Source organism: Balaenoptera physalus, assembly GCF_965194825.1.
Source record: "Balaenoptera physalus genome assembly, chromosome: 6".
NCBI lineage: Eukaryota > Metazoa > Chordata > Mammalia > Artiodactyla > Balaenopteridae > Balaenoptera > Balaenoptera physalus.
Genome location: NC_138885.1, coordinates 105,932,643 through 106,193,353, shown reverse-complemented (window position 1 = coordinate 106,193,353; position 260,711 = coordinate 105,932,643). Strand labels below are relative to the sequence as shown.

At 42.1% G+C, this 260,711-nt stretch overlaps 3 protein-coding genes and 1 long non-coding RNA gene across 11 annotated transcripts; 2 read left to right on the top strand and 2 right to left on the bottom strand.

The window, feature by feature from the left end:
• Positions 1–21,871: 21,871 nt before the first annotated feature.
• Positions 21,872–119,507, bottom strand: XRCC5 (X-ray repair cross complementing 5). 3 transcript variants are annotated; one of them, XM_082467472.1, is made up of 21 exons: positions 119,340–119,507; positions 114,369–114,482; positions 111,341–111,524; positions 110,391–110,439; positions 109,817–109,939; positions 106,796–106,987; positions 103,881–103,995; positions 102,379–102,517; positions 98,698–98,810; positions 95,339–95,401; positions 91,179–91,316; positions 90,224–90,314; positions 86,620–86,753; positions 72,587–72,783; positions 64,919–65,012; positions 63,370–63,439; positions 41,039–41,148; positions 39,300–39,396; positions 37,392–37,459; positions 26,939–27,013; positions 21,872–22,111 (listed from the first exon to the last, which is right to left on the bottom strand). In XM_082467472.1, the coding sequence occupies exons 1-21, from the start codon at positions 119,358–119,360 to the stop codon at positions 22,097–22,099; spliced, it is 2,202 nt and encodes a 733-aa protein (XP_082323598.1). In that variant the 5' UTR covers positions 119,361–119,507; the 3' UTR covers positions 21,872–22,096. The 3 variants fall into 3 exon arrangements, 2 of the variants coding, with proteins under 2 accessions (XP_082323598.1, XP_082323599.1); XR_014265322.1 differs by lacking the exons at positions 21,872–22,111; positions 26,939–27,013; positions 41,039–41,148 and having other exon boundaries at positions 119,340–119,500; XM_082467473.1 differs by lacking the exons at positions 21,872–22,111; positions 26,939–27,013; positions 37,392–37,459; positions 39,300–39,396; positions 41,039–41,148 and adding an exon at positions 40,170–41,006 and having other exon boundaries at positions 119,340–119,500.
• Positions 119,508–119,600: 93 nt separating this feature from the next.
• TMEM169 (transmembrane protein 169) lies at positions 119,601–138,560 on the bottom strand. 5 transcript variants are annotated; one of them, XM_082467498.1, is made up of 4 exons: positions 138,433–138,554; positions 131,649–131,808; positions 127,626–128,021; positions 119,601–125,256 (listed from the first exon to the last, which is right to left on the bottom strand). In XM_082467498.1, the coding sequence occupies exons 3-4, from the start codon at positions 127,894–127,896 to the stop codon at positions 124,634–124,636; spliced, it is 894 nt and encodes a 297-aa protein (XP_082323624.1). In that variant the 5' UTR covers positions 127,897–128,021; positions 131,649–131,808; positions 138,433–138,554; the 3' UTR covers positions 119,601–124,633. The 5 variants fall into 5 exon arrangements, with proteins under 5 accessions (XP_082323624.1, XP_082323625.1, XP_082323626.1 ...); XM_082467499.1 differs by having other exon boundaries at positions 131,649–135,445; positions 138,437–138,548; XM_082467500.1 differs by lacking the exon at positions 131,649–131,808 and adding an exon at positions 131,836–135,445 and having other exon boundaries at positions 138,437–138,548.
• Positions 138,561–138,625: 65 nt separating this feature from the next.
• MREG (melanoregulin) lies at positions 138,626–253,668 on the top strand. 2 transcript variants are annotated; one of them, XM_082467495.1, is made up of 7 exons: positions 138,626–138,852; positions 152,075–152,171; positions 154,430–154,542; positions 211,857–212,016; positions 249,630–249,720; positions 250,925–251,088; positions 251,652–253,668. In XM_082467495.1, exons 1-7 carry the CDS (start codon positions 138,716–138,718, stop codon positions 251,784–251,786), a joined length of 897 nt encoding a protein of 298 aa, XP_082323621.1. In that variant the 5' UTR covers positions 138,626–138,715; the 3' UTR covers positions 251,787–253,668. The 2 variants fall into 2 exon arrangements, with proteins under 2 accessions (XP_082323621.1, XP_082323622.1); XM_082467496.1 differs by lacking the exons at positions 138,626–138,852; positions 152,075–152,171; positions 154,430–154,542 and adding an exon at positions 189,193–189,682.
• LOC309663512 lies at positions 229,079–244,794 on the top strand. The gene is made up of 2 exons (XR_014265332.1): positions 229,079–235,651; positions 235,962–244,794. It is a non-coding gene; the product is annotated as an uncharacterized lncRNA (long non-coding RNA).
• Positions 253,669–260,711: the final 7,043 nt, after the last annotated feature.

Sequence of the window (260,711 nt, the reverse complement as noted above, 5' to 3'; positions counted from 1 at the left end):
GGTGGCAGATGTTGCCTTCTTAAAGAGCTTGGGAAATGAGGATCAGAGTGGTGTCACTGTAATAATGAAGCAAATTGGAAAAAAAACCCTAAATGTCTGTCAACATGGGAGTGATGACATGTGAGATACAGAAACCATGGGATACCACTGGCATCAGAGAGAATGTCATAGACCTGGAAGGACCGACAGGGACGGATCTCAAAGTCATGTTGTTAACTAAAACACATCATCTGTAGGGCAATATGCACAATGATCGCATATGGGTAGAAGAACCAAAAAAGAACCCCACCCACATTTCAATTTTAAAACGCCATACTCCAAAAGAATATGGATGGATACCACCAAACTAATCAGAGCTCTTTCTCTCTGGGAGAGGGTGAAGTTGGGGAATGTGAAGAGGGAATTTCTCTCTGTTTATGTTGTTGGCATTTTAATAAGAAGAATAAACTGATGCTATATTTGTGTAGTTTAAAAAATATGGTACATATATAGAGTGGAACATTTAAGTGACTTTTGAAAACAATGATTAAAATCTTTTTAGAAAATAGGTACCTTGTAGTTGGAAGAAGCCCTACCTCATCTTTCCTGAGAACTTTGCTTTGGAGGAGGGGCTGCCCTGCAGGGGTGTGGAGTAGAGGATTCCTGGGGCTTCCAAGGTTCTGTGTTTCTATGATAAGGACAGTTTGAGAGCCAAGAAATTTGCAATTGAGAGTTTACTTGCTGTTCTAGGGAGGGCAATGGCAGGGAGGAGGATCTCAAGTTGGATTCCAGGAGTGGCCTCCCCCAAGTTCACTTTGGCCATGGGCCTTCAGACCAGAGGTTTTCTAGGGAAAACTCATGATCTCCCAGAGATCATGAGTTTTTGCTGCCAGCACACACTCGAGAGAAGCCTGGCTGAGAGGCACCGAGGGCCTCCTGCTGGTCCAGCTCTGCATGTGCCGGAAGAGGCTGCAGGCAAAGCTGGCCAGCACAGAGCCAGCATCACCCAGGTTGCAGGCAGCTGGTTCTTTCCCTTTCTCTCTCTACTCCTCTTTTCCCACCTTCCAAGTCCTCCCTGGGAGAGGGTTTTCAATCAGCAGCCAGGTGATGCCTTCCAACAGCAGACGATGGTGGACGGGATGTATGATGCCAGCGCGCCCCTCCCCCATGCCCACTCGGGCTCCAGCCATCAGGAGCCACTGGGCTCTGATAATAGGAGCCAGTCTGTCCTCTGCCCAGGGATGTGTCAGCTGGGATAGTCACTGCAGGCTCCTGCTTGTCCAGCCAAATGCCTGAAGCCTCCCGAGCGCCAGTCCTGGCCTTGGAGCCTGCCAGATGTGACTGGGTAAAGTCAGTCAAGGAGATTGACAGTGTGGAGAATCTGAAAACAAACAAGGTGAGGGCTGCTTTCTGGGCTCTGAGGCCGATGGAGACCCTGGGGAATCAGGCAGAGTAAACAAACAAACATCAAATAAACAAAGCTTTCTTCAGTGGCAATGACACCAACAAAAGAGAAAATAAAACAAGCGAGGTACTTTCTTTTTGGTGTGTATTTGAATATTTTCATAATAAAATTAACAAAATAGCCCTCATCACATCACCCTTCTGTGCCCTTGTTTATGCAGTCTCTCTGGCCTGGAAGTTTCCTCCTGTCACGCTCCGCGCATAAATCTTACAGATCCTACGGGGCCCAGTCCAAATGCTACTTTCTCTCAGAGCTTTCCCTGATGCCTCCTCCTCCACCACTAGTGGGAAGCGATCATGCCTTCTTCTGGATTCTTATGTCCTTTTCTTGCACCACGTTGACAGCAGCTATTCCATTCTCACCTTTAAAATAGTTATACGCATGCTAATTCCACCAACCAGCCTGAGAGTGCTTTAAAGGCGGGGATTCTGATTTGTTAACCTTTCTATCCTCAGTACCTAACGCGTGATCTAGGATGATGGGAATTAATAAATGAATAACTAGATCAATCATTCATTCATTTCATAAACATTATGGTGCATCTGAATATAACAGGCACTGTACTAGGCAGTGATGTTAACAAAACAAATAAGACAGTGAACCCATTGTCTTCATGGAGTTTACAGTCTGGGAGGCACAGGTAGCCGTACAGACAGATAATTACAGTGAGGAGTCATTGGTGCCATCATGAAAAGTACATCCAAGGCAGAGGGAAGGATATGAAGGAGAGAGTGTTCAATTCCACCTGAGGGAAGTTAGGAAAGTCTTCACGAAAGAGGTGATGCTAACTTGGTACCTCAGTTCAGGTCCATGCAAAGGGAAGACTAGACGTGCAGGAGATTTGTTGGTGGAGGGAGCGGAGGAGGCGGAAGAGCCCTCGGACCACAGTGTGGCCTGACACCTGTGGGAAAGGAGGAAAGGGAAGGAAGAGGCTCAGACTGCAGGGCAGTTCCAAGAAGTGTTTTGCCAGACCAGTGGGGAGTCCTTGAGCCGAAGCTGCCATTGCAGGAATCTCAGATCTTGTTGGATGGGGCTGCCTTAGTGACCCACTGTGCCCAGTTGCTGGCTGGGAGCAGCCCGCAAGAATCATGGCCTCAGCAGGAACGTGGTGGTGCTTCCAGCAGGACAGCAGCTGGGGGCATCATCAGTTATGCTCCCTGCAGCAGGAGATATGAGGGCACATTTTCTTGGTCTTTATGCTTAAGTAAGTATCAGCAGGCATGTAGGTGAGGGAATGTGGGAGAAGACAAAAGGGAAGATGTTCCAGGATGAGGAACGTGCATAAGCAAAGACACCAAAGCATGAAACAACGGGGCTCATTGGTGGCCTGTAATAGTTGGGCATGAATGGAGTGTAGGCTGGGGTGTGGGGAGGCATGATGCAGCAAGAGATGAGGCGGGCTGGTTGCAGTGGCCCCATCCTGGGGGGTATTACATGTGAGCAGTGGGGAGCTGTGGAAGATTGGGGACGTATTAGAGCAGATTTGGGCTTGGAAAGAGGCTCTGGTGGTCACATAGAGGAGGGCTCAGAGGGAGGCGGGCCAGACAGGAGGCCCTAGCAAGCACTGGGGAGCAACACACTGAGGGTGGACTAAAGCAGCAGAGGTAGAAAAGGAGGGGAAGAGAGAGATGAATGAATGGAAGGATGGAAGAGCGCAGAAACGAGTGAGTGAATGCAGGTGGTCAGATGCAAACCAGCTGTGCTCTCTCAAGGACAGCTCATTGTATCCAAAGCCCCGAATTCTGCTCTCTGTGCAGATAGAAATAAAGCAGCTATTGTAACTCCTTCCTGCTGAAGAATTTCCATTAGGTGGAAATATGCCCTGATTCATTATCAAGGGACAAGTCTCTCTCCAAGGTCCTGCTCTGCAGAAACACACTATCGCTTGCCCCCCGGCCCAGACTCGTCTCAGGCAGGCATGAATGCGACTGTGTGCCCAGCTGGAGCCCGGATCCCAGGGAGGCCAGGCTGTCCTTTTTCACTCCATTCATTTTCAGGGCCAGATGGTGTTTGCCTCATTGACTTTCACTGCTGATGGCATCCTGTTTGCTGGTTTTTCACAGGTTGCTTCCTTTCCTTTACTTCAATTCATTCTCCCACTTGCCCCACTTTTGCATCCTGTGTCATGTTCATCACGATGGCAGGGAGACACCTGGAGCTCTCAGCAGGTGGACGTTTCCAGGGAGCCGGCCAAACCCAGTTCCTACAGCCCAGCACCCACCCCCACCCGACTCCGGCTCTGCGAAAACATCGCGGTGGGAGCCCTGAGAACAGTAAACTCAGTTTTGTTGAAAAACACACCTTGTTAAGCAAGAAGGCAAGACCATCAATGACAGCCATGACCAAAAGGATGATTCCTGGTCGAATCTACTTCCTTGTTTCCAAGCCTTCTGTTACCACCTTGCATAAGGACTAAGTCTAAAAAGCAACTTCAAGGTGGTCCCCATCCAGGTGCTCTGCAGGGAAACCAGCAAGGACAGTCAGCTTATCCAGCTGATCACGCCACGCCTCCTGGCCTCAGGGTCTACCCCCAAATCAAAAGGCTCCATCCTTCCTTTCTAGTCAGACAACATCCTCTTTCACCTTTAAAATTCAGTTTCGCTTTCTGCTAGAAGCAATGTTTCCAGCAATCTCTGTTCCTCACGTCTGCAGCCTTGTCCAGTTGTGGCTAATTGTTGACTTGCTTTGGTCTGAGATCCCTTGAACATTAGGTGTTTCTGTTCTATCTTCTTCACCTTCTCAGATCCTCAAGAGTGAGAATGAAGCCCTGTTCCTCCCTTGGGGCCTCCAAGCGTCTGGGCAATGGCTTGTTGTCAGCGCGCAGTTGAGCAACGTCAGTGTGTGTGACTTGCAAGGCCCGGCTTCCAGCTCTGCTCTAGCCGTGCGGTGAGCCTTCAGGCCAGCACTCCCTGTCCACTCGGTGGAAAGACCGGCTTCCACTCACCTGTAAGCCTTATCAGGGCCTGGGGACAATGCATGTAACCTGTAAAGTACTCTGAGGTCCTAGGAAGAAATAGGACAGAGAGACCTGCAGCCATTATCAGAAAGTGATCGACACTGGAAAAAAACACCCAGTTTTACATTTGTCTTACATTTTCATCACTCTCGTATACCCTGGTCCTTCTTATTTGGCTCTACCACTTGCCTTCGGCCCTCCTCCCTGCAACGATTGATGACATTATGTAACTACCTCACGTTTGGATTTAATTGACTCTAAGTGTATTGTCCACAATCTTTTACTGACAAACACATGGTTCCCTGGGCCCCGACTCTGCACTTTGGCGGTGGTGGGAGTGGTGTGTGTGTGTGTGTGTGTGTGTAACTGAGAAACAACTCAGCAAGTGCCAACTGGCAGCCTTTCTGGATCAATAATATTAACGATTTCAGAGACTTCCAAAGAGCTATTGCCAACTCTTTTGGCTTTTTTCAATACTATTATCACTATTACAAGGACACCCTAAGGCCCTTTCACTTAAAGACACGGCACAGTGCCCCAAATGAGAGTAATGTTGAGTACTGTCTTCAAGGGCTGCAACCTCAGTGTTTCCTAGAGGGGTGGGTGCTTGGAGCTAAGCTTGACCTTAATTTTGCGGTTAAGGTTTCAGTGGGAGGGATGGCAAGGTCTCCTGAGAGCTCATTTTTCGCTAGTTATCCACGTGACCACTTACTCTGCGTTACCCTGAGAATTTCCACCTGCCTAAACAGGTCTTAAAAGAAGATATGTTTATAAAAATCTAGGGTTTCACCAGCAAAACAGGGTAGTGTTTAAGCACCTATGCCCAGGCACAGACATTTTGGTTCTACTCTTTGCTCTGTCATTTACTTGGTGTTTGTCCTTCACAAGGCCCTCCTCTCCTGAGGTCTTCATCCCCCATTACGTGGGGTGCAGAGGCTGGAGGGTTGTCTAATGATGATTGATAGCTGAGAGTCTGTGGTGGGCATTCAGTGTAGGGGGAGGGGATCTAGAGAGAGGGCATATGGCTCAGGCGAGAAGACAAAGGTCTGAGAAATCTATGGAAATCATTCATTCATGTATCCATCCATTCATTCATTCACATTCATTCATTCAACATACATTTCTTGAGGGCCTGCTCTGGGTCAGGCATTATTCTAGGTTCCAGACCAATGCTGTCCAACAGAAATTTAACGTAAGCCGTACATGGGATTTTAAACTTTCTAGTAGCCACATTAAAACAAGGAAATAAGTGAAATTAATTTTTTCTGATACGTTTTAGTCAGCCCAACATATCCAAGGTATTACCATTACAACATGAGATCAATATATAAAGCACTAATGAGATATTGTATGTTTTTGTTTCTATCCTGAGACTTTGAAGCCCTGTGTGTGTTACTCTTATGGTACATCTCAAGCACTGGCTACGGAGGCTGCGACATCTGGAGACTTGGGCTTGGGAACAGCAGTGACAGCTAACGATTATTGGGTTCTCATTAGGAGAGAGGCACCGTGCTAAGCGTTTCCATACATTAAATAAGTCCGTCCTGTGGCACAGCTGATAGGTATTGTTTTACACTTACTTCACAGAGATGAGGAAATGGAGGCCCAGAAACTATACGTTGATCCAAACCATATGGCCGCTGAGTGGTGAGCCAAGGAACACGGTCTGTCCGACTCCGCGTACTTAGGCGCGTATTTACAATCCCATTTACTGTGTCCCTTTGGGGCAGTTGGCCCGTGGGGATCTGTTAACACCATGCGGTTACTTCTTAGTTCTCAGGGCTGTGGTGAGGGGTGCAATGAAGCTGCTGTGACCTGTATGAACTGCTTGCTCTGCCTCACCCAGGACACCAAGAAAGGTCACATCCTTTAGATTCCTCCGGTTTAGATAAAAGCCACCCATTAAGCTAATCAGTAGGAATTCAGTGTCACCCTTTTGGGATCCTGCCTGTCCCTGGGACTTACAGAGTCCTCAAAGGGGCTCCGCAGCCACCTGCCACTGTCCCACGCGTCACGCAGGGCCATGTAGAGCGCTGGGCCTCTCCCAGCTGGAGCTGTTGGTTCACGAGGAAGTTGACCTGAGGTAACACCACAAGACTCCGCCCTCCACAGTGCATTCCTCAAGCCACAACCCAGGGGCAGCAAGTGAAGCGAAAATCTCAGACTTTGGAGCCCACATTAAAAAATCAGGATATTTCACAGAAAAATATAGAGCTTCTCTCAGAAAACCCCACAAAACCCAAGTATGATGACCCTCAGTCCCTATACCCCCATGGCTAAGTCTGGGTGGGTTCCTTTAGAGGAGGCATGTGCTACCATTGCCAACGGTACTCACCACCCCCTACTGTCCCTGGCACAAAAGAAGATTAAAATTTTCGCTTATCATCACACGTTTGCCATCGTTTTTAACTGTGGAGACAGTGATCTCTCTGTGCTCATGTCTCTACGAGACAGACCGCACACAGACAGGCTGTGTGTTGTCTAAGGGCAGCAGCTTAACTCTTCCTCACCTGGCACCTTGCAACACCTGCCCAGCTCTCAGGGTCCCTCCTTCAGCCCTACGCACAGCCGTTCTCCTCTCTGGAAGCACTGCACTGGGGCAGAGTCAGGCATCCGGCCCTGTAGAACCTGCAAGCTGTAAGCTTCTTTCCAGTTCTGAAAAGCCTTTGAAACACTAAGCATTCATTTTGTTTTCCCAACAATAGGGTTTGAGCATGTGAACATGCTTCTGGGGAGGCTGAATTTCAAACCTCAGCTGTCCATTTCTCTTTTGCTAGGAGTTGGGGAAACATCAAACATGGCTCACTGGGTTGTCTTTCTCAGGAGAGCATGTGGTAAAGTGACTAACAGCCCAGATTTGGGAGCCAGACTACCTAAATCTAAATCTGGCTTTCACCACTCACTACTTACGTGAACTTGGACATGTGACTTGGTCTCCCTAGGCCTCACCTTCCCAAATGGGAACATGTACTGAAGTATGTAGGGTGCTTGTCTCGGCACCTGGCACAGCTAGTGCCATGGAAGTGATTGCTGTCATTCTGACAAAACACGAACCAAGTAAGTTCTCAGCAGGTCGCCCACTGTACCATTAAATCTGACTGGCGCATAGTAGGCCGAGGAAAACCGTTACTGTTTCCTCTCGTAGTACCATGGCCACAGAGTGCCAACTCTGGGAGAGACTTACTTCTTTTAGAGTTTCTGATTTCACAGCAGGGACTAAGTGCACTTCATCTTTCTTCTACACCAGGAAATAATCATGATGATATGCCCCAAGGAAACAGGCCCAACAGAACAGCCCTGTTTACTCTGTTCATCATTCAACAAAGAGGGGGATGTGTACCACGGGGCACAGCAGACACCCCGACCCTTTTCACAGGTGGGGAGGCCCAGGCCTGTTCCCAAGTGTGGACACACATGAAGATGGGCGGCCTGGCTCCAGCCTAATCCCTCCCTCGGAGTTCAGGCTACGGCAGGAGGTGTGGGTACTGGGCAAAGTGTTGTCCCTCCCCCCCACTCCATACAAACTACAGAGAGAGAAAGGAGGGATTCTGTAGAAGAAAACACAAATGCCAACCCAAAGGGCAGGACAAGCACAGCAGGGGGCCAGGGTCAGCTGGACACAGGGCAGGCCGCTGTGAGTGACCCAGGCGAGCAGGTGGTAGAAGGAATTTCAGGTGGCCTGGAGACACTGAGAGAATAGGGGTAGGACTCAGGAGACTTGGGTTCCAGGCCCCGCTGTGCCACCAACTAGGCGAGTGACCTTAGTCGAGTCCCCTCTGCTGGTCCTCAGCCTCCTCAGCCAAGGAGGGGACGGACCAGGTATTCTTACTGTCCCTTCTGGCTGTGACACTGCCTGAGCACTTTCTGGCCACACTTGTTATGTGTCTGTCTGTCCCAGTCCTGCCGGCGGTATACTGTGACCCCCCCCAAAGCAAGAACCATGTCTATGATAAGATCCAGGCTCCTATGTCAGGTGTTGCTTAGAACCTCAGACCTCACTGGGCTCAATAAACCTCTTTTTAAAAAATAGTGGTAGCTTCCACGCTGGGCACCCCACATTTATGTATTCGTTTATCCATTTTTCCATTAATTCAACAACATTTATTAAACACTGGTCATGGTGTGGGTACCGGGGAGAATGAACGAGCCAGCCCAGGACGTAAAATCCAGCAACTCGCCCATAGGGCATGAGCCTGGACCTCTGAGCGCTGGTGTGTCAAAGCATCTTGATGTGCTCCTGCTTAAGGATACCTGCCATGGTGTCACCCTCATTTCACGAGTCAGGTGCAGGGGGTACCAGAGGGCCAGGCCAGCCTCTGGCATCATCTGAAGTGCCATGTTGTCAAGGTCCCTTCCATGTTACACCTTCCTCCTCTTGTTAAGGGCCAGCGAATGGTCTGAAACCAAAGCATTTCCAGAGATTTTCCCCAAACTGAATGTATCCTGGGCTTTGGTGTCAGGAGCCTCTATTCTTTTCCCAGAAGCCTGGACGGCCTCCCACTGATGGAGGCTGATAATAAATGAGTTCATTACCCTGGCTGCTGGGGCCCATGACAGCCCATCTGCTGGCATGATTAATTAAAACTTTGACTGGCAATGGAGGTGCCATCTCGGGGCCGGAAAGCAATTAATTGGAGCCTCTTCCAGCCCATCATTTCTGATGGATCCTAGAGAGAACGACGCCAGAGACAGAGAGCAGGGTCTTCGTGGGCTGGTCCCTTTGCCTTCCTCTCCTCTGTGTTCCCTGCAGAGTCTCCTTCCCTGTGAAGCCCACTCTAATTAAGCAGAGGAAGAATGATGAACGAGATCCTCAAATACCCCAAGTGGGGTTATCCCCTAAGTCCGATTTCCTTACAGAAGGGTTCTTCTACTCCTCCCAGGAGCAGGGAGTGTTGGGGTTTGAGAGAGTTTCCCCCTCTCTTTTCTTGACCCCTGTTCTCAGGCACAGTGAACTCCTCCCACTTCCGTCTCCACGTGGAGATGGTTTCATCGCTCTCTCTCTCTCTTTGTCCTGCCAGCTGTGTATGAAGCAAGGCTGCTAGGAAAGGCCTCAGGCCCAAGCAGAGCTCTTCCTCCTCTGGACAGCTTGTCATGTGAGACTCGCATACTCTCAGGAAAGAAGAATGAAGAAGGATGAAGATATAGATGTCCTGGAATCAGGTATGACCTTGAATTAACCCATGTGTATACTCGGTTGCTTCTAGTAGGTGTTTGTGATTCTGGTACTGATGTCGAGGTGGCTGGGAGATGAGTTGGGGTGGGTGTCAGGCTGAGTACCTAACAAGTACGGCTAAGAGAGAGGACGGGCAGGAAATTGGGGTCACCTTGTGGGACACTGACTCAGTTGGCTTAAGAGTTCAATTTCTGCTTTCCCCACACATTCACCGTGGGACTGTAAGGAAAAGTCCCCACCTCTCTGTATCTGTTTCTTTTATATGTCCATTTGGAGAATCTTTCTTGACTCATTGTATGGAAATGTGATGACAATCAGGAAAATTTCCTGTGATAAAAGATTTGAACTTCAACAGGGGAGCTTCTATCACCTTGTCTCAAAGCCCCAGTGCCTGCGCCCTGAGCATGTGGACATGCTGTCTTGGATGTCTGTTTACTGACGTGTCTAGAACAGTGCCTGGCACACGGTAAGTACTCCATAAATGCTCGTGGAAAATATGAGTGAAAATAGACTAAGAAGTGTCCTTCAAGCCTTCATGTAGTCCAGTGTTTTTGAATTTTTTAAAGTCATGGAACCCTCTGATGAAACAGTATCTTACCGGGACTCCCAATAAGGAAAACAGAGAAGGAGCCGCTCTGGTTCAAGTGTGTATGAACAGAGCCGGGAAGCCCTCACCTGCCCACACTCTGAATTTACAAATAAGGAAACTGGAGTAAACAGAGACTACAGACGTGTGGAGCCGGCCCCAGCCCGGGGGCCCCCCTCCCAGCCCAGTGCGCTCCCCGCCACTCCGAGGCTACCAGACTACCTGGGGGTGGGCCTGAGCTACCCCGCCAGGCCACCCCCCAAGTCTTCTCGACCGGACCAGCCCTACCTTTGTCTGTCATACATGTTAAGCTTCTGTACAGGCTTTCATTTGAGGAAAGGGTTCTAATGTTTAAAAAACAAATGAGCAAATAAAAACCATTGCTGGGGGAATGGAAGAAGGGAGTATTAACTGAGGCAGAGGCTGGTTCTGGGGGAGATTCAGCTTCCTTTTGTCGTATGAACCTAAAGAAGTCAGAATAGAAGAGGCAGCGACAAGACGTGAACATTCTTCCCTGTGCTTCTTTGGGGGATTATTGTTTCATTCTGTGCAGTAGGGAGGATTCTCTTGCTCACTGACTAGGATTTGATTTGGTAGGAGAAAGGGAGAAAAGAGAAAGGGGAGAGTGAGGAGGGAAAGAGACAAAGAAGAATCCCTACTTTGTCCCTGGTAGACCTGAGATGCATGCAGACCAAATGCCTCCAAGCCACACGGGAAGGAGTGACCAGACAGCCTTTCTGCCAGTGTCCCTAGCCCATGTCTAGAGTGAAATACTGCCAAGAGGAAGAGGGAGACGCCAGGAGATGGTGCCCAAACTTGGCCACATGTGGAATCAGTGAGGGATCTTTAAACACTAGCGATGCCTGGTGCCTGCATTGTGATTCAATCGGCAGGGTCTGGGGCCCGGGTGGCAGGAGTTTTTAAAGCTCCTCTGGTGATTCTCAGGTAGAGCAAAGTTCGGAAGCACTGCACCAGGAGCAGGGGTGGGTAGCCCTGCCTGAAGCCTCTCAATGAGCAGCATCTGTGATTCTTACCTCACTTCTCACAAAGTGTGGGTCCCCGGGGACAGGAGCCTGGAGCCGGACAGGACAGAGGTGCAGGGGCGCGAAGAGAGGCTGGCATACCTGCAGCCTATACTTATTCTTCTCCACAGGGCTTCCTGCTGCATGGGGCACAGGCAAAGTGACACAGACAAGAGCTTTGCAAGAGGCTGCGGAAAACGGGAGGTGCCCAGTTGGAAGCACTTTTCTGAAAAGGGAGGAAAGGTCAGAGAGGGACAAGGCTGAGGCAGGAGGGAGAAGGACAGGTGTGTCACGGTGGGGCATGAGCAGCTGGTGGCTTGCTCTGAGAGGACGAGAGGGAAGAGGCTGGGGGACGAGATAACTCAGCCTGACAAGTGGGCCGAAGTGGGCCGAAGTGGGCAGACAGACACATGCCCTTGACAGTGGGCTCCGATTTTCCAGGAATCTCAGGACCCCGGCGGGAGGGGAGACAGGTTCCCACCACTAAACGGCTGTCAGTGGGGTCGGGCTCTGGGCCGTCCCTCCTCTCCACTCCCTCGGGGGACGCCCTGGTTTCCATCCTCATTCTCTTTCAGAGGCTGTTTCCACCAACCTCCCAGTGGCTGTCCCTGCATCCTCTCCGTCCTCTCTGCCAGCATAACCTTGAAGTGCCCATCTGATTGTATTTTTCCTTTGAAAACTACGGTTCTTCTCACGATAACTGCCCTGACCTGTCTTTGCAGTCTGACTGGTCGCCACTTTCCATAGTGCGCCTCACCCTCCAGCCAAGCCAAGCTACTTACGCTTTTCTCGGCCTGGTCTGAACTCTGCTGTGTCCTCTATTTGAGCATCCTGCCCCTCTCCCATCAGATTCCTGTTCTGTTCATGGTCCGTCTTAAATGCCACCAACTCCAGAAAGTGTCCCCAGTTACCAAGACTGAAATCAGTCTCTCCTTCAGTGTCTGAAGCCCTTTTTTGGTCCCTTTTATAGCCTTTCTCACCTTGTGGATTCTGGCTATCTGTGAACTTCTGGAGGACCAGCAATGTGTTCTCCCATTCTAATCTTCTGGAGTGCCCAGCAGTGTTTTGCGTACAGCTGGCGCTCAGTGTATGCTTATTAAATTGAATTTTGTAAACAGGGAACCCAGGGCACATGTCAGGGAATGGGTGGGCAGTGGGACCTGCTTGTGGGGTAGCTGGAAAGAGGCACCCTTTCCCACCAGCCTTGCAGTTGGATAAGAGCCCCGTGTCCCACATACGTCCATAAGAGCAAGCGTGTGGTAGGGCCACATGCCTGGGCCAAATAAGACACTGACCACGTGGTCTCTGTCCTCATAACAAAGAAGAATTCATGAATAAAAGGTTACAAAGACACATACTTATCAATAACAACAGCTAACACCTAGGGAACACTTTGCAGTTTGTTTCACATTTATATTATCAATAAATACAGACACACAGACTCTCTCTTCACAGTTCACTCTGACCCTTTACCCTCACACAAGATGGACAAATGTTCATCACCTCATCGAGCGAAGACACCACACACACACACACACACACACACACTCATTTTTACATTTATAGAAAGAAGGGGACTAAAATTACTGCATCCCTTCTATATTTCTGGTGCTGTTCTAGGTACCTGAAGATATAAAATCACACTCCCCAGAGGCCTGCTCACGTGTGTGTGTGTGTGTGTGTGTGTGTGTGTGTGTGTGTGTGTGTCCAACTCAACCCACCTCCTCTCCGTACCACGCCTCTCCTCTTCTAACTCTACACGTTTATTCTCTGCAGACATAATAATCTCAGTGGCCGCTATTGGTTGAATTGTGTCCCCATGAAAGCTATGTTGACGTCTTCACCCCCAGAATGTGACCTCCTTTGGAAATGGGGTTGTTGCTGATGTAATTACTTCAGATGAGGTCCTGCTGGGTAAGGTGGGCTCCTAACCCATTACGACTGGTTCCTTATGAGACGCTGCCCTCGGAAGTGAGTATGGTGGCCCAGCAAGGGAACATGTGCATGTCTGGGTGCACACTGGGTAAAGGATTATGCCCTGCGTGTGTAACAAACATGTGAGTATACGTGTGTAGGTACGTGCTAGAGGGTTTGAATCTGTGTGCACACGTATATTATGCATGTAAAGTCAAGGGATGATTTTTGCCTCTCTACCATCACACACACACACACACACACACACACACACACACGAACCTGCTGAGTTCTCTCAGGTATCGTGCACTCCCCTGCGTCCCTTTGCCGGTGGGTGCACGGCAGTTTATGAGTGGTGATTAAACCTCTATTAGGTTTCATCTCTACTGATCATCATAGCCCATAAAAGGCATCTAATCCTGGCGCTGTTGGAGGATCAGGGCTCAGGGAGTTGGAAAAAGGGGAGGGAAAGCTTTTTTTTTTTTTAACATCTTTATTGGAGTATAATTGCTTTACAATGTTGTGTTAGTTTCTGCTGTATAACAAAGTGAGTCAGCTATGATTATACACATATCCTCATACCCCCTCCCTCTTGTGTCTCCCTCCCACCCTCCCCATCCCACCGCTCTAGGTGGTCACAAAGCACAGAGCTGATCTCCCTGTGCGATGCAGCTGCTTCCCACTAGCTATCTATTTTACATTTGGTAGTGTATATATGTCAATGCTACTCTCTCATTTCGTCCCAGCTTACCCTTCCCCCTCCCCATGTCCTCAAGTCCATTCTCTATACATCTGCGTCTTTATTCCTGTCCTGCCCTTAGGTCCATTAGAACCATTTTTTTTAGATTCCATATATATGTGTTAGCATACGGTATTTGTTTTTCACTTTCTGACTTACTTCACTCTGTATGGCAGATTCTAGGTCCATCCATCTCACTACAAATAACTCAATTTTGTTTCTCTTTATGGCTGAGTAATATTCCATTGTATATATGTGCCACATCTTCTTTATCCATTCATCTGTCGATGGACATTTAGGTTGCTTCCATTCATCTGTCGATGGGCATTTAGGTTGCTTCCATGACCTGGCTATTGTAAATAGTGCTGCAATGAACATTGGGTTGTATGTATCTTTTTGAATTACGGTTTTCTCAGGCTATATGTCCAGTAGTGGGATTGCTGGATCATATGGTAGTTCTATTTTCAGTTTTTTAAGGAACGTCCATACTGTTCTCCATAGTGGCTGTATCAATTTACATTCCCACCAACAGTGCAAGGGGGTTCCCTTTTCTCCACACCCTCTCCAGCATTTACTGTTTGTAGATTTTTTGGAGGGAAGGCTTTAAACAAAGGAGGCAGGTGAAGTGATGCCTTGCGATGTGACCTGCCGGCTGAGGATGTACGTGCACACACGTCCCCGCCCAGCCAGGACTCACAATGCCCTCGAGTCCTTTTCTCTTAGAGAGCTTCCCATTCTTCATCTTCTGCTCCGCCATCCCTCAGAGGCAGGTGTCCGTTCTGCAGGAGGAAACAGAGGGCCTGTTGGAGTGACGCAATCCGGGACACAGAGCAAGGTAAGGGCGGAGATGGAGTTGTCCCTCGGAGCGTTGTTCCTGTCAGCTAATCCACGGAGGGTTACGGGTGTCCGTTCGAAGCAGGCAGAGCAGGGCATTCTAAAGCCAGACAGATGCTGGTGGGGTGGAGGAAGAAATACCGAAGTGGAGGGGCCGATAGTAATGGGAAGTATTACTGTGCACTTACTACGTGCCAAGCATTTTATCTGGGTCGTCCTCATTCATCCTGACAACCCTGGAAGCTAGGCATGGTGGACGTTGTCTGACAGCTGCATCAACAGGCTGAGACTGGTTAAGTGGGCCATGGTCACACAGCCAGGCAATGATTGAGGCAGGATTGGAAATGTAGGCCGTCTGATCCTAGGTTGGGCTCTTATTCATGATATTTGGTGGAAATTAAAAAGTAGCCTTCTGCAGAGAGAGGAGGAATGAAAAAGGAGCTGTGGAATCTCCAAGCGGCACAGACTCTGCAGACGACTGAAGTCCTGGATTCACGTCTGCACTCCTTCCTCCCTGGCCCTCGATCTCCCGCAGCTGCCAAGCTTGGGCCAGTGGTCATGGTGCGAGAGGGGCTGCACCTCCTCAGAGCACCGCCCGAGGCTCCGGTGTAGAGAGTAAACAGGCGCGGGAGGGACACGGCATGCCCCCACAGTAGGCCCTGGGCAGACAGCAGGAACCGTCCCGGCTCTACCCGGAGACTTCTGCAGAGTCTCGGGCTGTGACACAAGATGCAGGATGGTGAGCAGGAGGCCCGGGGGACTGGAGTTTACCAACACTTACTGGTTTACTCTGTTGGAAGTGTTACTTCAATTAACTGATTTGAAATCTCAGACAAACCCACCAATTACCATATGCAGAGCAAAAGGGAAGTTTAGACGGGGAGGCAACTTCTCTGAGTTTACAGCCAGTACGTGAAGGAACCGGTGACAGGCGGCCAGTTGGCGAACCCAACATCCATTTTCTGCCCCCTTCTCCCTGACCTGTCTCCAGTTAGGATGCCTGAAACAGTACAGGTGCTCTTACCTCCCAGGTGCCCTTGCAGCGAGAATTGGACATGTGACACAGTTTCGCCCAAAGAAGTCGGCTGCCTTAGCACCACCCCCGTCTTTCCTTATAAAGAGGCAGCCACAGCTGGTGCTGCCCTGTCTACCTTTTTTGCTGCTTTGAATGGGAACAAGATGAGGAAAAGGCAAAAGAAATGGTCTTCCCCACGACATTACTGGGCCACGGAATCACCGGCAGCTGCCTATGCTGCACTTCTTGCACGTGGAGAGAATACAGGCTTGTTTTGTTTCAGCCAGTGTTAGCTGGTGTTCCCGTTGTTCACAGCCTAAAGTTCTCCTGACTATTCTGGCTGCAAAATTCACATCCCTGCCGTGACACCAGTGAGGGGAGCAAGAGGTAGGCACTTTATTTCATCACTCCCACATATTTTGTAGCATTTTAACATTAAAAAGATTAGGATGCAAACTAAAATGGCCACTGGCTTTTCTCCATTTCTTAACATAATTAATGGCATTTAGATGTGAAGAAATACTACACTTGAAAAGGTCCCATGAAACGGACTGCTGGGCCCATCTGGTTCCTTGGGTTCTCCAGAGTTCACATCACCCTTCCCACTGCCTCTCGTTTGCTCGTATCACATGGAGGGAAGGATGGGGGGCTGAGTCTTTATCTCCAGGGACAAGTCCATAGATCCGTTTAAATAATCACAAGCCTTAGCAAGCCTCCTGCTGCTTAGAGAACAAGGTTCCTTTGAAATGAATACTTCAGTTGTTTATGCCAAAATATATTTATGCTGCCATTGAGTAAAACTTTTTCTCAAATTGTCTTTGGAGCCTATAATTCATCCTTTTGGATATCTGCAGTGGTCTGCAAATTTTGAGTACACTTGATGTTTGGAAACAGCAAAAAGTCACCTCTGGTCAAACCTTGTGAATAATGATCAAAACAATGCAGTTGGTTTGCTTTAAATGAATGACTGAAACAAGCATGCTCCTTCCCAAGATTACTTTGAAGAATACCAAGAACTCCAGCCCCCTTTTCCTTTTTTGAGCCCCATATCTCTACCATTGCCTTTGAAGACCAGCAAGTGTGGCATTTGGAATGGCCTGCCTTCTCCCACTGCCCACGCCCTGCAGCCCTCAGGCAGAGGCAGGTAGAGCTTGCATCTAAGTGCCTCAGTTCCATCCACTTGTGAATCACTCAAGCCACAGATACGTTAGTTTTGGATGATGTTTCCCTTTTAGTTAAAAAAAAAGTTAGGAGGGGACTGGTATTTCCGTATTACTTTGCATAGGGCTCGTGCCTCAGCTTCATGTCTGGTCCAAGATAGGCTCTAATCTTCTCAGAGGTGAGTACATTCTATTCTGTTCACCTCATCTGGCAAACATTGGGATGCAGGCCACAGGAACTCGGTGTTGACAAACAGGGTTCTTGGGTGCTGCTGAAGCTGCAGAAATGACACGTCAAACTTAGGATAGCTTCTGCTGGATTCTGCCAACCCCTATCATACATTCCCAGGTGGGACTAGGGTATTATACCACCTGGCATCAGAAATGCCTTATAACTTTCTTTAACCCCCATCCTCTGCCAACTTCTGTCAATGCAAACTAGTAAGAAACGGACATATTTTTCAACCTTTTATTCTTGTTAGGGCAGAGACAGAAAAAAGCCACGCACACATTACTTAAGATTGGATTTGCCAGAGGTTCACCATGCCCTTCCTTCTGCCTCTCTGGGCAGGACTGTTTCTAATCCAAGTGGGTGGACCACCACAATAGGGAGAGGAATCTCTTTCCTGTTTTCAAAATCGCTGGAGACCCCTCAGCAGGGCACAGTCTTAACACTATGGACAGACATAGCATCCTGTGAAATACACAACAAAGCCATGTGGCCACGTGGCATGCATCTGCATCTTCGATGGTGTGTTGGATCTGGTCTCAATTTCCCTCATTTGATCAAATTCAAGCCCAACAGCTTGGAATGCAATTTTTAGATTAGGAGCAATGACAAAGGTATCACAGACACTGCCTTTTGTGCTGTCCTGGTCAAGCTGTTATCTGCTTGCTGTTACTTTCAAGAATAGAGTTCATTTTCGTTCTTAACTTCTGGAAGGGGAATTGTTACACAGATGTTTGGTTTTGGCCATGAAATCACAGCTTGGAGGCATGGGGGCCTATATTGTGACCTAAGGAGTAGAGTTCACTGTTCCTCACGTTTGACTGATTTCAGGTTTCAGCAGTAAGGTACACATGTAATCTAGAGATGACTGGACTCTCCGTGGGCAGCCTATTTCACCCTTGCCCTCCTCGATGCAGGTCACAGTTCATCACAGTTATATGCATCCTCTAAAATAACCAACTCTAAACACACTAGTGAGAAATAGAGATTTCACTGAATATTTAGTGGGGATGTGAAGACTCACACCCCACACAGGAAAAAACTAAGAATAACATGCCCCACAGATGCCTGTGCTTCCCTACTCCCAAATTTCCCCTCCCTGCCAGCTGCCGGACCACTCTTTTCTCCTCACCCTCCTCGATCTCTAAAACTCTGCCCTCATTTACAACACAACGTGTATCCATAGGGAGGCTGGTAATTACCCAGAACACCCTACCACCACTTTGGTCGTTCCTCAAGCTTCCCCGTGATGATGTCCTTTTCCTCCTACACCCCTCTCCCCATCCTGCCGTCACGCGATGTGCTCACTAATCCTAACAATCACTCCGTGAGGGGCTTAGAGAAATTCAGAGACTCACCCAAGCTAAGACATGATAGTCGAGGACTCCTCCCAGGTCTGTCAGAACCCCCGCCAGGGTCCTCACCCACCCCACATGCCGCAGTGCAAAGGCCACGGGCCTGGGGCATGTAAACGTGAGGTTGGGAAAGGGGCATGTGTCTGGGGCTGTTTCCTCTACACCCCGGGCAGCACCTGCTCCCCTTATTCAAGCAGCTCCTACAAAGCCAGCTGTGAACCCCCTTTGAGTGAGAAGGTCCTGCCTTCTCCCAGGCCATCCTGCCTGCTGCAGGGAGGAAGACTTACCAATGTGATTGGTGACTCGACCTTATTTATTAGGGGTCATTAAAACCCCTGATAGATTATAAGTACATTAAACTTCATATGCATTTCTTCTCTCCTCCAGGCTGCCAGTCTGGCCCTACTTTTCCTGAGAAGGCCCAACGCGATGCTCTTGCTCTGCCCCAGGCTTGGCAGCCGGTTGGTGGCAAGATCTGGATGCAGGAGGCAGGCTACAAACCTATGCCATGAGCTACAGCCCAGCTGCCCCTGATCTCCATCTCGCTGTTTGCTCCCTGTGTATGTAGCTCCAGCAGGGCACTAACAGGAGAGGGGTGGTTCGCAGGACAGGGTATGTCCATTCCTTGGACCCTGGTTTTGATACTAATTTAATATGATCAAAACCCAGGGGGACCATATAATCATAATCCATATTAGGAGGACACTTCTGAGAGTGAAAGCGGACACTGTTGATTATGCCAGGACAGCAACTCCTAAGTAAACGGGGATGCGTGGTCACCTCATTGAAACTATTAAAAACCTACCCCGGGTCCTAACACCCTACCTTGATCACACAGAGACAGGAACGCTCAAGGTTCTGCAAGAAATAAGATGGAAATAAAGACAGAAGGCACACCTATTAAAAAGTTCTGCCCATGCCTTCTACTTTGAGTTTTCATAATACCATCATGTTTTATTCATGCAAAGCGTTTTATAGTTTACAAAGTACTTTCACGAGCATGCTCTTCCTTAATAAGCCTGGAAGGCAGGTAATATGTGCAGCATCTTGAAAAGGCCACAGAGTGAGCTGCAGAGGGAGAACACGAATCCAGGATCCGGGCGAGCCTAGCGTCCTTTCCTCACCCACACCGCGTGCCCTCACGGCCTCTACTCTGACTGAGCTACCAGCTTGTGTTCTGAACCTAGAATACCTGGGAGAAGAATACACTGAGGCCAGTGGGAGATAGTGGACTGCGTTATAGTGTTGTCTGAATCAAAATGAGCTGCAAACCCAGTTATTAGCACTGTGCATATTCAACATCGAAGTATATATGTGTTCATTTACTTTCAAAAACCAAGCTGGACTAGGTGAAACACTGCCTATCCCCAACATGGCTTTCCAAGGAATTTTTCAAGATTCTAAATTTTATACATATATAAATTGGCAAAGGACCAAACTCCAACATCTGAGACAGTGGCTTTTAATGGGGGGCAGCACATTTGGGTGGTGACTGAGGGGTGGGGGGGAGTCCCCTCCTTTATCTCTACCGCCTCTACAAGTCAGTGAATGTTAGTGACACAGAGGTCCAAAGGCGCCAGGCCTGATAGCAACTTCCAATTCCCACACAAGCCTACCATCTGTGGGACGAGTGGCCTTCCGGGGACTAGCCTGCGGCTGACTGACGATGACATCTTGCATGCTGCTCTCTGGGGCCACGGCAGGCGCAACACCTAGAAGTTCTACGGATCTGCACATCTCACTTCAAGGAAATGGGACCTTGGTGTGTTCATCTAAAACACGATGCCCCTACTCAAAACAGTAGGTTCTGAACAAGTCCACACAGCACGGATACTCTGCCTACATGAAACAGATTCAGAAATTACATGGCTAATTTAGTCCTTTCTCTCCCTAGCCTGTTAAACTTGCTTCTTCTTTTGGGTATTAAGATAATTTAGGTAAAAGTGGGGTTAGGGGAAGCACAAATAATCCCACGGTGTTATAACAGAAATCAAAAAGTATCACAAAGGACTAACCTGATGCAAACTTTTCCTGGTTTGACAGAAGGACTGATGTGTCCAAGAAAGAATTCCCCAAACTGTCGAAGACAGGGGATGCTTATGAGGCCACATGCATTGAACTGATTCACGCTGCCAGGAGGATCCGACGTGAATAACGAAGAAATTAGAGAACAAAGTTTGCCCTCTTGATTCTGACAAATGTCTCCATTTTGTCCAAGTCACAAAGCTCCCCTGGGCCTCAACTATCCAACTGGACAGTAAGATATGATATCCTTCACTGGGGTTGCTTTAAATGGGCAAACTGTATGTCAAGATTGATTGAAGTATACATAGTATAATGGGACGTCCTAAAGGCCCAGAGTAAACAACTCCCCTCTCTCTTCATGCAGTTCCATTTTCAATCAAAGCACAGAGGGTTTTTAATTCTCAGCACAATACTGAAGAATTCTTTCACAATTAGTAATGAGCAGCAGTCCACAGGAGGAATGAATCATTGATGCCTTTAATATTAATGTTTGCAAAATAAAGTGAATCAATGACTATTTATGGGGCTGCTGAGGATATGGAAGACTGGGTACCATGAAGTTTGTGACACCAAGGAAGGAGAAGTTAGAATTTGGGGCAGAAATGAGGATAGGAAAAAAAATAAGGGTTTCTTAATTTTCTTATTATAGGAAAGGAAACATCATCCAGAGAGATAGGAAAGGAGACTTGGGTAGAGCTGGGAAAGATGGGGAAATTAAGGAAGAAGTGTTTTTAACACAACCAAACTTTCTGAGACCTGCAAGTAGAGTGTAATGAAATGATAGAATCCTAACAACTGGTGATGAATCTCTCAGTTATTGTGTTTTTGTTTGCTTGTTTTTGTTTTAGGGTTCACTGATATGTCAGAGGCTGGGCCAAAATAGCATCTTTTCTTCATGAGCACATCATTGTAACTCTGCTTAAAATGGGTACACAGGGAAATGGTGCTCCCCCTCCCACCCTGTTGTACAGCCAAAGTAATGTGATGACTAAAATGCTTAAAAAAAAAAAAAAAAAAGCTGGCCATGATTTTCCAAAGCCAGCTTTCTATTGGTAAGAAACGAATGCCACCATTTGATCAGAATAAGCTGTGATGCTGTTAGAGGATCAGACAGTGGACTAGACCTCATGGGGAGTACTGAGAAACTCACCAGTGACCATGCCATCATTCTAGATGAGATAATTTCATGGGGAGTATTAAGAAACTCACCAGTGACCATGCCATCATTCTAGATGAGATAATTTCATGAGGAGTATTGAGAAACTCACCAGTGACCATGCCATCATTCTAGATGAGATAATTTCATGAGGCCTGCAATCCTCAACAGTATACCAGGTCGGGATGAAATTCATTTTCCAGTAACTTCAAAGCACGTGCGTAATACACTGACATCAATAAGACCACAAAATAATACACCGATCAGAAAATAATGACTCTTTATTAACTTGTATGGGGTCTAAATTATCCCTTACATATGTTTGTATTCATTCCACAGGGAATTAGGTTTTTCACTTCTGTATAATCTGCAGGGACCATCTCCAGAGCTTCCGGTTCTACTTGAATGACCTCCTCCAGGTTGTTCTGTATAGAACTCTCAGCACCACAGTGATAGCAACTCTTGTAGATTCCCCACACATCCATGAGCTATATCAAGTCCAGCTGTAAACAGGAACAACAAATTTAGAAAGGAAGCAGGCCAACTCCAGAACACTGCTTCTCTGGGGAGAGAACCATAGTGACAATGGTTCTCTTCATTGGTGGCATGCACGGACTTGCACACTTACTCACTGCTAACTATTTTAGGAGTTAAATTCTAAGTATCTCTTCATTTCAATCCTAAGAACTTCTCCACAAAACGGCTGAAAGTTTTTACTGGACTGCTGTCATGTGAGGCTTAAAGGCAGGAAGTTTCCACACATGAAAGATGGATACAAAAACCAATACCCTACACAGCCTCCCAGGCATCCAGACACAGTGTGATAAGATCCAGAAATCCCCAAATACCTATCAGCCTATTTTGTTTACATAAAGTTAACTGAGAACATTTAAGAATTAGGCTTTTTAAAAACTGTTTTTATTTGTCAACCCACACAAATTGCATATTGTATTGCTTATTTTGGTTGAGAGCAATTTCAGTAAATTATGACATTTTGCTGCTAAAGGAATAGCCTTCCCCAGCTCTTTTTTAGTCCTTCAATGAGAGGATTAAACTGAATGAACAATAAACTTAAAAAAACCATAGAGCACAGGAACATCCATTATGAAATTACTTATCTGATTACAAGTATAATGGCAATAAATAATAGTGTAGAGAGCTGCTGGTGTGTTAGAAATTAAAACACAAATATGTGAGCTGGAAAACAAAATGGTGGAAATAACTGTCGAGGAGCAGAATAAAGAAAAAAGGATGAAAAAGAATTGAAGACAATCTCAGAGACCTCTGGGACAACAGTAAACGCACCAACATTCGAATTATAGGGGCCCCAGAAGAAGAAAACAAAAAGAAAGGGTTTGAGAAAATATTTGAAGAGATTATAGTTGAAAACTTCCCTAAGGGGAAAGGAAACAGTCACCCAAGTTCAGGAAGAACAGAGAGTCCCATATAGGAAAAACCCTAGGAAAAACACACCAAGACACATATTAATCAAACTAACAAAAATTAAATTCAAAGAAAAAATATTAACAGCAGCAAGGGAAAAACAAAAAATAACATACAAAGGAATTCCCATAAGGTTACCAGCTGATTTTTCAGCAGAAACTCTGCAGGCCAGAAGGGAGTGGTAGGATACACTTAAAGTGATGAAAGAGAAAAACCTACAACCCAGATTACTCTACCCAGAAAGGATCTCCTTCAGATTCGATGGAGAAATCAAAAGCTTTTCAGACAAGCAAAAGCTAAGAGAATTCAGCACCACCAAACCAGCTTTACAACAAATGCTAAAGAAACTTATCTAGGCAGGAAACACAAGAGACGAAAAAGACCCACAAAAACAAACCCAAAACAATTAAGAAAATGGTAATAGGAACATACATATTGATAATAACCTTGAATGTAAATGGATTAAATGCCCCAACCAAAAGACACAGACTAGCTGAATGGATACAAAAAAAAGACCCACATACATGCTGTCTACAGGAGACCCACTTCAGACCTAGGGACACATACAGACTGAAGGTGAAGGGATGGAAAAAGATATTCCATATAAATGTAAATCAAAAGAAAGCTGGAGTAGCAATACTCATATCCGATAAAATAGACTTTAAAATAAAGACTGTTACAAGAGATAAGGAAGGACACTACATAATGATCAAAGGATCAATCCAAGAAGAAGATATAACAATTATAAATGTTTATGCACCCAACATAGGAGCACCACAGTACATAAGGCAAATGCTAACAACCATGAAAGGAGAAATCGACAGTAACACAATCATAGTAGGGGGCTTTAACACGCCACTTACATCAATGGACAGATTATCCAAACAGAAAATAAATAAGGAAACACAAGCTTTAAATGATACAACAGACCAGATAGATTTAATTGATATTTATAGGACATTCCACCCAAAAGTGGCAGAATACACTTTCTTCTCGAGTGCACATGGAACATTCTCCAGGATAGATCACATCTTGGTTCACAAATCAAGCCACGGAAAATTTAAGAAAAATGAAATCCTATCAAGCTTCTTTTCTGAACACAACGCTATGAGACTGGAAATCAATTACAGGAAAAAAACTGTGAAAAACACAAATACATGGAGGCTAAACAGTGCACTACTAAATAACCAAGAGATCACTGAAGAAATCAAAGAAGAAATCAAAAAATACCTAGAAACAAATGACAATGAAAACATGACGACCCAAAACCTATGGGCGCAGCAAAAGCAGTTCTAAGAGGGAAGTTTATAGCAATTCAATCTCACCTCAAGAAACAAGAAAAATCTCAAATAAACAATCTAACCCTACACTTAAAACAACTAGAGAAAGAAGAGCAAAGAAAACCCAAAGTCAGTAGAAGGAAAGAAATCATAAAAATCAGAGCAGAAATAAATGAAATAGAAATGAAGAAAACAATAGCTAAGATCAGTAAAACTAAAAGCTGGTTCTTTGAGAAGATAAACAAAATTGATAAACCCTTAGGCAGATTCATCAAGAAAAAAAGGGAGAGGACATAAATCAATAAAATTAGAAACAAAAAAGGAGAAATCAAAACTGACACTGCAGAAATACAAAGGATTGTAAGAGCCTACTACAAACAGCTATATGCCAATAAAATGGACAACCACGAAGAAATGGACAAATCCTTAGAAAGGTACAATTTTCCAAGACGGAACCAGGATGAATTAAAAAATATAAACAGACCTATCCCAAGTAATGAAATTGAAACCATAATTAAAAATCTTCCAACAAACAAAAGTCCAGGACCAGATGGTTTCACAGGCAAATTCTATCAAATATTTAGAGAAGAGCTAACATCAATCCTTCTCAAACTCTTCCAAAAAATTGCAGAGGGAGAAACACTCTCAAATTCATTCTACAAAGCCACCATCACCCTGATACCAACACCAGACAAAGATATCACAAAAAAAAAGAAAATTATAGACCAATATCACTGATGAAAATAGATGCAAAAATCCTGAAAAAAACACTAGCAAACAGAATTCAACAACATATTAAAAGGATCATACACCATGACCAAGTGGGATTTATCCCAGGGATGCAAGGATTCTTCAATATACGCAAATCAATCAATGTGATACACCATATTAACAAATTAAGGAATAAAAACCATATGATCATCTCAATAGATGCAGAAAAAGCGTTTGACAAAATTCAACACACATTTATGATAAAAACTCTCCAGAAAATAGGCATAGAGGGAAACTACCTCAACGTAATAAAGGCCATATATGACAAACCCACAGCAAGAATCATACTCAATGGTGAAAAACTGAAAGCGTTTCCACTAAGAACAGGTACAAGACAGGGATGTCCACTCTCGCCACTCTTACTCAACATAGTTTTGGAAGTCCTAGCCACGGCAATCAGAGAAGAAAAAGAAAAAAAAGGAATACAAATTGGAAAAGAAGTAAACTGTCACTGTTTGCTGATGACATGATACTACACATAGAAAATCCTAAAGATGCCACCAGAAAACTACTAGAACTAATCAATGAATTTGGTAAGGTTGCAGGATACAAAATTAATGCACAGAAATCTCTGGCATTCCTATACACCAATAACGAAAAATCAGAAAGAGAAATTAAGGAAACAATCCCATTTACCGTCACAACAAAAAGAATAAAATACCTAGGAATAAACCTGCCTAAAACACTTGTACTCAGAAAATTATAAAATACTGATGAAAGAAATCAAAGATGACATAAACAGATGGAGAAATATACCATGTTCTTGGACTGGAAGAATCAATATTGTGAAAATGACTATACTACCCAAAGCACTCTACAGATTCAATGTAATCCCTATCAAACTACTAATGGCATTCTTCACAGCATTAGAACAAAAAATTTTACAATTCGTATGGAAACACAAAAGACCCCGAATAGCCAAAGTAATCTTGAGAAAGAAAAACGAAGTTGGAGGAATCAGGCTCCCCGACTTCAAACTATACCACAAAGTTACAGTAATCAAGACAGTATGGTACTGGCACAAAAACAGAAATATAGATCAATGGTACAGGGTAGAAAGCCCAGAGATAAACCCACGCACATATGATCACCTAATTTACAACAAAGGAGGCAAGAACATACAACGGAGAAAAGACAGCTTCTTCAATAAGTGGTGCTGGGAAAACTGGACAGCTACATGTAAAAAAATGAAATTAGAACACTCCCTAACACCATACACAAAAATAAACTCTAAATGGATTAAAGACCTAAATGTAAGACCAGACACTATAAAACTCTTAAAGGGAAACATAGGAGAAACACTCTTTGACATAAACCACAGCAAGATCCTTTTTGACCCACCTCCTACAGTAACGGAAATAAAAACAAAAATAAACAAATGGGACTTAATTAAACTTAAAAGCTTTTGCACAGCAAAGGAAACCATAAACAAGACAAAAGGACAACTCTCAGAATAGGAGAAAATATTTACAAGTGAAACAACAGACAAAGGATAATCTACGAAGTATACAAACAGCTCAGGGAGCTCAATATCAAAAAAGAAAACACTCCAATTAAAAAATGGGTGGAAGACCTAAATAGACATTTCACCAAGGAAGACATACAGATGGCCAAGAGGTGCATGAAAAGATGTTCAACATCATTAATTATTAAAGAAATGCAAATCAAAACTACAGTGAGGTATCACCTCACGCCCATCAGAATGGCTATTATCAAAAAATCTAGAAACAATAAATGCTGGAAAGGGTGTGGTGAAAAGGGAACCCTCCTGCACTGTTGGTGGGAATGTAAATTGATGAAGCGTTAGAACACCTGCTATATATTAAAAGTACTTACCAAATCATCCACGTCACCACCTTCCTCACATACAGCTGCTGTGTCTTCATCTGGATTTTCTTTGGGGGCCAGAAACTGTGAATAGAAGTCAGGCACAATACCAAAAGGACGTTTTTGCCTCCTTTAATGGAGGAACGCATGCAAATGGCCCAAAAGAAACATCATCTTGACGTACGCTCCTTCATTTGGCTCTGGATGAGAGGACCAATTTTGAGGTTGAATAGTCCACTAACTAGTCACAGAGAAAGTTCTTGACAAGAGGGAGGAAACGACACGGCTCGCCAAGGCAGTGAGCATGTGGAGGGTCCTACATCAGGCACCGAGGACAGCAGATATTCCCACTTCTGCTTCCACAGGGGGTATGTGGGCTCATGAGGGTTCAGAGAAGAACCAAACACCCCAAACCAGTATGTCTCTGCCTCTTTTGAAGAGAGCATTAAGAATCAAGTGTCTGGACTTAAAGATTATAACCATCTATTCCTCAATTCCACTGAGGACAAAAAAGGTAAAAGGAAGGACTTCTTTTAGAGATGTGAAACACAAAAATGGGTGAGCTTGGGAGACTGTTCAATTCTTTGTCTGGCAATCTTTAAGTTTCTGTTAGAAACTGTTTGCAAACAGGAAGGTGGCTGAGAAAACTTCTAGTGTGCACTTCTGCTTAGCGTCAGGGTTCTAGACTTGGCACTTCTAAAAGGCAGATAGGTAGAAAAGCAAGGGCCCTGAATTGAAGTTTGCAAGGATCTAGGAATGCAACTCAGATTTTAAAAGGGTAGTGAGTGCCCTTGAAGACTATCTGAACATTCCTGCCCTCCATCCTGTCCCTCCAAGAGATAGCAGTGGGCACACTTATCCTTTAAGGTGTGTGGTAACTGCATCTAAGAGCTAGTTTCTATGAACCACTTATCCATCCTCACACCAGAGTGGATCTTCTTGTAGCATAAGTACAAAACATGGTGGCAGAGGCAAGGCTGCAGGAGTGAGTGTTTTTAAAAGGGGAGGTGGGAGGTGAGGCACGCCGCTCCTGGCAAACATCCCTCAGGGTCCGTGTGCATGGAACGTGCAGGCGGTGAGCGAGCCTTTCGGCCCACTTGCTCCTGTAGTAGCTCCAACCAAGAGGGAAAGGTGTACTCACACGCACTTTCCTCACTTTCTCGACATGAAAGCATGGCAAGAACTGCTTTCCCTATATAGCCCTGTGATTTCTATGGTACAATGAACATAATGGAGGCCTCGGAAACCTGAGATCTATAAATAGGCCTTGTTAGCACCTTGGACATGGCCATGACAGGTTTTTTCTTTTTTTTCTTTTTTTAATTAATTAATTTATTTTTGGCTGTGTTGGGCCTTCGTTGCTGCGCGCGGGCTTTCTCTAGCTGCGGCGAATGGGGGCTACTCTTCGTTGCGGTGCACGGGCTTCTCATTGCGCTGGCTTCTTTTGTTGTGGAGCACAGGCTCTAGGCGCGTGGGCTTCAGTAGTTGTGGCTCGCGGGCTCTAGAGCGCAGGCTCAGTAGTTGTGGCACACGGGCTTAGTTGCTCCACGCATTGTGGGATCTTCTTGGCCCAGGGCTCGAACCCGTGTCCCCTGCATTGGCAGGTGGATTCTTAACCACTGCGCCGCCAGGGAAGTCCCTGACAGTTTGATTTTGACTCAACATCCCTCCTGGACTTTTCCCTCCTCAGTCAAAACCATCTCATCATTCATTAACTTCACTTTTGACTGAGAGATTAAGGAATTTATCTTCTTCTAAGGACATTTATAAATCTTTCCACAGCCCTCTGTTGACCCTGAACCGGGCTGTGTTCAGTGCTGGGTACCTACGGTTTAGGGGACAGAAAATGCTAGCAGTGCGCCTGGAACAGAACTGTAACGCGGCACCCATATCATTAATTCTATTTATTCTGGTTGATTTTTAATAAAGATGTCTGAGGGCCACATAGAGATACATGAATAAGAAATTCATACTGTATTTGCATATGGTTTACATCTAAAGCTTAAACCCTGCTCTTAGATTCCCAAATTAATCTTATGATTCTAATTATTATCAATATTAAAAAAGAAATTTTTATTTTGCTCCTCTCCTCTCCTACTCACGATCATTAACCTCCACATGGTTTTCCCTGCAGCAAGAATACCAGCGCAAAGGACAAAGACTGATCCAGCCGGTGAGGAGTGAATAAAAGGTAGAGCTGTGTCCTACCATACGCCTCTGGGGGGCTACAGACGACCGGCACCTTCAAACACAAGCTCCATTGTTTCAGTGTTTCTGTAGTCCACTATATCTTTTATCATCCCTTAGAAACCTGACACATGGTAGGTGTTTATGGATGAATCTAGAAAATTCCTAATGTTTTTTGGCACACAGCCTCTAAAAGCTCTAATTCCCATTCCCTCCTCACCTGCAAAAGCCCCTTTAACACTGCAATTACAGGATAAATGAAGATAGGACTGTCTGCACAGTATGACCATGGTATATACAATTAAACACAAATGGCATGTGTCTGAGATGAGGCCAAGCTCCTAGGAAGAAAGGCACGGCAGCAAACAAACTTCCATTTCCATCAAGTGCTAAACATCTGCAACTGATTTCCTGACAGATCTGCTTCACATTTCTGCTCAAGCAAATTAAAGCTAAAAGCTGGGCTGCCATCCATTATCCTCCCCAAAGCCCCAGGCGAGGCTGATCCCTTACACATATCACTCCTTACCATCAGAGTTTTTAACTACAAGTAATTTCCAGGCTGTACAGTGACAGGGAGGCTAGAGATAAGGACTGGCCTGTTTTCTCAATAAAAGCAACAGGTTCTCTGAACGCAGCTGAAAGGGGCACAAGTCAACTCTTGACTTTTCTTATGTTCTTTCTCTCTGCAATATGCTGAAAAACCAGAGAATAAACAGAAAGAACAGTTGTGTGACACAGTCCTCCATCCTCAAACCACCATCATTTACTTGGGGTTACCAAGAAAGAACCTCCTTACTTGGAGATCTTTATGAAACGGATAAACTACTACTTCTCAGGTACACCGAAATACAATCCTGGCCACAAGCAGAGAAACTGCATCAATAACCTCTATGTAGAAGCTTCCAGTCCTATTCCTCCATAAGACTAAAAACTAAAAATCAGCTTGTCCTCAGACCCTTACCAATCCCCAAATTGAAAACACATGGCCTCCACCGGGCTTATTCCAACACCATCAGGTGATTCCAAAGAATCACCCATAATCCAGATACACAAAAGCATCAGGAAGAATGAAAATCTGTTGGCATGTATTTTGTCTAAAATGACACACACTTAGGTTTCATTAATGTTATTTTCATGCTATAAAGGCAATTCAGTGCAGCAGAGAAATCCTGCAAACTAGTGTGGAGGAAAGAACCATAACCTAAGCACTGCCCATTCCTCAGTAACCCTGGGCAAGCCACCTGGCCTCTCTATAACTAGTCTTCCTCAAAAATAAGATGGGAATACTACTACTGACCCTATCTATTTCATGGGGTTGTATTGCTTCTCAGGTAAAATAAAGTATACAAAAATGCTCTGTGGTACTGTAGATTTTATGTTCCAATTCCTAGGAATACACCCAATACATGTCTACCAAATTAGGTAGGTATAAGGTATTAGGTATAAGAATACCCACAGCATTTTTATTCACAATTCCCGAAGTTTGGAAACAATCAAATGTCCATCATTAGGAGAATGGATGAATAAATTGTGGTACAGCCATAAAAGTGAATACTACCTAGCTATAATAAAGAATGAACAATTTTAACATCATGGATGAATCATAAAAGGCATGATCCCAATTATGTGAAGGTTAAGACAGGCAAAATGACTCTCAAGTGACAGATGTCATCAGGGAGCCTTCTGAGGTGTTGGAAATGCTCTTTATTTTGATCTGGGTGGTGGGTACTCAGATATATGAGCATGTAAGAATTTATCAGTGTACACATTTAAGATTTGTGCATTTACTGTATGTTCCACCTCAAAAAAAATTTTTAATTGTATCTTAAAAGTATCAAGCTCTAAACAAATATAAGGTAACACTGTGATATTTTAATTATCACTTTTCTCATCCTAACATACAGAACAATTACACTAGAGATTTAAGGCAGAAAAGGAAAGTGGAAAAGAGCAAAGAAAAAGGTCATGGGGTCCAACAGCGGCCAGCAGTTAGAGAAAATTGTTCTCAAGAAATGATTCTTAAATTTTATCTTATAATCCTTCACAAGGTTTTGGAGATCTCTTTTGAAAGAGGGAGCATGAGCTTCTTTTCTTTATGTACATGCGGCTGGTGGCATTCTAAGGCGGAGGCTTGGAGACGACTATAGTACGAGTCCAGGGTCTGGGCTCTAGGCAGTTCAGCTAGCCATGAACTTGTTGTGAGACACTGAGAAAGTCAACTTCACATCTCTAGACTGCATCTAGAAAATGACCAGATCACTAAGCTTTGAGCATCTGTGACGCTATGATGGAAAAAAATCAATAAATGTCAAAACAAAAAAGAAGGCTAGATTAGGCAGCTATAAGGAAAACAAGTGCTAAAATGATGCTTTCTCCCCCATAGATTTTGTATCAAATGATTGTTTAGACATAGCTCAGCATCCTGGAATCCCGTGAGAAACAATATTCCGAAGCCATGGGAAGAAATCCTCTTTCCCCTCTGTGCTCTTAATATGGAGTAAAAAGAATGGAGGACTGGGGGTCAGTCCAATAACTGGATTCCTGGCCAGTGACTTACTATGAGATCTCAGACACATCATTTTACGTCTCAGCCCTAAGTTTCTTCATATATAAAATAAGGAGTTTGGACTAGATCAGTATTTTTCAGGTTCTGTTCCTTGAGGTCCTGAGGGTTCTTCCAAGTCCCGTGGGCATGGGTAACCCCAATTTGCCACTCCCGCTGCCCATCAAGTGAGAAGCATCACCTTTCTCTGTTTTATCTATTAGGCTTTCTTGTTAAGCTTTCAGTTTTAAGAAATAAAAACTCAGCTAGGAGATCATTAGGATTCCTTCCAGCTGAATAAAGTTCTACACAGCTTAAGCCAGCATCCTCCGCCTTAGTGAAGGCTCTGACTGGTTTAAATTCTTTTGGCCCAGGGCGTCTCAGCAGCAGCACCCTTTGCTGTGGGGCCCTGCACCCACTAGGAGGCAGTAGCACGCCGCCTGCTGCAACCACCCAGAATCTCTGGACAGTGGCAATGTCTCCTGGGGAACAAAATCACTCTTGGCTGAGAACCACTGTTCTAACCCTAACACAGGTTAGTAGGAAAAAGTTAAAAGAAACTTTTTTTTTAATAAAGAAGATAAACTTCAAATGAAGAATCAGCTTATCTCGACCTTTCACAAGTCCAGGTCTCTCACTGACTGTGGTTCCCAGATGCTCCTGGAACGTGCCAGGATAAACAGGCACCCCTCCTACCCACCACAGAGCCATGCCCTGTGAATGAGCTGACGGAGGAAGGGTGCACAACGAGGCCCATCCATGTTGTCGCAAATGGCAGGATTTCCATCTTTTTATGGCTAAGGAGTATTCCATTGACTATGTATACCACATCTTTATCCATTCATCATCATCGATGGGCACTTAGGTTTTTTCCATATCTTGGTTATTGTAAATAATGCTGCGGTGAACAAAGAAGTGTATATATCTTTTTGAATGATGGACCTTGAGAGTATTATGCGAAGGGAAATAAGTCAGAGAGAGAAAGACAAATAGTGTATGATTTCATTCATGTGGAATATAAAACAAAAACAAAACAAAATAAATGAACAAACTGAACTAAACAAAAACAAACACACAGATACAGAGAATAGAGTGGTGGTTACCAGAAGGGAAGGCATGAGGGGAGGGCGAAATGGGCAGAGGGGGTCAACTGTATGGGGATGAATGAAAACTAAACTTTTGGTGGTAAGCATGCTGCAGTGTATACAGAAGTCGAAATATAATGTTGTGCACAGAAATTTACATCATGTTACAGACCAGTGTTAACTCAATAAATATAAATAAACAAAATAAAGCTGGAGCAAAAAAATATATAAAAGACCTTATCAAACATGGCATGTCTAACAATAAAATGGCATGTCTAACAATAGAAACAGAAAAAGTTAAATGAAAGAATTCACAGGTTATAATGACAATAAACATGAATGAAAAAGGGGGTAATATTTATTTCTAGGCTTCGAAATGAAATAGAGGTATCAGTTATTGAAAAGAAAAGTGACTGTCTAAGCTTATGTCATGAAAGAACTTTCTATTTCTGCAGCAACTCTGACATACCTATATTTCTCAAAGAATCATAAAATCCACATATTTCTAGAATACACTGGAGGGAAACAGCTCTCCTTAAGAGGTACAAGTGTAAAGTTATGATTTAATTTTCATTTAAAATGGACATCCTGAATAATTATTTCCTTTCAAATCATCAACATTTAATAGCAATAATGTGACAGTTGCTAACTTTAAATAACTTACGGTAAATATCTTGAAAGAATTTTAATGGACTATGAGGATTGTTCTCCAATCTCTGATTATCTCCAATCTCTGATTACAGCCAAGTTTCCTTAAATGATTATTTGGTAAGTGGCCAAACTTAACACTTGCTTTGGGACTTCCCTGGTGGCGCAGTGGTTAAGAATACGCTTGCCAAGGCAGGGGACACGGGTTCGAGCCCTGGTCCAGGAAGATCACACATGTCGAGGACCAGCTAAGCCCGTGCACCACAGCTACTGAGCCTGTGCTCTAGAGCCCACGAGCCACAACTACTGAGCCCACGTGCCACAACTACTGAAGCCCACGTGCCTAGAGCCTGTGCTCCGTAACAAGAGAAGCCACCGCAGTGAGAAGCCCACGTACCGCAATGAAGAGTAGCCCCCACTCGCCTCAACTAGAGAAAGCCCGTGTGCAGCAACGAAGACCCAACGCAGCCAAAAAAACAAAAAACAAAAAATAAATAAATTTAAATAAATAAATAAAAACACTTGCTTTGAAGAAAATGTAAATGAATATTTTAGTGTACGGCCAAAAGTGATTACACTTCCATAACTTACCTAAGAGAAAAAGCTGAAGCATGTCTCTCCTATTAAAACCACAAGGAATCAACTTCCTTGAGCCAGAATCTCACTAATTCTCCCCATTATCATCTGTATGTACACTTTCCCTTCCACATTTCTCTCCAAAAATCAACAGGTGCCATTTAAAAATATTTTTAATATAAAGGGTTAAGTTTTCATTCTGAAAAAAAAAATGAAGGGTTCATGTGATACTGAAGCAGACACAAAAGCATAAGTGCAAGTCAGACACGACAGAGTGTGCGCTGAGGGTGAATCACGACAATGGGCTCCACTCTGCTGTGTTTACCATGTTTTCTTCCTATTCAAACATGGTGATGTTTTCAGAGTTGTCTTAAACTGCAACCAACTGAAATCAGTTCTGTTGATATTAGAATCATGTAAGGACACCAGCCCATATCTAGTCTTAACTGAAACTCCTCTCTGCAGCTTTATTACCAGACATTAAAATTCCTGATGCAGGCTCTGTGCCCTTATATTCCAAAGATGATACTGCATTTGCAACAAAGACTAAACCCCAGACATTTGCAAGCAGCACACTATCCCTTCCTAGATTTCTTTCTTGTCTAATTTTCTGGAGTCACTTAGCTGTGACACCTTTGGTTAAGAGGTACTGCTGGGAGGAAAGACTACCTTTTTTAGGTCAGTGCTTTCCTCTTCCTCCCAAAACTGTAATGTGTACTCAACTCTCACCTGGATGATAGGTTTTGTTTTTTTTTTTAATGCAATGACTAAAATTATTTGCCTTGACTTATTTTACCTGTTTAGCAAAAACTGATTGATAAGCTTTCACACTATGTGATTTTATGTGTCAACTTGGCTACACTATGGTGACCAGCTGCTGTGTCAAACACTAGTCTAGAGGTTTCTGTGAAGGTATTTTGTAAATGCGACTAAAATTTACAATCAGCTGACTTTAAGTAAAGAAGGTTACCCTTGGTAATGCTGGTAGGCCTCATCCAATCAGTTGAAGGAATTCTGCCTCTGGACTGTAATAGAGAAATCCTGCCTGAATTTCCAACTTGCTGGCCTGCTCTACAAATTTCAGATTTGCCAGCCCCAACAATTGTGTGAGCCAATTCCTTAAAATAAATCAGTCCCCACCACACACACACACACACACACACACACACACACACACACACACACACACACACACCACACACACACACGCATTCTATTGGTTCTGTCTCTCTGAAGAGTCCTGAATGATGCATCCTAGTTCAACGGGGAAAGATTATCATGCCATTGTATAAAATAACAAATAGAAATAGAACCAGTTAAGTGGCACTCTGAAGCCCAAGGTACTCAGTCGTGACTGTGGCAGAAGGGGGTACAGACACCATAGAACCCCTTCTGAGACAATAATCAGCATCTTGGAGTATGCTTTTTTTTTCTTAAATCCTTTTTAACGTGATTGTTTTATTGAGCTTATATAGGTTTAAAAATTCAATTATTTCCCCTTGAAGCATGAGGATGGATAGCTTCACTTTAACTAAGCCCTAACATCAGCCCATCTAGCCAAAAGACATTTAACAAGACGAGTGATGTTTTTTACTCTTATATAGCAGTCCATGTGGCCTTCTAATCCCAACCTGGTAGTGGCGAGGAGGCAGAATTCCTTACATCCTTCCTCTGAAAATGGCTGCTCCTACTTGAGCACCTCAAGTATCTGGAAACCTTCATTAACTGATGCTTATTATGAAGTTTAAAATTAGGCAAAAAAGGCCTCTGCGTAATCGTACTTCATAAATATTCATCTACTACGTATGCCTCACTGGACGTAACTCTCGTGGGGACTGTGGTTAACAGTGCAGAGGGCTTGGCCTCTGTTCGCCCAGGCTCTTCCTATCCCAGGATCCAGGGCCGTGGGCAGCTTATCTAAGAAGACAACATGGAGGATGCTTTTTAAATTCTGGGATCTTACTTCCTGAAAGCAGGGGCCATATCTGTTCTTTAACAAAGTACTTTTGCCAGGCAAAGTGCTTAATAAAAACTCTTGTATACTCTAACTTCTCTGCCAAACAATATTATGGTTTTTGCCAAGTGCATTTATTAAGCTGAAAATTCAAGGTATTTAAAACCTGGCCTGAATTTAGCCGTAGATGAACATCTCCAGCCTTGTTTCTGCCATTTCCTTAGATTACTACCCACCAGTCCCAGACCAAGCTCTCCCTTAGCTTAGTAGTTCATTTTTGAGTCTCCAGTTTTTCCTTCTACTACCTTGTAACTGGCTGTTTGAGTTTCTAGAGGGCGGGGTGCTGTCTTATCATCGAGCACAGTGCCTAGGAAACAGCACAGGCTTAGCACATAACTGACAGCTGCCAGGTGTGGTACTAGCAGGGCTGGGTCAACCAGTGACTATAAATGACACTGAATGTTACGAACCATATACTTTTGAGCTACTCAATTTAATTTCATTAAACTTTCATCACAAATCTGAGGTATAATGAAAGACTGCTGAGTTAAATAGCTATATGTTTTTGACTCATAACTGAAATCAGATTCAATGCTCGTACATCAAGCAGGAAGACACCAAGCATATTGACCATTTGTGTCAATGTGAAGTTCATGGGGTCTGCATACATGGGGTGTTCTACTGTAAAGACCTAGATATGCCTTATATGTTAGAATACCACTATTGTTCTACCTTGTTGCACATCACAATCATCTGAGGGGCTTTAAAAACTCAAAATCATGCCCAAAACCCATCTCAGACCAACAGAACCTCAGGGGAGAGAGAGAGGTGCCTGTCATCAGTATTTTTTCTTTTTAAATAGCTCCCCAGGTGACTAATGGGTGGCCTGGGTGGGAATCACTGGGCTGGATAGATTTCCTAGCCTTAACCAGGGTCTAGGCTAAGCGTGGTGTATACTACGGACCAGGAACTCTAGAGGTACTGAGTTCTAGAAACACTAATCTAGTTACCCTTAGAATTTTACTTCTTCAAGAAATAATGGGTATCGGGACTTCCCTGGTGGCGCAGTGGTTAAGAATCCGCCTACCAATGCAGGGGACACAGGTTTGAGCCCTGGTCTGGGAAAATCCCACATGCTGTGGAGCAACTAAGCCCGTGTACCACAACTACTGAGCCTGTGCTCTAGAGCCCACGAGCCACAGCTACTGAAGCCCACACACCTAGAGCCCGTGCTCTGCAACGAAGTGTAGCCCCTGCTCGCTGCAACTAGAGAAAGCCTGCACGTGGCAACGAAGACCCAACACAGCCATAAATAAATAAATAAATAAATAAATAAATAAATAAATAAATGAATGAATGAATGAATGAATGAATGAAATTTAAAAAACAAAAAAGGAAGAATGGGCATCAAGAAAATAATATCCACTGCAATAATTCATCTAAAGACAGGGAGCTACCCCTCAATACCTTTTTGGCTTCCTCAGCAGTAACAGAGCTTCCAGAAGCTTCATCTTTGGTGATCAGAGTAATTCCATCTAGAAAGTAATACACAGAGTAAAATTCAAGTACAAAGAATCAATCCCAATCCCACCTTCCTTTCCACCACACCTCCTCCCATCTTTGCACTGGAGATTTTTAGAACTATAAAGGTGCTCTTCTCTATAAGAAATATAAAGCTTTATTAAAGGCAGTCAACTCACATTGCTCCTCCCATCTTACATTACCTTTCTCCTATTTTTGCTTATATAAAATGAAGGGCACATCGCAAATGCTACCGGCTGTGTGCAGTCTTTCTTGATTGACTCTCCCCTTTAGAATTCTCAGATCAGTTTGTTTATCCCTTTGAAATGGCTCTCATCATATTGTATCCTGTATAACTATTTGTACATATTTTATCCCTCCTAACAGATTATACCTTTCTCTAGGGCAGGGACTATGCTTTATTCATCTTTTTATTCCCCTCAATGTAGTACATAGCAGGAGCTCAGTAAATAAATGAAAATTGAACAACTATACTTTGGTCCAAACCCAAGAGGTACCAAATATGGGAATCTGCAGACATTTTGACTTCTAGTAGTGTTACCGGCTATTGATGGAATGGCAAGAGAGCTAAGGTCAGGAGGAAACATGCTCTTACAATGAATGGCCTTGTCTATCATTTAGCACAGTACATCGAGTTTAGCTCAGTGAGAGCAAATCAAGGATAGAAAATTTGCCCTTTAGTTTTCTCTTCTTCCTAAGATTTTCTTCTGCCTCAAATGGCTGATGCATGAAACGCTTTCAGAAAAGCACATGCATTTAACATCCATTTGCACCTAGAAATGGCACAGGTCATGTGTATTCTCTCAATAGGTTATAGGCTCTTAGAAAATATGTATCTTGTGTGTGTCCTGCAAGTTTCTTCTCAGCAAGCAATATGCTAGAGGTATCCAATAAATACCAAAACCAATCTCTTTCATCTATTGGGTTGGCAGCAGAGACACAAAAGCGATTTGAATAAGCCCCACTCACCACCTATTCTAATAGCTTTTGCTCCCCAGTGTAGAAATTAAAGGGCTGAAAAATTAACTGTCAGAGAAATGGTTGCCTGAGTGATGAAAAGCTGCCTGTTAGAAGCTGGATAGATAGGAATGCAACTCCTTTTATACAGAATTTGCATAGAAAGACAGGTTGAAACTAATTTGGGGGGCTCTACTTCAAGTACAAAGTTTCATACTTTGCAACATCATTGTTTTCATAATATGTACTTTTAATAGGTAATATCTTATATTGTGGTTCTGAAAGAAAATCAAGTCAGGTTAAAGAAAATGGGTAAAGGACATGACGGAAATCAAACATCAAGCCTAAAATTGAAAGGTTTGCCCTCTTTCTACGATGAATTTGCATTGGTCACTGTGAGTAAGTGAGGAACTGAATGGCTTTGGTGCATGAAGATGCTGGTCAGCTGATATGGAAAGCCAAAGAGCACGGCAATGAAAGGCAGAGGAGGGGAAAGTGTGGGGGAGGTCAGTGAAAGTGCTGTGGACCCAGCAGGGCTGACAGGTCTAAGAGTCGGGGAAAGGGGGCAATGTCTGCCCGCACGGCTTCTTCACTCATCAAACAGAAAGGCGTAATCTCTGAAAGCGTCACGCTGCACAACGAGTTTAAGATGGGACTTATATGTTTACTTATTATTTATCACTTTGTATTTATGCTTATTAAGCAAAATTTTTAGTTCACTGAATCCTGAGCGTTTCCCAAATCCACGTGGAAAAATCCACATGGAAAGTTATCAGGTCCTCACATAACACATCACACAATATAATTTATATTTAGAGTTTATACTTAGAAAAAAATAGCATAAGTATTTGGATAAAAAGACAAATGACACCTTACCCTGGATGACAATTTCCCAGAAATGATTTAATTGTTTAACTTCCACTTTCTCTCGAAGGGCTTTCAGGAAACTGTTAAAGTGCTGCTCTTCTGAAAACTGTGGTAGCATGTGGAGGTAGAGGAGGTGGCAGGTCAGAGCTCATACAGAAATGTAATTCATCCCCAGACCAAAGCAGTACATATACAAGAATCCACCATATTTATTAAAAATGTACAAAATGTTCTTCTTTGGTAAATGGGAAACTGGCATTTCAAATTTCACCTTCATTTGCTGGGAGCCAGAAATCTTTCCATCTGTTAAAGGCACAGAAATTTCCATAGCCACACAGTTTCTTTGGTGGCCTGGTACTTTGTTTTTTAAGTTTTAATATAGACAAAGTCAAACAAAGACAGAGTAATTTAGTGGGATGCTTGTGTACCCATCATCCAGCTTCTATAACTGTTAAGTCGGCCAATCTTGTTTCATCTATACCCTCACCTTCTCCCACAACCCTTGGATTGTTTTGAAGCAAATTTCAATCACATGAGCTCATCTATAAATATTTCAGTATGCAATATCTAAAATATAGAGACATTAAAATATTCACAAAAATTAATAACAGGAGCAAATAACCAGTCACATTTTCCCAACTTACTTCCTTTTTCTTTCTTTTTACATTTTTAGTTTAAAAAGGTCATTAAGATTGATATGTCTCTAAAGTCTCTTTGGATCCTCCTCCATCTCCTTCTCTCTCTCTCTCTTTTTTGGAATCCAATGACCTGGTACTCTAAAGGACATGTGGTGGCAACAGTGCACAGAAGTGTTATCAGACATTCCATCCAGCCTGCGGGGCGGGGGGGGGGGGGGGCATGGGGTAGGGGCGCTAAAAAACCATTTTCACTACCTTTTCATCTAAGCAACTCTTTCTCCACCTGACTGAGTCATCCTTAGTCTTATACTGACTCTACTTTGCCAAAATTTTGGTTTTTTATCTGTAGGGCATTTGGATTATCTACTTCTGAATCTTTTAGCCCATTCTAATTTGAACAATTTTCTCATTTTCTTATCATTCTTTGTAACTACCTAAACAATTCAAGAAGTAATTTGTTCATTTACTCAGCAAATATGTCATAAGCACCCACATAAGAACTAATGTACACTACAACCGTGCCTACTTTAAAAATGTACTTTCTAATTTCAACTTGCTCACTCTCGTCTCGAGTTTATGTATAAAAGCCTAGAAATAATTTGGAAGATTTTTAGATGCGTTTTCTAATATTCCTACTAAAACAAACAGAAAACCCCACAAAAGGTGGGACAGGAGTGCTGAGTTATTAATTTTCAGTGTTCTTTTCTTCCTGGCATTCAGATCCCTACTTCTGTCTTCATCAAATCCTTCTCAATAATTACACAACTATATTTTTTCCATCCATTTCCCTAAAATAGCTAGTCAAATAGAATACAATACAATAGAAATTTCATTGGCTCCCTAAATAGAAATCATAAAGCCAGGGCTACAGAGTGTAATAAAAAGCTAACTCCCGGGGATAAAAGATCCCACTCACCCACACATCTTTATTCCTCCTCAGAAATGACACCAATAGCAAAATGAGTTAGTCATTTCTACTTCCTTGGCATACGCTGCTCTTCACAGTAAGGATGATCATTTCCAAAGCCCACGCTTATTCGTGGGGTGCTGTGTGTCGCTCCCCTGTGATGGTGACCAACTGGTTAGGAAGAGGACACAGGAGAGCATTACCTGAATGGCTTCTTCCCGGAAGACTCTGATACAGTCCATGCTCTTCATAAAATACAGTGTTTCGTTAGTATCCAAAAACTGCTCAATGTGATTTATTAACTGGTGACTTGCTAGAACATAAGACAATAAATTTATTTTCCTTGGTTTGAGTGATGCTTGTTAGAGAGAATGCATGCTCTCGTGTGCTTGTAAGTATGTGTTATGGATCAAAAGCCTCGTGGTCCATATGCACAAAAGCCATTTTTCTTGTAAGGGGGTGGATGGGAAGGAAAGAGGAGATGCAAAACGCTGACTTCAAAAGTCTACATTTAGAAAGTCTGCATAATACTTATTGACATCTGACAAGAAATAAAATTTCTAAAATGCTTAGGATTATAGCTAAATGTTCCTTTTGGAATTTCAAACACTAAGCTGTTGCTGCTTTTTATTTTCCCCCCCACAATTCAGGGGTCATTTGGGTATTTCAAAACTGCCTTTCCTGATACAGTCATAGAAAATAGATCTTCTATCCCCTCCCCTAATTCCACTCAGGATAAAATGTCAAACAGTATCACACAATGAAAAATAATGAGCCAGGGACACTCCATCTTCTTCCAATCACAGGTCAAATTAGAAAAGACCAGCTCTCATCTTAATTTCATAAAATCCTTTTAGAATGGAAAATCATTGCTACATATCTTCTGCCCTTAGCTGAATCTGAATAGTCTCTAAGTTACTCAGCACTCTACAAAGCCATGAATACTTAACAATAATGGTCAGCAGGCAACATCATAAATGCTACAGGAAGAGGAAATGCGTTAATAATGTTATAGTTTCCAAGGTGGGTTGCAACTTGAGACCACCTCATAAACAAAAAAACAAACATTCTTCATAAAAAAAAAGCAGAGGAAAATAAAAGCATAAAGTCATCAGGGATCTTAAGTTGCTGAGCAGATCAAAATGGACACTTACGATCTGTGTGGAAGAACAAACCAAGGAGATGTGCACAGTCATGGCCTAAAGGCTCACTCACTTGTCCCCTGAAACTGCTTGCTAGCTGGCTGTTCAGCAATTTGTGCTGAATGGTCAAGACATTGTAAGATTGCAGGTCTGCCATCGTCGTGGCCTCATCCAAGCATTCTCATAGTTATGAATGTGTGTGCGTGCAGTACTAATGAAAACTACTTTCAAGGCTTGCCTATAAAGGCTCAAGGCCACTAACTGAATCACAGTGACCTGAGCATTGTTCAATGCCTTATGAAAGACATGAAATGAGGTGCCATCAACTTATTTCCTAAGGATCCTGCAGCATGTGAAAAGGATTAAAAAACTGGACAAAGTATTTCCTAATATAATAATTTTGCAGCAAGAGAAAATATCCCCAGTAACCATTTCATCTTTTCTACCAACTAGGAGATTATGATCTCTATTACAATAAAGTACTTAACCAACTTGAGGGATTAAAGAAACACTTCCCTGCAATTTCAGAAATCTTTACCAATGTATCCTGCAGCAGTGAATTAATATCCAACTACAATTCAAAGGAGAGAAGGAATGTTTGGATGGGTCTTTTTAAACAAGGTAAATAACAGAACCCTGATTAGTAAGCAGAGCAGAAAACCATCAACAAGAAGCTCAAAGCAACAGAAGCTATCTCCCTTTTTTTAGCCTGGAAAGGCGAAGTAACAGAAATGTTTGATATTTCCTATACCACTCAAGCAGCCTGCCTTCTCAGACAGTCTGATATGAAGTTCACTCAGCGTTTCATATCTGTGCACAAATAAGAGCCTTTACAAGCCAAGGGCAGTAATCCCGGAGATGCCAAGTTTCTCATTTCTTTTGAAATGTGAATAAGGAATCTCAGCAAGCTATAACGTAAATATTTCTCTTTGCTTGATTTAGTGATTATTTTAATTTAGCCTAGTACATATTTACTGTGTAACTGCTACGTATAAAATGCTATGCTACATTCTATAGGAGATACAATTAAGTTGAAGATAAGATCCTTACCCTTGGGAAGTTTACAGTCTAACAGAGGATAAAATACATATACACAAAAATAGTAACAGGAGGTAAATGTGAAGAGGGCTATTTATGGTACAGAAATATATCAACTAGTCTGAATTTAAAAAAATCTTTGGTGATTATAAGAAAGCTTCATGAATTAACACGGCATTTTTGCTGGGCAACGAAAAACAGAATTTGGCTATCAGACAGCAAAAAACAGAGTGAGCAAAAAGTATAAAGAAGAGAGGTGGGGGCTTCCCTGGTGGCACAGTGGTTGAGAATCCGCCTACCAATGCAGGGGACACGGGTTCGAGCTCTGGTCCGGGAAGATCCCACGTGCCACGGAGCAACTAAGCCCGTGCGCCACAACTACTGAAGCCTGTGCACCTAGAGATTAGGCTCCGCAATAAGAGAAGCCACCACAGTGAGAAGCCCGCGCACCACAAAGAAGAGTAGCCCCCGCTCACTGTAACTAGAGAAAGCCCGCACGAAGCAACGAAGACTCAACACAGCCAAAAATAAGTAAGTAAAATAAATAAATTAAAAAAAAAAAAAGAAGAGAGGTGGGAAAGCACAGGGTGTATCTGGAGAAAAGCGCACAGTCCAGCACATGGAGTCCATGCACAGGAGTAGAGAAGAAAAAGGAGGAGGAACAATTAGACAGGAGAGGTGGAAGGAAAGGGAGTTCCAAGGAGGACGAACAATGTGTGCAAGGGGCCTGTGGCAGGATAGAGAAAGTGTAGGAAAAAAAGGGTTCAAGAACAAGCCTTTTAGGAACTGCAGCGTTTAGAGGTTGTACAGAGGAAAGGGAGCTGACAAAGGAGGCCAAGAAGGAATGGTCAAGGAGACAGGAAAAAGGAGGGTAAGGCAACACGGATACTGAGAGAAGAAATTATTTGAAGAGGAGAATTGTCTACTGTGTTATAAAGTATTACATAAATAATATTATGTATAATTATTATATAAATTCTGCAAGGAAAAGAGTATAATGAGCACAAAAGATTAAGGACTGAAACTTAGGGTGTCCTTACACCCAGGAACCCATGAAACAAGAGACTGCTGAATTGCTTTGCAAAAAACACAGCTTCCAGACCCATTTTTATCTTGAAATATGATGGAATACATACACATACACATACACACACACACACAGTTGCCATCTTATAGAAAAAAATATTCAAAAGAAACTAAAATAAAGCAAGTGTAAAGCCAATAATCCATGTGCAATAACAGTATGGAAAAGAAAAGATACAAAGAAAAGAAGTAGGAGTCTCAATACCAAGTTTCCATTTAAGAATGAAGTCCTTATGTATTTGCAGGCCTATCTGGATTTAGTTTTCTTATTTACATGTTAGACTGTTCTGTTCTTTCCTCCAGAAGGTTCAGGAATGCAGGTACTAGATAAACATATCCAAACTTCTAACAAATCCAGTGAATACACAGAACCAGATTTTGCCCTTCTAGGAATACTCAGTTACATGGCCTGTGCGTCTGGCCCATAATTCTGAATTCTGTCCCTCTACCTAGACTACTTTGTGGTTCACTGACTATAATGAATCATTTCACACCAGTGAATAGATGTGATGGATGATGCTTTAATATACTGAATATCAGAATGGGATGTGGATAAGGGACCTCTCATCCACACTTTGGTGGCATTTCCCTGCCATTTTTAATAAAAGTAAAACGCAGAAATGGCTGAAAAAATAATCTGCTTTGACTCCCCCTTTCCCCCTACTCCTCATACAGGAAATGCCGATCATCAGGACGCTTTTCTCTGCTTCTATGTCAATTACAGGGCTAAGGAATGGCCTGTCAGTGTTCATACTCAGTAAATCACAGCCCTAATTATAATTCACCAAAATGCTTTGCAGAATTAGCCAGAGGCTCAGTAATACTCATTAGCAGATAAAATAAAAAATGGCCATTGGAAAGGCCATTCATCTTAGGATACCAGGTCAGGCAAAGGCTGCCATTTATCTCAAGAAGTTTTCAAAAACAAGATGCTTAGGCTGGATTTCAAAAGTTTCTGTTCTGGATTTTGAGGTTTATAATAGGGACATTATATATTAACCCAGCATCTGACAGGAGTACAGATTGTCGATACATAAAATGAGTCAACACAGTAATACTTTAATGTTATATTGAAATGTCATCAAGATTCAGAAGTGTTATGTAAGAGGAAAATGGCAGTGTTTCCTTGTTTAATCTCTTTAGAGAAAACATTCAACACCTTCCAAAGTCCTACAAAATGAGTCATCTCCCTTCTTGCTGCAGTCACAAACATCTGGGGCCATGTGCTTGTTGGCCTCTGACTTTACATTTACTTACTCCCTCTGTTCTCTGCAAAGTTGTTTCCAACAAAGTGAAAGGAAGTCATTTATTGTGGGTTTTTTTCCTCCATTGTACAGAGCCAAAAGAGCCGTAGGTTCATTCAACTGTCACACATTATATATAAAGGACTGGAAAACCATCTCAAATGATTTTGCTGAGCCCAGGCATCATTCAGGATGTTTCCCAGTTTAATTCTTCTCATGATCTCAATCAATGCCTTATGAGAATTTTACTTATTGAAGAGGTGCACATTTTGCAGATGTCAGCAGTTAAATCATTTTTAAATGTCGAACAGTTTACATAGTCAATGGCATCTTTATAAAACAAAATAAGGTGACAATAAAGATCAAGCATTTAAATCAAATAAGTATATGATCAGGTCAGTCATTAAGAGAATTAAAAGGAATAACATCTATCAGCAGCAAATAAAAATCTAAGCAAGTAGTCCAGTCTGCCACCAATTAAATCCACATGTAAATTACAATCACTGTTCTAAAGCAAAAACTTAACAGGAAACACCTGCCTGGTAAGAAAACAAGTCTGTGTTTTAGTACAGGTTACAGAAACAGAAATCTGTCATAAAGAAGCTTCCTTGTGTCTCTTTACTATAGGATATAAATTGGCCATTGTGGTTAGAGGCTTTGTGTATTATTGGCCAGGGTCTAACCAGAAGAACAGAAATCACTAAATATTTAACCAGGAAATTTAATGCAGTCAACTGTTACACAGGTGATAAAGAACTATTAAGCCAACTGAGAATGGGTGCTGTAACCCAGAGATTAGGAACAGCAAGAAGCTCCTAGCACCCCTGACACTGTGGAGGAAAAAAGAACAGAGCAGAAAAGAAATGAGAGGGGGTATAACTAAAGCTCAGGGGCCTGTCCTATGGGAGCCAAAACCATGGAGGACTTGGAGCTGCTGCCCTACTCGGTAAAGGAAAAAGAGAAATATCCTGGCTTCTCCCTCCTTCCTTACTTCCCACCCATCTCTCACACTGCCTGAACCCAGTAGGAAGCTAGTAGCTGTGGGAGCCTGGAAAATGCAACCCGCAGGGGCTGGACCTGCCCCAGTCCTCCCCCTAGACCTGGTACACACAGGGGAAGGGTGAGCTACATACACTTCCCTTTCCTTCAGGTTTATGGTGAAACACAGCCAAAAGGTTCCACACAATTGTGTTGGCCATGTTGATAAACCTGAGTAACTAGAAGTGACTGAACCCTTCCCATGGTATTCATGTCCTTTCAGGAGCAAATGCACTTCTGAAAATGTAAGTACAAAAAAAAGGTATCCTAAATATTTTTCCTCTAAAAGACATTTTACGCTGATTTATTTCTTAACTACCCTTTCTGCTTCCACTTCCAAAAGAGTTTGGACCTAAGATCCCAAGAATTTGTCCTGAATGTCTGTGCTCCTTGGTCGGGTGTTACCCCCGTTTTTAGTTTTGCAGTCTTTAATGAAATCTGCTTACTGGGGAAAAATAAATCACTGGTGGCAACAAAAGAAACTGAGAACTAGGGAAAAAGTATAAGCTTTATGAACCTGAAACTGACATTCAATTGTTGTCTTATTTTTAAGCAGGTGGAGTAGACACAGCTCTGTCCTACACTTTGCCTCTGCCCCACCCTTCCCCCTTTTAGAAACTTTTGTGCTAGATTCTTTGCCCCAGACTTCCTCATCTAGCAGGCAGAAGTTGCCTGCCCGCCTTTTAAGAACAGAAGAAGTCAGTAGATATGACAGAGAATACCACAGCAGTAGTAGTATGCACGATCAGTAGCACAGGATGTTGTACGAAGGTATATAAAGCGCCGACCGCTTCAACAGTACAGATACAGCCCTAGTTGTTTTAATTATTATTATTATTTTTCTTACCAATAACTAAAAAACTCAATTAAAACCTCAACGTTTAAGCTCCATAAGTTTAGTCACAGCCCATTTTTTCCATGCTTAACGATCTTCTCATTAAATGCAGTCATTTCTTACAAACTGCACTAATAATAAGTCCTGCTGGGTGTTTTCCCCCCTTTTTAAATGCTAACTTTTCATTGATGTGTTAAATTAAAACCCCAGGCACAGGAGCAGAGTAAATGCAAAACCTTTATTGTTAAGACTCCAATCCTGCAGACTATGAGATCTCTCTTGTTTTATTTTTGGAGTCCTACTGTGTAGCCACAGGAAGAAAGATTTTGAAGGTCTCCTGGTCTTAGCTCACTCTAGAAAAAAAGGTGATAGTGTAAGCTAATGAGAAACTAAAGAAGTGGCATCTGGTTCAGCCCAATGGCTTCAAGACAAGTTTATGTAGGGAACATTATGACAAGTCTTTTTCATTCTGGATGAATAATATTTCTCATCTTAAATAACTTGGGTGTTAAGACCAGACCTGTTCCCAAGTCAGCTGGAAATTTTTAAGTTTGCTGACCAATGGGTGGGTTTCATGGCATTCTATGGTCTTCTAATTTTTTTACTAAAAACACTCAATTTAACTATCAAAGACCCACTGAACACGTCCCATAAAACCTGAAGGTTATTAGTTCATATTTACAGGGCATATAGCAGTTAACTAAAGAACAAAGAACATCCACTCTTTAGTCTAACTAATTCCTCCATTTCCACAAAGGAGTGCACTTAAAGTAGTGCAAAACTGGGACATGATGCTAACATAAGAAAGAAACTAAAGGAAGTTCTTTTCATCAAATGAGGAAGTGATTTTTTTAGCTCATTTACGTAATGTACATGCTACATGCTTGGCAGTATGCGTTGAGGTTGGGAGTAGGGAGTGGAGAGGGCAGAGAAAGAGCACCTCCATAATTTTCTTTTTTTCTTTTTCCATAATTTTCTAAGGTCCTAAAACAAATTCTAAAACTTGGTGAAGCACACTAAAATATGATAATTTACTAAATACTAAAGTGATACAGAAGAATTCAGAACTTAACTGTCTAGACTTGATCCCATTCTAGATGAGTGGTAGGAGGGAGGCAGAACGCAAGATGACAGTAGTACTGTAGTAATACTGTACTAATAGTGCTGTAGTAATTGTACAGTATCTGTCTAGCTTCATCCCTGAGTGGACGTCATCAAACTAATACAGGAAGTTGGCAGAAGGAACCAAGCAGCCATAGAAACAGTGCAGCCAAGAGAAGATGCTCTGGAACAGACCAATCTGGCAATGGGATCCAATTACAAGTTGGTAACTGAATGGAACTGAAATTCATGTATCAGCTGAAGAGATGCAGTGAGTGATGAGTCAGACTAGACTCCTCAGCAAGGGGAGAAGCAGGCGGCCACCAGCTGAATGTGCTTTTGTGGATGACGGAGGAGGGGAGGCAGCGCACAGTGGTTTACAAGGCCTCAAGAATTTGACTCATTCTTAAATGGAAATATCAAGCACCAGAAATTTTCAAACCATATTCCATGTAGTAAATCTTCTTAAAAATTGGTAAATAATGATATACTGTGTTTATATTGTACCTTTCCTTAAGGACCCCTCACTTTTTTTCTTTCATTTTTTTAATCTTTTTCTGATTTTGTGAAGAAAGTTGTATAATATTCTAGAGCTCAAAATACAGAGATGTTATTTTTCTCTACTTATTCTTCGATGAGGCTAAGATTTATAAATCAATCCAGAGAACCTGAGGATTAGTTCTGTTGTAATTCAAAAATTCAAATCGTTATTATTAAAGACAGTGATGGAAACAAAAAAATTACTACTAGCCGGCAGTACTCAGAAAGCATAAAAAGAAAAATAGAGGTTTTATTTGTCCCACTGATGGCAGACCAGCAGCAGCATCTTTGATAATGAATCATATTACAATAAAACTACTACTGGGCATTAGTAACCCAGCATACACTGGCTCTTAAACCTCAAGAATCTCTTTAGGGGAAATCTGGGGGTGAGAAAAAAGAGGACATTCTTTGTGGAAGAATATCACGAGCAAACATACAGAAGAGCCGGAAAGCCAAGAGTATTAGCAGGAGTACAGTTTGGTTTGAGTACAGGGTGCACAGAGGGGACCTGTAGAAATATGGGTCTAGAACGGTGGGATGGGACAAGGTTGTGCAAAGTCTTGGCTGGGGGACTAATTTCAAAGAAACAGAGAGTGACTAAGAAGGGTTGACCCATAATCAGATCTGTGCTATAAGAAGCTAAATCTGTACCAACATATGGGATGAGCTGAACAAGAAGAACTTTGAGGGTAATTAATATAGGATGCTATAACTGTCCAATGGTAAAATAATGAAAGCCTAAATTAGAGTAGTGTTTTTTAGGATGGAAAGAAAAAGACAGATATGAAACAACTGGATTAGAAAGTGATTAGAAAATTAGAAGAAACTTAGAAATGGTACAAAGTGGTCAGAAATGCTCATCAACAGTAAAGTCAAGAGACAAAATAACAGCAGTAACAAAAATCCCTTATTTCTGGAGAAAGTCCTATTAGCACTCATAGCACTAGGACACCCCATCACTTTGGCTGTTGCCTCACTTGGGATACCTTTCTCTGGGCCCTTTCCTATCCAGCCTTTTATGGCTCAGGTCATGCCAGCCTCTTCCATGAATTCTTCCTCAAACTGGTCAACCCACCTGCTTCTATACCCATACTTTGCATCCTTCCTATTGGCTTGGATGAACTATCTGTGTGTGCATCTATCTAAGTTACCCCTTCCACCTGTGCCCTAGATCCCACACCTTTCCCCCACTTAAGGATCTCACCCATTCTCATGTCTTTATAGACCATCTTATGATGACTTCTCCCAGATTTATATTTATAACCCAGGACTTTTTCCTGAAGTCAAGACCTATATAACCAACTTAGTATGTCTTTCCCGTCTCAGTAAATGCCAATTCCTTCCAGTTGCTCAGGCCCAAAAACTTAACAGTCACCCTTGACTTGTTTCCTTCTCTCACATCCTATTTTCAAACTGCCAGCAAAACCTGCCAAGTCTACTTTCAAAATATATCAAGAGTCTGACCCCTTCTCGCTACCTCCATCACTACCTCTCTCACTTGGATCACTGCAGTAGCCTTCTAACTCATCTGCCTACTTCAACCTTGCCCATTCTCATCACGGCAGCCAGAGTGCCTTTTAAATCAGATCATCCTCTACTTAGAACTCTTTAGTGGTTTCCCATTTCACTCAGAGTAAAAGCAGAAGGTCTAGGAGGCCCTATGTGATACGTGCCCCAGATACCTCTCTGATCTCACCTCCGCTTCTTTCCTCCAGCCACACTGGTTTCCCTGATGCTCCTGGGCAATGCTCCCTCTTGTCTGCAAAGCTTTCCCCAGAGATATTCACCAGGCTCTATCTTCCACTTTCCTCAATTCTCTGTCCAAATGATAACCAAGCAACAAGGCTTCCTTGATCCTCTACATAAAATCACAAGCCCATCACAACCCCAGCATTCACCATCCCACTATCCTGTTTTAAGTTTTCTCTATAGTGCTGTCATGAGTTGAACAGTGTTCCCCCCCAAATTCAAGTTCTTTCCAGAGCCTCAGAATGTGACCTTATTTGGAAATAGGGTCCTTGCAGAAGTAATCAATTTAAGATGAGTTCACAAAGGGGCGGGAGCTAATCCAATATGACTGATGTCCATATAAGAAGAGGTCAATTTGGACACAGTCACACAGAACTCCAACTGAAGATGAGGCAGAGACTGGAGTGATGCATCTACAAGCCAAGGAACACCAAGGATTGCCAGCTGTCACCACAAGCTAGGAGAGGGCCATGGAATGGATTCTCCCTCAAAAGTCCTTAGATAGAACCAACCCTGTTAAGACCTTCATTCTGAGCTTCTAAACTCCAGAACTGAGAGAAAATAAACTTTTGTTGTTTTAAGCTAGCCAGTTTGTTTGGTTACAGCAGCCCTAGAACATACATAGATTTTATTTGTTTATTGTCTGTATCTTGCCACAATGACTAGCACATTATAGGCATTCAACAACCATTTGCTGAATGGATGAATAAATGATCAAGGCCTCAGTGAGTTACTCCTCTAAAAGCTTCATGTCTAAAAGACATGAAGATGTCTTTTTGTGTTCCTTCAATTTAAACCCATACACTGTGTATTCAGTACTGGCTATCACTGGGGGAATGGACAGTCTAGAATTCTGATCACCACCCTTTACCTTAATTTTATAGCGATATAAATGGTTAAAATAAAGCTCTATGGAAAGGGAAAATACATAGACAAAGAGTAATGGGCTATGTAAGATGTATGCAGGTATGTGTGGATAAGATATCATTTCCACATTATCATGACTATATATGCAGGCATCTTTGTTGTTGTCACTTACTAAGTATGAATTAGCCCCATCCCATCTTGTTGTAAGCTCTTTTTTTCCCTCTTAGGTCAAGATGCTTGATCCCATGAGGAATGGGAGGTTCTCCTAAAATGTACTGCCTGTGGCTATAACCTCAATTTACCATACACTAAAACAATTAACCATCTTGACTATGATATAGAACATTAATAGGGATTAACAGGGTTATTCCTATGAAGTGAGAGAAAGCAAGACAAAGAATGTGGGTATAAGGAGGGTTTGGAAGAGAGAGGGACAATGAATGAAGAGAGTTCCCCTTTTTATGTACTACTGAATTACTATTTGATTTTTTTCCAATGAGCATGTATTTATTTTTTAATGAGAAGCCAAAGAAGCAATTAAGTCATCTTGAAACATATAAGAGACTATTACATAAGTTAACAATAAGCAATTGTTTGTATTTTTAGTGAGTTCTAAATGGAACGACATTTTTCATGGGTTGACATTTACTGATGGCAGTTACTCAGGACCCTTCTATTTCATTGATCCTTTTATTTCTTTTTTGTTTTATTCTTTCTCTACCACCTACTTCCTTCTGTTTATTACTCATATACTTAAAGGAGAGTACAAAAAAGGACCTTAGAAATTATTTAATTTCACCCACAGTCCTCAGGATAGTCTACCAATTTGAATCAGATTTGTGGCAGGCAAATTTTATCATTAGTTTGTAGATTCAACCCTCCCTGTAATTCTATACATTTAAAATTCCAATGTATAAGTCCTGCTGGCTTCATTATAGTCCATCTAAGAGTAATTAGAAATAGGACAATTATGAGATAATTGGGATAATCCAAACTTATGTATGAGGCAAATAATGAATCAAACAAAATACACCCATGCTTGAGAAAAAGAGCACCAAAGAAGAAACAAATGAAGGGAGGGAGCAATGAACCTATGAATTTTCCCAATCTTTAAACACTGAACTAAGACTTGCTAACAAGTTCCTGAAATCTCCACAGTTTTTCCTGTACTGAGTAAGCTTGTCATTTACTAATGTAAATGAATTCCTCCCATGAAGCTGAGGATTCTGAAACACAAACATAATCCTGTGATACATACATCTAAGTTTTTTTTTTTTTTTAAACTCCAATACCTGAAGACCTTTATTTAAAATACACTCTATTACTTGAACTGACAATGTTTTCTTTATTGGTACTCTGTAGAAATTCACTTGGGTTTCTAGGTTTTTGTTTAGCTAGGTGAGGCAAAAATTATAAAGGTCTTAATAGCCCACAAGGTCTCAAGGTGAATAACCTTCAATACTCAAAACATCATGGAGAACAACTAGACATAAAATCAACAAAGATATAGATTTGGAAAAACTATCATCCAAACTGGCCAAATTGCCATTTACAGAACCCTCCACCAAGCAACAAGAGAATACATATTCTTTTAAAGGGCTATGAAACATTTGTCAGAACAGACTAAACGCTAAGCTATAAAACAAGTTTCAATAAATTTAAAAGGACTGAAGCCATTCAAAATATGTTCTCCAGTCACAACAGAATTAAATTAAAAATCAACAACAGAAATAAATTTGGGAATTTCCTAGTACTTGGAAATTAAACAACACAGTCTTAAATAATCCAGCACAGTTTTAAATAATCCAAAGGTCACAGTAATCACAAAAGAAATTAGAAAGCATTTTTAATTGAGTGAAAATGAAAACACGTTATCACAATTCATGGTGTGCAGCTAAAGAACTGGCTAGATGAAAATGTATAAATACCTATGTTAGAAAAGAAGTTTCAAATCAGTAATCTAAACTTCCACCATAAGAAACTAGAAAAAAAGCAAAATAAATCCAAAGCAAGCAAAGGAAGGGAATAATCAAGATCAGAGCAGAAATCAATGAAATTTAAAAAATATAAAATGGAGGAAAATCAATAAAACTAAAAGTTAGGATCTTCTATAAAAGAGAAACAAAGCCCATAAACCTTTACTTAGACTGACCAAGAAAAACAGAAGATACAAATTACCAAAATCAGGAATAAAAGCAGGCATATAACTATAAACCACAGGACTTAAAAATATTGTAAGGGAAAAATAACATGAACAATGTTATGCCAACAAATCAGACAACTTAGATGAAATGGAAAAATTCATATAAAGCACAAATTACCACCAATGACTCAAGAAGAAATAGAAAATCTGACTAACTCTATCATAAGTAAAATGACTGAATTAGTTTTAAAAAGCCTTCCACAAAGAAACCAGTTCCAGAAGGCTTCACTGGTGAATTCTATCAAATGTTTAAAGAAGAAATCATACCAATTCTGAAGAGGATGAAAGAATACTTCTCAACTCATTCTATGAGGCCTGTATTCCCCTGATACCAAAGTCAGACAAAGATATCACAAGAAAACTAGAGAAAAGTATCCCTCATGAATATATACACAAAAATCCTACCAAAATATTAGCAAAATGAATTCAGAAACATTCAAAAAGGATTATTCACCATGACTGACTGGAATTTATCCCTGTAATGCAAGGCTGGTTTAACAACTGAAAATCAATGAATATAGTATACCATATAAATAGAAGAATAAAACCCACATAATTATCTCAATAGATGTAGAACGTGCATCTGACAAAACTCAACATTCATTCACAATAAAAACTCTCAATCACGTAGGAATGGAAGAAAACTTCTTCAAGATGATAAAGGGAATTTGAGAAAACTCAGAACTAACATCATACTAATGGTGAAAGTCTGAAAGCCAACACTGTACTGGATGTTCCAGCCAGTAAAAGAAAAAAAAAAAAGAAATTAAAAGCATACAAGTTAGAAAGAAGTAAAACTGCCTTTATTTGCAGACAATATGATCCTGTAAGTAGAAAATCCTAAGGAGTATATAAAAACAACTAGAACTAATAAACAAGTTTAACAAGGCTGCAGGATATAAGGCCAATATACGAAAATCAATATTTCTATATACTAGCAAGACAATCCAAAAATAAATTTTTAAAAATTTCATTCACATTTGCATTAAAAATTAAAAAACACTCGGCAAAAATTTAACAAAAGAAGTGCAGGTCTTGTACACTAAAATCTATAAAACACTATGGAGAGAAAGTAAACAAGATTTAAATAAATGGAAAAAGAATCCATGTTCATGGATTAGGAAATTCAATATTGTTAAGATGGAGGTTCTTCCTTAATTATTTTATATACTCAATGCCAATCCCTACCAAAATCCCTAAAAATCGAAAAGCTGATCCTAAAATTTATATGGAAATGTGAAGGACTTAGATTAGCCAAAACAATTTTAGAAAAGAACAAAATTGGAAGACTTATGATACAGTATTTCAAAACTTACTATAGAGCTAAAGTAAACAAAGCAAAGTATTAGTGAAGGACAGGCATAGATCAATGTAATTAAATTGAAGACTACAGAAATAAACTCTTACACTTATGGTCAAATAATTTTCAACAAGGTGCCAAGGCAATTCGATGGGAAAAGGACAGTCTTTTCAACAAACGGTGCTGGGACAATTAGTTATCCCTCTGAAAAACAATGAACCTACACACTTACCAAATACTCATTTACAAAAATCAACTCAAAATGAATTATAGACCTAAAACTTTCAAAAGAAAACACAGGAGAAAATCTTTGTGACTTGGGCTAGGCAAAGATTTCTTACAGATGACAACAATATTACAGTCCATAGAAGAATAAAAAAATGATAAACAAGATAGAAGATATATGAATAGCTAATAAGCACATGAAAACTGGTCAGCATCATTAGCAGCCTTTAAGAAACTGCAAACTAAAACCACAATGATACACTGACACATTCACACTAAAATAGCTATAACTGAAAAGACTGACAATACAAGGTTATTCAAGGATGTGGAGAAAGTGGAACCCTCATTCACTGCCAGTGGGGATATAAAATGGTATGCCACTTTTGAAAAGAGTTTGGCTATTTCTTAAAAAGTTAAACATAAATTTCCCATATGGTTCAGCAATTCCACTCCCACCCAAGAAAACTGAAAACATACAAAGACTTGTATGCAAATGTCCATAGCAGCATTATTTGTAATAGCTAAAAACTGGAAACAATCCAAATATCCATTAATTGGTGAGTGGATAAACAAACTGTGGCGTATTCATTAAAATGGAATATTATTCAGCTCAAAAAGAAGTCAATTATTGATACATGCTACAACATAGACAAACTTCAAAAACCTTATGCTAAGTAAAAGAAGTCAGATGTGAAACACTGTATATTGAGTGATTCCATTTATGTAAAATTTCCAGAAAAGACAAAGCTATAGAGACAGAAAATGGCTGCTTGAGGTGGTGGTGGGGAAAAAAAGAACTGACTACACACTGCCACGGGGAACTTTCTGGAGTTGAAGGAAAAGTTCTTTAACTGGGTTGTGGTGATGATTGTATAACCTTTTCCATTTATAAAGGATCACTAAATTGCACTTAGAATGAGTACACTTTATAGTAGAAAATTATACTTCAATGAACTATTTAAAAACTGGCAATAAATAAGTGCAATTTAACTGAGAGATTTGTGGAGATTTACCACAGACAGAAAGGAGACACTAGATGTTTCTTTTACAGAATAACTGCTGAAAAGCTCAGACAGTAAATCTTATCCTCAATGCCCCAAGGAAACACTACTAGATTCCAAGGGCAAGAGAATTATAGTTAGATAGTTCTCATATAAGAAATGGCTCCTGACTCCAGTGGCCTACCAATGAAATACAGTGACTATCTTGAGTGCTACAGCTGCATCTCATTACCACTAAAAGACATAAAGAGATAAAATACAGGATTTCATCAGTTTAATCTGACAAAGGAAAAGAAAATGAGCCTGTATTAGTCAGCTCAGGCTGACATAACAAAATATCATGGGCTAGTTGCCTTCAACAACAGAAATTTATTTTGTCACAGTTTGGAAGCCAGTGCCAGCATGGTCAGGTTTGGGTGAGGGCTCTCTTCCTGGCTTGCAGACAGGCACCTTCACATCACAGAGAAAAAAAAGAGAGAGCGAGAAAGAGAAGAGGAGAGCGCAAACTCTGGTGTCTCTTTTTATAAGGGCACTAATCCCATCATGAGGGCTCCACCCTCATGACCTCATCTAAACCTAATGACCTCCCAAAGGCCCCATCTCAAAAACCATCACATGGGCTTCCCTGGTGGTGCAGTGGTTGAGAATCTGCCTGCTAATGCAGGGGACACGGGTTCGAGCCCTGGTCTGGGAGGATCCCACATGCCGCGGAGCAACTGGGCCCGTGAGCCACAACTACTGAGCCTGCGTGTCTGGAGCCTGTGCTCCGCAACAGGAGAGGCCGCAATAGTGAGAGGCCCGTGCACCGCGATGAAGATTGGCCCCGCTTGCCACAACTGGAGAAAGCCCTTGCACAGAAATGAAGACCCAACACAGCCAAAAATAAATAAATAAATTAAAAAAAAAAAAAAAACCATCACATGAGGAGTCAGGGCTTTAATATATGAATTTTGGGGGGAACACAATTCAATCCACAGCAGGGCCTTTAATCATAACTATTAACTAAAGATTTTTCTGCAACTGTCCATAAGGAACTGCAAAAAAAAAAAAAAGTTAATTTATGTCCAAGGACATCTACACTGATAATATTCTCAAGCCCTGCTGAAACTGTGTTCTATATCTGAACCAAACTTCACTCCCTTTTCTGACCAAAGAAACTAGTATGCCATTTTAAAAATTTTACGTAGACATGGAAACAGACAGGACTAAGTGTACCAAATTATACTTGCCACTTCTTTCTGTGTAAGCATACTTTTTGCCCTGTGCTTATAATTTGAAAGGGGAGGGGACCAAAATACTTTTATCGCCTTTAAATGGGACTCCAAGCTGTTTCTAGGTTCCTCTTAACACATTTCAGCCCATTAGTTACTATTTTAACAAAAGCCTAACATCCTTTCCTAAACATCTTAATTGGTTAAGAGCTTCTGCTGTTTGCCACAAGCAGTCACTTTAAGTCACTGATGAAAGCAGGTTGCACATCAGCACAACCTGAAATCAGTTTCCTTTATCAACCAGCTGGGCTTAAGAAACAATCGTGAAGACAATTCTCCAATTCAAGGAGAACCAAGTGCAATGCTCTGCATGACAGTGATCTACCATGCACCATGAATTTGTAGGTAATAAAGAAAAAACCAAATTGCTGTGAGTAAGTACTTCAACAGCTCTTTGCTTCACAAATCACTCTCATTAGCACTTCCTGCAAGGGTGATCTCCAACCGCAAGCTGGATAACACACCCTTTCTCCAAAGCACCCATCATTAATTCCGTGTTTCCAGCAGCTGGCACGGGTCATCAAAGCAAGCCAGGGGGTCACTACGTTAAATGCAGGCTTGAATGAACTCTGTTCTTCTAGCTGTTCTGACACGGGGAAAGCATTCATATGAGTTCCACGTTTTCAGCCAGAGGGAAAAATATTCTATTTTTAACCTAAAAAGGGAAAAAAATACTCAGCAGGTTTAAGGCAAGCAACTTTACCACCTGGCATGAGAAAACAAAACACTGGGAGAATGAAAATGCTGTCGTGTATCACATATAGATGTCCTCTAATGCTCTCAGGAAGAAATCTTGGTGCTCACTGAGAGCTTACCTATAGCAAACAGGATTTGTATGCTCTCTTTTTTTTAACAGATAGCCAGGCTACATTTTACAAGAGCCACATTCTGTAATTAGAGATATTCTGATCTACAGATTGACAGGAATTTGAAAAGATGCTAGAAGCTGAGTAAGAATGGACAGACGCCTTTTAGGGAGAATTGTGAAAACTGAAAACACTTACTTGTAAAGTGGTTGTGTGTATATGATGGTCTTTGATTTCTATGCCATGTCTTTTTTATTTTTTCTTTTTGTCTTCATTTCAATGATTTCATTTTAATTATTTGGTTAATGAGTTTTATTACATTAAAATGTAAACTTCAGAGCAGTGCTGTGCCGTCTAATGAAACGTAGGCAACCAATGAAGATGTTTAAGCCACAAGAGGCCAAGAATTGGCTCTCTGGAATCTGATCCGCGTATTTGCAATAATCTGTGGAAAGTCATCTCAACTATTCTGGGCCTCAATCCATGCCACACGGAAGATGAACAAGACCCTAAGGGTCACTGATACACCATTACCATGTCAAATAATAACATACCCTTTTAGTAGGTATCCTTTACAATTCCAAATAAACTGATTTTTGTTTTCAAATGAGACTACTTGTCATTGATAAATGAGGTATAAAATAAGCCTGGATCATCAAGTTCTGGAGTTTAACAGTTTAAAACTAGACAAGTCAAAAAGAAAGCCAGTGAAGAACAAGTAAGATATTTAATAAAAAATATAAAAGTATAGACTAAACCTCTAGAATACGTAATCATGTATTTTCTCGCTTGTGATTACATGGATCACTGCTATTTTGGGAAAGGACTAAGAAAGTATGTCAAACTGTTAAAAAACAAAACAAAACTTTTATACAGCTAAAGATACTTAAAATTTTAGTTCTGTTTGTATTTAGTATCCTTCTTTCAAGACGTTCAAGGTATTTAACGGAGGTTATTTTTCTTAAATTTACCAGCTCTGTGCAAAATAATAAAGGCCATATTTTTATCTTCTTATGTTTATCTGCAAAGAGCTATGATAGGTTACATAATCCATACCCAAGATTAATACACCATTAAAAAAAGAAAATACATAACACACACACACACACACACACACACAGGAAATTTCTCCTAGATCCCAACTCTTGAGAATCCACAAGTTAGGCTTGATTCATGGCAGAAAATCATATAATGTGCGTAAGTAAACTGCTGTACAAAGGGGATAGTGCTCTACCCACAAACACAGAGTTGAAAAAAATTATCTATTTGACTTTGCTTAATAATATAATTTTATTACTAATTGTGGTAATAACATTCTGCCTAGTTTTGGGAGATCTTGCAGAAGTGAATTTTAAGAAATGTTCTTTAAAATTGAAAGGATGTTGTTTGATGTATGAGAATAAGATAGGTTAGAGAACAAAGGCAGCAGACTTGAGGATGAGATATGATCCAAACAAAGTCAGAGAGAGGAAAGAGATGTGAGAAAAATGAAATATCTCAGTAGCCACGGGATAAAGTGATCATCATCTATCAAATGGATGTGTGCACATTACACTCACTGCACATTAATCTAATGTTAAATAACAGACCCCAAATAGGAGTCCATACCACTTCTACTTAGGATGCCTTTTCTTGACAGGTTGGTTTTTCAACCAATCAGGCTCCTGTGAATTCAGTTTGGTGGAACGGAGCTCTGCCACCCTGTCACCGCTGAGGAGTCTTTGAGAACTCTGTGGACTCAGGTTCTCCCAATAATCCACAACTACACACAACAGACATCACAGATGATGGTGCTGATGTGCTTCTGAATACTCCGTGAGGGAAACAACCCCACTTTCACAATTGAGCGGTGATTATTATATATACAGCTGTGGTCCAGAATTTTCTATTTTAAAACTGTAGTAACAGAAGAGTGGGTGGGTAGTGAGAGAGAAGGAAAGGGACCAGAAAAAGAAGAGCACCTGAGAATCAGAGACATCTTACAGAAGCATCAACAGCCAGAAAGAACACGTTCCTGGGGTTCAGTGTTATCTACTCTATGCCAATAATCGTAGGACAAGAAACATCCTTCACACCAAAAACTAGATAAGAAACTGTGTAGCTGCCTACTGCTGATGTCAAGGGGACAGGGTCACAATACTCTCAGTATGACTCTGCTACTAGTACGGGTGAAAAGGAATTACACCCATACTTTAGTTTGTAACAATAGGTGAAAGGGCCAAGTTCTAACTAAGGGTAAAACTATCTATTATTAATCATGCTTTTGGCAACTGAATTTAAAAAACAGATACACTGGAGAGAAGAGAAGGGCTTCTGCCTCTAGAAGACCAATACCAGGGAGGCAGCTTTAAGTTTGGAGGGGTACTTTGGGCTTGCAAGGTGAGTCCTGGCTCACAAAGAGCTTAGCAAAGAGATATCCAAGCAGAAGAACAAAGGTAGAAAAATAATGAAGAAACAAAATTTCTGGAGCTTGAAGCAAAATAGGGAAGCCAAGTTAGGACCATGAAACAGAACTAGTTGCTAACAAGTGGGCAGTCCCATTTTCTTGCAGCTCTGCAGAAAGTCTGCTTTTGTGAGGTCACTGGAGATCTCTGACTGATAAGTCCCAGATGGAGGTACAGAGGGACATCCACCATCACAGCACTACAACGTGCCAGGACTCAGTCACATTCAACAGAAAAGAACCGTCTACTCATCAAAAATCTTATCTATGGGCACAAGGTTTAAGATGCTTGACCTTATAATGTTTAAACAAAGAAGCGTGTAGGAAAGGAAGGCATTAGGAATCAGGAGAAATAGTACTGCTAGGTAGAAAAATCCAGTATTTGAAGGAGACATGGATTTGAATCCCTGTGTGATTTGGAGGGGAAGTTCATTTCTTCCAGTTTTACAGTTTTTCCACCTGTAAAATGGGAATAATAATAATAGTACCTATTATAATCTATATGCCATCGAGGGGCCACTTGCCCTTGTTATTTTCACAAGACTGCTTTAAATCCCCAATTAGCCTAGGAGAAACACTGTTTTCCTAAGATGTAAGCAAATTCTCAGGAATTTACTCTCTCATGACCTCTTTAGACTCTGGCCTCTGGTGCTCTCAGGAGCTTTCTCTGCTCTGCATGAAGGACTTTCAGACCCAAAACTGCCTCCTCACCAGTTTCCCCAGATGGAGCACTCAAGCCAAGCATTCCAGAGTTTTACTGACACCAAGTATCTGCAGTCATGAGTTGGGAACATACTGCAGAACGCTGTGCCCTTACATAAATTCATTCACTTCCTCTCCCTCTTACCTGTTCTCCTCATCCCCTTCTCTCCTGAACTAGCTCCAGTTCTCCCACTTCTACGGTGCTAGCAGCTTCCGCCTCCTCTGAACCCCAGCACTGGCCAACAACCGAGCCTGGGGACACAGACTCAGTCTCTACTCCAAAGACTTATCAAAGTATTTTCCCAATAAACATAATTTTCTTTTTCAGAAAATTCTGACACCAGCTGTTAAAGCTCTAATATTTTTTCCACTTGCTCACGTGACTCTGCAGGATTGCTATGTGGAATAACTGAGACAAAGGGTAAGTGCCAGCACAATGACCTGAACTAACTAGTAGGCTGCCTTTACAATGGTGATGATGCTAGATTTAGTCCCTGAAGAGATCACACCTACATCAACCAGGGAAGACCAATTACTTCCAAAGGGACGACCTTTGACTTTGGCTGATGTAATCCATAACATATCATCAAAACACAACAACCATGATAGATGACTGAGTCTGTTGACTTGTCACAGCGGTGTTTCTGCCCCCTTCCAAACACACAGTCACAATACGCAGCCTAAGAGACAACACAGGTACAATGCTGTGAAAGCGTCCTTTGATTAACCCAGTATTTGAAGGAGAGAAATTCTGAAGTACTGTTTCCCCCAATCCTTCTGGAAGCTGTCACTTTAATTTTAGATTTCCTCCTTCTATTTAGACGTAGTTTTGTTTTATGTTAAAACTCAAGGTTTTCTTCTATACGTCAGTCTTTAACAGGGCAAAAAGCTCTTCCCCATTCTCAGAACACAAAACGTACACACCCCACCTAAAAGAATGCAGATTACTATGAGGATGGAGCTGGTCTTCCTCAGGAAATTCTCATGGGCTTGGCCTCTGTGTTCCCACCAACAAGATTTGGCCTGGTAGATTATAGGCTCTCAGCTGGTTATAACTGCCTTTGGGCAACAGCACAGGAAGTCCAGGCATCTTGCTAGGATTCTCACACTCTAAGTAGTAAGGCCCCTAGACCTACGCTAGGTACTACAGATGATTAAGAAGCTGTAGTGTTTCTAGGCATTTAGGACTCATTTCCCCCAAAATGCCAAGAAGTTGGAAGAGAAGGTTCTGTGCACACATGAACGTAAACACTCAGAGAAGGCAGCTCCCAGTCCTGACCCCGGGTAGCAATAATGAATGCAATACTGTTATGTACACAAACCTGCAGGATTACAATCGCCAGCTGCCATTCATTAAAGGTGAATGAACAGGAACCTGAAGGCGATCAAGTGAATGAATGTCAGTCTGAGACCCTCTATCCGTCCCTCAGAGCTGTTTTAATATCAGCTCAAGCCTAAATGGAATTTTAGGTTATATCTGAAAAGAAAAATGTGAGGACGGGGTCAATTTCGGAAGGATCAAATCTAAGGGCAGCAGTAAGGTCTTTTCGAGATTACTGTCAAGGGGCTGAAACTCTTAGGAGAGAACAAAAATTATATGTCTCAGAAAATAGGAAGATATGACACAAAGACATTTTATTCCCAAAGAATTTCACTGAAGTGGAACTAAAAGCTCCAAGATTCTGGCCCACAGTTTTCGTCACAGGGAGACCTACAAATTAGCTCGTCTCTGTTTAGCAGACCTGTGCTGAGTTTACCCTCCTGTGCTCATAATGTTACCTCGGTGAGCTTACTAACAAGGGACAATCACAAAGATCCACGAGGAAAGAAAACTGCTGTATAAAGCATTATGACCAAAGGTGACACTTATTAGTCTAGACTTAAATCAGTTAACCTAATTAACCACTTTTCCTTAACTGCAAAGCCTACGGCACATCTCTTACCTTCCTCAAAGCTGGTCTTCTTCTGCCTCACTAGAACACGGAAGTTTTCAGCAGGATTCACACTTCCAACCTAGAACACACCCACAGACAATGAAACTGCAGGTCACTTCTCTTTTTGGCAGCACCCAGGCAAGACAAGACAGCTTAATGTAATAAGTGTGTTCTCATAAAATAGAGGCAAAGACAAAGTGAAGGCCCTTTTCTGTTCATTTTCATTTCTATGGATCTGTTAAAAGCTAGTGGATTCCTGTGGTCAAAGGGCTGTCGTCTGTCCCTATTTTCACTTACCTCTCCTCATGCAAGCTGACTTCTTTCCAGAGGGGTCAGAAGTATGACCCAAGGCACCCAAGGCACCAGGCAGCCCAGTTTGAAGGCTTTATGTGGCAGATTGCCTGTCCATCCTGACACCCAACCAATTAGGAAGGGGAGGATTCTGCAGTGCAGGGTCAGTTCAGAATACCTTTGTTCCACTAAGATGACACGAGAAATAATAGCCTGATGCTTAATTCATTGAACTGTCCTTCCTGGGGGCTGCTGCTGACCCTCTGGCATTGAAGTTTTGGTAGACTATTCAAACATGCCCAAACTAAACATGCCCCCCAGAGTAAAAGCAAATCAGTGCTAGGTGGGAAAGTTTCAAAGATGAAAATCTCTGCCACACCATACGGCACTTTCTGATCATACCTATGTCTTTTACCTTCCGATCCCAACCTTAATAGGGCTTAAGTTCAGCTGGAGGGGGAGAAGACAATGGGATTCTACAATGGCTGGTAAATGTTGGTACAAAATGTACTAAAGTTTCCAGTCCGCTCTGGTACAGCAGTCAGGAAAGCTCCCAGAATAAATAAGGTCATGATATTTTTTTCCTTTACTACAAGACTTTGAAATAAAATCCAAATCATTTTTCAGACATTCAGTTTTACTGAGAGCATTACTTTTTCAGGTGGGGACAAGGTATGCCCTAGGGCTAGCTATCCTTCCTAGTATATTTGGCTAGTAGTAAGGGACGATTTTTACGATCCACTGATTCAAAATAATGCCACTTAAAACAAGGCAATACGTTCAAGTTCCAAAAACCATCCCATTAAATAAAGAAGATCTCAAGTGTCAAAGGATACCTGGTTTGGGGAAATCCTAAACTAGTGAAACCTGTTATGAAGTTGTATATTAGAAAAAAGGGAGTTATACTCTTAAAGCTTACATACTTGGAGATTAAGACTCGTATCATTAAACCCCCACTTATCCTACCATTGTGACTAAACAGAAAGCTGCAAAATGAAGTTACCAGAAAACCTCTACGAAAGTGATGTTTCACGCTCTATATACTATATAGTGCTCTATGTACTATATAGCAATATAAACAATTCTATAGGTAATTCACTGACAATAATTAAAGGAAGAAAGGAAAAAGTGTGGGATGGACACGTACGGCTTATGTGTTGAAAGGACCAAGGAAAGCGCTATGTTAAAGGACTAACAAAACTGATGCAATCTCCCCAAGCCCCAACCTTCCTGAAAGCGGGGAGCACACCAGACAAGGCCCGCTTACACGGGTGACACTGCCCTCAGCCAGGCTGGAGATACTGAAGCGGGCTTCCTCTCCCTCGGGCCTCAGTTTTTTAGCGGTGGGTCCCTCTGCATGGCTAGAAAAGAAATAAATGTGTTTTTTTTTCTTTCTCTCTCTCCCCTTGAAACAGAACAAACAATACAAAACCCAGAATTGCTAATGTGAAAAGTATAAATTTATTTTTCAAGACTCAAAAATAAGCAGCTGCACTTAGTCCTCCTTTACAAACGGCTGCCTCCCTTTCCCACCCTCTGGACTCCTGACAGCTTGACTGGAGCAGCCCTGGCTTTGTTTCCAGCAGTACGGAAATCAGAATCAGCAGTTGCGTCACAAAGCCCTCTCAAAAGATGAAACTGCAAGCACAGGTAATGGACACTTAGCATTTCAGTAAGAAACCCATTTACCCTTCAGTTATTATTTGCTAGTTTCTGCCTGAGAATTGATAGCTATTAGCTTTCCACGTACATAGAAGACCTTTGTGTCTAATAACCTGTCTTCTTCATCGTGCATGTGAGAGCTTTATAAGCTTCTACTTACAGCTGTCAAAACTTACTAGACAATCCTCAATTAAACATGCAAGAGCTTGCTCTTACAGAGTCTTAAACTATAAAAAACCACTTTCAAAAGAAAACTTTTAATCTGTTCCTTTATAAACCTAATTCTGTCTTGGGCAATATGCTAACAGAGTCCAAAAGCATCTGTGTGATAAGGGAAAGATGACTCCGAGGAAGTATATCAAACATCTTGCTTCGGGGCTTCCCTGGTGGCGCAGTTGTTGAGAATCCGCCTGCCAATGCAGGGGACACGGGTTCGAGCCCTGGTCCGGGAGGATCCCACATGCCGCGGAGCAACTGGGCCCGTGAGCCACAATTACTGAGCCTGCGCGTCTGGAGCTTGTGCTCCACAACAAGAGAGGCCGCAATAGTGAGAGGCCAGCGCGCCGCGATGAAGAGTGGCCCCCACTTGCCGCAACTGGAGAAGGCCCTCGCACAGAAACAAAGACCCAACACAGCCAAAAAAATTAAAAAAATAAAATAAAATAAAATAAAACAAAAAAAACAAAAACATCTTGCTTCAAGTAACACGCTGGCTTTAACAGCCTGCCTAAAGTCAAAAGGAGGTCAAGACAATTGCAAAGGAGAAAAAAAATCCAAAGACTCTGCCCATAATCTCCCTTAACCTGCTGAACACAAGAGATTATGAAGATTTTTCTCCCAGACAAATAATCAATCTGGGGCAAAGGCAGCTGTCAAGAAATGGCTGAATGAGAAGGGAAATTAGTAACTAAGAGTACTATTAGTAACTATTTCTGAATGTGATGTTTTTATTCAAAAGCCCAACTTTCAGACAGTGAGGCTTGAAGAGGTTATCCTAAAAATAAAGCAAAGTAAGACCTAAGTTAGCTTATTCAATGATATTTCAACAATGAATCTCCTCTTACAGCTAGATGAAAGAACTAAAGTAATCATTACGGCCTTATAAACAAGAATTAAGTTTTATTACTTGACATCTTTCCCATTCACCACTTGCTTTCTTCCTTTTGAGAAGTAAAGAAGAGATAAGGGGTGAGTCATTCAGAGCCCTTTCCTTCAAGGAGAATAAGAAATAAACACACAGAGCCTTGGTGGCAAAAATGGAGGGAAAATGCACAAACCTGAGGCAGCATGAAATTCTATCAGAATTTGAGTTCTTTAAAAAAAAAAAAAGTCACAGCCACTCAGTTAACCTTTGCCAGTTCTTCCCAAGAGAAAGACAGCATGGTACTGCTGAAGATTTGGAGAAAAAAGACCCAGATTCTAGTCTCAGTTTTGCCACTGGCTAGCCCTGGAATCTTACACCTTCTTGAAGGTATTGACTGTGTATTAATTTTTGTATGTCTAGAGTTTAGAGTCTAGTAAGTTACTGTCCTCTCTGATCTTCAGTTTGTTCCTCAGGAAAGCACTACAACAAAAAGTACCATATCAACTATTCACCTGTTCTCTTCCAAAAATACAAATTAACTTATATAGTGGTATTAAGAAGCATTAAATATACAAAGCACTATGCTAAGTTCCGTGAGAATACAAGGTTGAATCACAAGAAGAATTTCTTAAACCCTCCCAAATAAGATTCTAGGGAAGGAAGAATAAGAAGACATATATACTAATTCGCCAGAACTGGGCAGGTAAAGGCAAGTCCAGAAAATAGCAGAAAGTAGTGAAAATTTAATATGTTTAATAATCTCAAGATTGAATCATTTAACAGGATTTAATTAGGAATTTTACATATATTAAACTCATAATGTCTATCTGAAGTGGGAAAGCGCAATGACTCTCATCCCCAAATTCTCTATGAGGGAGCTGAGCTCTGGAAGGTACACATTATCCATGCAAAGTCACAGCAGACACAGAAGTATTAACAGCTGCTGCATTTGGATGTTGGGACCCTGGATAATTTGTTGTTCTTTCTCCTTTTCTTTCATATACGAGTATAAATCTTGTAATTCATTTATTTAGCCACACATTTACCTAATACTACGTGTGGACCCCTAAATTAGGCTCTAGATTCTAAATATATAAAAGTTAATACATAATCATCACCTTCAAGAAGTTCAGCCAAATAAAAAAGATAACTATATAAACAGGCAATTAACAAAATATTGTGGTAAGCAGCATGTCCCTTTGAGAGGATAGCAAGTAGCTGTGTTGGGCTGGGGCATGAAGTGCAAGCTGGGAAGTAGTGAGAGACGAGGATGGAAAATATTTAAATTGTAGACACAAACTGTGAGGAAAAAAAGTGGTGCTCCAGGTAGCTGGACAGACACTTCTCTTCCTTCTGCTTATCTGGGTTTTCTCATTTGTGTAACAGAATTTGGTCTTAAGCTGAAGGTAATGGAAAGCCATGAAAGCAAAGGTTTTTAATCAGGCATCCAAGGATGACATCAAGGAATTTGTGAACCACCTAAAACTATATGCAAAATTTATTATGTTAGGGCATTTTCCTGGGGCGAGCGTTCACAGTTTTTATCAGATTATCCAAAGGGTCCATCACACACAAACACACACAGATTAAGAATCGCTGCATTAAAGAATTTTAAGCAAGGGAGTGATGTGATCAGATTTGTTTTTAAAAAAATCACTCAGATAGCAGAATGCAGAATGGATGGGAAGGGGCTAAGACTGGAATCAGGGGAATCAGTCAAGGGGTTATCTCAGTAAAGCAGGCTAAAATGAAACCTACGTAAAAGCAATGGCAGTGGGCGATGCTAGTAAGAACTAACCTTTTAAAAACAATGCTTACCATTAGTCACTAAGCCAAGCATATGAGTTAGCTACTGTTACTGTCCCTTTACAATTAAGCAAACCAAGGCTCAAAAGGGCCTGACCTTGTCTAAAGCACACAGTAAGGGGTCCACAGCTAACTCTGGACTTTTAACCACTCTCCTAAACAGCCTCCTAAAAGGCAGGTATTTGTTATCACAACTTGGCACAGAGCAACTTGCCAATTTTAACCACTATCAAAAAGAAATACTTGGGTTTTGATCCAAATCAATGCTATTAGCCACTGTACTAACCTGAAGCAAAAGGAGTGAACTTGAGGTAAATCTAATACAACTTGGTAAGTCAATCAGATGTGGGGAGTGAAGAAAAGGGATGACTCCCTGGAAATTAGGTGTCATTCACTGAAATAGAGAATAATAGCATGAAGAGGGGGTTGAAAGGGGTGTGGAAAGAGAAAGAAGGTGATGAAGTCACTTCTGGACATACTGACCTTGAGTTATCTGTAGACACTTAAGATCCAGTGGATGAGATGGAAGTATATTAGGATAGACAGATTTTTAGTTATTTTTGGAGACCCATATGTGTAATATTGATAATAAAGGTCTTAGGATGTACAGTCTGGCATAATCATTGAGAGGGTAAGCTCTGGCGTCAAACTGCCCACGTTTAAATCCTTACTCCATCGCTTAACCAGCTGTGATCCTGAGCAAGTTTCTTATCTCCTCTAAGCCTCAATGTCCTCAGCTTTAAGATGAAGCGAATAAAAGAACCTACTTCATAAGATGGCCCAAAGGATGCAAACAGATAATACACACCTGTGTCCAATAAATGTCAGCTCTTTCAGAGGAGGAGTCCTACAAAACATCAACATTTAAGGTTGGTGGGGAAAGAAAAGCAGCCCCCAGAGCAGTCTGAGAGGGAGCCTGTCCAAGGTTTAGAGAGAAAAATCTGGAGAATCTGAAGTTAAGGAAGACATATGAGTTTCAAGAGGGAAAGGATAACTGACAGTGTCATGTGCCACAAAGAGGTCAAGAAAGAAAAGGACTGCCACGCTTAAGTAAATCCAGCAGTTAGTGTCTTTTAGAAGACCAGTTTCAGGGCAGTGGTGGGGGCAGAAGCCCAAGCCAGTGAGTGCTAGGAAAAGAAGCAGTATAGGCTCTTCTGCTAATAAGCCTGGCTATGGAAGGAAAGATGATGACAACAGGTAGTAATGAGAGAGAGGAAACTGAGGGGATTACTTCATTTTCGTTTAGAGGAAAGAAATAAAATGTTAATGTGTGGAGGGAAAGGAGTTGGTACAGAGGCAGCAGCTGAAGATACAGAAGGAAGGAAGAAATTATCAGTGGACTGAGGTACCAGATGGGACAGAAATAGCATCCCAGGACATAGGTGAAAGGATTAACTTGGGACAGGATGAGGTACCCTCTTCCACTGAGACAGGAAAAAAGGAAGTAAAGGCAGATGCAATACAGATATGTTTTTAGGTAAGATGGGCCAGAAAACTGAGACATTCCCACCTACTGGCCTCTATTTTCTCTGTGAAATCACCATCATGATCGTCGCCACTGCCGTAGTTGTTGAAAAAGTGCTAGGGACAGGACTAGGATTTTGTAAATCATCTCTTCACAAACACTGTATTCTTACTATGTGTTAGTCACTGTGCCATTCTAGGGTTACAACAGTGAACAGCATACAGTACTCAACTAACCTGCATGACAACTCTATGAGACACGTTATTCCTATTATCCCTATTTACCCATGAGGAAACTGAGGCTTAGGGAGGATAAGCAACTTGCACCTAAGGTCACACTGCAGAGCAAGGGGACCAACTCACACTGTCTTGACCCTGGAGTCTGAAGTCTTAGCCAGTAAAACCAGGTGAGGTTGGCCTCTGACAGGAAGTAGGGACTGGGGTCTTAGGGGACTTGAAAAAAGTAGAAAACTTTACACTATTTGCATATAGAGATAAAAAGAAATCAAGATCACATATTAGTTCCATAGGCAGGATCAGACCTCAGATGTCCCTATTCTCATGTAAGTTCTGTCCAAGAGATGATGCTTTCATTTCAAGGGTGTCAGCAACATTAAGGGAAGCAATGCTTTTCTATGATAAGGGTAATATTCAGTACATTTTTGGAATGCAATGTCAGATGGTGCTTTACCCTCTTGAACTGAAGAAAGCACTTCCACACTAGGGATTGAACAGGTTCAGCATGAAGAGTAGATCTTCTCAAATGTTCAATGTTTTCATTGATAATGACAGTATTACTGCTCTGGGTTTTGACTACTGCCTTCCCTCCAAATAGTTTAAAGTCCTTTAATGTCTGTGATTTTACTGTTATGATGTCTCTTACAATGAACCTGTTTTCAGATGAAGGAACTCTCATAAAGGTAAAATTATTTAACCAGAATTAGATCAAGAATGAAACGGCTGGAATGAAAACTAGAGACTCCCGGCTCAGAGATCTTTCCTTGGCCTCTGACACTTCCTGAACAGACATCTGCCCCTCCCCCCCAATCTCAGCCCCTCATCCGTATACTGGAAGTATGCACCCTGGATACAGGGATGCTGAACATACACAAAAACATAGCTGGTTGCTAGCAATCTTTCTTTCCCTTAGGGAGACCACCTGTAAAGCTGATTGGAGCCTTACCACAAAAATTGAGTGGTTGTAAGAACCCTGCAGAAGGACTAAGTCATTCCTGAATATAGGAGGTGCTCAATAAATATTTGTTAAATGTATCATTTCTGCAGTTCTTAAAAACTAAGATTTCTGAGAAGGAAGAGTAGAGAATTGGGGTGTGCGTAGGTGTGTGTGCTCAAGATTATTCTCCGGCCCCCGGCAGCTAATTTGGCTGATGGGGGCAGAGAACAAGAAGCCCGGCAGGCTCAAGCTTCCTGAAAGAGTGAGAGACGGCAAAGGGCTGAAGGTGTAATCACAGCAGGGATCAAATCACAGAACAGCCTTCTGGGTCTAGCTGGTATGTTTTTTTTTAACCAGCTAATTTACAGTTTAATCAACAGGAGGAGGGGGAAATGGCCCACTTCTTTCCCACAATACCAGAAGGTAATCAAGATCATGAACTGGAGCTTTAATACACAGAGAGAGAACAGCCATATGACTGCAGAGAGACTAAAGCAAGGCTGTCATGGGAAGAAAAGGACTCAGAATTTTACTGAACTGTTCCAAGATACGAATCCAGAGGGATCTCGGTAGATGAGGATAGCAGAGGGGAAGTAGATTTTTAGTGACAGTCTTCCTATGTAGAAGAAGGCATGACAGACTAAAAAGAAACATAAAAGCCTCCAGGATGTATTAGAAATGCACATAAGAAAATCTTTCAATCCCATGATTGTTTTTTTCCCCCCCAATTCTGACAAAGTTTGGGGTATTAACCTCTAAAAAGCCACTGAAAATGCAAACCTGTCTTTTCAACTTGGAAGATAATTCACTAAATTAACAATTTACAGAACCCTGTAAACTGAAGGTTTCTGGAAATTACTCAATACTGGTCCAATGGGGTATTTACAAATACAGGCTTTACTTTGTTAATACAGACACAGCCGTGGGAAGGAAATCAAAGAAAAAGGAAAAAAATTGTGATCTAAAACTGGATCTTGGAATGCAACCTAAAGAAATGAGTATATCATTTTGATTTGGGGGGAAAAGTCACCAATAATAAAACCAAAACCTGGTAAAATCAATGTCATACACCCAAATAATTCTGGATAAGAACAGCTTCTTAAGGTTTGTTTTTGTTCTGCTTTGAATGGAAATTGATATAATTCTAAACAGATTCTGATGTGGGGAAAAAACACTTAACAGCTACCTGAGAGCTTGATCTAAGGATATGAAAACCATTTTACAATCCTTAAACTACACCTCACTAATGGTATAACCAAGCACATCAACACGGTAACAGCACAACTACAGAGGGCCAAGTTTTTCATTCTCCTTCCCATTTTCCCTCCAAAAATCTCACTGATATTCTCCTGACACCTTACCTCCAAATCGAAAAACCTTACGACTTTCATCCCTCTCCTCTCATCCTCAGGACTTTACTTTAAAAATGTTAAAATTCAGTCTTAGATATTCAAAGATTGTTTGTCTTCCTATATACATAATTCATCAAGAATCTGATGCTGATCAAAAAGTCAACAACCCCAAAGGTAGCTCTAATTTCTAGGTGCACAAGGATAAAATATATCTACAGTGGACAGATGTGAGAAACCAGGATTTCCAATGCAAGGCTCAAACAGCAAAAGGTTTCTTCCTCCCACCTTTGTGATTCCACAAACCCAGGTTGCAACCCTTAATGCCACAGCCCCTCTAAGACCACAACCAATCTTTGTGTTCCAACGTCACACACAGCTCCATCGAGTACTCACTTATCTTGGAAAATGTCCTGAGCAGTCACTTGGTCCTTTTTCTTGAGGACTTCAGTCAGAGGGAAAAGGGTCTTTATTTTAGAGACAGGAACCTGACATTTAGCTGTCACCTCAGTGGGGGGATCCAGCATATCCAAAACGTGTCGCTGAATTGGGGGCAGAGGCTCCTGGGGATGTAAAGCTCTGTGCAGCAGACACTGTGGAAAAGGCATAAGGATTTTAAAACGCAGATGCAGACATCACAGCTTCATTACACTCTTCTGATCAGGGATCCTCATTCTTTAATTTGGGAGGGTTATGGGATTCCTACCATCTGTAAAAGACAGCAAAGAGGGTTGACCCAGTACCGCCTTGGTTAGCAGGACGTTGGTAACGTCTAAAAGCAACTGTAAAACAGATCTAAGCCTAGCAGCACCGTCAGCTGAAGCCCTCCTGGAAAGGAGCCTCATCTCATAAAAAGAGGCCACTGCTCTGACTACTTGGAGGATATACGAGGTTCCCTGAGATGCAATTCCGAAAGCCTCTGACAATCTGCGATTATAACTTTTTGGTTATAATCCTTTAACCACCTTTCAGCATGCTGTTTTCTCCCTTGCACAACCTTAGAAGACAACCTAAGGTGGATGAATCAGGTGCTAAAGGGGAGGTGCCCATGCTCAGTGAGTCCCAGGATGAACACTGTGGAAGAGATGAGACTACTGGTCTGTCCCAAACCTCCCCCGAGTGCCGAGCTTGGGCTGTTCTCCACCCATCTACTCACTTCCGTCCATCTCCACTATACCACTCTTGTCCAGGCACCATCACCTCTCATGTGGGCTACCACAATCCCCTCCTAACTGGTCTCCCTGCATCCACTTTCACGGCTCTACTGTAGCTCAAGTCATCTTAAAACAAGTTCCTTTCCATATCCTAAAGTCAGCCATAACACAGCCCCTGAATGCCTCCCTCCTCCTTACTCACCCCAGCCCAGTTAGACTGGGCTCCTCCTGCTTCACTCATATGCCAGCTCACTCCAGACTTTGGGTCCTGTACTTAACGCTCCCTCAGCCTCTTCTGCCTTCCCTTACATCTCAGCAGAGCTGGCCCTTTTAAAAATCATTCTGTTCTTTGCTAAATTATCATCTCTTCTGAGAGGCTTTCCCTGACACCGTATGAAGGAGCCCTTTACCCCCATCCTACCACCCTGTCATTCTCTATCATTAAACTTGTCTTATACTTCTTACAGTATTTATCATTATCTAAAATTATCTCATCAATTTTTTAGTTTATCTGTTTGTTACCTCCACTTCCCCCTGAAAATAGAGATCTTGTTTGTCTCGTCTGCTGCTGAATTCCAAGTACTGAAAAGAACACTCCACACATGATAAGCACCTACAAGGTGCTGGCTGAGTGAATAAAGCGCTCTTTCTCAGAGCTCTACAGAAGAGGTGACAGAGGTGTCAGCAAGCAGCACCCGGGGGGGGGGGGGGGCCAAGATCGAGGCCAGGGCAGGCTCTCCGCTGCTCACACGGGTGGAGATCCGGACCGCAAGCCACTCCCATTCAATCACTGACACTGCTTCCAGACTACCAGGCCTTGGCAGCAGTGTTATCTGCCCAGAAAAGTAAGTATTCTAAAAGGAGTGCAGGAATGTAATCAAACAATGAGATAATCGTTAAGAAAAAAAGAAAAAAAAGGAAACTCTCAATTCATTGATGTTTTACTCCCCTTGTTAGAGGATAATTCCAAAATTAGGTTGGAGAACAAGGCTCCTATTCCCACCTTTGAACAATTTATACGTTAGTAATTGTAAAGAAAAAGACGGAGCTGAATAGCTCCTGCAATTTTAAAATTACTGTTTCATATCACAAGGTCTATGATTTCAACTACTCCATGGATTGTTTTCGTACCCTGTAGAAACGGAAGCTAGACTTCTCGGTTCTAAAAAGATAAAGATACTTGGGCTTAAACAGTAAATGTCATCAAAGAGTCAATGTTCTACAAATTCAGAAAACCCTGAGGTACGTATTAAATAGCAATTTCCTCTAGACATTTCATGTACTGCTCCCAATTTCAAGAGACCAACCCCAAGCCTTCCTTCTCCTAGTAAATTCATTGTTTCAGAGCCTGACTCCTACTTTCCTTTTCCCTAATTACTCTACTTTCCCTGGAGCATCAATGACATTAGTCTTGTTTAATGTAAAGCAAAAGGGGAAACCAAAAAGATCCCAAACCCTGTGAATCTACCCCAACCTTCTCATACATAATTCGCAATTCACAGCGCTCAGCTTCAGGTCAGTTATTAAAATACCAAAAACAGCTTACAAAGCCCTAAAGATGAAAGCAGAAATCCAACACCCAACATAGCAGACTACCTCACAAATACTCTGGAAGATTCTATCTGTGATATCCAAGTGACATTTTTGGGAAAAGAACTCTGAATTCCAGGCAATTCTTTCAAATAGTGTCATCACCCGTAAGTCAGTAATAAGGGGCCCAAAAGAGATGTTCTAAAGCATCACCCTCTCATATTTTCTTAAAGGTCACATTTTAGATAAAGCTAAGTAGGATAAAAATTCAATCAAAAAAATTCCAATTCATTTAAAAAAAAGAGGTTATGAGAAAGTGACACTTTTTAGTAGCTGAGAAGCTGAGATCTCAGTCCTCAATCTACTTAATTTCTCCTTTAAGCAACCGTTTTCCTTGATGTGATTTTTACAATTTGAAAAAGACTAGAGAAAAAACTGCAGGCCACGTGGCTAGCTCGTAAGTTACTAATATGTTGATTTTAGCAACCCAGTATCAATTATTTAAAAGGCAGTATTAACTGTACACTTGACAAAAGACATATTTTTCAGCATTTCTTTCCAAAATTAGAATTAAATTAACCTCTTGCCAACAAGTTGATTACTAACCTCTCCCTCCTTCTGCCCCCTACTCCCAGCTCATTTACTCTTAGTTATAGATATTTTAAAAGAAAAAAAAAAAGTCTTCCTGGGTCCTACATCCTCCTGTAGCTTCCTGGGTCCTCTCTCTCTTCCCTTCATCAGTAAAGGTTTCTCCTACAGGTACTGTAATCTGGCTCCCGCCCCATCACTCTACTCCCACTGGGCCCTCAAAGTCATCAAAGACTTCACTACAAACCCCAAAGGCCCTTTGCCAGGCTCAGCTCTCTTCACCACTGTGCAACGTCTGATTTGTGATTCTTTCCTTTCCAACACTCTTCTAGTGCTTTCTGTCTCTCTGACCTTTTGGGGAGGGTGGAGGTAGGAACACTGTTTCATTTTTGGCAGCTTTTCTGTCTATCCCTAATTGTCTAATCACGTTGGTGTTCAGGACTTCATTCTCCCTCCTTCTCACTCAACAGACTCTCCCAGGTGACCTCATTCACTTCTGTTTCTACCTAAATGAGGAGGACTCTCAAATCTATACATTTAGTCCTGAATGCTCTCCTGGGCTCTGCACCCCTATTTCCAACTTGCCACTGAGTGTCTGTACTGGGACAGCCAACAGATAACTCAAATTTAACACTTGCAAGAATACATGAATTACCTTTTCTGTCTGTTCATTCTATATTCCTTATCATAATTAATGGTGACGTCATCCTTCCAGTCATCCAAGCTAGGATCCTGTTATTTTCAATTCCTATTTCTCATCAACCACCATCCAATCCCTTAAGTCCTATCTACTCTACCTTCTAAATTTTCTCCTCTCCCCTCTCTGTCATTGCTTTAATTCAAGTCTTCCTGGGGGCCACTGCAGGTTTCCTAACTGGTCTCTAGTCCATTTCCCATGCCACCATCAGACCTATTTTCTAAAAATCATGTTACCCGCCTGCTGACAAAATCCTTTAGTGATTACCCACTGCCTATAGGATAAAATCAAAACTACTGGCTCTTCATGACCTGCCTGCTACCTGCTACCTTTTCCACCATTTTCCCATAGAGCCTATTCTCCAGCCAAATGGAACTATTTGTGGATCCCTAAATACATCACACTTCTTTGTGCTTTCTTGCTTTTGCACGTGCTACTTTTGCCTGGCATGCCCACACCACATCACACATTGCCTTTATTCCTAAATGAAATCCTCCTGAAGTCACTCACTTGCAAGAATCTCTCTTTCCTCTTATTCCCACAGTATTTTGTACCCACCACTATCGTGCCTATTGGTTTTATCTCTCTCTTCTTCTCTCACTCCTCTGGAGGGGTCCTTTCAGGTAATGAGCTCACAGTATCACCAGCACGTGATACACTGTTAGTACTCAATAAATATTTGTTTTAGAAAAAGTGAATTCAATTTATACATAACCTAGCAGTGATACTTCTTTATACAGATAAGCCATGTTAACAACTCTCCGAGGGAGATCTTCAAGATGGCAGAGGAGTAAGACCTGGAGATCACCTTCCTCCCCACAAATACATCAAAAATACATGTACATATGGAACAACTCCTACAGAACACCTACTGAACGCGGGCAGAAGACCTCAGACTTCCCGAAAGGCAAGAAACTCCCCACGTACCTGGGAAGGGCAAAAGAAAAGAGAAAAAACAGAGACAAAAGAATAGGTACGGGACCTGCACCTCTGGGAGGGAGCTGTGAAGGAGGAAAAGTTTCCACACACTAGGAAGCCTCTTCACTGGCGGAGACGGGGGGTGGTGGGGGGAAGCTTCGGAGCCACGGAGGAGAGTGCAGCAACAGGGGTGCGGAGGGCAAAGTGGAGAGATTCCTGCACAGAGGATTGGTGCCGACCAGCACTCACCAGCCTGAAAGGCCTGTCTGCTCACCCGCCAGGGCGGACGGGGGCTGGGAGCTGAGGCTCCAGCTTCGGAGGTCAAATACCAGGGAGAGGACTGGGGTTGGCTGAGTGAACACAGCCTGAAGGGGGCTAGAGCGCCACAGCTAGCCAGGAGGGAGTCCAGGAAAAAGTCTGGACCTGCCGGAGAGGCAAGAAACTGTTGTTTCGCGATGCGCGAGGAGAGGGGACTCCTTCCCTGTCTGCCGACAGAAGGCAGAGCACCACCTAAACAAGCTCCAAAGAAGGGCGTGAGCCACGGCTATCAGCTCGCACCCCAGAGATGGGCACGAAACACTAACGCTGCTGCTGCAGCCACCAAGAATCCTGTGTGCAAGCACACGTCACTATCCACACACACCCCCAAGCCCCCAGGAGCCTGGCAGCCCGCCACTGCCAGGGTCCCGTGATCCAGGGACAACTTCCCGGGAGAACACAGGGCACGCCTCAGGCCGCTGCAATGTCACGCTGGCCTCTGCCGCCGCAGGCTCACCCCGCGTTCCAATTATAACTACCGTACCCCTCCTTCCACCTGGCATGAGTGAGCCAGAGGCCCCTAATCAGCCGCTGCTTTAACCCCGTCCTGTCTGGGTGGGAACAGAAGCCTGAGGGCGACCTACACACAGAGGCGGGGCCAAACCCAAAGCTGAACCCCGGGAGCCATGCGAACAAAGAAGAGAAAGGGAAATTTCTCCATGCAGCTTCAGGAGCAGCGGATTAAATCCTCACAATCAACTTGAGGTACCCTGCATCGGTGGAATACCTGAATTGACAACAAATCAACCCAAAATTGAGGCACTGGACTTTGGGAGCAACTGCAGACTAGGAGTTTGCTATCTTCAACTGATTTGTTTCTGATTTTTATGTTTACCTTAGTTTAGTTTTTAGCACTTGTTATCACTGGTGGATTTGTTTACTGGTTTGGTTGCTCTCTTCCTTTTTTAAAATTATTTTTTATTAATTTTTATTTTAATAATTTAAAAAATTTTATTTATTGATTGATTGATTGATTTTTCCTTCTTTTTTTCTCCCTTGTCTTCTGAGCCGAGTGGCTGACAGGGTCTTGGTGCTCCGGTCTGGTGTCAGGCCTGAGCCTCTGAGGAGGGAGAGCCGAGTTCGGGACACTGCACCACCAGAGACCTCCCAGCCCCATGTAATATCAATCAGCCAGAGCTCTCCCAGAGATCTCCGTCTCAATGCTAAGACCCAGCTCCACCCAGCGGCCAGCAAACTCCAGTGCTGGACGCCCCATGCCAAACAACTAGTAAGACAGGAACACAAACTCACCCATTAGCAGAGAGGCTGCCTAAAATCATACCAAGTTCACAGACATCCCAAAACACACCACCAGACGCAGCCCTGCCCAACAGAAACACAAGATCCAGCCCCACCCACCAGAACACAGGCACCAATCCCCTCCACCAGGAAGCCTACACAAGCCACTGAACCAACCTTACCCACTGAGGGCAGACACCAAAAACAATGGGAACTACGAACCTGCAGCCTGTGAAAAGGAGACCCCAAACACAGTAAGTTAAACAAAATGAGAAGACAGAGAAATAAACAGCAGATGAAGGAGCAAGGTAAAAACCCACCAGACCAAACAAATGAAGAGGAAATAGGCAGTCTACCAGAAAAAGAATTCAGAGTAATGATAGTAAACATGATCCAAACTCTTGGAAATAGAATGGAGAAAATACAAGAAACATTTAACATGGACCTAGAAGAACTAAAGAGCAAACAATGATGAACAACACAATAAATGAAATTAAAAATTCTCTAGAAGGAATCAATAGCAGAATAACTGAGGCAGAAGAACGGATAAGTAAGTGACCTGGAAGACAAAACAGTGGAAATTACTGCAGAGCAGAATAAAGAAAAAAAAATGAAAAGAATTGAGGACAGTCCCAGACACCTCTGGGACAACATTAAATGCACCAACATTTGAATTATAGTGGTCCCAGGAGAAGAACAGAAAAAGAAAGGGTCTGAGAAACTATTTGAAGAGATTATAGTTGAAAGCTTCCCTAACATGGGAGAGGAAATAGTCAATCACTTCCAGGAAGAACAGAGTCCCACACAGGATAAATCCAAGGAGAAACACGTCAAGACATACTAATCAAACTATCAAAAATTAAATACAAAGAAAAAATATTAAAAGCAGCAGGGAAAAGCAACAAACAACATACAAGGGAATCCCCATGAGGTTAACAGCTGATCTTCCAGCAGAAACTCTGCAAGCCAGAAGGGAGTGGCAGGACATATTTAAAATGATGAAAGGGAAAAACCTACGACCAAGATTACTCTACCCAGCAAGGATCTCATTCAGATTTGATGGAGAAATTAAAACCTTTACAGACAAGCAAAAGCTAAGAGAAATCAGCACCACCAAAACAGCTTTACAACAAGCGCTAAAGGAACTTCTCTAGGCAGGAAACACAAGAGAAGGAAAAGACCTACAAAAACAAACCCAAAACAATTAAGAAATGGTAATAGGAACATACATATCGATAATTATCTTAAATGTAAATGGATTAAAGGCTCCAACCAAAAGACACAGACTGGCTGAATGGATACAAAAAAAAGATCTGTATATATACTGTCTACAAGAGACCCACTTCAGACCTAGGGACACATACAGACTGAAAGTGAAGGGATGGAAAAAGATATTCCATGCAAATGGAAATCAAAAGAAAGCTGGAGTAGCAATTCTCATATCACACAAAATAGACTTTAAAATAAAGACTGTTACATGAAACAAGGAAGAACACTACATAATGATCAAGGGATCAATCCAAGAAGAAGATATAACAATTGTAAATATTTATGCACCCAACATAGGAGCACCTTAATACATAAGGCAAAGGCTAACAGCCATAAAAGGAGAAATCGACAGTAACACAGTAACAGTGGGGGACTTTAATACCCCACTTTCACCAATGGACAGATCATCCAAAATGAAAATAAATAAGGAAACACAAGCTTTAAATGACACATTAAACAAGAGGGACTTAACTGATGTTTATAGGACATTCCATCCAAAAACAACAGAATATACTTTCTTCTCAAGTGCTCATGGAACATTCTCCAGGATAGATCCTATCTTGGGTCACAAATCAAGCCTTGGTAAATTTAAGAAAATTGAAATCTTATCAAGTATCTTTTCTGACCACATTGCTATGAGACTAGACATAAATTACAGGAAAAAAACTGTAAAAAATACAAACACATGGAGGCTAAACAATACACTACTAAAAACCAAGAGATCACTGAAGAAATCAAAGAGGAAATCAAGAAGTACCTAGAAACAAATGACAATGAAAACATAATGACCCAAAACCTATGGGATGCAGCAAAAGCAGTTCTAAGAGGGAAGTTTATAGCAATACAAGCCTACCTCAAGAAATAAGAAAGATCTCAAACAACCTAATGCTATACCTAAAGTAATTAGAGAAAGAAGAACAAAAAAACCCCAAAGTTAGCAGAAGGAAAGAAATCATAAAGATCAGATCAGAAATAAATGCAAAAGAAATGAAGGAAATGATAGCAAAGATAAATAAAACTAAAAGCTGGTTCTTTGAGAAGATAAACAAAATTGATAAACCATTAGCCAGACTCACCAAGAAAAAAGGGAGAAGACTCTAATCAACAGAATTAGAAATGAAGAAGTAACAACTGACACTGCAGAAATACAAAGGATCATGAGATTACTATAAGCAACTATATGCCAATAAAATGGACAACCTGGAAGAAATGGACAAATTCTTAGAAAAGTACAACCTTCCAAGACTGAACCAGTAAGAAACAGAAAATATAAACAGACCAATCACAAGCACTGAAATTGAAACTGTGATTAAAAATCTTCCAGCAAACAAAAGCCCAGGACCAGATGGCTTCACAGGCGAATTCTATCAAACATTTAGAGAAGAGCTAACACCTATCCTTCTCAAACTCTTCCAAAATATAGCAGAGGGAGGAACACTGCCAAACTCATCCTACGAGGTCACCATCACCCTGATACCAAAACCAGACAAAGATGTCACACAAAAAAAGAAAACTACAGGCCAATATCACTGATGAACACAGATGTAAAAGTTCTCAACAAAATACTAGGAAACAGAATCCAACAGCACATTAAAAGGATCATATACCATGATCAAGTGGGGTTTATCCCAGGAATGCAAGGATCCTTCAATATATGCAAATCAATCAAGGTGATCACCATATTAACAAATTGAAGGGGAAAAACCATATGATCATCTCAATAGATGCAGAAAAGGCTTTTGACAAAATTCAACACCCATTTATGATAAAAACTCTCCAGAAAGTAGGTATAGAGGGAACCTACCTCAACATAATAAAGGCCATATATGAGAAACCCACAACCAACATCATTCTCAGTGGTGAAAAATTGAAACCATTTCCTCTAAGATCAGGAACAAGACAAGGTTGCCCATGCTCACCACTATTATTCAACATAGTTTTGGAAGTTTTAGCCATAGCAATCAGAGAGGAAAAAGAAATAAAAGGAATCCAAATCGGAAAACAAGAAGTAAAACTGTCACTGTTTGCAGATGACATGATAGTATACACAGAGAATCCTAAAGATGCTACCAGAAAACTACTAGAGCTAATCAATGAATTTGGTAAAGTGGAAGGATACCAAATTAATGCACAGAAATCTCTTGCATTCCTATACACTAATAATGAAAAATCAGAAAGAGAAATTAAGGAAACAATCCCATTTACCACTGCAACAAAAAGAATAAAATACCTAGGAATAAACCTACCTAAGGAGACAAAAGACCTGTATGCAGAAAACTATAAGACACTGATGAAAGAAATTAAAGATGATACAAAATTAAAGATGATACAAACATCTTCCCTGCCAGGAGGCAGAACATTAGACCTTCCCACTCTGCGTCATGCTCATGGGATAAAGCTCACACAGGACAAAACCTCAATAAACTGGACTGTACATGCAAAGGCAACTTGTGTTAATAAAAATTGTCTTAGAGTAATTAAGAAAATGCCACTTGTTGTTTTCAAGTACTTAGAACAACACAAACCAGTGTCAACAGAGGGTGTGGACTGTTTTAATGAAAAAGCAAAAAAAAAGTTTAATTAGCACTCTGTATGCAAATAAATTTTGCTAAAGTTTTTAAAGAGAAAAAAAAGACAATACAAACAAGATGGAGAGATATGCCATGTTCTTGGATTGGAAGACTCAATATTGTGAAAATGACTATACTCCCCAAAGCAATCTACAGATTCAGTGCAATCCCTATCAAACTACCAATGGCATTTTTCACAGAATTAGAACAAAAAACTTCATAATTTGTATGGAAACACAAAAGACCCCGAATAGCCAAAGCAATCTTGAGAAAGAAAAACGGAGCTGGAGGAATCAGGCTCCAGGACTTCAGACTATACTACAAAGCTACAGTAATCAAGACAGTATGGTACTGGCACAAAAACAGAAATATAGATCAATGGAACAGGATAAAAAGCCCAGAGATAAACCCACGCACATATGGTCACCTTATATTTGATAAAGGAGGCAAGTATATACAATGGAGAAAAGACAGCCTCTTCAATAAGTGGTGCTGGGAAAACTGGACAGCTACATGTAAAAGAATGAAATTAGAACACTCCCTAACATCATACACAAAAATACACTCAAAATGGATTAAAGACGTAAATGTAAGGCCAGACACTATAAAACTCTTAGAGTAAAACATAGGCAGAACGCTGTATGACATAAATCACAGCAAGGTCCTTTTTGACCCACCTCTTATCGAGAAATGGAATTAAAAACAAAAATAAACAAATGGGACCTAAGGAAACTCAAAAGCTTTTGCACAGCAAAGGAAACCATAAACAAGACGAAAAGACAACCCTCAGAATGGGAGAAAATATTTGCAAACGAATCAACGGACAAAGGATTAATCTCCAAAATATATAAACAGCTCATTCAGCTCAATATTAAAGAAACAAACACCCCAATCCAAAAATGGGCAGAAGATCTAAATAGACATTTCTCCAAAGAAGACATACAGATGGCCACGAAGCACATGAAAAGATGCTCAACATCACTAATTATTAGAGAAATGCAAATCAAAACTCCAATGAGGTATCACCTCACACCAGTTCGAATGGGCATCATCAGAAAATCTACAAACAACAAATGCTGGAGAGGGTGTGGAGAAAAGGGAAACCTCTTGCACTGTTGGTGGGAATGTAAATTGATACAGCCACTATGGAGAACAATATGGAGGTTCCTTAAAAAACTAAAAATAGAATTACCATATGACCCAGCAATCCCACTACTGGGCATATACCCAGGGAAAACCATAATTCAAAAAGACACATGCACCCCAATGTTCACTGCAGCCACTATTTACAATAGCCAGGTCATGGAAGCAACCTAAATGCCCATCAACAGACGAATGGATAAAGAAGTTGTGGTACATATATACAATGGAATATTACTCAGCCATAAAAAGGAACGAAATTGAGTCATTTGTTGAGATGTGGATGGATCTAGAGACTGTCATACAAAGTGAAGTAAGTCAGAAAGAGAAAAACAAATATCGTATATTAACGCATGTATGTGGAACCAAAAAAATGGTACAGATGAGCTGGTTTGCAGGGCAGAAGTTGAGACACAGATGTAGAGAACAGACATATGGACACCAAGGGGGGAAAACTGCGGTGGGGTGGGGATGGTGGTGTGCTGAATTGGGCGATTGGGATTGACATGTATGCACTGATGTGTGTAAAATTGATGACTAATAAGAACCTGCAGTATAAAAAAATAAAAAAATAAATAAATAAATTACCAAAAAAAACAAAAACAAAAAACAAACAACCCGATCCAAACACAGGCAGAAGACCTAAATAGACATTTCCCCAAAGAAGACATACCGATTGCCAACAAACATGTGAAAGGATGCTCAATATCACTAATCATTAGAGAAATGCAAATCTAAACTATAATGAGGTATCATCTCAAACCAGTCAGAATGGCCATCATCAAAAAAATCTACAAACAATAAATACTGGAGAGGGTGTGGAAAAAAGGGAACCCTCCTGCACTGTTGGTGGGAACGTAAATTGATACAGCCACTATGGAGAACAGTACGGAGGTTCCTTAGAAAACTAAAAACAGAACTACCATATGACTCTGCAATCCCACTACTGGGCATATACCCTGAGAAAACCATAATTCAAAGAGTCATGTACCACAATGTTCACTGCAGCTCTATTTACAATAGCCAGGACATGGAAGCAACCTAAGTGTCCACTGACAGATGAACTGATAAAGAAGATGGGGCGCATATATAAAATGGAATATTACTCAGCCATAAAAAGAAACGAAATTGAGTTATGTGTAGTGAGGTGGATGGACCTAGAGTCTGTCACACGGAGTGAAGTTAAGTCAGAAAGAGAAAAACACATACTGTATGCTAACACATATATATGGAATCTAAAGATAAAAAGTGGTTCTGATGAACCTACGGACAGGACAGGAATAAAGATGCAGACGTAGAGAACGGACTTGAGGACACGGGGAGGGGGAAGGGTAAGCTGGGACGAAGTGAGAGAGTAGCACTGACATATATACACTACCAATGTAAAATACATAGCTAGTGGGAAGCAGCTGCGTCACACAGGAAGATCAGCTCGCTCAGTGCTTTGTGACCACCTAGAGGGGTGAGATAGGGAGGGTGAGAGGGAGACACAAGAGGGAGGGGATATGGGGATATATGCATACATATAGGTGATTCACTTGGCTACACAGCAGAAACTAACACAACATTGTAAAGCAATTATACTCCAATAAAGATGTTAAAAAAGAAAAAAGAAAAAAAGAAAAAAAAGAAATACTCTCCCCTACAAAAGAAAACAAAGTTGGTAGGTTGTAAAAATCAAAGTTGCCAGTTCTTAAAGCTTTAAAAGATAATAATGATAAAAAAGATAACAATGCCTGCACTTATGGCTTGCATCTGTTCATTAATCCAACAAATATTTGTTGAAGATAATAGTACCTACTCTTGGTATCTGCCAAGTATTAGAAGTTTCTATTTTTCACCATAGTGGCCTGTTTTTGCAAGCTTTCCACACCAACTAGTCTGCTCCTCCCTTCTCTACAAATGGCAAAGGCCTTCAGGTCTTGAAGTCCACTTGTCAAAAACAGCAAAGAAATGTATACAAGTAATTTATACTTGATTACACTTAGAATACAAAAGTATTCACTGAGTCAGGTCTTGACCTGTTAGTCTTCATAGTACTGATTTTAGAAAAAAAGATTTTTTTTTTAATTACAAACATCAAAAAACCAGGCAGTTTCTTCTGAGTAGAAGATCCCTCAAAATCGCAACAGGCCCTAACATGGACTTGAGTTAGTTAAGAACGCTTTGAGAGATGAGTCAAAAGGGGCAATCAAGGAACTCCCCAACATGCAGCCTCCTTTCCCACCTCCCCACCTCCCCCCACCTGCCACAGAAGTAGGCCCTCCATTCCCCGAGGGGAAAAGTTTGCCTGGCAAAGCTGCTTGTGATTTTTTTCACCTTTGTGGGGTTCAGAGAAGCTTATGTCCTGCTTTCACCAGGTTATTCCAGTATTGGGATAGTCCTTCCACTTCATCCTTGGTCCATCCCTCCCCTTCCTTCACACAAATCAGCTCTCTTGTCAAGTTACCCAGCTTCCCTTAATCCAATGTCCATCTTCTAATTCCTTTGGACCAAGACTCAGAAACTTATATTTTATATTTTTCTTTAATTTCATTTTTCTTTAGCTACTCTTCAATAAGTTCATACTATAACCTCTCTGACCTCTAAAACTTCTTCCCTAATAGTGGTTACATATTACACAGATCATAAAAACCTCCCTCCTATTTGGATATTAAAAAAAAAACAAGGAAAAGTCTCATTCACATAAAACAGAGGAAGAAACCCAGTAAAAAGCATAAAACAAGAATCTGCTTTTTATTTGGCCCTCCTGTTAAAAAAAAAAAAAAAAAATCTAGCCTTCTCCCAGAAAAAAATTTAAAAACATCCTAACTTTAGTTCTTTCTTTCTAAAAGCTCAGAGTATTTTTTATCTTTTTTCAGTAGGTAGAGAAAGGTGTTATTCTTCCATTAAATAGACAGAGCAACTGAGCCTTCAGTTTGATTGGGACCAGCCAATTACCCTAACTTTTCACTTAGCTCTCTTTCATCTAAGAAAAGTATGACTGGTTCACCTTTCCTCTCTCACCTGAAATAATCTCTGAAATTGAGGATTTGGGATTTTGCTGGTTGGAAATAAGTCTTCAATGGTGCCCTCCTCTTCATCTTTCTTTACCAAGCTCATGGAGTCAATCAAAGCATCAACAGCACTCAACTGCGCCTCTAAGACAAGGATAAACAGAGCAGCAAAAGGAAATAATGATTACCTCCATTAGTCTCCAAAACAAATGCTTTCCATTCACAGATATTCACAGCAATACCGGAAGGATATTCAGTCCTGGCCCTGCCAAAAATACTCTCTAGTTATGCAAGTCATTTAACTTGAGCCTCATTTTTCTTATTTGCAAAGAGAGCTATTTAGAGTAGCTGGTCTTTTAGGTACTTCCCAGCTCTAATGAACTTTTGATAGTGGAATATCTTATCAAAAGCAAAAGAGTTTGTTCAAGAAAAATGCACCAGAGCCATACAAAACCCACGTTCCATATGCTAATTCAAAATACTCAGTATTCATTGAGTTGACATTAAAAAAACTGGTAACCGGCAAAGGAGAATAACATTAAAAAGGAAAAGGAAAATGTCTTTGGAAATGAAGCATTAGCTTTATAAGGATTTAACATTACCTGTATCAGAGTATACCAACTTAACAGGAAGATGCCATTGGACCAGAGTGAGTGGATTCCTTTACAATCTCCCCAAGTCAGAATGAATTCTTTCCTCTCACAAACCTCATGGCGCTAATCACACAGACCTGTGTGCATGTCTTCTTTTTTTTTTAATCTTTTTTTTAATTGAAGTATAATTAATCTACAACACTACGTTAGTTCCAGGTGTACAACACAGTGATTCAATATTTCTATACATTACAAAATGACCAACACGATAAGTCTAGTTACCATCTGACACCATACAAAGTTATTACAATATTATAGACTATATTCCCCATGCTGTACATTTTATCCCTGTGACTTATTTATAACTAGAAGTTGGTACCTCTTAATCCCCCTCACCTATTTCACTCATCCCCTTACTCCACTCCACTCTAGCAACCCCCCAGTTTGTTCCCTGTATCTAAGAGTCTGTTTCTGTTTTATTTGTTCATTTGTTTTGTTTTTTAGATTCTACATTTAAGTGAAATCATATGGTATTTGTCTTTCCCTGTCTGGCTTATTTCACCTAGAATAATACCTTCTAGGTCCATCCATGTTTTCGCAAATGGCAAGATTTCATTCTTTTTTATGGCTGAGTAATACTCCATTCTGTGTGTGTGTGTGTGTGTGTGTGTGTGTGTGTGTGTGTCACATCTTCTTTGTCCATTCATTTATCGATGGACACTTAGGTTGCTCCCATAACTTGGCTACTGTAAATAATGTGGCAATGAACATAGGCATGCATATATCTTTTTGAGTTCGTGTTTTTGTTTTCTTTGGGAAAATACCCAGAAGTAGAACTGCTGGATCATATGGTAGTTCTATTTTTTAATTTTTTGGGAAACTTCCATACTGTTTTCCATAGTGGCTGAACCAATTTACATTCCAACAACAGTGCACAAGGGTTCCCTTTTCTCCACATTCTTGCAAACACATGTTATTTGTTGTCTTTTTGATGATAGCTATTCTGACAGGTGTGGTTTTAATTTGCATTTCCCTAATGATTAGTGATGCTGAGTATCTTTTCATGTGTCTGTTGGCCACGCGTATGTATGTCTTCTTTGGAAAAAAGTCCTGCATACATGTCTTACCCCACTCCATTCAAATTCTAAGGACCCTCGAGAGCAGAAACACGACGTCCTCTTCTTTATGTCTCTCTAATACCAGATAGAAAGCAAGTTCTCCCCGATAAAAATCTACCAAGTCAGTGAAAACAACACACCCCAAAGCAATGTGGATGAAAGGCAACTCTCCCAAAAATGCTTCTACCTAAACTGCCACGTGTAACTTTCATTCTGCTGATTCATATGGCACTTCAGCTATTAAAACTGAAGTGCTATTTTGGGATCATTCACAGTCACTAGGCAAAAGGCGGAAAAGAGTAAGCAGTTCCTAAAAGTTCATTATGCTTCTATTCTTCACCTTTTCAAACATCCCTTTTGGACAGCTACTACAAAATGAACGAGCATACAGATATTTATCATGTTATCATTTCTATCCCATTTTTGGAGTTTCCAAGGGAGGTTTCAGGCACCATCTCAAGCTGACTACTGCAGGGTCCACCCGGTAATAGGAAGGAGGTGGTACCTGTGTGGGTGAATATTTGGTGATTTCCATCTGCTACGACAGGCTAGTATCAGGCCAGACCACGCTGGCATTACACACCCCTACATAAATGCTGACTTGGGAAATATGCCAAACAATTTTAATGATCCATTTTTCCAATGGAGCAAATGCAAACAAAAATGTCACAGAACTCACACAATATAAAGCAACAGATCGAAAAATATTTAATGTTTTAGATCCTGAGTGATTTATATCTATAAGGTTATCTCTCAGCAAAGTTCTCTATTTTAAATGTTCTTCTCATTTAAAGTTTGGAATTACCAAGAGGAAGAGACAGAATACTGTAACACGCTGGCACCCTCTACACATTTAAGTCCATGCCTGGCTCCACGTGATGCAGAGAGACTCATTTCTAGAAGGTAAAGATACAAGCCCTAGGGGCCCATTTGATTCTTAGCTTTTGTCCTGCACACTGCTCCCAGTGTACAGAGGGCACCAGTTCTGAGACTCACCTCACAACTCCCTAATCCTACACTGATGCAGATTTAAACTTGTCAACTAAAACATCTACTCTTCATTCTGTGTTCTTTTTGGTATGTTCTCTACATTCAGCCCACTGGTATATCTTATGATAACTGTCTTAAACTGTGAGATTTCTGGAAGACAGGATCTGTGTGTGTGAGAATCACTCTGGGTAGCACCGTGACATTTGCAGCCAGATGCTTAATAAAGACCTCTTCTCATTAGGCTCCCAGTAACTCCTGCAACAGGACTTGGACTGATAATGTAAACTATGAAGAAAGGGCAAAGAGAAAAAAGGGCATCTACAGCACTGTCATTTTTTGGTTAAAGCGACATCATATTTTACATAGGACACTAGTCACAGGTTTGATACCACATGTCAGTTCACCTCAGTAGAGGGCAAACCTTCTGCTCACAATTACAGCATGTACATCCATTTCCAGCAAGCTGCTCCCCAGATACAAGCTCTGAGTCAGAAGGGAGAAACTAGACAATGTTTGGAGCAAACCTATCCCTGCTACTGGAAACAAATCACCTTCATCATTACCGTATATGAGTGTAACTGGAATCCAACTACAGTTGACCCTTGAACGACATGGGTTTGAACTGCTCAGATCCACTTATATGTGGATTATAAGTATATATGTACATTACTACACAATCTGAGATTGGTTGAATCTACAGATACAGAACCATGGATACTGAGGGCCAACTGTAAAGTTATACATGGACTTTCGACTGGGGGGAGTGGTGCCCCTAACCTCTTCGTTGTTCAAGGGTCAACTGTAACACCACCCTGTGAAATCCTAGCCCCAAACCATGACTAAAGACAGGTGATTTCCCCCAAAACAGTCTGTGTTTAGAGCCAATCAGTGAGCAAAATGGAAATAAACTCACCTGTGGGAGTGCATTTCCCATTATTTTTCAAGGATGAAAACATGTACTGCCGCAAGTCTTCCATGAAAGGCAGCTGTACGTACATTAAACACTAATGAGAAAGAGTGGAGGTAAAAACAGAAACAACCGAATTAATGGAAAACATTTAAAGCTGATCTCAAACACTGTGAAAGTGGCACAACAAAAGGATTTCAAAAATCAGACGGCTCGAGTCTGGGACGTGGAGAATAAAGTGTTCCGATTTCTGTGATTAGCTGTACACAACTGCAAACAGTACAGAGAATATTCAACATAAAAGAAATGCTTAAAAGAAAGACCATCAAAGAATAGCTACAAAATGCATGACCAACACAACAAATGAGGGCGTCGAGGTGACAGGCAGGCCGACGTGGAAGTCAAGGAATCTGCCTCCTCGTTCCATTTCTGCTGCAGCGAGTGCTCTGAGAGACAGGAACTGGCGAGGGAGCGAGACCTGCATTTTAAACGGGAGAGCCCTAGAAAAACGGAACTTCACCAGGATCACAAGAAAATCACACCCTCAACCTTTATCCACACTAAAGGCTGTTGTAGAAAGGGAGGTAATCTGTCCTCCCTTTAGGTTCTGAGAAGTCAAGAAGGATGAGAATGGAGAGGAGGTCCCTGGACTGGGCAAACAGAAGGTCACGGTTAATGTTTACTGATTTGATTTCATGAGAAGTTCTTTGCATCCTCTTATAATTTATGTTCTTTCACTGCAACTGAAAGTGTGGTTCACAGACCAGCAGCATCAGCATTACGTGGGAGTTGGTGAGAAATGCAGAATCTCAGGACCCCACCCCAGACCTACAGAATCAGAAACTGCATTTTAACAAGATCCCCCAAGTAATTCTCATGCACATTAACGGTTGAGAAGCACTGTTTAGAATAAAGGAACTGAAGGGAAAAAAATTAATATGAATAAGATTTGCAGGCTTACCTCATAGGCGTCCCTGATATAAGGAAAAGCCACGCCAACTTGAGGATTAGCTCTTCTGTCATAAGCATATCGAACTACGGCCACCATGTCTAATTCATCCAAAGCATGAATCAGGGAGGAAAGGGCAACTGCTGCCGCCTAGTAAGAAAGATGCATGCGTTAACACATGTCAAACACGTGAGGATTTTCACAGCACAATACTTACAAGATTGTTATTCACTTTCTCCCTGTTTTAGATTTTAAGTGCCCCTCTAACCACTTTAAGGCTACACTGTACACATCTGCATTTAATCACATTTACTGTACCCCTTCTGGAACTTTTCTTCATTATATTCTTATTCCTTCAATTTTCCTTCTCCTCTGAATTCACACCCTCACTCTAAACAAAATCTTTCTTTGCCCCTCTCTCCACAAATAAGTATCTATAACTTTCTTTCCCTTCATCTTTACATTTCATGAAATAATAATCTTGCTGTTTCACTGCTTAGAACACAATTATTCTTCAATCTAATCAAGCTACTGACCCACTTCCTTACTGAAATTATCCTCTGAAGTCCCCCATGATCTCCAAATTGCCTAACTCTTAGTCCGCATTCTATTTGCCTGACCTATCAGTAGCATCTGACCATCCCTCTTTCTCTACTCTTTCTCCTTCTTTGGCTTCAGAAACAACACTCTGCCCTGATTATTCTACTTTTGTACACCACTCCTCCCCCAGCTCTTCTCTTCTTCCAACTAATCTTGAAATTCTGCTCTTGGCCTTTCTCTCCTCCTCTCACTCTAAAACTCTACTTTGGCGACTATTTATTTTATCCAGTTCCATGAGTTGATGAATCAAAAGTCTGTATATTCAGCTTTAAAACTCTCCCAAGGGACTTCCCTGGTGGCGCAGTGGTTAAGAATCCACCTGCCAGTGCAGGGGACACGGGTTCAAGCCCTGGTCCGGGAAGATCCCACATGCCGTGGAGCAACTAAGCCCGTGCACCACAACTACTGAGCCTGCGCTCTAGAGCCTGCGAGCCACAACTATGAGCCTGCGTGCCACAACTACTGAAGCCTGCATGCCTAGAGCCCGTGCTCCGCAACAAGAGAAACCACCGCAATGAGAAGCCCGCGCACTGCAACGAAGAGCAGCCCCTGCTCGCTGCAACTAGAGAAAGCCCGTGTGCAGCAACAAAGACCAATGCAGCCAAAAATAAACAAATAAATAAACTTTTAAAAAAGAAAGATTAAAAAAAAAAAAACTCTCCCGAGACCCAGGCTTATATCGCCTACCAGTTGGTAGATAACTCGTACAGTTGTACCTTAGGTATCTCAAACTATCCATGACCAAAACTAAGCTTACTGTCTTCCCCCTTCTCTCCTCCTGTACTCCCTGCTTCCACTAACACCACCTCCAAGTCAACCAAATGAGAAGCCCTGAAGTTGAAATGCCTCCCTACAGTCCCTCACCTTCAAGTGTTCACCACACTCTACCAATTCTACCTCTATGCCTTCTTTCAAATTCTATCTGTTCTGTTCCATCACTGCCTCCCCTGTTCCTAGAGCTGATCACGTCACTCTCTTCCATAAAAACCTCCAAGGGTTCCTCTATCCCTGCCTCGGTAGAGCTGATCATTATTCAAGGGCAAGTCTTGTACTCTCCCACCTCGGTAGCTTTTTGCTTGTACAGTTTCCTCCTCACTAGAATGCTCTCTCCAAATCTCTGGCTCTCAAGCTTCTAACCCATTTTCAAGGCCCAGTAAACTGACAAGCTCTGCATTTCAGATTTGCTTTACTCAGCTCTCTCCCTCTCCATAACTCCCCAAACACTTTGTGCTTTTCTCAATGTTACAGCTAACCCTTATCAAAGGTAGCTATGTGTATCCCCATCTCCTCCACTAAAAACCTATGACATCAATACCTAGTCATCAAAATCCTCTACAGATTTCATGATAGATTGATTACCTTTTCAGTTCAATTCAAGGAATATTTACTTAGTGCCTACTCTTGGCTAAGCACTATCTTAGGCAATGTAAGAAAACAAAGTTGAGTCCCTGATCTCACTGAGCTTCTTTACTAGCAGAAACGAGATGTGTACCAAGTACAGAATGTGTATATTCTAACAAGTCCCATAAGAGAGGCCAGATAAGCACGATGGGAGTCTAAAGAAGAGGTTACTTCCAATTTGTTTGCAAGTTTTTATTTGGGTGTCTTTGATAGGACCAACTGGGATACTTAAAGAAGGAAGGATGGGGTCCGGAATGGCAGCTATAACACCATATTACACCTGTGGGAAACTCAACTAAAGCTCCATTTCCTTCCCTTTCTCTTCTCCCGTTCTCTTCCACATAGTGAAAACCAGCACATAAAAATTTAGATTCTCCATACAAAAAAAATTATATGCTAATGACCAGAGAAAACACTTTTAAAAAGGAATATATTCACAGAATCATAGAATATTTGAGCTGAAAAACAAAAGTATTCATCTAGTTTAACAACCCACACGATGAAGGAATTCCCTTCCTAACATCTGATTGGTAGAGACTCTGCTTAGAAACTTACAGGAATGGGGATCTGACCATCTCACAAGGAACCAATCCATTTGGAGATAGTAATCCTTGTTGATAAAATAATTCTTCATCTTGAACAAAATGACCACTTACTGGTTCCAATTTACCTCTGGTAGGAAGCATAGTTTAGTTTCTATTCCATATGATAATCCTCTAAGTATCTGAACAAGGCTATTGTCTCTCATCCCTCCTACTCCCCTGCCTACCTACACAAGTCTTCTCCACGCAATCTTTTACTCAAAGTCCTCATATGACACAGTTTCTTTACTCCCCTGCTTATCTCATAGCCCCAATTAGTTAATATTATTCTTTGACTATGACATCAAGAACTGACACCAAAGAGTAGCCCTTTGCCATCAGTAGATGAATTTTTTTTTCTTTAGTGACTCAAAGTGACCCTGTGATCTATAAGGTCTGTATGAGGCTGGATTTGAATTATGCAAGTCACAATGCTGCCCTGACCTGAGCTAGCAAGTCTAGAGAATCATATGTGTCAACACAGCTTTGTGATATGATTTTCCTTACTGCATACCCAGCAATCACATGAAGTGATCAGAATTTTCTTTGGGAAAAGGGACAGTAAGTTGGAGTTAAAACCTCAGCAGAAGTTAAAAACGCAGTTAAGGTGTGTTGACAATAGATACTAGAACTGCCTGATTTCCATTAGGATTTGATTCGGGAGAAATCCATGAACTAGGATTCTCAAATTTGAGGATTCACGTACACCTCCTGTGCTTTAATGAATCCATTTAATACTCATTGGAAGCCAAGCATTTTCTTCTCCTAATTTTACTGTTCTAATAGAATAATGGTATATCCATTCACTAAATCAGCAGCCAGCTACCCTTCAGAAGTGAGGAGAAAAAGAGGACTAGATCACTTATACCACCACCCTTCCCCCCACCCCAAACAAGCCATCTACATCCAGTTTACCAGTTCCAAATGCAAGTAACTTCTGGAACATGGAGACCTAAGTAGTCTTAAACAGACACACTGGATGGTAACCTTCCAGTTAACATCAAAATCTCCAAGGAAATAACAAGTTCTTCCTTGAAGACTACATAGAAAATATTTAGAGAGAGGGCAGGTGTGAGTGTAGGATGCACCAGTCACGGGTCGTTAGCCAGGCAGAAACCAGCCTGAAAACAGAATCTCCTGGGGATGTAGGAAAAGAATGAAAAGAAAGAAGTAAGGGGGATAAGACAAATTTCTCAATGATGGAAGTAGTCCCGTGAGTCAGTGAAGCTCATCTTCAGGATGCTTGAGCCAGCACTAAATGTTCTGTTTATGAAAATGAAAATGTTAACCTGACCCCAACCTTCCTGAACCTGTGACCATGAGATCTGCATACTTAAATGTATTTGTTCAGATGTTTTTGTTTTTAATACTCACCTGATCTCCAATTGCAGAACTATGTCCTCAGGCCTTGTGCTCATGCTATGACAAATTCATTTATCATTTCTCCATTTTCAGAGTTAAATGTCAGTGAATTTTCCCACTGCTGTTGCAAGAACTAATGTCATTTTAAACTATAAAAGCCCCAAACAACTCACTTAAAATGACAGTTCAATTCTACGGCACTACCTCAAAGACCTATTGTCAACTCACCTCATCATCTTTTGCTGCAAAGACCTTTAGAACTTGATTTCCCATAAAATACTTCATGTGGACCTACAAGAGGAAGTGAGGAAAAGAACTGGTTTCGATCCAAAATAAGTAACACAAAAAACCATAATGCCACACATTACTAGGAAATTACATTCAAAATGCTCTTACTGAAAAACATTCACAGGTACTAGAAACAACTCACTCTTTGAGGTTCAAATCACTTAAACACAACAAATATATGAGTGCCTAGTTTATGTCAAACATTGTTCTGGGCACTATAACACAATAATGAACAGGATGTAGCCTTGCCTTGAGGAGCGTAGAGAAATATGAAATTAGCTGCAGTGGAGTATTACCAGGCAGTGCTACCGGTCCACAAGAGTACAGTATTATAGCTCAGCGCTACAAGAGCACATACGAAGGGCAGCTATCTCAGTCGTGAGGTGTCAGGGAAGGCTTCTGCAAATGGTGACACCTAAGTCAACACTTAAAGGATGGGTAGGAACTAAGATGAAAGTCTGGGCACAAGTGTCCTCAGCAGAGATAACAGTGTGATTAAGTCTGGAGTGACATAAACACATAGTACATTTGGGGAACTGCTTTTCAAGTAGCGCAGTGCCACAGGGCAAGGGGGAAAGCTGAAAAGTTAGATGAGTGAGATTAGCAAAGATCAGATCATGAAGTCTCTTACGAGCAAAGTTAAGTGGTTTGGACTTCATCCTAAGAGCAATGACAAGGCATTGATGAACTGCCAAGAGACTAGAGTACCATGTGTCCTTTAAATTAGTCACCTAGCACAGTATCAGAGGAGTCAGAGACTAGAAGATGAATACTAAGAGTTCCTAATATTATAACCACCTGCGCCTATCAACCAAGATCAACTTCTCTTTGATCTATGTCATCTTGAGCCTGGAGCGTATTTATAAGAATGTGCCATAAGAGAGGCAATGCTTCTCAAATATTTTTTCTGCCCTCCCACCTCTAAGGCGAGAAATTGTGAGCACTTTCACAGTAACAGCAGCTCAGGAAAACTGAGTCCCAAAGGTGTGGGGGTGAGGCCCATATAAGCCAAATACCTCCATCTTCACTTCCATTCCCCATCTGAAAACCATTATTTGAAAAAATATGGGAATAATCTTATATTTTCAGTTTGCTACATCCATATAGATTTATTTGCCCTCCTATTAGAATCTGTAATAGTTCTTGACTGATTCAAGAACAGTTAATGATACCTTTTCCTAAGGCACCTAAATGACTTCTCAAAGGACAGCCAGACATTTGGGGAAATTCTGGCTAAATTCTTATCCATCCTATAATTTGATACCCAGAACACTGACAACATGGAAGAAGGCAAATTGAAAGGACTCCTGAAAGTTTAAAAGAGAAGAGTAAGTCACAATTCAAAAAAAAAAAATTCCAAACCAAAAAAAACCTATTTTATATTATGAAAAGTTTCACACTAATTCAGTCCAGAAATATTAGTGTCCCTCAGATTAAGGGAATCTGGAAAACTATGTGATCTTATTAATTTAAAGCTAATTACTAGTTTATTAAAAGGTACATACTTATACTTTACCTTAGTTGATATGGAAAAACCTTGTTCTTAGGATGACGTGTATGCATTTGTTAACATAATACACAAAAGCAGGTATGTAAAAACTACACTATTCAAAAACGAACCTGTCTATCTGGTGGGCAGATTATAGCTGATTAATGGCATAGCTTTGGAGTCAGAGAGACCTGGTTCAAAACCCATCTCTACCACCTTCTAGCTGGGGACCTTGGGCCAATTACCTAACAGCGCTGAACCTCCATTTCCTAATGTATAAAATACATATCATGGCACCTACGTGAGAGGACTGTAATAAGAATTAAATGGGAATTTATATAAAATGGTTAGTATACTGATTATAATATTATAATCACTCAATAAATGGTAGCTATTATGACTATCTTTATTGTACCTGTCTGATATTGCACTTAAGATAAAAATAATTTAGAGCTTAAAAACAACAGAAAGTTGGTTTAGAAAACACTTCATGACTTAAAAGTTAATTTTAAGTCAATAAAAATCTTTTTAAATGGAAAACGTACTTTTTCAGCTCACTTTTTCTTGCTTTGCCATCTAACTAAATAGGTCCCCACACCTACCATGGCACAGATAATTTCAGTTTTTTGAGTCCTAAATTACAGTTATAGGAGTTTTGGATAGATCTTTTCTGCCTATCTGGAATTAGGCAGACCCAGTTCCCAATAAGCCAGTTTCTACAAATAGGTCTGAATGGAGGTTCTGTTTCACTGAAAAGACTCATAAGCACTGACATTAAGAACCGTAAATTTTAAGTTTATATACCTCCCAAAGTGAATAATTTTAAAGAAAAGCACATTTAGTGTAATTTGTTAGAGAACTGTTAGAGACACTTAACTTCCAAAAGGTATTTATTCTCACCATTAACTGTATCGACTTTAAGTAAATACTCTCAATTTTTGGTTTTATGAGTCTTAAAACTGTATCTAACAGTTTGAGCATATGATGGAAAACATTCTCCCCACCTCACTGAATTATTCTAACCCTGAATTATACAGGGACTACATGCTGGAGCAACATGAAGAAATTTAAATCTGGTACAATGGGTTATATTTATTTTTATTTTTATTCTCACTTGAGTTCTTCTAGAACCAACAGAAATCTCTTCATCCCTATAGAGCCTGAAAAGATGCACTTTCTACTTATTCATTCTGTTTGGTTGCCTACCTCAAGAACATTTCATCTAAGACTGCTGGGAATCTTTAATGACCCTTTCTTGGATAGTATATGGTATCCACAGCCTTCAATAAGTAACTGCATTTTCCACTGTGTCTCTTTTGTATCTCTGTATTGCCATCTAAAAAACATATGACTAATGAACAAGTTTTGCATCCTAGACCTCTTTGTTGGCCGTTGAGAAGAAGGGTGACTGGCATAAATCAATGATATTCTAAGAGATCTATGGTCATTCAAAACCCAACTAGACCTTGACTCCTGTAAAACACTCCAGTATACGTAACAGTTAGAGAAAGCAATACAATAGCAAAGAACTGGATGCTGTTTCTTTAAGGCCACTATGGGCTATGACCGACACCAAAGCTAAGAAGTGACTTTTCACTGAATCTATTCTGATTTATGCCGACTTCTCTACCTCTTGATTTTTAACCTTCAAAAATCAAGGATAGCAGCACACCAGACTACATTTTAGAAAAACTAAAAGTGAGAAAAACATATTATAAATAACAGGCCCAATCCAAAGCACACCATCTCAAATAATGAGAAAAAAGCTCATCTGTTTTGTTTACAATTAGTAGACAAATACGTGCTTTACCTGAGAAGATCTACAAAATCCCAAAACAGAGAAGCACTTCCCCTGCGATTTATATTTCATTTGTTCCTCATCCACTTTAGAGAAAGGAATGATATCACTCCCATAGCGGAACCCTAGAGAACAAGAGAAGAGCATCTGTTAAGCATATGGGGCCTCATTTTCTACAAGCTGAAATTGGCCCTATACATACATTAACAATACATGCACACTCCGGATCAAGCCTCCATATACTGTTTGCCGGAATTAAATTTCTGCCCCTTGTGATCACTGTAGAAAAAGAAGCGGCAGATCCACAAACATATACAACACAGAGACAATTAAAATCTAATTACATTTTTTTTTTTTTTTAGTATGATGCCTCCAGCTTTATTCTTTTTTTTTTTTTTTTTTTTTAAAGATAAATAGATTGATTGATTGCTATGTTGGGTCTTCGTTTCTGTGCTAGGGCTTTCTCTAGTTGCAGCAAGTGGGGGCCACTCTTCATCGCGGTGCACGGGCCTCTCACTATCGTGGCCTCTCTTGTTGCGGAGCACAGGCTCCAGACGCGCAGGCTCAGTAGTTGTGGCTCACGGGCCTAGTTGCTCCGCAGCATGTGGGATCTTCCCAGACCAGGGCACGAACCCGTGTCCCCTGCATTAGCAGGCAGATTCTCAACCACTGCGCCACCAGGGAAGCCCCTAATTATATTTTTTTAAGTAGCATATTCTGCAATCTAGTTACCTTAGTGATTATCCATCCTAGAAGAAAGAATGTAGCAAATGCAATGTACTAGTTATCCTCCAAAGATAAACCATGGCTGACTAAAGTACAATCATGACTTGTAAACATAATAACAAGAACACATTTATTTAGAAACCTGGAGACCCACAGAGAAATGTGCCCATAGGATTTTCAGAACAAAATGTTCTCAAAAATGGATGCTGGAGATATACAAATGCCTAATGGAAGAAGCCAAAAGTTTTCTATTTAGAAACATTCAATTGACAAGCTGGATATTTTTCTGCATTTAAATTTATTTTATTTCTGGGACTGGATTGTCTACTTTTTTTCTTTTTAATTACTTAGGTTATTACAGATATAGGCTCTTGGCTCCTTAAAAAAACTCCAACCCTGTTCCAGGGCCTCTCTGCTCTATGGAAGGTCATGCCCTTTCACTATATAGTCTTATATGTTTAATGGGGAGAAAGATCATCAAAATCCAAGGATTATGACCTTGCGTAGATGAAAAGGAAAAGAATATGCATCTTTATTCCAAGAAACAAAGAAACTTGTGTGTTTGGGGGCAGATTCTGTGATCCAGTGTTTATTAGTTCCCTCACTCTGCACATGCCATGTATTTAATTAAAAAGAAACATATTTCTATTTTCATATATGCTTTTTTTTTTTTTAAAGAAATTCACATTCTTTTATTTATTTATTTATTTATTTATGACTGTGTTGAGTCTTCGTGTCTGTGCGCGGGCTTTCTCTAGTTGCGGCAAGTGGGGACCACTCTTCATCGCGGTGCACGGGCCTCTCACCATCGCGGCCTCTCTTGTTGCGGAGCACAGGCTCCAGACACGCAGGCTCAGTAATTGTGGCTCACGGGCCCAGTTGCTCCGTGGCATGTGGGATCTTCCCAGACCAGGGCTCAAACCCGTGTCCCCTGCATTGGCAGGCAGATTCTCAACCACTGCGCCACCAGGGAAGCCCTATGTCTTTTAATAAAAGCTGGTGATATAAACAAAAATTTCAACAAGAAATTAAGAGGGAAATGTATGGCACATAATTAAGAGTGGTATCTAAACCCAATGTTTTTTCAGACATCTTACTTGAATCGTTTAAGAGCAACCTGAAAATTCTAATTAAAACTGTCTTATGTTTTCTGGCTCATCTTTTAAAGGGCAAATCAGTAACTGTAACTTTTGCACATGGCAAAGAGTAGAGAACAGACTACAAATACGACCACAGTCCTTTGCTCACATAAACTAGTCCCTCTATCTAAAAAAGAGAACTCTACATATTAGGGGATAGAAAGTGGAAGACAGGCAAAGGACGTATGTGGGTAACTGCAAAAAGGTAAGACAGAAAAGCTGCATATCTATGCTCTTCGAACTGAAACAATGTTTAACTCTTCCCTCTCCCTTGCTCCACCAATGTTTGCTTTCTGTCGAAGACAACCAGAGCTGCTTTCTTTGCTTGCAACCAAAAGAATTGGTACCCTCATCTCTAGTCCCTTCTCCTTCCAATCCATCCTATACTCAGATGTCCTATTAATCTTTCTAAAACAGCCCCCATGACGCTCTGCTCCTCAAAATTATAAACAGCTCCATGTCGCTTTCAAAATTAAGCATAAACTCTTCAGCATATCATTCAAAGTCCTTCCTAATTCAGAATAGCATGTAGAAACACAGACTCCTGCAGCCCTGGGTTCAAATTCTGCTACTTGTTACCTATGAGATTTTGCACATGTTAACGAATGTCTTTCAACCTCAATTCTCTTATCCGTAAAATAGAAACAAGAGCGCCTACTTCACTGGTTGTTGTGAAGATTAAAAGAGAAAATGCAGATTGTCTTTTAGATACTACCCTGAGTATGAATCTGCATATGCCCAATACACCTCACCCAACTACTTGGTATCACTGAGAAGGCCCTCTACTTTCCTGGTCTTACGCCCTTAATCATGCTATTCTTCCTACTATGAGCCAGTCATTATACGAGGATTAAATGACGAGCAAGTAATGGAGCCATGATTCTAACCAAGGTCTGACTCCAAAATTTCTGTTCTTAACCACACTATACTATTGAGTTGAATTAAAGAATTCGTAGAGATTGTGGGTTGTTTATTACATTCTAATCCATCAGAAGAAAGAAAGGGGTCATAACCACCACCACCTTTAATCACTCTCCCACCCGCCAAGACCCCTGCAAAACATATAAATATACAAATACTGCAATGCAGTGCCACAGATGAAAGGAAATTTTTTTTAAGGCTTGCAAACTAAAATTATACTGAGTAGCGCATAGTCTGGTGATAAATTTATATAAAGACTCTGGTTTCTATCTTAACCATCATTTGGTATCTTATCGTTTTAGCTCTTGAACATTCAGACACCCTCAGCTAGCTTCTAAGCCCTCTGGATAGACGCCATCTAAATACACTACACAGAGCCAATGGGTACAAGTACATGAAGTACAACTCTAAAGATCCTAGTGAACATAAAGCAATATAACAAACACAAATAATTTTTCTTATCCCCTAAATTACCTTAAGGGTAATCCTTAAAACTTCCTCTGCTAGCATGCCCTTTACATAAAAGCTAAACTGGCAGGATATAAGACCTGAAATTGGCATTCAGAAAAATGATCGCTATGGAAGTCAAAGGTAAACAAAAAATTTGCTTCAGCCATGTTAATATAAGCATTTTCCTAGCTAGTGAGTTTCAAACTTTAAAACAAAGCCAAGTATTAAGTCCTGTCACTTGAGACATTTAAAACCCAGAGAGACTGAAAGCCCAAGTATACTCCTGCCTCGGAACCATCCTGCCTGAGACCCAACAGATGACCTAAAGGATCCAGTGTCTCATGATCCCCTCATATAGCTGTGTCTCTAGACAAATAATAATACAAAACCTAGCCTGCCTCCTATCATCTTGAAGAAAATCTTCTAGGCAAAAGTGAAACTCTCACTGGCATAATACCTTGAATAGTATCCTCTTTTGGAACTTCAGTTTCATCATCGTCATTCAAGCAATAAACTGTTTCTTTTTGTATATCTTCTTTTTTTTGAGTTCTTGCATCCACAACTGTCCAACACTTTTTAACTTTCTCTTGTAGAATCTGATTTCCAAAAGAAAAATACAGGGAAAACAAGGAAAGTTATGATTCAGATGGACAAAAGATGAAAACCTAATATACTCTCTGCTTTACAGAAAAAAATCCAGAACAATGACTCCAGCTACATTGGTTTGTTGTCTCTTGCCTACTGTGGAAATTTTAGTTTATTTTATAATTCTTTCTACATTTTATTTTCCCCCAAGGGTAATCCACAGATAAATATGAATATTTGTATATATTCAAACACTTTCTATACAAAACCCTCAGATTGTCTAACAAAAGAGGGCCCTACATTTTGTTACCACAGTTTCCCAACACACAAGAAGGGGGAAAGCAGTCTATCAGTACTCAGAAATCAATAAGGAAATATGAAAAAGAAACTAGGAAAAAAAAAGGAAAGAGACTATATTCTCATTCCCAGGGACACTATTCTAGGCCTTGAAGTACCTCCATGGTTTTCATGCATGTAGTGTGTTTTGGAATTAAGTCCTTGAATATTAAAAAAACCACTTGAATATATAAAAAACATGTTTTTGTATATTTTGTACATTTTATATATTTAAATGTTTTTATATATTTATTTTGTGCATTTAAAGAAAAAAGACAAGGAATGTCATGCAGAGGCATGGATACAAGACTCATACTCAAACTGGAATTTCATCAAATAATTACCAAAAGCAACTCATTTTTGAAAATATACTATTATGTACAAATGTACATATGTTACAAAAGGCCATTTCACAGTAACAAGTCAACATCTTTTGATATTTCTTAGATGCTGTTACTACCAGATCATTAACAACTAAATTAGATGTGACTGAGTTTTCAAAACCCTGAACTGAACTCTGGTGTGTATCTGTATTTCTGTTATAATACCACAATGATACAACTTAATGCATTTCATTTTCTTTCTTTAAAAAAAAAAGAGAAAGACCTGAAACTCATGATTAACAATCAACTGTCAATGGAGAGAAAGAGAAAAAGGAGGGAATCAACCCCTATTATAGACCATTCTTTTTTTCTTCCTTTTTTTTTTAAAGTAGTTGCAGCGCGCGGGCTTAGTTGCCCCGTGGCACGTGGGATCCTCGTTCCCTGACCAGCGATCGAACCTGTGTCCCCCACATTGGAAGGCAGATTCTTAACCACTGGACCACCAGGGAAGTCCCTATTATAGAAAATTTTTAAAACTTCCTCTGCTAGCACGCCTTTTACATAAAAGCTAAATAGAGATGAAATGAACAGGGAGAGCAGTTAGAGAAGCAGTCATTATGGTTTTGAATAACTCACACACGAATTGTCAGTTCCTTATATAAGCATATTTGTCTGCCTGCTAACATTTCTTTAAAAATGTGTACCTACCACTTACCGATTTATAAGCCACAATCTTTATAGACAAATTGGAGCCAATGGTCAGCTGACAGGGCCAGGGTATGGAACGCCTCTCAATTTTCTTAAAGACACACAGCTGTCTCAGACTCTCACTTAATAAAGAAAAATGTATTATGAAAGCAGCAATTTTAAAATGTTAACCTGGGCTGGATATTGCATTTAGTTGTCTAGAATGAGAAGTGAGATGCTGTTGATCATAAAGAGAGGAACAGCAGGGGATGGCAAGGAAAACTCATGGCAACCATCAGTTGGGAGAGAGCCAGAATATAAATGAGTTGGCTTAGGAGGAAGGAGTTGATTTCCTTTACTGACAGGTGAAAAGGAACATCTTTACCTTCCCCCTATTCAATCTTTTCTTCAACTTGGCCAGTTGTTCTTAACATTTTTTTTTTCAGGACCAAGGACACTGTGAGGATATGATAAAAGCACATTCATAAATGCGTTTGCACACACCAACTCCCTGAAAACCATGGACCTGAGGATAAAAAGCCCTGCTCTAGGATATCAAAGTGTGGGCCCTATCCTACATCGTCACTGTTCACAACCCTGCAATTCTTTAGCTCATTTCCATTCTCTTAAATAAAAGACATGGTAAGTATATGCACACAGTGGAGAGAGTTAAATAATGACTCTCCACGGGATAAAGGAATTTAGCACTCCACACTCAGTCTTAAAGTAAAGCAGGTAACTCTAGGTTTCTCACTGCGTAGGGAAAGGGAACTGGGAAGTAGCAAACACAATGTAGAGGGCTACTTCATTTGAATACTAGTGAAGATCAGTTCTATTTTCATCTGGTTCCAAATCAAACACAACAGAGAAAATCATAGGAGATAGGTGGAATTTGTGGTATTCACTAAGGATTATCTGACATTATCCAGAGTTATAGACAAAGAGGCCTCAAGAGACCCCAATTTTCAGAAATAATTTACAATGAATAGCAGATATTCTACCTGATACCCTGCTCCAAAGCTTACGGTACACCTTGGCTTTGTATTCATTGAGGAATGAATGGGTCTGAAACCAGGTCTAACCTGTCTCATAGGACATTGCTAGTCTGATTATGAGTCACGTCTAAAACCATCAAGAGGTTTGGATTCTGTTCCAGGGGAAATTCTAAAGACCAGCCTCTTATATGTAACATCTGAGAACAACTGGATGAGTTCTGCAGTAGGTTTGAACCTCCCCAATTAGAAGTCAAGTTATCTCCCTCTAATGTCTTCTAGATGAGGATAAGTCTAGTCCAGGGCTGTCCTGTACAACTTTGTGCAATGAGGGAAGTGTTCTAACTATGCCTGTCCAATAGGCTACTGAGCTCTTTAACTGTGGCTACTATGACTGAGGGACTAAGTTTTTAATTTTATTTAATTTTAATAAATTTAAATAGCCACATGTGGATAATGGCTACTGTATCAGATGGCAAAGTTCTGATCCACACCTTCACGGCAGACCTAAAATCAAAGTAACTTCAGATGGCTAGGACAACACATAGTAATTTCCCTCCTTGCTATGTTACAGGAAAAGAAACTTTTTTAGGTAATTTTATTGGCCTATAATTCTTCTTTACGATACCATGGTGAATATGTTAGCTTTAGACATGTATTCCCACGTTAGAGCAAGCCATATCCAAATTTGAAAGAACAATAATTTAGGAACACATATTTGCATGTATTACAATTAGAACACATATTATGACAAAGAAACATCACTTTACAGGATTCTTCACTGACTCCTTTGACAACCCCTTGGGAAATTACAGTTCAATTTCCAAAATTCCCATTTACCTGCAATTTTTCAATAGTATCTATGTTTAGAAAAGCAGGCTGATTGCTTATCAATTATAGCTCACCAGAAATATTTGAAAATTGTGATTGAGAAGAAAAATTAGAGCAGATACACACTACTGCTACTCAAAAAACTCCTAATTGTTGAACCTTTACTTCAACTGAACCTCTACTTCAATTAAGAACTTTTCTTAAAATGCTTGTATTTTGTGTATTTATTAATAAACTGGAATTAATTCTTTAACATTAAGTAGTAGTATCCCTGAAAATTTGAAACTCCACAGCCATACAGTGTGGTATTCTATTGCCACTTTTACCAAATCAGGCCCTTCAAATACACACCGTTCTAGATGCTATGGACCCCTCTCAGGTTCTTTGCTCAAAATAAGTGTATATCCAATTCCAACCAAGAATAATACAGATAAAAGAGATCATCTCTCCCACAGTCTCTAATTGGATGGCCAAAAAAAGCAGCTTGCTTAATTGTTATATGGTACTTCAGGGATTTCACATTTCTTAAATCATTTTGCCTTTACAAAGCCCACATGGAATAAACAGGTTGTAAATTCTTAATATTTGGGGTTTTTGTTTTGTTTTTTTTGTTTTTGCCTGACCAAACTATTTTGAGACCAAAAGTTTTTAAAAAAAATCTCTCTATTACAGTATACTGCCTCCTAAAACCTAAATCAGAGGATTAGAGGATATTGAGTATTATCTCAGATCTGACACCACTTTTTATAATTAAGAATGTTTTTTAGGTGTATGACAAGGAAGGGCCCAAGAAATGTGCCCCGAGCTTGGCATAAAGAAGAAATCTACTACCTCATCTTTTATAATTTGACTTGTTAAATCGTTGGTTATATTTATATATTTCCAAACTCTACCGACATAGTCCTGGAAATAAATAAGAAATCTTGTGCCAACCATGCAAACTTCACAAAAAGGGATTAGGGGCTGGTGCACCATTTCTGTAATAAAAATTGAAATACTAAAGTATAACTGCTAATTCAAAAGTGGTCCAGAAAAGGAAAAGCATTAGGGAGCCATCTGATTAAAAGAAAAATTAATATGCTTACAACTGAAAGTTGTAAACAATGCTTTCATGTCTTACCTGAAGGAATAAATTTCCTCCAGCCCATCTTCACCTTCTAAAGACATCATCACCTTTTTCACCATCCGAATACCTTCTTTTTGCTGCTCACTGATTCCTTTTAGAGGAAAGGAGGGCCCATGGTGGTCCGAGAGCAAATGGCCATCTCCTCTGTCCCCAGTTCCATCTTCCTTGCCAACTGGGAAAGGCAAACTATCAGGAAAAGATCAGCAGTATTTAAGAAGACAAGCTCTGAAGCCAAATAATAAACGGGGTTCCAATTCTGTGACTGTCACTCACTAGCTATGAGAAAATGGTCAGTCAGCCTCTCTGAGCTTTACATTTCTCAACCGTCAAATGGCACTATCTACCTTGACCAATATTCTAACAGTTTCAAGTGATCAAAGTCTCTTTGGTTTGGCTTTTACGGGGGTAATTTATTGGCTTAACATAACAAAATAATTGAAAGGGCAAGGCTGCACATGGCCTTAGGATGACTAAACCCAGAGTCTCAAACACCACAAGGATTCTGTGACCTTCTCACTCTCTATCTCCGTATTTCATTTTCATTTGCCTTTATGCCGGCCCCACTCTTTCAGACTGGCTTCCTCCACATTGTTTCTGAACACTTTCAAGCTCATAATGCCCAACTCCACTACCAAAGAGGGACTGAGGGTTTAACCCTCTACTCTCCAATTCAAAAAACCAGGAATTAGTGGTAGCCTAGGAACCAGATCTAGATGTCAGCTCTCATTCAAGCCATGAGGTTAAAAAGTAGGAAGGAATGCTTCCTAGAAAAAGGCTGGGTGACATTCTAGGCAGACAAAAATAAACAAACAAATGCCCATTAATGATCTCTCAAGATTATTATAAAGATTAATAAGAGAAAGTATATAAAATACTTAAAACTCAAACAATGTCGTCATCATTATTTCAGATAGAGAATTCCTATACAGAAACCAGTTAATTGCCAGAAATAAGCAAAACCAATTTTGTTCTTGTGTTTCACTCCAGTTGTCTGACTGAAATGAGACTAAAACTAGAGTGGGGTTACCAGTCATGGGAATATTCAATAATCAATATACAAACTGAAAAGTAAACCAACCAAACACGTTTTATGATAATATTCTACATGACACTTTATAAATGTTTTCATATAAACAATCTCATTTCATCCTTATGTGTTAGTTGGATAGAGATTTCTACCTCCATTTTCTGAAAAGAAACGGAAGCTACAGAAATGAAATAATTTGGCCAAAACCAGATAGCTAATAAAGCTAATAAGTGATTGAGCAAAGACTCAGTCATCTGACTGAAAGAGCAAGGTTCTTTCCACTGTAGCATGTCACCCGACTTTGTCCCTGGAAACCCAAACAGTTGAATTCAGCGATCTTTTCAGTTTACTCAAAATTACCTGCTGGTCACCCCATGTGGATTTTTAAGGTGATTCCTTTATCATTTTATTTATTATCATCAAAACAGAGCTTCATGTTTACATTTTTTCTATGTATTCTTAGCATGAGAGATGTGCACGTCCTGCATTACATGAAAAAGAGCTTCCAGCGAGCAGGGTACGGCACATCAGGTTTGCACCAGGCTATTGCTGTTTCCAGAGCATCAACCAGGAAGAAGGGACGATTAAGATGAAAATGAAAGGTCAGGAAGGTCCAGTCCAACTAGAACAATCCGTCATACATGGGATACACCAAACAATACGGGCAGAAACTCTACTTTGCCTGCTAGAAGTTTGCAGCAAAGGAAGAAGGGTATTACCCAAGAAAAAAATACAACCAGTCAAATAACAAGCAAGTGGAAGAAAAGGCTATGTTCTGTCTTCAGCTTGCTTTACAGCATTGCTCATACAAAAAAAAGTAGCCCTTTCCAATGACACTGACAGAAGTGCAGTATGTGTCAAGGATGTAAAGGCATCTGAGATTACGAACAGGGAACAGAAACCGAGCTGGGCTTTTGAAGTGCTGAGAAAACCTCAACTCAATAAGAAAAGAAGAGTCACTTAAAAAGCACTTAATTTCTCTGAAGTACTGTCTTATCAAGTATCAGCTTGATGGGTTATTCTGAACTATTTTTCTACAGTTCTACAGAAAGGAGATGCCCCTCAGCAGTCTTAAGAGGTACGTACATGCAAGAGAGGTTCTTAATTCTCCACGGCAGGCCTTTTAAAGAAGCTGTATGCTTACCACTCAGAGCTGGAGGATTCTTGGTAGGGCTCTCAATCCGAAAAATGAGCGTCCCTAGAAGACTAATAATTCAACATTCTATACTACCACTCTGCTTTTACCAAAAATAGGACAAGAAAAAACAGGTTTCAGATGCTGCAGGAAGGATTAATTGAAAGAACTTTAGGATTAGTGAAAAGAATTTTCTGTTAGGGATATAAGATAAAGTAAGTGCCTGGAGGGGAAATTCAAGTTATTGGGGGAGGAGGAACTCTCTCCCTAACAAATTGTGAAAAATATTATCCTCCTAAGTTTGTATACCTCATCTGTAAATTTGCACGAGCAAATTACATTTTATAAATGTGTGTGTATCCTTTAGATCTGAAAAAGAGTTAAAAATAAGCATATGTGTTTAAAATCGTTCCCAAGTTGACATTCCTCTCTATCCTAAAAACATCTACTGTCTTTAAGACACAGTTCTCTATGCTGTTTAAGAAAAGAGACACCACCAATCTGGTAATTGTTTGGGTAAAGTCTTCTATGCAGGCAGGAGGTGAACTGAATGTCCTTAAAAGATTCCTCTAATTCCTCAATTCTTTGGGTCCAAGAACAGCACAAGCAAACATCTGCTACTGAGCTAAACTCCCAGGTTTCCCTGTGACTTTCATCCCTTTATCATCAAAACTCAGAAGAGTTCCTGGAACACAAGAGAGTAATCAATGAACGTTGGCTGAAGTCAGTGTTCTGACAGATTCTGACGCAGAGCAGAGAGGACTCTTGAGAACCGAGTGCTCTACAAAGGGGTCCTATCACTGCATTATCAGAGCTCAAGATCTGTCTGCAAATATTATTCTTACGGTCTTACAAAAACTGCAGGGAGATGCCAGATTTCTTCAAGTTATGAATTATAATATCCAGCTGATCTCTGCTGAATGGGCTGCTGAGGTCAGTGAACACTTCAATATGCCTCTTCTCAAACTTCTTTCCTCTAGAAGAGAGAGTTAGCATGTTAAGAAATCATTCTCCTGAATTATTTCCTACACATTCAAATGTACTTGGTCACTGAGCAGAAAAAGGGTAAGGAATGAATCCAGCTCCAGCTAACAAAAGTGATTACATTCTAGAAGCCCGTGTGCTGCAGATGCTCAGCTAGGTTCCTACTAAACATATAATCAACCCAGTCGTGACTCATACTTTGAACATCTTAGGCAAAATTTCTGAGCATTATGGAAATATTATGTCTCTGATTTCCTAAATTTAACTTCAGTTAAAGATGTGGTCACTACGATAAAAAAGGATCCCCTTCCAGCCTCCACAGAGGTACGTACAAGCAACTCTCCCAGGTACTACAATTATAGGCTTGCAAGGGTTCATTTTCCAAATGGTCTGATTCCACACAGAAAGGCTCATTTCCAACCCTCTTCAGTTGAGATACTTACACAGTTTCTTGTTGAATCAAATCCATGCACACAATGAGGGCATCCAGAACTCAGCTAGTTAAGGGCAGAAGATAACACCAAACAGTCCCTTTATCCCAAGAACATGCAACTTTTTTCCAGTGAAATCCACAGTGCTGGAAATCGTGGACCCTGGGCTGACGGTGTGATGATTTAAAAGTACTTGCCCAAGTGCCCTTCTTCCAAGTCTATTTCACTAACATATATTCATATATGTTATAAATCAAAGTACACTTCCTGAAACATATAAACAGGAAAAATGAAATAAACCAAAAGGTAATCTGACATATTCCGCTCATTTAATGAAAAATTATGATGCCATTTTACAGTATCTAGGACCCATTTTCTGTGATTACAGTCCATTCTTACACATGAAGTGAGCCATAATGTAGCATTTGTAAGTCACTCCCAGCACAGCAGCACCTCCCAGTGACCAGGGATGGCACCACTGTTTAGAAAAATAAGAGGAACCCCTTAAAACCAGGGCACCTGTGGAAGAAATTGTTAGTCTCACAGTTTGGGTATCAGTCTGATTTTTGGCATACAAATATCCTCCATCCAGGAAGGCCAGGAGAATGCTAATGCTATACTCTTCTAAAAATATCTTCTCTACGTCCAAACATTTCCAACCATTGCCACCACCAAACCCTCTACACATAGTCAACACGTACACCCCCTTCGGATACCTCCCAACCTCTCAATGTCACTAGTGCAGAGAAGGAGCAAGTGACTGCAGGGCGTGGAGTCCAGGCACCCAACCCAACCTAATGAATTTCACATTCAGTCCTAACACACATCACCTCCATGTCCTCAGAGCCAAGAACGTCCATATACTCAGAGCTAGGACTCTTAGAGAACCTCACCAAACTAGATTACAATTCCCCAGATTAAAGGAAATTTCTTAAGAGTCTTCTCTGGCTGAAAAAGGATACAGTCAGCTTGTTGAGAACCTGGTTGGATTTTGCTTTCAATGTCCTCCAGCAAGTCAAAATCCGGCAGCATCAGGTGTCTGTGCACTGTGATGTTCTGATACTGGTCCTCACCAGCAAGGGCGTTCTCAGTGCCATCTGTACCGAAAAGGACTAACGCGATTTCATCCTTGCTCTCAGCAAACACCTAGAGAAGCAGGTTAGAAGGCTGAAATCATACAATATCACCTGGAAACCATTAGATATCTAACCTTCAGGGAGCAAGACAACCATACCTCCCTATGGCAGGGCCCTGGGGCCACCGTCAACAATAGAATATTGGGCTAACTGGTCCGTGGCACTGATGGGCAATGATAATTCCTAGGTTCTAAGCAGACTTTTTCATTGACTACGGTTCCCATCCTTTCAGCACAATTTGTGGTGGAGGAATGGGAGGGCAGTAACTGCTCTTGATGAGTTTCTTTGATTTGCTTCCACCCAAATCAGACTCTCATTCTCAGTGAAGACTAATTATGTATAATTTGAAAAGATTTTAGTCTGTCTTTCTGGAATGACTATACAAAGTTTAAATTTTCCAGAGATTAAAAATAAATTGCTGATTCATATTCTATATCCCAGCAATTTCACTTACAGGTATATATACTGCAGAGAAGTTCCTGCACATGTACACAAGGAGACAAGAGACAAGAAAGTTCCAGTTCACCTCAGCACTGTTTATAACAGGGCAAATCTGAAAACTAACTATCCATCAACTGAAGAATGCAAAAGCACACTGCAAAATATTTATACAATGGAATATTACACTCTAGTAAAAAAAAAAGAATAAATTTGTACAATGTTTACCAAGATGAATAAATCTCAAAAACATAAGATTGAGAAAATTAAGTTGTGGAATTATATGTACTGAATAATACTATTACATACACTTTTGAGAGCTTCATACAATACTAAATATTATTTATAAGTACACTGAGATCCAAGGTATAAAATATGTACAGTAATAACTATGAAAATTCTGAGGAAAGGAGGGAAAGAAGAGGAAAGAAAAGGGCTGGGAGGGGATACACAAGGGGCTTTAAGTTAACATTTTATTTTTTAAGAAAAAAAAAGAAAAAGAAATCAAACAAATATAGTCAAACTTTAGGGCTTTTGTAGTTCTAGACAATGGGAAAACAGCTTTCCATTATATTATTCTCTGTGTTTGCTTCTTTTATGAAGCATTCCATAATGAAATATGAAAACAAGAAATAGTATGCGACACAAAAGGCAGTCCTGTTCCCACCTAGTTATTAACAGAAGCCTTCTGTATCAGTAAAAAGAACACTGCATGGGCAGAGGATGGAATTCTGTCATTCTTCACCTCTGTTTGGTCTGTTAAATTCCCCAGTCTGTTAACAACTCCAGCTGCAATTGCCAGTTGTACATGGAGGGAAGGTCCCAGCTGCTGGGGCTCAAATATTTCCAGCACACCAGTGGGGCAGGGCAGCTAGAATTCTAGCTGCCTCCTGCACAAGAATTCATCTTAAGGCAAGGTAATCTTGCTCGACAACAAAACCTCAGTCAGGAGAGGGGAGGAAATTTGAATGCAGAATGGGAGCGGCACCAGGTTTGGTCTCCCAGCCTTCCAGATTTCACTCCGACTCCCATGCGAGGGGCAGAGCCAAAAATAAAAACTGAAAGCACTGTTTCCCTTTTTTAAAAAAAATCTATACTACATTAGGGCACAGCAGCACTACTTGAATACAACCAACACAAATTACTATAACCAAGAATGGGGTTAGAAGCATTCTCGTCTTCTTTGAGACATTAAGGACTTCAGGTTTTCAGAATTTGTGAAAATCTAGGATGACAGGTGGGAGGTAATAGTGCCCAGGAGAAAAGGCAACACCCAGAAAAAACAGCAGACGTGTCCAGAGGAGTAGTGAATGAAGCAGAACTTCATGGACTTCGCAAAAGTAGCAGTCAGACCAGGTAGAAAGGGCAGAAATTAATAATAATGGTAGTAGTAGTAATAATGATAATAATAAAAACACATATAGCGTTTACAATACGTCAAGTACTAAGTACTTTATCTTAGAGATATTCACGGAGGCACCGTGGTAGAGAGTCTTCAAGACGGCCTCCATCCATTCCTTCTCTCCCTGTATTTGGAGGCTACCCCTTAAAACAACAGGGGACTCTAATTCCCGCCCCCTCCCCACCCCACTGAGTGTGAGATAGCTTAGCGACCTGATTGACTAATAGAAGGCAGTGGAAATGACCTTCTGGGATTTCTAGAGGTAGGTCATAAAAAGCCACATAAGCAGTCTCTTAGAATGTCCACTCTTGGAACACTCTTTTTTAGAACCAACTGCTATACTGTGAGCATCCCGAGCTACATGGAGAGGCCACAGGTAAGGGTTCTGGGGGACAGCCCCAACTGAGCTCACAGCCCCCAGAAGGCATAACTACCAGGCACAGGGGTGAGCCATCTTGGACGTACGTACAGCCCCACCGAGCCTTCAGATGACTCAGCACCAGCCACCACGTGAGTACACCTGCACAGGAGGCCTCACAGAGAACCTCCCAACTCACACGCCCAGTCATCTCACAGAACCATGAGGGATGATTTTTTTTAATATCATTTAAGACACTAAGTTTGGGGAGGGTAGTTTGTAACCAGTAAACGATAACTGGAATAGGCACAAAGTAGTTGAAAGACTTATTCAAGACTGCAAGGTTAGTCAGTATCATGGCAGAGCAAGGATTCAAACCCAGGCCATCGGGCTCTAGAGATTACACATTTAAGCATCACATTGCCTCTTGCTTCTGATAAAAGTTGTAATATCCAGTGGAGGAGCCAAAACGAGAAAAGAAAAACATATCAGGCGCCAGCGGTAGTATATGAGTATATGTAAGAATAACTCCTCAGATTCCCCAGAACACTGAGGGTGGGCAACACAGAGAGGCTGGTATCTTGCATTATTAAGTGGAAGCAACAAGCAGTTAAACCATGAGTTACATACAAGCTCAAGACCAATCTGAATCTTACCTGTCGCTGCACAAACATGGTCATCACCTTCTTTGCTAGTTCAAATGGGGATTCTTCACCAGGAAAGGAGTTACTCATGGCAAAACGCACATCCATACACAGCACCACAGCTGCCTGGAAAAAAAGTCCCAAAGAACGTGTGAGAAAATGTTATTAATGGTCATTAAAAAAAGAAACAAAAGAGATGTCCTTTACTTATTTCACCCATAGATATTCAGGGTATGCATGATAAAGGGAAGGGAGGTGTTCTACTTAGAGAATGTACATAAGGCACATAAATTTTCACTATGGAGAAACTTTAAATAGTCCTGATATTTCCTGAAAGCTAGAAAGTATCTGCCAGGACAGGAGCACGCTCCAAGTAGCTGCTGCTCCTCTGGCCTGAGCCTGAGCATAAATCCATGGGGAGGAGATGTGAAAACAACCTGCAGGCTAGAGCTAAGTCCAGCCCAGCTGAGCCCAAAATATTACACATCAAACCAAATGCAACTGATATGCTGACCCACAGTATGAGTACAGATGCTTTTGTTGTAAGCCACTGACTTGCGGTGTAGTTTGTTATAAAGCATTTTGGTGGCAATAGGTGACTGTCACAATCTATATATGCTAAAATGATACACTCCAATAATTTGAATCAGTTTGTAAACTGGGAATCTAAAATGAAGACTAAGACACCAAATCTATTTTAGTAGGGGACACAGACACATAAATGATACCAGCACAATATTCCATGACTGAGGTATACAGTGGACACTAAGAGAGCACACAGGAGGGGCATCTACCCAAGACTGGTGGAAGGGATAGAGGACGGGTAAGGAGGCAGAAAAGGCCTCCTGGATATGATCCTTGGGTGAACCTTAAAGAATGAGTAGGCAGAATGGGAGAAAATACTTGCAAACGAAGCAACTGATAAAGGATTAACCTCCAAAATATACAAGCAGCTCATGGAGCTCAATATCAAAAAAACAAACAACCCAATCCAAAAATGGGCAGAAGACCTAAACAGACATTTCTCCAAAGAAGACATACAGATTGCCAACAAACACATGAAAAGATGTTCAACATCACTAATCATCAGAGAAATGCAAATCAAAACCACAATGGCCATTACCAAAAAAATCTACAAACAATAAATGCCGGAGAGGGTGTGGAGAAAGTGGAACCTTCCTGCACTGTTGGTGGGAATGTAAATTGATAAAGCCACTTTGGAGAACAGTATGGAGTTTACTTAAAAAAACTAAAAATAGAACTACCACATGACCCAGCAATCCCACCACTGGCCAAATACCCTGAGAAAACCATAATTCAAAAAGATACATGTGGGCTTCCCTGGTGGTGCAGTGGTTAAGAATCCGCCTGCCAATGCAGGGGACACAGGTTCAAGCCCTGGTCCAGGAAGATCCCACAAGCCACGGAGCAACTAAGCCCGTGCGCCACAACTACTGAGCCTGCTCTCTAGAGCCTGTGAGTCACAACTACTGAGCCTGTATGCCACAACTACTGAAGCCCTCGTGCCTAGAGCCCATGCTCTGCAATGAGAAGCCACCACAATGAGAAGGCTGCGCACCGCAACAAAAGAGTAGCCCCCCCTCGCCACAACTAGAGAAAGCCCGCGCGCAGCAACGAAGACCCAACACAGCCAAAAATAAATAACTAAATAAATTTATTTTAAAAAAAAAGGTACATGTACCACAATGTTCATTGCAGCACTATTTACAATAGCCAGGACATGGAAGCAACCTAAGTGTCCATCGACAGATGAATGGATAAAGACGATGTGGCACGTATATAAAATGGAATATTACTCAGCCATAAAAAAGGAACGAAATTGAGTTATTTGTAACAAAGTGGATGGACCTAGAGTCTGTCATACAGAGTGAAGTAAGTCAGAAAGAGAAAAACAAATACCATATGCTAATGCATATATATGGAATCTAAGAAACATACCATATGCTAACGCACATATATGGAATCTAAAAAACGGTACTGATGAACCTAGTGGCAGGGCAGGAATGAAGACGTAGATGTAGAGAACAGACTTGAGGGCATGGGGTGGGGGAAGGGGAAGCTGGGATGAAGTGAGAGAGTAGCACTGACATATATACACTACCAAATATAGAATGGATGGCTAGTGGGAAGCTGCTGCATAGCACAGGGAGATCAGCTCGATGCTTCGTGACCACCTAGAGGGGTGGGATAGGGAGGGCGGGAGGAAGGCTCAAAAAGGAGGGGATATGGGGATATATGTATACATATAGCTGATTCACTTTGTTGTACAGCAGAAACACAACATGTAAAGCAATTATGCTCCAATAAAGATATAAAAAAAAAAAGAATGAGTAGGAGTCGGTCATGTGAACAAGGGGAGTTTTAGGCAGAGGAAACCAAATAAATAAAGACACCTGGTCATTGGCTAGCAATCATGTATGTAGGAGACTAAGGAAATAGGGCAAACATAAACTAAAAGTAAAATGGATACATGTAAAGTTCTGTATTTGGCATCCAAAGTTTAACTGAATTGGGTTGGAGGAGACCTGAACAAATAGCAGCTCACAATTTCAGGGTGGATTATAAAATGACATTATAAAATGTCACCAGTAGGACATGGCTACAGGAGTACATTCCCCAGACCTACCCCATTCCATCCTCCAAAATATTTTCAGTCCTATCAATGGTGTAGTAAATTTAAGGAAGGAAAAGACAGGTTTTATGGGTTAAAAAAAAAAAACTATATTAGATCCCAGGAGACCTGGGATCCAGCCCCATCTTTATTACCAAGTAGCTAAATTCTTGCGCATGTCAAATTCACTGTTAATTTGTGGAGGCAGGAAGCAGTTGTTGGACTAGATGAGATCTAAGGTATTTTCCAGAGTTAACATTCTTTGACATTGACTGGCAGTCTCACCTATGCTTTGTACTGATCAGACCACATTTGACAAACGGTGAGCAGTTCTGATCATCACATCTTATGAGAAACACTAATTACAACTGAACATGAAATGAGCAGATTAGAGAAGGATCTGGAGAATACGTGACCTGAGGAACAGGTGGGAAAAACTGGCTATTTGAACCAGACGAGAAGATTTAGAGGAACCTGTCATACTCAAATAGTTGACAGCTGTGTTATAAAAAGATAGCTCCGCAAGAGAGACAATAGGATCAACAGATGGAAGCTATAGAGAGATTGATCTGACACCATATTAAGGGAGAAAAAATAATATTTAGAAGTAATAAATGAAAGAACTACTGTTTTCTGAAGCAATGATCTCCTGACCCTAAAATTGTTTGAAAAACCTAGATGAGCTCCTATCAGGGATGTTATAGATGATCTCTAATTTGGTTACATCTCAGGCAAGGCAAAACATGGAAAGGAAAGACTTTTTAAGTTTTTTCCCTAGTTTACAAAGAATTAAACATAATGCATTAATATTAAGAGAGTTCTAGATTATAAATAGCATGTTTGGAGAAAGGGTGGTAATAAACTACAAAATTCCTTTGAGAGCAATAAAATTTACATCCCATAGTTTCAATGCTCTGAGCATAAGAACCTTTAAAAAGTTGAGTCCCCAAACACGCTGCTGCACCTATTTAATATATGTTCATAAAAGCTACTTTTACGAACAGAAAACTCTAAACCAGAGGACTAAAGGTCCTTTGCCAGGAATCAGGTATCCAAAAAATGGCATCAAAGGGTTTCACAGTATGGAAGTTCTTATCTGAAAGCAGAAGAATGGTCTATGTAATACCTCACGCTCCCTTCTGGTAGCAGTTAAGAAAACCAGGAGAAAGAAATTGAGCAGCATGGCAACCCTTCATTTAAGCACTGAAGCAATGCAGGCTATTAGAATTCTGCTGCAAGTTCACCTGCCATAAACTGCTGCTTCATTAGCGCTGAAAGTTTTCAGCAGCTGAAAGGAATAAAGGAAAGGAGGTGAGTGGCATATGTTCATAATCATTTTAATCAGCATTTCCCTACGGGGAGTTGAGGAGACTAGGGATCAGCTGCTCCAACTCCTATCTTGTTTATCTGTATACCAAATGCCTAATAAAGGGCCTAGTTTTGAATAGATGGATGGATAGACCGATGGATGGATGAATGAATGCACAAGTCCTTGGAACACACCTCCCTCTAGAGACCCTTCAGAGACAACTACCACTCTCTGCCTATACTGAAAATGCCATTTTAAAAATTCATCACAATGTTATTAACCTGGGTCACTGAGGGTCATAGATTCCTAGCAAGAGAGACATTCTCCCGGACTCTGAAAGCAGAAAGCCTGTGTTCAAATTCAGACTCTACCACTTGTGGACTGGGTGACCTTGGGCTAATCACTTCACTTTCTTTAGGCCTCGGTTTTCTCACCTGTAAACTGGGGATAAAAGTTTTCAACTCATGGGCTTGTTGTGAAGATTAAATGAGACCGGAATAAAGCGTTAGATCAGTGCCTCACCAGAGTAAGCTTTTGCAATAAATGCGAAATATTAGATTATTATAGAGGTAATAAGACGTTTTACATTTCAAGTTATTTTACTCTCAATCCTTCTCTGAAGTTTTACAAGCCTGTGGGATTGGTTAGTATCGTGGCTAACTTCCATTCTCACAGATTTTTAAAACCCAGATTCAGAAGTAATGGAGGAGTCGGGGGTAGGCTGGGATAGAGAGGTACGGAGGGGAGGTTGGAGGGGGATGGAAAGCAGGATGAGGACCGGTGGAGAGGAAGTGAGAGGATGGAAGGGCTGAGTAGGCGGCGGGGGTGGGGAGTGCGCGAGGCTCAAACTCCCGCCTGAAGACTCCAAATCGCCAGCTTTTCTCACAGCGCATCCCTCGACCCCGGCCCTACTGATCCAGCCCACCACCGGGATCTCTCTTCCTCACTCCTTGGCACCGCCGTGCTCCCATGATTCCTGCTTCCGAACCACCTTTTCCGGACCCCCGGCACAGGCAAGGCCCAAGCCTACAGATGTTCCTACCTTATTCCCCGACCACGCCATGTTGAGGTTCCGCAAGCGCCTTGGTCGCCTCTTCCGAGCGGGAAGCTGCGGCGCCGAAGCTCAGTTCCGCCGGACTCGGAGCTGGAGGGTCGCAGGAAGAGCCGCTTTCCGCGGAGGCTGGAAGGGGCGGGGAAACTGTACGTCGACGCTCTGAGCATGCGCAGATTCCCTGCGTTTCTCCCTTTGTTGAGGAGCTGTGTGGTCTTCGGGCTTCCCAAGTCGCTAGAATTAGGAATCGCTCCTCCGAAAGATTCACTCCCCTTTTCTCACACTGAGAATAATGCCTACAGCGTTTTATGTCAGAGATCTGGAGTTAGATTTCCCTGAATATGAGCATGAATCCAGAAAGTCACTTAACTTCCCTAAAATTCTGTTTCTTCTTCTAAGAATAAAGATAAAGACGACAGATGCGATGACCTTAGAACCAACTTCTGAAGGAAAAGTAGTTTTCCAGGCAATCAAAAGTGGAAAGAGCATTCTTCCTTGGAAAGGAGATGGGATGTAAAAAGGCCTGGAGGCATGAAACACCATCTGCTAATGATCTCCCAATACTTAGAAGCGTCGCTAGCTTGGAAAGGAAGAAGTGAGGTTTAATTCCAGAAGACGAATCTAGGGAGATGTTCTAGAAATGGCAGCTATCAATTTCGGTGCCTGACAGTCTCTCCACCCCCTTTCAAAGGAAACGGTCCAGCCTGCAGCCCTTGCCTCTTTGAGGGAGGCAGGTCCATGTTGAACCTTACACAGAAAACGCTATTTTCTGTACCAAATGACCCACAAGCTGAGAGCTGACTGGACGAAGGGTCTGGCAACCTGCAAAGTGTCTGCCAGCCTAGAACATTAAGTCCAATGAGCTTCTGTCCCTCTTGAAAATCAGACCGGGGAAAAGCAGGCCTGCAGCTGGAAAGATGTGGAGAGGCCATGAGGAGGGAGGGGTCTTGAGGGAGCCTAAGTTATAAACACACTGAAGCCAGGAGAGTCAGACACTTTCAGACGGTGCTTTCAGAGCCCAGAGGGTTCATCTAGCTTTTGATTCAAGGAGTTCTTTTAAGGCTGAAATATTATTTTTAAAGTATTTTTCATATGACAGGTAAATAGAATTACTGGAAACTCACCATGGTGAAGGCAATTTCTATGCTTTATGCCCATGATTTTATCTTGTGTTTAGTCTCTATTTCCTTCTCTTTTTTTCTCTTCCTCTTGTACTTTCTCTGTCCCCTCCCCTCTCTCTTTCTCACACTACACACCCTCCAGTACAGATTTGTTTCCTGGGAAAAATTTTTTAAATTCTAGTGCCTGTGCTTGTTTGCATCTCTCCACTGTCCTTATAGAAGTCTTTAGGATCATACACTTCCAGACAGCTAGGCAGCCATGGTGTTGAGAATGCATATGGACTTCAAGCACTGCTTCTCCTGGCAAAGGGCCTCCATTAATCAAGGGTGAGGGACAAACATTCCCAATGTGACAGTGTAAATGGCGACTCCCTTCTTCCTCCACAACGAAAGGATTCTGACTTTGTTGGTTCCATTTCAACCTGTCAGTTCAGGATCGGTTTAGATTTGTGTGATACAGAATTAGGTGGAAAGGGTAAAGAGAAGAGGTGATGGGCTATGGCTAGTAGAGGAGAAGGGGCATTTTGGACAGAAAGAGAAGTGCATGGGAGCCACTGTGGCATATGAGGGAAATGGATGAAATAAGAAAAGGAAAGTGACATCATTATTTTGATGGCCCCCAATAGCCATGCCTCCCAGCATCCACATCCTTATATAGTGCCTTTCCCTTGAATCTGGGCCGGCTTTGGGACCTGCTTAAAATGCGGTAAAATGTGGTGGAAGTGACACTGGGCCAGTTTTGGACCAAAGCTTTCCGAGTACCTGGCAGATTTGGTCTTTGCACTCTAGTGGGAGCCAGATGCCATATATGAAGACTGACTACCATAAGACTACATGCTATGAAAGCCCAACCCAGCCACGTGGGAAGCCACACAGAGGAGCACTATTAGGGTTTATGCGTTTGTGTTCTCTCCAAATTCATATGTTAAAGCCCTAACCCCCAATGTGATGGTATGTGGAAATGGGGCCTCTGGGAGGTAATTAGAGTTAGTAGAGGTCGTGAGAGTGGGGCCTTTATGATGGGATTAGTGCCATTATAAAGAGAGTTTGGGATTAGTGCCATTATGGAGAGAGTTTGTGTGCTTGCACTGACTCCCCCCTCAGCAACCCCACCAGCCATTTGCACAAAGAAGAGGTCATATGAATATGCAGAAGGCAGCCATCTGAAAACCAAGGGGAGAGCTCTCCTCAGGCTCAACTCAACCGTGCTGGCACCCTGATCTCAAACCTGCAGCCTCCAGAAATATAAGAAAATTAATTTCTGTTGTTTAAGCCACCCAGTCTATGGTATTTGTTATGGCAGCCTTAGCAAACTGATAACCAGCACTGAGCACCAATGCCCCAGGGGCCCACCTAGATGACAGCCAGCACCACTTTGGCAGAAATGCAAGTGAGGCCATCTTGGGAGTAGGTGCTGCATCCCCAAGGGAGCTGTCCCAGCATTAGAGAGACATTGAGTAGAGACCAGTCATCTCCATCAAGTTCTGCCCAAGTCGCAGAATTACCAGCAAATAAGTCAAATGACTGTTATTTTAATCCAGTAAGTTTTACGTGTTACGCAACAAGAGATAACTGAAACAATAGGGATATTTTTAACTCTTGCTGTAGTGTAGACTATGCATCCCTTAAGAGTAGTTAATAAAGGCAAGTAAAGAATTTTATTTTGAAATTACAATTTAAGTTGCTGAAATGTGTTTGAGTTTGATATTGCTCTGAGAGTGAACTACATAAGTGATGAATTCATGAACATTATACAAAATAAAAGATGAGATTGCTTTAGGTCTGTTTGGTTAAGTTTTCCTTCCTCAGGTCTAGGCTTTTACATACCTCTCTGAGCCCTTTTGAAATGATTTTATTTTATGAGCCTATTTCTTCCACTAGGTGGCGAGCCCAATTAGGGTGAGGGCTACATCAACTTCACCTAGGTATCCCATGCTCCTCACCCTGACCCCACCCTCCTTCATTCTGCCAGAGACATCTTACCCTTGCCCTAATCATGACTGTTTTTGGCCTTGGCCATTTGTTTCCTTAACCCCTGAAAAAAATGTGACAAATGTGGCTGCAACTTCCTAATGTAGGCTTAGGTAAATCTGTGATCTGTGGAAAAAATCCAGCTAAACAGAATCCTCATAAATTGGTGGTCCATGGGAAGAGTCAAGACATAAGAACCCATATTAAGATCATTATACATATATAAAATAGTCACCACGCTCACCCTTTTATGAAAACTGTAGCGTTCAAAGCAATTTTGGAGAAACTCAAAGACAAAGTGAGTAAACGTTAATCTGATTTTATTTTTATTTTCTTTGTCTTCATTTCAATTGTTTATATCTCTGCAAAAGCACCAGAGAGCACCAACGTTATCTTCAAACGTGTTGGACAGTTTTTTTTTTTTTTCAAGCTAATAATAGTTATTTTTAAAAAGGAGGGGTTTCCTCTGAAGGTGGAGTTCAGCACCATGCATCAGGCAAATGTCCTGGCCTTCTGTGGGACAGCATTGCCTGACCCATCTGGTTTGATTCACAGCAGTTCTTTCAACAGCTTCTTCCTGAGACATGAACCACGAATAGGGCACCAGCTATTCTTATAAGGACCCAAACCTCCAAAATCTGCCTGACCTCTTAGGATTTGATTTTTTTTGAAATTAGAAAGAGACCCTCAGGAATATTTTTTTTAAGTTCAGAATCTATTAATCTGGATCCATCTGGTTTACACCCTCAGTGTCCACGAAGACCCAAGCTTTTCAGCACAGCAAAGACTGTGTTTGCTGTGAGAAGAAAGTTCTGAGTGAGTGAGGCTCTGAGTGAGTTTTGACAAACCACACAAAGCTAGCTGTCTTCTTGTGCTTAGGGCTGCTGACCCTGCTGGGGGAAAGTCTGACAGACTCCCTTTGCAGTCTTTCATCTCTACATTAAACTAAACATCACCACCCAGGCCCACCTTCACTACCAGGAAGAAAGCTATGCTACTGTGATATAATTGTACTCAACTATTCACTCTTCCTTTCTAAAAAACCTGAACCACATGGCATTATAGATATTTAATTGCAACATACATGAGTTGCTAATATCTACGTGTGGTTTATGCATAGTATATGTAGCTAGTATCTATGTATAAATTCTCTGCGTAATATTTAGGCTTAAATAAATAAATACATACATACATAAATAAAACTGTATTCGCAGTTTTGGATCTGAATGTATTTAAATAATTACTGTGAGCCAGAGATTCTTACTTGCCTACCAAAATAGCCACTATTTCCTTGTCTCTTAAATTAGCAGAACCCATACATTTAGAATATAGCTGCCCGGCCAAAAGACTACATTTCCCAGCCTTTCTTGCTTGTGAGGTCATGTGACTATGGTCTGGTCAATGAGATACAAGAAGTGTTGAGGGGGCCTTCTGAGAAGCCGCCTTAGCCTAGGAGGGTGTATGTGCTCTTCGTTACCCTTTCCTCTGTTCTATCCGAAACAGGGATGTGATGACTGGAGATGTAGTCAGCACTGGGTGCTGAGGATAAAGGCAATGAGGGTTGGGGAATAAAAAAAGCCTGGGATTCTGATGAATTCATCAGTTTCCCTGATGGTCTGCCTCCAGACTTCTTCTATACAGGAAAGAAACAGACTTCTATCTTGTTTAAACTACTGATATTTGGATTTTAATTATATTTAATATATAAATCAAAATCTAAGTGGTACACACATATCTTTACATTCTGCTACACTGTTGCAGCCTGCTTCTTAAATATTTCACTCCATCCCTATCTATTATCTTATTGGTGGACTTGGTCTCCCCTGAGCCACCTTATTCTCCCTGTCACATTTAGTCACATCTCCCCTGGGTTCCAGGCACCAGGAACACCTCCAAGCTCCTGAACTGACACACACCTGAGCTCCCTTGTCTAAGATAAATGGTCATCATAGGGCAAGGAATGAAGAAGAGTTTATCCACTGGATGGACTATTTGGGCACAAATTGCTTTTCTGTTTCTTGCCCTCCTGGAAACCAACAAGATGGTAGGACAGATCAGTGTGGGCTAAAATTTTCCAGAAGAACTGTGTATGGGGGAAGGGGGGGGAGGAATAATTTAAAGAAGGAATATTCTGAAATTGGAAGACGATATACAGGCTACTGAGACCAGAGAATGAAGTAAGTTGTTGGGAGTTTAGACGGTAGATGTTTCTACCTCCTGGGTGGCATCCTTGTTGGACAGAGTGCCTGAGATATTGTCAGATTCAAGCAGCTCCACAATGCTGTAGGGAGAACAGTCTTCCAGACCCAGCTTGCTGCACAGCCAGCCACAGAAGCCTTTCTCCATGTCCCGGGCAGCTTGCCACCATGCTCCCCAGGACCATGAGAGCTGGACCACGGCAGCATAGAGGCCCAGGGAAGAGGCCATGGCCATGATGAGCACTGGATAGAAGAGAATGAGGCAGGGGCAACATGAGATCTTGTGCCAGAAGGTCCTCTCCTCGTTGTACACAAGAAAGATATTGTACCAGGTGATGGTGCCATAGTAGAAAGAGACCACGAAGGAGAGGATGAAAACCACAGGCAGGCAGACCAGCGTCCAGAGGACCACGTGGGGCCCACGGTCTGCTCCCAGCTGGCAGGCCTTACTGCCTTCAGGTGCCATTTCCCTTGAAGACACTTTAGGCTTGGTGAGTTCCTGCAGCTCCTTCTCTGTCAACGTGACATGGATGTCCACCATCTGCCCCTTTTTCTTCCCTCGGGTGATGGTCCCAGTTAATGTGACATAGCGGCTGTCCACAGGCATGTTCCACATACCTGCAGGGCATAAAGAGGGGAAAGTCAAGATCAGAAGAGTAGACATTTCAACAGAGCGTCATCCCCTGAGACTGGAGCTGAGTACAAGAATGTCCATTATTATAGCCCCTGACACGGTACACCCTGACATGGTACAAAGTCAGTGATTCCACGATGGACTGAATGGGTCTCCCTCGGGGAGGGATTAGTGCTCCCATGGTAAACTCTCACATCAGGGCCCTGAAGCAGGTTAAACTTGTTTCTTATATTCTCTCTCCACTTTTCTGGGCCTCTATCATGTCTGTGATATCCAGGGGAGTGAGGAACTCTACCACAGATGCCACTTCATAGTGACCTTATTTCTAGTTTACAAGTGCTGTGAAAATACTGTTTCTGAGTATCAGCTACTGTGTGTAAAGGCGGTGCTGTGTGTGTGTTATACTGATGAGCAGCCCACCCCTCTTCTCTCCTCATTCCTAACCCCATGCTTCTCTGAAAGGGTCCTCCTCATATGCTGGTGGACATCCCAGCTTTCATATCCAAATTCTGTACACACACAGGCACCACACATACACACGCACAACATACACACATTCCCCAACAAAAATACACCATCACCACCACCACCACCACCACCACCACCACCAGCATCACCACCACCACCAGCATCACCATCACCACCACCACCAACATCACCACCAGCATCCACAGCATCACCACCACCACCACCACCACCACCACCACCAACAGCATCAACAGCATCACCATCACCACCACCACCACCACCAGCATCAACAGCATCACCATCACCACCACCACCACCACCAGCATCACCACCATCACCACCACCAGCATCACCATCATCACCACCACCACCACCAGCATCAACAGCATCACCATCACCACCACCACCACCACCAGCATCAACAGCATCACCATCACCACCACCACCACCACCAGCATCAACAGCATCACCATTACCACCACACCACCACCAGCATCACCATCAACACCACCACCACCACCATCACCACCATCACCACCACCAGCATCACCATCATCACCACCACCAGCATCACCATCACCACCACCACCACCACCACCACCAGCATCACCACCATCACCACCACCAGCATCACCATCATCACCACCACCACCACCACCACCACCAGCATCACCACCACCAGCATCACTATCGTCACCACTACCAGCATCACCATCATCACCACCACCACCACCACTACTATCACTACCATCACCACCACCCCCACCAAACAGCCACTCTTTGGCCATCCCAGTGGTGAGACTGCAGGTAGTGAAACAGCAAAGTCCACAGTCCTTCGTATGTGAAGTGTAGTCTACAAGTGGAGGATGGGAGGAAGGTATAGGCTTTCAGTTGGCATGTCCCCCAGGCCCTGTGGACTCCTAGCCCCCGGCTGGTAGACGGACAGAATGGGGCTGCCTCAAGAGCAAACGTCTCTTCCTCCAAGAAGCATCCCCAACCATGCAATCTTTCCCACCACCCGCCTCCCTCACTTGCTCATCTTCCCGTCACTGAGGTTTACTGTCTTTGGAACCTGCACCACTAGCTGCAATTGTCTCTTATCTGCTGACTTGTTTGCTGTCTGTCTTCCCCTGACTGGAAGGTAAACTGCATGAGGGCAGGGGCATTGCTCGTCTCGTTCACCGTGGGCATATGTCTTAGGGATGACCATCGACACAGAGATCTACCTCATCCATCTATTGCTGTGTAGTGACACTTAATATGGACACTCCACAGTTTCCTTAACAGCAACAAACATTCTTATACATGCTTCCTTACGCACATGGGCATGGGGTAGATACTGAGAATTTCTTGGATGTAGGCTATGCATATTTTGAATTTTAAATTTAATAGACATTGACAAATTTCCCTGAAGTGGATTCCTCTTCCACATGAGGTATATGAGAATATATCCATTTCCTCACATTGATGTTATCATGTTTAACCCAATTTTTGGCCATCCTACATGTGAAGGATTACTATAACTCATTGTTGTTATAATTCACATTCTCCTGATTATTATGAAAGTCAACTATTAGTTTATTTATCTTACATGTATTAAATAGTTAGCATGGTTGCCTCGTATTACTATTTTTTGTGTATAAATCGGTCTCTTCCATTACACAAGGAGTTCCAAAAGGGCAGAGATCTCTTCCATATCACCTAGAAGAGAACGTAATAAATGCTCAACAAATACTATCGATTTGTTGAATGAAGACTGCAACACTGTGAGAAGAAATGTATCAAAAAGAAGTACATCAGTGAGCAAATGCCTGTCTGTCTTCTGGAGGATCCTCATTTGGTTTCCTTCCTGTGGCTTTAAGTAGGTGGCCCCAGAGAGACTTACCATCATCCGCAGGATAGTCTAGGAAATCATCTCCCTCCTCCTCTTTAGGCTGATCTCCACCTTCTAATTCCCCAGGCTCCTCATCCAGTTTCTCACTCTCTGACCGGTAGATGATAATAGATTCTGGGCGGGACTCTTTCTTCTTCTTTTTCCTGCGACCCAGTGTGGATTCCCCATCAAGGGCCAGGGCAGCTGCCATGGCTTTCCTCAGAGAGCCCTGGTGGGGGCTTGGGAGCTGGCCCTGGCCTTCCACTGGTGCTGGCTCTTCCATCCTAGTCCTCAAATCTAGCTATTCCTTGTAAAGAGTCCAATTTGCTTGAGCAAACTCACGACCCACACATCACAGAGCTTCTTCCAGGATGGGGCTATGCAAAGACGTTCCAACGGTGAGTTGCACTTGAAAGATAGGAAAGCAAAATCATCAACATGGAATGAATAGGGTGAGATGGAGAGGGGTTTAGGAAGTGGTCCTCAACTTGGCAGAAGCCTTTGCCTCCCTTTATTTCTCATAAAACTTTACTTTGGGAGTGCTATGGAAATACTTTTACAAGAATGAATCGTTGTTAATAAAATTTTATTTGTGTTGCCATATTTTGTGTTGCGTATATTATGCAAAACTCATCAATCTAGCTGGGGGATGCCAAGTATAAGGAAGTTGGGTGAGGAAGCCTTACAGACAGATTAAGGACCATTCTTCCTCCCACCATAGATGGAGATTCCTATGGCTGGGACCAGCACTCCAGGCTTCTGGCTATGGGGTTAGCCATTACAACTATACTCAAATGGTTGAATGCAACTTTGAACAAGCCATCCAACGATGGCACAACTTCATTAACCATGCCTTCTCTGATATTCTATAAAGACACTTGTCTCCTGGCTTCTTGTTGGCCCAAGATCCCAGAATGGCTGGGATCTGTACTATCACCTTCTGGGAGACAAGTGGAAAGAATGCACACTTTTCACTCAACACTTTTCTCCTCTTTTGTTCTCCAGGTAAAAAGAGGTGGGAGAGAAGAGAGTCTATACAACATCTTTTAAGGAAGAAACTGATCGGCCTGTGTTCTTGGTACATGGGGCCATTAAGAGGAACGGAATGTTTTGAGTGCTATTGCTAAAGAGGTGCCAATTAGCAAATACCCAGCCAGTCACATTTAAACAGGTGGCTGCGGGACTTCCCTGGTGGTGCAGTGGTTAAGAATCTGCCTGCCAGTGCAGGGGACGTGGGTTTGATTCCTGGTCTGGGAAGATCCCACATGCCACGGAGCAACTAAGCCCGTGTGCCACAACTACTGAAGCCTGTGCGCCTAGAGCCTGTGAGCCATAACTACTGAGCCCGCTGCCACAACTACCTAAGCCTGCGCACCTAGAGCCTGTGCTCCACAACATGAGAAGCCACCGCAATGAGAAGCCCACGTACCGCAGCAAAGAGTAGCCCCCACTCGCCGCGACTAGCGAAAGCCCATGCATAGCAACGAAGATCAAACACAGCCAAAAAAAGAAAACAAAAAAAACCAAAAAAAAACAGGTTGTATGCTTCTTTAAAAAAAAATGTTATTATATTATGGAACGTTTCAAACATGTAAAATGAGAACATTTTTATTAGGGAAAGTGGCAAACCTTTATAAAAGCAAAGAGAATAATTCGAATGAATCCTTATTGTACCTCTCACCCAATTTCAACAATAATCAAAATATTAGTAGCCAATCTTGTTTTATCTCCTCATATTATTTAAAAGCAAATGTCAGACATCATTTCATTTCATCTGTAACTGTTTCAACATGTACCTCTTACATATAAGAACTCTCTTTTTTAAAAAAGATTATCACTATACCATTATCACACCTAATTTTTTTTTTTTTAATTAATTAATTAATTAATTAATTTATTTATTTAGGCTGCGTTGGGTCTTCGTTGCTGCGTGGGGCTTTCTCTAGTTGTGGTGAGCAGAGGCTACTCTTCGTTGTATGTTGCAGAGCACGGCCTCTAGGCGCGCCGGCTTCAGTAGTTGTGGCTCACGGGCTCTAGAGTGCAGGCTCAGTAGTTTTGGTGCTTGGGCTCAGTTGCTCCGCAGCATGTGGGATCTTTCGGACCAGGGCTCGAACCTGTGTCCCCTGCATCGGCAGGCGGACTCTCAACCACTGCGCCACCAGAGAAGTCCCTCGCACCTAATTTTTTAAACGATTCTTTAATATCATCAAATATCTGGTCAGTTCAAATTTCCCTGTTTAACATTTTAAAGTCTATTTTCTTGAATTAGGATTCAAATAAGATGTATGCAATGGAAACAGATCGTACACCTCTGTCTATAGCAGCATCGTCCAATAGAACTTTCTGCCGTTGCACCTGAAATGAGTCTAGTGCAACTGAGGAAATGAATTTTATTTTTATTATTATTAATTTTTTGGACACGCTACTCAGCTTGTGGGATCTCAGTTACCCGACCAGGGATTGAACCTGGGTCCTCGGCAGTGAAAGTGTGGAGTCCTAACCACTGGACCGCCAGGGAATTCCCCAGGAAATGCGTCTTAAATTTTATTGAATTCTAACCAATTTAAATTTAAATAGCCACATGTGGCTACTGGCTACTATATTGGACGGAACAGGTCCATATGTTCCCCAACCAATTTTTTTTCCTTTTCCTTTCTATTTATTTTTTAAAGAAAGGTCATTTACCTTGCAGATGCTCATAGCCTAGATCTTGAGGATTGCAACCCGCATAGTGTGTTCCTCTGAACCATATATTTCCTATAAATTGGTAGCTAAATAAAGAGGCTTACTCATATTTGGGTTAGAACTTTTTTGGTTGGTTGGTTGTTTTGGCAAGATGTTATAAATGGTGTTTTGTATTTCCATCAGAAGGTAGCTAATATCTGCTTGACTCCGTGAAATTAGTAGCCATTGACGACTATCGGCCAGACCCATTCGTTCATTAGGTGTTACAAAAATGGTGACATTCTATTTCTCTCATTTCTTTATTTATTAGCCAGAATACTATCATGGACCTTTTTTTAAAAAAAAATAAATTTATTTATTTATGGTTGTGTTGGGTTTTCGTTGACGCCCACGGGCTTTCTCTAGTTGCGGACAGCAGGGGCTACTCTTCACTGCAGAGCGTGGGCATCTCATCGCAGTGGTTTCTTTTGTTGCGGAGCACAAGCTCTAGGCGCGCAGGCTCAGTAGTTGTGGCGCACAGGCTTAGTTGCTCCGCGGCACGTGGGATCTTTCCAGAACAGGGATCGAACCCGTGTCCCCTGCATTGGCAGGCAGATTCTTAACCACTGCGCCACCAGGGAAGTCCCTCATGTGCTTTTAACAAACCCAGTTTTAAACGTAGTGCAGGAGGCAAGTGGAGCCATTGTTATATAATATTATTGTCAATTATACTGTTAAATACCTTTCTTTAATGACAACAGTGGCAGCTTCTATTGATATGAAAAGTTTCTGAATTATTTACCAAACAAATGTCCTAATTTCCAAATAACTATTTATAATTGAGAATTGTAGTAGAATGTGAGTAGACTCTACTCACAGTTCTGTTGCCCCAGGCGCCCGGAGACTGTTTGCTCTCAGTAACTCCAGGGTGCCAGCTTTTTGTTACTTTTGTTCCCAATTCTCAAATCTTCATTTTGTTTCAGCTCTCTGAGTACTTCCTTTCTTTCAAAGTTACATGCACACTCTTTGGTGTCCCTTTATCCCAAACAATAAAACTTCTCCTCTTATTTGTATTAAATGGTCCCCATGTTTAGTGGACTGGCCCAGTCAGGGCAGGGTGGGGAATGGGAAGGATTATGAAACAGACAAAAACCTAACTAGGCGCTAAATGCCACTCAATTTGAAGCAAATCCCATGTCTTAATATGATGCATGTTCTGTATTACCAGGTACCAAGAATGACTCTATCACATTTCTTTAAATGCCCAAACTCCCCAAAGTCTGAGCAACCTTCTCAGCAGGTAGCTCTCCTCCATTGTCCAAGTATCACCTAAATACTTCTCCTTTGTCCTCTAATTGTTAATTTTCTTACCTGTTTCCCCACTGGCTGGCAGGTGGGTACTGGGTCTTATCACCTTTGTATCTTGGGCACATAGCCCAGTGACTGAAACAAATGAGGTGCTCAGCGACAGAATTGAAAACGCCCACAGGTGGAATTAAGGTTTCACTAAATCTTCACAGCCTGACTTTGCCTGTTTGAACAAAATAAGTACCATTACCTTCACATTCTTATGCATGGAGCTTGTTGGACTATGAAATTCATTTGGTGACGTCTCTGAGAGCACATGATGTTCTAAAAGTGGGAAGATCCAGAGGACAGGAGCTTTCTGTGATGAAGTAGCTTCTAGTGTCCTCACTTGACATTATGAAGCTCATCCATGTTAAACAAAGAAGTGAGAGAACTGGATTTAAGCCTAACTTGCACAACTCCAATCTTACGGAACAAGCACTATTTTGCAATGAGGACATCTGGACTTAATAATAGTAATAACTAAAACTACTGGATATTGACTGTGTGCCAGGTGCTGTTCTAAGTGCTTTTCAATAATCATTATTGTGTAATCCTCACAGCAAACCAAGGAGGGAGGTACTATTATTATCCCCATGCAGAGGAGTAATTTGCTCAAGGTTACATAGTAATGGTGCTGTGACTCACACGCAGGTTTGCTAATTTCAGAGCCCATGTTTTATTTACCTGCCTTGCTGCCTGCCAACATTTACCCCAGATTTTATATTTAAACCTCTAGAGCTGTCTTTGATGAATCCATCTCCTATATTAAGGATATATTCCTATGTCCCTATTACTAATCAGCTTCTAAGTCCAGCCATTCATTCCTATGGAATCTCTTTGGTAACGTGTTCATTTCAATTTCTACTACCACCATATGCTAGAATACAGCCCCTACACTACTTCCCCCACGTACGTTCCTCTGCCTTCCATTTCAGAGTTCTTCCGCTACCGTTTTAAACTGTGATTAATGACACAAGATATTTTTATTTTGTCCAGTAATCGTCACTATCTTGCCATTTCTGACTGAAATATATCTCAAGGGTCTGCCTGGTGTTTGAGGCTCTCCATATTCATGCTCCATCCTAGGGTTCCACAGCAGTTTTTCCCACTCCCCATAACATGACTAGTTGACACATTTACTTATGTCGGTTCCTTCACCTTTTTCACTCTTTTCCACCTCTTTCAAGCCTGGCTCAAGAGACTCACTCACTCATGTTCCCTTCTGTGACCATCCCAGCCTACACATGTCTCTCCCCGACCCCAATCTTGTTGTTGCAGGAGTGAGGTGAGAATGCCATGAGTGTTCGAGTGTCCAATGCCTAGTATGAGTTGATGTTTCATAGATGTTAGTTTCCAATCCCTTTCTTCTGCCTTTTCCTACTCTGTATTCCAGTAGTATTTGTCATCTGTACCATACTCTCTTAGTGCTTAATTATGCAGCATTTCATATCATCTTGAACTGATTATGAATGGCTTCATGATTTTTCATTCATCTCCCCACTGAAGATTATAAAATTTTAGAAGTCAGGAACTGTCTTATACTTCTTTACCTCTAATGGGAAGACCCCAGGGCAGGACATGTAGCAGATACTCAGTACATACTTGTTGACCCGGTAAGGCAAAGGGGGAGGGAAAATGCCTATTTGTAAATATGATGTGAACGAGTGTTAAGAGAGGAAGGCTTAATTATTTTCCTCATTTTTGTACACTTTATTATGCTGTTAGCATTTGAGCTGAGAAGCAGGTTTTGAACATTTCTCCTTTCTTTTACATATCATAAGAGAGAGGGTAGGAAGAAAATTTCTCTAGTTTCCAAGGTTTTAGTCAATAGAATTAAGAGAAGACACAGGACTCTGCTCTTTTTCCTGGAAGGTAGGCTTTGCCCATCCTCCACCTCCACCCCCACTCCAAAATTTATTAATGAGTATGATACTGCAGACTGTTAACCTCAATCCACCATTAGCTCTGACTCCTCAGTCATTCTGGGGGGAAAAATAGGTTTTAAAGTATATACTCAGACTCTGGAACTTAGGCATAAAATAACTGGTTTTAAGCCACCCTTGAAGAAAATTCTCCAGATAATTCTTAAATGCATCCACCACTTTTTCCCATCTTCATTGCTACCACTCTGGTCTAAAAGGCCACCATCTCTTACTAAGGTTCTAAAAATGCTCCTTATCTTCTGGCTTCTACTCTTGCTGTCTTCCAATCAATTCTCCACTTAGCAGTTAGAAAGATCTTTTGAAAACATACATAAAATCAGGCCATTTTCTGCTTAAAATCCTCCAGTCACTTCCCATTGGTATAAAATGAAACCCAAACTTTTCATGTGGCCTAAGGACTTGTGTGATCTGGCCCCTCCCTGTCCTGCCATCCTAGGCTATACCATCTCCCTCATGTATACCTCCAATGCTTCAATCACACTAGCTGCCTATGTACTCCTCTAGAGTTTTATTAAAAGAAAAGCAACAGCTCTTAAGCAGTCAGTAAACACCCAAAAACTCACAACACCACAAAATGAACTTACCTACCCAGGTATAGTGCCTTGGTAGAGCTGAGTCATCAGCAGGAAGTCTGGTCATTACTCCCATCCTGTCACTTGGTCACTAACTCCCACTCCCACCTCCACAGTGGTGGCTCACTGCTGCTTCACGGACCTCTCATCATCACGCATGAATTCCCTGGAGTCTGCTCATGATTCTCTGCTCCTAGGTGGTCACTGAAGCAGACCTGATCCAGGGCCTTCTCCAAACCCACCCAGATACTCAGCAGAACTTGTGGGCTTGGTGGGTGGAGAAGCCAGGGAGTTTTGAAGCCTCTGCTCTTAGATTAATTGCAGGGAAGCAAGTAACATATATGGATGAAGTGTGGCTGGAAAAAGCTAATAAATGGCAACGACACCAAGCCTTAGCAACTGGACACAGGGAATGGTGGGGGCTATGGTAAACATAAGCGCTCACTCAGGTCTCATCTGAAATAGCAAGTTACTGTTCTCCTCTCTTCTTCCCACCAAGCCCACTGTTCAGCCAACTGCTTTCATAAAGAAATTCAGGTCCATTTGGTATGGGTTGCCTGAAATTTCATGAGAAAGTTCCTGATTTTAATTACTGCAATTAGTCCAAATTTAAATAAATTACCATGTGTACAAACAACCAAAACAAATCACAGATAGGCTGCCATTTTGCTGTCTCTGGCTTATAATGCTTCCAAATTAGGGTGCCCTGCTCCACTGGTTTAACTAAGTACAATCAGGAATTGACTTTTTGCACCTTCACTGATATTAACACATCTTCCTCTTCCAAGGAAACTGAACCGGAGCTAAGTGGGTAAAGTATCATCATTTTCAAGTTCATTACGACTACTACAGTGAGCTGTGCCTTGCTCCAGCCCTGCTGTTCTTCCAGTTCTTTTCTGACTTGTGTATCTGGCACTCAGAGGGCTACATATCACCTGTCTGGGGTGGCCAAACTCCCCCATTAGCGTCTTGGTTTGCCACCATTAGAGGTACTAGGCCAACCAGGAAATAAAACGTTTGCCATTTTCCCACTGAAAATTACTATTAGCCGCTCTCAGAGAGACAGTCTCACCAATGTAAAGGTGAAAGGAAATTTGGTTCAGACCAGTATCAAGTGATTGGAACGACGATGGAACAGCAACTGAGAACTCGCAGCTTCCAGCCAGCTGCTGTGATTGGCTGTGAGCACAGTCAGGCTGCAGCCTTTTCCTTTGTGGTCCTGTGAGCAGCATTTCTCTTGTCTCCTGGTCCTGAAAGGCTCCCACACTGAGGCTAGGTCATCATCTGGGGAGCATCTGACTGTCTACAGAGGAAATATTTCCCAGTAGTGAAGGTAGTTGGTTATAAGGAGCTTGAGCAGCTTTAGAGTAAGAGCTGTTAGATCTGATCTTTATTGTCTGATCTTTTGTTTACTTATTGTCCTACCTCTCACGGCACACATACCCCTTCCACCCCCACCTACCAACATGTGTACATCCTAGAACATAAACTCTACCAAGGCAGGGACACCTAACCGTCTTGTCCACTGTACTGTAACCCCCATGTCTAGAATAGTACCTGGCACATGACTCAATAAATAATTGAGTGCTCAATAAATATTGGCTGAATATTGTGGACTGGTTAAGAATCTTACTTATATAAGTTGGCTCAGGACTGCTTTTACATCAAGGCAGGCGGGGCTAGATATGCCTCACTGATATTCCTTCAGCACCGAGATTCTGTCTCAATGTTGAGAATCCCACAGGCCCCTGTCAGTCTGAGCCAGCAGCTGCTTCGTGAAGGGGAGAAAATGAAGTTACTAGGCAGATGGGGTGGGGGAGGGGTGGGAAGATGGGTTAGTAGCAAGAGCAGCTCAGAAGATGAACGGAGGGAGTGCTAATGGGCTATGACAGAGCGGGAATGTGGAAAGATCATAGCCATGGTGATGCCTTTTTCCCCAGGACAAAGGGGGCAGTGATGCAGAGTGCCAGGTAGCATTTGATTTGGCCAAAGGGACAGTCATTGCAGCAGGGCACGGATGCCCTGAGAAGAGAGGGCTCAACCAGGAGTCAGAGCTAAAATCTGGAAACAAAGAGCCTTCAAGAGGCAGAACTACTGCTGTGCCTCCAGGCCTTTTGCGGTTAGCAGACATTCAAACCCTGACTGAGGTCAGAGGCAGGGGCAGAGAGGACATGCCTTTTTCTTTTTAACAAAAGATCTCTTGAAGAGACTCCACATCTCCCTTAATCACAGGCTCTCTTTGGACCGTGAGAAAGAGCTTTCTGACGGCTCATAGTGCAACTTCCTTGAGGCCGAGGAATGGCTCCTTGTCATCCTCAGCAAGCAAAACTGGCTTGAAGCCAGTCCAGTCACCTTTTCACTGGAGGACTGCAGAATCCCTCTCTGAGGCCACTCAGCCACCACACAGAGGCTGCAGTACAGCCAGGCCCATGTTGACCCGCCCTGGCAGAGTTCCGTGAATCCACAAGTCCAGACCAGGTCACACATCACATTTAATTAGATCTTCAATAAAAGTACCTTAGAAAGAAATTTAAAGTGTTCCTTCCTCCCAAGAAAGAAAGCCTGGAATTTTTCGGAATAAGAAACCTCTTAAAACTGAGTTAGTAGAAGTGATTCCTTGATAAACTATCCAGCAAATGAGAAGTGGAAGAGATAGCTTCCCTTCTTTAAGCAGTGTTGATAGGAATCTGTCAGCAACAAAGATAGAGGGGTAGGTGTTTCTCAAAGGAGGTCAGAGGAGGGCAGGGGGATGGAGAAATAGGGAGGAAGTGATGTCTGATTCCACTCTCAACCAGATCCATTTCCAATTCACTCTAACTCGGTGGTGGACCCAACAAAAGAATGATGGCATTTGTTTGTTTTTACATTATTTTAATACCTTGCAGGGGAAAATACAGTACTCTTGTTAGGGGAACCACTGACTGAAACCACCCACCCTGGCCAGGCCCAAGAGTAACCACTTGCATGAGTTATCTTAAACACGAGGTCCTGGTAAGGAACGCGGATCTAACAAGCTGCCACCAACTGGAAGAATTCAGGAAAGGTCAAAAGGAGAGAGGAGACATCAGTCCATATGTCCTACCAACCTCCCAGATTCCTTCTCGCTGGAATCCATCTTGGCTGAGTGATGCGGGAGCCACCAGGAAGGACCCTGAGTCAGAACGATTGGCCAGGGACAAACTGGAAACTAACCCCATCACGGTAAAACCCTGAGACTGTGAGCCACGTGGTGGAGCAGTCCTCCTGGGTTCCCTTACCCTACTGGTCTCTGCCCGGGGAACCCCTTCCCAATAAAATCTCTTGCTTTGTCAGCACATGTGTCTCCTCCAACAATTCCTTTCCGAGTGTTAGACAAGAGCCCACTCTCGGGCTCTGGAAAGGGTCCCCCTTCCTGCAACACTCTGACAACAGACTTAGAAACATGATCCTGCCTGGATTGTTAAGACCACAGCACCTGACACATTCCCTAGATTTGTCAAGTTCTCAGGCAAAGTCTCCCCAGGCTAGTCCAGGTGTAATTCCACTCCGGTGGGTTGACAGCAGGAAGCAAGACGGAGAATTTGAATAATAAATCACTGTTAATGAGCCCCAAAACACGGATGAGAAATTTCCCCCACCCTCAGGAGGCTCGCACCCCTGCATAAGGAATGAACTAGAGGGTAGGATCTCAAACACACACCTACAGATGCATTCTTGCGGGAAGCATACACCCTTCGAGGAAAGGTCCTCTTTTGGACTCATCAATTTATGCAGCCCAGCTGAAATGTATCAAATCTCAAATCTGGTAAAGGTTCCTTTTTCCCTTCATTCCTCGGTGAGGAGAGGGAAATGAGGTGGAGGTGGGCTCGAGTTTTTTCTAAAAATCAGTTATTATCTTGGTTCTCTGGATAACTGCAATTGTATTTCCCCCCTCCCCCTCTCATTCGCATCCCTTCCGGAGGATGAAGCCGGATTTCTCCGCCCTCAGCTAAGGTTGCCCCTTTCCCTCCCAGCCAGCTGCACACAGCAGCTGGAGCCAGAGCATCGCTGGACTTCCAACGCGGGCGGGCGCAACAAGGAGGCAATACGGGAGGCTCCCGAGCTGCAGCCTCTCTTTACCCAGATGCACTGGAGATTTAATTTTAATTAACCGTGAGAGTTATGGCACTGAGGATTGAATTTTTCAAAATAGAGCACAATCCCGCTTTTTGTCTTCTTCCCTTTCCCAATAGCATCGAAATAACACACACACACACACACACACACACACACACACACACACACACACACAAAAGGAACAAAGAGTCTCACCTACACATGCCGGGGAGATAGGCAGGCGGACAGTTTGGACGGTAAGGACGCCGCCTTGGGGGAGCGGTTCTGCGCTGGGAGAAGAGAGAGCCCCTGAGGCGGCCGCGCGGGGTGAGGCGGGGCGATGGACAGGGGCGGGGCGACGCGAGGCAGCGCGAGCGGACGGGATGGGGCGGGGCGGGGCGGGGCCCGGGCGGTCACGTGGACGTGAGCGCTCTCTCCGGCATATTTAAAAGGCGGCGTGGACCCAGTGATTTAATCTGGCCTACGCTTCATCACTCAAATGTCCCGTGGCCGTGAGTTCTTAGGTCAAGGGCAAAAGCTGCCTGGCAGCAGGCTTGATGCAGCACCAAGTGGCCATCGTCACCGGCGGGGGTACGGGCATCGGAAAGGCCATCGCGACCGAGCTCCTGCATCTAGGTGCGTGAGCAGGCCCCTGGGCTACGGTACTCAGAGCGAGGGATCCTTAGAAGCTGGCGTAACCTGGGGTCGGGAGCCAGGGGGCCAGAGGCGGGCTTAGGAGAGCGTGAAGTTGCAAAGCAAAGGATATGTAGCTGTGGGTGAAATTTAAACCGCGAGGGAGAGTGGAGAGAGGAGAGTTCTAAGAAAAGTTGTGGAGAAGCGGCGGATGATGAACCACTATTTGTAAACTAAAGGGAAAATTTAGAGCCAGAGATACTGTGTCCGAGGTGGGGATTAAGGAGACGTGTGGAATCATGCTATGGAACTAATTACGGATGTGAGTTTAAAATTAATTCTTTCTAGGGAATTCCCCGGCGATCTAGTGGTTAGGACTCAGGGCTTTCCTGCTGGTGGGCCTGGGCTGGATCCCTGGGCGGGGAACTAAGATCCCACAAGCGGCGCTGCTGGGCCAAAAAAAAAAAAAAAAAAAAATTCATTCTATTTATTGCCTAATGAATGATTAGGAAACATGGGAAGACTTCATTTAGCTGGAAAAGGTAAAAGGCTCCCATCATATAATCTTCTCGAATCTCTTGTAATATTTACCTTAACTTGGGTGAAGGGAGGACTTTATAAACAATAAACAAGGAAAGAAACCACGAAAGGGAAAATAGATAAATATGAAGATGTATATCCTCATTGAATTAAAAAATATATATGAATAAAGTTTGAATGAACATGAAGAAAAACATTTACAATATACAACAAATTTATTATATAAAGAGATCTCATAAATAAATAAGGAAAAGATCTAACAACTAATAGAAAAATAGGCTTCTGTTATGGGCCAAGCATTTTAAATCAAGAACTAAAAAAAAAACAGTAAGTATATGAAAAAATAGTCAACTTTTTTGGCAATGAAATGCAAAATATAGCAATAAAAAGGTGCCATTGTTTTTTTAACAAAATTTTAAAACATTGGGGAAAATGAACGTGTTGGTGAGGAAGTGAGAAGGCAGGCAAGAATGTAAATTATTACGAGCTTTCTAGGGGTCAGTTTGGGGAAAAAAAATCCAAAAGTGTTAACAGTATTTGTGCTGTATGACCTAGTAATTCCTCTCTCAGGAATTTAGTCTTTGGAAATAATGAGGGACAAGCACGGATTTGTGTACAAGAATGTAGTGTTGAATGGTGAAACATGATAAGGGAAATGACTAAATCAGTAACAATGAAATATGCTGCTATTTAAACATCTTGCTATTGAAGATTTTGTTGTCAAATGCATACCATATAATTGAAAAAAATCAGGATTCTAAACAAAATATAGCATTCCAATTTAATTGTTAATGAAAAATATATATGCAGAAGAAGACTGAAAAGATGTTTATAACATTGTTATCAGCAACTACTTTTTCTGGAAATGATTTGAATGATGAGTGGTTAAATTGTACTCATTTTTCAAATTTTTTTAATGAACATGTAAGTTGTCTTTGCTTACCATTGTGTTTCTAATGCCCGGCACAGAGTATGAACTTAAAAAAAAAGTATGTTGAAAAAAAGGAAGAAATACTTCTTAATAAGAAAAAAAAAGGAAATTAGCATTTCTCAATCTGACCCTGGTGTAGCTTCATCACCATTACTACCCACTTTACTTCCAACACCAAGACTAACCCTGTTCAGGAAAACCCTTTAGAAAAGTAGAATCGGTTATCATTTCTGTGAAGGTCAGATACCAGGCTTCACAGCAGATTGGTCAGATCCTGGTTCAACCTTCCAATGTACTTAAAAAAAGAGTAATGTATTGGAAATGCATTTCCTTCCGTGAAAGAATATACAAATGATTTTTACTCTGACTTGCTCAGCTTTATTTTTTTATGCCAGGATTAATGGCTGTTTCCTGAAAATTGTTATAGAAGCCCAGATTGGGCAAATAAAATAAAATGTTAGCCAATTCAATTTCCAGTGAGAAGCCTTCTATTTTTTGGTGTGAATTACAAGCTGGGTTTTGCGGCATGCTTTTTTAAAATAAATTTATTTATTTTATTTGTTTATTTTTGACTGCTTTGGGTCTTCGTTACTGCGCGCAGGCTTTCTCTAGTGGCGGTGAGCGGGGGCTACTCTTTGCGCGCTGTGGTGCACGGTCTTTTCATTGTGGTGGCTTCTCTTGTGGTGGAGCATGGGCTCTAGGCGTGTGGGCTTCAGTAGTTGTGGTGTGCGGGCTCAGTAGTTGTGGCTCGCGGGCTGTAGAGTGCAGGCTCCGTAGCTGTGACGCACAGGCTTAGTTGCTCTGCATCATGTGGGATCTTCCCGGACCAGGGCTCGAACCCATGTCCCCTGCATTGGCAGGCGGATTCTTAACCACTGCGCCACCAGGCAAGTCCGAGGCATGCTTTTAAAAGTGATTATTGTGTTGTCTTTCACATCCAAATGATTTTGACTGTCCCTTTTCTGAGAGGATGCTGAAAGCCCTAGCTCACAAGGGCAGGATGCAGCGAACAGAATTGGAACCCTCTTCCTCTATTTGACAGATGCTCTTAGACCAGAGGAGTCCTGATTCCATCAAAGAATATTGAACCTAAGACCATTCACATTGAATTCAAGCCAGATCCTTGTCTCTGTCCTCAAGTTAGTCATTCTCTTTCTGTGACAGTGGATGAAATGAAAGTAGGAATTGCAAGTGGAAATTGTGAGGCAAGACAGCACTCTTTCTTGCTCTGGTGACTAGGCTCTTATCAACACCAGGGACCTAGAAGGTGCTTAAATGTAGCACTCTGAGTTGAAGATTGAAAGGAATCAGTATTAGCCCAAGCAGAAAAGCAATATATTTGGCTACAAATGCCACTGATGTGGAAATAACTCATTATTTGCTAGTTACTTCTGTACCTTGTTCTAAATAAGTTTATCAAGCTTTCTGAATTTCTCTAGCAACTCATATAAACAACAAAAAAAGTCCATCCACATCATTTAGCATAATGGTGAGGAGAAGGATATCATCTAATAATTTTCTAGTTTATTATAAAATAAGAGCATTGCAATAAATTCAGGTAGTATGGAAGTATATTAAAAAAATGAGCTTTCCCATTCTGCCCGTCTCCTAAATCCCTTTCCTGGTGATTTTCTATGAGTCACCCACATGCATACATATACACTTGTGTGTATTTTGTTATTTACAAAACTGTGACTGTAGTATTCTTACTGCTCTCTAATTTTTTCTTTCCATGCTAGTGCATATAGTAGTACCTCATTCTTGTCTAAGTTATATAGTATTCTATTGTATGGATGTGTAATAATTTATTTAACCATTCCTTTAATGGAAATTTAAGTTTCTAGTTCTACCCAGCACTGCAGCATTCTGCCTTGTAATTCCTTTGCCCCCTGGTTCAAGTTTATATAGCAGTTAAAATAAATAGCCTTTTAAAGTTGTGTCCCAGTATAGCTCTGCTAATATTAGATAACTTTCCTGAAGGCTTCAGGGTTCAGATAGTAATTAGTGATAATTTAGTAAGCTTCTAATTAGATAATTCCTTTGAATAATCCTATTTATATTTTCATTATATCTCTTATTTGAGGCCTTGAACAAAGTCAGGCATTAATCACCTTAGTATTCTTGAGGATTTTTTTTTTTTTTTTTTAATGAGGCTTAACTTCTTAATGTGGATTTAGGAAGAGTTGTAGATGTCAGATTTCCATGCCTTGTTAGCCTGTGCTCTACTCTGGGAACTAGAGCAGTTAATGCCCATCTTTAAGGCAGAAAGATCAAAGAAAAGAAGGTGATGGGCAGAGACAGTGGCTAATCCAGGGGAACTTGTTTCTCCTTTCCGTTTTGTTAATCAGATTAGCTATTCCTCCTAACTCAGGGAAACCTGGCTGAGGGTTGGACCTGGGCTAGAAACGTGGATTTCAATTCTTTCCCCTCCTGGGAGTAGAAGCTTCCTCCTGGAAACAGAAGATGAAAGGAATAACGGTTCTCCTGACAGTATAATATATGCTTTATTGAAAATTATACATCGATTTTTTAAAAAATAAATTTATTTATTTATTTATTTATTTTTGGCTGTGTTGGGTCTTCGTTGCTGCACGCTTCTCTAGTTGCGGCGAGCGGAGGCTACTCTTTGTTGAGGTGAGTGGGCTTCTCATTGCGGTGGCTTCTCTCGTTGCAGAGCACGGGTTCTAGGCATGTGGGCCTCAGTAGTTGTGGCACGCCGGTTCAGTAGTTGTGGCTCACGGGCTCTAGAGCTCAGGCTCGGTAGTTGTGGTGCACGAGCTTAGTTGCTCCACGGTATGTGGGATCTTCCCGGACCAGGGCTCGAACCTGTGTCCCCTGCATTGGCAGGCGGAGTCTTAATCACTGCGCCATCAGGGAAGTCCTATACATCAATTTTGATAAATTGAATTCTATTTTAAAGTTAGTCTTGCCTTGCAAGGAATTCATGGTGAATCTTTTTAATATTTGCTGTATAAAGCTCTCAGATTGCCTATCAGAATTTCCAAAAGTTGTCTGCATTTGTAACTCACTAAATTATAACCTAATCTTGAAAAATAGTTTTTTAAAGTGCCTTATTTTAATATGCGGAAGCTACCTCATCATGTACAACTAGAATGGTTGTGGTCAAACAGAGAGCCATTTTATTCTTTACCTTTCTAAGTGTCATTTATTCCATACATGAATATTGAATGTGGACTGTTTGTGAGTGTAATATCCCTGTGCTATACAGTAGGACCTTGTTGTTTATCCATTCCATATGTAATGGCTTGCATCTGCTAATCCCAAACTCCCAATCCTTCCCTCCCCCTTGGCAACTACAAATCTGTTCTCTATATCTGTGAGTCTGTTTTTGTTTCATAGATATATTGATTTGTGTTTTATTTTAGATTCCACATATATGTGATGTCATATGGTATTTGTCTTTCTCTTTCTGACTTAGTTCACTTAGTATGATAATCTCTAGATCCATCCATGTTGCTGCAAATGGCATTATTTCATTCTTTTTAATGGCTGAGTATTATTCCATTGTGTGTGTGTGTGTGTGTGTGTGTGTGTGTGTGTGTGTGTGTGTGTCACATCTATCCATTCATCTGTTGATGGACATTCAGGTTGTTTCAGTGTCTTGCTATTGTAATACTGTTGCTATGAACATTGGGGTGCATGTATCTTTTCAAATTATAGTTTTGTCTGGGTATATGGCCAGCAGTGCAGGAGTGGGATTTCTGGATCATATGGCAACTCTATTTTTAGTTTTTTGAGGAATGCAAATCTATCTTATTCATTCATTTTAATTTATAGTAGTTGTCCCTAAACCTGACTGTGCTTTAAGTTTTCCCATAGTAGCTATCTTAGATGAGGTTCACTAGAAGCAGAGCCTGTGAAGGAGATTCTTGAGCTAATGATCTATTGAGTGAGTGGCCTCAGGAGAAAGAGAGGAAAGGAAGAAAAGTAGGGAAGCTAAGCAAGGACAGTTTCATCTGGAGACTACCTTTTGTGCCTTTTGCCCTTTAACTCATTTCATAATGTCTGTTTCATCACTATCCATTATTCTGTGTTGGTAGCTTACAGATTAAAACAATGGAGGGGTGATCCAGGTCCTTGGATAAATCTTGTCATTAAAATTCCAAATTTAGCTTTATGATCTATGGGTATCGGATACTGGTAAATTATTCACTGATATAGGATTTTCAGGTTTATTCATTGTGACTACCTCTCCATTTACTGTGGTTCTCAGAGTTACTATTCACTGTGAGACACTGCAAGCTCTGCTACTCTCCCAAAGCAGGTGATAAAGTCCAAGTAGCAAGTTAGGTTATTAACCAGTTCACTTTTAACATTTTATTTATTTATTTATTGAAGAGCAGTTGATGTACAATTTATATGTTACAGGTGTATAATATAGTGATTCACAATTTTTAAAGGTTATGCTCCATTTATAGTTATCATAAAATATTTGCTATATTCCCCATGTTGTATAATATATTCCTGTAGCTTATTTTATACCTAATAGTTTGTACTTCTTAATCTCCTACCCCTACATTGCCCTTCCCTGCTTCCCTCTCCACATTGGTAACCACTAGTTTGGGCTCTATGTCTGTGAATCTGCTTATTTTTTGTTATATTCACTAATTCATTGTATTTTTTAGATTCCACATTATAAGTGCTATCATACAGTATTTGTCTTTCTCTGTCTGTAACCAGTTCACTTTTAAGGTTTTTCTTTAGGTGAATAATTTGGTCAAAGCCACCTTAGACTTTTATGGTCAGATCAGTTTCTTGGTAAACAATGGAGGAGGCCAGTTCTTCTCTCCTTCTGAACACATCAGTTCAAAGGGGTGGAATGCTGTGATTGAAACCAACCTGACGGGCGCCTTCTACATGTGCAAAGCAGGCAAGTGTGATCAGTCATCCAAGAAGTCCAAGTGTCTTTATGTAAAGATCATAGAGAATCCTGAAAGAGAAATTGTTATGGGCTCAGAAGCTCCATGTCATCAACACTTACTGCCCTGATTTAACTTATGTACAACATAGCAATGCAAATTGCTGTATTTCTGGATAGTAATTCGGCCACATTTATAAAATACAAATATTGTTTGATCAGTTAATTTTATTTCTAGGAAGTTATCATGTAAAAATTATTCAGAATTTGTACAAAGATAGTGCTAAAAAGTGCTTCATAAAATGAAGGAAGACTCCACACTTATTTTGTTTTTAAGAAATGAATCTGTTAAATCTATTACAACGACCTATTAATTAATTCAGTGAAATCTTCAGGGAGAATACCAGAGTCCACATTTTTTATGACTAATAAGTAATTAGCACACATGCATAGTCTTTAGATTAAAGCTTATGTTTCATAGGTGGTAATACTCAACCCTGAAGTTGGGTAACTGAAGAGTTCCCTTACAAACTATCCAAGACATTTTTTATGCTGAAAAATGTGGAACGAGTGTAATTCTGAACCACAGGGTCTTCACCCCACCATGGGTTAGGCTTTATATTCTTAGTATCTCTAAATCAAAGGTCTTGCAGACACTTCCAGCCTCATCTTTATCTAACTGGTAGTATACAGTTCTGTATTAATTGTGATACAGGATGAGCTGCTGAAGTGTAGAGACCCATAAAAAAGAGGAGCTTGAATAAGATAGTTGATTTCTCCCTCACATAAAAACTCAAGGTATATAGTCCAGGGATAGTATGGTAGTTCCATAATCATTAGGGAATAAGGTCCCTATTTCTTGCTTTACTATCTTTGACATGTGGTTTCCATCCCATGGTCCAAAATGGCTGCTCCAGTTCCTGTCATTGTAACTGCATTCCAGAAAGTAGGAATGAGGAAAAATGTAATACTCACTCATTCTTTTTAACAGCACCATCTGAAAGTGGCGCCATTACATTCACTGACATTCATCATTAGCTAGAACTCATTTAAACAATCATACCTACCTATAAGGGATACTGGGAAATAGAATCTTTAGGTGAGTAGCTATGTACCTAAGTAAAAATTCAATTTCTATGTAAGAAGAGGAGAATGAGTATTAGGAGATAGCTTGTAGTCTGTAACCCACCCTTCATAGCTCAGCACTTCAGCACCTTCCAGCACTCAAGTCAGCAGTCTCTTACCAACCTGAGGTTCCTTGCCAACAGCCATTAATTAGAAGTCTGCAGAGTCTAGATTCAGTTATGATTTTTATTAGCCAGAATTGAAGAATACAGGGCCTATAGTTTTTGTTTTGTTTTGTTTTTACTCTAAACAATGGGACTTAGCTTTTGGTTTTGAAAACAAGGAATATGAAATATACATTTTTCTGTACCATAATAATAATAGTGGAAAACTGAAAACCATTTAAATATTCTAGAGTAAAATATTAGATGAGTGAAGTTTTATACATCTACAGGATAGAGTACTATGCAGCCGCTAAAAATATAGTTATAAAAATATACTTCTCAATATGAAAAGATATTCCCAGACATCGAGTGAAAAGCAGGTTATAAAACATTCTATCCAGCATGATCACATTTCTGCAAAAAACAGTATATATTTATATATGGCTGTATATGAATAGACATAATTCTGAAGGAGTTTATGCCAAAATACTGACATATTATCTCTGGGAGGTAAAATTACATATTATTTTCATCTTTTTGCATATCTGCTTTCTCTAATTTTTCTAAAATGAACATGTATTTTTTATGTAATTAAAATGATTTAAGTCATGACTACCCTGAAGTTCCAGGTTTTTCGACTTGTACTCTTTGACGCAATATGCTATTGTTAAAGACTTGTGGGAACATCCACATAAAAGTTACTGGTGAATTTAGACTTTTTTATAGCCTTTAATTATTCATTTTACTAATATAGAAATTTCTTTCTCCCAGTTTATTTTTGGAAACCTCTTGAATGTGTGAAGAAGTTAAAGAAATAATACAGTGAACTCCTATTAGGCATACCTCGTTTTATTATGTTTTGCTTTGTTGCACATCGAGCAAGTCTGCCAGCACTGTTTTTCTAATAGCATTTGCTTACTTTGTGTCTCTGTGTCATATTTAGGTAATTATCACAGTATTTCAAATTTTTCATTATTATTATATTTGTTATGATGATTTGTGGTCAGAGATCTTTGATGTTACTATTACAAAAAGATTACGACTTGCTGAAGTCTCAAATATTTTAAAATTAAGGTTGTACATTATTTTTTTAGACATAATGCTATCACACATTTAATAGACTATAGTATAGTGTAAACATAATTTTTATATGCACTGGGAAACAAAAAAATTTGCGTGATTCACTTTATTGCAATATTGCAATATTGCTTTATTGTGGTGGTCTGGAACTGAACCTGCCGAATCTCCGAGCTGTGTCTGTATACCTTTCATTTAGATTCACCAAGTGCTAACATTTTGCTGCATTTGCATTCTCTCTCTGTGTCTTTCCCCCCTCTCTTCCTCCCTCCCATCTCTGGAGCTCATTTAGGCGGTGCTCTGAATCCCCTCTCCTCGCGCACCCTGAAACAATGGTCTCTTGCCTCTTGGGCAGGTCCAGACTTTTTCCCGGACTCCCTCCCGGCTAGCTGTGGCGCACTAGCCCCCTTCAGGCTGTGTTCACACAGCCAACCCTAGTCTTCTCCCTGGGATCTGACCTCCGAAGCCCGAGCCTCAGCTCCCAGCCCCCGCCCGCCCCGGCGGGTGAGAAGACAAGCCTCTCGGGGTGGTGAGTGCTGCTCGGCGCCGAGCCTCCGTGCGGGAACCTCTCCGCTTTGCCCTCCGCACCCCTGTGGCTGCGCTCTCCTCCGTGGCTCCGAAGCTCCCCCCCTCCGCCCCCCTCAGTCTCCGCCCACGAAGGCGCTTCCTAGTGTGTGGAAACCTTTCCTCCTTCACGGCTCCCTCCCACTGCTGCAGGTCCCGTCCCTATTCTTTTGTCTGTTTTTCTTTTTTCTTTTGCCCTACCCAGGTACGTGGGGAGTTTCTTGCCTTGTGAGAAGTCTGAGGTCTTCTGCCAGCGTTCAGTAGGTGTTCTGTAGGAGTTGTTCCACATGCAGATGTATTTCTGATGTATTTGTGGGGAGGAAGGTGATCTCCATGTCTTACTCCTCTGCCATCTTGAAGGCCCCCCCCTCCCCGAAAGTCCCGCTTCTATGTTTTTTAGCTGATACTCTTCCATAAAAAGACTTTTAGTTACACCACAACCATCACTTCTCCCTATATATGTTATTATTATTATTATTAACTTTTTTAGTATACCACTATGGAATCAAGGATTTCTTTTCAAATTCATTGTTTCAAATGCACACATTGTCTCAAATTTAATAGAAATTTGTGTTTCTATGTTTTGCTATTACAAATAATTCTGTGATGAATAACACTGTAAGTATTTGTTTCATATTTGTGGACGTATATATTTAGGGTGTATCCGGGAAGTTGGACTGCTGGGTGAAGAGTAAATGCATCCTGTTAGGCATTTGCAAGTTTCTTTGCATTGTGCACTCCATCATCAATGAATGAGAATGCCTGTTCCTCACAGCCTCACCAAAAATGTGTCTTGTCAATTTCTGGACAACTCTGATGGGCAAGAAATGGTATCTCAGTGCAGCATCTTTTCATTTGTTGAAAGGCTACCTGGATATCTCTTGTGTGTGTGTGTTTGAATTGTATTGCTGTCTTTGCACGTGTTTCTCTGGGGTTCTGATCATTTTCTGACATTTTCAGTGTCGTCTAAGAATAGTCCAATTTCCATTACAATCTGTGCAGAGGAGCTTAGACTGGCCTGCTGATCTTTTGGGTCATTGTCAATAATTACAAGGGCAAGAGATGGGCCAAAAAGCAACTCATATCTCCCATGGAGAGAGAATTCATAGCCCAAATGCCTACCAATGGGTGAATGAATAAACAAATCGTGGTATATATGTATAATGTGCTACTCAGAAATGAAAAGGAGTGAACTATTGATTCATGCAGCAATGTGGATAAATCTGAAAATAATTATTCTGAGTGAAAGAAGCCAGATAGAAAAGAGCATGTATGTATGATTTCATTTATATGTTTAAGTCCTGGAAGCATTGAAAAAAAAATTGTTAGTGCTAGATTCACTGAGAGTTAGGTATTATTCTGCCTCCTATTCATAAATTACAGGAAGAAAATGAAGCAGTGTGACAGCCTTTAGGGTGGTTTATCGCTCATACTCTCTTCCTTCACACAGTGTAAGACATTTCAAATCATATCTGATACACAAATAAGGCCTTAGTATTTCAGAACATTTTCTCAGTGAAAGAATGGCTGTGAGATGTTATTCAGATGCCAAAATGAAATCTCATGGAACTCCTAGTCCAGATAAATGCCCTTCCTTCTCTTCTGGGCTTTTGCTTCAGAAAAGTGGCTGGAACAGTGCCTCATGCGACATAGTCACCATCCTGCAGCTGAACTGTCCACCATCTGTTCTGTTTTGATGGAGGTCACTTTTTTCTCCTGGAAGGGGAGTTTTTACAAACCTCATGGTCCATTCAGGCATCTCATCCACCTGGACCTCCCAGTAATGCCAGCTGGAATGAAATCCTTCAGAACCCAGGACTACTGGATAAGCCATAAATCTCTCTGGATAAACTCTGCTTTTTCTTCACAAATGTCACCAATTTTTTTTTAATCCTCAGAGACAGAAAGACTAGGATGTGCTGTTTCAAGATCCAGAGTAACTTTCAGTTTCTGTGTAATTTTCTGCAGTGCCAAGTACTGCAGAGGAAGGCCGTCTCCTTCCTTCCTTATGGAACGAACAGAGAGCTGGGCGCTTCAGGCTTTCACACCTGTCATGGGTGGTCTCGACATCCAGCAGCACTTTCCCTTCTGACATCACACTCTTCTCTGCCAACTCCTTTAGTAGATCTTTGAGTGTGGAGATGTAGTCTGAAAATGCTATTGTGTTTGCATTGAGTTTGTATTAAATGTCCTTCTCGGCTAACCTTGAGAACTATGTAGGGGAGGATAAATAATTTTCCCTCTGCCCTTCTGAGCTCTTAGCTGAGACTCCTGCAATAAAAGACAGATGAACAGGAGAAAAACAAATAGAAGTTTATTCTCATGTATATCTCATGTATACATGGGAGGTACCCAGGGAAAAATGAGCAACTGCCTGTCGTGGCTTCGAATTCAGGGCTAAATACTATCTTAATAGGGAAAGGAGAGAGGGGAAATAGCCCTCTTGGGGTGGGGAGTATATGATTTTTAGGAAAGATGAATGGGCCCTTTGAAGAATGGATGGGAGGTATGAGAGTTGGTGACAAAGTTTGTCCGCATGTGGTGTCGACATCTAGTCTCCCGTCATGTGACAACAGTCAGCCTTCCCTGGTTGATGAGACTCCCAGGCAGGGGATTTATGACCCTGCGTTCCTTTTAGCCGATGAGGGGGGTTCAGAGAAAGCCTCTCTCTGCGTTTGCTGTTTTTCAAGTGCCCACAGCTGAAAATAATCAATATACCAGCGCAGCAGCATATTTGGGTGGCATCCCACTCCGTTCAACTGCCTCTCGCTCACATTCAACAAACTGGCCCAGGTGCTCAAATTCAGAGAGTAATTTCTGTCTCTGATTTTCCAACTCTCTCTCTCTCCCCCTCCCTCCATTCCCTCCCCACCCCCACCCCTGCACCCAGTCCTAGTGGGTTTCTTTCTTGCGTGGCTATTTGTTTCTGAACACCTGCCACTTTCTTCTTCAGGGGCTCTAGGTCACTGCTGAGCCTTTTCCTGTGATGAGAGGCAGGACCTCATATGGTGGCCCTGGTGGTCAGGGGATGAGTGCAAGGGGACAGACACCTCTAGGTTCTCCTCACAGAAAATTGCCCGAACTCGACTATGCTTCCTGCATATGCTCATCTGTTCTGCCCCGCCTCTTGCTCCTGGTGGCGTGAAGCTGCGTGTTCACCGTCGTGTCATCCTATCCAGCCGGGCATTACTCCAGAAGGACCCTTCCTAGCATTGGTGGCAAGCAAGGAAACCTGTCCTATAAGTCCACCCGGGACTGTTGGATGCAGAGTGGCACAGGTGGTGGCCACATTTGATGGTGGTGAGGTTGCTCAGGTGATTCTGGCAGATGGAGCCGTTGGTTTCTACCTGGAGTCCTGCCAGGGCTTTTGCAGCCAACATGGGGGCTGAGGGGGACTTTCTCCAGGAAAATGGGGCTATGGAGGTGCTCTCTAGTGAGGAGTGGGTACACCCCCAGATCTCACATACTTGGTTCTGAGGACCTTTTAATTAGAGATTCTAAGCCATAGTATGTCTATACCTTTTTGCACCATACGGATACAGACCTAAGTATTTGAACCTCTTCTCTGGAAACATATTAAAATTAATTTAAATTTTTTTATGTCTAGAAATTCTGTTGGTACTATTTCTAGCCTGAAGTATGAATTTCATATCCCTTATTATCTAAAATTGATTTAAAAAATAACCACACTTGTAACCCTCAAAATTACCAATTTGTTTGTTTTCTTCCATAATCAAAAGTTCTTCAGAATATTCCTCTTATGCACATGATGATTTGGGGGATCTTATGTGGGCCTTGACTTACATGAGATTTGTTTGGCTATCAGATAGCTGTGGCTTTGCTTTAATATTGAAGGACCTGGTTCTTTCTTATGGTTCAGACAGGGACTCATAACAAGAACATTGTTGTGGGACTCTGGCAGGTCATTGGTACACCTATCAATTTAGTTAAGGGAGACATACTCAACAGAAGCTGATTGTAATGTTTGTATTTTGTCTTTTAAAGGCATAGTGGAGCTGCCAGAGAAGGTGTTTACAACCTCACCAAATCCTTAGCTGTGGAACGGGCCAGCAGTGGAATAAGGATCGACTGTGTTGCCCCTGTAGGTAAATGTTCACTATGAAAGCCGTTGACAAATTGTGTTCTTCTGATTGCATTTGTGTTGTTAATAGAGGTATTTGTTAATATGCATGTATACTAGAAAAGATTGGCTTTTAAAAACAGATAAAACCAGAAAGAAGTATTCTTTGATTTACAACCAGATTGTCAAGAAGGTTAAGTTAAGCCAATGATTCTCACTCCTGGCTGTATATTAGAATCATCTATGAAATAAAAAATAGTGGTATATAAGCTTGACTCCAAACTATGGAATCCAGGTGTTGGTATTTTTTAAAGCTGATTCAGTTGCACAGTGAAGGAAATTCAAATTCACCGTGAAGGTTGAGAATCGCTGCTTTAAAGAATGAATTTTTCTAGATTATCTTGTTATTTCTTGGTATATCACTAATCCTTTATTAGGAGAGAGAGAAACTTAAAGTCAAAGTTCTAGGAAGGAATTTCCAGTTGAAGATCAACTATAAGTCAAGGGGAAATTTCTCTGAAACATAGTGTAAATGATAGGGAAAAAAATAACAATTTGTTAAGCTTTAAACACTGTCATATTATGTGAAGTAAGATATAGCTTAAGCGTCCTTGGGCATTACATATTGGCCATGTATTCCAAGAGAGATAATAAATGAAACGTCTCACACGTTCTGCAAAACTCAGCTCGAATTCACTTCTCTGTGATGATTCCTGGCCATTGCTAAGATAGCAATCATCCCTCAATCTGAAACTCTGTAATATCTGGGGGTATTACCTATAGATCTATCTATATAGTATCCCTAGATATTGTTATCTATGCTACTCAGTGGGAACTAAGCATGAACTGACTTGTAGATGTTAGAGAAATCTCATCTCTAACAAATGCAGGTTCCTAGCCAGAAACTTCACATCCCTGCAATGCTTTGGGGCTGACATTACCTTGTCTACCTTACTCTCAAATATTTATAGGGTAAATTAGATATAGGTCCATTCTGAATGTTGATACTTTGGAATACTGGCCTCCAAATGTGTATTTCTTGATAACCTTTAATGATGTGTTGGTATTATAAGCACAATACTAAAGTCAGGTATGTCCTCCACAGATATTTTTAGGTTTAAAGTCTAAACCTTAATACTACTGGAAGATTCCATCCTCTTTATTTATTTATTTTTAAAATTTATTTCATTTATTATTTTATTTTTGGCTTCGTTGGGTCTTCGTTGCTGCGTGCAGGCTTTCTCTAGTGGTGGCGAGCGGGGGCTACTCTTCCTTGCGGTGCGTGGGCTTCTCATTGTGGTGGCTTCCCTTGTTGCAGAACACGGGCTCTAGGTGCGTGGGCTTCATTGGTTGCGGCTTGCGGGCTCAGTAGTTGTGGCTCGCGGGCTCTAGAGTGCAGGCTCAGTAGTTGTGGTGCACAGGCTTAGTTGCTCTGCGGCATGTGGGATCTTCCTGGACCGGGGATCAAACCCGTTTCCCCTGCATTGGCAGGTGGATTCTTAACCACTGCGCCACTAGGGAAGTCCCGATTCCATCCTCTTTAAATAAAAGGTGACAAATTGTTTAATTGGAAACCAGTATATTGCCCCAGTATTGTTTGGAGTAATTAATACTGCCAAGTTTCTTCATCTTACTCTCATCCCTCCTGTTTCCTCCCCTTTGAATAACCTCTGCTGTATATAATTATAAGCCAGTAATAAATAGCTTTATCCTGTGTTGAGCAGTTTTTGAGTAATTTTTTTGGCTTTATAAACCATTGAAAGCTACTGAAAGCTGAATAAAAGAGTTCTTAAACAATTAAAATTTAAATTTATTTGTATTGGATTTAAATTTTTTATTTGTGATTTTTCTCTAGGTAAGAAGCCATGAAAATATTGCATTTTCTAAGTCCTACTTAACCATAGGCCAGTTTTCCATTGTAAAACATAGAAGCCTTAGTGGAAGGTAAAATAGACTCCGCTGACCCCTTGTTCCCAGTTAAGGGCTTCTCTGATCTACTCGTATGATTATGCTTTCAGAAACCAAGTCTTTTATGAAAAAATCTCGAGCTTGGCTCGTTATTATGGGAGGGGAGGTCACAAAGTGAGCATTCAGATAATCCTTTTGAGTAGTGGTTGACTGTACTTCTTTGACCATTTTGAGAAAAATTAATATTAGAAATGTTAACTTTTCTATTAAACTTAAACAACTTGGTATTGGATGACAGACTGCCTTGTTGTCTTTACAATTAAAATTTAATTTTATGTACTTTATTTTTTCCTGTTTTATTTTAAACATAGGGAATCATTTATTCCCAGACTGCTTTTAACAACTATGGTCATTTGGCAAAAGACTTATTTGAAGGGTACTTTCAGAAAATCCCAGCTAAAAAAGACTTGGAGCTCCTGAGGAGGTGATGTATATATCTAACATTGGTTGGAGTTACTTTGTTTTATACTTTGGAGACTGGTAATATTTTGGTGTCCTTTTTAAATAGTCTGGTTGGCTAATAGAGAAGATTGCTCCCATGCCAGGAAGCCATTTCCCCTGTTCCTTCTGGCTCCCAGGAATCCTATCCTGATGGTGCTTTGAATACTCACAGGAGCGTTTATTCAGGAGTGAATGCAGTGTGGATTAAGAGCAGCATGTTTTTATTGTTTCATTGTACTTTTCAGCTACTTTGTTTTATCACGTGGCATTTATGGTACACAGAAACCTAAGCCAGTCAGACAATTATGACAAAATGAAGTTCCATACACGATTTCTGGAAGGTGGCCAGTTTTAAGTATGTAAAAATCAATAGCTTTCTTAAATGCCAGCAAGATCAGTCTTAAATTGTAATTTTTTTTAAAAGAGATCTTTTCCACAATAATAATAAAAACTAAAATACCTGGAGTAAACTTAACTCTAAATGAAAAAATGTTTATTACTGAAGAACAGAAAAAAAGACCAGAATAAACACAGACATGTAACATTCCTCAATGGAGAGGCTCAATTTGACTAAAAACAAGTTTCCCTAAATCAGTGTATACATTTAATCTATTTTGGAATTAATATACTGATTCGAAAGTTTGTCTTGAAAAATATTTATGCCAAAACTGCCAAAAATGTTTTGAAAAAGAATAATGAGGGGATTTGACCCTCCTGCTACCGAAACATACTATAAAACTATACTTATTTACCACATCGGGGGCTGGTACTAGAAGAGGTTAAAATTAGTGGAACAGGATGGACTCTCGTATCAGTACCATATATATACGGGGAGTTTATAGGATAAAAGTAGCATTTCAAATCTGCGAGGAAAGGATAAACCATTCAGCAAAAGTCTTGCAGCAATTGGCTGTTCCTTTAGAAATAAATTAGAGCCCCCTATCTCATATCACATGCAAAATGATTTTTAGATATATTAAAATGCTAAATATAAAAGCAAAGCCATAAAACTCTTAGAGGAAAATGTGTTCTAATTCCTAGCGCTAGCTTTCATTATCAGTTTGATGTATATCTTTCCAAAATTTTACTGTGCATGCTCAAAAATATTTTTATTTACAGACTTTTTTACGAAAATGGGATTCTACTGTATGTTTTCTGCCACTCGCTATGGATGTAGCATAGTATATTTAATTAGACCCTATTGTTGCACATTGAGATTCTATTTATATTTTTTATACTTCAGTAATTCTGCAGTGAACATCCTTCAATGTAGTCATGCACTCTTGGGTGAGGAGGTAACTTTCTAGAAGTAGAATTCCTGAACTAAAATAGACTTGCATATTAAATTTTAGAAGATACTGTTAAATCCAACATTTGATGAGCTATTTTGAGCAAGGTGCTTGGATTTTTATCCTGAAAACTGAGAGTGATTTTTAAAGAATTTTAATCAAGAGAATGATCTAACTAAATTTTTGTTTTGGAGAGAACACTCCTTCTATTTTATGAACTATATTTTCTATATTAAAAATTGAAATTGAGAAATTTAAGAAATATTTATGAATTCATTTAAAATCATCTTAATAAAGGCATTACATGCTATGAATAATATTTTTACTGAAAAATAACTACATTTTAAAATACAAAAACAAACTTTTTTTTGCATTTGTTTTACATTTTTTACAAATGGCTTAATGTATGGCTTAATAGAAAACAACTGGACTCTCACATCTGCTTCTGCATTCAGTCTTGCAATATGTTGTTTTGGTTAAAGCATGTGAAGTAAATCTGGCTTTGTGCCAGTTGGAAAAGGGAGGAGTATTTCAATAGCCTTTTTGGGTAATTGTGGATATTCTTCTTTGATACTCAACAAGTGGCAGTTTCTTAAAGATTAATTGCAATGTGGAATCTGAAACCATGTCAGTGAACTTTTTTACTCTGTTACATTAAAATTCCTTGGTATTCCTTGCACTTTTACTGGGTCTTTCACCCATAGATGATTTTGTAACATCAGACGTTGGTCTTTTGGAAAATATGGGTTCACTGAATTACAGACATCTTCTAAATGTTGACACACAATTCATGATACAGTATCAAAAGTTCACATTTGTTAATATCACCACCAATCTCTTCCGAAAAATCTTTAAGTATTAGAAAACTGTCAAACTCACAGCGACATGTACAAATTTTCCAAAATTCTGGTTTTCACTTGAAAGCTCAAATCTTGTCATTGGCACCAAGCACTGTCAGTTGTTTTCAGCTGCTTGACGTGGCAGTCTCACTTGGTTCATTTTTGGAAAAAATGTCTGCCAAATACCCAAGTGTGAATAACTGTAGTTTGTTAGTCATTCTTTCAAGTAAAAAATGATGTTTTGTGAAAAAAGTGACTAGTTCGGTTCGTAGCTCAAGCGCACGTTCTTCTCCTTGAGACAACCTTTATACTTCCATGTGCAGCACAAGAGCTGAAGGTGTAATTCTCACCTCATCACACAGGATATTAAAAAGATGTGTACTCAATAGTTGAGATTAATAATTTTCAGTGCTCATCAAGGACATCTGAAAGTGAAACAGACTTCCTCCCACCAGGAGTGCTTGCTGGTGAAGAATATCATGATCATGCTAGTATAATGATCCCTACTTCACGTTTGTGTTCCTGCCGTGATTTGTGCTGAGGCTGCAGCTATTTTTCCCATCACGGCTTTGACACCGTTAGTACAAATGTCAACACTGTGAAAAAGGTAGACAAGGGCTCAGTATTGTTATGAGAACAGTTTTGACCTCGCAAATCCCCTGAAAAGGTCTTAGGTATGCCCAGGGTTTTGCCAACCGTGCTGTGACTAATGTAGGTAATACCTTCAAAAAGTTTGCTTGTAAGGGGAAGAAGAGGTGATGAATTGCCATGAGTTGCAGAATAAGGAGAGCGTTTCAGCCTCTGCTTGATAGGGTCCTAGCATCCCTAGGTCATGTTTCCAAGCTACTCTGATTGCCCCAGCTAATCACTAATGCCCTTTTTGGGGCAGAACTTTCACAACAGGCTATTGGTGAACTGCTTATCAGTGAGTTGTCTTCTTTTAAGTGACGGTTCCTGGGACTGAGTCGGGAGGGTCAGTGTAGCTGTAGTTTTAAAAGGAACTGCCAGGGCTCCTGCAGTGCCCTCAACGTCTCTTAGAAGGGAGTGCAGCACTTGGCAGGCCCTTCAGACGGCTTATACTTACACTGTACACTCATTTTACAAATTAAGAAACCAAGAGCCAGTGAGGTTCAGTACCTTGCCTAAGGCCATACTCAGGTCATGGTACTAGGATTCAAACCCAAGTCTACTTATTACTGCAGCCCTATTTACAATAGCCAGGACATGGAAACAACTTAAATGTCCACTGACAGATGAATGGATAAAGAAGATGTGGTACATACATACAATGGAATATCACTCAGCCATAAAAGGGAACGAAATTGGGTCATTTGTACGAAATTGGGTCATTTGTAGAGACGTGGATGGACCTAGAGTCTGTCGCACAGAGTGAAGTAAGTCAGAAAGAGAAAAACAAATATTGTATATTAACGCATATATGTGGAATCTAGAAAAATGGTACAGATGAACCTATTTGTGGGGCAGGAATAGAGATGTAGATGTAGAGAACGGACATGTGGACACGGGGGTGGGGGGAAGAGGAGGGTGGGACGAATTGGGAGATTAGGATTGATGTATGTACACTACCATGCATAAAATAGCTAGCTAGCGGGAACATGCTCTAAAGCACAGGAAGCTCAGCTTGGTGCTCTGTGACGACCTAGATGGGTGAGATTGGGGTGGGGGGATGGGAGGGAGGTCCAAGAGGGTGGGGATATAGGTATACATATAGCTGATTCACTTCATTGCACAGCAAAAATGAACAACATTGTAAAGTAATTATACTCCAATAAAAATAAATAAATAAAAAATAAAATAAAATCCCTGTGATCTTTAATAAACAGAGCTGAAAGTAAACGGATAACTGAGCTAAAAGAGGTGTTACCCACATAGATGACGTGGATACAAGTTGCTAGACTCCTGTAGTGTTTATTGATTGATAACATGCCTGATTTAGTACTTCATCTGTCAAATGGATTCCATTAAAATGAAAGTTAGGAAGAATCTATCTGAAAGTATTATAATAGTGCTTAATTTGGTAATTATAAAAAATTTTTTAGTTCATTTTACCTGCATGTTGAGTTCCAAAAGTAAATCAGGTATCACGAATATTTATGTCTTTTATTAATACCACTCAGGTAGTTTCAGTCCAATTCAGCATTATTTAATGGTGCCTAGTCTGTTGGCAAAACACTGTATTGAGAGCTAGGCAATGAAAAATCCCTCTATTTGAGAGGGAGAGGTGCAAAAAGATTCTTTCCCTCTGTCAACATTTATTAAGTAGTTATTTTATGCTAAACGCTGTCAAAGGATGGAGCCACTGCTCAATATTTGAAACAAAACTCAGCACAAAACCACATTTATTGCTGGTCAGGCACAGTCTCTTGGAGTAGACTACTGAGGCTTTTTTTTTCCCCCCCTTGTGGGGAAGTATGGTTTTAGAGATTTGCAGAAGTCATGGTCTTGTTCGACTGTCACTATACAGCTGATCATGTTCTGTGCTCTAGAAATATAAGTCTGCTCTCCAGGATTTCTGTGTGTGTCATATCAGTAATGTTCTTCTGCTACTACACTTGGTAAATTTTGCTGTAGATTGGATGTTCCTGAATAGCCTTACTCATTCATTCAACTAATAATTTGGAGCCCCTACTATGTGCTCAGCATTATGGTAGGAGTTGGGTGTTCAGTAGTGAAAAGAAGTGTGCACAGATATTTAAAATTCCCAAATAATCTTTTTTTGTTTTATTTATTTATTTTTATTGAAGTATAGTTGATTTACAATGTTGTGTTAGTTTCAGGTGAACAGCAAAGCAATTCAGTTTCATATATATATATATATATATATATATATATATATATACACACACACACACACACACACACACACACACACACACACACACATATATCCTTTTGCAGATTTTTTTTTCCATTATAGGTTATTATAAGATATTGAATATATACTAGTGTGTATCTGTTAATTCCAGACTCCTAATTTATCCCTGCCTTTCCCCTTTGGTAACCATAAATTTGTTTTCTATGTCTATTTCTGTTTTGTAAATAGGTTCATTTGTATCATTTTTTAAGATTCTACATGTAAGTGATATCATATGATATTTGTCTTTCTCTGTCTGACTTATTTCACTTAGTATGATAATCTCTAGGTCCATCCGTGTTGCTGCAAATGGCATTATTTCATTCTTTTTTATGGCTGAGTAGTATTCCGTTGTATATATGTACCACATCTTCTTTATCCATTCATCTATTGATGGACATTTAGGTTGCTTCCATGTCTTGGCTATTGTAAATAGTGCTGCTATAAACATTGGGGTGTATGTATCTTTTCGAATTAGAGTTTTCGTCTTTTCCAGATATATGTTCAGGTGTGGGATTGCTGAATCATATGGGAGCTCTCTTTTTAGTTTTTTAAAGGACCTCCATACTATTTTCCATAGTGGCTGTACCAATTTACATTTCCACCAGCAGGATAGGAGGATTCCCTTTCTCCTCTCCAGCATAAAATTCTCCATTATTTTAAGTGCTACAGAGGATAAGGTCATGGTACTAAAGGCATATAACAGGAAGAAAAAGACATCTAGAGAAAAACAAAAGCAATTCTATAATCATGTTAAAAGTGGTTGTTGATAAGATGACCTCTGTTATCCCCTTCCACACACACTGCTCTTTTGGTTCGTGGCTTGTGTTAGTTCAGGCCCTCAGAGAAGAAGATGCCAGGGAAGAGTAAGATGTGCTTGAGACTTCTGGGGAATGTGCCCGTGGAGGGTAAAGGGCAGGGAGCCTGAGAAGGCATCCTTAGCCTTCAGACTGGGATGGAGTCTGACACCTGTAGAAGAAGGAGGAAGAGAGGAGTGGGCAGGAAGCACCTTGGACTGTAGCCACGGTTGCCACACGTGCACGAACACAGTCACAGTGGGGCCAAAGGGTATCAGGAGGCATTCAGGGGGTCACCTGGTTCCCTGTCCCTCCCTGTCCCCACTGTATAAGAGTAGCTCTGACTCCTTCTGCCGGTGATGGCAGCTCCTTTTCTCACCAGCTGGTACCTGGTCACAGGGAGTCCAAAGTGCCCTAGAATCAGACACAGTTTAGTTCAATGGAACCTTGCTGTGTCCCTTGACAAGAGTTGCCCCTTTGGGACAAGGACCTCCAACGCCGCAGATCCCAGAATTGCAGGGCTGGGGAGGACAGAGTCCCATGGTGGATCTTAGGGAGTGATGGCAAGTAGGGCCGCTCCCTCTTCCACTCCTCGGTTCCCAACGTGTTCCCAAAGCCAATGGGGACACGCGTCCTGAAAAACAGTACTCCATCCTTTCAGATGGTCGATGGCACTTCAGCTGTGCCTTGGCTGTTGTAGTCCTCTGTGAGGCTGGCTGCCTCTGGAAGTGTGGGGTGTGACACAATCAATGGTTCCATCATCAGGGACCCACTCTGATCACCTGGTTGGATGCTGGTGCACGGGATTCCACACCTGTGGATCCCACCTTGTATAAGCCCCTAGATAGCAGTGATGTCTGAGTCCCTGTGAACAGGAAAGGCAGACTCTTACCTGGAATGGTATCTATCACTTCTCTCACTGTAAGATGTGACACAGACAGTACGCAATCATTTGAACAGGGAAAGTTTAATATAAAGAATTATTAACTCTAACAGGGGATTGGCTAGTAGGAAATAAAGAGAACTTTAAAGAATACAGGAATAGTAGACAGAAGGAGTAGCTATACAGGGCTGATAGAAAGAGAAGAGCCCATCCACCCACCCCTCTGCCCAAGGGCTGAGGGAGGGCATGACTGTGGTTCACTGGATGGCAGAGAAGTCACTCGTCATCTGTGGTGCTCTGCTGGTGGAATTTGCTAGAAATCCGCCCTCTAGGGTGCCGGGGGCAGCTGCTGCAGTTGCTGGCCATGGTGCAATGCCGCCTGGGGGCTGCTGGGTGGCGGGCAGTCCAGGAGTCCAGAAGCAAAACCCTTTTCCTCCCGTGTCTCTCCATCGCCCTCTACTGACAAAGCTTTGGTGCTAGCTGGCAAAGGAGAAGCTACATAAAGGGCCTGGATCCATTTTCACGGAGCAGAGAAGCAGTACATCCATAACTGACCCACGTGTCGACTTGCCGTCCAGCAGCACTTGTTCACCACGAGGAACGTGCCATCTCGGGGCTCAGCGTTGGTCTCTGTGTGGACAGATTGGACATTCAGGGGCAGCACTAACTATATGGGCCTTGGGTAATGGGGGTTACATGCTGGATTTCTGCTTTCCTCCATCCCTGAGCCCATGGTGCCAGTTCTGGGGTGGCTGATGAGGAAGCCCACGCAACACCAATGGGCTGAGTCTTCTTTTCTGCTTGGTTGTTCTGTGCCTCTTCCATGATGGGTGCTTTCTGGGGAGCATTACTGTGTGAGACAGAAATAAACACTTTGTGCCCACTCCCCTGTGTTTATCCACATGTCTCTACCCCAGATCCCCTGGCTTCCAATCTTTCAGTCCTTTTCCTTCCAGGTTCTTGGCCAAAGAACCAGACCTTGGGCCACTGTGCAGGAATCTGTACATTCTCACCTTGGGCTTCCTTTCTTTCGAGTGTGGATACCAGCTGCCCTGCCTGCAGACTGCCTCTGAGAAAGATTTTTCCCACTCCACTGTCTGACAGGGCCACCCCTGAACGTGGCTATAATGAAGTTCTAACAACGGTGAAGGAGAGAGGGAAGGAAGGAGGCCTGGGTAGGAAGAGTCTCAGACTGCCTCACAGTCGGAGGAAGGGTCCACCAGGCTGACCTATCAGCTGCCCAAGTTTTCGGGCCAAAGTCACCCATTGGTCTCTCAGGAATGGGTGTGAATTAACAGCTTAGCTGTGCTCAGTAGAGGTGGGAGCAGCCCAAGGGCAAATGCAGTGGTGGATCCACCGGTGCGGCAGCTGGAGCTGTCAGCTCTGTTCCCCATGGCAGGAGATGTAAACAGTGCATTTTCATGGCTGCCACAGGGCTAGATGCTGTACCTGTAAAAGTTACCATTGCCCACATTTGTTTTTTGTTTTTTTTAATAATTTTTGAATTTTATTTTATTTATTTTTTTATACAGCAGGTTCTTATTAGTCATCAATTTTATACACATCAGTGTATATGTCAATCCCAATCTCCCAGTTCATCACACCACCATCCCCACCACCCCGCAGCTTTCTCCCCTTGGTGTCCATACGTTTGTTCTCTACATCTGTGTCTCAACTCCTTCCCTGGAAACCAGTTCATCTGTACCATTTTTCTAGGTTCCACATACATGCGTTAATATACGATATTTGTTTTTCTCTTTCTGACTTACTTCACTCTGTATGACAGTCTCTAGATCCATCCACGTCTCTACAAATGACCCACTTTTGTTCCTGTTTATGGCTGAGTAATATTCCATTGTATATATGTACCACATCTTCTTTATCCATTCATTTGTCGATGGACATCCTTGTGTTGTTCCTGACCTGAGAGGAAATGCTTTCAGTATTCGCCATGGAGAATTATGTTTGCTGTGGGTTTGTCGTATGTGGCCTTCATTATGTTGAGGTAGGTTCCCTTTGTGCCTGCTTTCTGAAGAGTTTTTATCATTAATGTGTGTTGAATTTTGTCAAAAGTTTTTTCTGCATCTATTGAGATGATCATATGGTTTTTATTCTTCAATTTGTTAATATGGTGTATCACATTGATCGATTTGCATATACTGATGAATCCTTGCATCCCTGGGATAAATCCCACTTGATCATGGTGTATGATGCTTTTAATGTGTTGTTGGATTCTGTTTGCTAGTATTTTGTTGAGGATCTTTGCATCTATATTCATCAGTGATACTGGTCTGTAATTTTTTTTTTTTTGTAGTATCTTTGTCTGGTTTTGGTATCAGGGTGATGGTGGCCTCATAGAATGAGGTTGGGAGTGTTCCTTCCTCTGCAATTTTTTGGAAGAGTTTGAGAAGGATGGGTGTTAGCTCTTCTCTAAATGTTTGATAGAATTCACCTGTGAAGCCACCTGGTCCTGGACTTTTGTTTGTTGGAAGATTTTTAATCACAGTTTCAATTTCATTACTTGTGGTTGGTCTGTTCATATTTTCTATTTCTTCCTGGTTCAGTCTTGGAAGGTTATACCTTTCTAAGAATTTGTCCATTTCTTCCAGGTTGTCCATTTTATTGGCATAGAGCTGCTTGTAGTAGTCTCTTAGGATGCTTTGTATTTCTGCAGTGTCTGTTGTAACTTCTCCTTTTTCATTTCTAATTTTATTGATTTGAGTCCTCTCCCTCTTTTTCTTTTTTTTTTTTTAAAGAAACATTTATTTATTTATTTGGTTGTGCCGGGTCTTAGTTGCTGCATGTGGGCTCCTTAGTTGTGGCATGTGAACTCTTAGTTGCGGCATGCATGTGGGATCTAGTTCCCTGTCCAGGGATTGAACCCCGGGCCCCCTGCATTGGGAGCACAGAGTCTTAGCCACTGTGCCACCAGGGAAGTCCCTCCCTCTTTTTCTTGATAAGTCTGGCTAATGGTTTATCAATTTTGTTTATCTTCTCAAAGAACCAGCTTTTAGTTTTATTGATCTTTTGCCTTATGTATTGTTTTCTTTGTTTCTATTTCATTTATTTCTGCTCTGATCTTTATGATTTCTTTCCTTCTGCTAACTTTGGGTTTTGTTTGTTCTTCTTTCTCTAGTTCCTTTAGGTGTAAGGTTAGATTCTTTATTTGAGATTTTTCTTGTTTCTTGAGGTAGGCTTTTATAGCTATAAACTTCCCTCTTAGAACTGCTTTTGCTGCATCCCATAGGTTTTGGATCATCGTGTTTTCATTGTAATTTGTCTCTAGGTATTTTTTGATTTCCTCTTTGATTTCTTCAGTGATGTCTTGGTTATTTAGTAACGTATTGTTTAGCCTCCATGTGTTTGTGTTTTTTACGTTTTTTCCTTGTAATTCATTTCTAATCTCATAGCATTGTGGTCAGAAAAGATGCTTGATATGATTTCAGTTTTCTTAAATTTACTGAGGCTGGATTTGTGACCCAAGATGTGATCTATCCTGGAGAATGTTCCATGCGCACTTGAGAAGAAAGTGTAATCTGCTGTTTTTGGATGGAATGTCCTATAAATATTAATTAAATCTATCTGGTCTATTGTGTCATTTATAGCTTCTGTTTCCTTATTTATTTTCATTTTGTATGACCTGTCCATTGGTGTAAGTGAGGTGTTAAAGTCCCACACTATTATCGTGTTACTGTCAATTTCCTCTTTTATAGCTGTTAGCAGTTGCCTTATGTATTGAGGTGCTCCTATGTTGGGTGCACACATATTTATAATTGTTATGTCTTCTTCTTGGATTGATCCCTGGATCATTATGTAGTGTCCTTCCTTGCCTCTTGTAACATTCTTTATTTTAAAGTCTATTTTATCTGATATGAGTATAGCTACTCCAGCTTTCTTTTGATTTCCATTTGCATGGAATATCTTTTTCCATCCCCTCACTTTCAGTCTGTATGTGTCCCTAGGTCTGAAGTGGGTCTCTTGTAGACAGCATATATATGGGTCTTATTTTTGTATCCATTCAGCAAGCCTGTGTCTTTTGGTTGGAGAATTTAATCCATTCACGTTTAAGGTAATTATCGATATGTATGTTCCTATGACCATTTTCTTAATTGTTTTGGGTGTTTTTGTAGGTCCTTTTCTTCTCTTGTGTTTCCCACTTAGAGAAGTTCCTTTAGCATTTGTTGTAGAGCTGGTTTGGTGCTGCTGAATTCTCTTAGCTTTTGCTTGTCTGTAAAGCTTTTGATGTCTCCATCGAATCTGAATGAGATCCTTGCCGGGTAGAGTAATCTTGGTTGTAGGTTCTTCCCTTTCATCACTTTAAGTATATCATGCCACTCCCTTCTGACTTGTAGAGTTTCTGCTGAGAAATCAGCTGTTAACCTTATGGGAGTTCCCTTGTATGTTATTTGTAGTTTTTCCCTTGCTGCTTTCAAGAATTTTTCTTTGTCTTTAATTTTTGTCAGTTTGATTACTATGTGTCTTGGCGTGTTTCTCCTTGGGTTTATCCTGTATGGGACTCTCTGCACTTCCTGGACTTGGGTGGCTATTTCCTTTCCCATGTTGGGGAAGTTTTCGACTATAATCTCTTCAAGTATTTTCTCTGGTCCTTTCTCTCTCTCTTCTCCTTCTGGGACCCCTATAATGCGAATGTTGTTGCGTTTAATGTTGTCCTTGAGGTCTCCTAGGCTGTCTTCATTTCTTTTCATTCTTTTTTCTTTATTGTGTTCCGCAGCAGTGAATTCCACCATTCTGTCTTCCAGGTCACTTATCCGTTCTTCTGCGTCAGTTATTCTTCTATTGATTCCTTCTAGTGTAGTTTTCATTTCAGTTATTGTATTGTATTGTATTGTTCATCTCTGTTTGTTTGTTCTTTAGTTCTTCTAGGTCTTTGTTAAACATTTCTTGCATCTTCTCAATCTTTGCCTCTATTCTTTTTCCGAGATCCTGGATCATCTTCACTATCATTATTCTGAATTCTTTTTCTGGAAGGTTGCCTATCTCCACTTCATTTAGTTGTTTTTCTGGGGTTTTATCTTGTTCCATCATCTGGTACATAGCCCTCTGCCTTTTCATCTTGTCTATCTTTCTGTGAATGTGGTTTTTGTTCCACTGGCTGCAGGATTGTAGTTCTTCTTGCTTCTGCTGTCTGCCCTCTGGTGGATGAGGCTATCTAAGAGGCTTGCGTAAGTTTCCTGATGGGAGGGACTGGTGGCGGGTAGAGCTGACTGTTGCACTGGTGGGCAGAGCTCAGTAAAACTTTAATCTGCTTGACTACTGATGGGTGGGGCTGGCTTCCCTCCCTGTTGGTTGTTTGGCCTGAGGCAACCCAGCACTGGCGCCTACAGGCTCTTTGGTGGGGCTAATGGTGGACTCCGGGAGGGCTCACGCCAAGGAGTACTTCCCAGAACTTCTGCTGCCAGTGTCCTTGTCCCCACGGTGAGCCACAGCCACCCCTCGCCTCTGTAGGAGACCCTCCAACCCTAGCAGGTAGGTATGGTTCAGTCTCCTATGGGGTCACTGCTACTTCCCCCTGGGTCCCAATGTGCACACTACTTTGTGTGTGCCCTCCAAGAGTGGAGTCTCTGTTTCCCCTAGTCCTTTCGAAGTCCTGCAATCAAATCCCACTAGGCTTCAAAGTCTGATTCTCTAGGAATTCCTCCTCCCGTTGCCAGACCCCCAGGTTGGGAAGCCTGACGTGGGGCTCAGAACCTTTACTCCAGTGGGTGGACTTCTGTGGTATAAGTGTTCTCTAGTCTGTGAGTCACCCACCCAGCAGTTATGGGATTTGATTTTACTGTAATTGCGCCCCTCCTACTGTATCATGTGGCTTCTCCTTTGCCTTTGGATATGGGGTATCTTTTTTGGTGAGTTCCAGTGTCTTCCTGTCGATGATTGTCCAGCAGCTAGTTGTGATTCTGGTGTTCTCACAAGAGGGAGTGAGAGCACGTCCTTCTACTCCGCCACCTTGGTTCCTCTGTCCACATTTGTTTTTAACAGTACCAGACACTTGGTAGTCACCAAGTAGTAGTCAAAAGTGTCACCCTGTGGTTAATTGTGGAACACCAGCCTGTCTGAGCAGCGCCTTCTTGGATTTCCAAGATCTGGCTGCAGATCTTCAACTTGAGCTGTAGTTTCCTCTCTTAGGATTTCTTCTGCACTCCTAGTTTACAAGGGTTTCACTTCACCAAATAGCTGTTGATTGAAATAAGGCCAACTGGCAGGAAGGTTTGAAACCATATTCAAAAAAAGCCTATTAGATCAAAAGCTAGGGATTATCCAGCCTTTGTTTTGAGACAGTTATCTAAAGGGATACTTAAACCTCCAGTTCTCTAAAGGGATCCTTTGAATCTTGTCTTGTGGTCAGTTCTATTTATGATTTGTATGGCGACCAAAGCCATCTGCTGGTTAGTGTCAGCTTTTGCCCAGTTGTGCCCCGTTGAGTGAGAGGCACATCTGCACTTCACCCTAGTGGGAGTCAGATTGTGGGGACCTTCCAAGTCCCGATGCTGTCAACATCAGCACTGCATTTCTGGGAGTCTCCTGACTCCTCCTCTGCCCTCCCACCTGGTTCCATCTGCAGCCTCCAAACTTGCTCTCCTGGAGGCTGTCAGTTCTCTAAAAGGAAACACCTTGAAAACCCCCTCTGATTGAGGCCACTTTGCTGAGGTTACTAACAACCTTTCTGCTTATTGCTTCCTTGCATCCTCTCCCCCTGCTTATTTTGTCATTTACTGTCCATTCCTGCAGAGCTCTTGGTGAACTCTCTCTTTCCATGAGTTATAGATTTTAGGGTCTGCTGGAGTCCCAACTGCCTGGGTTCAAATCCCAGCTTCTACCACTTACTTGCTCTTGTGACAGCTTTGAGACAATTGAGGAATTTGAATATGGATTGGGTATTAGTAGGTAATGTCAGAGAATTACTGGTCATTTTGTTAGATGTGCTAATGGCATGGCAGTTACATTTTTCTAAAATACCTTTACCCATTCGGGAAGAAATGTTGGTATTGGGATTTGCCTTAAAATACTCCAGTTTAGAAAAAAATGGTGGTGGTGGGGGGAAGCAGGTGAAACCACATTGGAAGCGTGGTAATAATTGTTTAAGCAAGGTGACAGATACATTATATGTTATATGACTAATCCTACTGTGCTCTCTACCTTTGGATAAGTTTAGAAATTCCTAAAATAAAAAATTGTAAAATAAAAATGGTCTCATTAATTATTTGGGTAGAGGGTAACATGGACAAGAGTTAGTTGGTTATAAATAAAGGTTATTTGGGAGAAACAGGAGGGAATTTGCACTGGACAGCCGGTGGTTTATGGGAGTACACAGGTGTGGCAGAGGGTGTGGAAGCCCAGATTCAGAATGGAATATGTATTTAGTGGTACAAAGCCATTGCTTCTTAAAATGAATTCTGCCCTGCAGACCCTGGACATAACCCATATGCTCCTGGCCAGCCTCTCACACTGGCTTAGTCAATATTGCCAATTAGTCAGCTCCAGCACAAGTCAGTTGAGTAAACATGGAGGCTTGCCAGAGATGGACTCTAGTCCAATTATTCTGGTAGCATTGATGTACTTGAGTTCATGTATTGAATGGGAAAATGATATCCAGTTGGTAAATGTGGAACAACTCAAACAAATCAGCAAAGTAAAAACAATATTCCTGGTTTCACGTGCATATTTTGGATCATTCAGTTTCTTCTTTCATCTGTCCTGACTGAAGCACAAATTTATTTAGAGTTTATAGTTCTAAGTGTGACTCAACAGAGTCACCTTCTTTCAAATGCTAATAATTATCATGGACTTAAATAGCAAAGATTTTTAAAAAGTCATTTCTATGGGTGATTCAGAGTAGATGTTATTCAGAATTCCTTACCCTGTAATTTTAATGTTCTGAAGTAAGAGCTGTATATCAAAGCTTGTTTTGTTAGATTTCTTCAGCTTCTTGTTTTCAGATGAACCAAGAGGAATAGTCTATTTCTTCCTGCAGGAAGATTCACCTGTAAGGCACTGAGTCTGGATTTGGTGTTAGTGGGATTGACTGTGGAGGGGAGGGAGAAGAGATGGAGCAACCTTCTCCTATATTGTTGGGATGGAGATTAGGGGACCTGGGAGGGTGGATGCCTTTATCTGATTCTTTTTAATTAGTTCTTACTATTTTACTTGGAGGAATGAAACTGCAGAGATTTCAGTGGAATACAGAAGAGCAGATTTTGATGAGCTAGCAAAGTGTGTAAGTGTGTCTGTGAGTGTGTGTGTGTGTGTGTGTGTGTGTGTAGGAATGGGCCTTGTAGTTGGCTTATGAGCTTATACTGGAGAGTAGAAATACAATGCCCACAAAGTTAAACTATAGAATCAATACGTGATAGATAATAATAGGTAGCATTTATTGAGCTAGTACTATATGCCAGACACAGCCAAGCACCTTCCACGCATGATCTTATTTTTAACCTTACGAAAACCACATGAGGTAGATTTCATCAGTACCAGCGTTTTACAATGAGGAAACTGGTACAAAGAGATCAAGTAACTTGTTTAAGATCTCAGTTAGCAAATGGCAGAAGTGGGATTTGAACTAAAGGAGTTTAGTTTTAGAGCCTGTGACCAATGCAGTATACTGAGAAAGACCAGAACCAAGACATCAAGAAATAATTTAAAAAAAAACTTTAATGGAACTATTCGAACACACGTTAAAATAAAGAGAATTATATAGTAATATCCACTCCCCAGCTTTAACGATGATCTATATTTTTCCAAATCTGTCTTTCTCCCCTACTTGATTTTTAAGTATTTTAGGGTAAATTCCAAATGTCCTGCCATTTCACAGAAAGTTAATTTTAATCTGACTGAAAATATTAACGTGAACAGAAAAACATACATCACTGTCAAAAGTGGAAGAGTGATCCACCGTGGTAGCGTAGGAAAAACCCATGTGGCCACCAACAGTAGTGCCCGCCTACCACTAGCTATAAGGCACATGCCCCATCCAAGGGCTACAAATGTTCACTTTGCTTGGCATATACATCCCTGTTTTGCAGAAGGATGCATCAGACTCTCAGTGCTAAATTCATTAAACCATCTCCCTTTCTTCCAAAACCATGTCCAAAAATAAATTCAAAAATTTGATTTTCTGGGCAGCTTTGCTAAAGGGAGCTAATGGGCTGCTCTGGCCCATAGGAATTTTCAGCCAGCTTGGGAGTTTTATTAATTAATTAATTAATTTAATGAATTTTATTTTTGGCTGCGTTGGGTCTTCGTTGCTGCACGCGGGCTTTCTCTAGTTGCGGCAAGCAGGGGCTACTCTTCGTTGCGGTGTGCAGGCTTCTCATTGCGGTGACTTCTTTTGTTGTGGAGCATGGGCTCTAGGCGTGCAGGCTTCAGTAGTTGCAGCACATGGGCTCAGTAGTTGTGGCTCGCAGGCCCTAGAGTGCACAGGTTTCAGTAGTTGTGGCGCACAGGCTTAGTTGCTCCATGGCATGTGGGATCTTCCTGGACCACGGATTGAACCCATGTCCCCTGCATTGGCAGGTGGATTCTTAACCACTGCGCCACCAGGGAAGTCCCATGCTTGAGAGTTTTATGTAAGTCTAGACAACAACCTTCAATTTCTGGTGAGTTTGTGAACATAATTCAGCATCCTTGAATTCTGAGAACTCTGGACAGCTGGATAACAAGTTTGAGTTTCTACACCTGCAAACAGGTTTGAGTTACTAGACCTGGAGCACCAGCCTACTGGCAGTGAGAATTGTTTATTACACTTCCTGCCTGGTTTTAATCATTTGCCTTGGCTGCCCTAACTTAGCAGCCTCAGTCCTTCTTTATATCACCTTCCATGATGCTATACAAATTCAAATTTTCAAAATTCAAGTATGTTTGAGAAAATATCCAGACTATATCAAGATCAAGTAGAATTAAATTAATACACTATAACTGGGAAAACATCAAGATATGACACATTTAAATCCTGCCTGGAAAGATCAAGTGGAAACTTTGCTGTTGATTTGTATATATTTTTGGATTGTCTAAGTTTTTTGGAGTCAATTTCTAAAAGACATCTTTGGTTTACAAACATAACACACTTCAAATGTAGTCTATTTCAATTTAAAGCACATGTTTTATATCATATTTACATGAAACTTTAGCTTGTTAGTTTTAGTGCAGAAATACAAATTCTTGTATGGAATTCAAAATGCCATGTCTCAAATTTAAAATTTTTAGCCTGGAGTAACTGTACTGAAGAGAAAAAAAGAAAATTGCATTCTTGAAAATTCAGGTAAACATTAAAATTTTAAACTGCATTATGTAATAGGTTTTAAATATGTTTTGAAATTCAGAAAGTATTTTATACAGAATCTTCAAATTTGGAATGCTTTAGAAAAACAATGAAATTTATAAATAGTTATTTTATCAGAGAGGATGGGGGAGAGGATAATTGATTTGATTCTCACTTGCCTAGAGCATGGACTTTTGCTGTTAGGCATATTTTATTTATTTTTATTTTTATTTGTTAATTAATTAATTAATATATTTATTTATTTATGTCTGCATTGGGTCTTTGCTGCTGCGCATGGGCTTCTCTAGTTGTGGTGAGCGGGGGCTACTCTTCGTTGCGGTGCGTGGGCTTCTCATTGCAGTGGCTTCTCTTGTTGGGAGCATGGGCTCTAGGCGTGCAGGCTTCAGTAGTTGTGACTCACGGGCTCTAGAGTGCAGGCTTAGTTGCTCCACGGCATGTAGGATCTTCCCAGACCAGGGCTCAAACCCGTGTCCCCTGCATTGGCAGGCGGATTCTTAACCACTGTGCCACCAGGGAAGTCCCTGTTAGGCATATTTTACTTCGACACTTGAAGGTCCTGGTATCTTAACTGTTTCATGGGTTTTGGACTATTCCTTTTACTTCAAAGTTAAATTTCTCTTATGGAATTTCAGACTATGCTCGGTAATAGTGGTGGAGTGGTCGTAGGGGTAAAGGGTGTTATTTGTTTAAATATAGCTTAATTCACATAGCATTTAGCTTCAAACAAATATATTTACACTGTTACTCTGTCTTTCTTGTCACCAAACACCAGACACATTAAAGCAAAGTATTCAGATGCAGTTCTTCATGTTTTTACCAGTAAAAGATGAATGTTTTTCATCAAGTATTTAAAAAAATTGTTTGTTTGGAGTGTGCCTTTCCAAATCATTTTGGAGATCCTGAAATATCTGAACATTATTTTTATTTCAAAAAATTTTTCAGGCTGTATTAATCACAATACTCCAAACTCCTTTTGAAGGAAAATATCCTTTAGTTGTAAACAGAAATTACTTGCCCCGTTTAAATGAGTTGCTTATAGTTATACATAATTTTGTTATCTATTCAGTATCTACTTGACTAGGATGCTTGATTTTAAATACAGAGTTTTACCTGACTTGCCTTGTGTAATCTAAATTTACTCTGAGGACAGAGTTACAATGTTTTGATAATATCCAGTTACTCAAAAGTGGGAGGCTCCTACAGTAGAGGGTTAATTTTTTTTCTCTTTCTTTTTTTTTGGGGGGGGCGGCCACTGCGGTGTGGCTTGTGGGATCTTAGTTCCCCAACCAGGGATTGAACCCGGGCCCTGGGCAGTGAAAGCACAGAGTCCTAACCACTGGACTGCCAGGGAATTTCCAGTAGAGGGTTAATTTTAATATAACAGACTGCCTCCAAAGAAGAGGATTTTTTTAAAAACTCATTTTAAAAAACTGAGGTGAAATTGATGTAACATGAAATTAACCACTTTTAAATGAACGATTCAGTGGTGTTTAGTATATCACAGTGCTCTGCAACCACCACCTCTATCCAGTTCCAAAATATTCCCAAAGGGAAACTCTATATTTATTAATCAGTTGCTCCCCATTTCTCCTCCCTGCAGCCCTGGCAACAACCAGGTGGAGTTCTATCCCTATGGATTTACCCACTCGGGATATGTCATGTAAATGGAATCATACAACATGTGACCTTCTGTGTCTGGCCTTTTTCACCTACCATAAGTTTTTGAGGTTCATCCAAATTGCAGCATGTATTTTTAATCAATTTAATATAGGTGGGATTGCCTCCACTGTTGGACAGAATTCTCTGAGCCTTGATTTCTAGAATGTTCCCTCCTAAGAGCAGAAGGATTTTGTGATAATGCCTGGAGGACTTAATATATTTTACCACAGTAAAATAAAGGAAGGAAAAAATAAAGATCAGCCTATCTTATTTTGAAGTAATCTAATAAAAGAATTACTGGCATTTCCAGAGGAAGGAAATTCTGAGCTCGTGGAACAACCACAGGGATGGATTTAGGTCTAGGGGCTGCTGGGCAGCAGATGCTATGACGTGCCACGAAGACCCTCCCTCAGGAGGAAAGGAGTTACTGGGCCAGCTACTAGAAGCGCTGCCAGCAGACAGCCCTCAGCTGTCAGCCCCCTGCTGGACAACCTCAGCTGAAGAGAGCTGCCCTAGCCAAGGTCATGTTCCCTTCCCAGGTGGCCCTCATCCCGAGGTTGATTATCATGGGAGTAGAAAGGCTCAGCCCTGTCTTACCAACCCAAACAGCTCAGCCATGAAGTTCCCCTAGGGCTGGCTGAAGCCCAGCCCTTCTCCCTTTTCTTCCCTTCCCTTCCACAGGTGTTGATTCCATGAGTGCTTCCCACTAGGCCTCCTGTAAGCCACGAGTGCTCCCTAGTAGGCTTCCTGCAAGCCATAAGTGCTCACCTGTAGACCTCCTATACCTGTCAGTGCTCCGACTAGACCTCCTGTAACCCGTGAGTGCTCCCCATTAGACCTCCTGTAAGCTATGAGTAATCCCCACTAGACCTCCTGTAACCTGTGAGTACTCCCCACTAGACCTCCTGTAAGCTGTGAGTACTCCCCACTAGACCTCCTGTAGGCCGTGAGTACTCCCCACTAGACCTCCTGTAACCTGTGAGTGCTCCCCACTAGACCTCCTGTAACCCGTGAGTGCTCCCCACTAGACCTCCTGTAAGCCGTGAGTGCTCCCCACTAGTCCTCCTGTAACCTGTGAGTGCTCCCCACGAGACCTCCTGTAACCCGTGAGTGCTCCCCACTAGACCTCCTGTAACCCGTGAGTGCTCCCCACTAGACCTCCTGTAACCCGTGAGTGCTCCCCACTAGACCTCCTGTAGGCCGTGAGTGCTACCCACTAGTCCTCCTGTAACCTGTGAGTGCTCCCCACTAGACCTCCTGTAAGCCGTGAGTGCTCCCCACTAGTCCTCCTGTAACCCGTGAGTGCTCCCCACTAGTCCTCCTGTAACCCGTGAGTGCTCCCCACTAGTCCTCCTGTAACCTGTGAGTGCTCCCCACTAGTCCTCCTGTAACCTGTGAGTGCTCCCCGCTAGACCTCCTGTAACCCGTGAGTGCTCCCCACTAGACCTCCTGTAACCCGTGAGTGCTCCCCACTAGACCTCCTGTAACCCGTGAGTGCTCCCCACTGGACCTCCTGTAACCCGTGAGTGCTCCCCACTGGACCTCCTGTAACCCGTGAGTGCTCCCCACTAGTCCTCCTGTAACCTGTGAGTGCTCCCCACTAGTCCTCCTGTAACCTGTGAGTGCTCCCCACTAGACCTCCTGTAACCCGTGAGTGCTCCCCACTAGTCCTCCTGTAACCCGTGAGTGCTCCCCACTAGACCTCCTGTAACCCGTGAGTGCTCCCCACTAGTCCTCCTGTAACCTGTGAGTGCTACCCACTAGTCCTCCTGTAACCTGTGAGTGCTCCCCACTAGTCCTCCTGTAACCTGTGAGTGCTCCCCACTAGTCCTCCTGTAACCTGTGAGTGCTCCCCACTAGTCCTCCTGTAACCTGTGAGTGCTCCCCACTAGTCCTCCTGTAACCCGTGAGTGCTCCCCACTAGACCTCCTGTAACCCGTGAGTGCTCCCCACGAGACCTCCTGTAACCCGTGAGTGCTCCCCACTAGACCTCCTGTAACCCGTGAGTGCTCCCCACTAGACCTCCTGTAACCCGTGAGTGCTCCCCACGAGACCTCCTGTAACCCGTGAGTGCTCCCCACTAGTCCTCCTGTAACCCGTGAGTGCTCCCCACTAGTCCTCCTGTAACCCGTGAGTGCTCCCCACTAGACCTCCTGTAACCCGTGAGTGCTCCCCACTAGACCTCCTGTAACCCGTGAGTGCTCCCCACTAGACCTCCTGTAACCCGTGAGTGCTCCCCACGAGACCTCCTGTAACCCGTGAGTGCTCCCCACTAGTCCTCCTGTAACCCGTGAGTGCTCCCCACTAGTCCTCCTGTAACCCGTGAGTGCTCCCCACTAGTCCTCCTGTAACCCGTGAGTGCTCCCCACTAGACCTCCTGTAACCCGTGAGTGCTCCCCACTAGACCTCCTGTAACCCGTGAGTGCTCCCCACTAGACCTCCTGTAAGCCGTGAGTGCTCCCCACTAGACCTCCTGTAACCCGTGAGTGCTCCCCACTAGTCCTCCTGTAACCTGTGAGTGCTCCCCACGAGACCTCCTGTAACCCGTGAGTGCTCCCCGCTAGACCTCCTGTAACCCGTGAGTGCTCCCCGCTAGACCCCCTGTAACCCGTGAGTGCTCCCCACGAGACCTCCTGTAACCCGTGAGTGCTCCCCACTAGACCTCCTGTAACCCGTGAGTGCTCCCCACTAGACCTCCTGTAACCTGTGAGTGCTCCCCACTAGACCTCCTGTAACCTGTGAGTGCTCCCCACTAGACCTCCTGTAACCCGTGAGTGCTCCCCACTAGACCTCCTGTAACCCGTGAGTGCTCCCCACTAGACCTCCTGTAACCCGTGAGTGCTCCCCACTAGACCTCCTGTAACCCGTGAGTGCTCCCCACTAGTCCTCCTGTAAGCCGTGAGTGCTCCCCACTAGACCTCCTGTAAGCCGTGAGTGCTCCCCACTAGACCTCCTGTAACCCGTGAGTGCTCCGACTAGACCTCCTGTAACCCGTGAGTGCTCCCCACTAGACCTCCTGTAACCCGTGAGTGCTCCCCACTAGACCTCCTGTAACCCGTGAGTGCTCCCCACTAGACCCCCTGTAAGCCGTGAGTGCTCCCCACCAGACCCCCTGTAAGCTGTGAGTGCTCCCCACCAGACCTCCTGTAACCCGTGAGTGCTCCCCACTAGTCCTCCTGTAAGCCGTGAGTGCTCCCCACTAGACCTCCTGTAACCCGTGAGTGCTCCCCACTAGTCCTCCTGTAACCCGTGAGTGCTCCCCACTAGACCTCCTGTAACCCGTGAGTGCTCCCCACTAGTCCTCCTGTAACCCGTGAGTGCTCCCCACTAGACCTCCTGTAACCCGTGAGTGCTCCCCACTAGACCTCCTGTAACCCGTGAGTGCTCCCCACGAGACCTCCTGTAACCCGTGAGTGCTCCCCACTAGACCTCCTGTAACCCGTGAGTGCTCCCCACTAGACCTCCTGTAAGCCGTGAGTGCTCCCCACTAGACCTCCTGTAACCTGTGAGTGCTCCCCACTAGTCCTCCTGTAACCCGTGAGTGCTCCCCACTAGTCCTCCTGTAACCCGTGAGTGCTCCCCACTAGACCTCCTGTAACCCGTGAGTGCTCCCCACTAGACCTCCTGTAACCCGTGAGTGCTCCCCACTAGACCTCCTGTAACCCGTGAGTGCTCCCCACGAGACCTCCTGTAACCCGTGAGTGCTCCCCACTAGACCCCCTGTAACCCGTGAGTGCTCCCCACTAGTCCTCCTGTAAGCCGCGAGTGCTCCCCACTAGTCCTCCTGTAACCCGTGAGTGCTCCCCACTAGACCTCCTGTAACCTGTGAGTGCTCCCCACTAGACCTCCTGTAACCCGTGAGTGCTCCCCACTAGACCTCCTGTAACCCGTGAGTGCTCCCCGCTAGTCCTCCTGTAACCCGTGAGTGCTCCCCACTAGTCCTCCTGTAACCCGTGAGTGCTCCCCACTAGACCTCCTGTAACCTGTGAGTGCTCCCCACTAGACCCCCTGTAACCTGTGAGTGCTCCCCACTAGACCCCCTGTAACCCGTGAGTGCTCCCCACTAGTCCTCCTGTAAGCCGTGAGTGTTCCCCACGAGACCTCCTGTAACCCGTGAGTGCTCCCCACTAGTCCTCCTGTAACCCGTGAGTGCTCCCCACTAGACCTCCTGTAGGCCGTGAGTGCTCCCCGCTAGACCTCCTGTAAGCTGTGAGTGCTCCCCGCTAGACCTCCTGTAACCCGTGAGTGCTCCCCACTAGTCCTCCTGTAACCCGTGAGTGCTCCCCGCTAGTCCTCCTGTAACCCGTGAGTGCTCCCCGCTAGACCCCCTGTAACCCGTGAGTGCTCCCCACTAGACCTCCTGTAACCTGTGAGTGCTCCCCACTAGACCCCCTGTAACCTGTGAGTGCTCCCCACTAGACCCCCTGTAACCCGTGAGTGCTCCCCACTAGTCCTCCTGTAAGCCGTGAGTGTTCCCCACGAGACCTCCTGTAACCCGTGAGTGCTCCCCACTAGACCTCCTGTAACCCGTGAGTGCTCCCCACTAGACCTCCTGTAACCCGTGAGTGCTCCCCACTAGTCCTCCTGTAACCCGTGAGTGCTCCGACTAGACCTCCTGTAAGCCGTGAGTGCTCCGCACGAGACCTCCTGTAAGCCACAAATAATTCCTGCTAACCTTCTGTAAGCTCACTCCATCTCAGAGTCTGCTTCCCTGGAAACCCAGTGCATGATTCCAGATTTCTTGCACGGTTACATGAGGTGTTGCAATGGAGGAATGAAGGCCTGCACTTCCTCTGAACTGAGAAGCTTTGCTTTTTTTCCTACTGGAGACTTGCTATTGTACCAGAGGTCTTCTCTCCCAAGTTAAAAAAATTTTTTCCTCTCAAGGTCTTTAAAGCAACCTCTCTTCTGGGTATCAGGGGTGGGGAGCAATGAAGGATTTTGCCTTTATATTCAAGTCTTACTTTCCCCTGGAAATTATTCTTCCATCTGGCCAAGATGTGCATGTTCAAGGGTTCTTTCATCTTGTCAAGGACATCAGTGACGCCAGGAATCATGAAGGGGATATACTCAAATTTTGGGTTAAACTGTTATACCAGTTCTTCATGTTTATAATACATTTTCTAGAGGCAGGAAACCATCAATGTTTAATATGAACCGGGCAAGGATGGGTCTCCTTTGGACTGAGGAGTCCTTATGATCAAAGTAGCCTGTGGACAAAAAACAGGACACATCATCTTCTTACGGGGTGTACAGGAAAGATGTAAGAGATAAGGAGGGTGGCTCCATGTAAAATCCCTACCCGAAGTGACAAAGGCCTTTCTAGATTGGAAACAGCTCAGGCAGAGCTAATGCAGGGTTTAGCAAGGGAAGGGAGAGTGGAGTTTACAGACTTAGGTAGCAAACTTTACAGTCAAATGAAAGGACCCTCTTGGCATATACTTAAAAGAGCCAGAGCTTTGGCCAAGTAGAGCATTAAGCATCTATCGCTTTGTTGAGGGTTTGACTCTTTCCCAGTCTAAGCACTGGCATGTGGTGCTATTGCATGATGGAGGGGCGGAGGACCACCGTCCTTTGGGTACAACTCACTGCCTGTGCTCTACTGGTACTGGCCTCTCTCCTTCCTGCTCCATCTTCTCTGTTCCAGCTTGTCCCCATTCCCTGCTCCTCACACTCATACTTGGCCTCCATCGTTACGCAGAACAATGTAGTTCTCTTTTTTCCCCCTCTTCTACCCCCTTTATCAGAGGGAATCTTTACACAGTCCAAATGGCCTATCAACACCTTTCACTAAACTAAGTTCTTTCCCTGGGAAATTGCACGCCCACCTTCAAATTTATGTCATCCAGCTATTTCCATGATAGATTTATTTAAGTCGATAAAAAGCAAAATCAAATAATGAAGTGTAAAACCAAAAACGCTTCCATTTTAATCATTTATTTAAATTATTCCTTTTAGATAAGTCAGGAAATACAGGTAATAGCCTCTGCTCTTTTCCATGGTTTTCAAGCCAATAAATCAAGTAGCAATGCTTAATAAGAGCAAATGAAAGAGTTAGACAGTAATTGTGCAGTTTGGCCCATGCTAGTCAAGAGGAGGGAGGGCTTACTGCTCAATTTAGCAGCGCCCTGACAGGTTTAGAGTTTAGCCTCGAGCCAGTTTAAACCTCCAATCTGAGTATTGCAGTGGCCCTTTACGATCTCAGTCTGCACAGGCTTTGTCGCTGCAGCAACTTTCCCTGTGTTGAGTGAAAGGAAGCTTTCTAACCTATGTCAGATCCTTAGTCCCATCTCCGAAGAAACTGCAGTTCGTTTACAACGGAAGCCCATGAGATGGCAGCATGGAGAATTACAGGAGGGTTTATAGGGGAAGATTTACCTGGTCCTTTTACATTTGTAGAACTTGCATGGAAAATTTCCAGGGTTTTGGCCTGTTTCTGCATCCCTGTGAGTGTTACGGAGAAAGAAATAATATAAATGAGTGGGAAACTAAAAACCCATTGGCATAATTCTTGTTGTCTGTTAACATTCATATTGGTAGGATCTGGGTGTAAGTTGGGACAAACCTTTAGGGGCCTTTCATAGCAAATATGAATGGTGGTAATGTTTTCTCCATTATTATAGTTTTTGATGCATGTCTCTTATTTTAAAACTTTGTGTCACCTTGTGTAGAGCAGATGCTTAATAAATGTTTATGAAGGTGAGTTAAATTGAATTAGGAATAAATGTGGCATGATTAATGGGTCTGGGTTTATGTTTAATTTAGTTAGGTAGACTGTAGAGAGACTTTGGAGAATATAGAATTCTTGGGATTGTAGGGGGAGGTGGTTTTCCAGAGGTGGGAAAAGGTCCGATTCCAGATCACATCTGAAGATGTGAGAACTGAGGCTTCTCTGGGCATCTGAAAAGTGTTGTTGTAGCAGGATAGTTAGCTATGACAGTAGAGTTAGATAAACTTGTAGTTAGATGTGGGAATATTGTCAGAGGGAGCAGTATAATTAGCTATGGGAGTATAGTTAGGCATGGCAGGATAGTTAGCTATGGGGGTATAGTTAGTAAAGGTATGACAGGATAGTTAGTTATGGGAGTATAGCTAACTCCCATAAGAGTTAGGCGTGGCAGTATCGTTAGGTATGGCAGCCTAGTTAGGCATGGCAGTATTGTTTAACATGGGAAAGTCGGGAGTGAAGTAAGGAAGGGCATGTTGCAGGAATCAAAATGATGGGTGCATTGCAGCACAGATGGACATTTCAGTTTCATAATTTTCCAGTTTTTACTCTTGGTAGTGCTCTGAAGATGACTACTGCTTATTTTTCATCTTTGATTCCAGAAGCGGTTGAGCACAGTGCTATGTTTATAAAGTTGACACCCAATAAGTATTTGCTAAGTTGAATAATTTTGGGTGGTCACAATTAGTTGTGTAACGTGATGGGTTAGAAGCTGACTAAAGTACATATGTTTTATTAACAACAATGATCATAGCTAGCATTTACAGGGTGCTTGCTTCCCATTTTTCATGAAACTGTATGAAGTGCTTTATGTGATTATCTCACCTAATCCTGACTGCAGCCACAGGGGGGCAGTGTGATAGCAGAACCCCTGCTCTCAACAGCCTTGCCACCGGTTCTCAAACATGGTATGTGTATTGGTTTGCTGGAGCTGCCATAACAAATACCACACTGGTGGCTTAAACAACAGAAATATATTTTCTCATAGTTCTGGAAGCTAAAAGTCCGAGATCAAGGTGTCAGCAGGGTTGATTTTATTCTGAGGTTGGCTCGTAGATGGCTGTCTTCTCCCTTTGTCTTCATATGGTCTTCAGGCTGTGTCTGTGTCCTAATCTCCTATTCTTATAAGGAGACCAATCATGTTGGATAAATGCCCTCATTTAACCTTAATTACCTCTTTATAGGCCCTATCTTCAAGTACAGCCACATTCTGAGGTCCTAGAGGTTAGGACTTCAACAAAGGAATTTTGGAGCAGACATAATTCAGTCTATAACAGTGTGCTTCAGAATTCCCAAGCCTTGGGAGCAGGACCAGGACTAGGGTGAGGGAAGTGAGGGGCTAGGGTGGAACTCTTAAGGACCTGCTCACTCTCTGTGTTGCACAGGTGCAGGGTCTGACCCCAGAGTGAGCACCTCCTTGACTGCTGCACCCCAAGCACCTCATTAGCTGCACCTTAGTCCCAGCCCTGCTTGGCAGCCTGATCAAATGGCAGATTCTGGGGCCCCAACCCCAGAGCTTACAATTCAGATGATCTCAACTAGGGTCTAGGAGTCTGGAGTTTCAGTAAGCACCCCTAGGGATTCTAATGCAGGAGTTGAAGATCACCCTTTGAGAAACTCTGCCTGTGCCACAGCCTCATGTGAGAGTTCCTCTACAGCCAGTAAAATAATTTCTGTTTTTCTCTTTGGTTTTGGGAGTAGAATTGCTGAACTCATCACTTACCCATCTGCATTTTCAGGGACTGCAGTGGGATACTGAAGTCCCTCTGGCAGACAGCTCCTGTGCTCTGAGTTTCTGTGCATTGGGCCTGACGGAACCATGGATTGGCTCTTCTTTGTGCAGCCCTTTCTGTCCATTCCATATGGCACACACGACCATGCTTGGACCAGTGCATCAGCAGCTGCCACTGCTGAGTGTAGTTGGCATATGTTGTTTTTCCTTGCCAGCATCCATTCCCTTTTTTGGTTGCTCCATCTGATTTTCCTTAGGAAACTCTCCCACTCTTAGTACAACTGGCTTACTTTTTCTGTCTCCCCCATTCCTCTTCACTTGAATACTGCAGGAGTGTACATGAGACTCAGTAGGTGTATTTCTCCCTTTGAAAATTCAGGCCAATTAAAGTTGGGCCTAGGCCTGCTGATCAACTGGGAAGGAGCTGTTCTCTTTCTGCTGAGATTATCAGCAGAAAAGATGGTGAAATCCAGGGCTACCAGGGGCCTGTGAGTGTCACCAACTCAGACCCAGAGAAGAAAAGAGAGTGTCTTAGTCTGTTTGGACTAGTGTAACAGACATTCTATAGACTGGGTGGCTTTTAAACAACAGAAATTTATTTCTCACAGTTCTAAAGGCTGGGAAGGCCAAGATCAAGGCACCAGTAGATTCAATGTCTGGTGAGGGCCTGCTTCCTGGTTCATACACAGCTGTCTTCTCACTGTGTCCTCACATGGCAGAAGGGGTGAGGGAGCTCTCTGGGGCCTCTTTTTTTTTTTTTTTAAACTTTGGGTTTATTTATTTATTTATGGCTGTGTTGGGTCTTCGTTTCTGTGCGAGGGCTTTCTCTAGTTGCGGCGAGCAGGGGCCACTCTTCATCACGGTGCGCGGGCCTCTCATTATCGCGGCCTCTCTTGTTGCGGAGCACAGGCTCCAGACGTGCAGGCTCAGTGATTGTGGCTCACGGGCCTAGTTGCTCCGCAGCATGTGGGATCTTCCCAGACCAGGGCTCGAACCCGTGTCCCCTGCATTGGCAGGCAGATTCTCAACCACTGCGCCACCAGGGAAGCCCTGGGGCCTCTTTTATAAGGGCACTAATCATATTCATGAGGGCTCCATCCTCATGACCTAATCATCTCCCAAAGGCCTCACCTTCAAATTCCATTACATTGGGGATTAGGTTTCAATATATGAATCTGGGAGAGACACAAACATTCCATCTCTAGCAGAGACCAACCCTTATTGAGTGCCTGGATCCATTTATGTTTAAAGCTAGCATCACTTCCTGAATTTTCCAGATACTTGAGCCAGTAAATTTCCTTTTATACTTAAACTAGTCTGAGTGATGTTTTTATCATTCACAATAAGTTGCTGATTAATACCCGGAGGATTATCACAGAGGTCACAAAGATCTAGACAAAAAAGTATTATACAGAGTTGACACACAGTAGGGTTAGATTCCCTTCATGTTGGGACTATAAGAATCCAGTTTTCAGGGACTTCCCTGGTGGTCCAGTGGTAAAGAATCTGCCTTACAATGTAGGGGATGTGGGTTCCATCCCTGGTCAGGGAACTGGGATCCCACATGCTGCGATGGGTAACTAAGCCTGCAAGCCACAACTACTGAGCTCTCGCGCCTCAACTAGAGAGCCCACATGCTGCAAACTACAGAGCCCACGCACCCTGGAGCCTGCACGCCACAACTAAGGAGCCATATGCTCTGAAGCCTGCGTGCCACAACTAGAGAGAAGCCCACGCGCCGCAGCGAAAGATCCTGAAAGATCCTGCATGCCTCAACGAAGATCCCACGTGCCGCAACTAAGGCCTGATGCAGACAAAAATAAATAAAATAAATAAGTAAATAATAAATAAATCTTAAAAAAAAAGAGAATCCAGTTTTCTTGAAGAACCTCTCCATATGCTTTATACCTGTTCTAGCTTACTTTATGTGTTTTTATTCTCTCCAAGGGCATCCTTTTAAAAGGTTAGACATTCCTGAGTATGAAGTTATTTAGAAAATTTTGAGGACAGCCAAGATGTTTGTTGCTTAAAACTAAAGAAGGAACAAGGACTGATCATTAAGGTTTTCTCAGAGTATACATTTGGGAGGAGGGAAGGAAGTGAAATTGACCAGCAAACTATACCAAATAAAAATAGTTTGAAAATTTAGAAAGTATTTTGCATTATGGGAAACCACAGAGTGATAAAACTGAAGGATTCTCAGATGGCAGATAATATCTGTTTCTCTTCAGAGAGAAGCCAAGCAGAGAAATAGAAATAAAAATCTCACCTGATTAAATCAAACTGGATTGTTGTGCTTGGCTTGAGAGAGAACTCTTCTTTCATAATTCTCCCTCTCTCTCTCTCTTTCCCTCTCCCTCTCTCTCCCTCTCAATCTCTCTCTCTCTCCCTCTCTCTCTCTCCCTCTCTCTCTCTCTCCCTCCCTCTCCCTCCCTCTCTTTCTCTCTTTCCCTCTCTCTCTCTCCCTCTCTCCCTCTCTCTCTCCCTCTCTCTCTCTCCCCCCCTCCTCCCCACCCCCTCTTGTCACAAGTACCCTTTTCTTGCCTTGTAAACCCCCGCAGTGGGACTGTATGGGTTTAGTTCTGAAAGCAACAGAACCTGATTCTCGTTTACTCAAGCAAAAAAAGAAAAAAAAAAAAAGAAAAAAAATGTATTGATCAACAAGTTATGGAGTAACCCACAGAATGACGGGAAAACTAAATAGCTAGAAAAACTAGATTTTGGAAAATACAGGAACAGGAAAGCTCCAGGTATAAAAACACCCATTGCTGTTGGACCTCCTCTTCAAGATGCTGTCCCCAAAATAATTCATATCTCAACTCAAGCCATTTTCCATCTTTGGGTCCTTGCCCTTAAGTTGCAAATTTCAGGAAGAGTGTCTGGACTGGTGCATCTTGGTCACCTGCCCATCCCTTGTTGGGGGTCAGGGGCTGAGGGATGGCGGAAGTGCCTTCATTGTCTGCCCAACTCGTGGAATTGGAGGGGGAGTGTTCCTCAAAGGAAAACAGAGCTGTTACCAAAAGGAGGGCTGAGGCATACTACAGAGGCAGAAATAAGAGACCGACGGGGACTCTTGGCGGGCTTTTACATTGGTGACATCCAGTCCTGTCTCTGGACCTTTCTGGAGTCCCCTAAGAGGCATGTGGGCTGTCCATCTTGGGCCCCTTGGGGAGGGTGATAATGCTGGCCTTGGCTTGGGGTGCTGGCTTGTTTCAGAAGATGTCCTTTTTCTCTAAGGAAGACAATGGTTTTTAACTCTCTACTGGATTTGGGCAGCTCATTAAGAGACTCTTCAGAAATTGGCATAATGCAAACTCTGCGTTCACTAGCTCTTTTTCTGTTTTCATACACACATTTATTCAACACATTTATTAAGTGTCTACCATGTGCCTGCACTGTTCTAAAAGTTGTGATACAGTGTATCTTTCTATTTATTAAGTCTCTGTGACAGGTCTATACTATTTTAGATGCTGGAATATTGCAAAGAACAAAGTCCCCGTCTTCATGAATGGAACCTACATTCTGGTTCACCATTGTAACCTAGAACTGGGCTCTGTAAATACTTGTTGAATGAATAATTGAATGACACCAGCTTGTGCTATGTTGCTGCAAGCATAGCTTTTCTGTGGAATGCACTAATGATGTGATGTTGGAACTTAAGAATTTTGATTTTCTAGTTTTTCCCGTCCTGCGTATGCCTTTTCCTCCAACGCTCAGAAGTCATCAGTAAGTTCTCAAAGAAAGAGGACTTCAAACTGTACTACTTGTTTTCAAAGCAAACTCTAGAGTTTTCCCTGCCACGGAGAAATCTGAAACTATAGGCTGGCAGTTCTGCCTTGTAAACAAACAGCTAATGGGTCTGTGAGTCACCAGTTGCCTCAGGGGACTGCCCACTCCCCTGACATCAGGTGCCCAAGGGTTCTTGGTAAATGTCAGATGTTGCTGCCAGTGGTGGGTGGTGTTGGCGTCAACTCAGGCTGCAGGAACAATCTAGCATCACTCTAAAAAAAGGAAAGCTTGCTGCTCTCTTGCTAACGAAGTCTGAAACAGGAAATGGGGGTGCCAAAATATGGTCTCAGATATCTGCAAGCTAAAGCTGCAGAGTTTGGTAGCACTGTCCTTCCTTAAGTTTCCAAAAAACAGAGAAATCATGAAGGTATTTAACTTCTGGGAAGATGAATACTTTGAAAACACATATAATAATCCTTAGAAAACTAATAAATAGAATACTCACATCAGTTAAAAAGAATGAGGTAGTATTATGTGTACTAATAAGGCTAGATCTCCAAGACATATTATTAAGTGGAAAAAGCCTGCAGGTAGATGAAGGCGTACCTTGTATATTAAAACCAAACTCACTACCAACAATGACAACATAGGGATTCCCCTGGCAGTCCAGTTGTTAAGACTCCGCGCTTCCACCGCAGGGGGCGCTGGTTCAATCCCTGGTCAGGGAACTAAGATCCTGCATGCCGTGTGGTGCAGCCAGAAAAAAATGACAACATACACAATGATGCTATGTATACATCACGGGGCACATACGTGTATGCGTGTCCAGAAAAAGGTTTGTAGCATACTGAAAAAGGTTTGTAGCATACGTTTGTAGCATACGGTTACCCTGAGGAGGCTAGAAAGGAGACAGGACTGTGGATTGTGATCAGAGGGAAACTTAATTGTAATATTGCAGTTTTTTAGAGGAACGTTTCATTTATAAGTTTTAACACTTAACATTAATTTTAAAAGAAAATATTAATAAGCTGTTAGAGCAGGCAAACACTACATGTGATCCTTAGTAAAGAAGAGCATTAACCTGAGCAAGTTCCTTATGTAGACATGGTTCTATGGCTTTCCAGAACTATCCTGTCTGAAACCAACCACATGAAAGATGCCCACACATGGCAGAGGTACAAACGTGAAAAGAAATACTGTCATATGTAAACCAAGTAGTACTGGAACTGACATTTGCTCAACAGGCCTATACTATTTGGATTTAGTCAACTGTGTTGAATTCTGCTATTTCTGTAGTACTTGATGGCTTTCAAATGATCTCATTTGAGACTCACAACTTTCTAGTCGGTAGGGCTCAACTCATCATCTCCATTTCACAAATTAGAAAACTGAGGTTCAGAAAAATTAAGTGACTTGTCTAAGATCAAGGTTAGTAAAGGGGCAGAGTACCTGTATTTTCCAGGAGCTGAATGCCTTCTCTAATTTCTCCCTTCTCAACCAATCCAGCTCCAATAGTTAACAGAAGCTGTCAGACCCTAGCTTTCATCTTCTTGCTGGCAGCCCCCTTGGCCCACTTTCTACTTGAACCTAGGTAGGTAAACTCAAATCCAAAATCCAATGTCAGAACATAGTACATAGTACTCCATCCTGGCACAGTTGCAAGTGATAAATGACACGGTGCTGGGCTTCATACCACAGCCCTGTGCTGCTTGGTGACAGCTGGTACTCTGTCATGTCCTCTCAACTTTTCATGATGGGTCCATATCCTGTCTCCCCAGTTAAGTCAGAGCCCTCGGGGACCTTCTCTCATCCTTCCTTAACTCTCAGTAGCCAGCCTCTCAATGAATATGCACTTGATAAGTTCCTTCAGCCTCATAATGTAGCCAGAACAGGATAAACTTACGTGTTGTAACACACTTTCAAATGAACACACTGCCCGTGAGAATTGACACTTCTTGCTCTTCCTCCTCACGCCTCCAACCTGCCTGTCCCACATCCTTTATCACAATCAGTGACAGCTCGACTTTCACAGCTTGTAAGCCCCAAACCTTGGACTCCCTCCTCGCTTTCTTTTATACTTTACTTCCAATCTGTTATAAGTCTCGTTGGCTCTGTCTTCAAATTCCATTCAGAGTCCCGCCATTTCTGCCCACCTCTAACTGCTTCCTCCCTGGTCCAAATCATGGTCATCTGGGTCGTTAGAATGGCCTCCATTTGCCTCTCCCTAAAACAGCCCTTGACACCCAATTGCTTCTCAAGACAGCAACCAATGGACCCTAGGGCCATCTAGGTCGACCACTTCTCTCCCTCTACTCGAAAACCTCCAAAGGTTTGCTCAGCTCACATGGAATAAAATCCAGAGTCCTTGCCATGTCCCCAAAGGTCCCACATTCTATCATCTCCTATTACTCTTCCTCCTGGCCCATTCTTCTCTAGGGCCCCTGGAATCCCTGCTCTTTCTCAGGCACCCTACTGTTTATTCTCTCTTCTCTGGGGTTTTGCACATGGCTTTCACTCTTCCTGAAATGCTCTTCCCCTTGGAATCAGGGCTAGCTTGCTCATCATCTTTAAGTCTTTGCTTAAGTGTCACCATATAGGGAGGTCTTCCCTGATCACCCCATTTAAAACTGCAGCCACCACCCCTCTCCCCAGCACATGCGCATACACACACACACACACACACACACACACACATACAACTTCCTGGCACTTCTTATCCCCTTCCCTGCCTTATTTTTCTCCATAGTACATACCACTTTCTAACGCACTCAATAATGTATTGTTTCGTTTGTGGAACTTCCCTACTAGGATGTTTGCTCCAAGAAAGTAGGGATTTTTGTTTCTTTTGTTCATTGCTGTATTCCCAGAGCCTAGAACATGCCTGGCACATAACAGATGTTCAGTAAATATTTGTTGAATAAATCAGATTGACAAAGATGAAAATTCCATAGTATTGGTGGGGATTTAGGGAAACATCCTTTCATATGTTGCCGGTCAGAGTGTAAACTGGAATTACCTCTTTGGAGGGCAATTTGGCAAGATCCATCAAAATTTAAAAAGGCATCTTACCTATGACCCAGAACGTCAGCTGCCAAATATTTATTCAAGGGATACACATGTCCAAACACATAGTGCAAGGATATTCACTGCAGCATTATTTTAATATCAAAAGGCTGGAATGAACTTAAATGTCCATTCATAAGGATCTGGTTAAAATAACATAAGGGCATCAACTACATAAATGCAACTACATAAATGCAAAGAACGATAGAGGAAGTTATACATGTAGTGGGTGGAACAGTCTCCGTGGTAAATGGAGTGAAACAAGCCAGGGACAGAAATGTGTGGAGTATGCCACTGTTGGGGTAAAAAGCGAGAGGACTATGGGTGCCTATACTCACAAGTGTGCAGAAGCGTAAGTAAATATACACACACACGCACACATAAATAGCTCTGGAAAGTCGCAAAATACTGATGATGGAGGTTGCGAATTCCTTTTTTGAGGGAATTGTTCAAGGACTAGGAGACTTGAAAACGATTAAAAAAAAAATTCGTTGTGAATACAGTACTTTAACAAACTCACTTCTGTAATGCGTCAACCCTTATTCTTTCGCTAACTTTTACTCTTTGTGGGACTGACATGTTAAAAATATGCCCTAACCTCCGCTTTGAAGGCAAGGGTGGGGCTGGGAAGGAGGACCTTTTATTTCCTCGGGGAGTGACGCCAATAAAACGTATGAATAGATCCAGCCCAACCTCGTGCTCCGTGACTCGAGGGCTTGCCCCTCCTTCCCCCAGCCCCGTCCCCCACGGTGCCCTCGGATTTTGCCGTCTGGCGGCTGGAGTCCCTGCTTCCTCCTTAGAGGGCAGCAGCGAAGCGTCTCGGGAACGCATGCGCCCCAATTTGCGCCCGGGGAATTAAAGCGAGAGAAGAAAAGCCCCAACAAAACCCGCGCCCTAAACAAAACCCAAGTGGAGGAAAGCGCGCGGCCCTGCAGCCCCGGCGCCGTGAAGGCGCCTCCCGCCTTGCCCGCGTCCCCGGCCGCAGCGTGATGCGCACGGACCGGCCCGCGACGCCCCGGCCGCCACTGTCCCCGCACCTGGACGCCGGTCCGGTGGCCGCGCCGCAGCCGCGCTCGCTCGCCGCCGCCGCCGCGGCTTTCTCGGAGTTGTCCGGCGCCGGCGGGGCACCTCGCTCTCCATGGGGCTGAGGGCCTGGCTGAGGACCGTGGGCTGCTGCTGCTGCCCGTGCAGGTGCCTGGAGGAGCCCGCCGTGCCCGAGAAGGAGCCCCTGGTCAGGTGGGTGCGCGCCCCGGCCGCTGCCGGGCGCCGCGGAGTGCGGATACTCTCGTGCTCGTCGGAGCTGGGGACGTGCGCTTGCTTTAAGGTCACACTGAGGCGCAGACTAAGCCCTTGGGTTCCTTACAGGAGATCCTGCTCCTTGGGTTTGTTCCTTGGGTAAAATGTTTGCCTGAAAGCACAGATCCTCGGAAGCACCTGAGACCCAAGTGGAAGCCTGTGGAGAACGGCAAGAATTCGGGTGCAGTGCCCCCCGCAGAGAAGCATGGGAGAGAAGTTTGCATAGGGGTCCGATTAAATACAACTGTGACTGCCTATTTCTGTTTCAGTGAAATGGGCAACTGTGAATTTCTGTTTTACCCAGGAAAAAAGTTGGATACGTTGTCATTCAATTTTATTACTGAAGGAAGACAATCGCAGTGACTGAGTGCGAGGAAATATTTTTCACATTAAAAAAAAGTACATATTTTTCTCAAGGGACAGCTTATTCACTGGGACGTTGATTCATTACAGATTAAGCTATGAAGTGTGAGGAAATTTAATGCACATTAGCGATGTGCTAAGTGGCTTTGTGAAGGCACCATCCAACACAGCTTTGTTCAGGGCTGTGATTGTAAGCAATTATTTTATACCTTGACTCTGATGAAATTAAGGTTTCACTAGGGCATGACTTGGAGGTAGATATGATAGAAACAAAATATTTAAAATGAAATTAGGAAATAGTAGATGAGGCAGAACTCCAGGGTTGGGTAAGCAAACGTGGAAGCCAGTGTTTGTTATGAAGTATGCAACTAATATGATAAAGCTTTCACAACTTTTTTTTTTTTTGGTTGTGTTGGGTCTTCAGGGCTTTCTTTAGTTGCCACGAGGCTGCTCTTTGTTGCGGTGCGCGGGCTTCTCATTGCGATGGCTTCTCTTGTTGCAAAGCATGGGCTCCAGGCACGCGGGCTCAGTAGTTGTGGCGCAGGCTCAGTAGTTGTGGCACACGGGCTTAGTTGCTCCGCGGCATGTGGGATTTTCCTGGACCAGGGCTCGAACCCGTGTCCCCTGCATTGGCAGGTGGATTCTTAACCACTGCGCCACCAGGGAAGTCCCTCACAACTTTTTTAAAGCATGATTTACCTTTTCTTACTCTTTCGAGTCCAAACACTTTACCTTGATTTTTGAGATCTTACATAACCCATCCCCTCCTGTCCACTATTATTTTCTGATACATTACACACTGTACACTCCTTGATTTAATCAGACAGGCATCTTTACTGCTCTAGGAACAATCCAACCTTCTTATTCCCTCCCAGCTTGCTTCAAGTAGTGACCTTTATTCTTTCTGCCCCTTCCTAAATGCTAGTTCTCAAGGTCTCCTCAAGCAGTCTTCTTTGATTTTTTTTGCCCTTATTCATCTTTCTCTCCTATAACATAGGGTTTAGAACTTGCCATCTGCCCCTCACTGTTTAGTGAGCACACATGTATATAAACATGTCCTGTTTGTATTTTATGTATAAAGTCATACACACAATACCCAATGTTTTTGTTTGCTCTTGCAATGGTGTTCCCACTTAGATTATTAGATTGTTGTGGGCAGGGAGAAACACACGAGTCTTAAAAGTAGTGGGTAACTATCTGGAATTTCATGCTTGGGTTTTACAGTCAACTTATCAATATTCATAGTAACATGAAATACAGCTCTCAGCTTGATCTCATTCTCAGAGCCTTGGGTCTTTCCAATACTCTTTCCGGAATTGCTATTTAAAATGATAGTTTTGGTTGTTTTAAAACCTCAACCCTCCCTTGCCTTGGTTTACACTGTAAGTCAGTGAATTTTGCAAGTGATTTTAAGAAGACAGAGTCAGTTGGAGCAGAATAGCTTAGTGCTCATGAATCAGATTGCCTGGGGTTAAGTTCCAACTGGGTGACCTGGCACAAGTTATGAAACTTTCTTTGTGCCTTAATTTCCTCATCTGTAAAATGGGGATGGTAATACCTCAAAGGGATGAAGTGAGAAACAAAATGAGCTAATCCATGTGAAGTGCTCAGTATAGTGCCTGACACATAGTAAACAGTCAATGAATTTTAGTTATTATTAAGTATCATTGCTATTCTTCTGAGCATATGCATATGAGTGGACTGGTCTTTTGAGGTTTAGTGTCATTCTGGCATCATTTCAATATAATATTCGGGAAGAGCAGCCTATTAATGGGTGTGTGGAGCAGTGACTGTGTGTGTGTGTGTGTGTGTGTGTGTGTGTGTGTGTGTACCTGCATGTTCTTTCCTGCCCAAGTCATTGGAAGGTCTAGTTTGAAATTTTTTTTAAGTGTGAAGTTCAGTGCTTTTTAATACATTCACAAAGCTGTGCAATCATAACCACTATCTAACGCAGAACATTTTCATCAGTCCAAAGAGAAACACTATATCCACTGGCAGTCACTTGCTGCCCTCCCCTCCCTGCCCGCTCACCCCCATCCCCCAACTCCCCACAGTCAATCACTAATCTACCTTCTGTTTTTAGAGATTTGACTATTCTGGACATTTTGTACAAATGGAATCATTCATTATGTGACCTTTTACATCTGACTTCTTTCACTTAAGCGTAAGGTTTTCGAGTTTCATCCATGTTGTAGGGTGTATCCGCATTTCATTCTTTTTTTGTCATTGGATAATATTCCATTGTATGGCTATATTACATTTTATTTATCAATTGTCCCTCCGTGACTGCATGCTCCCCCCACCCCGTCCCCCGCATAGGTGAGCTCTAAATTGAATCTGTGTCTGGCCTTCTTAACTTTATATAAATGGTGCGTACTGTATGTTGTTGTTTTTTTTTTTTTTACATACAGTCTGTCATTTAATTGTCACTATGACCAAATGAGAGAGGTGTTATTTATCCCCATTTTATAGATAAGGAACTCAGGGCTTAGAGTTCAGATAATTAATTCAAAGTCACAACTGCTAAGTCGGAGAGCCAGAATTTGAATCCATGTCTGTGTGACTTCAGAGCCCATGCCTTGCATTGCAGAAAATTCAGAAAACTACCAGTGTCCAACATTAACTGATAATATTTATATATTAGACACTGGTGGATATCACTAGCCTTAGCTCCTGCCCATTGTGGCCCCTTCCTCCTGCCCTTCTTCCGTGTCCTTCGTTAGTATAATTCTTCTACCTGGTTGTAGGAGCAACCTGGCCCTGAGAGCCAAGCCCGGGGGGAGTTCGGAGACCCGAGTCCTCGTCCCACCTATTAACGGGCTGTGGGATTTTGGGGAACTCTCTTAACTTCCTTGAACCTTAATTTCTTCTTCTGTCCAATGGAGAGATCCAACTTTAAGAATACAGCCTTGAAGGGCCGTTGCAGGCTTGATGCAGACTGTCCTCTTTCTGTGGACCTGTGTCAGCTGAAATTCTATTTGACATGGAATACAGGGGCAGTGAGGCTGTCTGTAGACGTAGGAAGGAGCCTGAAGGCCCAGGACGTGCGAATCATGACTGTTTGTCAAACTCTTTAGCTGCCAAGGTTTGCTTCACCAGCAAATAGGTGAGTAGTCATTTCTAATGCCAGGAAGCTTAGAACAAGTCTGGGCCTGGAGAAATGACCCATGGCCTGACATGGGCTTGACACCAGGCTTCGGCCACAAAGAAAGCCAAAGGTTTCATTCGATCTCACCTCTACCCCAATTTTAGGACTGAGTCATATAACGTTCATCTTGTCCATCGTCTATGTAAGGTTTGAGGTTCTGAACGCCATTCTTCCCTGCACTGACTATATTCCTAAAGTAGAGTAAATAGTGAACAAAATGACAACAAAATATCATTATGCTCTGAGGACAGGCTAATAATGCAAATGGATTGTTTTGGAATGCCTAGATTATTGTTTATTTGCCTGTAAAATAGTGAATGACCTTTTGGCTCAAGGTTTCATGTTACTAATTAAAAGAAACATTGGGGTATGTGTTATTAGGTTCTAGGGCTGCTGCAACAAATCACCACAAATTTGGTAGCTTAAAAACAACAGAAGTGTATTCTTTCAGTTCTGGAAGCAAGAAATCTGAAATCAGGGGATTGGCAGGGCCATGTTCCCTCCGAAGACTCTTGGGAGAATCCTTCCTTACTGATTCTAGCTTTGGGTGGCTCCTGGTGTCCTTGGCTTGTGGCAGCACAACTCCAGTCCTTACCTCCGTCGTCCTCCATGTTTCTGTCCTCCTCTTGGTCTCAAATCTCCTTTTCTTTTCTCTTATAAGGATACCAGCCGTTGGATTTAGGGTCCACCCTAAACCCAGGATGATCTCGTATCAAGTTGCTTAACTAACTATTGATAACATCTGTAAAGCCTCTATTTCCAAATAAGGTCACATTCATAGGAACTGGGGATTAGGACTGAAAGATGTCTTTTGGGGGGACACTAGTCAACCACTGCAGGGTACTTTTGGGAAAATGTTTGAGTTCAAAGTATTGGTTTTTATTTCACTTTTATAGCAGAGCTTTCTTCCATCAGTGATGAAAGCATTCTCTTGTCTTGTAAAAATCCACACCTAAGCATGAGTTGTGCCCCTTGAATTTATGTGATTCTGGAGGCACAACTGCAGTCACCTTTAAGCAGAGAGACGCCCAAATCCTCTGTCCACTAGAAAGTCTATCACCAGATGCCATCCAATATGGACATCAGAGGCCTGGAGAAGTCTAAAATGAAAAGAAGTGCAGTGTCAATGTTACTCGCTAAAGCATCTTCCACGAGGCTTACTTGGAACTTTTCAGGGAAGTCTAATTCTTACTCTCTGATTTATTGGCTATTAATAACTGATAAGCATCACATGTCCAGTTGTTCAAAAGCAGAAGAAGAAAGGGAAAGAATGAGCCATCCATGGTTGAGTTTTTTTTCGTGGCTCTCTCTTCAGCTGCCTAAGTGAACCTAACAATCTTCCAAATCTGTTTTGCTCCCTGCTCCTCTCAATGCCCACCTGCAGCTTCCATTCCTAATAACAGAATTTATGCACACATTTGTGGGCAGTGAACGGAGAACAGATGTCAGTGTTTTATTTTTCTACAGTGCCTGGAATTCCCATTAGGGGAAAAGAAAATAAAACCTCAGTTTGCTCTTGATGGTTGTTTTATGCCCATAAAGAGGGGCTGTTCAGAGGAGGAACTGATCAGGGCCTGTGAGTGTCGGCAACAGAAATGAATTTTCCTGATGATAAAGAAATGGTTCAGTCGGGACTTCCCTGGCGGTCCACTGGTTAAGAGTCCGCGCTTCCACTGCAGGGGCCGCGGGTTTGATCCCTGGACCCCTGGTCTGGGAATTAAGATCTCACATGCCGTGCCGTGCAGCCAAAAAAAAAAAAAGAAATGGTTCCGCGTGAGTCATACTGCTCCAGCATGTTGAAGAGGGCGAGAGATTGAAGTTGTGATGTGCGCCTTCCCATCCAGCTCTGCTGATCCTTTTTTTTTTAACATCTTTATTGGAGTATAATTGCTTTACATTGTTGTGTTAGTTGCTGCTGTATAACAAAGTGAATCAGCTATTCATATACATATATCCCCATATCCCCTCCCTCTTGCATCTCCCTCCCACCCTCCCTATCCCAGCCCTCTAGGTGGTCACAAAACACCAAGCAGATCTCCTTGTGCTATGTGGCTGCTTCCCACTAACTATCTATTTTACATTTAGTGGTGTATATAAGTCCATGCCACTCTCTCACCTCGTCCCAGCTTACCCTTCCCCCTCCCCATGTCCTCAAGTCCATTCTCTACGTCTGCATCTTTATTCCTGTCCTGCCCCTAGGTTCTTCAGAACCTTTTTTTTTTTTTAGGTTCCATATATATGTGTTAGCATACAGTATGTGTTTTTCTCTTTCTGACTTACTTCCCTCTGTATGACAGACTCTAGGTCCATCCACCTCACTACAAATAACTCAATTTTGTTTCTTTTTATGGCTGAGTAATATTCCATTGTATATATGTGCCCCATCTTCTTTATCAGTTCATCTGTCAGTGGACACTTAGGTTGCTTCCATGTCCTGGCTATTGTAAATAGTGCTGCAATGAATATTGTGGTACATGACTCTTTTTGAATTATGGTTTTCTTAGGGTATATGCCCAGTAGTGGGATTGCCGGGTCATATGGTAGTTCTATTTTTAGTTTTTTAAGGAACCTCCATACTGTTCTCCATAGTGGCTGTATCAATTTATATTCCCACCAACAGTGCAATGACTTTTCTCTACACCCTTTTCTCCACTCCCTTTTCTCCACACCCTCTCCAGCAATGACTAGATTTTTTGATGATGGCCATTCTGACCGGTGTGAGGTGATGCCTCATTGTAGTTTTGATTTGCATTTCTCTGATGATTAGTGATGTTGAGCATCCTTTCATGTGTTTATTGGCAATCTGTTTATCTTCTTTGGAGAAATGTCTATTTAGGTCTTCTGCCCATTTTTGGATTGGGTTGTTTTTTTGATATTGACCTGCTTGAGCTGCTTGTATATTTTGGAGATTAATCCTTTGTCAGTTGCTTCATTTGCAAATATTTTCTCCCATTCTGAGGGTTGTCTTTTCGTCTTGTTTATGGTTTCCTTTGCTGTGCAAAAGCTTTGAAGTTTCATTAGGTCCCATTTGTTTATTTTTGTTTATATTTCCATTTCTTTAGGAGGTGGGTCAAAAAGGATCTTGCTGTGATTTATGTCATAGAGTGTTCTGCCTATGTTTTCCTCTAAGAGTTTTATAGTGTCTGGTCTTATATTTAGGTCTTTAATCCATTTTGAGTTTATTTTTGTGTATGGTGTTAGGGAGTGTTCTAATTTCATTCTTTTACATGTAGCTGTCCAGTTTTCCCTGCACCACTTATTGAAGAGGCTATCTTTTCTCCATTGTATATTCTTGCCTCCTTTATCAAAGATAATGTGACCATATGTGTGTGTGTTTATCTCTGGGCTTTCTATCCTGTTCCATTCATCTATATTTCTGTTTTTGTGCCAGTACCATACTGTCTTGATTACTGTAGCTTTGTAGTATAGTCTGAAGTCCTGGAGCCTGATTCCTCAGGCTCTGTTTTTCTTTCTCAAGACTGCTTTGGCTATTTGGGGTCTTTTGTGTTTCCATACAAATTGTGAAATTTTTTGTTCTAGTTCTGTGAAAAATGCCATTAGTACTTTGATAGGGATTGCATTGAATCTGTAGATTGCTTTGTGTAGTGTAGTCATTTTCACAATGTTGATTCTTCCTATCCAAGAACATGGTATTTCTCTCCATCTGTTTGTATCATCTTTAATTTCTTTCATCAGTGTCTCATAGTTTTCTGCATACAGGTCTTTTGTCTCCTTAGGTAGGTTTATTCCTAGGTATTTTATTCTTTTTGTTGCAAAAATGGTAAATGAGAATGTTTCCTTAATTTCTCTTTCAGATTTTTCATCATTAGTGTATAGGAATGTAAGAGATTTCTGTGCACTAATTTTGTATCCTACTACTTTACCAAATTCATTGATTAGCTCTAGTAGTTTTCTGCTAGCATCTTTAGGATTCTTTATGTATAGTATCATGTCATCTGCAAACAATGACAGTTTTACTTTTCCGATTTGGATTCCTTTTCTTTCTTTTTCGTCTCTGATGGCTGTGGCTAAAACTTCCAAAACTATGTTGAATAATAGTGGTGAGAGTGGGCAACCTTTCTTGTTCCTGATCTTAGTGGAAATCGTTTCAGTTTTTCACCATTGAGAATGATGTTTGCTGTGGGTTTGTCATATATGACCTTTATTATGTTGAGGTAAGCTCCCTCTATGCCTACTTTCTGGAGAGTTTTATCATAAATGGGTGTTGAATTTTGTCAAAAGCTTTTTCTGCATCTGTTGAGATGATCATATGGTTTTTATCCTTCTATTTGTTAATATGGTGTATCACATTGATTGATTGGCATATACTGAAGAATCCTTGCATTCCTGGGATAAACCCCACTTGATCATGGTGTATGATCCTTTTAATGTGCTGTTGGATTCTGTTTGCTAGTATTTTGTTGAGGATTTTTGCATCTTCGTTCATCAGTGATATTGGTCTGTAGTTTTCTTTTTTTGTGACATCTTTGTCTGGTTTTGGTATCAGGGTGATGGTGGCCTCGTAGAATGAGTTTGGGAGTGTTCCTCCCTCTGCTATATTTTGGAAGAGTTTGAGAAGGATAGGTGTTAGCTCTTCTCTAAATGTTTGATAGAATTCGCCTGTGAAGCCATCCGGTCCTGGGCTTTTGTTTGTTGGAAGATTTTTAATCACAGTTTCAATTTCAGTGCTTGTGGTTGGTCTGTTTGTATTTGCTATTTCTTCCTGGTTCAGTCTTGGAAGGTTGTGCTTTTCTAAGAATTTGTCCATTTCTTCTAGGTTGTCCATTTTATTGGCATATAGTTGCTTGTAGTAATACCTCATGATTCTTTGTATTTCTGCAGTGTCAGTTGTTACTTCTCCTTTTTCATTTCTAATTCTATTGATTTGAGTCTTCTCTCTTTTTTTCTTGATGAGTCTGGCTAATGGTTTATCAATTTTGTTTATCTTCTCAAAGAACCAGCTTTTAGTTTTATTGATCTTTGCCATCGTTTCCTTCATTTCTTTTTCATTTATTTCTGATCTGATCTTTATGATTTCTTTCCTTCTGCTTACTTTGGGGTTTTTTTGTTCTTCTTTCTCTAAGTGCTTTAGGTGTAAGGTTAGCTTGTTTATTTGAGATGTTTCTTGTTTCTTGAGGTAGGATTGTATTGCTGTTAACTTCCCTCTTAGAACTGCTTTTGCTGCATCCCATAGGTTTTGGATCGTCGTGTTTTCATCGTCATTTGTTTCTATGTATTTTTTGATATCCTCTTTGATTTCTTCAGTGATCTCTTGGTTATTTAGTAGTGTATTGTTTAGCCTCCATGTGTTAGTATTTTTTACAGTTTGTTTCCTGTAATTGACATCTAGTCTCATAGCGTTGTGGTCGGAAAAGATACTTGATACAATTTCAATTTTCTTAAATTTCCTTATTTATTTTCATTTAGGTTGATCTGTCCATTGGTGAAAGTGGGGTGTTAAAGTTCCCTAATATTATTGTGTTACTATCGATTTCCCCTTTTATGGCTGTTAGCATTTGCCTTATGTATTGAGGTGCTCCTATGTTGGATACATAAATGTTTACAATTGTTATATCTTCCTCTTGCATTGATCCCTTGATCATTATGTAGTGTCCTTCTTTGTCTCTTGTAATAGTCTTTATTTTAAAGTCTATTTGTCTGATATGAAAATTGCTACTTCAGCTTTCTTTTGATTTCCATTTCCATAGAATATCTTTTCCCATCCCCTCACTTTCAGTCTGTATGTGTCCCTAGGTCTGAAGTGGGTCTCTTGTAGACAGCATATATACAGGTCTTGTTTTTGTATCCATTCAGCCAGTCTGTGTCTTTTGGTTGGAGCATATAATCCATTTACATTTAAGGTAATTATCAATATGTATGTTTCTATTACCATTTTCTTAATTGTTATGGGGTTTTTTTGGTAGGTCTTTTCCTTCTCTTGTGTTTCCTTCCTAGAGAAGTTCCTTTAGCATTTGTTGTAAAGCTGGTTTGGTTATGCTGAATTCTCTTAGCTTTTGCTTGTCTGTAAAGGTTTTAATTTCTACGTTAAATCTGAATGAGATCCTTGCTGGGTAGAGTAATCTTGGTTGTAGGTTTTTACCTTTCATCACTTTAAATAGGTCCTGCCACTCCCTTCTGGCTTGCAGATTTTCTGCTGAAAGATCAGCTCTTAACCTTATGGGGATTCCCTTGTATGTTATTTGTCGCTTTTCCATTGCTGCTTTTAATATTTTTTCTTTGTATTTAATTTTTGATAGTTTGATTAACATGTGTCTTGTCATGTTCCTTCTTGGATTTATCCTGTATGGGACTCTCTGCTCTTCCTGGACTTGATTGACTATTTCCTTTCCCATATTAGGGAAGTTTTCAACTATAATCTCTTCAAATATTTTGTCAGAGCCTTTCTATTTCTCTTCTGCTTCTGGGACCCCTATAATTGGAATGTTGATGCATTTAATATTGTCCCAGAGGTCTCTGAGACTGTCCTCAATTCTTTTCATTTCTTTTTCTTTATTCTGCTCTGCAGTAGTTATTTCCACTATTTTATCTTCCAGGTCACTTATCCGTTCTTCTGCCTCAGTTATTCTGCTATTGATTCCTTCTACAGAATTTTTAATTTCATTTATTACGTTGCTCATCATTGTTTGTTTGCTCTTTAGTTCTTCTAGGTCCATGTTAAATGTTTCTTGTATTTTCTCCATTCTATTTCCAATATTTGGGATCGTCTTTACTATCATTACTCTGAATTCTTTTTCAGGTAGACTGCCTATTTCCTCTTCATTTGTTTGGTCTGGTGGATTTTTACCTTGCTCCTTCATCTGCTGTGTGTTTCTCTGTCTTCTCATTTTGCTTAACTTACTGTGTTTGGGGTCTCCTTTTCACAGGCTGCAGGTTCGTAGTTCCCGTTGTTTTTGGTGTCTGCCCCCTGTGGCTAAGGTTGGTTCAGTGGCTTGTGTAGGCTTCCTGGTGGAGGGGGCTGGTGCCTGTGTTCTGGTGGATGAGGCTGGATCTTCTCTTTGTGGTGGGCAGGACCGCGTCCGGTGGTGGTGTGTTTTGGGATGTCTGTGAACTTGGTATGATTTTAGGCAGCCTCTCTGCTAATGGGTGAGTTTGTGTTCCTGTCTTGCTAGTTGTTTGGCCTGGGGTGTCCAGCACTGGACCTTGCTGGTCATTGAGTGGAGCTGGGTCTTAGCGTTGAGATGGAGATTTCTGGGAGAGCTCTCGCTGATTGATATTACGTTGGGCCAGGAGGTCTCTGGTGGTCCAATATCCTGAACTCAGCTCTCCCACTCAGAGGCTCAGGCCTGACAGCCGGCCAGAGCACCAAGACCCTTATTAGCTGAAATGCCAGATGGAATGCCTTTATGGAAAAGTCTCTGCTGATCCTTTATAAGTTGTCTGTAGCACTTAACGCCATACCAGTCATTGTCATAAGTGCTTTATATCTATTAATTAAATCCTTGCCATAACCCTATGAGATATGGTCAGTTCTTGTGAGTCATAGTAGTTACATTCTATGGTCACCGCGAATACTGAAATAAAGAATCATGGCTCCAAGGGGAAAATCCAGGGTTAGGTCCCTGAGAGCCGATTCATCAACTGGTCAGTATATAACCTTGTTTTACGTGTGTTTCCGCTTAAAGACACCTTATTAAATATATATTGTTAATTCATTAACATTGAACTGACAGCCAATAGCTCAATAATTCATGCCTCAATGAAGCTTATCTAACACATGTTTTTTAGCACTTCAGCACTATGCTTGGGAGCTAAACAGCGAAATCACCAACAAAAAGCACAAAAATGAAAAAAAACGTGGCACTAATAGACCACAAAAAGGACACTTGTTCCCAGTACAAGAGTGGAAACATGAGAACCTGTGCCTTGGATACTGCAAAAGCACCATGAGTATTGATTTGGGGATCACAGATACATTTTAGTGAGTGGGCCAGTTTGCAAATACGGAATCTGGGAATAGTGAGGCTGGATTGTAATTACATCTATAATCCCTACTTGACAGCAGAAGAAACTGAGGCCCAAGAACTTCAGTAGCTTGCTCAGGGGCACTCATGGCCGAGCTGGAATTCAAGTCCTATTCTACTTCAGTTCCATAGAAAGAGTAGAACCCTCCTAGGGTGCAGGGAGGTGTGTATCTAGCTGCTTATGTGGTGTGTTCTAGACATGGTGTTTGAAGTCTGAGACCTGCCCTGAATTGTTTATAGCTTGGGGTCCAGAGACACTGGCTTATTTTTCTGTCTTAAGGCTGTGAAGCCAGGGGCCAGTGGGAAAGAAGGGTGGTGGCTTGAACACATTTAAGAGGTGATCACCACCAACTCTAGGACAGTAATCTTTCACATGTCTAGAATCTTTCATTTCACCATGTGGACTCACATGACCTCCAATTTAAAAAATGTTGGCTAATGTGCTAGTGTCAGTGGGATCTCTCAGACTGGGGCCCAGATGGCCTGACTCTTTTCCCGTAATCTGCTGCTGGGTTACCTGAGCTGATGCAACTCACTCACCCAGGTCTTTCTGCACTGCCCGCAGTTACAAGGCCCGTAGTCCTGGGCCAGGCAGTGACTCTTAGGAAGTGACTGCAGAGGCACCAAGGATTCCTGTTGCAGGAAGGTGCTCCTAGCTGGAAGAATCCACTCCAAGAGTTGTACTTTAACTTTCTTGAAAGACAGAGGAGAGAGGGGGGAGGGTCCTGCATGCTGTTCCCAGAAACTGGGCCTCAGGTCAAGAAGTAGGAGGTACACGCTTTACCAAGAAGTCAGCCACTCAGAATTCACTGGAGGATGACTTTTAAAGATTTACTTCCCAGGCAACCCCCAGCATCCTTCTTCCCTTTTTGTGAGTTCTGTTGTGTTAGTCAGTCTTGGTGACATTGGAAGTTCCTGAGAAGATATTTCTTTCTGGTACGTATCCTTTGATCTAGGTTTCCTGGAACTTTTTATTCTCTAGATATCTTGAAGTGATCTTGCCACTACACCTTTGTTTAAAAAGCGAATTCTGCTTAAATGTTGGGTAAAATAGCTTGTTATGTTGGCAGTGGAAGTCCTTTTCAGTATGGTTAATACATGTTTGTTTTGTGCCAATAATATGCTGTGCACTCTATTCTTTGGTGTCTTTTTTACGAAATAATTTTGGTGAGACAGTATGTATCTAAAGAACCCCTGTACTCCCTGGAAAGGAATAAGAGTTTACTGAATTGTCTCTCACTTAGTTTTCGTCCTTAACTTTTAAAGTTTTGTGTTTGTATATCAGAGACTAAAAACATACAAACATATATACAGTGTAAAGAACAACTATAAAGTGGATATTCCTGTAACCACCGCCCAAGGCAAGAGATAGCTATCAGTGGTTCCACATCTCTCACCCCTGATTGTATCTAGACTTTTGTGATAGTCATCTCCTTGCTTTTCTTTATAGCTTTACCACCCATGTATGCACCTTAAAAATGTTCTTTAGTTTTGCCTGCTTTTAAACTTTACATACATAGGATCAGACTGTGTATGTTCTCGCCATCCAAGTTGGTGCATGTAGTTGGTGGTTCTCACTGCTTTATAGTATATTTCCTTTGGTTCACCCATTCTTCTGTTGGTGGACTTTTGGGTGGTTTCCAGTTTGGGGCTATTATGCATGGTTTCGATTTTAAAGTCAGCACATAAGGGGAAATTGTTCATCCTTTAGCCATACTGGCCTTCTCCTGCGTCCTTAAATACACCAAGCACGTGCTGTCTCAGAGCCCTCCCTGCCTAGAATGTTCTTTCTCCACTTACCTGTCTGGGAAACTCCCTTACTTGATTTAGGTCTCTGCTCAAAGTCATTTTATCAGAAAATTCTTCCCTGACCATCCTCTTTAAAACAGTACTCTTTGCCCTCGCTCTGTCCCTTAGTCACCGTGTATTCCTTCAGAGCCCTGATCACCACCAGACATAAACATATGTGCTTACTGTCTGCTTCCTCTGGAAGACTCTAAGCCCCACCTTCATGAATTTAAGCAGCTCAAGCATGTTAAGAACTTGTCTGGAGAGTGGATTCCAGCCTCATTTCTACCATTCAGAGCCCTGTGAAGTTGGGAAATTGCAGTTCATTCATTCAGCAAACTGAGCATCTACTAAGCACCAGGTCCTATTCTAAGTACTCTGGATACATCACTGAGCAAAAGAGATACAGATCCTGTCCTCAGGGGGCTTTTATTGTAGTGTGTTTGTGTAGGGGGGGTGGCACAATAAACAGTAAACATAATAAGTAAATTAGAGGATAAATAAGTCCAGTTGTCCCTCAGTATCTGCAGGGGATTCATCCCCCCACCTCCCCCAACCCAGGGATCCAGAACTCATGGATGTGGAGGTAGAGCAGGGGCAGGGGAGCATGCTTGCTATTTTAAATAGGTTGGTCTGAGTAGGCCTTATCGAGGAGGGGATGTTTAAACGGCGATTTGAAGGAGGGGAGGGAGTGAGGCATATGGATTTCTGGGGGAAAATATTACAGGTAGAAGAAGCAGCCAGTGCAAGCGCCCCGAAATGGCAGCGTGACTGGTGGGTTCAGGGAACCCGAAGAGGCCAGAGTGGCTGGTGTGTCACGAAGGGATTATAGACCATTGTATGACCTTGGCTTATATTCTAAATCAAATGGGAGTCACTGGAGGGTTTTGAGGGAGGGGGTGACATGATCTGATTTACGTATTAAAAGGATCCCTTTGATTGTGTTAAGAACTGCGAATTGGTGGAGGCAATGGTAGAAAGAGGTAGATCAGTGAAAAAAAATTCCAGGAATTCTTTTGCAAGACAGAGGTGCCTTGGCTTGGGAAGGGGTAGTATTAGAGGTGGGTATTTGTTTAATGTATTGTTACTAGGATTTTCTGCTGGATTAGATGTTCGGGATGAGAGAACCAAGGATGACTTGAAGGATTTGGGCCTGAGCTATCGGAAGGTTGGATTTCCCATCATCTGGGTGGGGAGGCTGCTGGTGGGGAGGTTTGGAGGGAAGGTCAGGGGCTTGGTCCACCATGTTGAGCTTGAGCTGTCTACTAGCCATCCATATGGAGATGGGAAGAAGGCAGGTAGATGCAGGAGTCTGGGACTTGGGGACGAGGTCTGAGCTGGGGCTACAGGTATGGGTTTGAGAATCTTCCTCAAGAGGATGGTATTTAAAACCATGAGACTGGTATGACATGACCGGGAGTGAATAGAAACGGGGAGGAGAGGGCTGAGTCTATTCTTCCTGATCCCCAGCGTTTCCTCAGCTGGGAGACATAAAAATCATGTTGCCCCTTCCTACTTCACAGACTTCTTGTCAGGACCATCTTCAAGGCGTTAAAGCACTTAAAGCAATGAATGAAAGGCGTGATCACACGGTGCTCTGTTTCAGCCTTGGGATGAGAAGGCATGAAGGGTGGGAACATGTAAGGGAGCGGGGCCCAGAAAAGTACCCAGAGTTTTTCTCCCTGTACTTTGAGAAGGTTGATATCTCTGGTGTTGAAGGAAGTCATGAGCCTTGGTAGTTAAACAATGAGAAAAGCTCCAGAATCTATGGACCGATGTTTAGACTTGGGGTTAAATAATGTTTAGACATTGAATTAACTTGGTCAGAGTATCTGTCTTGGAAGCAGTGAAGGAAAGAAGGAAAGAACAAAGGAGGGAGGAAGGAAGGGAGGAGAAGAAGGAAGGGAGGAAGGGAGAGAGGGAAGGAGGAAAGGAAGGAGGGAGAGAGAGGAGGCAGAGAATAGAGGAGGGAGGGAGGGAGTAAAAGAAGGAGAGGGTAAGGACCTTCGCTCCTCCTGCTCCTTCACCAGGAAGTCACCACAGAAGGAGGAAGGGAAAAGTCTGGAAGCCAGGGGCAAAGAGGCAGGCCAGTTCCTAGTGGGGAATCAGATAGGAGGCCTTAGGTAGTCAAGGGGGTCGCACTAAACAGCCTTTTGGGGTCTGTTTTTTGAGACCTTTGTTTGCTGTTTACTGGAGATGTTCTCTCTTCACTGTCAGAGCTTCAGTCTTGGACCAGTGAGGGCTGACGCCCAGCCTGTCTGTGGGGAGAGCAGTAAAGTCACTGGAACCACTGGCCTCAGCAGCCGGCCTGTGTGTGTGTGTTTTGTGGGGCTTTCCAGAAGCTTTCACACACGGTCCTTTGCTGGTAGTGAGGACTCACGGGAAACCCTTGTGAGCAGCTGTAATGCTGAGTGGCACTTAGCATGCAGTCCCCGGGCACGGAGTCCAGTGTTTCTAAGCCTGGAGTCTCCTTTTAGCCTGAGATGGTATTGAAAGAAAAGATTCCCAAGTGATTTGGTCCAGCGCCCTAGGTGGGATTGGGGGTGGAACCTGAGACTTTGCTCATCCTACCTTTTGGGAGTAAAAGCAGCCTCTGCTTCGCTTGTGTGTAACTTCAGAGCCACTTCTCAAATGCCCGAGGTTAATAAAATATTTATCATCAGCAGATGGTGGCCGGGGGCAAAACGGCCACTCTCACTTTCCTCAGAACCTTTTAGAGGTCATTATATGGGGGAGGGAGGGAAAGTGAAGCTCCGATTCAGTGCCCTCTTCCCCCGCCTCTGTCCTCCCTGGGCTTCTGGCTCAGACCCCAGGGCCTTTGCATGGAGCTCTCTTTACACAGGTCCCACAGTCCTTCACAGTTTCAGGAGCACAGAGGTTCCCAAGCTGCTTCTTTAGTTGTTTACTTTAGGCCTTTCTTTGCTCTGGTCTCTTCATCCTAAAGGTTCAAAATAGAGACACACATGTAGAGAACAAACGTATGGACACCAAGGGGGGGAAAGCGGGGCGGGGGGGACAGTGATGGTGGTGGGATGAATAGGGAGATTGGGATTGACATATATACACCAATATGTATAAAATAGATAACTAGTAAGAACCTGCTGTATAAAAAAAATAAATAAAATAAAATTCAAAAAAAAAGAAAAAAAACCCCAACAAAGTGGATGCTGCCTTGACTGGATGGTGGGGCAGGACGAAAGGCATGGGGACCAGGGATCCCAGGAGCCAGGCTGGTCTGACAGGTCCTTCCCTCATTCACTTTCACCTTGACTGATGTTTTGGTGAAATTATTCATGATTTATTTAGCAATGAACCCCACCGTGTCTGTGCCCCCAAAGGAACCTGACTTGTAACTCTTTTTTTTTTTAAATGGGAATTATTTATTTATTTATTTTTGGCTGTGTTGGGTCTTCGTTTCTGTGCGAGGGCTTTCTCTAGTTGCGGCAAGTGGGGACCACTCTTCATCGCGGTGCGCGGGCCTCTCATCATCACGGCCTCTCTTCTTGCGGAGCACAGGCTCCAGACGCGCAGGCTCAGTAGTTGTGGCTCACAGGCCCAGTTGCTCCGCAGCGTGTGGGATCTTCCCAGACCAGGGCTCGAACCCGTGTCCCCTGCATTGGCAGGCAGATTCTCAACCACTGCGCCACCAGGGAAGCCCTGTGACTTGTATCTCTAACGGATGAGAAGAAGGTGGTGGGAGCGAGGTGCAGGGGAGGTAGGCAGCCAAGCGGAGTAGGGGCCGCACTGCAGAGGAGAGCAGCCTAGACCCCGAGCTTGAGAGCATCGCCCTGGGTGAGAGTCATTGCTCACCCAGGGGCAGAAGCCCTTGGTTCTCTCCCCTGTTTTATATCGTCCCCTGGGGGCGGGCGGATTAGCGACTAGGCAGAGTCTGAGGCTCACGGGACGTCAGGGGAGCACTGCTCCTAATTAGGGGGAGCTGGGGAGGCACTACCTGTCTGGAGACATCCACACAGGTCCGATGCTGACCTGCCTACAGGGATTGTAAGTTAAGGCTGAGAGGCGACTGTTTGACATTGGCTGGAGTCACACGTGTATGGGGGTGGTGGGGGGAGAAGAGAGAAAAAGAGAAGACAGAGAGATTGATTGATTGATTGGTTGTGAGAGGGTAGGAGCAACTGACCAGGGAGGCAGCTGTCTTCTCAAAGCATGCAAAGAAACTGTGGGTTATCAAGCAGATAGGGACTAGCTGATTCTTGGTCAAATGTTGTCTATGACTGATTATTCAGGTGGGTACCGGCCAATGTCTAAACCTCCTGCTCTAGGGAAGTTTTACTGAGCTATGTCCGGGATTTCCTTTAGCACATTGGGATCACAGCTCAGTTTGTTCCATTTAAGTATTGGATACTTTTTAATACTTTTAAAGCAGCTACTCTGTGCCTGCCCCCGCCAGGTGATGTGGGATGTGAAAGAAATACTGGGTACAATCCCTGCCCTAGAGGAACATATCAACTTGATGAAGAGACAAGACTCATACAAATGAAACAAACTTAGGGAAAAATAAAAGACCGGTTTTGGAACGTAGTCGAGTTTTAGGACCCAGCAGGGATGTGTGCTGTGGTGTCAGCAGCCAGTGGCTGCAGCTCCTGGTGAAAGCTGTGCCCCCGGGGTCTGGATGCCTTGAGGAGAAGCCCCAGGGGAATTTGCCACGGGAAACGCTTCACACACGTAGTCGTTATCTGAGCCGCTGCGTTTGTGGGTGTGTCCCCGTCACAGCACTTGGATTCAGTCTCATGACCGTGGCTGCTTGGAGATGCCCCATCGAGGACCTTGTGCTGGGGGGGGACTGTCCGCTGGCTGCCTGTCTGGGGAGAAGTCAAACAACTCGTTAGGCTTGTCCCTGCCTGCAAAGTGGGACAGCGTCATCCATCCTTGTGACCTCAGATGGTTGTACAACAGGAGGGATGGAGCGTGGAGGCCCTTGGGTAGAGCACCGTGTGGTTTATCCCTGGCTGCAAAATCTATTTAGGCAAAAAGAAGTTGGAGTTAATACTCTTCACGCTCTGACACTGCAGTGCTGCCTGCTCTTGGGAGTTCCTCTTTGTCCCAGTGTTCTCTCTCTCTCTCTGGGCTCCCCTGCTCTCTCCAGTCTGCCTGCCACCCCTGCTCCTTAGGTCAGCCGTTCCCCTGTGGTCTTTCGTCACTCCCTGCTTGTTCCCAGACGCTTCCTCTGATCCCCTGGCTTCTGCAGTGATGGAGAGGCACGAGCATGTCTCCCAAGTCTAGATCTCCCGCCCTGTCCTCATTCCTAAGCCCAGATCTTGATCGCTGTCTGCACGTCCTGCAGGCGTGCAGGTCGGCCTTGGCTTCCTCCGAGCCGTCCCAGGTAAAGGCATCGCCCTCACACGGTCAGCACTGACTCCTCTCCTCCCACCTCTGTGCCGCCCGTCACCAGTCACCAGGGCGGCCACGTCTGAGAGCCTCTGATGCTGCTGGAACCCATCCTCTCGCAGCTATTCCCCCCTCTCGTTCTCGAGCCCACACCCTCATTCACTCTCACCCCAACCAGTATTTCGAAACGTTTAGAATTAAACATGTACTTATTTAGCAATAGAACTCCACCTTTCCTATGCCCCAAAGAAATCTTCCTTGTAACTCTAACAAATGAGGTTTAAACAGAGCGGCTTCTTTCTCTCTCTGCCCGGGCAGCCTTGCCCATCTCCTGCCCCACTCCTCCCCAACGGTGGCCCCGAGGCCCCCCTGACACTAGAAACTCAAAGAACATGGCAGGAAAGCCACACCTACCCTCTTGTGACAGTTGATTGTGACAGCCTCCTAAGCCATCTCTCTGTTCCTTCTTCGTCCAGGGTTGTTTCTGTAAAACCCAGACCTGACAAGGCTCAAAACCGCCTTGATAACTGGTCGCCATTCACAGAACAAAGCCTGAACTCCAGCAGGTCCTCAGTCTGACCCCACATCACCTTTTCTTCCCTCCCTCTGGGCCTGTGTGGTTAGCCCTGCGTGAACACTTGGAACTCCCCAGCCCTGCAGGCACTTTAAGCCTCCGTACGCTGCTGGTGCTGTTCCCTCTGCCAGGAACACCTTTCCCCTTGCTTCTCTTCCTGAGGAAAGGCTGTGTACTCCTCAGGTCTGGGTTAGATGTTGTCGCCTCCACGAAACCTTTCTCGAACTTCCTTCTCATCAAGCATAATGTGTCACTCCTTCCCTGTTCCTACAATTTTCTGTTTGCACTTAAAAAAAAAAATGACTTACCTCCTTGCCTTATAGTCACACCAGCAGCAGGGACAATGTCCTCTTTATTTTTGAGTCCGCAGAGCACCCAGCCCGCCACCAGTATACACTTGTTGAGTAAACAAACAACTGAATGAATGAATGAATGAATGAATGAATGAGTTTGACATGCTCGTTAAAGCCCATATGGGCACCAAGGCATCATTTGCCTCCTCTTCCATTGGCTCGTCATTCTTAAGAGGAACGGGCCCCTCTGTACTTCAGCCTTTGCGGCGTCAGGCAGCTAAGGGAAGACAGGGCAGTTCTGAGAACACGGTGGCTGAGCTGCGCCTGGTTCCCTGTAAGTCGCTCCTTCTCCATAATTCTGATCGCTCTGCCCAGTCTCAGACCCTACACTTCTGAACCTCAGCTAGAGGGATTTGAAGAGCACTTTCCAGCATCCATTTAGGTAGCTGGCCTCTTGCCGGCCTTGGTTCCAAGATCCCATCCGCTCTTTTCCCCCGTTTTCACAGGTGGGCCGTGGTTGGCTCTCTCAAGCCTGACCTGTACCCCATCACTCAAGCGCTGGAGCCCTTCCCTTGATGGGAGGGTTCCTGTGCTGAGCCCCAATTTCGTGACCAGGACTTTGCTTTTCGTGGCAAGATCTCCTTAGTGCCAACTTCTGAGTATTTTGTGTTTGTTTAAACCTTAACATTTCCATTCAGTCCAGCTGTCAGTTACTCTCATCCCTCCTTCCCAGGTGCTGTCTGCTTATCTGGTGTCCACTGTCTGTCCTCATTTGCTGTTCACTCAGGTCACACCTGCAGATGTGTTTGCCACCCCTTGGCCGTGGGGCATCCTAGCTCTGCCTCAGACAAGGGCATCACTCACCATACAGGCAAAAAGCCAGAGAGCTTCTACCCTCTCCTGCTCCCGGATAATGCACTTTTCTTTAGCTGCACACTGTCATTCTGATCTTGATACCGAACCTGTCTCACCCGAGTTACCTCAGCTGCATCTTAATGAATCCCCCAGGTCCACTCTTCACCCCTCTTGTAGCATGCTCCACACTTTAGCCAGAAAGATCTTTCAAGATGTAATACTGTTCATGTCACATCACAGTCCTGCTTAAAACCCTTCCTCATCTTACCTCGTTCTTAGGAATAAAGACCACATTTCTAAAGAATGTTAGAAAACACGGCCCTACAAAGCCAGGGGTATCTGGCCCCAACGGCCTCCTCAGCTTCTTTTTTCACTCACTAGCCAACATCCCCCTTCTTCTCATGCATACATCCTGCTTCCTCCCACCCCAGGGCCTTTGAACATGCCATTTCCTTTGTTTGGAACTCTGTTCTTGTCTTTCAGCTTAAAGCTCAAGCACCCCTTTTCCACAATGCCTACCTGTTGCTACCCTCGCTAGCTCTCACCAGCTCCCTGAACTCCTCCTTTATAGCACTTATCACAGTTTTTAATTATATGGTCACGTGATCATTCATTACTGTGTTTCCCTCTAGTGAGGTCCAAGGACAGGGACCATGTCCGTGCTGCTCACAATTTTATTGAGCCCTGTGATTAACATGGGGTCAGTGCCTCATACACATTATTAGATGACGGGGATAACACCAGCATGATCCTACCTGACCAGTCCCACAGAAGTTAACCAGGTCTGTGTATAAGCATGTCCTAGGGACGATGCTCTGCCACCCAGCGCCTCATAAGCCCGAGCACGGATACTGCCTCACAGAGGGTAAACCATGAAACAAATGTACAACATGGGGCTCCTGAAATCCTTACTCAACCTCCCATATTGTTTATTGAAAGTATTTGGATGTGCATATTTATTACTTAGTTTTCTTGTTGTAGGGAATTTGATAGATACTACATACCATTGCACTCTACATTTACTGCATTTCCTTGAGTTCAGAGCCAGTAAAAAGTTCATCTCTTCATGTTAATTGTCTCCTTCTTTCAATCACATGAGAATTCTACTCCCCATTGGGTTTCTTTTTTTCTTTTCTTTTTTTTTTTCTTAGCTGCTGGGGTACTCTGTGCTAAATTTCATGCTTAACAGAGTAAAATTACCTCTGCCCAGGTATCCTGTTATATCTGTCCTCTGTTGTTTTTATTATTTATTTATTTATTTTTGGCTGCTTTGGGTCTTCATTGCTGTGCATGGGCTTTCTCTAGTTGCGGCGAGCAGGGGCTACTCTTCATTGCGGTACATGGGCTTCTCATTGTGGTGGCTTCTCTTGTTGCGGAGCATGAACTCTAGGCGCGTAGGCTTCAGTAGTTGTGGCTCTAGAGCACAGGCTGAGTAGTTGTGGCACACGGGCTTAGTTGCTCCGCGGCATGCGGGATCTTCCTGGACCAGGGCTCGAACCTGTGTCCCCTGCATTGGCAGGCGGATTCTTAACCACTACGCCACCAGGGAAGTCCCTCTGTTGTTTTTAAAGTGATTTCTTTGTTGTTCTATTGTGTTATGCTTAATTATTAAAGGAAATTTAGATTCTTTTGTTAGGAATATATATATTTATATGTTATATAATATACATTTTTATTTATATTATATATTAGCTACATATGATGTATATATCATATGTAATATATATTACAAAGCCCTTATATCCCCTTTTTTATCCCATAGTGGTAACAATCCATATTCTTCCTTCGGAGCCACGCTGGTGAGGGAAGATGAAAAGAATCTGTGGAGCGTGCCTCGCGATGTGTCCCACACAGAGGCAGACGACGACAGGATCCTCTACAATTTGATCGTTGTTCGTAATCAACAGGCCAAAGATTCAGAGGTAAGCACCTTTTGAGATCTTGCTGTGTGCAGGTGATAATGTCCAGTGAAAAACAGCAATAATGGAGAAGACCAGCTTAGAATAGAGAAGAGAATGAAGGAGGAGATGCGTGAAACATAGGGCAGGTCTTTTAGCAGCATCTAGTTGCTAATTTTAGCTGGTCTTGGTACACCTGTTTAATACACAGATGAGACTGATTTCTAATTGTTACTTTAATGATACAAGTTATAGCAGTTCGGAAACAGCAAGGCAGTGCTTTTCAGATCGTGAAGATACTTTATGGTCTTAAATGGCTTAAGCAGTCCATCTCTAATCTTTCCAATTGTTTAGCAAGACACCATTAAAGATTCAGACTGAAGATTGGGAGGTACTTTGCATCATCACTACTGAATTAATGGGACCTGAACTGTTTTTTTTTTTCCGTTTGTATCTTCTTAAATTGCGCTTATGGATCAAACAGCGTATCTGCCATATGTGAGGTGATTTTTGTGATAAGGCTTGAAACCACTCTTAATGGACTTTTAATCAAAGTCATTGATATGGGAACACCAGAATATTGAAAAGGAGACAACTTCATAAATGAAGAGAAGACAGCAAAAGGGATGATGTTTTATTTTCTCCTTTATTCCAAAAGTAGTATTATAGTACTATACATAATACAATATAATGTTATGTGTATCATTTTCCAAGTAATACAACCTAAGTTTTCTAACTTCTGTGTTCATCTGTTAGTTCTGAGTAGATGCCTATATTAGATATGACTTTATGTTTTCCTTTGTATCATGTAGTAATTGAGAAGAACAGAGACATTTAAAACCTCAGGCTTAGGCTCTGAAGAAAAGCACCAGAGTGTGTATGTATGGGAGCAGGGTTATGTCAGGGGGTGTGTCTGTTCCTTATCTAGGTTTCTTTATTTCTGCTAATTAATTGTTAACTGTTTTTCCCCCCGAAAACATTGCTTTAGCAGGAGATGATAACTTTAGAAGAGTCATGTGTCCCGGTCCTTTAATTCTGGTGTGACTTGGGATGCCTTTGGGGGGTTGGAGGTGGGCTGAGAGGTGGGGAATGACAGTTGCCTCTGATTCTTGAGGCCTGGGGGAAGAGAAGGCTGGAGCATCCCTCAGTGGCTTTGATGAGCATCCTTTCTTGGGTGTGGAGTGCTGGTAGGGACAACTTCTGCTAGATATCCATCACAGCGCTTAACTCAGAGGCATAGCATATTACTGACCATGCACTGCGCTACCCCTGGCTTCCCCCCTGCTACCCCCTCCTCCACTGGTAACATTTAAAGGACATCATAAAGGCTGCTCAGGCCAGGAATAGCCATCCTGGCTGCCCTTCCTGAGCACATGGACAGGAATGCTTGCATGACCTTGTTTTCCCTTTAATGGGAAGCATTAATCCTTACCCTGCTGTACTGGGCTGACCAGTTAGGGTTTCTGCTGGTGAGAATGGAACTAGTTCTTCTCTTTTCTTCCTTTTCTTTCTCCACTCTATGCAAAGCTGGGACAACAATAGGGAAGTGATATATATAGCACACCTTTCTCTGTCTCCCCAGGGCCTCATGCCAGATGTGAAAGGGGCTTGAAGGGTGTTTGCACTGAGCCTGGCAGCTCTCTCTGGAGGAGCTCCTGTCTCTCTGCCCTGTTGGTCTTTACTTTTGAAAAGGCAGTAGAGGAGGCAACGTGAGCTGCAAAGCGCTCTGAATAAGCACAGCTTCCAAAGCGGCCACTGTGTCATTTCTGTGCTGCTCTTGGACCTGTGTGAAGGGCCTTCCAGAAGGCTTTTTCTTTTTTTTCTTTTTTTTTTCTTATTAGCTGAAATTCAATCCTTTATTATTCAGGTACAGAAGAAATAAATAAGAATAGAAGCAATATCTTTTCTCCCATATTTTCCTCAGTATGTTGGAAAAAACCTCTTCTTGATTTGAATACAAGTACACCACTACTTTGTCATCTAGGCCATTTAATGTTGTGTAACATGTATATATACAGCACCTCACATTCATACTTAATGGAGTAGTGTACAATGAGTGAGTTCCAGATGTAGAAATGTTCTGTACGTAGTTTGACTGGTAAACTTCTCAGTGGCACGGATCATGTCTCTGTCTTACACTTTACCTATACTTTAAATGGCTACAGGTCCCATTTTTTTTTTTTTAATAATTCTTTATTTTTATTTATTTATTTTTGGTTGTGTTGGGTCTTCATTTCTGTGCGAGGGCTTTCTCTAGTTGCGGCGAGCGGGGGCCACTCTTCATCGCGATGCGCGGGCCTCTCACTATCGCGGCCTCTCTTGTTGCGGAGCACAGGCTCCGGACGCTCAGGCTCAGTAGTTGTGGCTCACGGGCCTAGTTGCTCCGCGGCATGTGGGATCTTCCCAGACCAGGGCTCGAACCCGTGTGCCCTGCATTGGCAGGCAGATTCTCAACCACTGCGCCACCAGGGAAGCCCTACAGGTCCCGTTTTTGGGAACTTTTTATAACAGTGATTCTCAGACTTGAGTGTATATAAGGATTACTTTGAAAATAAGTTTCCTGGACCCCATTCCTGGAGATTTTTTTTTTTGAATTTTATTTTATTTTTTTATACAGCAGGTTCTTATTAGTTATCTATTTTATACGTATTAGTGTATATATGTCAATCCCAATCTCCCAGTTCATCCCACCTCCCCCGCCCCGAAGGCTTTTTCTTCTCCTTGCCTAGGAAATGAAGTCAAGTTTAACTCTAGAGGAACTCTGCAACCAGAACAGGCCGTCAGGTCAATAACATGAAGATGTGATGATGATGATTTTACATGAAATGATGTGAAATGTCTCTGTTCATGGTGCTTCCTTTTTTTTTCAGGTGTAAAAAAAATACATATACGTACACAAGATATATATAAAATATACATTTTAAGGTATGTATGTATACATACATACATAATATATATACATGGTTAAAAAATGTTTCTTATGTTTTCTTCCAAAAATTTGAAATGCATATAAAAGCATATATTAATATATTAATATATCTATTCACTTTCCCACAGATTGGATCATATATTACATATCATTCTGCACCCTTTTTTTCCACTTAATAATATATTTTGGACATATTTTCACTTCAACATGTGTAGATTTACCTTAGTGGTTTTGGGGGCTCTCTTGTATTCTCTTGCATGAATTCACTATCATTTATTCAGCCAGTCCCTATTAATATTTAGGTTGATTCAGGTTTTTTGCTATTAGGAGCAGAAGCAATGCTACAGTGGGTATCCATATATACTTGTATACCCTGCCATCATTTTTTCAGGAGTAGAATTGCTGGATCAAAGAGTATGTGTGTATTTAAAATGCTGGAATTGTCACAGTGCTTCCTTCTTGGGGGAACCTAGGAAAAACACTTCAGGGTGCAAAACTGACTAGTGTTGGGAATTCATACAGTGTTTAAGAGGAGCAGCTGCTGAGCTCCAGATAGCTGTTCGCCATGCTTAGGATGGAATTGCCAGAACTTTGGATTTTTAAGAGAAGCTAAAAATCCAAACTTACATATAAAATGTCCAGATTTTTAAATGATAGTTCACATTCAAAAAATGTGTCAGCTAAACAAAATAACGTTTATGGGCTACTGATATATAAGGAACATTTACAATAAGGACTACTACTACTTAATATTATTGTTATTTTGTTCAGTATTATTGAAAAATGAACTCACCATTGATTTAGAAGGTAGAAGTGGGAAGCTGGGGTTGTTTTAAGTTTGAACATTCATATTGCTTATTTTCTTTTTCATGCAGGGTAAAATTGGTACAAATTTTAATGAAACGGAGGATTTTAGTTTTGAGGGAAAAACAAATTCCACCTACTAAGGAACAAGAAACCCTAGATATTTTTGCATGATACAATTTAGAAGCTCAAGCAAGGCGTTAAGGAAAACTGAACATTATGTTTTTCCTTGAGTAGCAATAGCGTGAAAGACCCAGGAATGTCCATATTTGGAATTCTCTGAAAAATGAAGAGTAATTTCAAAACAGTCTACACTACACCGCCTACATTCCCTTTCTGAATCTGGAGCTGGTGGAGGAAGGCTGCAAATATAGTTAAAGCTACATTCGCTGTGTTGCCCCAAATTGGACAATAAATCAGAAAAGAAGATATATAGGAGAGCAAATAATGAAGCAAAGGCATGAACTTAAAATTACTTTCAGTGTCAGAAAATAAAACAGTAACATTATTTAATTCTAATATAACCCACTTTCATTTACACAAGCCTTCAAAAGGTTGAAGACTGTCAGCAGAATAACTGATGCATTTACAGATCTCCAAGTAGTGGAAAAATTTTACTCTTGTCTTTGACTTTGTAAAATACTTTATGTTTAAGAAATAGTAAACAACCTCAAGTCTCCACTCGCTGGACGAGGCTCGCTCTGGTCAGGCCATCTGACTTCTCTATAAGTGGGTGAACACTGGCTATGGTTGGCGATAGAACTGCAAGTTTTACGCCAAGCGTGAAGGAGCAAAATAACAGTGGAAAATTGAAGCAATTCTCTAGATCATTCTGGGCTTCTCAAAAGGCCTTTTTGTTTGGGGTCCAGATGATCCGGACTGTTGAATGCAACCATTCTTTATTTGACTTTGCTAGTGACTGTTTGGGTTAGAGGGGGAGGGAATAAAAACACTCATTAGGATCTGAGAGTCAAGCCATCTTACCCTCTGTGTTCTAGGTAATAATATTTATGGAGGATTATGTTGGGTGCTGAGCAGTAGCATACTGCTTAATGCGTGTGTTCCAGGCAAGAACCGAAGCCTCACAATACCCCTGTGAAAGAGGGATTTTGACACATAAGATCAGAGGCCTTTGGTCATCTGTCCAAGGTGTTGGAGTCAGGGAATTGGGATCGTAGTTCACTCTGTATGACCTGGAAGCCTGTATGATGGGAAACGCTGCCCCCCGTCTCTCTATTGAGCTTAGAAAGAGTCTCAGTGGAATCTTTTTGATCAAAGACAAAGTTATCAAATGGGTGTTAACTTACTGCCGAACAGCCGCTCTGGTGTGTGTATTTGTCAACCATTACTCACCCTGCACCAACTGAGTCACCGAGTGGATGACTTTATTTATTTAGTATCAACCTGTATTGGGCAGTGCATGTAACATCCTCTAGGTGACGCTGCTTGGGAATTTGTAACGCCTTGAGCACCATTCTGGGTACAAAAATCTATTGGACTCCACCGGAAGACATCGTTTGTCTGTCTGTGAGGTTCTTTTCTATTCTTTGCCCGCCCCCAACTTTAAAAAAAATATCTAAGCATTTTGGATATTAACATTAAGGTAATCCATGTTTCTTACCGAGTAGGTAGCACATCAAAGCTCTGTGTAAGCCAACAAAGTTGAGACAACAAATATTAGAAAACGATGCAGGCAAGGGGAAAATCATTAGATATTCAGTAGCATGTGAGGTGCTGAAAAACATGCCTTTTGGAATGAGACAGTTGGGGATGAGAGTCATACCTCTGCCGTGTCCTAAGATGACACTGAATAGTTATTTAAACTCGGGGAGATCATACTATTTATTGTCCAGTTTGGGACACAGTCACAAGGTCTTAACTAAGAAGAAAGGGAGGTGCTAATATTGAGTATGCCAGGCCAAAGATATAAATTGGGGCTGCCCTAGACAAGCTGGGATATATGATCACCTTTTTAAAAAATTGTGGTAAAATATAAATAACATAAAATTTGGCATTTTAACCATGTTTTAGTGTCAGTTCAGTGGCATTAAGTACATTCACATTGTTGGGCAGCCATCACCACCATCCATCTCCAGGACTTTTCATCTTCCCAAACTAAAACTCCATACCCATTAAATGACAACTCCCTATAACCCCTTCCCCCAGTCCCTGGAAACCACCTTTCTACTTTCTGTCTGTGAATTAGACTACTTTAGGTACCTCATATTAATGGAATCGTACAATATTTGTCTTTTTTGTGACTGGCTCACTTCACTTAGCAAAATGTCCTCAAGGTTCATCCATGTTGTAGCATGTGTTAGAATTTCCTTCCTTTTTAAAGCTGAATAATATTCTATTGTATGTATAAAATCACATTTTGTTTATTCATTCTTCTGTCACCAGGCACTTGGGTTGCTTCCAACTTTTGGCCAATGTGAGCAACGCTGCTATGAACGTGGGTGTACAAATATTTGTTTGAGTCCCTGATTTAAATTCTTTTGGGTATATACCCAGAAGTGGCATTGCTGGATCATATGGTAATTCTATGTTTAATTTTTTGAGGAACCGCCATACTGTCTTCCACAATGTCTGCACCATTTTACATTCCCAACAGCAAGGCATGAGAGTTCTAATTTATCCACATCCTCACCAACACTTGTTATTAAGATCACCTTTCTTAACCTCTAAACTGATCAATAAAACAGCTGATGACTTCATATTGATCAGTTTTCACATCCACATAGAGTAGAGACAGTAGAAACTGTGGGCCAGTCACCGCCGCTGAATATCAGCGTTAGGGATGTAAACCCGGAAGAGGCTGGTATCTTGACAGAGCCTCTCTCTGAGCTGCCTGTCCGTGGAAGGGAAATAGACAGGTCAGAAAACTGGGGGAGCTCTTTGTACCTGAATTCTATTCTGTTTTTTTCCAAGCATCCATATACTAAAATGCAATGGCCAGGCCCTGGTTCTTTTACTGCCCTTTAGATTCTGTCCTCATTGGCCCCCTTCCCCTGGAGCCCCAGAAAGATAGTAGATAATACACCTTGGGAGTACTGACAGGTCAGTGACAGAGAGGGTGGACAACGCATTGGGGACCTCCAGGAAGATGCAGTGCCTGTAGGAGAAGGGCAGGGAGCTGGCCATCTCTTTCCATTGCTAGAACTTCACTGTTGCAGTAACAGGTTGCTGCACCTCTGGGTTTTCTGAGTTATTGTGCTTGTGATGGTGAATTTCCAGAAGGCAGACCACATGTTTATTGGCACGCATATGCAGTGCCAATAATTCACTGATAAAGAATTCTGTCTCTCCATTAGTTTTTTTTACAACTTGCATAAACCAGTTGGGCCTGAGAAGAAACAGAAACCATAAAGCTGCCTCAAGAGTTGTATTTTTTTTAACTTATAGTTGACTAGTTGTAAATTTGAAACACAGGGATTAATACCAAGTTAAGCCTCCAGTGACCTACCTCAGTGATGGCTTTGGCTTTTTCTAGAACAAGTGAGATCAGCAGAAATGCCTGCCTGTCATAGAGTCAGGGTGCCTCCTCCATGCATTGCCTGGATTTCCACAGCAGTCTTTTGATGTAGATGAGTTATTTATTAAAAAGAGAGTGAGAGAGAGACCCGAAGAGGTTTCGTCTTCTTGATAGTGTCCAGAAATGGGCTTCTGACTCAGGGTTCGATGCCTTCCCTTTGGGGTGGAGAAGGAAAGCTAGAAGGATCTGAGGATTTAGAGCAGATAGCTGAATGCTTTTCTTTGTCCTTTATTTTAAATGTGAGCAGGAATAATCATGTGGTAAAAGAAGCTTATAAGCCTAGAACTCTATAGAAAAAAAAAAAAAGGCACTTTCCAACTTATTTCCCTCTTTAGAAAACACCGATGTGTGATTGATTTTTCAAATGTATCTGTGCTATTTTATATACAGGATTTGTTTCAACAAAAGTTCAAGTTCTGCCTGATATGTCTATTTATTGGTTAATTTTATTAAAACCAATGTGTCTAATGTTCAGTTAGGCAGGCTTGGTTTGAAATGAGTGTTTTCAGTTCTCTGTATCCCTGAGAGTCTAATATTTTTTAGTCTTGATGTTAATTTAGGGTCAACAATGTAGAAAACTCTTTTCTGTCCTTCCTACATCCCCTGCCTCTCAACTCAATAGGAGGACGAACTGATTTCTATTGCCATTAAGTTAGAATTTCTGGTTTCATCAAAGTAAGGACCCACTTTGAGTTTCACAACTATTCTTAGGTCAACACAATGGGCATGTTCATGAGGGACCCTGGTTGGTTGTTCATGCAAAGCTCACAGGCTTGTGATACTATGAGTGTGTCACTTCTGCCCCAGATCTAGTAATCGGCTTTACAGGTCTCTGAACTTGATTTTCTCAGGGCACATAGAGCTACTTGAACTTAGGGAGTGTATTAGAGAAACAGATCCAACAGGCTGGGCTGTGTGTGTGTATCTATCTCTATAGCTCTTTATCTGTATACTTATACCTATACCTGTCTCTCTCTATTTCTCTATCTTATCTATCTCTATCATTCTGTCATCCCTATCTATCTATCTATCATCTGTCTATTTACATTTTTTTAAAGGAATTGGCTCACACAATTGTGGAGGCTTGGTGAATCCAGAATCTGATGGGGGAGGCCAGCAGGCTGGAGACTTAGGGAATAGTTGCAATTCAAGTTCAAAGGCAGAATTCCTTCCTGCAGAGAGGAGGTCAATCTTTGTTTTATTGGAGCCTTCTAGTGATTAGGTAGGGCCCACCCACATTATAGAGAGTAATCTGCTTTACTTGGAGTGTACTAATTTAAATATTAATCTCATCCACAAAACACCTTCACAGAAACATCCAGAATAATGACTGACCAAATATCTGGGCACTGTGGCCCAGCCAAGTTGGAACATAAAATGAACCATCATAGTGGATTTTACTAATGCTAATCAAATTCGCAAGAGACTGCCGTATAAACCCAAGTGCACATAACCATTTGATGGGCCATAAACTTGACTGGTCCATCCAGCCTCTCCCCTATAATGAAATATGTAAAGGAAACTAGTGACCACACTAGAAGGTGACTGGGAAAGAGGGATCAGAGATCGATGGCAACTGCCATCTATGGAACACTTACTGTATACCTGATGCTGCTCTAAGTATGTTACATATACAGTGTTAGCTGCTGTTGGCCTCCAGATGTGATAACCTGGTGCTTTCATCTCCAGTATAAAGCTACTCCTGTGATTTGGTTAGGACACCCTGCCCCTTGATGGTGGTAGATAGAGGTTTCTGAACATCACCCCCAGGTGAACTGTAGCTTCAGGAACTGGACACAGGCAGGGATTCGGGAGGGCAGGCAGCAGAATACGGAATCAAGGGAAATCCAGAACCGTGTAATATTAGACGAATCTGCGACTGAGACCAAGGGAGATATTTCGAATAAAGGCTCAAATTGAAGGGGCTAGGCAGTTACCCAAACAGAGCCAGCAGATTAGCAGTGGAAGATAGGGATCTCTAGACATCGCAGTCCGAGTGAAATAATCTGTGTAGATTATTGCAGTAGAATTTAATGCATTGCCAAGGCTCGGCAAGTCCTACTATCCCATTTTCTCCCGTGGAACCTCTTGACTATTTCCCCAGTCCAATAATGACATCATCTCTGTTGCCCATGGACAGCTACACCTCTCCAGTTGAAGGCACATTCATTTTCTTGATTTATTATTTAATATGTAAAGCTGGATTGAAGGCATAGAAACTGATGAGGCTATTGAGCTTTGAGGAATCTCTGCCCAGACTGCGGCAGCATTCAGTAGAGTTCTACATTTTCCTCTTGGCTGAGACACAAGAGAGCCCAGGGGAAGTGGTGGCCTCAGAGTGGTATCCCTTGTGATCAAAATAGCTCCTTTGCTTCCTCAACAGTTGTTTTGGCCCCATTCACTGGTTTGAAATTCTTTTAAGGTGGAGCAGCCTAAATACATATTTAAAATATTTATTTATTTATTTGTCTGCGCCGGGTGTTAGTTGCGGCGTGTGGCCTCTAGTTCCCTGATCAGGGATCAAACCTGGGCTCCCTGCATTGGGAGCGCGGAGTCTTAGCCACTGGACCACCAGGGAAGTCCCTGGAGTAGCCTAAATATTGAATCTAAGTTACATCAACTCATCCGGCAGTTCCGGTGTTTGCACTCATCCTATGGATATTCTCACACAGTTAAACAAAGATATGCATTCTCTGCAGTAGTGTTTTGAAAAGTCAAAATCTGGAAATAAAAATATTTGATGAAGGTACTGGTTAAAAAAATAACAGGGTAGGATTTATAGATACTGACTTGGAAAGATAGTTATGATCTATTGCTAAGTGGGCATGTATAATATTATCCCATTTGTGTAGAAAGAGATTTCATTTGTGTAAAAGCATATGTATGCTAATATATAGCAATAAAATTTCTTCATAAGAAGGTTACCTATGAACTTTTTTTAGCCTTGGTGACCACTGGGGAGTAGAAGTGGATGGAGAAAGGGATGCTTTTACTTTCTTTTAACTTTGTGGTCTTCTGTACTGTTTGAAAGCAATTTTAGACTATAGGTGTGTATTGCTTCTGTATACATATACTTCGTATAAAATAATTATTTCACAGCACACTTTGTGGTGGCTATTTCCTTAGGTCTTTCTAATCTGTCTTGTTTTAGTGTGGGTATGTGGGAGAAAGGGGAAGGGGTGGGAAGAAGGAGGGAGGGAGGAAGAGAGAGAGAAAAAGAGAGATTAAGAGAGAGAAAATGAGAGTTAGTTTCACAGGACTGGAGCACACTTTGAGGAATCCTGCCAGAATGGACTGAATGGCAGAATGTGCGTGAAGCAGTCAGCTGGTATTTATCTTTTTAACATTATAAGATTCATCTAATAAATCAGGCTCTTTCTCTGAAGCTCGCCTCCCCTCCAGCTGCCTGTGAATTCACATGGTAATTAACAGAGACGTATTTGTACGATTCTTCCCCACCCGCCCCGCCACCCTGCCCCCGCCTCTTCCTTTGATTGGTCTTGTTCATCTTAGAATAACTGAAAATGGCTCTTAATTGCACAGAGCCCGCGAGAGCCCTGGATACTGGCGCGCTGGGTCTCCACGGTGTGAATGTGCTCAGCTGGGGAATCTCTGAAGCCTTACGAGGAGTCCTCCATAAGTACAGCTTTTTGGTTTTGAGTGGATGCCGAGGGGGAATGGCAGCACCTGCCCGGTTCTGATGGGGGCCCAGATCTGTGGCTTTTCAGTCCTAAAATCGCCGAAGTGTTCTGGAAGGAGACCGTATTTTTCTTGATATGAAACCACCCTTCCATTTAGGTACCCAGTCCCTGGGTACCTGTTGTCACATAATCATTACACCATGCTGTATACCGCCCTGGAGGGAGCTGTGCCCTTTGATGGTTTTGCAATAGGAGAGGCAGGTCAGGTGGCTTATGAATACAAACTGAGTCTACCCTCTTGAAATGATCGTCCTGTATAACTAGAAATGAGGTGAGGTAAAGTCACATCCAAGCTTGTTTACCACGTTGCTGTTGTCATTGTTATTATTAAGTAATTTGGAGCCCGGACCTAGCGATTATCATACTAAGTGAAGTAAGTCAGACAGAGAAAGACAAGTTATCATATGATATCACTCATATGTGGAATCTAATTTTAAAAAAGATACAAATGAACTTATTTATAAAACAGAAGCAGGCTTATGGATATCGGAAACAAACTTATGGGTACGAAAGGGGAAATGCGGGGTGGGGGGAATAAATCAGGAGCTTGGGAGGAACACGCACACACTGCTATATATAAGATAGATGACTGACGGGGACCTACTGTATAGCACAGGGAACTCTACCCAATATTCTGTGATAACCTATATGAGAAAGGAATCTAAAAAAGAATGAATATATGTATATGTATAACTGAATCACTTCGCTGTACACCTGAAACTAACACAACATTGTAAATGAATTATACTCCAATAAAATTAAAATATTTAAAAAAATAAAGTAAGCGTAGACAGAGCTTAAAAACATAAACAACTTGGAGCCAGGTTCGGTGGACCTGAGCCACAGTTCACCTCATTCCTTCTACATGGATGCAGTTTGTGGTAGGAGACCACACACAGGTGGGCAGGGTGTGTTTGGACCCCATGTTGTCAGTCCTGGCTGTGGCTCCAAGAACCGGAAGATCTACGTGCTTCTGCTGCTTCCCCAGGTCCAGATGCTGGGCAGTCAGCAGGGAGGGGCGAGCAGGAGGAAGTCCTCATAGATACTTTTTGTTTCATTGTGCAGCCGAATGTACTTGTCTCTTGGCACTGATTTTTATTCTTACTTTTTTTGCCAGCCTTGGCGAGTTTACCAGGAAGTTTTGAAACCAGGTACAAGGGGTGGAGATAAACCCCCCCCTGCTGTTGAGTTTGTTGTTAAACACAGGACATGCTCTGGGACGTGAGCTTTTACCCGTCGGTCCCTGTCTCTTTGCCAGCACAAAAGGACTCCGAGGAAAGCTGTGAGTGGGAATGGCAGCAGCTTGTAAGAAGAGAGACCTTCTGACCAAGGACTGGTCAGGGTGCCTGCTCTTCCAGCCCAGTCTTGACAATCGGCGAAAATACGTTTCAAAATGCCCTCTGTCGTCTTGTACTGCGTAGACTGTCATCTGTCTAAAGTCAGAGAGGTTTCCGTATTTTTTCTACTGGGAAATGACTGTAGGCCATGCTTTTAAGCCATCACCCATTTGCTTCTCTAGGCAGACGTCTGGAGGGAAGGGGTAATGTGTCAGGATGCGGTGGACCGTCTGGGGTAGGACCGAGCTACCCAAGGATGTATTGTCACCGGCAAGATGGGCGGAAGGCTGCAGAGCCCTCCTCCCTGCCTTTCCGGGGCCCCCATTGACTTCTGGAGGGCCCCCCCACCAGGGTTCGTCTCATGTTACCCTATGGCTGTGTCCCCTTTGTTGGCTCATCATCAAGCCTGCCCCAGCCCTCTCCAAGTACCCCATCACTAACATTTTCTCTCCCATCTTTCCACCCAATTAAATGTCCATTTACTCTGTGTAGGCTCAGCTTAACTGGAAGTTAAAAAGAAGCAGGTGTCAGTTCAAAACCAGAGGAATTCAGTGAAGGGTATGAATGATTTAAGGAGGCACTTGGGAACCCAAACTCATCATCCCTGGGGAAATCTGAGGAAGAGGAGAGGTTTTTCTGAGCAGAGAGGGCAGCTCAGCTCAGTGGTCTCCTGCCGGGCTTCCAGATGTATTCATGCCTATTGTCACTGTGATTTCCGGTCTTTCCTGGATTGGGGTTGGAGCAGCCTCGTCACGTTGGAAACACTGCCAGAAACTTGCCCTGTGAGATTCCTGGGATGGGGACAGCGTCCTGCGTGTGAGGGCCCTGAGGGTGGAGGCCGAGGCACTGGATGAGCCAGACTGCTGCTTGTCCCAGAGGATTTTGTGGGGCCCAAGGCCTGAATTGGTGAAAGGGGTGGACCTGGGCATGAGCTGGCAGTCAGCATCAAGCACAACAAGCACAGCCTTGAGCTGCACACGAATGTGGTCAATGAGCCGGGGGTGCCTGGACGGCTTAGCAGTCTGACTCAGGGCAGGTAAGGGGGTGGCATTTGAGAAACAATCTCCCTTCGAGCTGGCAGATCCTCTGCTGATGTTGAAACACTGGCTGCCGTTCTTACCACTCACTCTGCCTGTTCCTCTGCCCTAGTTTGGAAAGGTCTTTCCTTCCTCTCCTGTTTCTCCTGCTCCCGGCTTTTCTTCCAGCCGAGGGCAGGGCTTTGTAAAACACCCAGGTGGGGAAACAAGCAGAACCTGCTTTTTCTTCCATCCTTTCCTCCATTTTGCTTGCTCATATTATCACCTCTGTCTGTGCTTGTCTTTAAAGTGAACGTCTCAGCCGATGCTGGGTAAGATTTAGTCATTGAGAGGAACTCGCTCAGGTCCAAATGTATCTAGGCTTTTGATTGCTGAATGTTCAAAAACACAGCGTTTCATTGATGCTTCAGTCCTCGCCTTCGTATTTTAATCCATGACATGGCATGTATCTTTTGCCTGCTTTAAAGTGATGTTTGGGGGATAGAAAGCACCTTTGACTATATAGCAAAAGGCACGTACTGAAATGTTTCAGAGTGATGGTTTTCTATTGTGTGGACTGCAGTTGGCACTACTGCTTTTTTAACCAATCATGGCAGCTGACACTGTGCTTCTGGCAAACATCCTCTTCTTTTTTTAAAAAAAATAAATTTATTTATTTATTTATTTAGGCTGCATTGGGGTTTCTTTTATTTTTTTTTTTTGTTTTTAACATTTTTATTGGAGTATAATTGCTTTACAATGGTGTGTTAGTTTCTGCTTTATAACAAAGTGAATCAGTTATACATATACATATATCCCCATATCTCTTTCCTCTTGCGTCTCCCTCCCTATCCCACCCTTCTAGCTGGTCACAAAGCACTGAGCTGATCTCCCTGTGCTATGCGACTGCTTCCCACTAGCTATCTACTTTACATTTGGTAGTGTATATATGTCCATATATACACTACCACTCTCTCACTTTGTCCCAGCTTACCCTTCCCCCTCCTCATGTCCTCAAGTCCATTCTCTAGTAGGTCTGCGTCTTTATTCCTGTCTTAACATCCTCTTCTTAAAAGGTCACCAGTCATATTGGATTAGGGCTCACCCTAGTGATCATTACTAATGATCTTGGTTACTTCTGTAAAGACACTGTCTTCCAATAAGGTCCCATTCTGAGGCACCGGACATCAGCATATACATTGTGGGGGGACACAAGTCAACCCGTAATTGTAGGCACGCCATTGATAGGATTAAAAATACTTACTTTGTTTGGTGGTCAGATGTAGACCCTGTGGGTGTAGTGTGTTTAAAGAGTCTGCCCTCAGGGAGCTTACATTCTATTGAAGGGAGACGGACAGCAAATAACTATAATGTAGGTTGTGTAGGGGCAGAAAAATTTTCCCTTCCTTCTAGGTTCTTTGGCTGGTCTAATAATTAAATTGATATAAGACAGATTAACAGTAGAAAAACAAACTTAATTATGTATATACAGGATTCCCATAAAGATGTGAAGACATAATTGAGGCTGATGTAACATCCTGAGCTAAGGAAAGGGGTAGGCGTCCAGGGGTACAAAGGGGAGGAAAGCCATTCATGGGAAGGCAGAGGAGATGTTTGAAAAACAAAAGTTTCCCTGTTATGCAGATAAGTTTCCTAGATAAAAGATGATTATGGATACAGGCCCACTTTCCAATATAAATTTAGGCAGTTGAGGGGGAGGTAAATGTTCATTGCAGCTCTATTTACAATAGTCAGGACATGGAAGCAACCTAAGTGTCCATCGACAGATGAATGGATAAAGAAGATGTGGCACATATATACAATGGAATATTACTCAGCCATAAAAGGAAACGAAATTGAGTTATTTGTAGTGAGGTGGATGGACCTACAGTCTGTCATACAGAGTGAAGTAAGTCAGAAAGAGAAAAACAAATACCGTATGCTAACACATATATATGGAATCTAAGAAAAAGAAAAAAAAAGGTCCTGAAGAGCCTAGGGGCAAGATGGGAATAAAGACACAGACTTATTAGAGAATGGACTTGAAGATATGGGGAGGGGGAAGGGTAAGCTGTGACAAAGTGAGAGAGTGGCATGGACATATATACACTACCAAACGTAAAATAGATAGCTAGTAGGAAGCAGCCGCATAGCATAGGGAGATCAGCTCGGTGCTTTGTGACCACCTAGAGGGGTGGGATAGGGAGGGTGGGAGGGAGGGAGACGCAAGAGGGAAGAGATATGGGAACATATGTATATGTATAACTGATTCACTTTGTTATAAAGCAGAAACTAACACCCATTGTAAAGCAATTATACTCCAACAAATATGTTTAAAAAAAAAAAAGTCCACATAAGCCACTGTCAAACCTAAAAAAAAAAAAAAAAAAAGAGCTTTTCCTGAATCTGCTGGGTTTCGATTGCCTTTAGCTCAAAATAATCCTTATGCCAAAGATGCGTATTTTGGGGTAACAAAACCTGCTCCCTTTTGGCTGTGATAAGCACTTTGAAGAAAAATAAGATAATATGAGGGGACAGAAAGTGACTTTGGGCTGGGGAGCAGAGACCTGAATGAGGTGGGAAATGAGCCTCATGAAGGGCATCCGTAGCAGGGGAAGCAGCACGTGTGGAGGCTCTGAGGCAGGGACGAGCGTGGTATGTGCCGGGGACAGCAAGGAGGCCAGAGTGGCTGCCGCAGAGGGAGCAAGGGAAGGAGCTGTGCTGTGTGACCCTGAGCAAACGGGCGAGGACCGGACCACGAAGGCCCGGTAGGCACAGTGAGGGTTTTGGATTTTGTCCTAAGAGGGGTGGAGAGTTCTTTCGAACTAATCAAGTAGAAAATGCTTATTTGTCCCTTTGCAAGATCTGTTCTTCTCCTCTGGCCCCGGTTACATCTAATCTGGGCAGCTCACATTCCCTGGGAGTCCTGAGCAGGCCTGGCCTTACACCATGCCTCCGCCTCCCTGTTGGGAGATACATCTCCAGGGGTCTCTTGGTCTCTGCACACATTGTGAGCAGAGGCGTCTGCCGTTTGTCTGGACTGTCTTTTCAAGGGTGGTTTTTTTTGTTTTTTTTGTTTTTTTAATTATTTTATTTTTATTTATTTATTTATTTTTGGCTGTGTTGGGTCTTCGTTTCTGTGCGAGGGCTTTCTCTAGTTGCGGCAAGTGGGGGCCACTCTTCATCGCGGTGCGCGGGCCTCTCACTATCGCGGCCTCTCTTGTTGCGGAGCACAGGCTCCAGACGCGCAGGCTCAGTAATTGTGGCTCACGGGCCTAGTTGCTCCGCAGCATGTGGGATCTTCCCGGACCAGGGCTCGAACCTGTGTCCCCTGCATTGGCAGGCAGATTCTCAACCACTGCGCCACCAGGGAAGCCCCTCAAGGGTGTTTTTATAGTGCACAGCCTTGGGACGTATAGCTAGTTCTCCCTCTGGAGCAAAGGGCAGGCAGGCCTATCCCATTATAAAAGGTCAGGTTCCCTGAGTTTAGGGTTCCACGTGCAAATGATGCACACGCAGGCATCATTTGGCCCTCTTCCCGTTACTGTGTGGGATCTGGCATGAAGAATGCTGATCTGGGGACTTCCCTGGTGGCACAGTGGTTAAGAACCCGCCTGCCAATGCATGGGACACGGGTTCGAGCCCTGGTCTGGGAAGATCCCACATGCCGTGGAGCAACTAAGTCCATGCACCACAACTACTGAGCCTGTGCTCTAGAGCCTGTGAGCCACAACTACTGAGCCTGTGTGCCACAACTACTGAAGCCTGCATGCCCAGAGCCCATGCTCTGGAACAAGAGAAGCCACTGCAATGAGAAGCCCGCGCACCACAATGAAGAGTAGCCCCTGTTTGCCACAGCTAGAGAAAGCCTGCATGCAGCAACGAAGACCCAACGCAGCTGAAATGTAAATTAATTAATTAATTAATTAAAAAAAAAAAAAAAAGAATGCTGATCTGCTATTGCCGAGTCCTTTGTCTCTGACCCTGGAGTCTCATGTCTTTTGCCAGCACCCATGAAACTGTGACAGGAGACCAGACCGTATTAGCTTGTTAGCTTGTTAGTCAAATCTCGTATGCTTCACAATTCTTGACACCCTTAAAATAGCTTTCATGTTGGCATCATGACTGAGAGCTTGACCTGGGTCAGTGCTTTGGTGTATGTGTGTGGTTTTTAAACTTTTTTCTGTTATTTTTGGAACCCTGACCCCACCCCGAATGAAATCTACCAGAAAACTGATCAAATTAAAGCCGCCTTGGTCTAAGTAAAGGCAAGAACCTAGATTCCCCATCTCAGGAAGTCCCCCAGGCATCTTTGGAAAAGCCACCCAACATAATTTCAAAAACACTGTGTTGACCTAGTAAAGGCCCCTTTAAAACTCAAATTTGATATCTGATAGCAATAATATATTAATTCTTATCAGAGACAGATCAGTTATGTCTTAGCAAAAAATTAATTTCCCAGTCGTAAATAGGTCAGCACAAATTCGTTTTTTTAAGGAATGAGTTCCAGCTTTAATAAGTTTCGGTTACAGGATATGGAGGGGGAGGTTGGGAGAGGGGGGCACTGCAGTGGTGGGCCCTGGGCATTTGGGCAGGACTGTAAGGGAGAACGCTATAAACCAGAGGTGCTGAGAAGATAGTAGATGATAAATCACATCACATTTGAACTACTTGGTTTCCTTGATCCTTATCCCTTCGAGTTGCCTCAGAAGCTTTGAGTGGGATCTGGCGGAGAGAGAGGGGCACCGTTCCTTTTCACATATCTTTTATGGTGGGGTTCTGTGTGAGGTATCATTCGGAAAAATGACTGTCCCACAGAAACAAGTTTGAAAGCTCATCTTCTTTACTCTGTTACCTGGAGCTCTGGCAGTGGGTATTCAACACGAAAGCAGATGCTTATTTCATGGAGTCCAAGGAGGAATGGGGCACAGAGAAAGCATTCCTGGGGTTCAGGCCCAGCTCTACTACTGTCTCCTAACTCTCCCGCTAATGTGCTGTGTGACCTTCGGCAGGCCATGCAACTTCTCTGGGCCTGTTTTCTCATCTGACAGAGGGACATGTGGAGGACATGGTCTCAAAAGTCTCTGTACTTAAAGGCTTGTGAACTATGGAGCAGTAATGTGGCTTTTAACCCAAGAAACATTGTGCTGTAGTCCTGGGTGTCTGCATTTTAAGGATCCAGACCTCATTCACGCCCGTTGAGTGAGATGCACTCACTATGGGAATGGGGATGGGGTCATTTCTGAGAGTAAACCAGGTGGCTTTGATTCCTCCATGCCACGTTTCCCTCCACAGTCTAGACAAGCTGTGGCCCAGGGGCCAAATCCAGTTTTATTGGAACACAGACACGCCCACTTGTTTATGTGTATTTTCTGGATGCTTTGGTACTACAGTGACAAAGTTGAGTAGTTGTGACAGAGACCTTATGTCTTGTAAACCCTAAAATATTTAGTATCTGGCTTGAGGCCATGCTTTGCCTTTGGTTTGGCACTCAGTAGACTTGGCTCAAATGCTTGTGTGAATTTAATTTTTCATACAACAAGGATACACAACCAACCCCCTTAAGGGGGGCATCCCATAGCCACTGCTTTATGATACTCTGGAAGAAGACATCCTCTTTGGAAACTGAGAGACTCTTCTAGCCTTTTCATTTACGGGTGCAAAACATCTTTCAATTACTGATGGTTTTTTCTTTTGAAAAATGCCTATACGATTATGTATCATGTGAGATTAGTCAAAATTTTAAAAAATAACTGCAGTTTCTAAGCTTGTTAACTGCACCATGGACTGGTGCCACAGCACTGTTTTCCCTTCACATTCGGGGATTTTAAATGCAGAGGAATTGTTTTAGGGGCTTTGTTTGAATTAATTAAAGCCTGCCATGTTGATAAGGAAAAAGGCAGATGACTGACAAGGTAAAGGTCTTGAAAACTGGAAATGGCTGCTGAATTTAGGATTCATGAGGCAGCTTCCTAATTGGCTTGGCAAAGGGTCATCCATGTGTCTATAATAGCCAGTAAAGACTGGAGTAATTATAACCCATGTGTTAACCAGTGAGTTTCCAGGCAATTACAGGACTGCTTCCACTTAAGCAATTATTTTGCCTTGAGGCTGCGGCATTACATCATGCTTGAGGCTTTGTCAGCGTAACCTCCAAACAGTTGAATGGGGGAGGCGGAATCTGGGGGCTCCACTGAAGATTGTAGGGGAGTAAAACGTGGACAGCAAGTGAGATGCTGAAATTGTAAGGAAAATGTTTTACAAGGCTTGAATCTAAATAATAACTTCCAACTATTACAGGAACCCTATTGTCATTGACAGGTGACAGAGAGAGTAAGCATTTTGTGCCTTTTTTTTTTTTTTGGCTGCGTTGGGTCTTTGTTGCTGCACACAGGCTTTCTCTAGTTGTGGCGAGCGGGGGCTACCCTTTGTTGCGGAGCACGGGCTCTAGGCGCGCGGGCTTCAGTCGTTGCAGCACGTGGGCTCAGTAGTTGTGGCTCGCGGGCTCTAGAGTGCAGGCTCAGTAGTTGTGGCGCACAGGCTTAGTTGCTCCGTGGCATGTGGGATCTCCCCAGACCAGGGCTCGAACCCGTGTCCCCTGCATTGGCAGGCGGATTCTTAACCACTGCGCCACCAGGGAAGTCCCTTGTGCCTCTTTTGAAAGGGTCAGTGTGACTCTGGGTTGTGTTCGCAGGGGTATAATATGCTGGAGATGTGCTTGGAGTGATTAGGGAAGTGGTTTAGTTTCCAGGTACATGTCTTAAAAAGGATATAGATAGTTTAGAGAAGGTCTGGAGTAGACAGTGAAAATATCGAAAAATTAGAAAGTAGGAATCAAGTGATGGGGGAGAGGTGGAGTGAGCAGAACACAGACTGTCAAATCAGATGCACATGGATCACAGATTGTACCCAGTATCAAGCTTTACTAATACTTTCAAAGACACAGACGATCAAGAGGCTTAGGAGAAGCAGAGAGAAGTCTGGGACCTTGAGAATGTCTCCCTAGGGCCCCTGTCCCCACAGGGCATGCACCTCTGACTTAGAATACTAGATGAGTCTCAGTGAGGTTCACTGGGTTACCTCACACAGTGCAAAGCATTCAAATTATGAAAGAACTCTGTTGTATACTTCTCATTATTTTGTCGAATATGTGGCATTCTGCAGGGGGCCAGACCCCAAAGATGTTGGGTGTCTTGAGTCCACATCATCCTTTGGCCAGAGACATCCTGCTAAGGGCATTCTGAGTCAAGGCTTCTTCCTAGCAAATATCGTTAGTCTAGTTACCTGGAGGTTCACTTGATAAAGAAATTAGATAGGGTCACCTGACTTCTTTCCTTTTTTTTTGGGTGGGGGCTATTCTACCCGTACCCCCCAACACACACACACACACCTGCACAGAGTCAGTAAATGGACCACAGGCCAGCTGTTTAAGTCCTTCCTACTGAGGGGGGTGAAGGTGAAAAGGACTGGTCGGGGTCAGGCAGAAATAAACAACTTGACAGCTTTCGAATAAAGGAAGAACAATTATAATTTGGGTCCCTGGTGATAAAGTATGGAGGAAGGGTAATTACAAAAAGGGTTATCACTATAATGAGAAGTATTTTGGTTAAAAAAATAGGAAACTTTCAGATTTGGGGGGTTGTTAGTTTGAAAAGCAAATGATAACTTCCTACTTTCTTTCCTTCCTTCCTCTCTCCTGTGTCTCCGCTTGGCTCTGCTGAATATCGAGGGCACCACACCCCCTTCCTGGTTATCATCTGTCCTTGCTCTGTCCCCCTGGTCCTCCTCCTCTTTGAAGCTGGCAGAGATCCTGAATACAGAGTAAATGCCTCACAGAAGCAACAGTGTTTTCAGCTAAATATTGCGACATACACAGGAACTTGCAGATTTATTGACAGGCTTTTCAGTTTAACAGAATTCATTGAAATCAGATGAGCTAAGGTCTGTGCATTGCCATCCAGACACAGTAAATACTTTTTAAAATAAATTCAAATTACAGTATTAGCCATAACTAGACTTTTCTATTTTTGAGGTAATTAAGATACTCAGTCAAGTTAACAAAGGAAGGCCTTAAAAATAATCCTTCTTGCGGATTTTAAAGTTTCTGTTCTGATTATAAAAGAAGTACATGACCATTGTGGAAAATTTGGAAAGTATAGGAGAAAAATACCACTATTATACTGTTTTATTGAATTTTTCTTCTGCTTTTTTTGAGACGAAATATATATACATATGTATACCATACATATGTATATACACTATTATATATTATATATATTATGTGTATGTATATATTATGTATACATATATCATTGTGAATATACACACTATTGTTTCAAAAATATATATGCTGTAATAAATATATATAGTCTGCTTTAATACTGATCACTAATATATCATTTAAGTCTTTTTTCATCACCTTTTTGTGCTTATAATCCATGCTTTAAAGCACATTATTTGCATTCACTTTTTTGCATTTGAGATTATTTCCTTAGGAGAGATTCTTAGAACTGGAATTCATGGATTAAAGATTTTACCCATTTTTATATATTCTGATACATACCGCCAAATAGTTTTCACTGTCTTTGAGGAAGAAAAGTAACACCAATTTTGTAACTCTCAATCTTAATACAAAAGAGCCCCTTTCACCACACCCTTCCCAGCACTGGACGTTCTCATTTTCTTTTATTTTTAATAGATAATTTGGCTGGACAGCAAGAAAATATTCATTGTTCCACTGAGAATTCTTGAAGGGTGGGTATTATTTCTTAACTGATCCTTTTGTGAATTATCTCTTGATGGGTTCTGTTCTTTAATATGATTTTTCTTTCTGTATTCACCCCTTGCTATATTTGTATCAAACACTTTTTCCAGTATTTTGCTTGCCTTTTTATTATTATTATTTTTTCTTCATGACTAAAAGTTTCAGGTTTTTATTTGGTCAAATTATATATTTTTCTGTTGTCTTGGAGGTCTTTTAAAAGTAATACATTTGTCTTGGTGTAGCTATCAGTTCAATGAGATTATGGGTACAAAAGCATTTTAGACAGTGAAAGACACACTACCTGTAATAGGAGCAGTGACTCCTCCCCGCCCCACTGTCACCTGGAAAGAACCTGTAGTCCTTAAGGACATGCGCAAGAGTGTTTCCTGGTAGGTCTGGGTAAAGAGGCAGCCCTTTGCAAACTTTGCCACAGTGTGTATTGACATTTGTACAGCACTTTTCGGTTTGGACGAGCCACACTTGAGCTGCTGACTTGCCACGTGTGGCCAGCGGCTGCCGTATTGCACAGCCCAGGGCTGGATGCTGAGAGGTAGACAGACCTCTGAGATGTCGTCTAGTCTCTGCATTCAGGCAATCCATTGTTACGTCCAAACTTGCCTCCGTACTTTGAAGAAGCAGCCTTCCTTGACGGTACACACTTAAAATAATTGGCTGTTTCTGTCTTGCCAGAAATTCAAGTCCCCCTTTCGTCTCCATGAACAGGAATTTAATCTTATTATCCTTTGCCTTTAGTTACAGCAACTAATTGTCTCTCTTGCCTGCAGTGGCCCGAGCAGCAGAACTGGTTATGGGTTCCAGCGAGTTGATTAGGAATAACGATATCACAGGAAAACATCAAGGCCCAGTTCTTCCCACGGGCAGCGTTAGCCAAATCACATCCTGAGTTTGGCCCTTCTCCCATCGCTAAAGCTGTACGTGGGCTGGAACCCCCCAAATTTGGCAAAACTGACTTGAAATCTCTTTGCTTAACAGCCCCATTCCATGGCTTTGCTGGCACAGTTCCCCAGCCGGAGCTGCGAGCTATCCCTTGGCTTAATCTGGTTAAAACCAGATAAGAATTAGGTCAGGGGCCTCTGGCTGCAAAACAGTCTGTTTCCAGAACTCCAGCAGAGCTGTGGAATAAAAATAAGCAGGGAGAGTTGGAAAAGCATTACTTGGTATTTACATTTGACTTGTTCTAGTCAGACTTCTAGCTCTGGTTCTAGGTCATAACACAGGAGCTCACAAAGGGCAGTGGGACTGCATTAGCAACCAGGGGAGGATGTGCCTTTCCAAGGTGCCTCAAGCAGGAACTGCAGGATGATATTTGGAGTTTGAGGCTCTGCATGGTATGTTGAGTCAAACTGCCCAAACTGCTAGACCGTAGTCAAGTTTCACTTTATTATCTTTTAAGTATTAGAGCATCTGGGGTGCGGTTCTCAGGGCCTAGTGGTCAGTGAAGCAAGCTCACCCCACTAAGGCCCAGCTTTCCCTGGGATTCAGAGAAAAGGCAAGTAAATAGTTCTGGAAGGTCAGTAAGGAGGAGACCCAGATGCAAACATGTAAGCCAGAGGCTTGTTCTTTTTTTTTTTTTAATTATTTAATTTATTTACTTTTAGCTGTGTTGGGTCTTCGTTTCTGTGCGAGGGCTTTCTCTAGTTGCGGCAAGCGGGGGCCACTCTTCATCGCAGTGCGCGGGCCTCTCACTATCGCGGCCTCTCTTGTTGTGGAGCACAGGTTCCAGACACGCAGGCTCAGTAGTTGTGGCTCACGGGCCTAGTTTCTCCATGGCATGTGGGATCTTCCCAGACCAGGGCTCGAACCCGTGTCCCCTGCATCGGCAGGGAGATTCTCAACCACTGCACCACCAGGGAAGCCCAGAGGCTTGTTCTTATCTCACTGGATTGGTGGGTCTGAGGAGGCTAGGAGAGAGAACCACATCAGAGTTTGACCTTCCCAGCTGAAAATGCTCCTTTCCGTAGGCCCTAGTTACCAACAGACAGGCCTTTTGTAGTGCGAGTGTTCCAGAGTAGTGAGATGTCCAGGCAGAAGCAATAATGAAACTACACACCTCAGGTTGGGACTTGAACCCAATTACATCTCAGTTGGGACTCAAAGCCACAATCTTCTAACCGCACTCCTTTGTATGGGACTTGAACCCACAATCTCTGCTTTAGGAGGGGATTCGAACCCACAATCTCCCAGCTGAAACCGCACACCTGGTCACAGGACTTAATGGAGCTCAGGCTCTTTATGTCTCAGCACAGAAGGAATTCAGCAAGAGGCAAAGGGATAGACAAGAAGTAGATTTATCAATAGAGGACGCTTGTGAAGGCTACACGCGGGCAGGCAAGAGAGCTCTGCCCCGAGAACTAAGTGGGAAAGCGGGTTTATTTAGGGAGATACGCGCTCCATAGACAGAGTGTGGGCCGTCTCAGAAGGCTAGAGGCCCCGGGGTGCGGGGGGTGGGTGGTTAGTTTTTATGGGCTGGGTAATTTCATAGGCTAATGAGTGGGTGGATTATTCCAACTATTTTGGAGAAGGGGTGGAGATTTCCAGGAATTGGGCCACCACCCACTCTTTGTCCTTTTATGGTCCACCTCAGAACTGTCATGGCGCTGGCGGGTGTGTCATTTAGCATATGCTGAAGTATTACAATGAGCGTATGATGAGGTTCAAGGTCTACTGGAAGTGGAATCTTCCACCGTCTTGGGCCTAGTAGGTTCTAACCAGTTTGTGTTGTCTCCTCAACAGCTACGTCATTCTTTTAAAGGTCGTGCCCTGTCCCCTTCCCTCCTGTCTCAGTGAGGCCAAGCCTTGTTGAGAGCAGTTGGAGGGTCCTCCAAATTCTGGAGCCCCCGAGGACCAAGTGCCAGACCCCCGGGCACTGGCCCCTCCTTGGCCTCCACTCCCTACCACCCGCTCCTGCAGGGTTCATCTGGTCTGTGATTTATCCTCTAGTACGCTGAGTTTCTCTTTCTGTCATCTGATCTGTGCCGTTTGGGCCGAGGTGGGAACAGAAGGCGAATGAGCGGAGCGGCTGTGTAGGAACAGTGAGATACAGTCCCGTCTTCCCTGCTCATGCACCATGCGTGGAGGACGGGGAGAATGGGCTTTGCTAGTCCTGACAGAGGATGCCTCTCCCGGGTGGGTGGCCTTGACACTGTCCAGACCAGCCCTGAGCTTCCTCTGCGCGATCTCCTCTCTCCTCCCTTCCCCGCCGGCCCCTCGCGCTGGGATCTGGTTGCTGGGCAGTGAGTGGTGTGTGGCCAGGGGCAGCTGGAGAGCAGGGCGGGCCTGTCTGTCGTCTGGACCCAAGTGGCTGTGCTAGAGCTGCTTTTGGAATGAAAGTCCCTGCACGTTATGTTCCATTTCTTTCTTTGTGTCCCAGTTTCCACATTGGTGACAGGGAAGGACAATGGAATGGGCTAAATTTGGGCCTAATTGGTGCAGCTTAGGGTACTGGGAGGAGCACAGGCTATGGAGTCAGACAGACTTGAGTTTAAATTTTAGGTTCCCCACTTAATAGCTGTGAGGTCGCAGCTGAGTTGTTTAGCCTCCTGGGGTCTCACTTAACACGTCTCTAGAAAGGGATCCATAAACCCATGTCGTCGGATTTTCTAAGGAAAGGAAGGACCCATGTAGAGCGGCCGGGATGGTTCCTGCCCCACAGTGCAGCCTCCACATCTGTGATTATTTAAAGAGACACGTGAAGAGTACTCTTTAAATATCAGATGCTTGATCAGCACAGAGCAGGAGAGGTGAATGGATTATTTGTTTTATTTCATCTTTCTTGAATTTATTCTGTTTCCCAAAAATATGGGGATCAAAATATCTTGATTATATAAACCTGCCTTGTTCAGAATACACATGGATTAGAACCCACGTGGCTTTTCCTGATAAAATTTAGTGCTGCTTTCTAGATTCAAAACAGGCACTCAGTCGCCAGCACAAGGTGGCCTTTCTGTGAATTGTCATATTCATTTGCGTTCAGCCAACCCGTTGGGACGCCGGCTGTGTACAGAGGACTGTATACAACATGGAGGAATCCAGGTTCTTGTATCCATGGAGCCCACAATCTAGTAGTAAAAGAGACATTACAAATGCCTATATAACTATCTCGACAGTAAATAACTCTACAGCAGTTCCCATAAAGGGGCCGAGGAATTTCAAAAGAAGCGACAGTTACTTTCAACTGGTAAGAAAGGCGAAGGCTTCTCAAGGTGGTGGCATTTGAGCTGAGCCTGGAGGAGTGAGTAAGAGTTAGACGGCAGTGAAACGCGGGCGGGAGTGAACGTGGTCAGAGGCACACAGGGTCAAGACAGAGGGGCCTGTCCAGGATTGAAACTTTTCAGTAAGTGGTGGGGAACCACTGGAGTTCTCTGGGAGGGAAATGACCCAATCTGACCTTTGCGAAGATAGCTGGTTGGGAGGAGACCGGAGGAGTTAGCTTCTGGAAGCAGAGGGACCTTTATTGGAGCTGTTCAGTCCAACGAAGGCTGCGGCAGTGGGGAGAGAAAAGAGGGGAATCTTGTGATAGAGGCCGAAGCAACAGGATGCGGTGACTGATTTGGATGTGGAAGGTGGGATGGAAGGGGAGTGAGCGGCAGATGACCATGTCGGGAATGTCAGAGGGCAGGCGCTGGCTTGGTGGAGGCCAGTGGGGAGTCAGATTGGGCTCTGTCGGGTGGCCTGGCCAGCCTCCCATCCACGTGGAGGTGTCTGGCAGAAGCGGGGCCTTGGAGACCTGGAGCTGAGGCCTGGGGTCAGGGCAACAGAAGGAGACTTGGGAGTCACCGGCAGGGAAGTAGTGACAACAGGAGCTAGGGAGTTAGGGGAAATTACCCAGGCAGGTGGAGATGAGAAGATCCAAGACAGAGCCTTGGGAAAGGACTGCATGAAAAGAAGAGGCAGAGGAAGAAGAGGGTCCTGCAAAGGGAAGAAGAAGGGTGAGGGAGATGACCATTTTCTGACCATTTTCTATCTCAGACCTCCTGCTGGCTGACTCCAGGCAAGCCACCAGACCTTTCCTCCGAAGTATGGGGGGACTAACGTCCACCCCGCTAAGTGTCCTGAGGGGTACTTAGTAGACGCTCATTCCTTTTCACCTTTCCCGCAGAAACCTGGGGAGGCACGGGATGAAGGGGAGGCCATCAGCATTCAGTGCTTTAGGAAAGGGCATCCCTGTTCAGTCACTAGTGAGCTGAGAAGGTGGGGACAGTACTCTGGCACTTGCCACGGGCTGCAGATCTGAAAGGCCGATTGCCAGGGACTGGTGAGTAAGGAGATGAGGAGGAAGTGAGAACAGCTATGGGAGCTCCCTTTGAAGCCACGTGGCAAAGAAGGGAGGGCGGAGAACGACGTGGCATTTGAGGAAGCCTCGGGGTAAAGGGAAGGGCGTCCTGTCTAGTGCGTCAGTGAAACCAGCTGTCCTCTCAGGAAGAGGGAGCTAGTTTCTTGCAGAATTCTTTTTGTTAGGTTTGGCATCTGAGGTTCAAGCTTTCGGGTGTTTGTTCAAAGGTGCCAGCTGATTAACTCTGGAAGGTAGAAGCCCGTCACGTGAGCCAGGGAAACTGTGGCTGGTCGCCTGAGCCCATCGACCGTCGGGCCCTTGGCTGGGTTTCTGAATTAGGCGTCCTGTGACCCTGTCATCTTGTAAGCCTGGGAGGAGAGGGCCGCCAGCTCTCCGGGGACTTTTCCAGGGAAGGGAGATAGTGTGGCTGGTCTCCTTCTGAAATGAGCAGTGGGGCATCAAGGGGAGGAGCAGGGGAGGCACCCAGTAGGTAGGTGAGTCTAAGAAACCCAGGGTTTTCCTCAGTCCTGAAGCCTGAAGCTTAGTTTCAGAAAAGTATGAGCAGTCTCACAGCTCTCTCTGTTGCAGACAAGCACAAGCTGGTTCCAGACATTCACCTTTACAGCTCTGTCTTCATAATCTCAGACCTTGGCAGTGAGCTGCCCACCCTGTCTGCATCTCGAAGGGAGTGGTTTTGCCTTTGTCTCACTCCTCAGGGACGACTTGGAGCCAGGTGGACGGAGGGCATGTGGGGGGGGGGATGGGAAGAGTGGGAGGTGGGTGAGGTCCTTCCACCCATTCCGACGAGGGGAAGCAGAACCGAAGTCCCCAAAGAAAGGACCGGAGCACAACGTCCCGGGGAGTCAACCGTCGAGAAGGACATTCTTAGATCTGGCTGCAGTCTTGGCTAGAGCCTGGGAATACTTTGCTTCTAGAAAAGTTTGTTTTTCTTCAAAGATTTCAATGGTGTTTTCTTAGTTCCTCCTTCAGGTCGGTCTCTGTTCTAAGCATCTGCTCTTTCGTCCTTCCCTCGCTTCCTACCTTGCTCACACACCCCCTCGCTTCCAGTTTGAAGAGGCAGTGTGGACAGTGGCTAAGTGTGTTGGCCCTACAACCAGACTGCCTGGGTCTGAAATCCCAGCTCCTCACTTACTGGAGTGCACACTTGAGCACGTACTTCACCTCCCTGAGCCTCAGTTTCCTTGTTCTTCAGATGTTATAATCATATTCATCTCATAGAGTAACATGTCATATTATGAGAATTAACTAAGTAAATACATATAAAGAGCTTAGAGCAGTATCTGGGAAGTAGTAAGTCCTCTGTAAATACTATCTATCTGTCTGTCTGTCTATTGTCTGTCTGTTGTGCTCTCTGTCTCTCTCTCTCTTGTTTTGTAAATGCCTTCAGATCCTTTTTGGATTTTTCCAGGTGACACAGAAAGAATATATTATGTTGAAAGAGCCTATAGAAATTATATTTCTAGAAGTTATAAACTATATAGTTATAAAATATAAATTATAAATTTCTAGAAGTTATGAAATATAAATTATACATTTCTACCAAAGTATAGAAATTATAGCTTAGAGTCCCAGTGATGGAGAGATCATCATCTTACAAAACCTTCATTCTGGATAGAACGTTCCTTCTAACATTGATCTTCTTTCTGTGGCTCTACTAACACAAGGCTTAGCAGACTAAGGAATAAATAAAGTTATTAGTTCTTGTTATTAGGAGCAAATAAAAATACATCCGATTCTTAGGTTGAAAAATGTCAACATAGCCAAAGGACCAGATGCAAGGATGTGTCTTTCACATGAACTGCTGCTAATAAATTTCTACCTACAGTTTTTATGTCATAGGCCTTATTTGTTATATGTTTCAAACCTTGATTCTCACATTCCGTGCGTTAGTTATCTCTGCTACTTTTGTGACCTTTGACCTCACGAAGTCACTGATAAAAATGACTAGGCCCTGAAACGGAAACCGAGCCCTTTCCTGCATTATTAAAAACCTTCCTCCAGGCTGACATCAACAGTTTTGAGTACTCTTCAGTAACTGCAAAACTACCCGAGCATTATCCATTTCACATTTCTCTTTGAAAAGCAAACATGAGAGAACCTGTTAGGGGCCTGTTAAAATCCAGATATACCTCCCACCCTCCCATGTAGTACATGTCTTTCTCTTACTTATCTGAAATTTCCCACTACCTACAAAATGAAAGAAAGCTGTAGGCAGAATGGAAAGCAGAAAGCAAAATGGGAGAAGAAGTGAATATGATTTTTCTATCTTTTAGAGACTCTCTCTTCATTTTAAATAGAAAGTAGCATAAGACGATATGAATTAGTGAAAGTTGAAAGGGAAGAGATAACAGTTACAATGTTCAAAGAATTCGTTTTACCAAAAAGCTATCACTTTCAAGTAAAAGTATTTGGCTACTCTTCATTTTTCAGTTTCCTGATTTAGATGTTTAATTTTTGCAATACAGTGTTATTATAGCCACAATTGTATGGAGTCTTCTTTTAATGTCAGTGTTGAGTTGAAGTGGAAATTCCCAAAGGGATGTATACAGTGTATGATACATGTGGGTACTTGGTACTTTTTTTTTTTTTTTTTGGCTGTGCCACATGGCATGCAGGATCTTAGTTCCCCAGCCAGGGATCAAACCCGTGCCCCCTGCAGTGGAAGTACAGAGTCTTAACCACCGGGCTGCCAGGGAAGTCCCTACTTGGTACTTTTTGATGGTGATGTTAAAAATAATGACTAGGAAGTAAAACGTCTTAAGGCATTTTCTACTTTTAAGGCACATTTAGGAAAATATTGTAATTTTTTTAGGAGACCATTTTCTATAAAACAAGTGTATATGTTTATTATAATTTTGTTTCTGTCTATACCAGACAGTCAAAAAGTCAAGTTAAAGAAGTATCTGGAACCTTATATTCTGGTACAGAATGATTGCTAAAATATATTATTAAGTGAAAAGTACAGGGTATAGTTTGCTACCATTTATGAGAAAAAATGGAAGGGTACAGGAGAAATTGGTAACATTTATTACTTGTGGAGAGGGCACTGGTGGCTGAGGGACAGTCTTTAGTGCATTCTGAATTGTGAATCATGTGGCTGTATTACCTAACTTAAATAAACAAGCAATAAATGCGTAAGGAAAAAGAAGCTGGGTCAGGGAAGCAACAATAAGTAGTTATTCTTTTTTATTTCCTCGTATTAAGGGTGTATGGGTTTTGGAATCAGATGCACTTAGATTTCGATTCTGGCTTGGCTGCTGCTGGCAGTTGAACGTAGGGAAAGTTACATCACTTCATGTAAAATTTGGGAAAGACCTTCTTGGCTGGGTTTTTATGCAGATCAGATATAATAAGGACCATTTCTTAAACTTCAGTTTGTGATGATCTGATTTGAGGGTATGAAATGAAGGAGATGAAGCAGATTTAAGCCTGGATATGAGCATCTTCCTCTGAAGATGGCTTTTCACTATCCAAGAAAGACAAAAGACAAGATCATCTTAATGCTTGGGTTCCAGGTGGTGAATAGATTTTGGCTGAAAGTTACTATGAATCAAAAGTTAACTTTGAATGGGTCATTATATCCAGCCGAAAGGGTTCAACATGTCTTTGCAATTAAGGGAATTGAGGGGTTAAGCAAATGATAGTTAGACCCTTCTCCTCCGGATTTTTGGAAGAAATTAGCCAATGAGGTATAAGCCATCTCCTTTCCCCTGTTATAGCAGCAGTCTTGTGAGAGTTCAGAAGCTCTGCTCTGGTGGACAGAATTCAGGGGAGGCACCATAAAGCAATCCCTGGATGCAGAAAAGGACTGCTGTTACATCTGTGTCATTGCCTAAGTCACTCCTGGGACAGAAAGGTTGAACCCTAGGTAGAGCCATTAATACTGCATTCTCTGTAAACTATATACATTCCCAGCTAAACAGCTCGATATGCTGAACATTTTTCCCTAGGGGTTAGAGGTAGGAAAATATGAGATTAATATTTTGTGCTGTATTTACAATTACCTTTTTGTGTTTGTACTCAATGAGTGGGCTTTATAACGTGAATCTTTCAGATGTAAGGACCAGAAAGAGAACTCTAGTTGTCTAAACCAGAATGGAATTAGCTTAGGTAACAGAGTTCCAGAAACAGGACTGACATCAGATGAAGTTTGATCCTGAGGCCCAGGATGGCCTTAGGCTCTACCTCTATGTGATACTTTCGTCTTTGTCCTCTTCTGAATATTGATTTTTCTTTAAGCTGGCTCTTCTCAGTGTAGTAAAAGTGATGGGACCATTTCTAGGTTTTGTACCCTCACACCCCATCCTCCAGGGGAAGAGAGAACACCACTCCTGATCATCCCAGAAGCCCCATGGATTTTGTTGCATCTCCTTGGCTTGAATTGGGTACTGTGCCCATACCTGAGCCAATGGGATATGCTGATTGGCTTAAGTTATTGGATTTCAAGCCTGGCACCCCTTCAAAGGATTCTGATTTCATTGCTCTGGGAGGTGGATCCCATGCATTGGTATTTTAAAATATTACCTGTTGGTTCTAATGTGTGGCCAGGGTTGAGTTTATTAGCTTAAGCCAATCAGTGTCCAGTCGTAGAGCTGAGAATATAACTGTTCTCTAAAGGAAAATCGGGGTAAACTTGACAGACTGATGAGAGAAGGGGAAAATATATCTTGGAGAAGCAAACGTCAAATGTCTGCTTGTGGCAGACAGATCAGTTGCCCCAGTGTCTGTATCACATCTTTCTTTTTTGCTACTAGAACCCAGATTTTGTTTGGGGCCACAGTGTGCCAGCCCCAGGGGATAGATCGTGATTTGTCCAAATACTAATGAGAATCTGTGTCCCCACTTGTCCTGTCTCCCTTGCAATGAGAGAGAGAGGGAGAGAGAGAGAGAGGGAAGAGCTGAATTGCTCTCTTTGTCCATAGCAGAGAGCACAAAGAAATTTTAAAGTTAATGCATATGAGACTGGAAGTGTAAACCTAATATTTGGAGGAGTTATGGAAGTAGCTACCAGAGAAGAAGAAGAAAAGAAAGGAGAAGGAGGAGGAAGAAGAAAGAGGGAGGGGAGGAGGAAGTTTCTATGTGATTATATTATTTTTATAATTAAAAATAAATTGGGCTTCCCTGGTGGCGCAGTGGTTGAGAATCTGCCTGCTAATGCAGGGGACACGGGTTCGAGCCCTGGTCTGGGAAGATCCCACATGCCGCGGAGCAACTGGGCCCGTGAGCCACAATTACTGAGCCTGCGCGTCTGGAGCCTGTGCTCCGCAACAAGAGAGGCCGCGATAGTGAGAGGCCCGCGCACCGCGATGAAGAGTGGCCCCACTTGCCACAACTGGAGAAAGCCCTCGCACAGAAACGAAGACCCAACACAGTCATAAATAAATAAAAAATTAAAAAAAAAATCTTTTTAAAAAAAATAATAAATAAATTAATTAATTAATCTCTTTTGAAGTTGTTCCTAAGAGTATAAGATTATTTTAAAATATGTCACCTATTGTTAGAGTACATTTCTTTAAATGTATAAATCACCTTTTTAATAAGAAGTAAGAGTACTTTTTAATGGTGCTATGTTCCCACAACCTCACACTAATACAGTATAGGTATGAATAAAATGTTTTAATTTTATGCATGAGAAAATGATTCCAGGAGCTTAAATCAGAACTCAAGGTCAAGGCGAGCTCATGGGATCGAAAGCTGCGGGACACCTAGCTCCTGATGGTGGCAGGAGATTGAGCTTTGTTCTCCTTTCATGTTTGGCCTCATCCTTCTTATCTAGCAACCCTGATCTGATTTGGCCAACAACGAGGGAAGAGAAAAACCTCAAAAATTCAGCTAAGCATCTTCAGTTACTTGTTTTCAATCAGATTTTTTCAGTTTGACTTGCTTCCCAGGTACCTTATGAAATTAAATCTGCATGATTTCTTTTATTACACCTCTGCTAATGTACTCATTGTTAAAGTTTCGGGCCACAGCATCACAAAGACCACAATGTTTTACTTCAGAAATTATGAGTAAACAAAGATTTTTTTAAAATAAGAGTTTAATTTTTGATGTCTAATAGATTTGAGCATCAAGTCACTTGTGAAGAATATTTAACTTGTTATTTTCAAATTGTTTGTCTAAAGAAAACTGTTACAATTTTTAAAATGTAGAAGGACATCATAAGACTTATTTTTCTCTAATACCAGGGAATAAAATGAGTTTCTTTAGTTGTGGGTAAGATTTTGTTCATCACCGTTTCTCATTTGCTACATTTAGATTCTGTTCTTTGGGATCGTACGTTAAAGAGGAATTCAAATTCCCCTCTTATTTATTTTTTCGAAAGCCAGTACTTAGTTAAAACTCTGCCCAAGCTTCTTCTGGTTTTAGAGCTTTAAATTTTACACAGAACTTTCAAATACTTTCATATATGATTATCCATGACTATTCTGTCAAAAGAAGACAGTAATAACATGGATTTATGAAACGCAGCGTTTCATTCTGTTAATCCCAACAGGCACTTATCCCGTGCATCGTGTGTGGATCCATCCTTCGCAGATTTTAAAATGTTACATCGTTGCTTCACCGTCTAACGGTTTATCAGAAGAACAGACACTGAAATGGAATGGATTTGTACAACATTCCATGTTAGTATTTTGGAATAGTAAAAGAACTGATAGATGGACAGCAAGAAAAGGAAGATTAAAAAAAAGTCTGAAGCCCGGATTACCCAGTGATGAATGGGTCTCCGAAAAATAGAGATTTGGCTACACTTCCTTCAGGACAGAAGTTCTGAGGCATCAGCCTAAGGAGCTAAAAGAAAAATTAGCAGAGACCTTTAACCGCAAGTTAATGAAGCCACCTAGTGGTTTGTTACATCATTTAAGGTTGTGTGAATGTGGAAAGCATCTCATCTGTGGATTGACTGTGTGGGTCTCTAATCAAGTGTGAGTCGAAGCCTGATCACTTTTCATTTAGTCAAGCAAGGAGGGTACGTTTCATTGAGAATAAGCACAGTGCTGCTCTGGGTAATCTTTTGTTTATTCATAGTCTTTTTTTTTTTTAATAATAATTACCAAATTGACCAGATACTTTTTTATTTATTTATTTTTATTTTTGGCTGTGTTGGGTCTTCGTTTCTGTGCGAGGGCTTTCTCCAGTTGCGGCAAGCGGGGGTCACTCTTCATCGCGGTGCACGGGCCTCTCACTGTTGCGGCCTCTCCCGTTGCGGAGCACAGGCTCCAGACGCACAGGCTCAGTAGTTGTGGCTCACGGGCCCAGTTGCTCCGCGGCATGTGGGATCTTCCCAGACCAGGGCTCGAACCCGTTCCCCTGCATTGGCAGGCAGATTCTCAACCACTGCGCCACCAGGGAAGCCCCTATAGTCTTTTTTTTAGTCATAAAAGACTTAAGGTAACTTACATGAAAATACGAGAGCACAAACTAGAAGAAGATGAGAAAAGAGAAAAAACATAAAGATATAAAAAGTAGTAAAAACTTTTGATAATTCAAAAATGCTTTCAAAATCCTATATGTTTTCCATGAAAGGACTCTACATTTTCAGGTAAGCATGGGAACCGATCAGTTATAGAATTCACAATGTTCAGAACAGTGAAACATTTTTTAGGAAAAGTGAAATCCTAACCTAATGTCAAGAGCAGAGAAATTTTTCTTCTGGAGGTCCTCACAAATGCGGTACTACCTAATGTCATGTATAATGTCCTCAATCCTCATAATAGAAATCATCCTGAGTCTTGGAAGATTGTTTCTTAACTGTGCCTACACTGCTTTGGAGGAGAATGTGCCCCAAACTCCATTTTCAGGGCTTACATTAAAGCATTTGATCCTCACAATAAGCCTGAGAGGTAGGTAGCATTACTATCTCCATATTACAGATGAGGCCACTGACACACAGTGAGGTTATGAACTTGCCCGAAGTTAGGCTGTTAATAAATAATGGAGCTGGGATTCAAACCTGGGAAGTCTGGCTCTAACACCCATGCTCTTTTCCAAAATGCTGTATATACTGAATGACCGATCCAATGAAAATGGCAATACTGTATTGAATACTTATACAGTCTGTGGGGCATTAGATAGGAGTGCTTTAACATGGTGCTGAAGATGAGATCAGGATTGCATATTTCTGAGATGACCCAGTCAGCCTTGCCCTCCAGTGTCACAGACTTCATCCCTGACCCCAGTCACTGCACACTTATGCAAACACATGTGTATACACACCTTTGGTCAAAAACAGAGGACCAGGAAAGAGTACTCAGATTCACCACTTCCTGATTTCTAGGAAATTGTTGAAATCCATGACCTTTTTATAAAAAATTTATTTTATTGAGGAATAGTTGATTTACAATGTTGTGTTAATTTCTGCTGTACAGCAAAGTGATTCATTTATACATATATATACATTCTTTTTCATATTCTTTACCATTTTGGTTTATCACAGGATATTGAATATAGTTCCCTGTGCTATATAGTAGGACCTTGTTGTTTATCCATTCTCTATATAATAGTTTGCATCTGCTAATCCCAAACTCCCAATCCTTCCCTCCCCCTTCTCTCGTCCCCCTTGGCAACCACAAGTCTGTTCTCTGTCTGTGAGTCTGTTTCTGTTTCATAGATAAGTTCATTTGTGTCATATTTTAGATTCCACATATAAGTGATATCATATGGTATTTGTCTTTCTCTTTCTGACTTACTTCACTTAGTGTGATAATCTCTAGGTCCATCCATGTTGCTGCAAATGGCATTATTTCATTCTTTTTATGGCCGAGGAGTATTCCATTGTATATATGTACCACATCCTCTTTATCCAGTCATCTGTTGATGGATGTTTAGGTTGTTTCCATGTCTTGGCTATTGTGTATAGTGCTGCTATGAACATAGGGGTGCATGTATCTTTTTGAATTATAGTTTTGTGAAATCCATGACCTTTTGATGTCTTTGTATCTTCAGATACAAGATCTAAAATGCAATCATAACAAAACGTGCTTTATTTTGCTAGCTTTTCTTTCTCAAAGTGGTATCTATAAATGTTTGGGCATGGCAGCTAAATTGATTTCTCTTAACCAGTCATGAAAGTTGATTAGGGATGAGCAAGGCAAGCCTTGAAAGAAACTTGGTAGGGAAATAATGGCATCATTGAAAGATTTCCGGTTAGTGGAGTCAAAATATCATATGACTTGAGTTTTAAATTGAGCATTTAGAATGATGTTCTTTTAAGCTGTGCTTTAGGATAGTTGTGTGGTTAATGTTCTTGCCAAGAGGAAAAGGTATACTCTATAAAGTGACCCTTCTGTATAGAGAAGGCTCCTTGAAAACAAATTTCCATGGCATTTAAAACAAATGCCTAGCTCAGTAAAGATTCTAATGCTCCTGAAAGATTCAAGTTCTGTTTGGGGACCAACATGATGGCCTACTACTCATAAGATTGAAGTTTTCAGAATGATAATCTTTTAATAGTTCTGATGAATGCTTGAAAGATTCATCCTATCATAGGAACATAAATGAATGAGAGCAATGCTGAGATACGATGAAAGAAACATTGGCTGGAAATCAAGAAACTTGGGATCTACTTCAGGTCTGCTTTATTCTGATAACAAAGAAAGGCACAAATTCTTTGTGTGTCATTTTTCTTTTTTTTTTTTTTAAAGATTTTTTTTTTTTTGATGTGGACCATTTTTAAACCACTGGACCACCAGAGAAGTCCCTGTGTGTCATTTTTCTCATGAACTTTGGAGTGAGATCTGAATTCAAACACCAATTCTGATACCCGTTAGCTGGATGATACTGGATTAGCCAGTTAACCTCTCCAGGCTTCAGTTTCATTATCTATAAAATGGCTTCAGTAATACATAGATTTTATTAGGTGCTCACTGTGTGCAGGTATTTTATATATAAAGGTTTTTTTTATACCTTTTATCTTTATAACTATCTTAAATGGAATGTTCACTCTTGTTATCCCTACTTTACAGGTGTTATCACTGCAGTTGAAAGAATAGGTAACGTGAAGAGTTTAATTAGGATAATTTATGTAATGTGTCATATTACCTGGTATACAGCAGATTCTCCAGACATGGAGCTGATGTATTCCTGTTGACTTCATCTTCCCATCTTCTTCTCTTCTTTTGGGATTTGTTTTGAAGATTAGTGAAGAGGAGAACCACAGGCTTAAACAGCTTAACTTTGGGAATTAGGGATTTAGACCAAAATGTAAAAATAAAACTGAATTTTTATTTTCCTACAGGAGTGGCAAAAACTCAACTATGATATCTACACCCTGCGACAGATTCGAAGGGAAGTGAGAAATCGATGGAAACGCATTTTAGAAGATTTAGGTGAGTCTGAAAGTGATTATGAAATGGTAAAAATAACCAGTTGTGATCGTTCCTCTTCACTTTCTCCAGCATGGTTTTTATGAAAGGAACGTCAGTAACTGACTGATTAAGGCTACTGTGTACTAATTATTTTCCCAATCCCGTCCTCCCTGTATCCTCAGGCATAAACATCTGATGTTTCTGTTATCACCAGACCCTGTCTTGAGGACATATTTTGCCATGTGTTACTCCGTCTGTCCTCAGTATCAAGTAGCACAGGGCAGTGGAATCATATGGGCACCACCATTGACTTTTTGGGCATTGTACATTGATTGCATTAGATGGGAGTGATTGGCCAGTTAATCATAGCTTTATAAGGTAAGGCAGATTGGGAGAAATATTATTTGTAAGAGAGACAGCAAAATACCTGTGGTATTAGAGTAGATATTGGGTATTGATTTTTCTTGAATCTGCCAGGGTTGTGATACAATAAACGTGGTCCTCACATTATAAAGTAAGCTTGTTTTCATGTTTTAAAATAATGAATTTATCAATTTTGAAGTCCTCAGTCCTTCTGCTTTGAAAGAGAACATGACACCTTGGCATCATAACCTTTCAGAAGTGGGGTACCAAGTTGCTAGCCGCTGTTGCTTTAGTTGGGATATGTTGGGGTGGGGTGGACCTCTGCCCTCTTTACTCACCCAATATTGTTCTGAGTTAATAGTCTCCTCTTTATGATGTAAGTTATCCCAGGAAGGGTAAATCTGTGGGTCTTTTAGACCTTTGGGTAAGTAATTTAACCAGTCAGCCGTATTGCCCTGGGGAAGGGAATCTGGGCTTGGAGAAGTAGGGGCCTGAAGGTGACCATTGTGCAGGTTGCAGGGGAAGTAGGAATTCAGGAAACAGGGGAGGAGGCGAAGAGTAGGGAGTGGGAGGAGGGTTTCCAAACCAAAAAAAGGGGCAGCAGGCAGTCAGTGGATGAGTATCTGAGGCTTAACTCGGAGGAAAAAGTTAACAGAGAAAATCTGGTAAGAAGAAATTGCAACAGAATTTTAATTAAAGACCCCACCCACCTCACTGTGCTGGGAAGCAGCACAGGGAGTGGTGCCTTGGGCTTCAGTTTCCTCATATTTGTTCCTAATCCACTGTTGGGTCCCTTAATCTCCTGCAGGACCATCATTTCCTTGTGACTACTTTACGTGAGGGTTCAATCTCTTTACCTTAGGTTTTCAAAAGGAAGCAGACTCTTTGTTGTCAGTGACAAAACTCAGCACCATCAGTGATTCTAAAAACACAAGGAAAGCTCGGGAGATATTGTTGAGACTGGCTGAAGAGACCAATATTTTCCCAACCAGTTGGGAGCTTTCGGAGAGATATCTCTTTGTTGTGGTAAGTGGATGTCTTGGTCCACCTGCTCTGATTTTGCTTTAAAGTTTTGCTTCTCTATTAGTCCATATTCTCAGCATTCTCACACCACCAGCTCCACCATGGTATGAGATATGGCAGATGATGCTGGCATCTTATGCATTGGTACCCAGTGGCCAGCACGTCATAATCACTTGGAGGGCTTTAAAAATTCAGGTTTCTGGATTGCACTTAGACCAGCTGAGACTTGGCATTGTGGCTCAAGAATCTATCTGTATTTTTCAGCCAATTTTGCTGTGCAGTCAGCTTCTTGAACCATTTTTAGGGCAAAGAGATGTGAGAAATATTGTGTATATAACCTAAGATTGAAAAATGATTTGAAAGGACTCTAAGAGCAGTGGAATGTTTCTTGGATAATGTAAGTAAGGGCTAAGGAGTGTCTCTCAATTTGTTGGGAAAAATTTAATAAATGTTTTACTCACTCATCATTATTTCTAGGGTGGATATTGTGGTTTTTAGATTGGTTTTCCCACCAACATGGCTTGGTTCCCATCTTGACAACATTTGTATTCTTAATTTTTTGGCAGGACCGTCTCATTACACTCGATGCTGCGGAAGAATTCTTTAAAATTGCCAGTCAAACTTACCCCAAGAAGCCTGGGGTCCCATGCCAGGCAGATGGCCAGAAAGAACTGCACTACCTTCCCTTTCCGAGTCCCTAAGGGAGAGGCTACGAGGCAGAATGGGATTTCTTCCACTGGAACTCAACAGCCTACCAAAGTTGGACAGATGCGTGTAAAAGAGAATGAGCAAGAAGAGGGCTAGCTAAGAGAAAAAGGATTCTGAGTCCTGCAAAAATCTAAGCGTTTGGATATCTGGCCCTCATGAGGACTTGACTATATGATAGTTGAGGCTGCGTTGAAACACCCTGGTGATCTTGCATCAGAGAGTTGGCCAGTGGGATATTTCATCATGGGTGATTGATTAGATTCCAAGAACCCATTGCCCCCATTTTGGTTTTGGTTGTACAATAAGCTCTAGCCACTAATCCTATTGGGAGAATAGGATGTTCTAGTTAATAAAATAAGATTAATAGAGCTATCATTGAGCCCAAATATGGATTACCAATTTTTAAATAATTGTTATATAATATAGGCTAACACCAAAATAATACCAGGCGTGACAAGACCTTTCTTTGATTTGGAAGCACCTACAGAACCTTGGAGGTGTTTGAGGCATCGTTTTGAGATTATTCAGAAGTTTAGATGTACCAAATAAGAGAACTATCTAGGAGTGCTGCTCAGACGTGAATCCTAAATAGAATGCTCCCAAGCAGAATTTCCTGCAGCTACACGTGAAAAGCTGCGTCTTCAGCTGTGCTACAAGCATCTTGAATTCTCAACGTTATTGATATCTGGTTACCTCATTTTTACATAGTGTCCAGCTCAAGTCCACAAGCCCTGGATATTTTATCTGGGATAGCATCTATTTGACCTTTACTGTCTTGTCTTCTCTTTAACCTGTTTCCAGCTTATTGACTGAGAGTTGCACCTGCCCAGGGACCTCTCATGCAGCGTGGCCTCAGCTCCAGGACCCAGAGTGGGCGCGGAGAGCCCGTGGTCACAGTGCACTGGGGTCAGTGCTCACCCTGCCAGCCTGGGGCTGAGCCCCGCGAGCCACCAGCAGCAGCAGTAGCAACTCTGCAGGCAGTGTTGCATTGAAGAAGGTCATTGCTGGACGTTCTTCCATCCTGAAGATGATTTTCAAAGTGGAGCAATTCTGTCAATACAGTTTGCTTCTACCCACAGATTGAGCAGTCCAGTTTCAAAAGTTAATTGCCACCTAAGCAAGGAGCTTGCCATGAAATCAGGGTTCATTTTATTGAAAAGACTTTCAGAGCTTGTCGGATTTATCAGTAGACTGCTGAGAACAATGGCAATATTTTTACTTTTACAGATTTTACTTTTCTGACTTCAAGTTAAAAAGTAACTTGTATTTAGTCTGTGCAGGGGATTGTGACTTGAAAATTTCCCTACCCTGATTAGCTCTTTTGGTAGTGAACACAATGTTTAAAGTATTTGTTAGAGGAGATACATGTTCTCCGTTTATGAATGCTTTGCAGACCAATTTAACTCACATGTTTCAGGAATATTCTTCCTAGTTTAATAAGTCAACTAAAAATTTTATTTTTTAAAATAAAAAATACATTTTTATTTTGTTGTATTTAGTACTTAATACCTCTCTCATGTTGTTTAAAATTAGCCTGCAGATATTTTCCCTCACCTCTATAGGCTCTTGCAAGATAAACATACAAAGAGTGAGACAAACAAAAACAAACAATAAATTAAACCAAAAAAAAAAAAAACTTTGAAAATCATATTGTTTTCATCTTTGTCCTTGGAATTTGTATTTTGTCTTTCTGCCTTTTTTTGGTGTCAAAATAGATGAGATTGTTTGCATCTATGGAGAATACATTGTAACCATAGTCTTTATTTTTGGTAATGAATAAGTAAGGATAAAATTGTCTCTATGATTATAAAAACTCATGGAATTATCCAGGAAATTTTCCTTGCAAAGAATTAAAAGGTTTCTGTATTTACTTTTCAGCTGAATGTGTGTCATATTTCTGAGAATTAAGAAGGAACAGATATTCTTTCCATAATTCCTTTAAATTAAAGGGTAAAGAGGCTGAGAGACAGATGGGCTTAAGGACCTCCCATTATTCTAAAGCCAGTCAAGAGGCAGATCTGTGCTCAAGTCCATTGAGGAATACATGAGAGGGGCTTGAGGGTGACTGAAATGACCACTTCAGAAGTCACAAGGTACTCAGCACAACCAGGATCCAAAGGTTCATGTGTGTATGCAGGGCAGTTTCAGGTGGTAGATGGATGGAAAATTTTATATTAATAGTTACTTATTTTAATGTGCACCAGGGGGAAAACGCTATAGTTAGCAGATAAAACACCTGATTTCCTATTCCATGAATATAATTGCAACAAATAATAAAGTATTTATGTTTTCTTAAAGGAGGCCCCAGGAAGGCACCGTGGACACACTGACCAAAGTGATAGAGAATGCTTTGGTGAGGAGTCACCAGCATCACTGAAAACTCAGTAGTATCCCTGTAGGCCAGAGGCTGTTCCAGAAGTGGGCTCACTGGTAGCAATGGGGATGGAAGAATAGGGGCCCAGTGGCAATGCTTCACTGTCAGAAGACAAGTGGACACGATTATCATAACTAATGGCCAGGTCTGAGAGGTACCTGCAGAGAGATTTGGAGATGGTTGATGGATCATGGCATCCCTAGGGGCAAAATAGATGGGTAGCCAATAAGAGTATTACTCAAGCTGTACCACTGAAAGATCTCAAGGATGGATGATCAGGAGATAGGTAGGACACAGCCACAGCCACATAATAAATAGTTATGATCTCTTGCCAAGTTTCCAGACCTTGGCTATTTTCTAGACCCAGAAACTACTGACTAAAGGAAAGACTAGATCCCCAAGAAAGAAGACTTTGAAACACCACTGCAAGTGTATATGGCACTGCTTCCCCTAGTCTTGCCTCTAAAGGACCTATGGTCATTTACTGAGATAACTGTACACTGGGGAAAGGAGTATACACAAACACTCTGAGGACATGGGACACAAGATCCAAGTTGACATTGATACCCAAGGACAAGAGTATCATTACAGTGTGCCATTTAGAAGGAGGGTACATGGAATTCAAATAATGAATGGAGTCCTACCCCAGTTCTAACTCACAGTAGGTCCATTGAGTTCATGGATCTACCCAGTGGTCACCTTCCCAGTTACGGAATAGATTATTGGGCTGAGCATACTTGGGACTTGGCAGAACCAACATTCATTTTTTTGGCCTGTGGGTTAAAACCCATCTTAATGAGAAAGCTAAGTGAAAGGCTCTGAAACTGCTTCACCCCCTGGCCAAGATAGTAAACCAAAATCAATATTGCATTCCAGAAAGATGACAGAGATTAGTACCCTTAAAGACAGGAAGAGTGTTTGTCCTGATTATAATTCCATTTAATTCAACACTCTGGCCCTAAGACTAGATGGACACTGGAGAACGAAAGTGAATTATTGAAAATTCAACCAAGCAGTAGCCCTAATTGCAGCTGCTGAGCTAGAGGTGGGATCTTTGTGAGAATAAAGTAACAAGTCTCAGCTACAATGTGGCTATTGATCCGGCAAATGCTTCTTTCCATACCCATCAGAAAGGTAGGTCAGAAAGTGTTTGCATTCACTTGAGATGGACAACAGTATACATTTATGGTATTGCTCCAGAGCTATCTAAACTCTCCTGCCGTCTGTTATAATATAGCCCCAAAGGATCTGGACCAACTGGACTCTGCAGAATATCACATTGGTTACTATATCGGTAACATTAGATCCGATGAGTACCAAGTGGCAAATGCATTGGAGACCTTAAGAAAAGACATGCACTTCAAAGGATGAGAGATAAATTCTACAGAGTCTCAGGGACCTGTCACTTCAGTGAAGTTTTCAGGGGTCCCTTGGTCTGTGGCATGCTGAAACATCCCCTCAAAGGAAAGGTTGACTTATTTCATCTTACACCTCCCACCTCTACGGAGCCAGCAGAATGCTTGGTAGGCTTCTTTATGTTGTCACCTAGAAATACTGCTCCATCCCATTTAACTGGGTGACATGAAAAGCTGCCAGCTCTGAATGAGGTCCAGGGCAGGAAAGGGCTCCAAAGCAGGTCCAGGCTATGGCTAAGTGGCTTGACACTTGTATCATAGGACCCTGCAGACCCCTTAGTATTAAAAGTCAGTGATAAGAAAAGCTGCAAGTGGAATCTATGGAAAACTCAATAGGAGAATGACAGCACAGACTCCTTGGGCTCTGGAGTAAGGCCATGCCATTTGCAAGGGATAATTACACATTACTTGAAAAACTGCTTATCGTGAGTTGGGTTTTTGTCAGACTCACGAAGGCATGAGTGCAAAGTCTAGCAACAATCTACTTTTTCCCTGTTATTTTTAATATAAACTATTAATTTTAGAATAGCTTTTGATTTACAGAAAAGTTCCAAAGGTTGTACAGAGCATTCCCATATGCCTCATATCAAGTTTCTATTATTAACATCAAACCGTAGAATGGTACATTTGTCACGTCTAATGAACCACTATTGATGCATTATTATTAACTGAAGTCCACAGTTCATTCCAGTACCTTAGTTTTTACCTAATGTCTTTTTCTGTTGCAGGATCCCGTCCAGGTCACTGTATTGCATATAGTCATCATGTTCTCTTAGGCTCCTCTTGGCTGTGATAGTTTCTCAGACCTTCCTTGCTTTTGAGGACCTTGACAGTTTCGAGGAGTACTGTTAGGGAATCTAGAAGAGAGATGATAAGTATTACTGTGGCCTTGAGACCAGCTGTAGCAGTGGGGCTGTAAGTTGTTCAGTTAGCCTTTCCTCAGGAAAAGAAATACCCCAGACTCCCAGAGGATCCTCTCCCAGGATGTGTCATAAAAAGCAAGTGGATCCAAGCTTGGTGTCTGAGATCTCAGCCGGGTCTCTCTGTAGGAATTGACATCAACCAGTGAGAGCTGCCTTGTCCAAGGCTGCTCCCCTGTTAGGGGCGTCCTGCCTCTACTGACTAGTTAGTTGGTGCAGGGCTAGGAAGAGCTATCCTAGCTCTAGAGCTCCCCATTAGATTGACTGAGGCCTTTATTGTGACGACATCTCAGTACAATTTTCCCAACCCTGCCTTTCCTCTCTCCTCCTCAGGTATTTGCTTATAAACTTCTTGCACGCCAATCTCCATTTCAGAGTCTTTTTTTCAGGGAACCCCATCGTGGCAGTATCTTGAGTCAACAGTAAAATACACAAGTCTGCAATTGTAGCTAACACATTCATAGTGGTTCTCCATTAGTTTTAGTATAACTAGGCTGGAGCATTTATCTATTGAAATACATGTTATTTCATTATGAGTCATTAAAATATATTAAATATGTATTTATCTCGGGTATTTGGGCATTATTTAAAAAAATGTTAATTAGGTAGTCGTTGTTATTTGTAAATTCGTTTAACATAGTGGTTAAATCGTTTTTAAAGATCATCAGGAAAGTTAACTTTCCTTTAGCTAAGAAATTAAAGTCAGTAACTTCTGGAAGAGGACCGCATTGACAGCAGCAGAAACTAGTTTATGTAGTTACTCGCCAATGATCAAAGAGGGATCCTGGCACAAAGATGGCTTGTTTTCCGTTGGAGTAATGCATTTATCCATTCTCTCAGATCACTTTCTATTACTAACATCACAAGAAATCTGTTTGAATTTGAGTAAGTTGCATTGAAAGGAGTATACTCATAATCTCCAAATCACTACTGTGTACAGAGTGAAAAGGGCCACTTTGAACTTTTCTTTTACAATGTTTCAAAGAGTGTTATTATTAGCTTCCAGAGTATTAGTCTATATTTTGCTTTGACAGACTACAGATGGACATATGGCATTTCAATTTTCATCTCCCTTAGCCTATGGGTTTAGAAACCTGGGCTGCGGAGAACTGAGTCAGGGAACCAAGTCTTAACTGATTCTCATCCTTTAATCATTTAGTAACTAAATGGGATATATCTGATTTTGCTACTCGTCTATATTCTAAGTGCTTAGTGAGATTAAATTTAGAAAGAACAGTATTTTGTATATATGTATATATATTTCTATATTATATATTATAAAAAGAACAAAAGTAAAATTATGAGATTTATAAGAGCTAAATAAAGCACAGACCAATCAATCAGTGCTCTTTCAAAAACCAACAGCTGTAGTTTTTAGGTAGCAATTTACTTTAAAAATTCTTCCGCATTAGTAGTGTGAAATGTGTAAGTAAAGTTGATCGTATATCCTAGAGACGTGTATTTAGCATTTGAAGTATCCTAATCAGGAACCTACTTTCCAAGATGGTTGTTTAATCATTTCGATCATCTTTATCAAAATGTACACCAGAAAATTCATTACGTTGCGTAAAGTGTGTTAGGAATGATTTTCCATTTATGAAATGAGTAGTAGTCAGGGTAAGTGGTTAGCTAGAAAGAATGACTTGCCTCCATCATCTTTGCAGGATGAAGGTGTTAAGAATCTCTTATAACCAGCCGTGCTGAAGGGCTAGAGCACCTTTGCCTGCCTGCTTCAAAGACCTGACACCAAGTTGTCTGATTTGGTTGTCAAAACACTGTTGTGTCTGCCTAAGAATGAAACTTTGACTCGTTTCTTTCAAACGTTTATTTCAATATTGTGGGTCCTGAGAAAAGAAAGAGGGGGACTTCTTTGGGATTACAGGAAGCAGATGCATAATTCCTGGTAAATGAGTGTTGTATGTTTAGAAGAATTTGGGCTAAGATTTGCTTTCACTTGGTTGCAAGATTATGGGAGACGAGACCTATGGCCTTCACCTTCTTCTTGTAATTGCTGGAGATCACTGATATTTACTAAAAGCCTGGGCATCTGCTGAAAGGTCGCAGTGACTTAGGTCAACTACTACCTCTTTTAAAAATATAAAAGTAATGCAGAAAATTTTAAAATAGTAAAAAAACAACCATAATACTAGAATTGTATTATAATCATAACATTTTGGGAGGGTTCACTTTTTATGTGCATATTTGCAATTTCTATGTACAATTTTCTATCCTGATTATTAAATTTAGGTCAGGGTTCATGAGCTCAAATGCCTCCAAGAGTAACTGGGTAGGGACTGTGGACCAAAGAGAGTTGTGTCCCTCACTCTAAAGGGAACAGTTACAGCCTCTCGCCTTCTGAGATGGCCCACACTCTGTGCAGTGTGTTTCTCTGAATAAATCCACTTCTTACCTAAAAAAAAAAAAAAAAAAAAGGGAACAATTATTACTTAGCTCCAAATGATTGTTGTCATGCAAAAGGGCTCAGTTCTGCCAGTTATTCTGATTTTTTGGCAAGAGCCAAACAAACAGGATTTTTATGTAAATTTTATCCATTTAAAAATACTGGTTACTAAATTTAAAATGTAAAAATATTGTGTTAGCCAAAGGTATATATACATATATGAAATGACAGTTTACCACATTTCACAGATCATAAACATTTTCTGTTAGTAAGTACCCTCTGGAAGCATCATTTTTACAAAGCTGCATATTAAATTGAGTAGATGTAACAACTTTTACAATCTTTCATCTATTTTTGGACATTTAGGGGTTGTTTCCAATTTTTCTCTGCAATGAACATCTTCATGCACATTGCTTTGTCCTGTGTTCTTAGTGGAATTACAGAATCAAAACATGAATATCTAAATCATACTTTATGTACATCATGGAATATTTCCAAAAGGTTTGTACCAATTTATGCTCTTTCTAGCAATGATGTATGAGAATATAGTTTCACCATATCTTTGTCATCATTCAGGGATATACCAGGAAAAAATTGGCAAAGAAAGAAAAATGGTATCTCCTTGTTGAGTTAATTTGCATGTCTGTTTATTAGTTAGGGTGAGCATTATTCCGTATGCTTATTTACCACTTTTATTTCTTTTGTGACTGGTCTATTTGTTTCCTTTGTCCTTTGTCTATGGGGAGAACTCCTACTTTGAAACCGTAACAATGTCAATCTATAAAGCAACCAGGTATAAATAAACATCAACACCTGCTTCATATTTAAAACATTTGTTTCATGGGGCTTTTCTTTTCTCTACTTGTCAGCTTTCATTCTGGGGGCTTTCACTGTCTCACATGGCAGCATCCACAATAGTGGCAAAATGAATTGAAAGGCATCTTTAAATAGGTTTTGATACTGGCTGTGTCTCTTTAATTTATTGTGTGGGATATAATTCTCAAGGATTAAGACTGCTGAAGTTTTACACCTATATTTTGTGATTGGTTTCTGAATTATTAGTTATGAATTATTTTGAATTTATAAATACAATCTTAATGTTGTGTTATTAGCTGTAAGACTAACTCCTGGCTTTGAGATTCCATACTCAAAATTCCAGAGCTCAGAGGGGTTTTTAAAGTCATCCATTCCAAACTGCTAATTTTGCTAATGTGAAATTGAGTCCAGATTACTTCTCCAAAGCCACACAGCTAGCAAGTAACTGCACCACCGTCTACCACCTGGGCCTCTGATCTCTGGTTTAATTTTCTTTCTGTTTCACCATGCTGCCTTCCTCTCCTGCTGCGTGTATTGCTACATTCTGCGATATAATTTGATCCTGATATATCTGAATTCAACTAATGAATGACTGCATTTCTGTATATTCACATCAGAAATCCATTACAGAAAATATTTTGCTCTTTCAAGCCTGATGAAAAATTTTCATAAAGCCATGGAAAACCTTTATAAATATTGGTTTTGTTACTCGTTTACTCCAAGAGATTATGGTGGTAACAGTGGGAACCAAGAATTAAGAAAAATTATTTCTTTTTCTTTTTTTTTTATTGGAGTAAAATTGCTTTACAAAAGAAGACATACAGAAGGCCAAAGGCACATGAAAAGATGCTCAACATCACCAATTATTAGAGAAATGCAAATCAAAACTACAATGAAGTATCACCTCACACCGGTCAGAATGGCCATCATCAAAAAATCTACAAACAATAAATGTTGGAGAGGGTGTGGAAAAAAGGGAACCCTCTTGCACT

Excerpts from the sequence above, each read along its gene's own strand:
- XRCC5 (XM_082467472.1), bottom strand. The coding sequence starts at position 119,360 with ATGGCGTGGTCGGGGAATAAG. Across the intron at positions 111,525-114,368 it reads CCATGTTTGTGCAGCGACAG|GTGTTTGCTGAGAGCAAGGA; the intron begins GTAAGATTCAGA and ends CTGCTTCTCTAG. Across the intron at positions 65,013-72,586 it reads CAGGACATTTTCCAAGATAA|CCATGCAGAGGGACCCACCG; the intron begins GTGAGTACTCGA and ends TTTCTTTTCTAG.
- TMEM169 (XM_082467497.1), bottom strand. The coding sequence starts at position 127,896 with ATGGAAGAGCCAGCACCAGTGGAAGGCCAGGGCCAGCTCCCAAGCCCC. Across the intron at positions 125,257-127,625 it reads AGACTATCCTGCGGATGATG|GTATGTGGAACATGCCTGTG; the intron begins GTAAGTCTCTCT and ends TATGCCCTGCAG.
- MREG (XM_082467495.1), top strand. The coding sequence starts at position 138,716 with ATGTCCCGTGGCCGTGAGTTCTTAGGTCAAGGGCAAAAGCTGCCTGGC. Across the intron at positions 138,853-152,074 it reads GACCGAGCTCCTGCATCTAG|GCATAGTGGAGCTGCCAGAG; the intron begins GTGCGTGAGCAG and ends TGTCTTTTAAAG. Across the intron at positions 152,172-154,429 it reads GGATCGACTGTGTTGCCCCT|GGAATCATTTATTCCCAGAC; the intron begins GTAGGTAAATGT and ends TTTTAAACATAG.